The 240,000-nt window shown below is 42.1% G+C and overlaps 1 protein-coding gene across 9 annotated transcripts; it reads right to left on the bottom strand.

The window, feature by feature from the left end:
• Nucleotides 1-86,527: 86,527 nt before the first annotated feature.
• Nucleotides 86,528-233,867, bottom strand: LOC117966668 (nectin-1-like). Of its 9 annotated transcripts, none has more exons than XM_059009760.1 (11): nucleotides 232,809-233,867; nucleotides 180,840-181,211; nucleotides 178,686-178,988; nucleotides 178,417-178,534; nucleotides 175,485-175,636; nucleotides 123,970-124,117; nucleotides 114,802-114,895; nucleotides 111,729-111,833; nucleotides 103,143-103,252; nucleotides 93,134-93,181; nucleotides 91,013-91,200 (listed from the first exon to the last, which is right to left on the bottom strand). In XM_059009760.1, exons 1-11 carry the CDS (start codon nucleotides 232,864-232,866, stop codon nucleotides 91,152-91,154), a joined length of 1,557 nt encoding a protein of 518 aa, XP_058865743.1. In that variant the 5' UTR covers nucleotides 232,867-233,867; the 3' UTR covers nucleotides 91,013-91,151. The 9 variants fall into 9 exon arrangements, 7 of the variants coding, with proteins under 7 accessions (XP_034769100.2, XP_034769104.2, XP_058865743.1 ...); XR_009311110.1 differs by having other exon boundaries at nucleotides 91,120-91,200; nucleotides 103,069-103,252; XM_034913210.2 differs by lacking the exon at nucleotides 93,134-93,181.
• Between the last annotated feature and the right edge of the window lie 6,133 nt (nucleotides 233,868-240,000).

Below are 240,000 nucleotides of genomic sequence, written 5' to 3'. Positions count from 1 at the left end.
CAAGTAAGCTCACCTAGCTGTTGCTGGCGTCGTCCTAGTTGCTGCCCTGTCCTCCATCTCTCCAGCCTAAGGCTAATCCCACTGTGGGCTCATCGCCCCAGTAAATTCTCTGTACAACTATTTAGTCTACCTTTTAAAATGGACATGCTGTTCGGTGGATTGAAGTGAAAAAAACAACCCAAAAACAAACAAACAATGAAGACATGACAGTAATGATATATGCATTTATTTAAGAATTTATAAGTATGCAATTGATTCATAAACAATACAGCATAATAAAAAAAACACAATATTGGTGGTAGGAGTACTTTTATTAAGATATATAGGCATTGGCACTTTGAACTGGCTTTGAATGCACCAGGATTCTATTACAACAAACAGAATGAGACTTGTGTGGTAATGAATTGAGACAGGTGGCTGTATTCATAAAATGATGTCATTATTAAAAACATATATTATTGTCACAAGCTGTTCAACTTGGAGCGTAACACACGTCTAATGCAGTAAAAGTAAAACAAATTTGCATGAAAAATGCATTATATTGAATCAGATCAATTTATTAAATAAATGAAGTTACTGGGATGGAATTATCTGGTCAATAATCTAATTCCAATCCTGGGGTTTTACAATAATACCATTTTTCATTCAGATCATATATAAATCGAATAATAGCTGGTTCAGTGTGTATTACCATCGAGGACAGGGGAACCTTGAGAGCGAAGCTCAGCCTGTCCCCAGAACCTAGAGATGGTATTACCCCTGGTTATACACACTGAACCAGCTACTGTTTTTTGTAATATATGGATCCGAGTCTGAAAAATAAGTGTCTTGCATTTATGGGTCGAATATAGGGAGATGTTCACTTGTATGTCAGGAGAAATGCAGGAATATAAAAAAAAAACAAACATGTGGAGCAGATCTGTCGCAGAATGGGATCCGAGGGTACCACTGATGTACAGCAAATGAATGTCTTCCTTTAACTGGGGCTCTGCTTGCCTAGGTCTGTTCCCCATGCAAAGCTTTTTTAGGTACTTTTGTTTAGTTATAAGGGTATCTAGGGTCTGCTTGAACACTAGGGAGGGACTCTGCAAAAGTTGTTTTTATTAATTGCGTATCTATGCTGCACAGGACACACACACAAGCACACACACACACACACACACACACACACACACACACACACACACATACACACACACACACACTGACACACACACACGCACGCACTCACGCACGCACCCACGCACACACACACACACACATTTATATTGCATCACAAGGGTATCCATGTATTATATGAAATAATAGATGGGCTTCAGTGAGTTACAGGAAAATAATTCCATCTAGGGTTTCTGTGACGTCATAAATTACGAGACTGACAGCGCTGGAGAGCTGAGAATGGAGTGTTTAGACTCGTGCTCATTATTATTAAGGTGCTGGTGATGACAGCGCTGGAGAGCTGAGAATGGAGTGTTTAGACTAGTGCTCATTATTATTAGGTGCTGGTAATGACAGCACTGGAGAGCTGAGAATGGAGTGTTTAGACTAGTGCTCATTATTATTAAGGTGCTGGTGATGACAGCGCTGGAGAGATGAGAATGGAGTGTTTAGACTCGTGCTCATTATTATTAAGGTGCAGGGTGATGACTGTGCTAGAGAGCGGAGAATAGAGAGGCACAGAAGCTGTGTTCTTAAAACATATCCATCACCTAGCTAACAGGGTACTTTCATGAAAACGTTTGTCACATTGATAAGTCATCGATATCAGACTAATGGCAAGCCTGGTATGTTTGTGGTGATGGGTCTGTTCTAACACAAACAGGCTCCTGATACAGATCTAAAGCAACAGACCATTCCAGACCCATCATATATAGCAGTGCATGAAAACATCTGCAATTATTTATTTTCTGCAAGAACACCTTTACATTGTCACCCTTCACACTGTAACTGCACTGTAACAACATAGGAATTACACATACTCTTATCGACTTGCAATGTAACAGTTTGTGACACGGTGAATGGTGTGGTGCTGTAGAAAGTGCTGTGCGATGAGGGGCGTGCTCTGGGGTAAGTGCTGGCTCGCTGGCTACAGCCTCCCGTCCTCCTGCTCCTCTGTTGACACACAAACACAAAACACGTAATCACAAAAAACAAACACCGGCTCCGGCCGATCGCTCTTTAACTCAGCGCAAGGGGAGGTTTTGACGTAGCTGCTTCCCCTTTGTACCCAGCAAACTCCTCCCTGCAGTCAAAGCGTCGCCTGGTTTCTCCAATAGAGGGCTGCCCCGCAGCTGACTGCACTGGAATCGTCCGGAGTACTTGCAGCTACGCGCCCCTCCTAATATGGTCACCTTCCGGTTTCCATCTACCACCGAGGTGGTAGATCTAGGAGGCAGCGTACCTTCCCCCTTACACAGCGCCCTTTCTAATCGGGAGGGAGATTTACAGCATCGATCCTTTCTCTCTCTATCACACAGTTGCTTCAGCCTTTTTCATTCGCACTGCATTTACATATAAATACAATGTGTATTTACAATGCAATCAACACATACAATGTAAGCATTGTAAGTTAGAGTCTCTTCATGTAATACCTGTTTTTTAGAATGTGGTCTGCTTAACTCAACCTGGGACCCCTTGTAAGCTTCCCCTCATGCTGGGGAGGTGTGTGTGGCCATGCAGGGAGAGGATCTGATGTTCCATACTGTGACAGAGACAGAATCATTCTTTCATTATATAGCTGAGCAGTACACACCGTTGTGTACTGCCAGTCCTCCATGTATTGTTTACTGTTGTCATCAGACTATTGGATTACAAATTCAAACCACCACTTCACTTTGTTGTCTGTCGTTATCTTGAACACTGCATCACCTCTACACCTGCGTGCTGCAGCACACCTTCCCACACACACGTACAGCAGTTCAGAATAATATTTCAGCATCAACAACAACGAATCGCTGCAGTCTAAACGGATGCTGCACTCTCTACTTGAAAAAGAACTTCTGCGGCTTTGATTTATATCTTGTTCCACTGAGAAGTCTATAGTCTAGTTATCCTGCAGCATCAAACCATTATTCAAGGAGTGGCTTTCTCGCTGTGGGTACTTTTTATCGGTAATACTAACTAAACACTGAGCTTTTCCAGTGCGAGACAGAGACAGCCTCCAGAGAAGAGCAAGGCTTCGAGAGTCACGTTCTCTAAAGAAACTCATCTGAGGTCTACGGACTGAGAGAGCCAGAGCAGCCTGTGCTTCACAGATACAGACCTGCCATGCCCCACTTCTCATGAGCGAGACTCCTTCCTTTTACTTCAAATATTTAACAACCCCCTCCGCCCGCCCCTGTGGCACCAACTCGTATTCCTACAGCGATTCAAAGAACACAGCCACTGATTTTGAGTAAAGGTCAATCATAATAGTATGATGTGAAATAATTCAGTTACAATACACTGCAGTAAACCGGTACACTGGAGTGTAAATTCAGTCAAACTATATCCTGTTATTTAATCAAACTCCCACATATAACCAATTCACACCCCCCACCCTCACAGACATGCCATGATTAATGTGAGCAAACGCCCTGCTTATGACATGTATACCGTGCACGCTCTTATTAAAATGTCATTATAAAGTTATAACTAACGCCATATTCACAAGTTTTAACTAATTCTTTTTCAACACAGGACACTGAAACTTTTGCTGTTGTACATTCCAGGGCAGGAGGCAAGGCGTTGTGTTTTCCTGTTGAACACGTTTCTCTACCCCAATCCCCTCCAGTCTCAAAACGTAAGATTTGTTGGGCTCCACATTGTCCACCCAGTGACTCTCTTCCTTCGCTGACATCACCAAGGCTCCCCAGGGTTTGCTAGGTCTCCTCACAGTCAGGCTCTGCTGGTTACTCTCACCCTGCATGCTTAGCTACAGCGTCCTGTGGATGTGAAGAGAAAGGGTTGGTTACGCTCCGGTGGATCAGAACTTACCTCCCTTACTCTCTACACCTTAAGCTATACAATATAGGGCTCATTGAGATCCATCACTCATCTAGGTCTGTGGGATTGATAGCAAGTGAAATGCATTTGGGGCCCCGAAATGGGTAACATTTTGACTACATTTGTAATACATGTAAACTTTCAAGTGTTTATTATGCTAAATTCTTCAGTTTCTTGGCAGGGGCTTAATCCCAGGTGTTGGCACTCAGCTCTCTTCATTCACTTCAAAATGAAAAGCAGCTCCCAAATCGGCTCACTGCTGGAGGCTTTTAAATAAAACCAGAAGAACAGAGAAACTCTGGAGAAATTGAACGAGACAGGCTAGCAGGAATCACAATTGAAACAAGCAGACCACCTCTTTGGCTGTTCACACTGACAAATAAATATTTGAAAATGTTGGAATATCTTACGTTTTGTTTGTAGTCCTGTCAACAGTGGGTAGCTATTTTATTTGGAATGCACTTTTTGAGACAGTATGGAAGTCAACGTTCAACAAGGAGGTAGGAAGCCTTCTGAAACCCCATTCACTGGAATGCTAATTCCCTTTGCACAGGCAATGGATTTCCAATGCTGTGCCAGGATACATGGGCACCTTGGTTATAAGCACTTAATGGGGAAAGCCACTTCACAGTTTTCTGATCACCCCCGCAGCATACAAAGAATCGCATGAGAGTAAATCACTGCAGCACTGCATCCTGGAGATTATCAAAGCTGTAAGTGTTTTAGTATCCTTGTTTGTAAGGAATCGTCTAATCCTCCAGAGTTAGATAAATACATCCCTCTTGCTTTCCAAACAGCTTGGATATTAAGGTTACATGAAAGTGTTTAATAAGAGAAGACTGCTGAACCGTCAGCTGACAGTTTAACATTCACCATCCTCAATCTTCCTGTTCAGATCGGATTGTGATTGAGCAGTGCTGTCACTCAAGGCCGTTTCTGTTTCCCTGCTACAGTATCGAGCATATATCAAAAGAGACTTGGACCGAATCCAGGTATTCATTTGAGAAAAGCAAACAGTTATTCTACAAACAGCCTCTACCAAATGGAAAAGCACATACAACACTATGCAAATCAGCTGCATGTAAAAAAGATGTTAGAATCTCATCCGTTTACTAAACACATTAGAAGCAATAATGAATTGTAAGGAAGTCTCCAGCAACACTTGACACTGGTAGTCCAAGATCAGACCAAATTGGGAATCTGCCTACGGAGAGATAGCAGAAATAAACTGCATTTTATGAATAATCAGTTAACTAAAACAATATTCAAATCTTCTTGTCAATGTTTGTGATGGCAGTTATGACTGATTGAGTTTTGACAGTGTGTTATGCAGTAAGGGGATGCAGAAAGAATTTGTGATTGCACCATTTAGAATCTCCAATTATTTTACCCCCAATTTTCTCCCAAGTTGGAATGCCCAATTCCTCTTCTTCTTCTTCTTCTTCTTCTTCTTCTTCTTATTTCTCCTTCACCACGTCAATTCCCCACACAGCTCAGGGACCCGAGGCTTAGTGGGCCAATCGGTGTCTATTTACACCCAGGAGAGCGGATGTCTGTAGGCTACCGGCCTCTGGAGGACACAGACCAGCCCAGTGAATCTCCGCCCCCAAGTTCTCTCGGCGCCTGGCCTGTAGGGGTCATGGCAGAGCGGTGAAGAGATACTGTCTAAGCTGGATCCTACCTCCCCAACCCCGGGAGTGCCAAAGCCAATGTGGTGCCCCCACGGAATCCCCAGTGAAAACCAGCTGCACCAGTCCTTTAAACCCACCCCAGTGTGTCTAGCTCTGCACTCAAACCACCTGAAAAAGTGTGTTCTTGCAGAGGTCATAAATAACCAGTGGAGAGAGTATGGCAGCATGCTCAGAGGCCAACTGCAACATTGAAATACTATCTTTAAAGAGGCTGCACGGCAGCTTAATAAATGCATTGCTTTTCCAAGTCAATTAATATTGATCCTGTGTTTGCACAATGTGACTGTCCCAATTTGTAGTTCTTCAGGCATAGTAAATGACCTTAAAACAACTGAGGAGAAAATGTCCCAGTGCAGTCTGGGGGAAAATGACTGAACCAAAGAGAACACGGGGAAAGAGGAGGTGTTTACTAAAGACTGGGGTAAAACGTTATGCCATATACCCAAGAGTGTGTTTTTAGTACTACAGTGCTGCACATCTGCATTTACTGTACAGGACAGAATTAACATCCACAGGCAACCCCACCTGAGAGTTTGAATCCCATTTTGAGCCTCTTGTCTGTTTTTGAAATAGGATTTCAACCCTTGTAGTGTTCCAGCTAGTCTCAATGGCTGCCATTGGAAGGTGCACAGGAATGCTTGCAATGCTGGCAGTGAACGACGAAATAGATCAAGGGTAATGTTCCATTGTGTTGCATGCCTGAAGAACTCCTACAGTCTGTCATACTGGCGTAGTGTTCCAAACCTGGTTGCTAAGCTGTGCATCACAGCAACCCTTCATGGAAGAACATCACTGTGAATGGGCAGGGTTATAGTGCAGCTTTTGACAGCTGTAAAAATAGCAGGCAGAGGCGAAAGAAGGCAGTTTAAGCATTCTTGTGCATATTTATTTACAGAAAACAAAATAAAAACTATTCACATAATAAATGGTAATGCATCTTTAAAAACGACACACTATATACGCAGAGCAAGAATAGAAACAAGGGGTATCCTTGTCCTCAGGCACAGGTGTGGATGCTGGGCTGGCAGGTAATCTTCTCTGGGTGTTCTGGAGGTAGTTACCTGTTTTCAGTCCGGGAAATAAAAAAGACAATTGAAGTCCTTGGTTTGGCTGCTGTGCTGTGCTGTTCTGTTCTGTGCTGTGCTGTGCTCCTTGCCCTGGGTTCGTCTTCTCCCAAGTGGAGAGACTGCTCCTTTTATACACCTGTGGTTGTTAATTAATCAATGAAGTCCCAGCTACAGTCTGCAGGTGCATTTGGCAGGGATAGTATTACCCTGCAAAACTGGAATAACAATAACTAATACCTTTTATACAGGGGCTTGCACCCTGTCACAATCACTCTATGAGCACATTTCAAAATGACCTGTAGGTCTCTAGTTGGAAAATGCCAGGATATTTCAGTCTATATAAGCGCTAGGCTGCATTGTGTTGAACACCCTGGGGCTAATCGCACTTGTGCCTTCCTTTACACATGCAAGTGGTGTATAGACTGGAGAGCTGTACCCAGCTGTACCTGTAATATTTGAAATCAGTATGAGATTTCCAAGCCTCGCTGCCACTAATCCACAAGGTCAGCATGGAGCTGCTTCCCTCATCTGTGCTGTCTGACAGCGAGCTCCCTGCAGAGACAGGAGGAGGGTTAGGCTGCCTCGGGAGGCATGCTGGAGACAGTGAAATGGAAAGAGAGAGTGAAACAGCGGTTAGAAATGCACTAGCTTTACTTTTCTAGAATCAAAACAGCAGAGAGGAATAGATGAGCTCAGCATCAATTTATCTCCTGAGTAAATTCAACAAGATGTGAAGTGCAGTGGATTGAAGAGCCGTGTGTATACAGCAGCTCTGCAGGGCTTGGCATCTTTACTCTGTCAGTGGATCACCCTGCTTCGAACTCCCTCTCTCAAGTTTCCCAATCCAAACCTCCATTTGCAGAGCTGCTTGATGCAGTGGCGTTACGGATTGTGACCCCTCCCTGTGAGATGAGGGTAAACGCTCCAGAACCACACATGCAGAGAAGCCCGACTCCTTCGCTTCTGGGTCAACACACTCGCTTGCAGTGTGCATGGTCGCTGGTTCACACCTGACCCACACTGATTGACAAAAATGTTCCAGTATGTGGGGATCCAGAGATAATTATCGTGCAATACCGACACTGCAAATTCTTTTACTTTTTCCCTCTGTGGATGAAAAGCTATCACTTTAAGAAGAGAAAGATGCATCTTTTAAAAATCACGTTATTCTACTCCAGCCATGCACGGTTATATTTAGTTAACTTGATAATTAGTGACAGCGGAAGAAAACATTTTAAAAATATCTACTGAATCTGGAGGATTGAATAAAAACTGAAGGAGCAAGGCTAAGCATTTGAAGTAAAGTGCGATAATTGAAATAAACTGGTTGACTCAATGTGAGGCAGTTATTGAGAGGACTTATTTAACGATGTACCTAAATAAAAATCACAGGCCATTTTTTTCATAATGTTTTTATTTTTCTCAAAAATTGAAAGGAAAACAATATTTTTTTTTTACAGCATGAAGAAAGCAATTAACTCCAATACGTGTAATTGACTTAAACTGTTTCAATGAAGATATTGTGGCAGGGCAGCTGTGTATTTTTGTGGCTGGCAGCCATTTTGGCTCAAGAGTGGGCGAACAGCCAGGAACCAAGATGGCCACCGTTGGCACAGCCACATGATAACTGGAAAAATGTGGAATGTGGCCAGGTGGTAATTGATGTATTGATTGTCAATGAACCCCTTGTCATGTGCTATAAAAGGACAAAGAGATGTTTATTTAGAGAGAGATGGTTCAGTGAAGCTATTGCCAAGCCTGTACAGTGGGGGAAGAAAGGGAGAGAGATGGACAGAGAGCAGCAGGCTGCGCTCCCTGTCTCTGCACAGAGATAGCTGTAGCAGTAGTTTGGGTGCTGTGTTGTTTTCAAGCGATTTGTTTGAATTTGTTTGTTTAAACCTTTTGTTTTGTTCCAGTTTGTGAAAGAAGAAAACCGTCTGGGTTTGCTATACTTGCTGTTGACCAGCTTTGGCCTTGGGTCCACTACGTCACAATATACATGATGAGGTCACATTAAATTTAAAGTCTCTCCTCCGAACATTAAAAAAACAAACAAACCAATGATGGCACTTTTTTGTGGAAGAGCAGTCCTGTTCAGATTCCGGTTCCAGTCAAACATTCAGCTAACACTGCATTTAATAACCACTGAAATGAAATGTGAGCACTCTGTTCAACAAATCCTCAATCTCACCTTGAGCCTACAGATGCATCTGATTAGGCTCTGTGCCATTTTGTCCCTGTTAAATCAATTTTAATGATCTTGCGCTAAATGTATGCAGCACAATCTGTTCGACAACCAATATTGTGGCTCACAGCATAACCCAGCAAAGAGAGAGGGGACTGGCTCGCGCCTCGCTGTATCTGCAGATTGCATTACAATGCACTGCAGGAAAGGAAGTACGAGCAGCTAAAGAAACATTTCTGTTTGGATATTAGATTTCCTTCATGCTTCAAAGATATGCTGGCATGACTCCACAATCGGAGACAGAATGCAATAATCTGAGCAATGAAGCTTGAGCTCAGTAAATGCTGTCTTTTTCCAACAGAAAACAGGCATTACTGCAGTGCCTAAATGTTGCACATCTAAATACTAGGATTTAGATTATACATTAACAGGGGATCTTGAAAGCCGACCAACGGTTTATTGCAAGCTCTTTCTACCTTGAGAAATCAATTAGTAATACTTTGCTTGGCTGGATCCTGTCCAGTCCCATTGAGAATGCGGGCAGGCCATCTCTGGGACTCTCTGCTTGATTGGCTTTAATATCCAGCCTGCCAGTGCCCTTCGACACTTGCAGCGCCTCTGAAATCCTTTATCGACTGCCAGGAAGCCAAAACAAACAGGGAGCTTGTCAATCTATAAGGCTCTGTGCAGTCATTCAGAAAGAACGCTGCTTCAATCCTTCTCATCTCCAAATCGTTATTCAGAACAGCAAACAAGCTTAAGGGAGCCGTCCCCTCTTCCCTCACCCTCTTCTACTTCCAATCTTTTTGAGACGTTACTAATCATTATCAAAAAGAGCAGAGGTTTGCAGTCAGACGTTGCTGGAATTTCTGGGGGAAACAGCGAGGGAGGTTTTTTTTTTTTGCTGATCAGTGGTGTTTTCGATCCCATACCAAAATCTGGGATTCTGACCAAAAGGCAAGTGTGAGCTACCTGTAAGAGAGAAGAGATACTGTAGATAGATACAATACAACTCAACTTCCCTATCGAAGGAATTAGAGACTGGTATTAAATCACTGAGGAATGGTCACAGATCCCTCAAGAACGATTTAAAAGCACCTTGCAGCCTCTCAACCTGCCACTGCCAATCAGTGCCGTGCTGGCTGTCCATGGTGACCTCACCCTTATGACAACATTATGACAGGGGCTGGAAGAAAGAAAGGAAGGAAGGAAGGAGGGAAGGAAGGAAGGAAGGAGGGAAGGAAGGAAGGAAGGAAGGAAGGCAGGAAGGAAGGAGGGAAGGAAGGAAGGAAGGAAGGAGGGAAGGAGGGAAGGAGGGAAGGAGGGAAGGAAGGAAGGAAGGAGGGAAGGAAGGAAAGAAGGAAGGAAGGCAGGAGAGTGAAGGAGGGAAGGAAGGAAGGAAGGAAGGAAGGAAGGAAGGAAGGAGGGAAGGAAGGAAGGAAGGAAGGAAGGAAGGAGAGGGAAGGAGGGAAGGAAGGAAGGAAGGAGGGAAGGAAGGCAGGAGAGGGAAGGAGGGAAGGAAGGAAGGAAGGAGGGAAGGAAGGAAGGAAGGAAGGAAGGCAGGAGAGGGAAGGAGGGAAGGAAGGAAGGCAGGAAAGAAGGAAGGAAGGCAGGAGAGGGAAGGAGGGAAGGAAGGAAGGAAGGAGGGACGGAAGGAATGAGGGAAGGAAGGAAGGAAGGCAGGAGAGGGAAGGAGGGAAGGAAGGAAGGAAGGAGGGAAGGAAGGAAGGCAGGAGAGGGAAGGAGGGAAGGAAGGAAGGAAGGAGGGAAGGAAGGAAGGAAGGAAGGAGGGAAGGAAGGAAGAATCTTGTGAGAATCAAAGCAAAAGATGAAGTGGTAATGAAGCTGCTTCAAACTAATACGATGTGTTCCTACAGGAGATTCCACCAGCCCAGCACGAGACTCTGTGTATTTGTACAGCGAGCCTCTTAATGACAGCCTGCCCGTCGCTGCCTCGCTTGGATTGTTTTCCATTTCAAAGGCTAAGCTCTTGCTTCTTGCAGAGCTGTGGTCCTTAGCCTCCTGAACTTTACTCTTGCAAACAAGTGTGCAGACCTTTCCAATCTAACACCCGCTCTCATGAGGTGCAGCTGATGTTTAATTAGTGGTGAACCAGCCACTTGGAGACGGTACTCTAGCAAGCTCATGCAACAGAGAGCAATCAGCAGACTTTTACAGGAGAAAGAGAGCTCAGTATTGAAATATAAAACAAAAACTGCCTCCTCACTGCCTTCTACAGCGATGTAACAGTGCATGCTTTCATATGAGCCGTGTTCCTCTTTCTGTCAATGGCTTTGCAATTGCAATGTTCACAGCTTGTGTACATTACAGACTGGTATCAGGGAACACCAACACTGCACCCCCTTACTGTTTTATTTCCCATCAAAATACTTGATCTGTAACTGCCTCTGGGGGGCTGATCTCTGCGATATTCTCACATCTGCTAAAAGCTTCATATAAGCCGCTGGCTACTATCAAAATATGGGAGAAAGATCTAACCTCAGAGGATGGGCCAACTGATTGGAATGCGATCTGGGATAATATATTTAATGCATCAAAAATCATCAGCTAATTCATTTAAAAATGTGCCACAGGACATACTGGACACCATGTGGGGGTCTGGGGAGGGATGGGAGGGAGAGGGGGAAGGGATGAAAATTGTGTGCATTATTGTTTAAATATTATTGTCATTGTTCTGTAAAAAAAAAATACTTCAGCTGTAATATTGTTTTAAAAATGCAGTAAAATAAAGAAGCTTGAACTAAGTTGTCCCCTTAGCGTCATTTTGGCAAGATCATTTTTTGTGTCCAACACGTCCAAAGAAAAATAAAATTAAATAAAAAACATGGCAACTACTCCATTGAAAAAATATGATTCCTAATTTATGCACATCTTATAATAAAACATTAACACTATCTATTACCTGCACTGTAGTTTATCTGGGACGGCTAGCAACTGAGAATATGTTTTTTTTATTTTGTTGTTTCATTGTAACTACACAACTATTGGGGTTAATTACTGTGTTATTACAATGTAATTAGGACACTCAGTGTAAACCACGCCATAACTGAACCTAGACGCAACAAGTCCCTGAACTTCAGAACCCAACAGTCATTATCCATAAAAAAAAAAACCACACAGAAGTGCTCTACTTGTTCATGAGCCATTGTGAAGACTTTCATCTCATAAGACTTGTTCTTCATGCATGGACAAGCATTAATAGAATAAAATAAATAACAGGATAGGGGGCTCAGAGGTAGAGTACAGTTTAGAAGGGAGGGTTCAGAGGTAGGGTACAGTATAGAGGGGAGGGCTCAGAGGTAGGGTACAGTTTAGAAGGGAGGGTTCAGAGGTAGGGTAGAGTATAGAGGGGAGGGCTCAGAGGTAGGGTACAGTTTAGAAGGGAGGGTTCAGAGGTAGGGTACAGTATAGAGGGGAGGGCTCAGAGGTAGGGTACAGGGTGTAGTGTGGAAGGGTGACTTCACAGGTAGGGAACAGTATAGAGGGGAGGGCTCAGAGGTAGGGTACAGGGTGCAGTGTGGAGGGGTGACCTTGTAGGTAGGGTACAGAGTAGCAGAGGGCTCAGAGGTAGGGTACAATGTGGATGTGAAAAGCTCACTTGTAGGGCGCAGGGTATTCCCTATCTTTATCACTTGGCCTCCTCACGTGTGTATACAGTATATTTCTGAAATCAGAGTAACATTTGCTCTTTAGTATTCCCACCCTGTTCTGCTGATAAAGGATGTCCCAGCGCACCCTGGGCTGACTGAACTCAGAAAGCATCCCCCTGACTGTTAATGTGATGTGATTTAATAGAAATTAGATTTGGAGTCAGATGGAGGTAGTTTGCATCCCACTCAGACAGCAGTTAAAGTTCAGCATCTCGCAACATTCAGATGTGAGCGAAGGGCCAAGAAAATGACTAATGATCTCTGAAAACATCACAAGCAACCAATGAGCTTGGAGCTAGAATCATGCCCTCACTCTGAGCCGTTCTCCCACATGCATTTTACTGTTGGGTGCCGTGACTATGAGCTAAATTCATCCACTGGTCTGGTTCTAAACAAGCCTGTATTTAAAAAATCTCTATTCAATAAATTAATTGAAACAGTAGAACGATAATAATACTTAAGCAGCGGTATGTGCATAAGAGATAAACAATATCGATGACCTTTTCATCGTCTGGTACTACATATCAACAAACTCGCCCCTTTTAAACACTCTCTCTCTCTCTCTCTCTCTGTCTCTCTCTCTTTCTCTCTCTCTCTCTATCTCTCTCTCTCTCTGTCTCCGTCTCTCTCTCTCTGTCTCTCTCTCTCTCTCTCTCTCTCTGTCTCTCTCTTTCTCTCTCTCTCTATCTCTCTCTCTCTCTGTCTCCGTCTCTCTCTCTCTCTCTCTCTCTCTCTCTCTCTCTCTCTCTCTCTCTCTCTCTCTCTCACACCAGGAGCAGCAGGTGTAAATGACACGTGTACATTTCAGAGTGAATTATTTAGGCCTTGTCAGAGGTTCATTATGATATACCTGCAATCCACTAGTGAGCCCACAAACCTGGCCCAGCCTGAACCTCTTCAAGTCTGAAGTGCTGCCTGATGAAGAGTCTTTGCCCCGCTGCAAGCATCTCAGCTCTGAACAGTTCCCCCCCCCCCCCCCCCTTAAAAATCTCTCCCAGAATGAATCTTCATTATTCAGCCATGAATCATTATTACCTGATTAAGGGTGATTAAGAGAAGATCATTAGCAGCTGCAAGTCCTGTCACTATTGATTACCGTGATGGACGCAGCAGATAGAAATCTATAACTCTTCACCGCGGACAACCTGTGTCTAATGACTTGGGAAGCAGTGTCTGCGACGCCTGCACTTTGAATGAGTGGAAACAAGTAAGTTATTGTTCCTGGTTTCAGCGATGCTGCTGTCTGTCTCCCTGCATGTGTATTTCAACAACGTTAACGCAATGTTCTCTGTCTGCTAATGTGAGATCAAAAACTTTGGGATCTAAGAATATGAAACAAGTAACGTGTCTGAACAGACATTGGACGCAACGTTGGAATTCTAAAAAAGAGCAACGCAGTGCAAGGGGATGTAATGAAAATATTATCTTAGCAAATATAAATGTAAAAGAAATTGAAAAAAAGCCTTTTCCGTAATATAAGATGTTTAGCACATCGTGGCATCAACTTTACTTTCTGGCAGAAATACAGACACAGCTGTCACAGCATAAGGGCCTTTGTACTGTCGTGTCCACTAGTCAGAACTGAATTCAGACAAAGCTTTCAAGTGTGGTAGAGAGCACTCCCTGAGAAAAAAAAATACAGAAAATAAATAATGAAATCAAATTGCTGTTTTGTTTCCTTTTTAATTAAAATCTGTGGGCCTTGAAAAAAAAAAATCGGTGGCAACAATACAGCCTCTGCAAATAAAATCAGTTTTTCGTACGTAACTGGTCCTTACAGAGCCTCAGACACAGGGAGAGGGTTAAACATTACTCGAACACGCCACAAGCACACACCAATCAGCTAAAGAGCTCTGAAGCTTGAGAGGTTTGTTCAGTTTCATTCCACTGTTGGTCCAGGGGAAATAATATTTCTACATCAATATTTCTAGTATAACAATATTTCTGTTACTCCTAATACGACTCCCATGACTTATTTCAACCTTGTACAACTCCTTCTATGACAACTACTGCTAATGATATACAGGCAAGCAATGGTGATAATATTCTAAGAGCTATTTCTGGACATGCAGTTCAGGAGGAGGCAGCAACACAAGTCAGTAACATTAATTGGTTTATCGGTGTGTGGTGGCTGAATGGAAAAACAGGACTCATAACAACCCCCTAATCCATTTTTTTTGTCCAGAAATCTCCACAAGGACTAATTCCAGGGTTAATCTAATTGAAAGAGGCATTCTGGAAACTTACCAAGATGAGAAAGGGTTCTCTCACAGCGGTGCCTTTCGTCGTCCAGATTGTGCCTCATAGCCAGTTATTCTATTTGTCAATGAACCTTCCCAGTCAGCCCTTTCTGATTCTTTAAACAATGCATGGTGCAATTTTCCCTTTCATAGTCTAGACCTCCATTTCACATTCAAAGAGATTGTGTACTAGTGAAGACAAGTCAAAAACACCTTTCTCCTACCTTTATTAATCACTGAATTCCTCAAGACACACCTCTTCAGACAACACCTGTAAAACTCAACTCTTCCCTTCTGGACAATATAGCACTCTGCCTTTAATGCACTTTAACTTGCACTTATCTGCTCCCTATTCTACTGTGTTTAATCCTGCACTGAACCCAATCTGTAGTGTTTTGTATTTCACTTGCACTCGTATCTAACCCTGATGTAACTATCAACACTGTTATCTGCTCTTGAACTGCCCCGATATCAAATCGTACTGTGTTTTTTATTTGCTCTTATTAGGATTGAAGTCATTGTATTTTGTATCTTGCTCTTAATTGTACTGTAATTCTTGAAATGTATTTTTTGTATACAACTGTAAGTCGCCCTGGGTAAGGGCGTCTGCTCAGAAATAAATCATAAATAACAATAGATGTCATTGTCAAAACTTACATGACCATTGGTGTTGATAACCACTGAGCTACTCCAACCCACTGCCTTCCACACTGCAGCCCAGTACTCTAACCACTGAGCTACTCAAACCCACTGCCTTCCACACTGCAGCCCAGCACTCTAACCACTGAGCTACTCAAACCCACTGCCTTCCACACTGCAGCCCAGTACTCTAACCACTGAGCTACTCAAACCCACTGCCTTCCACACTGCAGCCCAGTGCAGCAAACTACAGCCTATCGACTCCACTCCACTCTTCTTAAGATTCAATTCCAGGAGCTATTGAAAGAAGATTTATTCAATAGCTGTGTATTGCTGCTGAGAGTGCATTAACCCTCTCTGATTAGAATCTAATGGAGAGCAAAGGGGAAGCAATTTGCTCAGCAGTCCTGGTTTCCTACATCCCTGGGGGACTCTTATTAGTGTAACACACCAGGTCTCCTATGGCTCATTTCCAAAAAAAAGATTAATTCAGAGTCTACCCGGTTCAGCTGCTAATATTATTACCTCTCTTTTTACATAAATATAGTCATTTACTGTATTCTGCACTGATAGCACGATTCGAATGGGAAATGGTTTAGTGTGGCCTTCAGTAGCTTCCTCAGAGAGAACGCTGATGAGGGTCATAATAAAGGACAGACCCCCGTGGCCGAGCAGACAGAGTAAGACCACTTCAACCTGTTCTCTTTCTGAACACAGGCCATTGAAATCTATTTCTCAGCAAAAATCCCAAATGATCCTCAATGTCAATGATTCTATACTAGGGGGGCAGTGGTACCTCAAGGACAGTCAGCTACATGGGACCACAGCGGGAACATTTTTATCTGAAAGGGAGAAGATGGTAATTACTGTGCAATTACATGGCCTGCAAAATGTCTTTCCAACAGTGTGATTATAGCAAGATGTAATAACAAGATGCTGGTACACTATTACAATACCAGGGCTCCAAACTGCCGTGTGTGCTCTTCTCAATTGTCACAATGCCCATCAAAATGTACGTGGCAGTGCCCTTTTCGCTGCAGCCACTAGGGACTCCTGTACATACCAAATTAGAAAGTATTTGGATTTGGAACAATACTATGATTAAGTGATCTGCGTGGTTAAGTTGCCAAGCTGCCAAGCGCTGAATTGCTGCCTGTGTGGTTTTGGTGATGAGAGCTACGTTCCTCCAAACAACTTAAAACTTATTCTCTGACCCTGTGGGCACAAAAGTCACCCTCGTGCCAGCAAGCCAGTAACCACACAGGACAGTTCATACAATAAAAAATGTACAGAGGCAGCTGTTGTAAAAAACACTGCATTTTCTGAACAACAAATAGTTATTATTAAGTTAAACTGTGTTGCATCTTTCTGTGGCCAATAATTATCTTTATATATGCATCCTAAGCACAGTTTAAAGCCCTGTTATTTAATGACATGGTCTATTCATGCCCTGTAATACAAGGTGCTCTCCTCCTCTTTTGATCCTAATGAAAATGAAATGCTTTGATAAGCAGACCTCATTGTGTCAGTGCAGTTCTGTAGTTCGTAATCTCGTTCTGCTTGATATTGTAATAGCTGTTTGCTGCTGGCCATCACAATATGATTAGCACCGTGCAGATCGACAGACAGAAGGGCAAGTGAGAGAGAAATCTTTTCAATTTCACTGTGTAGAAAAAATTAAGTGGAGTGTATTTTGTTTTTATTCCAGCCCAGACACCCACAGTCTCTGCTTATTGAATTCCCATTACTTTCCTTTAACTTATTAAATAAAAGTTTGCGGCTTTGCTGTTTTGCTAAACATAATTAGAGTTTCTGCAGTTAGCGCGATCGATGGCGACTCTTTGCAGAGTGAATGCTCTTAATGGCCTAATTGAAAATAGAGATGAAAATAAATGGCACAGCCTCAGAGAGGGAGCCACAGAACAGCTTCTCTCTCTCCCAGTCCCTCAGCTCTAACCACTACAGCCACACTGCTTCCCTCTCTCCCAGCTCTAACCACTAGAGCCTCACTGCCTCCCTCTCTCCCAGTCCCTCAGCTCTAACCACTAGAGCATCACTGCCTCCCTCTCTCCCAGTCCCTCAGCTCTATTATAATTATAATTAATTTCTTAGCAGACGCCCTTATCCAGGGCGACTTACAATTGTTATAAGATATCACATTATACATTATTTCACATTATATTTTTACATACAATTACACATTTATACAATTGGGTTTTTACTGGAGCAATCTAGGTAAAGTACCTTGCTCAAGGGTACAACAGCAGTGTCCCTCACCGGGGATTGAACCCACGACCCTCAGGTCAAGAGTCCAGAGCCCTAACCACTACTCCACTGCCTCACTGCCTCCCTCCCTCCCAGTCCCTCAGCTCTAACCACTAGAGCATCACTGCCTCCCTCCCTCCCAGTCCCTCAGCTCTAACCACTAGAGCATCACTGCCTCCCTCCCTCCCAGTCCCTCAGCTCTAACCACTAGAGCATCACTGCCTCCCTCCCTCCCAGTCCCTCAGCTCTAACCACTAGAGCCTCAATGCTTCCCTCTCTCCCAGTCTCTCGGCTCTAACCACTAGAGCCAGAATGGCATTTTAAACCAAGCTGATAAGAATGCAGGGCTGATCACTGAGTTCAAAAAGTGAAGAACTGAAAATATCCACGATATCCATGCAAATCTACTACAACATATCTGACATTGCTTTAATTGAATGATCTGTTACAAGCAATGAATAATGCATGTGTAATAAAACAGTGTTATAAATAAAAGAGACTTGCTAGCTGTAGACAAGTCATTTATAAGAAACTAGTTGAAGGATTTAGATCCTTTAATTCTGAAAGGGGTGGTTTCTGCTGTGAGCAGGGATGTCACCGCAACCAGTGAAATCATCTGCATTATTCACAACAAGCTGGTCCCAAAATAGTAGCCTGTCTACCTGTGAGACTTACCCTGGTCAGTCAAGTTATCCAAAGAGATCCAAATCAAAACTCACGTTCATCTTGGATTAATGCTATCATAATAATACTATGAAATCATTGGCAGAGTGCTTTTGACTGTGGAAGTATTTGGCCTCATCTTCTGAAAAGCCCTTCCACCTGATCTTGGTTTAAAAAGCTGCATTTCTCCTCCTGAGGAATCCTGTTTCCTCCACTGGAGAGGCGAAATGAAAACACTTTTAAAATGTTTTCAATAACAGCCATTAAAAAGTCCCTGGGGCCAGGAGCAGAGGCATTGCAAAGCGCTTTGATCTGATAGCCGAGCCGAGCTCAGGTGTGCCAGAGAGAGGAGAGATGATCGGATCTGCACTCTGGAGTTTATTGATAGGGGGGGAGAGGGGGGGGGGGTAGAAGATAATGCTGCTTCTGCACCTCCAATTCATTAGCAAGGGCACAGAGCTAAGAAACTCACTGCAGTTAAACACGGACAACACATACTCTGTGTACAGTATAACACACCCTGTGTACAGTATAACACACACCCTGTGTACAGTATAACACACACCCTGTGTACAGTATAACACACACTCTGTGTACAGTATAACACACACCCTGTGTACAGTATAACACACACTCTGTGTACAGTATAACACACACCCTGTGTATAGTATAACACACACTCTGTGTACAGTATAACACACACCCTATGAGAGCTGGGATAAGCATGAGAAAAGCATGGCAAACTGTAAGCACACTGTACACACAAGCATGGCACACTGTAAGATACTGTACACATTTACAATTCCGCTCAGTCAAGCTGTGTCCAGGGCAGATCTAATGACTAATTTCCAGATGTAAAGTCATTAAGAGCATTAAGAGGGGAAGAATGCTTGGCCTGGAAGCAGCTTCAAGATCTCTCTCTCGTCTGTATACCTGGTGTTTGACCAGAGACAGACAAGAGATCAGGCAGGATCCACAGCTATTCAGAGCCCATTGGAGTAATACAGCATTTCACAAAAGAGAAGCAGATGGGAGTGCTGACAGCTCAATTAATACAAGGCATGGCCAGCCCCCACTTATCTGAGAATTAAGCATTTAGCTTTTTAGCTTAGCCAGAACTTAATTATCTCTTTTTGGACTTATCCTAGATGCTGGTGGTAACAGCTGAGCACATCTCTAAAGAGTGAACCAGCATATTGGATCTGATAGCTGAAGTGGGTATATACTGTACAATCGAAGCACATGTTAAAAGTGTTTTTGTTGTGTTGCCATGATTAAGGCTGAATTTGTTTTACGTTGAGCATGGATTTCACGGTTTCTGTAAAATTTGTTGTGTAATAATTGCAGAGAAAAATGATCCATTTTGAATGTGGCAACACTATTTTATCTGCTTAAATAAATATTATGTTTATTCATGGAATATCTATTTTTAGACCATGATGTGCCGTGAACAAATACAGCCCAAACCATGATTGATATACCCCACTGATACATGTTAACTAAGTGTGCTGGAGCAGTGCGGACCTAGGCTGGCAGAAGAACTGCTCATTCTCTATGGCAGCACTCCAGGGGTTAACAAAAATCTCCTGCTTTGATTAATATTCTACCAATGCTTGAAATGATGTTACAGTAATACTCAAGCAAGATTCAAACCTAGGACCTCCTGACCTGTGCTGCTAAACATCCTCGAGAACACGAGTCCGCAGAGAAGAGTGACAGCGCTCCAAACGTGATGCGCTCGTTAATATTTAATGATGTGAAATAAAAAGGCAGCTGTCCTCCGTCTCATCACAGAGTTTAATTAAGAGGAAGAATCCCTAATGGTGGACCGAGGCATCTCAGCTACTCAACAGTCCCTCCGGCTGTGTCTTTCAGTGAAGCCTGCTTCACCTTTCATCCAGTACTGCTTCAATGTTTGAAACTCCTCTGAACCTCCAACACACGCTTTGCTGCCCGATTCCCAAAACACATGTACCCGCCTGTCATCCCTCGTTCACGGACACAACTCAAAACTCACGCTCCGCTCTGCTGCTCAGCACTCACAGTCCAAACCCCTTGAGGTACTGACCCATGTGAAAAGACATGATAATATACTGTAGCACTGACACAGGCCATTGTCTGCTGAACTGCAAACATAAGTACTGATGAGCTGTGGTTTCAAGTACACGGTGGTATAATTCATCTGTTTGAATGTACCCTGACCTGGTAATTAAACACTTATTGGATTTTCAATGACGATTCAAACACACACACACACACACACACACACACACACACACACACACACACACACACACACACACACATATAACCATTAGTCCAAAATAAAAAATGTATTTGTTTGAAGGCGCAGTGCAGATTTACATAGGGATAGGGGTTTGTTAAAATACATTGGCAAAAGATTCCACCTTCTCAGGGACAGTCTCATATCTGGAGAAGCGCCATGAGTCTTCCTGCATTGGCACCTGGATGGAAACACGAATGCTTCAGCTGTTCAATAATACTTTCCGCCACTTGCTTGACCTCCTTCTAATTGCAGTTTAATTGATCTGCTTTGTTCTCAACCCCAGGAAGAAGGAAAACAAAAGTGTGAGTCTATGGATTTGAAATCGTCATCATAAAAGCAGTCTGTCAGACACCCATTAGCTTTCATCTCGTCAGCAAGGACTTATAGAAACCCTCCTCCACAAGGGCATTCACACCTGGAGTCCGTTTCCCATCTTACAATTTATGAAGAACACAAAGAAGGCTCCTTTCCAGACTGTAACACAATAAAGCATTTTAAATACAGTAGCTGCGTCCTGGCAGATGGCCCAGACAAGCCCAAGCCCCAGAACAGGCTTGTATTATCTACACCAGCGGTCCCCCTGAGCCAAAACAAACAGCACAGCTCTACAAAGAATGACTTACAAGACAGCCTCAGCTGGCACTGTAAAAAAAGGAATAGAGAGTTTCTGAAAATATCTTAACACCCCCCCCCCCAGCCCCCCCAAAATCACGACAGTTTTTTTTTTGGTGCTATTTTTACTTGTAATCGCCTCGTATTGCATTGCAGAGTTTCAATCAGATTAGTTTGAGAAGTGCACCTCGTTTACAAGGGGGTCCTGGAAGACAGTAGCAGCAATCAGAACATGGCCACACTCAGTTAGGCATGACACTTGTGTGATAGACTAGCAGCCCAGCAAGAGAGGGAGCACACATCTGGATAAGATGGTGCAGGCTTTCGCTTGTGTGGGGTTTGGATTTCCTCTTCAGACCTTTTCCAGCACCTCTCGTTTCTGGAGGAAGCGCTTGTTTCAAGCCCCTGAAGAGCAGTAAACACCTTCTTTATTGGTTAAGCCATGTCTGCCCTTGCTGTAAAACACTACTGGGGCACCACAGCTTACAGTACCCACACGTTGTCCTGATTTGCATCTGTTTTTTGGTTCATCCGAAGCATACCAAGAAAAATGCTTTATTTCACAATGAGTCCAGTTAGGTCAAATGGAAAGTTATCCATCTCAGTGATCTGACGAGGAAAGACGTTCATTATAAATAGGTCTTGGAAATGTAATTGTAAATCAATGGCCAGCTTATGAGAAGACAGCCACGTCATCACAATATATGAAGCCAAGCTCAGTTTAACCTGTTTCAATGGAAAATGAATGGTTGGAACAGCTATGCAATTTGAGCCTGATATTTTAACCTGGATTAACAGAAATTGGATAGTCCAGCATGGGTAATGGCACAATCACTGACAGTACTCTTTTTGTTTTAAACACAGAGTTTGCCCAACTTAACTGCAAGTGCTTTTATTCATTCAGTACTCATTGCTCAGGGATCAACCACACTTTGAATAGCGTGATTTTAATGCTGTGTACCACAGTTCTAAATACCAAGAAACATAAGCTAGTACAGCAACATTGCTTTACTCCTCTCCATTGGGGGATAAACTGAGACCGCCAAGCCCCTTACACTTGAAACCCCAAAACGCAGGGCTTCAGAGGAGAAAGAGCCGAGAAGATACTGCATTAAAACAGATAAGAACTGGCACTATATCACACAAGTCAACTGTGGTGGGTAGGGTTAAAAACAATATCAGAATAAAGTAAAGGAAACTCCGCAACTCACATATCAAAAAATACTTATTGGTTAAAAATCCATTACAATCAGGATGCGTTTCGGCTTAGCATTGCCTTCATCAGGGTACAAAGTACACAAAGGGCTGTGTCCATTTCTGTATCCACGTGCCAGTGCATTGTCTGCTTTGTACCCCGATGAAGGCAGAGCTAAGCCGAAGGGTGCCGTGTATATTTTGTTGTTTGTTTTTTTAAGTATCTTTTGATATGCGAGTTGCAGGGTTTTCTTGACTTTATTAAGATACTGATATAGCCTGCTCTCCACATTGCTCCTGCTGTCAGAGTTTTTTTTATATCAATACATTCATGTTGTAATGAGATCTTCAAGGACACACACAGACACTCAATTCAATTCCCTACCTTGGAAACTTGGAAAATAGTACATTAGTACATTTACAAAAAAGCACTGACACTTCATGAATGTTTCATTATATCTGATGAAGAGAATACTACATTATATGTCATGAATGAAATTTTACATTGTATCCCATGAACGGAATGCTGCATTGTATCCCATGAACGGAATGCTGCATTGTATCTCATGAACGGAATGCTACATTGTATCTCATGAACGGAATGCTACATTGTATCTCATGAAAGGAATGCTACATTGTATCTCATGAACGGAATGCTGCATTGTATCTCATGAACGGAATGCTACATTGTATCTCATGAACGGAATGCTGCATTGTTTCTCATGAATTGAATGCTACATTGTATCTCATGAACTGAATGTTACATTGTATCTAATGGAAAGAATGCTACATTGTATCTAATGGACAGAATGCTACATTGTATCTCATGAATGGAAAGATTTCAGATGCAGAGAATGAGACAGGTTTAATTTACTCTCCCATCACTTTGTCTCAGGATCTTTTAGGCTGCAGGTGAAACCCCGACGCATCTTCTGAATGCACCTGGTCCAAAATATCAACCAAAACCCTCATCAGAACAATCCAATGTAAAAACACAGCATTTAGACAAGGCCAATTCTACATACTCCATAAACAAGGGAAAAGAGTTAAGAGCCTTATTCTAAACCCCATGCACACCGCCTGAAATAATGGGTTAAAACCACGATTCCAAACTCACAATCTCATTTTCAAAATGTGACGATCGCACATTTTATAATGAAGGTAGTGTTTACAGGATATTATAATTAAACAAAAAAAGAATGACAGAATATAAGTCATCTGAAAACAATCCTGTCTGCTCAGGGCCATTCTGAGAGAACAGCCTGCATACTTCTAATCTTACATCTCAGGCTGTTCTAAGTTTTTCAGTTCCTAAAGTTTGTACAGAAAAAAAGCATTGATTTTTCCAGCTCCATGGTCTTGGAATAAACTTTAGGAAGAACTGAAACACACTGTCTTGATCCTTTTAAAGTGGTTCAAACAAAAAATGCTTATCTATGTAGCTGAGACATGTCCTCCTGAATTGTTTCTTGTAATTTATATATGAGTTGAGCTCATATGACTGTATGCTCTTTTTGTATTACATGCCACCTTCTTGACCAGGTCTCCCTTGAAAACAGAGATTTTAATCTCAACAGGATTTTCCTGGTTAAATAAAGGTTAAATAATTAAATCTTGTCTCCCCATTCTGAGAAAAAAAGACTACATATTTACAATCGTATTTACAGAGGGACTAAGACATCTTATCCACGAGGAACAGTCACAAATCCTTTAATAAACACGATGTAGGTTTGTCACGCTGAATCAGTGACTCCATGGTTGGCCAACGATGGCCCTACACCACAGTGTTATGGCAGTCCAATCCCTAAAAAAGCCCTAAGAAAAATATAGGACAGTATACTTATCTATTGAATTGCAGACAAGACTGCTCTTTAAAGAACACTGTTCCATTAAATACCCATTAAGCCTCCAAACCCTTTTGAACATTCATAACCGTCAGTGAGTTAATCTCTTCACTCAGCACGTACGTTGCCTTTGACTAGGATTACATTTAAAAAAGGTATTTTGCAGCATTAAATATTAATACACATGTTAGTACTGGATGTGCTGCATTTTGAAGACAGAGAGTGAATATTATGTGTTGCTTGGATTGAGGATTGTTTGTTGCGACAGGATGGAGGTGTACTGTAATTATGAGTGCTTGTGCGTTAAACAGATAAATCCAGACTCTGAGGATTGTCATGGAGACCAGATAGCTTATACCTCCTGTATCTCTTTGCTCTAGGGAAGGGGAGAGAAATGGTTTTATTATGATATTTACAGTTTCTGAGATCCTTAGAACTGAGTCTCTCCACGTTCAGAGCGCTGAGACTAATCTTAGTATAGTGCAGTGCTTAAATCTTCTGTATTGAACTCTCTGACTCAAAGACGCCTGGCGTGACTGAGTTCTCTGTATTGAATTTGCTGGCTGTAGTATCCCAATAATGACCTCCCTGTATCAGCTCTGATAGATTTAGGATTGTAATACAGATTGCTCTCTGGCGAGCTTGCTTGATCCGATGATCGTTTTTTCTCGTCAAAGCTTTGCCTTTTAACACTATATTAATAATGCTGCTGTTCTCCCTCTGTCTGGGTAACTTATCGATCCACTTACTAACAAAGGCTTAAAAATTCAGTGGAAACAGCAGGTTTGTTAAGAGCCTTGGCTGTACAGATCAACAAAACAGACTGCTACTGTATGGTTCCATCTGGACTGTTTTTTTTAAATATATACATTTAGTGTGCCCAGTTATTTTCTCCTCAGCAATTCCCCACACAGCTCATAATGGAAGGTTCAGCAGGCATCCTCAGATCCCATGACTGAACCAACTTCCTCTTCTACACCAAGTTACTCCTGAGTGGATGTCAGAGAGCTACTGGCCTCTGGACAAAGGTCAGCCCTGCAGGTGTCCCCTGAGCTCATCAGGCGCCAGGCCGGTAGGGTCCGCTGTAGCACGATGCCAGTTTGGCCTCCCTGACCCATGGAGTGCCAGAGCCAATGCAAAGCTCTCTCTGGAATCCCCAGCAAAGACTGCCGACTTTGCACAGCCAGGATGTGAACCTGTGCTCCCCTGGCTGTATTTTTTTGTAGGATAATTTGATATCAGTCTCATTGGTTTCCATGAGAGAAGGAAGGAAATCCTTGCCAATTGCAGTTGCAGGTTAAAGCGTGGCACACCCAATGGTGTTCTCATACTGGATGAAAAATAATACATCATCCAGAACTATTAAACACTTAATAATGCTAGATTTAGAAATACAAAAAAAGAAAAGGCAATATTATTATTATTTATTTCTTATCAGACGCCCTTATCCAGGGCGACTTACAATTGTTACAAAATATCACATTATTTTTACATACATTTACCCATTTATAATTTTGGGTATTTACTGGAGCAATCTAGGTAAAGTACCTTCTTCAAGGGTACAGCAGCAGTGTCCCCCATTTGGGATTGAACCCTCGACCCTCCAGTCAAGAGTCCAGAGCCCTAACCACTACTCCACACTGCTGCTAATATATTCAATGGCAGTGTTTGCAGACTAATGCCTGGACAAAATATGTCAGACTGCACAAAAAAACAACATATATTCAAAAAGCAAACAAACAGTGAACAAAAACAAGCAAGCAAAGATGACATTCATAATTTGCTACATATAAGCGATCTTTGACATTTATTTTTACATATATGGTTGCAGACTGCTGCACACAGACTCAAGCTCAAAATATACCCTGGGGTGAGAAATGTATCAAATTGACTTGAAATGGTTACCAACAATTTAGAGCCTCCAAATATGTAAAAAATTGGAATATTTTTTTTTTTAAATCATTATCATTTGTTACTCCAAATGGATCTCCCTTTCTCTGTGTCACCCTGACTGTATACGCTACCTCCCTCTCTCTCCCTCCCTCTCTCTCTCTCTCTCTCTCTCCCCCCTCTCTCTCTCTTGCTCATCTATAAAAGAAAAGGGTTTGATGTTTGTCGTGATGTGCAGCTCTCTTTTGCATTTTTATTAGGAAAATCATCAGAAATGTACCAAAAAAATGTCAATTTAGTTCAGAATGATTGAATGAGTTCACTCAGGTCAAATTGAAAGCTGTCCATCTCAATGAAACAGAGAGGTCTCTCCCCTTCCAGAAAGGGCAGAAGATTTAATAAAAAGCCCATCAATTGAAGTAGATGATAAGCTATTTATTGTCAGACACACCAGAAGAAAGTTCAGAGTTTTGGTATTCAGATTCCAATACTGTGCAGTTGCATGACCCTGGAAAATAGACTTTTAAAACATACTCAACAAGGGTACTTAATGGAGCAGCAAGATCATAGTGGGTATGCAATAAATATCACCTGATACAGGAGCATAGGTTTTGATCAAGTGCTATGGTATTGCATTGGAATACCATTGTCAATGTATGATTCCACTGAGGTACACTGTCCTGTACCAGTGGCAGCCTCATCCCATTGTAGATGCCCCTGTGCTGTTGTACCGTTGCCCCTCAGCACACAACGATTAACATTGCTAATGCCACTGCATTGTCATTGGTAAGGGCTCCTGCACCCAACGTGACGCATGTGGCAATGGCGCATTTAACTTTTCAAAGCAAACAAAAAGCTACTTCATGGATCATAAAAACACAGACTGACTGGTAATTTATTAAGAAATCAAAACAAATAAATCATACTGTTTGCATTATAAATTCAAATTTCTAAGTCTTATTGAATGCTTGTTACTGAATGGCAAATAAAAAGGCCATGCATGTTGCTCTGACAAACAGACTGTTATTTTATTTTAATCTGTGAGGATTAAACGTAACATCTCACAAATATTATATATCTAATTCAGTACAAGTCTTTTTTTGTTAGCAATTAATTGTGTGCAGCGAGTAGCAATACAGCCCTACTGTTTTGAAAGAAGTGCTCACAGGAAATGCACCCTCTAATTAAGAAATAGATCAGAGGGAATTCCCGCCTGGTACAACAGTTCACTGTGCCACCAAGGTAAGACCCTGAACCACAACCACACAGACGAGGTCAACTACCAAGGCAATGCCCCCCAATCAGAGACTTACTGTGATTCAAAACTGATTGTCTTAAACATCTTACATTTTTTCAATTAAATTTATTGGTAACACTTTATATTAAGGTGCTGCTTATTAATGTTTTATAAATGTTTTCTAAATACATAATATATGTTTAATAACCATGTTATAAAGTGTTAATAAAGCATTATAGGTGATTTATAAACATGCAACAGCCATAGATGGAATTACAGTTTTATAAAGGGGACAGTTTTTAGCCACCTATTCTACTTTGGGAGGTTTAACCATGCAATAGCCATAAACAGAATTACGTTTTTATAAAGGGTGCAGTTTTTAGCCACCTATTGTACTTTGGGATGTTTAAACGTAATTCCGTCTATGGTTATTGCATGGTTATAAGCCATCTATAATGCTTTATTAACACTCTATAACATAGTTATTATGCACATATTATATATTTGTAAAACATTAATAAGCAGCACCTTAATATCAAGTGTTTCCAATTAATTTAACTCTTTGTGTTTTGTTATTCTTTACTTTTAGATGTATTTTTTAACGCAATATAATCTTCTCTGAATGCTCCGCGGTCATCTACCATGTGGCCGTGCCCTGGAAATGGAGCTTCCTGATTGGTTGATCACAGGGAATTCATAATCTACATTACTGACATGGTTTTACAAAAGTGTTCAACAAATTATTAACATTAGACTTTTCAGATTCACTTAAGCAAATTCTGTATATAAGCATATGCTGGGTTTTCTTTTCTATTAAGCCTTTGCCACATTGCATTTACAGTATACTGATGGCTTCATTATCCTATACTGACGTGCAGAACACATTTCACATGCCTGCAGTTTTTCTAATTGTATGAAACCTTTCTGTCAATTATATTCAATTGAGGAAGTGTAAGTGTGTGTGTGTGTGCATGTGTTTGTCTGTGTTTAAACACTGTTGCACTTTCATTTAAAGATTAGATTGCCTTTGAATTTATTCTATATACTCAATTTTAATCAAGGCACATTGCTTGAATCTGTTTCTAACCAAACCACATGTCATATAACTGCAAATTGAAACTCCTGTTTGCAGGTCCTGCTTTTGTATCCACGTGTTGCCACAGACTAAATAAGGTTGGTTTCACCATTTGCTAAACCTGCATATTAAGAAAGCGTGTGTCACTGTGTTGCACTGGTAACTGCGTCTCACTTTCAAGACCCGATGGGGAGGGATCCTGGTAAAACAATAAAGATTCAGGAGACAGGGCAAGCCTACTGAGCAGCAAAGTCAATTGAATCCACGAGTAAGAAGGACTGCCAAGACCCTTCTATACACAGTATAGAGGACAGTTAGGCAGATCAGTTCATCAATGAATTGACTGAAGCCCACTGTCCTGACTCTAGAATCACGCAGAACTGTAACTGCGAATTCCCAGAACAAACTCCCATAGGTTATCAGGAGCAACACCCCCAGAGAAGCCAAATACAAGATTTACAATAGAGCAGTCTTTAAACACCTTCCTAAACCCTGCCAGAACTGAATCGAGGAATGTAACGCGGGGGAAGAGTGCAAGGATAGTTTCACACATTCAGCAGGGCAGTCTGCATCGCTGCGTCTAATTTTACACATGTGTGTAAAAGACACATCGAAGCTGTCACAAGCCCTGGGAAAGAGCACTATGAATAAATAAGGCAAGCCCTATGTAATGCCTAGACATTTCATCAGGCACGTATTGATAACGACATAAAGCCCTTTACTGCACAAGCCCCTTTTCCTTTGCTTCAGAGTATGATAAAGGCTGTGCTTTTATAACATACAGTACGTTCTGCAGTCAACTTATTAAATATATTTTGTCAGCATTTGTTAGGGTATGGAGTATTAACCGTTTTTTTGCATCAATTGTAAAAAGCACTTTTAACTAGAAAATAATAAATAAAATGCTGCATTTGTAATTGTTGAATTTGTAAATAATGAACCTTGGCACAACTGCATAGTTTTTTTATTATCGGATTTTTATTATTTGTAATTCAATCATTATTCTTGTATTTTCAACCACTTGTAATTATAATGGTAATTGCTGCAGAATAATTGTAACTGTATTTCTAATTGAACAAAATGGTATTCCTTGTAATTGCAATTCCAGCACACGATTCTGCTGTCATCGTTATTGTAATTGGAATAGGAATTGGCCCCAGGTCTTCTGCACCACAGTGGTATTTTAGCTGCATCTACCAATCTATTGCAATACAAGCAATGCAGAAACAGAGACAGCTATCGACAGAACCAGCTACCTTGTCCTCTCATTAGTGAATGCTGGCACTGAGGAGCTAACATGTCTGTAATTTACAACAGATGGCCATTCTAATAAGATCACGCTTAAAACAACGGGGACAAGAAGATTATAATGTTTCCTTTCCTTTTAATAGCAACTAATCAAATGAACACAGGGACATCACCAGAGCAGCTTTCAGATGATTATATGATCTTGCTTCCTGCTGGAAAGAACCTGTTTGCTGAACGATGTCATGTCTAAGTACCGCGCTTTACCTGGGAAAGGAGCAACACGTCGACAGCTCTCCTCCCCAAAAAAGCAATCCAACACAGAAAGACAAGGGCGCTTGTTTGTTTGCCGTTAGAGTTGAGGTAACACTTTACACAGTCTCTAATTAGAGTATTTATTCAGTCCTTACTCAGTAACTCTGTTTGCACGCTATAACCCTAACCCTAACCCTAACCCTAACCCTAACCCTAACCCTAACCCTAACCCTAACCCTAACCCTATCCCTTTCCCTATCCGTATCCCTAACCCTAACCCTAACCCTAACCCTAACCCTTTTCTGGTACAATTGTGAACTTCCATATATCGTGCAAAAAGAATCACACATTAAGAGCATTGTAACTATGCACTGTAATTATGTGTAAGTACACATGTATTTACTATGTAACTACTATGTAAATACACAGTGACACAATGTAAAGTGTTACCAGAGTTACTTTATAGATCTCTCGCAGGTGAGATACTGCAGCCATAGCACACTGAGACTCCTCCAGGCCTCTGAAGAACGGTTATTACAGAGGCCCTGAGTGTCTTCATGATGGATCTCTCCAGTCAGGTCCGACCACATCCCATTACTCTTGAAATAGGATTCCCTTGTGAGAATTCCACTTCTTTCAGATTCGTTTCAGGTGTGTTTATCTCCAGGAATACAGTCACTTTCAGCTACAGTCTGCAGTCCATCCCACCTGAAACAATGCACAAGCAACACCTGCTGCAGCTATGTGATTGCCTTTCAAACCATGATGAGCATGCATTATTTAATTCATGTGAATAGGGTATACATGTAGTGCTGTGTCTTCCACTTATTTAATCCACCCCCCAATACTGCTAACTGGAACGATTCGAATCCAGATTGACAGATCTATCTGCATTGATCTTCTTCAGCTTTTTTGTTTTCGTTAGTTTTGTTTTTTTGGCTGAAGTGCAGTATTAATCATAAGAAGCTGTGCATCGGTTTTTACTTTGCAGTACACAAGCAAGCAGTTCACAGTGGGAGAGCTCAGTGGCATACTGGAATCTGAACACGATTCCCTTTTGGGTTTCATACAATTAGAATAGGCTAATCTTGTTTTGCAGCGTGTTTCCAAAAGAAAAATGACTTGACAGGTCGGTGGGAGCCTGCAGTCGATTGGATTTGTACCTACATGCCCAGGATCCAATAAACAGGATTTAACTAACGTACCGTGCTTCTTCATGAGCAAAAGAAACAAAAACAAACGCGTATTTGCATTTCATTTACATCACAGCACCAAACAAACTTTTTAAAAAAAGCTAAATTCCCACCTAGAACTAATTTGATAAATGCATGCTTTTGCTGGCAGCTTCCTGCTGTTTTAAAAATACAAATCCAACCCACCTTTAGTGCCAGCATTGAATCTGTTGCTAAATACAATTAAATGAGTTGTGAACTAGTGCAGCTAGCTGCTGCTGTAAGCTAATGAGCTTATAATACGTTTTAGGAACATTAGTTCAACTCATTGCAGACCTGAACCTCCGACAAAACAAGCTCAGGTCTGTTATAAAGACTCACACACACCAGCAAACTCAATTACAGGGCATGTGGCTCTGGGACATTAGGAAATAATCAGTGACGCATTATTTACTCTGCAGCACATTTCAGGAGCAAATCTGGACATGTTTCTAAAAGCAGCAGCAGGTTCATTTTACATAGTTATTCAGCGAGGACTCTTTCAGTATTTCTCTAAGGACAGGTCCAGCACCTGATGGCTTGTTTCAGGCTGTTGAGACGGCAGGAATCTATTGCTCATCTGGTTTGATATGACAGGCCTTTCTTTTCTCATAACTCATCTTAAGTACGAATGCAGCTATTGTATTTTAACCATCCTGGCAACGCAGCAAACCGCATATTTTTTTAAAATGTCAAATGGAATCCCCTGTGCAGACTGCCTTTTACCAGGTGAGCCAGACAGGGACCCGAAATGTCAAACTTTCTTTCTTTTCTTTGCTAATGAAGTTCAGTAAGTCGTACAAAAAAATAAATAAAATAAATGCCACTGGTTACACTACTAAAATTGGTCCCTCTGTGTACAAGGTTTTGAAAACCGATATTATTAACAGTACATGCCTGTCTCAGTAGTGCTTTTCTGTAAAATGCCTGGGAGAGCACTATTTACATTATTTAAATGACAACTACACTGGATCTCTTTATATTTTTATGGCTGCTAGTTTCATGCAGCTTCTTTTGTGTTGTTTGTTTCTATTAAAGCCTGTGGCTCCTATAACTTGCAAACGTCTTGTGGGATTGGTTTGGAAATTTGTATCAGTCTTCATAATGGTGGGGGAGTCAAACAGGACCAATTGTTCATTTTTACAGCCCTCAAAACTCCTACCCACTGATCAGTCCAAACATTCTCAATCGGACTGAGATTCATGGATTGCGGTGGCCATGGAGGAAGTCTCTTACGTGCTCCTCACACACAATCCTGGCACAGTGGATGGGCCGGTGCATTACCCTCTTGAAAGCAGCCCAATCCAGGAGAACATGGGGCAGGTAGGCACCTATAGGCTTCACTGAAAAAAGTCCCCCAGGTCTAATAACCAGCTCCTGTCCTCAGCACTGAGCACAAATCTACGGTATCTATTCAACAAAACAGACACGATGAGAAGATACAGGAGCACAAAGCTTATCAGCTGACAGTTGATAGTGATTTGTTTAATTAAAACAGGGGCAGATCAATGGGGAGTCCTCCCAGGGTTTTATTCAATGTGTATTATGCTAGTTACATGTGGGGAAGCAGCTTCATTAGTTACTGCACTAATTCACATTGACCCAACATTGGGAACTGACTTCAAAATCTATTGCACCATAACCCAGCACCTCAATAATGAGCATGAGTCTAAACACTCCATTCTCAGCTCTCCAGCGCTGTCATTACCAGCACCTTAATAATAATGAGCACTAGTCTAAACACTCCATTCTCAGCTCTCCAGCGCTGTCATTACCAGCACCTTAATAATAATGAGCACTAGTCTAAACACTCCATTCTCAGTTCTCCAGCGCTGTCATTACCAGCACCTTAATAATAAGAGCACTAGTCTAAACACTCCATTCTCAGCTCTCCAGCGCTGTCATTACCAGCACCTTAATAATAATGAGCACTAGTCCAAACACTCCATTCTCAGCTCTCCAGCGCTGTCATTACCAGCACCTTAATAATAATGAGCACTACGCTGTATGGAGAGACATTAAACCACAGAAACAAATTGAAAATCATAACATATATCTACAAAGGAAGTGATCAACAAGGAAGAAAATAAAGGAGTCATGTTAATGTGTCTATCCATGCCTCGAAGCTCATTAGGAAGCGCATGTTTAATTGCATTCATTAGGGGGGTTCTTTGCGTGAGAGCCAGAGATGCTGGAGATGGAAAGCTGCCTGCACTGAGCTGCTTGGGGGGGGGCTAAGCAGGGGGCCATTTCAGAAACATACATCGTCACAAGTGGACCTGATTCAGTACCCAGCCTGCCTAATTAACACTGCAATATTGAGAGTGAGAGAAAGCAACTTCCTTTAGGCAGGCACTTGGGTTCAGATTTCCTTATATTGGCATCGCAAGTGCGGCTACAATGTCCAGTTCAGTCTGTGTGTGTCCCTCACTGGTCAGGAGTGGAGCGGTCCAGTCTGTTGGTTTGGAACAGACTCTTCCAGTCTGTGCAGGAGGTTGACAGGTATAGTTGGTCCCTCCCAATGATCAGTCGTGCCTGTGGACAGAGCGATGATCTGTGATGCTCATTGTCATTCTGTGATAATGTTGTGCATTGAGTGTATGGCTTCTGTCACACACATACACAGCAGTCTGGGATTTATGAGCACAGCAGCTATAGAGTTGGGAATGTTGAGCAGTGAAGCCTCCAGTCTCCAGTCTTTAACAAGACCATTCATCACTCTTATCTGGATGTGTCTGCCCATTCAGGAGCAGGGTACAGGGGCCTGCGAGGGACACACACACCTCAGCGTGGGCTGACTTGAAACTCAATGTGTAGCGTCCTTTAGAGGAGCATGCAGTGTTCGAAGCCCTAATGCAACCCCATCAAGCCCAATCACCAAACAGCTGTGCTTTTAGAATAGATCACCTATCAATCACTGCAGGCTTGACATTAATCTGAGATTGAAGACTTTAAGTGTAACAAACACACCCTTTTCATGGAAAGGCCCGCTGAATTGTACATCGTTTCCCACTGATTACGTGCACTGGAGCTGTGGTTTGTCAAGCTCTCTTCAAGGTAACACACAAGTATTATAATGGTGTCCCACTGGTATTTTTTTAAAACCTATTTTTTCCGTCCGAGGCGACACATTTCATTGTGATGACCAACAAAGATGAAATTCCATCAAGAGTCTGGCCGTACCTGTCGCTGCAGGGCAATAAAACCAGGCAAATCCCAGAGGAGCAATCCTTTTGATTTAAGTGTAAAGGGAGAAAATGTAACAGAGCATTAAAATGAACTGTTTTTAAATATAGAAAAAGCATCTGGGACTTCGATCTGCCTGCGAGATTGGAATAATGGAGCTGGAGCTTAAACTGTTTCTCTTCTTTTTTATCTTTTTATTTGCATTTAAATTTAGTGCTTGCAAGGCGGGACTGACAGCCCTGGTGATTGGATTTCCTTCGCTATCCCGGGATGACGAGAACTGGCTTTGCAGACTTATGTCTTCCTGCATATCTGTCCAATCCATAAAGCAGGCACAGTACTGATATTGATAACTAAGGGACAGACAGGCTTGTGTCTGCAAGTCTATAGCAAGTGTATAGCAGTGGTACTGTCTCTTTGTCAGTTTCAACCTTGTACTTAATTACTGAATCGCAGGGATGAAAATACAACTCCCATTACATAGCAGTTTGACCCATTCCTGGTTTTGCTATGAGTTTAATAAGACACACCTGAGCTTGCTACCTATACACTGTGGCTAACTAAGCTTGTAGTAAAACCTGGAATGGGTGAAACTGCTATGCAACAGGAGTCTTATTTCCATCCCTGAATTGAGCACCTCAGAACTTAGTTCCAAGTAAAGTATTCAATTTGGTAACTAAAGAACCTCGTTATAACAAAGTCCCAGTATGGAGTGGACTGAAAGAGTAACAAATGAGCACAACTGGTCTACAGTATCCACAGTTCCAGGTAAAAATACATATTTACTGTGGTTGGTGCCTGTGAAACTCTAGCAGAACAGAAAGACAATGGACAGAAACTGTTGTTGAATTGAAATGATTTTAGAGGCGCGGCACTCATAGTAATATGAAGCGTCATCATTATTAAAAGAAAGATAAAGGGTGCATACAAAAAAAATAGCATTGGAAGCTAGGCTCTTTAATATAAGAGGCATATTTTTTATATATAAAACAGACAGATACGTTCCTATGAGGATCAGAGGTAAAAGTCTAGATAGTTAAATGCATTCGCCTGGTGGTCTATATTGCGGTAATACAACCTCCTTCAATAATAGACTGTCAGTAAGCATGTAATTCTGAGCTCCAATTCTAAGTTCTCGCTGTGTTAAACATGCAGGCCATCAGCAATCTGCTGCACTCTCCTGCAGCAATCACAGTTTAATGGCCAGAGAGGGGCTGTAATTTTAAAACATCGCAGGTAGAGAGTCATTTTAAAAGACAGGAAATAAAAGAAACACAATGAAGAGAACATTATGCGTACTCTCAGGCTGCTGTAAATGAAGGCAGCCTCAATTATCAATAAAGGAGCGTGTCATTATTGGACAGCTCACCTGTTTCTATTTCGAGAGGCTCTCAGACCCCAGGCTGTTTGCATGGTTGTCGGTGCCACTGCACGGCCCCAGAAAGCATGTCGTTTTTCTTGTTATCATGCCCCCCCTGTGTGCAGCAGGCGTCAGGGCAGATTAAACCAGTTGCAGAATGGTTTGACATTATCACAGCATAGCCTCCTTCTCGCTATGACATCTTCGGTTTGATCAATTTAATCACAAATAAATGCCATCGCCTACCCCTGGCGTTGATTCGAACCGACGGCAATAATACCCTGTAACTGGCACTGCGGTGAGCACAAAAGTCAAAACACGTCATTCTCAGCTCTCCAGCACCCTGGTCCTTACTAATTAGCACTATGGTCGTATCAATTAGTTCTTTTTCAGTTTTACAGCAATATCACTCTGTTAGAACCTTCTTGTATTTTCCAGATAACAAGCACGCACTAAAGCACTGCGACATTTTTAAATCAATTTTTTATTCTTGTTTAAGTGAAGAGTTTAAGAGTACATCGATTGGAATTGATGTGTTTTTTAAATACAGCGTCACGAACACAGACTGCAAATGTATTAGATCTTGTAGCGTAAAGAGAGTAATTATTTGGTATTTTAAGAGTCCATCCCTATGGGGTTGGTGTTCTGAACAGTCAGAGAACCATTCCATATTACAACTGATTCTAAAGCTTCTTTCATTCCTTTAAACTGCTCTGGTGTGAATTAATTATTCCCATTGAATGCATTTTCTCTATTTGGGATTGAAATACTTTGCATGAAGGAGCCGCACTTCATGAGTGATGAGCTTATAGCAGCAGCAGTCAATTCTTAAACTAGAATATGACACATTGCGAATATGGAACTGCATTCAAGGTAACATTTTTAGTAATTCATTTTTGTAATTCATACCTTTCAGTTCTTTAAATCTGGACTGTGGCCACTCTACAGCTGTGGGGGGGGGGGGGGGGGGTGACGGGATGGGGGAGGGGAAGCAGGTAGGGGTGAGATTGTATTAGAAACAGCTGCTGAGTCAGGAGGTGAGAGATTTAGTTCTGCTTCCAGCGCTCAGATTACATTTCCTCAGCTCCTCTGAATGGAGTTTAGATGAAGCGCTGACCCAGGGCAAGCTCGGGTCGTCATGCATCTCATTGGAGCAGCTCATGCTTTAAACCACAGCTCTTCCAGGATTGCCCAAGGCTTCCATTAGCAACCTGCCCATCTTCATCAAAACATCATGGCAGGCTCATCATCCTATCTGCACTCCCACAGGCACACACAAGCACCAAATCACAGCTCCAGTGCAGGGTTTATATATATACAGGGTCGGATCAACCTATACGCATATTTCGCTATAGCGTAGGGCCCCAAACTGAATTGGAGCCTACGCCTACGCCAGGCCCACAAACACAGGAAGTGAGGCGCACAGAGCTTGCTTTGTCCTAAGTCAGAGGCACCAATCTGCAGGATAAACTCATTTTAATAATACCCGGAGTCCCGCTTCTGTGGATGAGGTGCTTGGATGTCACACTGCAACTTTATTTTAGTTTATTAGTTATAGTGCACATGATAAAGTGTTTGAATCATGCTCAATTTACGCATTCATTTCTTTTAGTTTAGGGGCAAATTTAAAACCTGTTCTGTCTCAAATGTGCACAGTATGCCTGTAACAGGGTCGTCACTGAAGGATAATGAAGGCAGGCACAGCGCATTGGGTGTTGACACTCCACACAGGCGCGCAGATTTATTTAACACACAAGTGCTGACACTAGGGTACCAGCAATGGTAGCCCTAGAGTCACATTTAATAAAAAAAACTAAACTAAACAAAGCTAACAAATGGCGAGCGCTAGTCCCTCTAAAAGGAACGTCTTGTTACTCTATACACTGTTTGGGATCAACATCCCCTAAACCTATTCCTGGGTTCCCGGAGTCCCTGCCTTCTCACGACGACTCCTGCATTTTCATCATGGCTTCGGCTGGGCATTTCCTTCATGAGCGCTTTTTGAGTTCCGTGCTGCCTCCCCGGGCACGCCCCCCCCAGCCAATCCGAACCTGCCGATCAGCTCAGCGGTGGATGAGCCCACCTGCTCAATTACTTCCCTAGCAATGCATCTCCTGTTGCGTGTCCCAGCTGCTTCATTAAAGGCACACAAGCACCCAAGAACCAGCGACATGGTCTCCCTGTCAAAATGCCTCTTTACATTTCAGAACCTTTCTCTTTAAATAGGGGGTTGGAATATTAGAAAAAAAGACAGGTAATGATGGGGGAGGAGGGCGGGAGCCAGAAGGAAATTCAAATGTGGGTGTCTGCAGCCGACAAGAAGGGTCCATAGCATTTTTTTCTCTCCCTTTCTCCGTATTTTTTATAGCTAGCCGAAAGTTTAAAACAAAAAGGAAGTGAAGGACAGTCAGAAAAGTTATTGCCATTTTTGTTAAACTAGATTGTTTTGCTGGCTTTGGATTACAACTCTATTGAATGCAATGCTACTACTGGTCCAGAGAAGGGATATACAAACAGGTTTGGGGGAAAAAAATATATATATATATAGAATAATTTTCTGTATATTGATCTGCTGCTATTGTATATATAATTGCTGCTAAACTAACAAAACCACTGGCCCATTAACCTCAGTGGATGTTATATTATGCACTTGCTAATGCTTTTGTATTTTACTGCTTGGGACTGAAGCTTATTGCATCATTTTGTGTTGTATGTTCCCACAGATGTTTGAATGCAAATTAGAATTGTCATTAACAACCGTGAGATTATATTGTTACGACTCGCATGCGATTTTGGTCGTATGGCACAATAAAGACATTAATAGTTACCTTGAGTACCCTGGTTGTTGTGGAAGAGTGAGTAGGTAGCCCCCAAAATATGATTTGGCATAGGTCCCCAACGCAGGGCTGGATTAACCAATATGCCAATACCGCCATTCGCCATACTATGTATGGGACCCCCAAAATATGGCTTAGAGTAAGGCCCCCACATCCTTTAATCTCTATCTATACCCTTATAAAAGCGTATTATTTTACTAGACTTACTTTGGTCTACCATACTGTAGGTATCTGTTTTTTACCATGCTTTCAGATTCTTTCTCAAGAACAATACGCCAGGGATCACAATTTCAAAACTGATAAAACATTAATGGAAGTGTTCTGATTAAACGCCATGCAAGCAGCTACCTTCCCTGAAAGATTCACCATGCGCTGGAGACAGGCAGTGATAGAGAAGCTAGTGTCGGCTCCTTGTGAAAACTTTATCAGCACAGACCCTGCCGGGAAAAGAGCGAATCCTCATCAATATGAGACTTTGAAGGGTTTTATTGGGTTGGTCTGAAATGTGAAAATATACTCATTTGTAAATCACCAGTGGTTATTGTTTAAGCACGTTAATATAAAATGAAATAATACAACTCTGTGGAGGCTGCAGCCCGTGTTACCATGAAAGCAGAACCACACCAGAGCTCCACAACATGCATCTCAATTATACAGCATGGCCAAGATGCCGCTAGGAAATGACACCTGTTGCCAAGTCTTTCAGTGGACCAGCATGATTATTTCAGAAAAGCAATGGTTAATAAAGAACAGTTAAATAACACAATAAGATAACATATGTATTATGATAGTGAGAATTATCTGGGACGTGGAATACATTGCTGTCATGTGTAATAATGGAACTCCCTTGTTGAAATAATTCACAGACTCAGGAGTTCCATTAACACTCACCTCAGCCATGCCATTGCTCCTTCAGTAGAGATCTTACGTTTTCATTTAAGGTGTGATATGGTTGCGAGGCTTTCAGGTACATTAAGCCGACAAAAAAAAAAAAATCTCTAGTCGTTAACCCATTAGCCTATTTCGCCAACTCAGAAATGCTGCCCGCTGGGCATCTGAAAGATGGAACGGACCTCTAAATAGCACAGCACAGCCCTAACAGCACAAACCCATTCAAGAGGAGGAGTGGTAAATAATTCATTTGCACTGCAGCAGTCTAAAGGACCAGCTCACAGCTCCTTGCCCCACCTCCTACCAGCTGCAAAGGCACAAGCAAATATGGAAATGTGACATTAACACAGTCCTTGATGGTGCTCCAATTGTTTTAAACATTTACCCCCATGGGACAGAAAAAAACACTTGTAGTGCCAAATAACTGCTCCCTTCATGAGGCGAAGCTTCAGAACTGCCCTTTTGTTTAGGTCTGCTATTGAAATCAGCAGGTGTCAGGAGTTTGAACAAGCAGGCCCTTGGTAAATCTGCTCTGAACGGATCACAACATGAAAACTATAAGAAAGAAGCACATTTTACCTGGAGGCCGGACCCATTTAACACCTTCTTACCTGTTTACTTGATACTGAAGACCCTGCAGGGGTGAAGTTACCTGGAGCACACGTCCTTAAAGAACAGGCATGCAAATGAAGAGCTTTCTTTAACCTGCAGTGGGACGATACCAGCTATATAAAAAAAGACAAAATACACATTTAATACAAGAATGAAAAGTTACAGGGGCTAAAGGAAATACTGCTGCATTGTTCTGTTTGAAATATCTGTTTAAACATTATAGGGACTTGCCCGGGTCCTCATAAGGTAGGCTTTGCCAGAGTTTCCTTCCATATAGAGACTTTTTAGACCCATGAAGCACTATAAACGAACATGCACACACACACGCTCACACGCATGCACACACACACACACACACACACGCACGAGCGCACACACACACAAACACACGTACGCACGCACGCATGAGCGTGCGCACACACACACACACACACACACACCTATATTTGTGGGGACTTCACATTGACTCTCACTATATTTTTATTTACTATTTCTAACTCCAGTCAGACAAAACTCCACACAGGCTTGAAAGTCGACGACAAACGAAATATTTTGGCACTTTTTTTTTTTTTGAAGGCATATTTAGTTCTTAAAAAGGCGTTTTACAAAGTGGGGACGTCCCCACAACGCCGTTTTTGTCAGTAGTTACTATCATTGTGGGGACATTTTCTCAAATTCTGTCCCCACATTGATAGTGATACATGCCCACACACACACCGCTATGTAAAATCAGACAGATTGGTTTAGCACCAGGTTTTGGTCTAAACACAGCACAGCGCCCTTCTTTCTCTGCATGCAATTTCAAATCATCGCAGCTGGATTTAGGTTTCGTTGCATATTGGGAGAATAACAATGACAGCGCTGCGCAGCGGCGATGGAAAGCTGCTGGTGGGAACCGAAAAAAAAGGAAAGAAATATATTTCAATCTAAATTGTCATCTATCTTGTTCCAGTTATCCCCTTGGCTCTGTATGCTGAAGTGCTTTCCTATTGGCAAATGCAGCTGGTGTTTTACAATAAATCACAGCTGAGTCGAGGCCCCTGCTTGGTTGATGCAGTTCCAGCGCCGTGCTCTGCACAATTGGATTTCTCACCAAGTGCATAACTTATACAGGCAGCCCCCCCACATGCCACCCCTGGATCAGACACACAGAGCTACTGAAGCAAGCAGGTTTTAGAAAAAGACCATCCCTGGACGGCTGGACACCTATCTGTCTGTCCAGAGGTGTCCTGCAGTGAATCAATAGAGCATTATAACTGCAGATCTCAGTGGAGACACAGCTGGGGCTGAATGTTTAAATAGTCTATAAATAGCTACAAAAAAAGGGGAAGAGAAAACTGTGAATGAATTGCCTTAATCTTCTCACTTCAAGTGATTTTATTGAGCAAATGTGTTCCTGGTGAGATATGTTTCGATTAGAGCCTGAAAAATGTAGTTGTGATTTCAAGGTTACCATGAATCCTAAACAGGAACCTTCTCTCTAGTGTTCTGCGTATTTTAACAGAGACTTGCACTGTTAGAGGTTTAGGAGAACATTTTTAATTCCCAGTGGCGGTGTTTCAATTCACCACTGATCAGATGAATCGTCAAAAAAAGGAGTTAATTAAAAAACAATAGTGTGTGTGTGTCAGTGTGTGTGTGTATGTGTGTGTGTGTGTGTCACTGTGTCAGTGTGTCAGTGTGTGTGTGTGTGTGTGTCTGTGTCACTGTGTCAGTGTGTCAGTGTGTGTGTATGTGTGTGTGTCTGTGTCAGTGTGTCAGTGTGTGTGTATGTGTGTGTGTCTGTGTCACTGTGTCAGTGTGTCAGTGTGTGTGTGTGTGTGTGTCACTGTGTCAGTGTGTCAGTGTGTGTGTGTGTGTGTGTCACTGTGTCAGTGTGTCAGTGTGTGTGTGTGTGTGTCACTGTGTCAGTGTGTCAGTGTGTGTGTGTGTGTGTCACTGTGTCAGTGTGTCAGTGTGTGTGTGTGTGTGTGTCACTGTGTCAGTGTGTCAGTGTGTGTGTGTGTGTTGGAGGTGGTGGTGGTGGTCTTATTCCAGCTCATTTAAACTGGCAGTAAAGTGATAAAATAATGGCTCTTCGGTCCTGCAATTTAGTTCAGTGCTCATCAGTGTCCAGTAACCTTGATCCAGCCACTCAGGTTCACACCCGCCCTAGGGCATGAATCTCTGCGAGAACCACAGCAGGATGTGTGTGGGTATGCAGTGCTGTTCAAAGCTGGTACTGGTGCCACTTTACAGAAAGTGTCTCTAATAACTGTGTATTTACATAGTAGTTACTTAGTAAATACATGTGTACTTACACATAATTACCATGTTATTATGCATAGTTACCATGTACTTAATGTGTCATTTTTTTGCATGATATAATTCCATCCTAACCCTAACTCTATCCCTAACCTATTTCTGATACAATTGTGTAATATATATTGTGCAAAAAAATGTACACATTAAGTACATTGTAACTATGCATAATAACATGGTAATTATGTGTAAGTACACATGTATTTACTTAGTAACTACTATGTAAATACACAGTAATTAGAGACACGTAATGTAAATTGTTACTAGAAGCACAGCCACTCTATTATAGTTTCCACGGCCAGTAATACTACTACTAGAAAAGACCTGTACTGTACTAGAACTGGAGAACAGATTTTGGTTATGTCAGCTTACAGGATTTCATTACCAAAGGGTTAACAGTTCAGAAATAAATATAGGTTTGCAATGCAAACTAATATATGTATTGTGACAGATCCCCTTCCCCTCTCTATCTTTATCACACAGAGAGCACAGGGCTGTAGCTCTAAACACCAGGAGCGCTACCATGTGTAAAAGATGATAAGGTCCAGTGTAAAATGATGGGTTTTCCTATCAGTAATAAAGCTCTTTTTATATTAAACAGATGGGAGAAAAAGGGCAGCCGAGCCTGACTGTACGATTAATCTCCTAATCGCAGCGTCTCAGAAGTAAAGAAAGCTGTGCCTGTTTTTAAGAGTTATTCGCTAATGGGTGGGAAAAGGGAGGCAAGGCTTGGATATCAAATGCGGACAGAGCGAATTTTGAAGAAGTCATTATGTTATCTTATCTGTTTAGTAGAGTGGGTTAAAACAGGTGATTTAGACTGTGCTGGACCAGCGAAACCAGACTTGCACTGTACACCCTACCTGAGCATTGACTGTTGATACAGTGAGAGCCATCCCGGGATATACCACCAGGGGGCAGTCCTGTTTACAAGCCAGATGAGAGCTCATGCATTGCAAGCTTTTTACAATCAGCTGTTTCTTTATTTGCCAGGCAGAATGGCTTTCCTTTTCCAGTAGATTCTCTCTCTCTCTTCTTCTTCTTCTTCTTCTTCTTCTTCTTCTTCTTCTTGTTCTATATATAGACAGAGTTGCTGTTTGATATACATGTGTATAAAGAGGGTACTTTTCAAAATCCAACGGGGTAAAACACCAGCATAAACTAAAAATAAATCGAAATAAATACAAAAAAAAAATGTTCTGTGCTGCGTTTACTTTTCTTTCTACGCAGCTGAAGAAGGGCTTTTATCCAAAACATCCTGTAACAAATACTTTTTAAATTTTTTTATCATTTAACCCTTTGTGTACATCCAAAAAAAAAGAAAACTTTTCCTTTGTTTCCATTTCTACGCACTGCAGTTATACCTCCTTTCAAACCTCAATGCATTGCAAGCTGCCTGAACTCCTGTGTGGATCCATCTCCTGCTAAATAATGGATAACGCATACTCATTCAGCCTTAATGTACAGTGTTGTTTCCAGGGTGACCCCTCGCTCCCTTACATAAGCACTTCTCTCAGATTGGAGGAGATATCTTTACTGCGCTTGGTAGATGACACTCTTTGACAGGAGACTACAGCCCCCCCCCCCCCCCTCCATCACACTCATAAACGCACCGCCCAACACAACAGCAGGGCTGTCCACAATCAAACATCCCTGTGAGATTTACTGCCCCGTAAACACACACAGTAAACCTGGAGGGAAGGCAGCAGGGGGATTTAGAGATCAGCGTGCATGTTATTACACACAGGGGCATAGATAGACTGAGTCTCAGCTTCCTCCAAAAGAGTGGGTGATGTCACTCGGATACTCAGAGCTGCTGTAGTGGAAGAAAAAAAACTACACGCTTGTCAGAGAAGGCACTGCCTATGAAAATGTTGAAATAATTAAGCTTTTTTATGTGTTCTGTATTTATTTATGTGTTATATAACAATAAATACCTTGCTTTTATGTGGAGGCAGCCGTCCGGTCCAAACGCCCCACTCAGTCACTGCTGCAGTACGTTCAGAGGAGGCGGACACACTCTTGTCTCCTCTGTAGTTATGATTAGCACATCTGTGAGCCTATCATATTCTTCCATTTCTTCAGCAGGCTTGATACTTCAGAGTGAGCTGGGTGGGGGGGATGCAAGATGGCGGCATGATTGCACAGATAGATTCAACGATGGAAAACCCAGGTAAGTGGAAAAGGAAACAAACCGCGAAGAATGAAAAAGGTACTTCTTGTCAGGCTATAATGTACAGTTTAGAGAGCAAAGGTAACACAGTTCACGGAAGCTCAGCGAACACAACAGCCAAGCGAGAGGCAAGTCCTGCGGAAATTCATTCTTAACGCCCGCTAAGGCCTGCATTGGTACCTGTACTTATCGAATGTGCTACTGAAGAAATCTGTGACTCCCGAGACTTATTAAAAAGCACAGCTCCTAAAAGAGGGAGACATGAACCAACTGTATCAGAAATGCAAATGAATATTATTGAGAGTATCACCGCGAAAAGCGACGAAAGAGCGGACAGTTTAGAGGGAATGGTCAAACACGATGCAGTGAGTACTGAGGCTGTCAAAAAGTCTTGTTCAAAGAGGCGCAAGAAATGAAAAGGGAAGTGAAGAATGTTAAACAAAAAATGAACAGATCAGGAAATAAAAAAACTGAAAGTAGCTGAGGCAGAGAGATATAAACAGAGATGGAGTCTGAGGCTGTACGGAATGCCTAAACAGTTAAATGAGGAGAATGAAAAATGGCCACTGATATCTGGCAGTCAGTGGCACCTGAGATGGACATAAAAATGAAAGATGCAATCGATGTTGCCCACCGCTTGGGAACATTCAAGCAAAGTGCAAACCTTAGACTAAGAGCAGTAATTATTCAGTTCACTATGAGAACAGCGAGGGACCTGGCATGGAAGGTGGCTCAAGAAAACAGCTTTCTGAAGGACAACAAGCTGAGATCTGGAGAAGACCTCACATCATCAGATAAAGCAGTCTGGAATTAACTACATTCAATGGCGGAGAATGCACTCAAAGAAGGGGGGAAAAAGCCTATTTTGCTGGTGTAAAATCGTACATTGATGGCAGAGAAATCCATGTGAACTTAACTTAAAACTGCGGGGAGTGAAAAATGCCAGACATAATAGGGATGTGATACATTTAGCAGCCCGTACATGGATGAATCTGTTATAGGACAGAACACCTGATACACAGGTGCACTTCTGTATTTGATAGTTTTTTCTGTGTTAATGTCTTCATCTGTTCTTTGTGTTAATGCCAGGGGAATTTGCCATTTAGTCCAATGAAAGGTGTTATTTTTGTACTGTAATAAACACACTGCTGATTTTTACTTTATTCAAGTTCATGTTGTTGTGATTTCGAATTCTAGAGAAAGCAATGGGGATGGTATTTACCAAGCAGATGGAAGTAACTATTCTGCAGGGAGAGCCAATTTAAAATCTTTAAAGGGCAAACATTTGAGCAGTAATACTGAGCTCTCTTTATATCCCATAACCCTTGGTATGTAGAATATCTTTGATAAACCTGTTGAAAAAATAGCCAAAGGTGGCATGCCTCCCCTCGCCTGCTTTAGGAGGCTGTGTGGTCCAGTGGTTAAAGAAAAGTACTTGTAACTAGAAGGTCCCCGGTTCAAATCCCACCTCAACCACTGACTCATTGTGTGACCCTGAGCAAGTCACTTCACCTCCTTGTGCTCCGTCTTTCGGGTGAGACGTAATTGTAAGTGACTCTGCAGCTGATGCATAGTTCACACACCCTAGTCTCTGTAAGTCGCCTTGGATAAAGGCGTCTGCTAAATAAACAAATAATAATAATAATAATTTAGCCAATCACAAGACGTGTGCCCTCCCACAGTGCTGACCTTGGATGGTAACACTAACAAGAGTGACAGGAACGAAGCACGGTTTAGAAGGACGTAGCGAATGCCTACAGATTGATTCAGTTACATTTGAATACATTTACAGCAATAAAATTAGTTAAGATGACTGCTTCTGTTTGTTTCTTCAGATTGTAATGTGCCTTGCTCCAGAATTAAAGTGTGGCTGAATCGCTTCTTTATTATTAAATAAATCCGTATCTACAGAATGGTACGTCATTATTTTGTTGGTCATTTATTTAAGTTTAGCAAATTCAGTCGATAGGATGTGCTTGATTTTTGTCTGCGTTTCTCAACAGCTTTGTTTAGATAATATTTTATGCAAAGTATGTTAAAGTGATGTGGTCTTGAAATCTAAATGCTATATCAATGTTGTATACAGTGCATGTTTGAACATAAGCTGGCAGTGTGGAACAGTTGAGTTTATTAGAATAAACTGCGATGGGCTACTCTTTTCTCTGCTGGGTAGTAGAATGCGTTTAACAGTCAATTGGGGTAAAACGTCAAGATATGAAACGCGTTGTCAGTCAGAATGCTATAATAAAATTCTTCTGCTGCTGGGGGCTTACGGGGTTGGCTAAATTACCATGGAAACACAGTATCAGGAGCAGCAGGGTTCTCAACCAGGGGTGAGGGGTGCGTGGGAACGAGGTAGTCTTGTTACACCATCAATGTCTTGTATTCACATTCCAATAATTCCAGGTGCACTCAGACCACGTGACATACAGCCAAAGTTCCAGGCTGCAGCCACTATCACTAGCTTTGCATGCAGAATATTTGCATGTCTGAAATTAAGTGGGGGACCAACAGATGCTACGAACAGTGAAAGAGTGAGACCAGTATTAAATATGATAAATGTAATAATAATTCGTCTCAAGGAAGGGCTCCAATGTTGATAGCTTTAGAAACAGCAGTGCTCTATGCATTTCCACATTTGAAAATCTGTGGTGCTAAATCTGTTATCCAGCTCCATAATTACTGAAACTATCATCCTGCTTGAGTCACAAACTTACCCTCCTCTCTGGTAAAACTGTGGTAAAACTGTGGAAACTGCTTAGTTGTGATACGACCTGGGAAAGCATCAGTGTAATTAGCTAATATAACATACCGGAGATATACCCTGTCGAAAATGTGACAAGGTGAATAGTTCTGTATTGTGTCCTCTTGCCAACCATCAACAAAAGCAGCTTTTCTTAAACAGGACTGGACCGTGTGACAGCGCGGCCCCCATTCAAATCTGATTCCAGCTCCGTGGGTCCTGTCTCTATGACTGGAGACACATCTACTCAGTGCGGCGGCTGTATTTCTGAGGCAAGTGAAAACGCCTCCGCTACAGATGGATTGCAAGTCTTAGAGCGTGCTCTCCAAAGAAAGGGAAGAAAATTCATTTTGACAGCAAGAAGGCATGGAAATAAACAAATAAAGAAAGAACTTGAAAAACGGAGGCTGGAGAAGATAGACCATGAAATAAAATCATTCTATTGCCGAGTGCTCAGTGATGGAAATAAACTCCCATTGCACAGCGGTTTGATCGACACCCCGGTTCACTATGAGTGGAAGACAACACACCTGAGCTTGTTACCTGTACACTGTCAATGCTGAAGCTTGTATTAAAACCTGGAATGGGTGAAGCTGCTTTGCAATAGGAGTCTTATTTCCATCCCTGGTGTTTAGAAACACGCTAAAACATTTAAACCCTATACAAGATATGTGGTATCAGAGAGTGATGTTAAAAAGGGGTGTAGAATAAACACCAGTGACTCTAATAGGGTGGCAGTGTTAAGATTATTAAAATAGACCCCTGCATTTAAAAGCCTGGACGGATGGCTTTTCAAGACCATGCTGCTAAATTAACAGCAGCATGGGTAAGAGCCATCCATTCTCCTGTAATCACACCTTTGTCTGTTTGTAGGGCGATTTCTAGAGTGCATAATGGCTGCTTCACATGTGTCTGCAATCAGTGCCCACTGCAGTTACATGTGCTTTGCTTTGTAAAACGGTGCTTCAGGGCTGCTTTATAGAAATGTAAAGATTGTTATTATTGCTCTCGGGAGCTGGCTTCAGGACCACGGACAGCGCTCCATGCAGAGTTCCACAGGGAAAGGAGGGACAGAGGACAAAGAAATAGAGGCAGGCATGCATGAAACACATTCTGAGCCGACCTTCCCATGGGACTGTCCCTACAGAATCAGGCACCATCCGTCCGGGTTATTTCTAGCTAGTATCTCATTGTTTAGATGATTGCTTTTGTCTTTCAATTTTCAGATGGGGTATGAAGCATGAAAGCTATGATATCAGGGAATTTCAGCCCTTGGGTTCAGAAGGCCCAGATAGTTTATTCCAGGGATTCCAGGTTAAAGTAATGCCATATACAGCATTAATTTTACAAAAGTAGCTAAAAAAAGTTAAAATACCAAAGTTTCTGTTTTGTTGCCTACAGTAGCCTGCCTAGTTACTAAAAGGTTATTCAATAATTGCCACAAAAAATATTCAAACAGCGTTTTTCAATTACAATCACAATTTTCATGCATAATGAGTATGATAATTATTATAGGATTATTTATAGGGCTTTTAAATAATAATATAATTAAGTTACCACTTACGAAAAAAAAAGCTAAATTGCACATGAAATAGTAATTAGGAATTAGTTGAGATAAGTTGGTACTCACTTAAACTTTAATTGCCTGTCCAGTTCCATCACCCTGGATGCTTGATGGCTGTCAGAATCCATGCTGTTCTGCGTGACCCTGGGCTGTCATATCTATGTGCTCCACCTCAACTCTGATGCAAGGTCATAGCACTTCAGACTTCAAACTACCTGGCTGTATCCGACACACATATATTAATAGATGCCTTCACAAATGTGAGTCACTGTTTACTAGAAGCTGAATCCCACTGTGTTCTAAATCCTCAGTCGCTTCTTCATGTCTTATCAGTATTCCATCTCATGCTCGCTTTCCAAGACCAAAATGTTAAAACCTGCTCCTGGTTTCCTCTATTGAACTCTTGAGTTATTTTTTGAAGACAAGTTTGATATTCAAGAACAGTTTGCTAAACATCAAACGATATTTCATTATTTGCTAGTCAATAAAATATAACCTGTTGCCGTAACTCCAGTCCAAGACATTTGGAGAGTTTTAACATTCGATTACCAATATGCCAGGGATGGAAATAAGGCTCCCACTGCATAGCAGTTCAATCAGTTCCTGGTTTTACTATGAGTTTAAAAAGAGACCTGAGCTTTGTTACCTAGAGACTGTAGCTGAACAAGCTCATAGTAAAACCTGGAATGGGTGAAACTGCTATGCAATAGGAGTCTCATTTGTATCGCTGGATATGCAGGGTTGGAACGTGCGCAGATTTAAAAGAACATTGCAACATTGTCAAAACATTTGTCTAAAGGTTCTGTCTGTAGTAATGTAAAACCAAAGTATCGCATGTACTTTTAAATTATGTGGCTAACCAGATCATGGTGTGATTGACTTTTCCTTTTACTTACAGCTACTGGAGAGATGGACCCAGCATGTTTAGGATTTTAATTTATACAATAACCCCATATAAAAGAGTTTTTATTGTTCTGTGTGTGTGTGTGTGTGTGTGTGTGCGTGTGTGTGTCTGTGTGTTTTAAATTTGTTCTAGCATCCTTATAGTCTGCTGCTATAAGGGAACAAGGCAGATGCATAGAAATTCAATTTGGATGAGTGGTCTTCAAACTGAATTTAAAACCGTTATTAGGTAATAGACATCCAAGAGTTGTCTGTATTGTGTATATATATATATATACAGAAGAAGAACAAATCCAAATGGGCAATTTCACCCGCCGTGCGCAAACAGAGAATGCTATTAGTGGATGTTGCAGGGAATTGGCAGCAGTACAAAGAGAAATAAAATGAAATATTACTTGCAAAACTACATCCCATTTGCATTATTATGAAGAAACACTCGCCTGCCCACCCCTCTGATTGCTGTTTAGCATGCTCTGAGGAGAACTGTCTGCTTAAAACAGCCAGATAAAGGAGATATCATCTGTACTTCAACACAGGAATCCTATTCACAACACAGGACTCCTATTCACACACAGGACTCCTATTCACAACACAGGACTCCTATTCACACACAGGACTCCTATTCACACACAGGACTCCTATTCACAACACAGGACTCCTATTCACAACACATGACTCCTATTCACACAGGACTCCTATTCACAACACATGAATCCTATTCACAACACAGGACTCCTATTCACACACATGACTCCTATTCACAACAAAGGACTCCTATTCACACACAGGACTCCTATTCACACACAGGACTCCTATTCACAACACAGGAATCCTATTCACAACACAGGAATCCTATTCACAACACAGGAATCGTATTCCCAACACAGGAATCCTATTCACACACAGGAATCCTATTCACACACATGACTCCTATTCACAACACAGGAATCCTATTCACAACACAGGACTCCTATTCACAACACATGACTCCTATTCACAACACAGGAATCCTATTCACACACAGGACTCCTATTCACAACACAGGAATCCTATTCACACACAGGACTCCTATTCACAACACAGGACTCCTATTCACACAGGACTCCTATTCACAACACAGGACTCCTATTCACAACACAGGAATCCTATTCACACACAGGAATCCTATTCACACAGGACTCCTATTCACAATACAGGACTCCTATTCACACAGGACTCCTATTCACAACACAGGACTCCTATTCACAACACAGGAATCCTATTCACAACACAGGAATCCTATTCACAACACAGGACTCCTATTCACACACAGGACTCCTATTCACAATACAGGACTCCTATTCACACAGGACTCCTATTCACAACACAGGACTCCTATTCACAACACAGGAATCCTATTCACAACACAGGACTCCTATTCACACACAGGACTCCTATTCACAATACAGGACTCCTATTCACAACACAGGACTCCTATTCACACACAGGACTCCTATTCACAACACAGGAATCCTATTCACACACAGGACTCCTATTCACACACAGGAATCCTATTCACAACACAGGACTCCTATTCACACACAGGAATCCTATTCACAACACAGGAATCCTATTCACAACACAGGAATCCTATTCACAACACAAGACTCCTATTCACAACACAGGACTCCTATTCACAACACAGGAATCCTATTCACACACAGGACTCCTATTCACAACACAGGATCCTATATAACATCATGACCAAAAAGTAAGATATGTAAATATAATACTAATTTTAGATCTGCAATATACTATTTAAACATGCGTTCTCTTGTCTAGCGCCAACACAATTTTATAAAAAGATTAATTATTCTGAATACGGGTGTTTGGCACGAGCGATATTTGAGGGCTCTTAGTTTTCGGTTTTCATTTTTCATCACGTGATGTCCCTTTTCTTTTTGAGCCGACTCTGTTCAAACAATTTAATTGATCATGAATGCTGATTGTGAAACAAGTTCACTTTAGTTTGTTTCCCCGTAACTTGATTGAGACTGTGATTCTATTTCATTGGTAATGTAAAAAAAGGCAGCTCCTTATTTTTAATTCAAACCGAACGCAGACAGCGAGTGAAGTTAAACTGATTTAATTAAATCACAATTAAGAGGAAACTGTTATTTGCAAAACAAGTTATAACATTTTTTTTGCAACGAGTTATTAAGATTTTAAATCTGGGAATAGAAATTTAACTGAACTCGCTTTTGTGTTCGTTTTTTTTTAAAACAGAATCATTGTCCCATTCAAGTTACGGGAGAAAAAAGTAAAGTGAACTTGTTTCACAATTAAAGCTTTTCCAAGAGTCCAAAAATAAAAACCGAAAACGAAGAGCTCAATCCATGCCATACAAAACTCTCCTGAGTCGTCGCATCAGCTTCTTTACTGAACGCCAAAAGAGTACCTGCTGACGTCTGATCCAGGAGGATATTCAGATGAAAATGTGTTGTGATTTGTTTTATAATGACGTTTAAGGTTGCTCGTCTTCAGTCTGTAAGCGAGTTGTTGCAGATGAGACACAGAGGTTCACCACTGTTTTCTGTAGAAAACAACCTCATATGAGCACTTCATTCAAAATGATTAAATTCACTTTCAACCCCACATCCGGCTTTCACTCAAGGTGATCGAAATACGCATGCAGGGTCATAGAAACTCAAGAGAGAAGAGGAGAGAAGAAAGAATAATGAACACAAATTAATACAGAGAACACAAATAACACACTCGCCGTGTTTATTTGTACGTGTTCTCTTTTCTTTTCGTTTGTGTTTATTACTCTTTCTTCAGTTCATTGGAGCTGCAAAGTGTGCGTTACCCAGCATTTCCCCGGGAGCTGCACTGGAACTGCCCACCTCCGGTATACATGGTAATGCCTTATTGCATTAACAAATCATGTAATTCATACAGTGTATCTTTAAGACAATTCTGAATTCAAAGTACACCAGGGCTGCTCAAAATAAATTACTTCTGTTCTTTAAATCACATAAATGTTTCAGCTAAACCCTTAAAGCATAACATTAGAAGTCTGTATTGTAATGAATGCAAATCCTTATTATGTATGAGTGCCTGCTATGTATTCTATTAAAATAACCCACTGTTTTTTTTCATGCCTGAAACAAAAAAAGAACAGATGGCTGTGATCCTGAATGGAAATGAATGAATGTCGATTTCAGTTCAGGGATTGAAATAAGACTCCTATTGCATGGCATTTTAACACATTCCAGGTTTTACTACAAGCTTTATTAGCCATAGTGTATAGGTAACAAGCTCAAGTGTGTCTTACTAAACTCCTAGTAAAACCAGGAATGGAGCAAACTGCTTTGCAATGGGATTCTTATTTCCAGCCCTGCAGTTTTACAAAAATGCTCAACAGGGTCTGTTGCAATGATCAGAGCAGAACTGGCTATACATTCTCATAAGCCATCTGTATCACAGACCTCCTTTTCGCTGTATTGTTATTGGATTTTAATGATACTAATAAATCCGCCAATAAATCATTGTAGGAAGTGAAAATACAGAGTTGTCGTTAATGAGAATGATTGCTGCTGGGATCCTTCTAATGTGACCCTGCAGTGATTACTCAGTGTGACAGCCAGCACTGCTGAAACAGTGAGTCCTGTTCACACAACGTTAAGGGCTGTTTGAGGCAGTGTTTGTTTAGGGATGTTTGCAGAGTGTTTAAGACATGTTCTTATACACTAAACAGTGATCTGAATAATTCGAATAAACCCTCTCAGTCCCACGAACAGTAACACGTTGAATTCATCTAATCTAATTAATCTAATCCTTATTATTTCTTAAAAACAGTCCTTAGCGTTTTGTGAAAAGGAGACCAAAACAGTTACTGTTTTCACTGCAGAGTTCATGTAACTTTGGACACTTCTAAGCATCCAATGAAACCCTTGTCTTACTTATCTTCCACGCTGTAAACTATGAAGAACATATTTTTTTTTTTTCAGAATGCAACCTCTTTTCCCTTGCTTGGCAAACATTCATAATGCATGCTGCTCCCTGTCTCCAAACGAGCTGCAGAACAAATGGAATTCTTTATTTGGGTTACATATTTATAAGGGATCTCTCTCTGTGCACACTCCTGCCAGGGTCACATCCCATTCGGCTCAGGATCCAGGCAGGATGTTCTCTGAATATTAACAGGGGATTACTCGTCCTTTATCTGCGCTATTATCCAGTGTTCTCTACATCTTCATCTGTCACAAAGCTCCAAAACTGCTGTTGAGCTTCACATATGACAAACAAACCCAATGCTTGCTTGCATAATAATCCCTGCCTGAGACACTGGGGGCTGGGGCGAGGAGCCTGGGGGTGCCGCGGCTTCATTATTCTTTGATTTTGCACGAATAAATAAAATCAATCAATCAATTAATAAATGCATGCGCACATTCAGACTTCCACTGCCGTCTTCCAATGTGCCGTCTGATCTTTTAAGGGAGAGACAAGATGAAGCTCTTTGAATAGAATTATACACACAGCTTCCATGAAAGGCCCATAACACCTTTGTCAGTCAGACAAACCCACTGTTCCTTTAGAAAATGCAGTCAACATAAGAGATTATGTCCCCTGCTGTTGAAAGACAATTTAGTGACAGGGCCTAAAACATGCAGTAGGGGATTGGTTTGAACAAATTAACCAGTGTAATCCAGTCTCAGTTCTTCAGTACTGACATTACCCTGCATCTTATGAATAGGAACCAGTCTAACAAAACTCCATGCTCAGCTCTCCACACTGTCATTACCAGCACCTTAATAATAATGAGCACAAGTCTAAACACTCCATTCTCAGCTCTCCAGCGCTGTCATTACCAGCACCTTAATAATAATGAGCACAAGTCTAAACACTCCATTCTCAGCTCTCCAGCGCTGTCATTACCAGCACCTTAATAATAATGAACACTAGTCTAAACACTCCATTCTCAGCTCTCCAGCGCTGTCATTACCAGCACCTTAATAATAATGAGCACAAGTCTAAACACTCCATTCTCAGCTCTCCAGCGCTGTCATTACCAGCACCTTAATAATAATGAGCACTAGTCTAAACACTCCATTTTCAGCTCTCCAGTGCTGTCATTACCAGCACCTTAATAATAATGAGCACTAGTCTAAACACTCCATTCTCAGCTCTCCAGCGCTGTCATTACCAGCACCTTAATAATAATGAGCACTAGTCTAAACACTCCATTCTCAGCTCTCCAGCGCTGTCTTCTAATAAGGATAACAAGTTATATATATATTCAGGTTTTATCTAACAATGAAAGTGAAGTGTGCTGCTTCAATGGACAGGGAAATGGACAGATTTCCCTGGCAGATAACTTAAAGATTTGGCTATATAAGAAGATTGATAAAAATAATATATATATATATATATATATATATATATATATATATATATATATATATATATATATATATATATATATAAACCTTTGATCCATCTGCAGCAAAGGAGCTGGCTCGAGATTTCTGGAGGATAAGAGTGACTGCAATGGTTATCTGAGGTTCAGAGCTGGACTTCTTTAGCTGCGTACTTAACCCCTTCAGTGCCAGGACTTCCACAGCACAGCTTTAATTCAAGGCTATTCAAGACAGCCCCTACAATGGGACACATGTGAGGTAGTATGCAAACAGCGTCTATGGAAAACATGATGGTAAAACCAATGTGAGAGTGTAGTTTAAAGCAAGTCTCTTGTATAACTAGTGAATAAACTGCATTGCAGTAGAAAGGGTCACGGTTCATTTTTAGCCAGCTCCCTTCTATCTCTGTAAATAGAACCCTGTGTAAACATGTGTCTTGATGTCTCTTCTGACAAGGCACGTATTAAAAACTGTTGAAGAAGAACAAGGTCAAGCGTCAGTTTGACGCTGTGTGAAATGTCTTTAGATTTGTAGTTGTTTGCATTGGTGTGGCTGATACCAGCATGAGTTTTGTCTGCCTGCTTGAAGGCTTATGCATTTTACTGGCATGCATTTTGAATCCCTTTGAAATCCATTTGAACTTCAATTTCAATACAAGTTTCCATGGATAAGAGTCTGTGATGGCTTTCTTTTGGAAGCTAGTTTAGCGGACTATGCCCTTCACATAATCAACAGACACAGTTTTTGAACAAAAGAGAAAAGTGCACATTCAACACAAGATTTATAGAATGCCCTCCAAAAGGACAATTAAGGCAACAGTTGATTTGTTCTGTTCATAAGACTTCCAATTCCGCTAATCACACACAAAAACCCGCTTCTGGACATGCAAACTGCAGAAGCAGCACAGATATATAAAACCTCCTCTTCGGGATATTAGGCTAAATTAATAAAACATAGTTTGCAAATCCCCATTAATCCTCATGCAAAATTCATTCCATTATGGCCTAGCCACCCTCGATGGAGGGTCTTTTTTATTGCTTTGCTTAATAGCAGCTTTCAGTTGTGCTGGTCCAGTGATTAATGGAAACCTGCTGGGTCTGCATTCCACATTTCAGTAGACAAACACCTGAAAAACTTAAACTCTTCAAAGGAACCCAAGATACTTTAGAGAAACACCCTTTGACTGACCTTCCTGAAACAATTAGCAAGAATTATCGGGAGTCATTATTATAATTACTTTCTTAATAAGCCAGTCAGACAAGTGGACGTCCCCTTCGGGCCCCTGGAGCCACACGTGATCATGTCACTCATGGATTTCCACTCATAGATTTTCTTTGGGGGAAGAAAATAAAGTCAGGACCGCTACAGAAGTTCCTGGACCCCCTGGAGCACCCAGGAACCTGTTCGTTTCAAGTTCATCTGGTAACCTTTTTAAATGAACTACCCGCATAAAACAAAGCATGAACACACTGAAGGTTATTATGCAGCATAGGGCTATTTAAAAAAGCAAAGGGATTCTGGATGTGCCATACCGGATTCTGTCCTGTCCTCTGCCGGTGAGATGAGATGAGGTGAAAAGGTCTAAAACCACAAGTGTAGACGAGCCTGGCTCTGTTGCATTGTGGTTAAGGTGCGTGCTTGTGGTGCGCGGGGTCACGAGGTCACTGGTTCTCGGCCAGTCTCCGCCCCCTTTACAAATGCATCTTGCACAGGAGTTTGTAGAGCATGGAAATTCAAGTTATTCATTGGAAAGGGAGATTCAGTCCTTGGTTCAGATCTGACACTAGTGTGGCTATCACTGCCCACGATCTTCAAGTGTTAACTCGTACCCCCTGACTCCCCTGGCATGCCTCTGGCTTGCAGGCTCCTTTGACTGGATTCCTCTCCCTGTGTGTAATTTAGTCAAAGAGCAGTTTTCTGTTGGTGTTTTGCTTTTGCGTCAGTGGGGAGCAGGTCTGTGTCCCAGAGGTGCTGCGGGACACGAAGGGATTAAGCATTAGGAAGGCAGGTCATCTGCGATGCTCTGACAGTGGGAGAGGACACAAGCACTGAGAGAGAACAGAACTTCGACAGCAGTTTGTGTGATTTCCTTAGTTTAAGAAAACAGAAAACAGAACGGGCCAGTTCTGCCCTTCAGGTTAATAATTGAATAATAAGGCCTGCATACCCACCCAGTCGATTGAGTCTTTTAATGTGCAACAGCCATCCTCACATCGCCTCTATAGCCACAAGCACATTATTGCTATTTGATTATAATGCCCGCTTAGTTTCAGCTAAGATGTGTAACCTCTATTGGAGATATTAAGTGCCACTGTCATGTCTTTTTTGAAGTGTGGAGTGTTTTGATTCGTTAGCGCTGTCTTGTGAGGATATACGAAATCAAGGCCAAGTTGTCCTCAAATCACTTCTGAATGTACAGCGGGAACTCAGTCCCCCTAAACCATCGGGCAAAACGTCAAGAGCTGCTTCCTTACTATCTGGGGGTGGCAAAAATATAAGCAACCAGGTCTGTTTCTATGGTTACGATACACATGAAGGACCTCTGCATGTGTAGTTACGTGGTTATTACATTGCAAATGCACAACCACAAGGGCAAGTGCAGTGTAATTACAAAAGGCATTAGCAATTGCTTAAACTGTTAGTGTGTGTGATTAAAACATGTTGTGCACAATGACTACACTACAAGTGTAATTTACAGGGTAATTAAGCGTAATTAATGTCACGAAGTTGCTGCATGTGTCGATTCAAATGGTATAGCAGTCTGCTTTCATAGCAGGTACCTGCTGTTTTTTTCTTTTTTCAGCCTGGAACCCTGGTAAACCTCACAGTGTGTGTGTGATCCTTAAACCCTGGTAAACCTCACAGTGTGTGTGTGTGCGTGCGATCCTTAAACCCTGGTAAACCTCACAGTGTGTGTGTGTGTGTGTGATCCTTAAACCCTGGTAAACCTCAGAGTGTGTGTGTGCGATCCTTAAACCCTGGTAAACCTCACAGTGTGTGTGTGCGATCCTGGAACCCTGGTAAACCTCACAGTGTGTATGCAATCCTGGAACCCTGGTAAACCTCACAGTGTGTGTGCGTGTGTGTGATCCTTAAACCCTGGTAAACCTCACATGTGTGCATGCAATCCTTAAACCCTGGTAAACCTCACAGTGTGTGTGTGTGTGATCCTTAAACCCTGGTAAACCTCACAGTGTGTGTGTGTGTGCGATCCTTAAACCCTGGTAAACCTCACAGTGTGTGTGTGCGTGCGATCCTGGAACCCTGGTAAACCTCACAGTGTGTGTGTGTGTGTGATCCTTAAACCCTGGTAAACCTCACAGTGTGTGTGCGATCCTGGAACCCTGGTAAACCTCACAGTGTGTGTGTGTGTGTGTGATCCTTAAACCCTGGTAAACCTCACAGTGTGTGTGTGTGTGTGTGTGTGTGTGTGTGTGTGATCCTTAAACCCTGGTAAACCTCACAGTGTGTGTGCGATCCTGGAACCCTGGTAAACCTCACAGTGTGTGTGTGTGTGTGATCCTTAAACCCTGGTAAACCTCACAGTGTGTGTGCGATCCTGGAACCCTGGTAAACCTCACAGTGTGTGTGTGTGTGTGTGATCCTTAAACCCTGGTAAACCTCACAGTGTGTGTGTGTGATCCTTAAACCCTGGTAAACCTCACAGTGTGTGTGCGATCCTGGAACCCTGTTAAACCTCACAGTGTGTGTGTGTGTGTGATCCTTAAACCCTGGTAAACCTCACAGTGTGTGTGTGTGTGTGTGTGTGTGTGTGTGATCCTTAAACCCTGGTAAACCTCACAGTGTGTGTGTGCGCGATCCTTAAACCCTGGTAAACCTCACAGTGTGTGTGTGCGACCCTTAAACCCTGGTAAACCTCACAGTATGTGCGTGCGATCCTTCCTGCTTCTTATTGTTTCCATCGAGGCTGTGCTTTGTCTAGGTTTCCACACCACAATAAAGCACCCATCTTTATACCGGATGCACAAGTAAAGGAGTTAAACACCACAGCGAGCAATTCGATAACACGCTTCCTTTGCATAATGCTGCCTTTCACTTATCTCAGGAGTGCTTTACAGAATCACCGCTGACAAGTGAGACAAAGCCAGGCTGAGAGATGTAAAGGTAATGATAGCAGATCACAGCAATTTTGCAGACCTGAATTCCACAAGAGGAAATCTTGGCAATGCCTCTAAGTGAGTTTAAAACAGTAAGGTTTCGGGGTGAAATGGAAGCTGGCTGGTAAATGCTTTGGATAGTCTCAGTTACACACCGTCACATGTTTTAGTTGCACATCAACCCTCATATCAACGCCATCTGTTGATGGGGAAGCTCTGCACAACACTTCCTAGAGTTACTTTTGCAACTGGAACTTTGACCTCCTAGGGATTTATTCCCTGACACAGGAATACAAAAATATAATATATAATAATAATAATATCTTTACATAGCATCTTCATAGTTGACCACCATCACGGCCTTGATCTTGACTCCATCGGCCATCATGAATGTCACCCCCATAAACAGCCCCTAGTCCCCCCAGACCCAGATAGCTTTGTCATCTCTGTAACCACCTAAAGCCTTAGCCACCTGCTGGGCAATAAACACATTACAGTAGATGGATATTTAAGGATGACGTAACTGCCTGCTTTACTGTGATGTCTTCACGGAAAGAGAACATGAAAAAAAAGCACAAAAAACAGGTCTCAGAGATGGCCATGCTAGGTCTGAACAAACCAATCTAAACTGTCGATTCAAAAATGCTCTGACAAGGGGAGGAATAGAAAAAGAAATGGATTTTAAACGTCATGTGTTTCATATCCTCCAGTGTGCTGGAAAGCTCTTCATATCCTTACAGGAAGGATTGACTTACCCAGTCACCATATTAGAGGGCCTGCTTTTTACCACTGCTTCCTACAGGAGTCTGTTTATTCAAGGATTCAAGGTGCTTTCAATGAAGGGTTGCAGGGTCTACAGTAAAAGAAAAATCGGAACCCAACTAAATAATGTTACCTTTCAATTAAAACAAGGGGTAACGCTGTTACTGGAGTTTATATCTTCCAAGCCTTCAAATGCAATATATTTTGCATGATCTATAAATGGCGGTGCTTGTTACCACTGACCATCCAAGCCATGGCTAAATTCTTTTACCACGTATCTCAGTTCAGACGAGGGTCGGCTGGGGATTCACGGGAGAGATGAATAATGTTACTGGAAGGAAGCCCGCATGGAGAGGCACAGCTACGCTTTCTTCTCTGAGATCACCGGCTTTCCCTTCCTCGGAGAGATATTCGAGCGGAGAGCGGATTGAAGGCTGTCTCTTAAGAAGAGGGGAATAACGGGAGGACGAGGCGGGATCCTCCTCACCGGATTAAAAGCAGAAAGGGCTTTTGTGGCCGGGCACGGATTGATACACTGTGGTGCAATTCCTTGCTCTTTCTTTACAGCTTCAGCTTAAAAACAAATCTGACACGCCAAGGATTTTCAATGAAGGTTTAGCTCACAGTGCAATAAGTCTTTTCTCAATGAAAAATCTAGTCTTTTGCCAAACTAAAACAGATTGTTAAAGAATTAGGAGCAGTTTTGAAGCTTGGGTTGGCTTGGTTCATAGACCCCGCGCTAAATTTTGAACCCCCCACTATTCTTTTGGTCAAAAGGTACATGCATTGTACATTAAAATCATTTTTATAAATGGTACTACAAATTCAAATAAGAGCAAAAAATAGAGAAAACAGTAAATATTTACATGTAAGAGCGGGTTCGACAAAGAGCAGTTAACTTATATTAAAAATATTTGCTTATGCGAGTAAAGTCCAGTAAGAGCACATAGTTAGTACGATGAATGGATGAGAATGATTTCAAATAAGAGCAACTACAAAAAACGTGAATATGGATACCTATAAGAGTTAAATACAAGATCCAGGATCCAGAGTTATAATTAAGAGCAGTAGTAGAATACAGCAAGGTCTGGAGCAGGTCATCAATCAGATGCCAGGCCATGAAGTGTCAAAAGTAGGATCTTATCATCAATTCTAAATCGTACTGGAAGCCAGCGCCGCTGCATTTTGAACAATCTGTAACCGTGAAAAGGCATGGTCTGGTAACCCAGCAAAAAGAGAATCGCAGTAATCGAATAATGCATTCAAAGAGAAAAAATTCTTACAGGCGGCTGTCATTCTTACCAATCTAAAAGAAATCCCACTCAACACACTTATCATTATGCAGGCTCTGAATGGATTCTTACAGTTATTTTTGCTTTTGGTAAAAGACTTGTGAAAGCTGATTTTCTGAGTAAGGGAAGCATGTTAGCACTGTACATGATAAATAGCACCTCTAAGTGTAGATTTTCATTGATTACAAACTCTGCGTTGCCAGGGATCACTACAAATTATTAAAAGTGTGGGGCGAAACAAAATACTTTAATGTATTCAAAGTTTTCTTTTGCCCTTTGGTCAGAGTAAAGCAGTTCAAACACAGGGTGACACAGTTACAGTAGCAAGGGAAAGGTGCCTGGGCTCTGCTTCTGGGACCTGTGTTCTACCCTGCCGGATTCCAAACAACCGCACCGCACTGTGCTCTGCAATGCAACCTTGTCAGACGTGACTAATTAGAGCTGACAAGAATTCATCTGCACAGGTGTGTGTGTTCAATCAGCTAGCAATGCTTGTATTTTGCATACAAATTGTAAAAGTTGCTGCTGCTGCTGCTTCCTGGTACAGAATCCAGTGGTCTAGCTGCTGCTGCTGGTCACATGACATGCTGCACAGGAAGTGATACCAGATACTAGGATGAAACAGTTTGATTTCATACAGCTCTGTGCTGCCTGCCCTGAATTACCGTATAAAACAGGGGTAACAGTGATCATGCTGCTTGTGCAGTAAAGTATTGGTTAGTTTTACTGAGTGCTGCGGTGAGCCAGAGCTAAGCCCGAGGTGACAGCAAGGGCATCGGAAAGTCAAAGTGCTTTTTGTTTTTAAACTCAAGCTCCCATACCGAGAACATTTCAGAAAAATCCCCTTAACACGAGAGAGAGAGAGAGAGAGAGAGAGAGAGAGAGAGAGAGAGAGAGAGAGAGAGACTATACGATGAGGCACGGGAAACAGCTGTCCCCCAAAAACCTCAGGGATTGCAAAGCTGCAGATTTGTCTGGAGTTAAATGTGCTGCAGCTGTTTCTGCATTAATTGGCCCGGCAGTGATGTCCTTTTACTAAATTGGCTGTAAGGGATCACAGATTGCATCGCCAAGGTCAAGGGGAGCACAGTACTGGAATCAATCAGCACAGGGAAGGTAGGGTAGCCTGTGGACTGGGAGTTAGAGCTGAGGGACTGGGAGGGAGGGAGGCAGTGCGGTCTAGTGGTTAGAGCTGAGGGACTGGGAGGGAGGGAGGCAGTGTGGTCTAGTGGTTAGAGCTGAGGGACTGGGAGGGAGGGAGGCAGTGTGGTCTGGAGGTTAGAGCTAAGGGACTGGGAGGGATTTCAACACCAAAGGTGTCTTACTCTGTTATTACCATCCACATTCCCCAATGTGTTTGAATTTATTTGCGTTTTTTTTAAACAGTGAATCAGTCCATTCCATCTCAGATGCTTCATCCCCGTGTATCTCATTGGCGACAGATTCGAGATTAACAACATGACAGGGAGGTTATGAGAAAAAATGAGCTACAAGCACATCTCTGCGCGTCTGGGAGCGGAGGCCTATTTGTAACATATTTAGGGCCTTCGAGAACTGAGAGGACAGACACGCAGATGCACAAACCAAAAAAAAAATAAAAACAAATAAAATCCAATCTCCTAACCCGAAAGGTCAAGCACGATGGTGAAATTGCTTTTTTAAATTAGACACTGTTTATGCATCTCCAGATAAAATTTGCTTTTTTGATTCATTTCCTTTTCTGCAGGTGTTGCAGAGTGTTGATCGTGTCAGAATAACCTACTCAGCCCTTAGTGAATCCAGACCTGCAGGTTAATGTTAAACGATGCAGGTAATGACAATGGTAGGAGCCAGAGTGCATTTTTTTTTCCTGATTAGGAATGAAATAAGTTGATTTTTGAAGTTGCTTATTCAAAACCCCCCACACTGACACCTTATCTAAATTTCAAAGACGCTTTGAAACAATTCTGGAAATGTTTAAAACAGTTGCCTGATATCAATGACCAGATGAGCCATGCTTGCTCTGGGATTGGATTGCTTTCTGAAAGATCTTCTGTAACGTAACCACACAATCATCATATAACCTGGGTAAATACTAAAGAAATGTCAGGTGGGCAAACCTTTCTCCTGCACTAGTGTCTCGTTGCTTGACTGATCCAAACAGTGTTTTATTTTCATAAAGCAAAGGTCGACTGATGTCACAAACACTAATCAAGCACATCACCTAGGCTGGCGAAACAGTATAAAAGGTGTCAGTATTGAAAAACAAGATCCAAAAATTGAAAGAACATTAAAAAAAACACAATAAGACTACATCGCCAGCATTATTGCTGTTTTGTACTGAACACTTACAAAATACATATTATATAAGACATTGCATGAAAGTTGTGATGCGGAACACTTCACATAATCCAATAATCACTGGCTTTCCGGATGAGCTGTCAAGAAAGTTGCTTTCCGCTGCCTGGCTGTCAACAAGTCCGCAATCCATTCTCACCTGTGGGTGGTTTAAGCTGCTGTAGACAGCTGCATAAATAGCTTATTTGAACTTGCAGAAGGACGCTGGCAGTGCAAACCCTTCTAAAAGTTTACCACTGTATTTTTGCACCATATTTGTATGGATATATTATGTATTTACCATACAGCTTGTGCTTCATAAAGTCGAATGAAACCTGCTGAATAATGTTACGTTAACATATTGAATTACACACCGCTTTGTAGTTTTCCATAGTACTTAAATCTAGCAAGAAATACTGTACTACTGAAATGGCTTTCGGTAGACTTTTGCAATATCATTTTGCAGTTTCTTTGATTACATGATGTTAAATAAAAGATCTACATTATGTACATATTTTTGTTTTAGATGATGTCTCAATCCTAAAATTCATTTTGCCATAGCTGTAGTTTACCCTGATCTGCCACATTTATTAATATGCTTTACCCTTCCTCTCAAGCTTACCCGTGCTTTACCATGCTTTCACTGTGCTTTATTACACTTTGCTGTGCTTTTACTAAGGGGAAACTTTCATAAGAGAATTTGTACTTTTTAACTTGGAAATATGTAATTGCTGGAGCTTTGCATGTCTTTAGGCTAGATACATGGAGTTTGTTTTTGTTAAAAATAAATCAACATGATATCGTATTTTGTATTATGTTTGCAGTTCCTGGTGGCATTTAGTTTCTTTGTAGGTGTTTGTTTTAGAGCTTGTGGAAGTTGATTAACAATGCCCCCAAGCTACATGTAATGTAATTACTGCCCAAAACATTTCTATAGAGGTGCTATATGCACAATTCATTCCTAACCTGAAAACATCCCCCGCCTGCAGGTGAACATGTGGAATGGTACTGCGTCGTCCAATGGGGTTGAGATCACCTAACCCATGCAGTAAAACCCTTTAGATGAAAGGAATGGATGGATTAGTCCACTGCGCCACTGTGCCACTAGCCCCTGTTATATTTCACAGGCATAAGATATCAGAAACATCACAAGAAAACTTGAGATTGTGCTGCCAGCGTACGATCCAGCACTTAGAGAGAACTCAGGTTAATCAAATAAAGTGCCAGCGTTGAGACATGCGGGAAACACTCACTGCCACAGTTAAGTGGAAAAGTATTGGACGCCTCGCTCTCTGATCCTCTGTCATGCGTCTGAAAGATCTCCGTCACTCATTAGCGGTGTGAGAGGCTGACAGGAGCTGAAACGCTGCAGTGGAAAGAGTAATGCCTCGCTGGGCGATTGGACAGCTGATTGCCAATTACTGGCTCTGTGAAGCTGGGGTCAGGCTAGATCGGGACCCGAGCCTGTGATGCTATTCAGGGCTGTGCTAATGTAATGAAGTGGCTTTGGTCAATGGAAATAAAAAAGTGTTTCTTCTTCTTCTTCTTCTTCTTCTTCTTCTTCTTCTTCTTCTTCTTCTTCTTCTTCTTCTTCTTCGTCTTCTTCACCTCTGGGACACAGCAGAGATCCCTGTGGTTATTAGAGCACTGGGATGCTGCAGTGTGTGATACTTTGGACACAGGGACTCATTAGAAAGCAAACACAGATCAATCAAACTGTCTCTCTCACTCAGGGTTATTCCACCAAATATTGATTTCTGAACTCTTCCTAAATTAAAACATTAAATGCAAATAAATGCTTATTTTATTTGGAATTTGGGAGAAATGTTGTCATAGTTTATAGAATAAAACAAAAATGTTCATTTTACCCAAACACATACCTATAAATAGTAAAACCAGAGAAACTGATAATTTTGCAGTGGTCTCTTATTTTTTTCCAGAGCTGTATATATATATATATATATATATATTGCATATGCTGGGTTGGAAGTGTCACAGGATGATAGATTTGCATTAGATGTTTGTTAGATCATTAGCTATCATGATCTAACAAACAAGCTCAGTTATAGGCAGTTATAGGGGACATGCTAATGCCTTTCTGTTGGAGAGGTAGGCTCCAGAACCACTGAATCAAACATAAAAATGAGAAACGGGCACAAAAAAAACAAACAATTAAAATGAGATTTGATGCCAATTAGTTAGGAATAGTGGAGAAGAGGACCTAATTTGCATTTGTATTTTTTTAACGGGGCACATGGACAGAGAGACAGTGTCCGTGCATGTGTGTGGCTATACCACGGTTATACATGTTAGCAGCAGTGTGGAGTAGTGGTTAGGGCTCTGGACTCTTGACCAGAGGGGCGTGGGTTCAATCCCCGGTGGGGACACTGCTGCTGTACCCTTGAGAAAGGTACTTTACCTAGATTGCTCCAGTAAAAACCCAACTGTATAAATGGGTAATTGTATGTAAAAATAACGTGATTTATAAGGGTGTCAGCTAAGAAAGAAATAAATAATAGATCAAACAAAGGACTTCTTTCTTTAGCACTGCCACATTTCGCTGGCACTAACCTCACCCCAAAAGTAGGAAAAAGAAGAGAGACAAGTAAGGGGAAAGGGAAAATTCAAACTCAAAAACAATCTTCATCTGAGCAAAAAGTTAAATGCAAGCCAGCCATGGCTTTACATGCTCTCTGAAACAGACTTTAAACACAGACTTGCAAATCGATTTGGCAGGCAGCAGCAGGACTTTCCAGCTCTCTGAAACAGACTTTAAACGCAGGCTTGCAAGTCGATTTGGCAAGCTGCAGCAGGACTCCCCAGTTGTTGTAAGCTCTGTTGACTCTAAGAAAACCTCAAAAGCAAAACAAATAGCCTAAAGACTCCATAAAAAAAGGGCTCATGCACGGAGGTGCTGCTGCTTAATGCTGAAGTGGATGGGGAAAAACCCACCGGCCTGATTGCAAACCATGGCGTCTTTGTGTTCATTTGTTTGCAACTAAACACCATAAACACTGTAAATCACTTCTTCCACGAAAACGTGCCCATTTAGCAATTTAAACACCCATTAAATCATTTTAGTAGAAACCTGCCCAGGACTGCTAAATGTTATACCCCCTCCCAATCACTTAAGCTTTTTTAAAATGCAGCTAATACATCTCCGATGAGAGGCTGTGCTCAACACAGAGACGCAATATGAAGCCTAATGATTTGCTTAACCGTTGAACTAGAAAGAACAGAACAGAACTCACAACACAATCTCCATTTATCAACTCGGATGACTGGGACCTCCCAAGGCTAATGTCATCACCGCTCTTTGGTCCCAAAAATCACCGATAAATATTTAATGGCTCTGCCAAAAGCTTGTATAGATCTGCGTTGGATTTCAGCTACAGGAACAGAGGCACTCACACACTCTGCTAATAGAATTGAACGAGGGCGTTGGTTTGAATGGAATAGAAATCAAATACAACAGCAGCTCCTGTGCTATTTCCTTCATGCTATGGTGAGGTGGTCCATATGGGATTCCGACGGCATGAGTTTCACAGAGATGCATTTGGGGCATGTCTTCCAGTGACTGGAAGTTTTATCCAATTGCACCAAAATGCATTGGAAACATCCTGGGTCTTACAACAGCGCTGTGTGTTTAGACTGAACTCTACAGACAGTGTGTTCCTGGCTATTGTTAACCACACACTTGAGTCAACAGGGCAGCAGTGTGGAGTAGTGGTTAGGGCTCTGGACTCTTGTCCGGAGGGTTGTTGGTTCAATCCCAGATGGGGGACACTGCTGCTGTACCCTTGAGCAAGGTACTTTACCTAGATTGCTCCAGTAAAAACCCAACTGTATAAATGGTAATTGTATGTGAAAATAATGTGATATCTTGTAACAATTGTAAGTCGCCCTGGATAAGAGCGTCTGCTAAGAAATAAATAATAAAAGACATACACACTTTCACAGCGTTTCCAGCTTTGCAAGCCAGTTCTTAATTAGCTTAAGTACAAATCTATGCCAAATCGTATATAAAGTGTTACTTTCAGCCTTTAAGCTGGTATTCACCTGCCTTTGTCATTATGGTTTTTTATAGTGTTTGTTAAAGACAGTGTGTGTCATCCACTTACTGTATTAAGTGCAGCAGCACAATGTACACCTGCTGACAGAAAACAAGCACAGTAAACACTTCTTTCACACTATAGAGCAATTTCTTCTGATTGCTAAGCACTGACATAAAGGAGCTAGATCAGTTCAAATTGAATGCCAAGCATGCAACATGTTGAAAATGGTGCTTGACACATTGTTTAGGCACATAGTGGGAAATTGCGTAAATTGACTTTGTTTAATACAAACCAAACATAACCCCCTTGCCAAAATGTTTAGTGTTATTGAAAATGATTGGTAACTGGCAAGGTTCAAATATCCCTGTGCCCTGGTATTCATGCATTTCAGGCAGCAGTGTGGAGTAGTGCGTAGGGCTCTGGACTCTTCACTGGAGGGTCGTTGGTTCAATCCCAGGTGGGAGACATTGCTGCTGTACCCTTGAACAAGGTGCTTTACCTAGATTGCTCCAGTAAAAACCCAACTGTATAAATGGGTAATTGTATGTAAAAATAATGTGATATCTTGTAACAATTGTAAGTCGCCCTGGGTAAGGGCATCTGTTAAGAAATAAATAATAATTATAAATGTGTATTACTTTTGTTGTTGAAATGATTGTAAATATACACATACATACATACTATAATGCAGCTGGACTTTGCTGGATGTTTAAAATGTATATACAGCTGTGGCCAAAAGTTTTGCATCACCTAGAATTTTATGATGGAGACATAATTAATGTATATTTTTGAGACATAATTAATATAATCTATGAACATAATTTAGATATTTTATTTAACATCATGTAATTAAAGAAACTACAAAATGATATGGCAAAAGCCGACCGGAAGCCATAATAGCAGTTCAGTATTTCATGTTAGATTTTGAAATGCCATACCATTTTTGTCAGTTTTTCATTAAGTATATGGAAAACTACAAAGCGGTCTGCAATGCAATATGTTAATGTAACATTATTCAGCAGGTTTCATCCTTTATGAAGCAAAATGAGTTAATTGTATAGGGTGATGCAAAACTTTTGGCCAGAGCTGTATAATATAACCTGTAGCTATACTAGCACATGCACAGATAAATGGTGTATCCTGCATTCGCTCCCCCGCCCCCTCTCCCTCTCCACCTCTCTTGTGCTTGATAAAGAGACCCTGTCAGTCTTGTTTATTGGAGCTATTGTTATGATGAGCTGAGGTGTTTACTGGAAATGAAGGCCGCAGGCTGCAGCATGTGTCAGGATTGTCCCTGGAGAGCAGGTGAAACACAGCGAGCGTGGAGGAACGTGACGGCACTTCAGTGCACACACAAGGGGGACACAGACCACCTTCCTCATTTACAAAAAAAAAAAACACCACCACTGAGGTTAAAAAACATTTGAGAAACCGGGTGATGAACAATCAAACTTCTGAACAGTGCCTGATGTGTTTCTCTCTGTACAATGCCAGTCATATTGAGGGATTGAAAAGAATGGGTTCTATAGATCTGACAGCATTTTTAATCAATTGAATAACCTCCTGCTTGTATTGAATTATTTATTCTGCTTCATCGTTAAACACCAGTGTATTATTTATTGTCCTGCAGAATGGAACCATTACCTTTGAAAAAAAATTATGTTGTAACTAATTCGTTTCATGGTCTTATGTGGAAGTAAGTTGTTCAACAATGATATAGGGGCATGGGCAAGACAGGGCTTGGGACTGGATAACTGCTCTGTTGTGTTGAGTGCAGTTGCTTTTCCTTGACTGCAGTAGCAGCTAGTGTCAGGTCAGTTACATTATTTTATAATGCTGATTATCAAGCTCAGCCACTTGACTGTTCCTTTCTGGATTTGGTTTAATGCAATATACTTGAAAGGTAACTAGTAATAATGAGCTAAAAGAGTGCAGATTCATTCAGGGACAAAGCCCTTTAGTCAGGATAGAAAAAAATAAATAAATCAGAGAGCAATGGGAAGACGTTGTCTGGCACACATTAGAAACATGTCTGGTCCGGTTTTGAAGAATGTCTCAGAGGCAGAATAACCTTACAAGGCGAGATAACATCTAGGAGGCAGAGGAGGCCAGTTCTCAATGTCAGCTCATTCAACAATGAAAGGCTGATGTGGCCGGCAGGGAGGTCACATTGCGATTCAGACTTGGGGTTTCTTTTTGTTTTCTGTTAAGGAAACGTTGCATCTGGTGGTGTTTTTTTTTTGTATTACTTGGTCCTAGCGCAAGTTAAACTTGCATCACCCTGGAATAATCTTTACTTTAGCAAACCACAGCAATGCCACTAATACCAGCACGGAGCATGGTGCATTTGGTAGCAATCCTGATATGATAGTCCACTGGCATAGCTGACCATTGATGAATGTGCTGTTGGTATGCATCTCAGGGATGGAAATGTGACATAGCATGGCATATTGTATTGCATAGCAGTTTCACCCATTCCAGGTTTTAATAGCCACAGTGCTTTGATCTCAAGCGCTTTGATCTTCCCACAGCCAGGATCCTAGAATCACGGCTGCACTGCTCCAACAGCTTGGGGAGGGATTTGGTTTAATTTGTATATTTATTTATTGTTGATCGATTGATTGGTTGATGTATTTATTGTCACCACTGCCTCAAACGCAGGACAGGGACTGTGTTCACTTTGCAGGAAAAAAGAAAGAAAGATAGCAAGAACGAAGGAAAGAAAGACTTCTCTGTCATGTTACACAATGCAAACTGATTCATTATTCTGTTGTGCTGAAAGATTTCTATGAGATTCTAGTCATGGCTCAGTGTGCGGGTCTAAGCATCAGCATACTGGCAGGTCCCCTGTTCAATGTCTCTGATAAAAGCAGGGAGGGCAGCCTTCCCTTGGGGGTCCCTGGTGTTCCCTGCCTGCCTGCCTGCCTGCCTGCCTGCTACTCACGGACAGCTGAATACCAGGATGTATTTACAATGAGGGAGATAGCTTACCACAAGACCACGAAATAAAAACATGAATACATAGCAATACACTTCCAAATACAGTTGCATTAACAATATGTTTTAGACTGTACTTACAATTTATTCACTGCTCCGGTTTCTCACACAGGTCTGTGATTATAAAGTTGGAATGTCATACGTTAACAACATGTATTTAACAGGTTTTCCTTCTCAATCACATCATGTTGTATTGAATTATGTAACAAATGTATATTTGACGTATATCCATAAATGGTAATATCAGCTAGAACAGAATAGGCACAGAGCACTATATTAAAGCAAAAACCTACTGAGTCGGTACATTGATCCCATCAATGCCATCCAAGTTTTAGATTTTCCTTTTAAACTGCAGGCAGTTAATCTACAAGGAAGGGTAAGAAAGCTTCCTGCATGAATACCAGATTCAGCTTTCCCATCCGAACAGGCCTATGAATATCATCTGAACTGATCCCTGCTTAATGTTGCTGTTGCGCTTTTTAAATGTAAATTTGTCTTCGGCATTGACTTAGGAATTGCTCGGTAATAAGGTCTCCCCTCTGGCTAAGATAACTGGCTTTATAAGTGAAGGGATGTGATTAACTTTTACTGCTGAATAGATACTGGGTTTTATTTTCTCTCCCGGAGCAGATTCATTTAAATACTGCATAGCTGGCTGCTGGTACTAATTGAAGCAGATTCTTGCCTTCCACACTGCCCAAAACCAAGGGGGAACAGGGGAAAGAAAAGCTTGGGACAAGTCATTAAAAAAGGCACGTTTTTGACTCTGCTATGTGGTGTATTGGAAACACAATAGGCTAAATAATTTAGTTTACTGGAAACACCACCGATGTCACCAGACTTGAAATAAATAGTGAAAGTCAGCAGATTCAATTGACAGCTCCTACTGTTCAGTGGGATACTTGTTTTGTGAATATGACCTCTTGTATGTTTCTGAACCCGATTCCTGACTCATTTCTATAGTACGCCTAGGTCCCGTTCAGGGGGGTCCAATCACAGTCCTGGAGGGTTATTCCACTCCAGGTGTAACAGGAGCAGCTAGATAATTAACTGCTTCAGGGTTTCGATGGAGGTTTAATCAGTTCAATTCAACAATTTAGACCAGGGCTGGAACAAAGACCAGGACAGGAAGGGCCAGCTTTGGACACTCCTGGTCTAGATTCTAAAAGCTATTTACTGCAAAGTGCCATTGTAGAATTTTTAGGGTTTTTTTTCAGAAAGAAAAATAAAATACATACAATAAAACGAACAAACCAGAAATAAACAGACTTTTACTTTAAGGGTTTTTAAGTAGGATTAAGATGTTTATTTTCCAATCGTGAAAATCATAATTGATGTTTTTTTTAGTTTTTTTTTACTTGGAGAAACAAATGCAGTAATGATAATTTGGAGTACATAAATTGGAGAAAGTAGCCCAAAGTCTAGTCATAGCTTGACTAAGGCGGTACATTCAGGATCAGGCTAATAATCTTCCAGGAGTGGTTCAGACAACCTGGTAGACTATGGAATATAAGAGTGCAAGCAAATGGGACTAAGAGGAGAGCAGGGTGTCCTAGCAGTGATTGTTGAGGGACTAAGAGGAGAGCAGGGTGTCCTAGCAGTGATTGTTGAGGGACTAAGAGGAGAGCAGGGTGTCCTAGCAGTGAGAGCTGAGGGACTAAGAGCAGGGTGTCCTAGCAGTGAGAGCTGAGGGACTAAGAGGAGAGCAGGGTGTCCTAGCAGTGACAACTGAGGGACTAAGAGGACAGCAGGGTGTCCTAGCAGTGACAGCTGAGGGACTAAGAGGAGAGCAGGGTGTCCTAGCAGTGACAGCTGAGGGACTAAGAGGAGAGCAGGGTGTCCCAGGAGTGAGAGCTGGACTAAGGACTAAGAGGAGCTGTGGAACTGTAACTGTAAGGGAAGCAGTGTGGGCTAGTGGTTTGAACTGAGGAAATAGGGAGGGAAGCAATTGTGGGCTAGTGCTGAGGGACTGGGAGGGAGGCATTGTAGTCTACTGGTTAGAGCTGTGGAACTGGGAGGAGGGGGCATGTTATACTAGTGGCTAGAGTGGAAAATGGAAAGGAAAGGATACAAGACTATATACAGGACAGTTCATTTGTTTCCCCTAGTTCTCAGCAAAAGACAATTTTCTGCTAATACAATTACCCTGCCCTTCTTTGCCAGGACCGACACAAAAGGACAGAGGCTGCTGTTATCAATTTAATTTCCGTAGGAATGAGACTCAATAGACTTTACCTCCATGTCACCTTTCCCTTGCACTACAATGCAGTATCATTCTATGAAATTTGTGTTTAACAAGGCTCTGGCAGCTACACAATGGGGGCGATTGGAATTACTTAAAGACCAATTTCGAATGCTGCAGCTTTTTGTTTTAGCATAAAAAGACTTATCTTTAGGCAGAGGCGTCATACAAAACTGATTAGCTTAGTCGTTATGGGCTGCTACACCTACACATAATATTATAGTATTGAGTATTATTTTATGCATTTTGAAAACGCCTCTCCGACTGATAAAGACGTAAATCATTCAATGAGAATTCAACATAATAACAGAGGAGTTTAAGTGGAAAAGGGAGGCAGTCTATTCTGGTAGCTACGATGAAGGACTGTGAAGCTGTAAGGCTTCAATGGTTCAAGCTGAGGAGCTGGCAGACAGTATTGCTGGGGAGAAGGTAGTGTGGTAATCAAGTAGTACACATTATAGGGACTGGGAGGAAGTGTGGACTAGTAAGAGCTGAGGGACTGGGAGACAGTGTGACCAAGTAGTTAGAGATACACAGCCACAGTAATACATTAGTTATTTTTAAAAAAAATAATAAAAAGAGGTCAATATTCAGCGTGAAAACAAACCCTTCCACTTTCCTGACAAATGGTGTAGCAAAGACACAGTCTGTGTCTTTGCCCGGTCAGTCTCTGAAACGCTCTCTGCACCATGACTAGAGTCCCTCAGCGACTGCCGAATGTTCTGCTAAATTTTAATGGTCTGAAATCAGATTTAATGAGGGATAGAGCATGGGATTACTAATTACTTAAATGAGCGGTTATTAAAAGTTGTCAGAATGACAAGTGAGTGAGGAGGGAGCTAAAGCCGACCACTCTGGAAAATGCTCCTTTATTTTGTCAGAGAGCGCGCCACCCTCATTTTTCATTTCGTTCATGATGGATCGCTTGTCTCCGAAGATAACAGATATGCAGCGTTGATGATAAGAGACAAGAGTTTTATTTGTGAAACTTCTGTACCATTGGAAGCAGCCACCTGACCTGGTGGGTGGAGTGTTGACTGTTTAGTTTTCTCTTTAAGTGGTTATATTGTGTTGTGGTGCTGCAATAAGGGTTTCAATCTCTGAGTACACCTGTGCAAGGCTGCAGTCTATTGCAATTGGTGGCAGTGGGATGCCTAGCCTGGCAATGAACAAGAAAGCAGGAGGGCAAGTACTGGGGTCACACATGTAATCACCTGGTACATAATTTGGCACTCGTACCACGTTTTATCAAGTTAGATGATAGAGTCCTAGCTTTTGGAGATAGGATGCAATGCTGTCAATGATACAGGGCAGCTGTCAGAAAAGTGTCCACATCACAGCTTTTGCAGACAGTCCGAGAGAGGTCAATAACAAGATGGGTAAGAGATAGGAAAGACAGGCTGAGGCACATTGGTGGCAGCTCACATGGCTACTCTCCGTGCTCTACCTCTGCTGTGGACACCGTTTCCAGTGACATCACTCAAACACCTGAGGCGTGAGCGCTACAAGTTTTGATTTAAAAAGTAAACCAACAACACAGAACAACAGCAACGACACTGAACATTCTCTTCCTGCACAGAATGACTTTTGCAGGATGGCAAGACACTGCTTATCAAAGTCATACACATGAAGTCCAGCTCCTTCATATCAGTCAATCAATCAATCTTTATTTTATATAGCGCCTTTCATAGTGGACCACCATCACAAAGCGCTTCACAAGATGCATTAAAAACAAGAAAATCCATAATACTTTAAATACAAAGAAGTGCATAACAACAAAAAAAACTTATTGTAAAAAGAAACAATCAAACAAACAGAAAAACAAGCATCTCATCCAAAGCCTCTCTTCCTTAACGGAACTAACATGCAGCATTCCAGGGGAATATCTTGAGCATATACATGCTTCACTATGGTAATGGACTGCTTTAAGCAGAAAATAATTCCTCCGTTAAGTATTTTAATAAGCAACAAAGTTTAACCGTGCATCTGTTCTCAGAACCACCCTAAGCCCTGCCTTTGCTAGACAGTGCAATGAATTTATAATGATAACATAGCACATACTTAGCACAAGTATTTCCATGTGAGACATAAATGCTTTGACTCACAACCCCCGGAATTAAAACCCTGGTCTTTAAATCAATGTGTCCGCCCACAGACCCACACCTATGCAGAACGTCATACAGACCAGCAGTGCTGCTGTATACTGTACTGTGGATACCAGGATAGAGGGTAGCACGTATCATAATGCAGGTCCAGGAAATCCAAAGAGCCAAGCAGTGTACAAATCTGTCATCGACTTCCTTTAAAAATACCCTCAAAGAGCTTTAGTCCAGTTTTATGTAATCCTCCTTTGTCAAAGCTCTTCTTCAGATTCCAGCGCTTCAATGCAAGAATACTACGACCCACCGAGCACTGTTCACCAAATGGCATTAAAACAGATTCATAATACAATCCGTCCACTATTATCGCACTGCCAAAACAAGTTCAAACAGCCTTGTCAAGCTGTGGTCCTGTGCTAGGGTCACAGCAGCTTCACAGGTCAATACCGAGCTCCTGTGGGACAAGGCAGCTGCACATTCAATTAATCAATTAGCACCGGCCATAAAAAGTCAAGGGTGCGCTGATCTTATTACGTTCTGCAGTGCCGTTACTCTTTTTTAAAAATCGGATTTAGGGGCTCCCGAGTGGCACATCCGGTAAAGGCGCTCTGCGTGGAGTGCAGGATGTTCTCTATAGCCTGGATGTCGCTGGTTCGAGTCCAGGCTATTCCACAGCCTACCGTGGACGGGAGCTCCCAGGGGGCGGCGCGGGGGGAGGGAGGGTTAGGTCGGCCAGGGTGTCCTCGGCTCACCGCGCACCAGCGACCCCAGTAGTCTGGCTGACGCTGTAGCTCTTGGGTGGCTGCATGGTGAGTCTGCAGTGTGAAAAAAAAGCGGTCGGCTGACGGCACACGCTTCGGAGAACAGTATGTGTTCGTCTTCGCCCTCCCGAGTCAGTGCAGGGGTGGTAACGGTGAGCTGAGCTTAAAAAATAATTGGCCAGTCTAAATTGGGAGAAAATAATAAAAATTATTGGCAATGACTAAATTTATAAAAAAAAAAAAAAATCTGATTTAGACTTTCAAAAAAACATATTGGCTGATTTTGCAAACCCTCATTAGCTCTAATCTAGAACTAACAAATATTACCACAGATGAGGAGCTAATTAGTTTCCTTAAACCACTTTAAGGTCTAAAATATTGTACCATTATGCAGAGTTAAGCATGAAACGTCAACTAAGTGAGCAAACTAACAGCTTGCATGTGCAGCAGTAGGTGTAAAACAGATATTTAGCCAATATACTGCAGCCTATATATTGCAAAATATAACAAGAATGAGGCAACAGAATGGATTTGTGACAAATACTGCAAGCACTGAAAGTGATATGGAGCCTTGGTTCTACAGTGAATTACCAGTGCATATTGGTTTATCATGCCTTTGTGACATCACTGGTACCAGCGTGTTACACTGTGCTTCTGTAACAGGGCAGAGGCTGGGCGTGAACCAGCAACCCCATACACTGCAAGCGAGCGTCTTAACCACAATGAAAAAGAGCTTGGTGTGCATTCGTGGCTTCAGAGCTTTCAACCTCAACAGGGGGCAGGACAGAATCCGTAACAGCAGTGTGTCACACAACACTTCCATTCTACCATCACCTTTCAATACAGAGCCTGCACGGTGAAATGCTCTTTACCACAGCATACTGTAGCACAGAATGATCTGACCGATTACTTTCGACTGGGTTGCCCAAGGACCAGGCACTCAATTGATTTCTCCTTTCATATATAAAGTTCCCCACGTTTCAGTATGTTCAATATATGTTTGTCAAGGGCAAGCGTGATTGAAAACAAAAAGTGGAGGTACTTACAAGCTTTTGATGCCATGGTAACCACACTCACGGTATTGGGTGTTTTATTTTCCTTTATTCTTCTGTATGCAGCAGTGTGGCGTAGTGGTTAGGGCTCTGGACTCTTGACTGGGGGGTTGTGGGTTCAATCCCTGGTAGGGGACACTGCTGCTGTACCCTTGAGCAAGGTACTTTACCTTGATTGCTCCAGTAAAAACCCAACTGTATAAATGGGTAATTGTATGTAGAAATAATGTGATATCTTGTAACAATTGTAAGTCGCCCTGGATAAGGGCGTCTGCTAAGAAATAAATAATAATAATAATAATTATCTAATTGTATTTCTTCTAAAACTACACATTGTAGGTCATCCATGTCCCCTTCTTACACCTTCCTTCAAATCCATACAGAAGACCAGAGCAAATGTGGGTCAGCTGTACAGAACACCGGCAGACATGCATTTATTATTTGCATTTCACACTGGGACGTTGACTTTGCTTTTGTTTTGTTTTTTGCCATATCACAAAAAAAAAGAAAATGGTTCAAATGCTCATAACCAGTGGCAGCCCAGCTGGAAAATTCAAAAAGGAACCTAATAGGATATGGGTTCAGTATTCTGGCTAAAGTAGGCATGAAAGCTTGGGAATAAAACCCTCCCTTCCTAATCAGACCCATCGAAGCTCTTTATTACATCATTAGGCCTTGTGATTGCTCTTTTGACTTAGGAAACCGACTGCACCCGTTCCCGTGGAAACCGCAGAATGCCTTTTCAGATCCAAGCGTTCCATCCATTCCTGGAGCTGAGTTCTCTTTTCTGTGGTTCCAGCTGCTGACCAAGGCTCCTGGTTTACATAAGAAAGTTTACAATCGAAAGGAGGCCATTCGGCCCATCTTGCTCGTTTGGTTTAGAGCCTGGTACCTACACGCTTGCTGTGGCTCTGCTTGCTGCAACACCAAACGAGTTTCGAGTGAAATGCAATGTTTAGCACCAGGCTCCTTGTAATAGCACAGTGTGGTATAGCATGGTAAACACGTCAGCAAAGCATTGTGAAGCACAAGGAAGTGCGGTAAGCCTAGTAAAAACCACGGTCAACCTAAATGCAAAGTATAAGTATGGTGAAAGGCTAACTTACCATTAGAAGTGGTTCCTCAAGGGATTTAAATTCCTAGAACAGGAATTAAAGAATGCTTTATTGCTGTCTTGTGACAAATTAGCGGTAATTTCCAGCACTCTATTAAACAAGCTCAGTGGTGGTTAAACGAGCGCCTTCTTTTTGAAACGCACCTGCACTTTCTATTGGGAGTCCATCAGTATTTTAAACTCTAGTTTTGGATTTGTCTTTTACTAGCGAGTAGTTTAGAGCTCTTTCTAATTATTGCACATGATGGGCTCTCGATAAATAAAAACGGGCAACATTTTAAAATAATGGCTGCAAATTCCTAACGAATTCCTGCTGAATCTCACAGGAATAACACCTGCATATCGTACGCACTTCCTCTGAGAATTTAGCCCAGTTAATTCATCGTGATTTTAAAACATTTAAGTTCCCCTTTATCCTCCATCAGTTCCAAATGAATTCACTAATTCATACCCCCTTACTCACCCGCCAGGGGATTGTGGGTGCACGAATGCATGCCTTATACATGTGATCAACACCATTTATTACAAAGAAACATAGAATGAATCTAAATTAATTAACTGGGCTGCATTCAAAATGAATTACTTCAGAACTCGGAGGAAGTGCAGAAGATATTCAGTCAGAATTCATAATGAATTTGCGGCAATTATTTTCAAGTGTTACCTAGAAATGGTACGGCATGGTGTGGTACGGGATGGTATACTATACAGCAGTCTGGTGAACTGTTCTACCTCATGGGAATGCTGTTTTTCTCTTGCTCATAGAAAGTATTTTTCACACATTTCTGTCCTTCCACTGTTTGTACTGCACTTTGCTGTTAACTTATACAAGTTTTTTCCTTGGAAAATTGAATTTATTTTCAATTTTATTTTTTTTCATCTGTTTCTTCTTTATTCTCCTTCCTCGTCTTTAAATCCAGGGTTAGCGTGGATCATACCCAACTGTTTCTTATCAAAGCTGTGCAACGAGATAACTCATCCAAATTAACTTCTTAATAAATGTCAGTCGATGGAATTGCACTGCATGAGGAAGCTGGGTTGCGCAAGACCTTTGTCTTTTCAATATTACTTTCTTCCATATCCCCAAATACCTAGAGATTTTCAGCTGAAAATAACCAAATCAGCCATAAAAAGTTCTGCCTGTTTTCACCACATGGTAGCACACTCAGGTCAAATGTTAATATGGTCTATCTTCCACCTTTGTCTTATTTAAAGTGGGCAATAATTAAATAACAATACCCAACAAGGAGGAAATCACAGAACATAGGCAGTAATAAGTCTGGGTGATTATGAGTCCAATCTGCTCAGTTAGATGGTTCAAATCCAGCTAACGGGCAAAGTTAAACAGTTTCCATTGTGGGAGATGATAACAGTTTCTAAATTATGTAAATACTTAACTATTAATTCTAATTAAATGAATGCACTTAGCACACTGTTTATATAGATGTGTATTAAATTCTGAAACAGTATAGCCAGTTTCTACTGTATGGACAAATAGCAAGTAACATCAGCAAAATAATTCCATTTAATTGAATTTGTACTGTTGGGGACATTCCAGTACAAGTAAAGGCTTATTCTAACAAATTAAATGCACACAAATTGTATTACTGGCAATAGCATTTCATTTCCAGAATAATTTTGAAGGGGACAACATTTTTTGTATGTATGTATGTGTGTGTTTGTGTGTGTGTATGTATTGTGACAAACGCTCCTGTTTACACAGGTATTTTCCCGTCACCACTCGAGATCTTTCCTCTGGTTTCGGTGAAGACAGCACTCAGGACCAAAGTAGTTTCAGTTTAAACAGGGAGATCCTGTATGTTTATTATTTACAAAAGCAATTTAAACCACATTAAAGATGCATGAACTCTTCCAGTGCCAGGGGGCGCTGTTTCAGAATTACGTGGCTGCATTATCCCATGCATGTGGGGTTTGAACTCGTGTTTGGACTCCTGCAGATTCTTAGACTCGATTTGAGGCATGAGTCAAGATACAGAATGTAAGATAGATTTAAAATCATGTGAATGCAATGCAAGAACATACCCTGTATATCTGTACTTTTTTTTACAAGAAGACTACAAGAGGACTGTGATGTTTTGACATTTAGCCCAAAAGTATGTTTTAACGATGCAGTTGGATATCTGTGGAACTATTCTGGATAGCTGTCGATTTTTTAATTTTGTATTTGTATTCTTTAAATAGCTTTGTGAATAGGACCCTACGTCACGTATGTTCACCCCATGAAAGAAGAGAAACTCTGAACAGCTATTCAAGCAAACCAGTGTTTAATGCCAAGCATTTCAAGTTTGCATTCAACACTGAATAAAGCACGTGAGCATTTCAGCATCCCCAGCTCTTGAGAACCATTAATTACAAAAGCCACACCTGCCATTCATTCAGCACATTTCTACTATAGATCTGCTCTTGATTACTCCAGTGCTCTGAATCGGAGAGGTGATTTGAATGCTTACATGCTAGTGGGATTTCATATGCCATTATGCTTGTGTGTTACATAAAGATTGAAATAGTCGGGATGCAAGCCTTGGGCATGCCTTCATGAAGCCGAGTTAACGTCTCCCATAAGTACAGCATCGGTTATTTATTTGTGTGTTTACAGTACATGAACATGCATTCCGATATTATAATGAATTATGAATCCTCCAGATAGTGATTGCAGTTTATTCTTAAAAGTTCTGTGCAATACTTCTAATGGTGCAGTGAAACATTTTCTTACATGCTACCTCAGGGTTATGCAAAACAAGTTTTCATATCCTGTGTCTGCCACAGCCGCACAACAACAGCCCGTTAATGCTTAAATTGCCATTCTCATCAGGGATCGCGGTGACTGCTTGCATTTTCCTTGTTTTTTAATTTTATTAAAAGGTTGCATGTGAGTGCTGTGCTTATGTAAGCGGAGGGACAATGGCACTGGCTTTCTGTGAGCGAGCGAGTGCAGCTCAGTCCTGAGCTGAACACACTCAAGCCTATTCACACAGAGGCACTAAATGGGTATTGCTCTGCCTGGGAAGACCTGTACATTTGACATAAGCCTAGTGAGTCACCACCAAGCCCAGCTTATCTGTTCCAAACCATTTAAAAGCCATAACACACTTAATAAGCCTGGCACACAAGAACTGCCTACCCCCATAGCCATCATCAGCCCAGCACGTCAACATCAATTCTGGAGTGCGTTGCTGCACTGGGCAGAGAGATACCACAAGTCTAATTACTCTGAGAGGGAATGGGGGGAGACAGAGGCTAAGGGAATTAGCGGGACTGCAACTGAACTCTAATTCGGCTGCTGGGACTGTTTTTTAGCAATTACCAAACTCCATTTAAATTCCATGTGTGCAGGGATCAAGACGGCCAAGGAGAAAGAGTTTTACAGGGGCCTCTTGAGGTTTAGTTTTATACCAAAGTAAAGGACGTTGAAGTTGAAATGGAACTTGGTGGCAAGGCAGGTAGAAAGCAGGCAGAGAGTTCAAATTTATTATTATTTGTTTATTTAGCAGACGCCTTTATCCAAGGCGACTTACAGAGACTAGGGTGTGTGAACTATGCATAAGCTGCAGAGTCACTTACAACTACGTCTCACCCGAAGAACGGAGCACAAGGAGGTTAAGTGACTTGCTCAGGGTCACACAATGAGTCAGTGGCTAAGGTGGGATTTGAACCGGGGACCTCCTGGTTACAAGCCCTTTTCTTTAACCACTGGACAACACAGCCTCCAAATGCATGGCAAAGTTTCTGATATTAATATCTGAAGCATTAAGATCTCTGTTGACCGCACCTCTTCTTGTTGGATGGCGCATGCGAGTTTGAGTTGTGTTTAACTGCATTTTATTTCAAACCCTACAATGTGCAGTTACAGTACAGTTCAGTAAAGGGAATGTATGTATTTTAGTCTCTTAATTGTGTGCTTCCAAACAGTAACATCAGACACATGCGAAATCGAAGTTGAAATCTGTAGCGTGATTTCATTAGCCCTTACAGCATTGCGATTCAGGTCAGAAAAAGAATATCACTTATTGGATATAAATAAAACAAGAGACAAAAATAGCTTTGAAATTGAGCGTGGAACCGTCGTGACAGCGAGCAGTCGGGTATGAAGAGTTTTAAAGAGAGGCCAGAAGGAGAGATTGCCGTTCTCACAGCTGCCAATGTCTTCATTCACTCTGTCCAAGTAACAAAAGCAAAGATTTCATCAGAGAGAAAGAGAGGGGTTTTTTTTATTTGATTTTGTTTTGATCTTTGTTTCCACGCTTGGAGATTGAGGGAGAAAGGCTGCTGGTTATTTTTATATTCCTCAAAGTCTCTGTCTTTAATTAAAATCCTCTAATCATTAAACAGTAATTACTCAGGGACTGTCTACTGACAGATGGGCATGAAGTAAAAACCTGTGATTTACTAACTGAAAAAAATAGCAGGAGTGGTCTAAGAATTAGCAGTCAGGACCCTAAACATTAAAGGGAAAGAAAAGGAATCTGTGTTTGTGTGGGCTGGTACGCAGGCACCTCTAATTACTGTGTATTTACATAGTAGTTACTTACTGTGTACTTACAAATAATTACAATGTTATTACTATTATTTATCTCTTAGCAGACGTCCTTATCCAGGGCGACTTATAATTGTTACAAGATATCACATTATTTTTTACATACAATTACATTATTTTTACATACAATTACCCATTTATAAAGTTGGGTTTTTACTGGAGCAATCTAGGTAAAGTACCTTGCTCAAGGGTACAGCAGCAGAGTCCCCCACCTGGGATTGAACCCACGACCCTCCGGTCAAGAGTCCAGAGTCCTAACCACTTCTCCACACTGCTGCCCTATAGGTACAATGCACTTCACGTGTAAATCTTTTTGCAAGATATATGTAAGTACACAATTGTATCAGAAAGGGGTTAGGGTTGTATCATGCATAAAGACTTACACATTAGTGATTTTGTACACATGTATTTACTATGTAAATACACAGTCATTAGAGACACAATGTAATTTGGTACTGATTAATTTTTAAAATTATATTTAGTTTTGCTCTGAATGGGTTATATTACATTTCAATACAATGGGTGGTGAAGCAGGTATAACATTAATAAAACTATAAATCCTATCCACTGTACAAACTGAAGTGTACGGCTATAAAGATGTTATGGCGTGTTGTGTTTTTCTCGCCGAGGATTTTTTCAACTGGCCTCTTAGAACACAGCTTCCTGTAACCTTGGTTAGCGAGCTGGTCACGTGAACAATGGTGCCTGCAGTGGCTGGCAATCCACAGGTGTGGATGAGTTTCACAAATCACTTCCATTCAGTGTGTCTCCATGGTGACCTATTCAGAAACTCAAGGCAGAATGAATGATTTAGTCTCAACCCTTTAAAGTACATCCTTGGAGTGCTGGCTCTGATGTGTACATGATACGCATGTTCGTGCTACATATTGTCCATGGGAATTTCATTTTGAGAGGAACATGCAAAGCATAAGGATTTGTTTTTTATCTCTCTGTTACACAGTGAGAACTGTTCATTTGGTTAAGGATATAAAGGGTTGAAACTAGGGTTAAGTTAATCAAATGACATGGTGTGAATGTGTTTGTTTGTTTGTTTCACCATATATCACAGTAGATCCATATTCTTCAGTGAAACAAGAGAACGTGGGCGTATTTCAGTGAACTACATGTAGCATAGCCCTGGGGCCAAACCCCCCTTTGAAATTCTGCTCTAATGAGATTTCTATGAACAGCAGCTATCGTCAGCGAAGTGGGCAGACGTGCTGGAGCTCGCCTGTGTTTTTTCAATTGCATTGCATTGTATTATTGAGCTGTGTTAACTTCTCTTGCAAGCTTGCACAAGGAATCATTTGAACGAACAAATCAATGTTTCATCTGAATATTACTTTTCACACACGTATTGACGAGGGACTGCTAAATCTTTTTTTTTTTTTTAATCCAGGAATTTAGGGTAGCTGAGAACAAGAGGCAAACAAAAATATCCCATACTTTACAGTGTAATTAAGTACCTTTGTGATAAATTGGATTTTTTGATTAATTTCATAATGATAGCGTCAGTTACACAGTTGGATTAATCAGCAAGATCATTAACATTGTGACAACTTTTCTCCATTTGTAAAATCAGATTCCCATCTGTTTTCAACAGATCTGTGTAAAACCACACTCTGCCTGCTGATTGGGAGGACAGGACCATTCAAGCTGTATAATTCTGAAGAAAACCATCTATGCACAAATTAATCAAAGTGCTACATTGATCTGCTTTGACTTTAGATGTATTGCACCCTAGGAAGTGTTAAAAAAAGAAGTATATTCATAAAAGAGTTCTGGACTGGCTTCTTTAACAACAAGGAATTCAGATCATTTGTTGACAAGTATTTCATTTCTGTTATCCCACCTCTGTTCAATATCATGGAAAGGTAGCCATGTTATAAATTAATTAAGTTCCCAGTATCAAATCACATCTGCAGAAAACAAGGTTCTTGGTACAAATGCTACAACAGGACCAAACCTTTCAAGTCTTCTTTGAACTTCAGGTGGTTAATAGTAAGCTTATATTCCTGCAGTATATGTACAACTGCCCTTCATCTCTTTCCAAAGTGCTCACTAGAAGAATATGTTATTCCATAAGAACCCTGTTGGGTCAGTTGTTCATATTACCTGATTCAACATATTTTACTCATCAAAATAAATTATACACAACTGCGGGGAAAGCAGCCTGAAAGGTATAAAAACAGGATGTTCATTAAGCTGTTATTTAATAAACTGTGGAGCAGGGAGCAGAGAGGGTTGTCCACTCAGGTCAAAATAAAGACTACCTGTAAAATCTTCTTCAGCCATTCATCCTCCATTAATAGAGCTCACCGCAGCTGTATTAAAATGCTGAGAAAAAGGATCCTGTTTGTATTCAAAAAGAGAGAGGGAAGATTCTCAGAACCAGACATGCTAACAAAGAATCATGTGGGGGAAATAAAACTCTATATTTCTAATGCGATTCTTTTATTCATAGTAAACATGTCAAACATAAAAAACCCACCCAGCAAGTGTAATAGGCTTATTATGCTTCTGCGTTTTTATCCAGAACATTCCACCGAATTAAAAAGTGTGTGTTTTGAGTACCTTCTCTTTGTTTCAACAGTAATCCCCAGTGGTTCTGTAGTCATCAATCAGCCAGACATAAATATTTTCCTTTCATGTTTTTTTGATATCATTATTATTCTCCCTAAAACGGATGAAGTAAAGCATATTGCAACTGATTCATGACCAGTCCAGCACTCTACTTCATCAAAGTTGTGATTTGAGGTGAAAGAGGATGCTGAGTCAGAAGGTGGGACAAGACAAAAGGCAGACAGGTGCAATGGATTCTTTTTATTTTTAATTCACGAGGAAGGCAAAGGAAGTGTATGCGTCGCATTGGCTCTGGCGCTCCTGTGGGTTAGGGAGGCAAAACCAAAAGGGAATGTTTCTCCTCATCGCGCTACAGAGAACCCTGCTGGCCAGGTGCCGAGCGAGGACAGGCGGACACCTGCAAGGCTGGTCTTTGTCCTTCAGAGGTCGGTAGCTCGCTGACATCCGCTCTCGAGTTCCTGGGTGTAAAAGCTGAAGGGTGCCCACTGAACTTCCTGAGCTGTGTAGGGAAGTACTGTGGTGAGGAGAAAATGTGATTGGACATTTCAAATTGGGGAGAAAAATTAGGTGGTAAAATAATTGGACAAAAAAAGGAACCAGAATTTTGCCAGCAAAGACTTCATCATCATGAAAACTCAAAAGGCAAAAAAAAAACAAGATGCACACTAGTTTAAAACAGATGTGGGAGGAAATTAAGCAATTCAGATAGAGGTGAACAAGGGGGTTGTTGAGAGTTTGGTGCCAAATCCGGTTGAGCAGAATGGAAAATAGGACAGCTGGTTAATTACCTTGATTCTGTTTTGAGCAACGTAATCTTCAATATTTGTTCAACACACATTTACAGGTTCGAGACAGGCCATGTCTAACCAATGGTGGATCTTAATACCAAGGGCATTCAAAGAAATTCACTAAAGAAACTGACTTGCACTGTTGGAGGTGTATGATGTCATAAAAGAGTCCTTTTCAGGGTCCTTATTCAAACAATGGGGACCCCTATGCGCTGACCGTTGATCATGTCTGGTAAATACGATAACTGCCTTGATTTTGCTAGTCTTGATCAAACGTCTATCACACACTCCTAGCCTCCTTTAGACATTTCATGTTCCCTTTTGGGTATAACCTGATAAACTTTAGATTGTATACAAATTCTATTTTCAGGGACAGTGTGATTATTATGTGATTATGTTGAGGACCCTCTGTATGAGCGAACGAGGCAGTATTTTGATTTGTATTAATTGAATACACCCCATAATGTTTATTGTGTTCATTATTTCAGTATTTGTTTTGTGTAGGTGTGCCATACTTGTGTTGGAACTTCATCTTTTCATCAGTTAAATGACGACAGAGAGACAGCTCGATTTGATACTTCAATCTTTAATGGACATACATTTTGCTTTCCCTTTTAAGATAGCTCCAAAAGCAATGGCTCAGTTGAGTACTCAGTGAAAATAAAAACCACTGGAGAAGTTCACAGAAATATGAGACTACAGATTAAAATAATAATATTAATAATGAAAAATTACACTAACAAATTCATCGTCATGCCACATTGTGTTACAGGGCAGGAGCTAATTTGCTTTTTTTTTGTTTTTTGTGATGCGTTCAGGCTCGCTCGCGTTTTTTGAGTTGGCGGCACAGTTTTTAATTAGATTTGCTGCTGTTGACGAAAGACAGTGGGTTGGCATGGCAAACGGTCATAAAGCACCACTGTATATTATAGTTGAATATCCCACTAAGGGGGCAAAACAGTGATACAGGCCTGCTTTATTAAAAAACAAGCCTTCAAAAGCTAGGGGCCTAAGGCTAGCCTGAACACAACTCAGTCAGGTCAGTGTAAGAACTAATCTCTCGCCTCCAGATCTCCACATCTAAAATTACAACAACTAAAGCACACCCCGAGAGTTCCTGCAATGCCTTAACAAATAAATAAATACTTAATTAAACGAATAAATAAAATCCAACAACATGAAGCAGCAGCAAGGCCTTCAGTATCAACCTGCATTTTAAAAGTTCATCGAATGGTAAAAGCACAGTCGAAGTGCAGTGAATCAGAGACAAGCACTGTGAAAGTACAGCTAAGAAAACGTGGTACGTGCTTGGTACAGACATGAGAAAAGCACGGGGGAGTCTGCATAATTACTGCACAAATGTACCATGGTAAACTTTTATAGGGGTTGCACATTATGCTCCCTATGTGTTTTATGAACTCATTGACCCACATGTCTGTGTGTGCTGTCAGAGATCAATGATATGCACACCTCCGCAGTTTACCAGCACCCTCTGTACGATGTGGGAAGCTGCACCCAGTTTATAATTAAGTAGGACGGTAAAATGCATGCATAACTATATAACAACATGGTAATAACTACTAGTGTTTTCTGCTTTACAAAGGTAACTACGAGTGGGACAAGTTTATAATTACATGGAAATGATCTGTTCCATGGTGTTACCAATACAATATTGTCACATGTAATTAGCACAGTAGTTACCAAGTAAGAGAAGGTATAATTGGTAGTTACATAGTCATTACAATGTAATTACAAATGTATTCAGGCCCTGTAATTTAAAGTGTTACCAGCAAAGTGGTGGAAACGTGGCTCTACGGATGTTACCCACAGAGAGGCTTTTTGGCACTGTTAGTAGTCTGAGTTGAGGGGTTGAATTCTTCTCCAACAGAAACAAACCAAACAATAAAAGATACTTGAAACCCAGCATGAAAACGAAGAGCAAGTTCAAAATTACAAAACAGTCCTGCTAAATCTGAAGTGATAGAGAAGTGACGTTCCTGTCAGCTCTGCTGGCGCTGGTTTTGAATCTCGTGCTGTGAAATTTGATGCTGAAACTTTTTGAGCTCCTTTTTTTACCTGAAACTTTAAAGGACTGGGTTTGTATTTCAGAAGAAAATAAAGAACGGTGTTTTGAAATCAGACAGCTCATGTAGCAATGGAATTATTCAGAGCTGTTTTTGCAAAACAAGCTGGTGGACCATTGAACACACTCAGGTGATAGCTGACCTTGCAGAACAGCTGGTGGTTGCGAAGGGAGCCCTGGATCAAACTGGCTCATGCATTGAGCTGAATGCAGTAGAAAGAAATCCAGCGAGACAGAAAGTATTTTAGGAATATTAACACTGAAGTCTTTGCAGAAAATCTCGAGATGACACTAACATACACTTCACACTGAGCTTACTTTCCAACTATGAGAAAAAAACAGACACGAATTACAAAGAAAAGTTTAAAACACACACACGACCAAATAAACTAACAAAACCATGGCAACCATCGTAATTATACAGCAACGCTTTCAAATGTTTTCTCTCTGAAAAGAAATGTACATATAATACTGCCAGGTGCATTAACAGAATAATACCACATTTAAAAATACAAAAAGCAGAACAGAAATACGATAATCTCGACATCTCCAATGACGCCCGGGTGACATTGAGAAACTCACTGCCAGTGCAGTAACACAGTGGAGTCTGCAGGTACACTAGTAGATACACCTGTTGCTTGGACAGTGTGACTCAGAGACACCCACAGTACGGCAGCAACGGCAGATTACATGCAAAATAATGCAGAGGGGGGCGCCAGTACCTGCAGTGCAGGTAATCGATTCATCCAATGCAAAAGGCTCAGGGTCACCCCACGACTGCAGTATCGACACACGAATGGCACACATCTGCAGCACTTCTGTGCATTCACTGACCACTCTCTCCACTAATATCTTCTGTTTAAATAGATTTAACCTCATCTTATGAACTATTAATGACCGAAATCCGTTTCCCACTCTATAATTCGATAAACTGCTTTACTACACTTCTGCTATGACTAATATATGCACAGTGTTGGGCACGTTACTGAGAAAATAAAGTAAGTTATTACTCATTACTTGTTTCTTCAGAAAAAAAATCAAATAATATAATGTCCTTATTACTTCCTAAAAAAAGTATTGCGTTATATTAACAAGGTTCATATAAAAACCACACAACGGCCTTCACTGTTGTAATAAAACTGTTACTGTTCAAACTGGAGATTACTGATTATCCTTTTAACTTTAATGATACAATATTGTCGGAGCGTTGCATTGTTTATGTATCATATCTTATATGTACAGTCTCTGTGAGATATTGTTTCTTTGCATTACATCAGCAAAAATACAGTACTGATTATTATTATTATTATTATTATTATTATTATTATTATTATTATTATTATTATTATATTAATAATAATAATAATTCTGGGTTCAAATCTCAATAGTACCTGCCTATATATTTGATGTGTGGTCTGTTTTGATGTGCAGTAAGTGCTGCATTGGGTCTCTGCCACACTGCGAAAGCAACAGGTTGTATTTAAGCAGTCATTTATTTGAATTGTCTTCTTTCACATTTAGCACAAGAAACACAATAGGTTTTCAGTGAGAACACACATCTATTTCATTGATCAGACAGCAATAACACTGTGAGCGGTTTAAATCTGTGCTTCCTCTAGGAAAGCCTGTGTTTTCTACCCGCGCTATTCCACACAGGCAGTATCCCGATGTCCTGGCTCAGGGGTCAGCAGTTCAACCGCTGCAAAGACTAGTGGACAACCTTTTCATGCCCCCATAGACTGCAGGCAGGGACTGTATGAAATCGCTTGTCTATTTTTCCAAATGGGTCTCTTTTAATGGCATTTTAAAGGTATTTGCTTGGAGAGGCAGGGTGGTTGTCAATGGCAGATCTTTATTCCCGTCTGTGCAGCATGTGGATTTAAGTGGAGGATTTAAGTCCCCACCCTTAAGAAAAAGGATTCTACTCAAAACCGGGTATGTTAAAACAGCCACTTGAGATGCTGTGTTACAGGTGTAGATTGATCAGATTCAATGCAAAGTGAATGGGAAGTTCATGAGTAATGGAGCGTCTCTTCACTGCAGCACTGCTACATACAGCCTCTGTAATTCCAGCCCACTAATGCTAGGTAGTGGAACTAGGTTGTACAGGCAGCTAGTTCCAAGGGATGCAAACACCAGGGCTGATACTGAGGAACTGAGAATAAGGTAAGCCAGAAAAAAGGGACACTGCCTTCCCATGTATTTAATAGTAACACTAATATAATAATTATAATAATAATAATAATAATGTAAAAAAAAATAAGAATTAGGTTTGCATACAGGCTCACGCATAAACTCAAGCACTCACATAACATTCACGCAAAACAAATGAAATAATAACGAATCAAGTCACCCATACATTCGCGGAATGTGACGGAAAAAAAAACACTAAAATCCAAACAGCGTGAAGCACAAGAATGCAATTCGACACATTCAGAACAAAAAGAATAAAAAAAAAGTCAAGAAAAGGCAAAGGTTCTCTTGTTACCCATTTAGTTTTGCTGAGCGAGGGTGGAGTGCAGTGGAGGAGGGTGGAGTGCGGTGGAGGAGGGTGGAGTGCGGTGGAGGAGGGTGGAGTGCGGTGGAGGAGGGTGGAGTGCGGTGGAGGAGGGTGGAGTGCAGTGGAGGAGGGTGGAGTGCGGTGGAGGAGGGTGGAGGGTGGAGTGCAGTGGAGGAGGGTGGAGTGCAGTGGTGGAGGGTGGAGTGCGGTGGAGGAGGGTGGAGGTGGTGATGGTGGTGGCATCATCAGTGTGGCACAGCACAGCACAGGAAGCCCTAGTGGCAGGCTGGTGCAACATGCCGTGGACAAAGGTTCAGTCCACGAAAGACTTGTGGGACCAGCAGAAAGGACGACCTCTCTCTGTCTCTCTCTCCCACTCTCTCTCTCTTATGTATGCATTTCCTTGTTGCTTATTCCCATGTAGTGTAGGGCAGAGACGTTGGGCGTTAGACGTACTGTTCCTTGGGACAGATGTATGGGGCTCGTGAGCCTGGAGGGGGGTACCTGTAGACAGGGCTGTTGGGAGGGTGCCGGGTGTAGGGGTTCTGGGGCAGGAGGGAGATGGGGGGGTAGGCTGGAGGGGGCTGCGGCTCCAGACAGGCGTGGTGGTAGCTCACATAGTCAGCCGGGTTTGGTAGCTCTTCGTAACGCTTCCCAGAGTTCTGTAAAACACAAACAGGAAAAAACAGGGAAATAAAACAGTGATAAGTACATGTTGTTAGCTTCACCACTCACTTTCTTTCTTTCCTTAATAATGAGCACCAGTCTCAACACTCCACTCTCAGCTCTCCAGCACCGTCATCACCAGCACCTTAATAATAATAATTTCAATGGGTTTTATTAGTTACTGCACTAATTCACATTGACCCAACACTGGGAACTGACTTCAAAATCTAGTGCACCGTAACCCAGCACCTCAATAATGAGCACGAGTCTAAACACTCCATTCTCAGCTCTCCAGCACTGTCATTACCAGCACCTTAATAATAATGAGCACGAGTCTAAACACTCCATTCTCAGCTCTCCAGCGCTGTCATTACCAGCAACTTAATAATAATGAGCATGCGTCTAAACACTCCATTCTCAGCTCTCCAGCACTGTCATCACCCTGCATCTTAATAATAATGAGCATGCGTCTAAACACTCCATTCTCAGCTCTCCAGCACTGTCATCACCCTGCATCTTAATAATAATGAGCATGCGTCTAAACACTCCATTCTCAGCTCTCCAGCACTGTCATCACCCTGCATCTTAATAATAATGAGCACTAGTCTAAACACTCCATTCTCAGCTCTCCAGCACTGTCATCACCCTGCATCTTAATAATAATGAGCACGAGTCTAAACACTCCATTCTCAGCTCTCCAGCACTGTCATCACCCTGCATCTTAATAATAATGAGCACGAGTCTAAACACTCCATTCTCAGCTCTCCAGCACTGTCATCACCCTGCATCTTAATAATAATGAGCATGCGTCTAAACACTCCATTCTCAGCTCTCCAGCGCTGTCATTACCAGCACCTTAATAATAATGAGCACTAGTCTAAACACTCCATTCTCGGCTCTCCAGCTGTGTCATAACCCTGCATAAAAAACAGCTAATTTGTCAGCTGAACCATGAGACCTGCATTACGTTTCGGGCCAACCATTTCTCAAGCAAATCCTTCTCAATTATGTCAGGTGTCAGTCAGCAGAACAATGTCCCACTGCGACCATCTGTATTGTGACCTGGCTAATGGATGCCTGTCAGAGCCTCAATTATCAGCCCTTCAAACTGTATTCTTCAGATCCACAGCTAATAACTCTCAACCCCAAGGAGAGATACCATATGGGAATCAATTACCTGAAATATAAGACTTCATGTGAGGTTACTTGAAGAATACACAGGACTTATCATTTAAGAAATGAGTTGGCTTTCCCACTAATGAAGCTCACTTGTGTAAGGGGAGTGCAATTAACCTGCCTCTCATACTGTTTAAGGTTGCATTGTCTTTCATTTACAGCCCAATTAATATCCATTACATTACTGACAGCTATGTATTTATATCGTTCCATTACTTCTATATTTCATTAATATTCCATTCATTGATTTATGTAATAGTTTATTTATTCAAGAAATGGCTTATTAATTTAGATATCATTTTTCAATATTCTCCAAAGAGCATAGAAACACACACACACACGCACACACACACACACACACACACACACACACACACACACACACACAACGATTAACACACACCCAAAGTCGGCTACTTAAAACAGTCCCAATACTCAAACAGAAACTCAAAACGAATGAAACAAATCATTTCAAATCATTTGGTCTCATCTTGGCTGCTATAAAACGCAAACTGGTAACACCGTGATTAATAGTGTAATTAATCATTTCATCATATTACTTGAACTAGTCTTGAAATAGGAACGAAACGCACTGCATATCCAAAATGAAACCCTATACCTCTCCATGTTCCAGGCAGTTCTGTGCAATACAGCGTGATCTCCTTAATGGCAGGTAAATGTAAATGGCAAACAGATAAATGAATGAAGAATGAAATGAGGAGAAGTAAACGGTGAATGAAAAGAAGAACTTACGGGTTGCTCCCGATCATCTTGACATCTACGATAACCACGATCCCCACTCTGAGCGCAGCACAGGAATCGAGAGGAGCAACACAGCAGTGTTTCATGTTTGTTACACACACACACACACACACACAGCGAAGGCCACCTTTACTCATGGAACACAGACTGACTGCTTGACACCCAGACAGACTATGCAGGGGCGAGGCAGGTAACACGGGGGGGTAGAGTCGTGCCGCACAGCTGGAAGGAACGTTACGGGCAGACGCGTGGAAGAGGCTTTCGGAACACGTGGAGGGTATTCCACAAAGTACAGCTCTACGTATCACCCACTGACAGCAGGATTGCATTAAAAAAACAAAATACAGACAGGGGTCAATCAGTGTTTTATACTGACGGCTTTCAACGTTACTGGCTCACTGCAGATTTATCAACACTGCACCTGCCCTGCTATTGTAGCAATAATGCTCTGTTCTACGGGTGCTATTCAATTAAACACCCAGACATATGAGGATATGCCCCATTAATAACTTTAAAAAGCGCCTGTTTTAACATAGAGGGGCCGGGGGATCGAAAAAGGATTGCTCACCAACCACATTGCAATTACATACAGTACGGCTCCTTTGACTGCTGCAGTGCTCAATCACAATGGCTCTAATCAGTCTGATAGTGTTTGCTTTACGATGATAACAAGCTTGCTAAATCCGAGCAAGCTGATTTATTTGGGTCTGCCCTACAGAGATGGATCATCTGGTTGTGCGTGAAGATTTCATCTCCAAGTCTCCCAATTTACTTGTCCTATATATTAGACTAATGCCTCCCTGTTGGATTGGAGATACCAGTCTAAATGGCTCAGATTCAATTAAAGGTATCTAACGTTGACTTCCGTGTTCTTTCTTCTCCCTTGAGGGGATTGATACCTCAGAAGAACCACTTACAAGTAAACTGATTGATTCCAGAGATACACCGTGCTTACTGCATGGCTGTGGAGTAATAACACAGTGCTGTGCTACAGCATACACTCGTACAGCCAGACAAGAAACAGGATATCTGGAACTGTCAAAGGGATTTGACAGCACACCATAATCTACTGGCCATCATCTTGAAAATGAAAAATAGTTTAATCCCTCTGGATAAAAATAATAAATAATAAAAGAAAACTTCACCAGACCAGACACCTGAACACATCGTCTAAAATTGAGTTTCATAACAAGCAAGGGTGTGCATTTTACTGCAGTGCTGAAGCAATCTGGGCTTGACCACAGTGGCACTTCGGGGAATAATTTATGTTCGAGCCGCTGCAGGTTTTTTCCGTGAACTTTAATTGTAAAAGGCTAGCGGTGTGCAGTTAAGCTCGGACTAAAACCTGGAATGGATCAAACTGCTCTGCAAGGGGAGTTACAATAAAATATCCAATGTGGTCTGAGAAGCATGTCTAGATAATTAAATAAAGAGAGATGGGATATTTTACTTGGGCTGTTCTGGGGAAACAAACTATTAAAAACAAATATGTCCATTTCTGTCATGTATAATTATACCATGTTAAGTTTCCTATACTTTATGCTTGTATGTTTTGTTTTAGGAAAGGAAACTACTCATTCCTCAGTTCGCATTCTAAAATACAATTAAAAAAAACCCCATAGATTTTAGGGACCTATATTTTTGCTTTGGTAGTAAACGTTTCTACATTAAGATCCACACTGGGGCAGCAGTGTGGAGTAGCGGTTAGGGCTCTGGAATCCTGACCAGAGGGTTGTGGGTTCAATCCCCGGTGGGGACACTGCTGCTGTACCCTTGAGCAAGGTACTTTACCTAGATTGCTCCAGTAAAAACCCAACTGTATAAATGGGTAATTGTATGTAAAAATAATGTGATATCTTGTAATTCGCCCTGGATAAGGGCGTCTGCTAAGAAATAAATAATAATAATAAGATCAATCAGAAAACACAGTGCTGCTTTTATTAGCCTGTTGTGGCGCTATTCAATCAAACTCCCAATTCTTTTTGGAGGTTAGTGCTGTGATTGAATGCCAACATAAAACATGGACATAAAGCAGGTCGTAATTCAGCTCTGAAGTTTTCATTGAATTCACCCCACAAGCTCTGTACGTAACACTCAATCAAACCAATGTGAGTTTCTTGTAGTGTATTTGAATGCATTTATGCTGGTTCGTTCTCTATGGAAGGTGTGTGATGAGTGAGTGCATGCATGTTGCTGGTTCATTCTGTATGGAAGGTGTGTGATGAGTGAGTGCATGCATGTTGCTGGTTCATTCTGTATGGAAGGTGTGTGATGAGTGAGTGCATGCATGTTGCTGGTTCGTTCTCTATGGATGGTGTGTGTTGACTGAGTGCATGCATGTTGCTAGTTCATTCTGTATGGAAGGTGTGTGATGAGTGAGTGCATGCATGTTGCTGGTTCATTCTGTATGGAAGGTGTGTGATGAGTGAGTGCATGCATGTTGCTGGTTCATTCTGTATGGAAGGTGAGTGTTGACTGAGTGCATGCATGTTGCTGGTTCATTCTGTATGGAAGATGTGTGATGAGTGAGTGCATGCATGTTGCTGGTTCATTCTGTATGGAAGGTGTGTGATGAGTGAGTGCATGCATGTTGCTGGTTCATTCTGTATGGAAGGTGTGTGACGAGTGAGTGCATGCATGTTGCTGGTTCATTCTGTATGGAAGGTGTGTGACGAGTGAGTGCATGCATGTTGCTGGTTCATTCTGTATGGAAGGTGTGTGATGAGTGAGTGCATGTATGTTGCTGGTTCATTCTGTATGGAAGGTGTGTGATGAGTGAGTGCATGCATGTTGCTGGTTCATTCTGTATGGAAGGTGTGTGATGAGTGAGTGCATGCATGTTGATGGTTCATTCTGTATGGAAGGTGTGTGATGAGTGAGTGCATGCATGTTGCTGGTTCATTCTGTATGGAAGGTGTGTGATGAGTGAGTGCATGCATGTTGCTGGTTCGTTCTCTATGGAAGGTCTGTGATGAGTGAGTGCATGCATGTTGCTGGTTCATTCTGTATGGAAGGTGTGTGATGAGTGAGTGCATGCATGTTGATGGTTCATTCTGTATGGAAGGTGTGTGATGAGTGAGTGCATGCATGTTGCTGGTTCATTCTGTATGGAAGGTGTGTGATGAGTGAGTGCATGCATGTTGCTGGTTCATTCTGTATGGAAGGTGTGTGATGAGTAAGTGCATGCATGTTGCTGCCCCACTGGGACACTTCATGGGCTCTTTCCAAATCTGTACTTTTTATTTTTAAAGCTCACATCTTTCCAACCAATGGGAAGGGTGCCTAAGGCTATCTCAATACAAAGACAGTCTGCTTTTCAATCTTAGCTGTCGGTTTAGCTCAATCTCCTCAGGGGATGTGAAAGAAGTCTTTTGAAAAGTATTTTTCTGGAGCAAATAAACAAAGAAAAAGGGCTGAAAATAAACCTTACCAAATTATCTTCAATGGTGATGGTTTAATGAGCAATGCTGACTGGTAATGCAGTACAGTGCCATGGTGCGAAATCAGTACCAGTTTGCTAACTTATCAGGACACTGTTCTGTGAAATATTGATTGCAAATCCATTGCTAGTAATGCTGTGGTCTGCTAATGGTTCTGACGAGCACTTCACATTCCCCTCTAACCTCGGGCTGAGCTGCAGGAATTGACGGTCTACCTTCAGTGGGTTACAATGGAGCGCTTCTATCTCTCCCACAGTGCAATTGCTGTAATAGTCAGGTAGGACATTGAGGTATTGTAATGGGGGAACAGCAATTAGCATTGAATCCCTGCCTCTGAAATTGCTGGGGAATAATACTATGAAAAGTACATTGGGAGACTGAAATTGCCTCTTTTTATATCTAAACAGAGGTAATTGAGAACAGATCCTTTTTTTGCACAGAAAAACAAAACCCTACCAATTAGGTAAGGAACATCACCTTGGTCAAGCCGCAAGGCATTCTGTGTCATAATAAAAAGACCATCACAAGAGTCACGAAATATGAAACTGGTAAACGCTTCTGCTGTGATCAGCCGAGAACAGCCCTGACCTCTTCATATAGCAAGGTTAATCGTCTGTACCAGGGGAGTGTTAAGACGGAGCTACTGAAGTGAAATGAACTCTGAGATACAGCCAGAAGGAAAAGGAAGTTTTAAAAATAACCATTTTCCACGCCTTGAATTGGGTCCTTTGGGCGTATTCTGCAGGTATCTCATGACTCCAAAACTTCAGAAAAACTGTTTCGGTCTAGAGTGTTGCGTATTTGGGGGACAGCCCGTTTTTGTTTTGGAAAATGATTAAAAACGCACTCAAGTTAAGGCTGTCAGCTGGTTTATTGTGTACAGTCCTGGTTAATTATCTACGTGTTTTATCAGCAGGTGCTGCGTTCATTTCTCAGACTCCTCTGAAAAGATTAGTCAGAACTGACAAGAGATAACGCAAACCCAGTGCCACGAGCGGAAGGGTGAAGGGAAGCGGGTGGAATGGGATGAGCAGACACAGGAGAGAAGGGTGAGTTAATAACAGATTAGAAACTCACAGATGGGCTGACAAGAGCCAGGGAGGCAAAAACAAGAGGGAGACAGCAGACAGAGAGACGGACAAGAGTTTACAGGAATGTAGCGATCTGATGTGGCAGCTCCTAGCATTGCGAGGCCAGGAGATGGAGAGGGTTTTCAGATGAGTATGACTAACTTTATCCAAACTGGTGCAGAAAGTTCGCTTTTCTGTCGGAACTGGAGACCCTCAACTCATTAGTTTGTTTGTTTCCTCAGAAATTTAACACCTTTTAATAATGAATGCTGACATGAACAATGATGATGATTTCAAAAAAATCTATTTTAAAACATGCCATATTTGCACATTTAATATATTAAATGTTTTGTCATTTCAAATCTTTTCACAAAACAAAACATTAAACTTTAAAGCTGCAGTGTGCAGTGCAAAACCACATCATGAAAAAACACATTTGTAGGTGAAAACCGCTAAAATAAAAGTCATGACATTTAACAAATATATAAACACGTGAAACTTTCTGTCCACTAAAATACTATAATGTGTGACCTCTTTAGAGAGCATTGTCACTAAAACTGAAATTATGTGACTAATACATTAGAATAGTATAGCAATCACCAGAAGCAATTGTAACACATGTGACAAGCTATGCATCAAATCTGTTCCCTCCTGGGTGTGATTTGCACCTTTAGAGTGAAACTTAAACTAACCACATAAAAGGTGCAAATTTGACAAAAGCTTTAATCAGTTCTAATGTTCTAATACTTTAGTAGTTTACTTTGCGCTTGATTAATAAACAGGTGCAATGCATTACTGTGAAAGAAAGTCTGACAACAAATGTTAACCTGGCAAAGGACTCCGCATGCAACAAACACACTCCCACACGTATACACATTGCAGTGCGACATCAATGGAAGCAAGCAAAGCTCAGCAGGACATGGCTGTGGTCCCGTGCAAACCACAAACAGCACGGCACAGTGCAGCACACAGTCCTGAACCCTGAATCAGCTGCCATGAGTAAATGTAGACCTTCTAATAAAAACAATAATTCAATAATAACACAACATGAGACAGAATGCATGTATGATATAAAAGCTGTTGTATCACAGGCTGCATACACTCTTTGAGTTGTTATATACAGTGCCTTGCGAAAGTATTCGGCCCCCTTGAACTTTGCGACCTTTTGCCACATTTCAGGCTTCAAACATAAAGATATGAAACTGTAATTTTTTGTGAAGAATCAACAACAAGTGGGACACAATCATGAAGTGGAACGAAATTTATTGGATATTTCAAACTTTTTTAACAAATAAAAAACTGAAAAATTGGGCGTGCAAAATTATTCAGCCCCCTTAAGTTAATACTTTGTAGCGCCACCTTTTGCTGCGATTACAGCTGTAAGTCTCTTGGGGTATGTCTCTATCAGTTTTGCACATCGAGAGACTGAAATTTTTGCCCATTCCTCCTTGCAAAACAGCTCGAGCTCAGTGAGGTTGGATGGAGAGCATTTGTGAACAGCAGTTTTCAGTTCTTTCCACAGATTCTCGATTGGATTCAGGTCTGGACTTTGACTTGGCCATTCTAACACCTGGATATGTTTATTTGTGAACCATTCCATTGTAGATTTTGCTTTATGTTTTGGATCATTGTCTTGTTGGAAGACAAATCTCCGTCCCAGTCTCAGGTCTTTTGCAGACTCCATCAGGTTTTCTTCCAGAATGGTCCTGTATTTGGCTCCATCCATCTTCCCATCAATTTTAACCATCTTCCCTGTCCCTGCTGAAGAAAAGCAGGCCCAAACCATGATGCTGCCACCACCATGTTTGACAGTGGGGATGGTGTGTTCAGGGTGATGAGCTGTGTTGCTTTTACGCCAAACATAACGTTTTGCATTGTTGCCAAAAAGTTCGATTTTGGTTTCATCTGACCAGAGCACCTTCTTCCACATGTTTGGTGTGTCTCCCAGGTGGCTTGTGGCAAACTGTAAACGACACTTTTTATGGATATCTTTAAGAAATGGCTTTCTTCTTGCCACTCTTCCATAAAGGCCAGATTTGTGCAGTATACGACTGATTGTTGTCCTATGGACAGAGTCTCCCACCTTAGCTGTAGATCTCTGCAGTTCATCCAGAGTGATCATGGGCCTCTTGGCTGCATCTCTGATCAGTCTTCTCCTTGTATGAGCTGAAAGTTTAGAGGGACGGCCAGGTCTTGGTAGATTTGCAGTGGTCTGATACTCCTTCCATTTCAATATTATCGCTTGCACAGTGCTCCTTGGGATGTTTAAAGCTTGGGAAATCTTTTTGTATCCAAATCCGGCTTTAAACTTCTCCACAACAGTATCTCGGACCTGCCTGGTGTGTTCCTTGTTCTTCATGATGCTCTCTGTGCTTTAAACGGACCTCTGAGACTATCACAGTGCAGGTGCATTTATACGGAGACTTGATTACACACAGATGGATTCTATTTATCATCATTAGTCATTTAGGTCAACATTGGATCATTCAGAGATCCTCACTGAACTTCTGGAGAGAGTTTGCTGCACTGAAAGTAAAGGGGCTGAATAATTTTGCACGCCCAATTTTTCAGTTTTTTATTTGTTTGAAATATCCAATAAATTTCGTTCCACTTCATGATTGTGTCCCACTTGTTGTTGATTCTTCACAAAAAATTACAGTTTCATATCTTTATGTTTGAAGCCTGAAATGTGGCAAAAGGTCGCAAAGTTCAAGGGGGCCGAATACTTTCGCAAGGCACTGTATATATATATATATATATATATATATATATATATATATATATATATATATATATATATATATTTGCAAGTCAGGAAACTCATGCAATAGATTATTTATTAAAACACAGACTAGACAACACTACAACATTGTAAATATTTTATGCTACATTCTTTGGCCTCGCCATTCCAGGTACCCCTGCCCATAAATTACCATGCAGATAAGTGGAGAGGCTGCCCGGAGGGAAGCCATGGGCAGGGGGTGCAGGATAATTACCCTCCCCGCTAGACGAAGCCAAAAAGCAGGTGGAGGCTGGGGAGGAGGAGGCGAACTCTGGCGCACAGCAGGGACGTAATGGATTGAGGTGAGAGATAAACCCTTTCTTTGCCAATCATTGGTCGTATTGTTTATCGAAGGACAAATAAGATACTAGCTATTCCACTGATGATTTGTTCTGTTGTTTATTAGACACACCTTAAACACGCTTGATGTTTACGTGATTTGATCTAAAGTTTAAATGAGTTCCTTGCCAGAAACAGCACTTTGCTTAATTTCTCCAATTCCTTATCAACAAAAACATTTGTGTAGCACCTAGTCGTGCTTAATTTCACCAAAGCATTTGTTTCTTTTTTATTCTATATCTCAACATGCTCTTATCCAACATTATGGGCTGACAATTTTGGAAACCCAACATCAAGATTATGCAGTATGTATATAAACACACTGACCATGTAGCACAGTAACATGATATTGCAAGGGCTCTTATACCAATAATTTGTCTCTTTGAATGGATGAGGTAATTGGATCAAATCAGCCAGATGTTGAAGATCAAAGTGATTTAGAATAAATACAAATATATGAACAAATATACCAGAAGTAATACATTTGCACCAACAGACGGTGACCTCTGTGCTGATCAAAACAGAAGCAGAGAGAGCGAGCTGTGTCAGAGAAAGCAATGCACACAGTCGCAGGTAGCAGACATGCACGCATACTCTGCAAACAGAAATCATTACACCTCTCCTCTCATCAGTCTGCAGCTCTATTACTTTGATGTGTTTTCTGTTCTGTTGCAAACGATCAAATGATACAAGCTTCGGCTGATCTCAATGGAGAGGATCCAGCCGCTTTCATTAAAAGGAAAAGAAAAGAAAACGAGACTAACTTGAAAAGATAGATGGGAGATGAAAAGGAGGGCTGTTGTAGACAGTTGTCTTTGCATGTTGATTTAGAATAATCACGCCAGAAATAAAATGCTGAGGGAGGTGAATTCAGAGGGATCGAAGTTGCTTTCTTCTGAAAACAGTATGCAACAACTCTGGCTCAGCTAAGGCAGACCATATAGCAGGTGCTGGAGTCTGCCTGATTTCATCATCAAATACAGAGCTGCATTGTACACAGTGTTATTTTCCTATGGCATTATTGAATCTTCCAGAGTGGAGATTTTCAAGTCAGGGCTTTCCTAATATTAAAACCACAGGGCACAGTTTTCAGTTAACTTTATAGCTAAGAAAACGTAATTTGTGAAAAGTCAGTAAACAAAGAAAATAGGGAGAAATATCTTATTGGATTCAACATAATCAGCAAGGTGTTAACTGAATAATGTCCACGTTCTTTAACAGTTTATTGCACTAATTGATATCTCCCCAAAGTGTTCTTCAAGATGCAAAGGTAATGGAACGGGGCCCTGCTGCACACTGTGCTCCAGGCAGTAGAGGAGCTTTGTGCTTTGAGTGAATCAACCCTTCCTGTATATACAGAATGAAAAATGTTGAAAAGAATTACAGTGTAATTCAAGTATTGCCCCACACATATTCGGACATGCATAACTTTCCTTTTTTGTCTTCGGAAACACCACTATACCTTGAAATGATATAATGGTAATCCATAAGGAATTTGTTGATTTTGTGACTGTTTCACTTCAGACAACTCTTGCACAGTTGATACAGGAATCCATGCATCAAGCACTCATGCAGTTATGAGCTCTACTGTCTAAAAGTGAAAATACAACACAGACACAACTACGATTTCAACACAGAATCAAATCAGATTCTGCTTTGCTATCGATGACGTAACTGACTCCCTTTCCAAACACATGCACAGCAGCGGAGGGGAGGGGAGGGGAGGGAGGCATGGCTACAGTCCAGTCTGTGTGGCTGTGGCCACGTCCTGTAAATGGATGTTGCAAGGTGAAGCTTGTAAAACTGTTGCCTGCTTTCTCCTGCGTTGTTGTGATTAGTATGAGAATGCTCTGATTGATTGCTCTGTCTCGTTTTGCTTTAAAAATAAACAATAAAGAGAATTCAACAATCAACTAATTATTATTAATAATATTATTCATAATCCTATTCGGAATTTTGTGCCAGATAAGTTTGCGTCATTAAAATAAATAAATAAATAAATAAAAATAACACCGGGGCAACCATTTTGTAAATCTGTCCTTTAGGATTTTGCTTGTTATTTATTAGTTTATTTTTTGGTATCTTAAATGTCTTCTGCATATCTAGTGCCCCATCCTACACACAGCACACATGCACAACCACATGGACTGTAGCCAAGCCTCAGGGTCATTCAGATAGAGAACAGAAACAAACAGATATTTAAAAAGGGAGGGAGGAGGGGTGCTGTGACAGTAAGGGGGTGAGGGAGTGAAAACTGAGGGAGAGAGAAGAGGGGGTGTGCACCAGTCTGTGTACCTTGAGGCCAGTCTGAGGGGGGAAGGGCCTACATTGGCATGCGTTAGCATATATTAGGCTGGATGGTTGCGTACTCGACAAGGTCCCCGCCAGTGTGTACGGAACTCCGAGGGCCGGGCGAAGAGGCCAGAGCCGAGGTGTCCAGCTCCGCATACTGGACATCATAGTCTTTGTGGCCAGAGTTCTGGAGATAAGAGAGGCAAGAAGCATGTAAGGAGAGAGAGAGAGAGAGAGAGAGAGAGAGAGAGAGAGAGAGAGAGAGAGAGAGAGAGATAGGAGAGCTATATATCTATATCTATATATATAGGTAGTGGACAAATAAATGGAAAAACCTGGGTAAATGAGGGACACCAAGTATATTGAAAGCAAGGGCTTCCACACAGGTGTGGCTCATGCGTTAATTAAGCAAATAACATCCCAGCATGCTTAGGGTCATGTATAAAAATGCTGGACAGGCCTGGTTGCCTACAATCATGGCAAGCATGGCTGCAAGAGGAGACCTCAGTGACTTTGAAAGAGGGGTGATTGTTGGTGCACGTTTCAGTGACCAAGACAGCTCAAATTGCTGATGTTTCACGAGCAACGTTGTCTAAGGTGATGTCGGCATGGAACTCCGAGGGAAAGACATCATCAGCAAAGCGCAACAGTGGGTGGAAGCTCATCCTTCAGTGATATCCGTGCATTAATTCGAACAGCAAGGCAAAACAGGCGAGCAACTGCAGATCAATTGACTGCAAATTTCAACCTGGGGCGCGAGCAGCCAGTTTAATCAAAAATGGTCTGCCGAGAACTCCACAGAGCGGGATACCATAGTGGCCCAACGCCCTATTAAGTGACTTTACATTGGTGTTTCCATTTTTTTGTCCACGACCTATATACAGACGTGCTCAAATTTGTTAATACCCCTCCACAAAAAACGAAGAATGCACAATTTTCTCTGAAATAACTTGAAACTGACAAAAGTAATTGGCATCCGCCATTGTTTATTCCATATTTAATAGAAATCAGACTTTGCTTTTGATTTTTTATTCAACATAATATTGTAAATAAGAAAACAAATGAAAATGGCATGGACAAAAATGATGGGACCGCTAACCTAATATTTTGTTGCACAACCTTTAGAGGCAATCACTGCAATCAAACGTTTTCTGTAGCTCTCAATGAGACTTCTGCACCTGTTAACAGGTAGTTTGGCCCACTCTTCCTGAGCAAACTGCTCCAGCTGTCTCAGGTTTGATGGGTGCCTTCTCCAGACTGCAAGTTTCAGCTCTTTCCATAGATGTTCGATAGGATTCAGATCAGGACTCATAGAAGGCCACTTCAGAATAGTCCAATGTTTTGTTCTTATCCATTCTTGGGTGCTTTTAGCTGTGTGTTTTGGGTCATTATCCTGTTGGAGGACCCATTGACCTGCGACTGAGACAGAGCTTTCTGACACTGGGCAGTACGTTTCTCTCCAGAATGCCTTGATAGTCTTGAGATTTCATTGTGCCCTGCACAGATTCAAGGCACCCTGTGCCAGGCGCAGCAAAGCAGCCCCAAAACATAACCGAGCCTCCTCCATGTTTCACTGTAGGTATGGTGTTCTTTTCTTTGAAAGCTTCATTTTTTCGTCTGTGAACATAGAGCTGATGTGACTTGCCAAAAAGCTCCAGTTTTGACTCATCTGTCCAAAGGACATTCTCCCAGAAGGATTGTAGCTTGTCAATATGCATTTTAGCAAATTCCAGTCTGGCTTTTTTATGTTTTTCTTTCAAAAGCGGAGTCCTCCTGGGTCTTCTTCCATGGAGCCCACTTTCGCTCAAAAAGCGACAGATGGTGCGATCAGAAACTGACGTACCTTCACCTTGGAGTTCAGCTTGTATCTCTTTGGCAGTTATCCTTGGTTCTTTTTCTACCATTCGCACTATCCTTCTATCAAGCTGCTTGGAGATGGTCTTGTAGCCTTTACCTTTACCATGCTCGTCTATTATTTTCTTTCTGATCTCCTCAGACAACTCTCTCCTTTGCTTTCTCTGGTCCATGTTCAGTGTGGTGCACACAATGGTACCAAACAGCACAGTGACTACTTTTCTCCATTTAAATAGGCTGAATGACTGATTACAAGATTGGAGACATGTGTGATACTAATTAAGGAAACTAATTAGTTTGAAATATCTCTATAATCCAATTATTTATTATCTTTTCTAAGGGGTACCAACAAATGTGTCCAGGCCATTTTAGAATATCTTTGTAGAATAAGCAATAATTCATCTCTTTTCACAGCTTCTTTGCTTTATTCTATGACATACCAAAGGCATGTAAGTATACATGATAAAATAGTTTTTAATTTCATCACTTTTCAGGAGGAATGAAGCATTATTTCAATGAGCTGTAAGGGTACCAACAAATTTGAGCACGTCTGTATGTATATATGTAGAGCAGAGAGTGAGAGAAAGAGATAGAGTAGAGGGTAGATTTGATAGACAGAAAGACAGCAAGGAACAGAGAAGGTAGAATTAAGAGACACAGAGAAAAGACAAAGAGGACAGACTGGGATATACAAAAAGTGATACTTGTTCCCGGATCATGGCTTTAGTAAAAGGAGAGGAAGATGAAGGAATCATTTTTTGGGGTGAAGACATCGGTCCACAGTTTGGGAATCTAGCTCAAAGGTTTGCTTGTAATCCACGGAACAAGAAAGAGGAACAGCAGGAGACCATCTCGATGAGTGGGACGAGGAAAAGCAACTGAACAAGCAGCAAGAAATACAAACAAAAACTGCAGAGCAAAGCAGAACAAAAAACACATTCAGCTGAGGAAAATAATGTCTACATTAGCAAAGCCACATGGTACACAAACTGCTGCTGTAAATAGTGTGTGTGGGGGAATGTAAGGTTGGCAGGGATGGGGTTAAATCTGTCCCTGCCAGCAATCACAGGTGTGGCCAGTCCCCTAATTAGGTAATTGACGCTGATTGGGGAGTGGCCACATGTATACAGGGAAGGAGGAATGCTTAGTCTGGGAGAGGGGAGTTTTACTGCGTGTAACCTGCGTGTTAAATATGTGTTTCTCTGTGTTAGTCAGTGAATGTGAATGTGAATGCCCAGCCTGACCTCAGTGCTATTATTCATTATTGTTTTGTTTAAACCTATTATTTTGGCCCCTATGCATTGTTTATTTGCTCCAGTATTTTGTTGTGTGTGTTAATAAAAGTGCGCATACCCGCCTGAGCTGCAGCTTCCCCTGACTCGGAGTTTCATTCCTGACGCTGTCCTGCCACATACACAAACATGAATACACAGCTCTAGAAGATTACCAGTAAGATTCACTCTACAGTCCTAGTTTATTTGAAATACAGAATGATCCAGCCAGCATACAGCTGCCACATGGAGTGCAAAGTTGACTGCTGTACATGCGTGCCTGTCACGACTAGAACATGTAAGCATATCTAATCATGACAACAACTACCGATATGCGAATCCCCAGACACAATGCATAATACACAACGGCACTCAAGCTATGAAAACATATGAAAAATTGGGCACCTAGTGTGCAACTTTTACTCTTACTGTATATACAGTACAGACAACGTTGCAAAATTCTTACTATGCACATGCTGCATCATTATTGCTGCCAAACTACAAACTGCAGATTTTCATGCAAAAATTCCCTTGCAGCCTTCACCATTACTGTATCTGCTGCATCCACCTTTTACTGTATACTAAAATCAAGGGTAAGAACCCAGACTGTAAGTCAAATCGTCTTATATTTCTCAAGTTGCTTTTTACTTCAGTATTTACAAATATGTTATTTCTCTGCAGGTTCGATAAAACCTAATCTATCTAGAAATGAAATGAATGTCATTTTGAAAGCCTCAATGAGACACCTTTGGAAGGTAGAGAAGCTGGGGTTTGACTGCGAGAGACCTGAGGCAGTGTGGATGTGGCTGGCACTCCCATTGAGTGCTCATAGCATTCAGTATGCTGCTGGTATTGAGTCTGTCCCCGAGCACTTGCTTTGTGAAGACAGACAACAGGGGGGCTGACAATATAGTCATCCACAATTCAAATGAGCTAACGTTTTAACAAAACAATTACAATGAAGTGGGTATCCTGTATATTTAGTCTTTGCCACTGGTAATGAATGAGGAGCTCTTAAAGTATACAAGAATATCAAATTATTATTATTATTATTATTTTTTTTAAATCATAATAATAACTCATTATGTTCCATAAATTAGATATTTTTTTTTGATAATGCCATTTACTTTTTAAAGGTGGTAAAAGTAAGATATTTAACTTTTAGGACCTTATTTTGAAGCACTGCAAAGTCACATTTTCATCCGATATTAATGATATTGCAATGATATTAAAGTAAAACAAAGCAACTTAATAGCAACAAGGAGAAGCAGGAACACAGCTACGTCACAGGCGTGGTTTAAATAGAGTAGAAACGGTTCCGTACACACAACACGCACCTTCCTCACGTCGGAGGAAGAGAGCGAAGGAGGGTCTGTCTAAAAAGGGCGGGGAGATCGCTTTGTAATGTTTCAAAGCTTGTTTTCTTTTTGCATTGCAAGTCCGAAAGCTGCACCGCATCTTTGAAAGATTTAATTGGTAACTAAACACAAAGGTCTCCAAGGCTAGCGAGAAGATAGAAGAGGGGTTGGTTCCAAAAGGAACTTTGAAATTATTATTATTATTAGTTTATTTAGCAGACACCTTTATCCAAGGCGACTTACAGAGGCTCGGGTGTGTGAACTATGCATCAGCTGCAGAGTCACTTACAATTACGTCTCACCCGAAAGACGGAGCACAAGGAGGTTAAGTAACTTGCTCAGGGTCACACAATGAGTCAGTGGCTGAGCCGGGATTTGAACCGGGGACCTTCTGGTTACAAGCCCTTTTCTTTAACAACTGGACCACACAGCCTCCTCTATAGTTAAGACCTATAGAGAATGGGTTGAGAAGCTGCAGCAATGTGCTGTATACACAGTTGAATCTGCTATAAGTTTAGGTGTATGCACATCACTTTGAAGGCCAGCATGGAGGGGTGCTGCAATCTAATTCTTTCGATGTTCGTTCAATATTAGATTTGAAAAAGCGTCACGACAGCGAGATAGATGAGGAAGAGGGTGGGTGAAGTCGGACAGCCATCTCACAAGCAGCAATTACCAGTGGAAGGCTGGAGCAGACAGGGATAGAGATGGATGGAGAGGGACACACAGAGTGACATCATGTGATTACTGCGATACAATCAACTCTAATTCCCTGACCACACTGTCCCAGCAACCCCACCTCAGACTGATGCTCTATTGAATTCTGTCTGTGTTTCTGAAGATTTACTGAAAGTACAGGGAACCCACATACACATTATACTACAGTTCAGACTAAAAACATTATCTAGGGAGGGATCCTGTTCATGGACAGCACTATAGCCATTTTTATATGACCCATTTTCAATGATTAATGGGTAACAGCATTTGGATTCATTGCTATTTAAATATCAACATGCCCAAGGTGACAAAAACAATCGAGAAACCACATAGCTGCAAGAAAGAGCAGTTTAATTGTAGTTTGGAGCACCTTGTTTTAGTGATTATTTCATTTGTCTCTAAAGAAATGTGCCTGCAGTCTCTAATACATTTCATTTTCTCATTCAAGACCGATCAGAGGAGTACATCTTTAAACAGAGGCCACGGTGTTAAGCTGTATCTGTGTGGAAGGTGTGTGTGTGTGTGTGCGTCTGTGTGTGTATGTGTGTGTGTGTGTGTGTGTGTGTGTGGTGTGTGTGTGTGTGGTGTGTGTAGTGTGTGTGTGTGTGTGGTGTGTGTGTGTGTGTGTGTGTGTGTGTAGTGTGTGTGTGTGTGTGGTGTGTGTGTGGGGGGTTGTCACTGAGCTAGTTAGGGAGTGCTTCTAGTTCAGTGTAGTCTGGAGGCTGTTATTCTGGCACACTGTTAATGGGACAAGCACTATGGGAGTCAGTGCAACATCAATAAAAAATAAATACAGAAAAACAGCAAGCAACACTTGAGAGAGGAGAGTATACTTGAGGAAAAGAGCGAGAGAGAGAGAGAGAGAGCGAGAGAGAGAGAGAGAGAGAGAGAGAGAGAGAGAGAGAGAGAGACTTCATTTCCTGCATCAATGGAGAGCTACAATAAGTTTTAAAAAAATCCATACGTAAAACAATATTAAAAATGAATGGGTGGTTTGCAGTTTCTAATTCCTCTCAAATAATAACGTGTGTCCGTACAGCACAGCATGTGTAGACGTTGTGATTCTGCAGCACTGTGCTGGAGTTTGCGAATCCTTGCAGACTGTAAAGCTCCCGGCAATAATGTCTGCAGCTCAATAGCAATTCTATAAAGATGATGGTGCTAAATTAATATAAGCTATAATATTACAGAGACTGGGCCCCTGGCTGTGATGGGATTGTGCACTGGTGGTATAATAAACTGGGATCAGTGTGCTTTTACGGACTGTAGGCTCTGGCAATGGTGTGGAGCGACACTGGGGTTAGCTATTCTCAACACAATCTGTCCCATTACTTTACTTTATAGACCTAGACACGTGTGGATGCCAATAGCAGCATTATATATCTAGCTCCTGAACAGTACACTGTGAAAGACGGAACCAACCAGTCCCACTATAGTTAATGCATTGTCCATCAGAGTAAAAAAAAAATGTATCAACATGAGGGTTAATCTGGCTAAATAAACAACTTGGAAAATCCAGTGACATGGAACACTGGTAAGGGTGTCAGCACAGCCAAACAGTGAAGGGTAACATTTTAAATTAAAGAGTAAGTAACGGGATTCCGAAAAATATAACGTTATCTGTCCCCATGTGTTGTTACAGCTGTTTAAATAAAGTGCCTGTCACTTATAACTTTAAAGTCCGTTTCAAAGCTCTTTTCAAAATGGCCGCTCTAGTGCACTGGGATTTGAGATCTGTCCTCTAAATCACTGCAGGAACAACAAGTGCTCTGACTTTTCTGCTCCGTGCCACATCATGGATTGTTATCGCTGTGTAACCTGTTTGACAGTGTGGGCAATAATCCTGACACTATCAGTGCACTAGAGCGGCCATTTTGAAAAGAGCTTTGAAACAGACTTTAAAGTTATAAGTGTGAAATGTGGTGAAGATGTTAACAGTGAAAAGAAAAATTACAGGTATGTTATTTAAACAGTTGTAGCATCACGTGGGGACGTATAAAGCTATATTTTGCTGAACCTCACTACTTACTCTTTAAGTGTCTCTAATAACTGTGTATTTACATCGTAGTTACTTTGAAAACAAATACCTACACATAATTACAATGTTATTATGTATAGTCAGAATGTAGTTAATGCATGAAATAACCCTCATCTTAACTCTAACCCTATCCCTAACCCTAACCCTATTCCTAAACCAAACCCTAACCCCCTAACCCTAACTCTAAACCCAACCCTAACGTTAGCCATTTTCTGATACAATTGTGCATTTACATATATCATGCAAAAAGATTTATCAGTTAAGTACATTGTAACTATGCATAACAACATTGTAATTATGAGTAAGCACACATGCATTTACTACTATGCAAATACACAGTAATTAGAGACACTTAATGGAAAGTGTTGCCCAGTGAAGATGTTTTATTTTCTCTCTGTTCTCTTATTCTAATACATTTCTGATTATACTGAGAAATTAATTCTTGAGTAGCTTAACAATGCACCAAGGCATTGCATTACTCAGTATAAGCTGTCATCTGATATTATGTACTATTATTGAAATAGGGTAATCATAACCACAAGTAAACAAATTAATAAATAAACAAACATATTTGAATTGAAGCAGGCAGTGTCTTTTTACCCTTTACTTCAATAACAAACTACACAATATACAAGACCCCATAATGAATACAAAGTGAATGATCACAGCCCAGCTTCGTGACAGGCAGAGTGTCAGCTCAGCTGAGTCAGCAGAATGAGAAACCACCCGTATCACTGCTGGCAAAACCCCACATGCCACCACATGCTGTACCTCCTGCAATGACTCTCTATAGACTTTTAACACTTTAGGTGTATCTGACTCATTGTGCTAAATTGTAATTACATTGTAAGACACACAACCTCAGGGGTAAATACAGTGTAATTACAGAAGACGCTAGCTACAAGCAGTTTTTTCATTTTGTAATTAAGCTTGTCGTAACTACACAACCGCACATGTAACTACTGTGTTACTACAGTGTTGTTACAGTGCAGCTGGAGGCTCCTAATAGTAAGCGTGTCTGAAAATGCAAACATTTTGATGTGACTGTTCAAAGAAATGTGAGTGTTTAAAAAAGAAAAGAATCCTGATTTACACATGCAGTGGTGTTGGGCAGGTGCAGTGTAGTGTAATTACAGCTGGCAAGTTTTTAGAAAGCCGCTTTTTGTAACAGGACACAGTGACAGTGTGCAGTAATTACAATGTAATTGTACAGTGCAATAACTAAGCAATTAATGATATGATAAAGCTTTGCCAAAAAAAAAAGCAGAAAAGCAAAGGCACTACTAAATGAAGACGTGAAATAGAGGTGGGGGTGACTGGATGACAATAGCGAAGCAGACTGTCCCTCCCGGGACAGAGCGTGGCAGTGTGGTACCGCAGGTGGTTTGCAGGGGTGGTGGGAGGGGAAGTGGGAGGGGTACTCACCGAAGTGTCTGAGTATGGGCTTGACTCAGAGGGTGCCATGTCGTAATAAGGAGGCTGGAGAGGAAATTTCTGCAGTTGCTCTTCCGGTTTGTCCAGATGTACCACCTATGGAGACACCAGAGCCCATGCGTTGATGAGGGCTTAGAGCTCAGAGCAGTGACTCGGGGAGAGGCAATCAGAGCTGCACACTGGAATGCTCGCCCCCTTACCCCACGGCTGTGATCAACAGTCAGGTCATGTGAATAGGGGATCTTTTTGTGATTTATTGTTTCATTATACTTGCTTCCACTCCTTGCCATGTTCTACAGTATGCATGTGTATCATTCCGCCAGCTACATCAATACCAGTATTATCTTTATTATCCTTATTTTTGTATTTAAATGCTTTCACTTCATTACTTTATAAATGTTTAATAATGTCAAATGCGTGTGGTATCTGAACCCAGGAAAGGGTTCATTTTAGCCTTGTTTTCCATGTGAGAATGTGGAGTAAAATGTGGGCCTTGCTGGTGGGCCAATCAATGAACTCATTATTCAGTTTGGTATAACTGAGGCAGGTGTGTATAAAAGACTGCACCTGGCCTGTAAGTTCAGTCCTGTAGAGGCTGGGGCTGAGGAAGGAGCTCCAGTGGGTTGCTCCCAAAAGCAACCAAAGGTGGGACTGTGTATTGATATTATTTGTTTAAAAATCTTTTTTTTTCCCCTTTATTTGTGTTGAATAAAAGTGTTTCGTAGCATCACTATTTCAATGGCTGGCTGATTTCCTGCTTGTTTGCCTGGTCTCTTGTCTGAACCTTGACAGGTAGCGACAGCAAGTTCCATGTAGGACCCATGTAGAAATGAAATGCTCGGGAATTGTAACAGTCCTGCCCAGGGCTTTACCCACTTCTGTGGCAGAGAGATGAGCTAATCAAAACCGTGAAGCCGTTAAACTAAAGAGGCTGAGGGCTGGATGCATGGTCTAAGAACCACAGAGCTGACAAAGACTGACTTAAGAGAAACAGTACTTAAGTAAAACATTACTATACAATATCTGAATATCTATTGTATATCTGATCAACAAACTGAACCCTCTCTAGCTGGTGCCCCAGTAGGTTTAAATGTAGGGAGGGGGAATTTATTATTGATAAGTTTAATATGTCAGAAATTTATTTTGATCAGTGCTAGCCTTGTATGACTACCGGGACTGGAAATAGAGAACTATTCTCTTTCAGGGACTTGCTGATGCCTTTGTAAGCTTCAGCTAAGGGTCGCGAGCAGTTTTGAATGTGCATTTAACTGTTCTGTATTCTGCAGGCCTTTTTATCTTAGTGAATTATGAAGTCTTCTGTCTGCGCTGTCTGCAGCTGCCAAAGTATTTAGAGAACTGGCCATTAGGTTAGAAGTCCAAGGTTTTTATAGATTTCTAAAGAAGTTCTGGATATGCATAGACTTCATTGACATGTCCCTTCTTTTGGCTGCCCAGTACAGCTTACCATGCATTGCCCTGGTAAAATCATTGCCCAGTTAATTTACAGCAAAGCTCGGTGGAAGCATGGTAAAGCTCAGTCATGCATGACAAAACCATGGCAAAGCAAAACATGGTGACGCAGTGGGAAAACATAGACAAGCGTGGTAAAGGCTGGTAAATGGTAAAACAGTGGCAAAGGATAGTAAATGCAACTTTAAAATTCTATCCAGTTACTACACATGCAGTGACTACATTATTACCACACAGCCATGCATATAATTACAATGTGATTAGCAGCCGCTGTTATGGCACAGACTATATAGTAATACTCAAAGGAACTTCTTTGACAACAGTTTTGACTAGAAGTCTCTCATATTTGAAAGATAAAAAGAAAGAAAGAAAGAAAGAAAGAAAGACTTACACTCTTGCTAGCTGCATTGCACCCTACAGTACTTTCAGAGCATACACTCCACAGCTCTCCTGCACCAGAGCACTCCATTCTCAGCACTGCAGTTCTATCCACATTGCAACTTTGTTTTTAGCCCTAACTATCTCCCCACCGTTTTTAGGAAACACCAGCAACACCATTCAGATACCATCAGAATGCCAGAACCATTAGCCGACCACATCATCACCAGCAATGGAAACACAGTGGTCCTGAAATAGAGGCAGCAGGTACTGATGTGGTTCCATGGTAAGGCAATGGATTGCAGTTGGTATTGCTCCATACCGCTGGCATGTCAAAATGTGAAAATGCTTCCCCTGCGCTGCCATTCATGCCATAGTATTTGTATTGTGCTGCCATTGTTCCTGGGCACAGAACCATTGCCAATACTGCATTGAAAATGAATATTATTTGGTAACAGCCTGCTCATTGAGGAGAAGCAACACCCTCATTCAATTTCATCCCTCTGAAACATTCTCTTTACTGAGCACTAAAACACAACTCCCATGAAACTCAGCTCCCAGCTCCTCTCTCATTACTTGAGAATGAATAATACAATATCCATTGTTTTCACAGTATGACAGATGCAGCATTTGCAGAAACCTGTACATAGCCTACAGTTTCTCCCAAAGGATGAAGAGAATATAAGTATCTGCATGAGGCACATTCTTCATTACTCTGTGAAAATAAAACTAGATCTGCAGCAGATTGATGTTTGTTTTTTAGTCGAGTGCTTTACAATGTACATTTAGCCCTCAGTCTCGATATTAAGATCAATGGGATGCTGGGATGCCAACGCATTACATGTTCCAATTAGCAGAGTTTTCTAACCAGATAAATCCTGCTTTGTACATTTTGTGAAGCCAGCAAATCTAACAGGGAGTCTGAGCATGTACCACCAATGCACGGACAGCCAGGGCGATTTGCATGAACAGTTACAGAGCTTTTAATCTTATCTCGTCTGCCACGGTCAGAATCCGTAATGATAGTGCACCTCACAACGCTGCGCGTTACACCAAGAGTATGAAGTGCTTGCTGATGCAAAAAGAAAAAAATATATATATCAGCCAGCGCTGCTAGTCTACTTCCAGTTACAAGTGGCACATGTAAAGCAGAAAAAATACAAACATTTAAATATATCAGTGCACGCTCATGCAATGAGATGGGTTGCACACTTACCTGGATATCGCCTGCTGTCAGGTGGCTTTTCATCTCGATGGTCTTCTTCTTGGGGGGCGGGGGGGCTGGTTTATGGGCGGGAGGAAGGTCCGTCCTGGTAGGAGACAGGTAACAAAAACCAAAAACAAATACAGTCCTTTCATTCTGACCTGAATTAACACAAAACATGACAATGAAACAGTCCTGGGTACCATCACATAGAGTCTGATATCTGGATTTTAGGAGACAGCAATGACATGCAAAAAACTACATCCACGTGGCAATGGAACTACCTTGTGTCTGTTCCAGTCTGTTCCAGTCCAGCACCGTGTCTCAACCAGGTCCTCAAATATTGAATGTGACTTGCTACTGTGGGATCATCTAAAGCAGTGGTACACAACTCTGACCCTCGAAATCCAATCCGATCCAGGTTTTTACTCCAAGCAGGTTCTAAGGTAATTAATTGAAGACGCTAAGAGGCAATTAACTAATTTAGGACTTGGTTGGAATAAAAACCAGGACTGGAATAGATCTTGAGGGCCAGAGTTGAGTACTACTGATCTAAAGCATGAAAAACCTGGTTGGAACAAGGTCTTGGATGGAACGGACTGGTCAAGCCACAAGTGAGAATTACTGTTCCAGTGATTAATATGCAGCTCTTACCCTTACTATTGGGATATCTTTACTGTTATACCAGTATGGTATAGTGGTCCCAATTTTCATTGCATTTTTTTTGTCAGGATTATTAGAGAGGCTCTTCTAAAATCGGCGCGAGTGATCTCTGCTGATTGATATTCAGGCAGGCAGGTCTGAATTATTTGTCTGACATTTACTACTCCCAACCTGCAGTGTGACTCAAAATAACCCTTTGATCAGCATGCACTGAGAACCCTCTGCAATGAGCAGAGGCAACTAGCACACACGGCACACCTCAGCCCCGGCCTGTCAGTCTGCCTGCGGAATATCGGTCTGTTAACAGATAAACAGGTAAATGGAAAGGACGACTGGACGACTGTCAGACAGACAGGCAGACTGGTCTAGTTGCAGTAGTGGGACCATTCAGTCTTCCCTGTTTTAGTTAGATAATCAACTTATGAACATAAGCACCCTTTCTCTCACACACACACAAGCTCCTTTCTCTATCTCTTTCTCTATCTCTTTCTCTCACTCTCTGCTCTACATATATATATATATATATATATATATTTATATATATATGTAGCAACACAGTATTGAAAGGCCTCTACTTCCTCCTCCCCTCTCCCTCTCTCTGTCTCTCTCTCTCACTCTTTCCCTCGCTCACTCTCTTCCTCCTACCCTCTCACTCTCACTCTCTCTCTCTCTCCCTCTCTCTTCCTCCTACCTTCTCCCTCTCTCTGTCTCTCTCTCACTCTCTCCCTCGCTCACTCTCTTCCTCCTACCCTCTCCCTCTCTGTCTCTCTCTCTCTCTCTCACAGTTACTTGTTAGAATTATCTAAGCTCTTCTCGGCATCTTCAAACACGACTGGGCTTTTCTCCCAATTAAATGAATAGCTGCTCTTTTCAAAGAGTGGTTCTCTTAAGTCATGCTTCATCCTAATTATTTGAAGCTGACATCACACCGTTACAAATCCGGACTGTCGTGCACCCTTATCTTCAAACTGGCCACATTTTACTCGAGAGAGAAGCGCTCCGGAAAATGTCTTTCATTCGGAACCAACCATCCATCCGAGTCAAAACAACTGAATCCGATGTGTATTGTCACCTTGAACAGCAACAGCAACAACAAAGGACCGATTCAGTGAGCTTTTTTTTAGCTGGAGGCCAGGGGAAAGCTGATATAAATAATTAGCGCGTACCAAAAACCTGATGTGAAAAGAAAAACAAATAGTGGGATCTGTGCTGTGCAGAGGGACATAGAACAGAAAACGAGTGTAGTGTTATAGTGAAGGGTGCATATTAAAAGGTGTACCATGTAGAAATACTACGGTACTGTCCAAAAACACAATAGTTTCAGATGAAGTAATTGTAGTAATTGACTGCTGTGCTGCTGTGGTTTTATACAGCTGGGTGTCCAGTAGGAAACCAGTAACCGTGTACCAGTTCAGTGTGTGATACTGGGAATACTCACATTGCACAGCACCATGCACGACTCACCAAATCTGTGTTGAATTTCCAAGTTCATTTGCTGATCCTTGTTTCCGGCAGAGTGGCAATACATTTACACAGGAAATTAAAGTACCTTTTGCATGAACAAACATAATAAGCAGCGAGGGAATTCTTGGGAATTGTACAATATGTACTGGAAGCTGTTTTTAACTTCGATGCGTCACACCGTTGAACACTACAAAGCATCAGCTCACCTCCCCGCATTACTGCTGATAATATCTCTGACTAACTCATTGATTAGGAACAGACAAACAGCAGGTGGGTTCACTCTTGGTTAATTAGCAGGCCTGTTCAATTAGTCTCACGGGGGGGGGGGGGGGGCTGTGCTGAAGTGGAGCTCGAGTCCATTAGCGATCCGTAGCTTTGTTACCACTCACAAAAAAATGATCAAGCTTGTGATGTTTTTTTTTCCGGTTGTTTCATACCTGAAGAGAGGTCCCAGGAGAGCGTTTTGTCTTTCCAATAAAGCAGCTGAGCTGCGCATAGATATCGCTCATCTTAACAGAACAGGTGAGTACAACAGAGAGCAGAGAGAGGAGCATCAACACGACGAACACATCAAACCAACATCCACACCCCTCCTTACCCGGCTGGGAAGCCATAGAAAACATGCTAATGGGCAATAATTACCCCCTGTCATAAGCCCCCCTACTTCTTTATTTTATTGGCACGCACTGGATTTTGAAAACAGGCATGGGGTAAATAAACTGTGAGGCACCTCAGAGAGAGAGAGAGAGAGAGAGAGAGAGAGAGAGAGAGAGAGAGAGAGAGAGAGAGAGAGGAGAACGGTGGCTGTTTCAGTGGCACGGCTGTTATATTATAGAGAACTGTCTGTCTGTAGCTCTCACCCTAACTCTAACAGTATCCCTAACCTGAGCCCTTGCCCTAACCCTAAATCTAACAGTATCCCTAACCCAAACCCCTGCCGTAACCCTAACTCTAACCTGGTTTTTAAACAAACAATAATTTTATTTTTTTTTAACAGCTGTTTTTATCTTATTGTAAAGCGTTCTGGGATGCATGTGGGTGAATGAGGCTTTAGTACAGTATGGTGTTACTCTGTCTACAGGCGACGAGTGGTTCAATCTCAATATATCAGACCCCTTGTGTGTTTCACTCCTATATCCAGGATCCCTTTCCCAGGATAATCAGAAACTGGATTTCAAGTTTATAAGAGATGCACCTTGAAACGTCCTTCACAACAGCACTAAAAATAGTGATGAATGGGGTTGTTCAGAATTCCTATCATCTCATAATCACATAAACCCATGCACATTTATGAATAATCCGCTTTCCTACTGTGAGTAAGAACAGGACTCCTAGAACTCCCACAGTCATATAAAAACGTGACTTATATGTGAAAATGGCACAGATTACATTTTTACATTTTAACTGTGGCTGAACTATCCATTAAGCAGCTTTAAAGTACCTCCAAAAAACAAAACAAACACAAGCTCACCACTGGGATGAAGATCATGAATCTTTATGCTGGGTACCTTAGCAGTTTTAGGTGTAATATAATTGCAAGCATCGCTATTACAGTTTTTTTATTATTACTATTATATTAAATCTGCAATATAGGTAGCAGAGCAACAATTAAAATGTTATCCAAGATCCAATCTGTTCTGTGCTTTACAAAATACTAGCTCCAGAAATGTCAAGTCTGACTTATTTAGAGTGAGTCATTACAGGAGCTTTTTTGGCATCAATTTTAGCACTCCTGAAAGAAAGGAAATGATGAACTTATTATATAAAGATAAAGATAAAAAGGAAAGAAATAAACGGGTCCCTGGAGCTCAGTAAAGGGAGGCACTTTATTTAGGGTGTCATGAACAACTGTTTCATATATTTAATTGCACATGTATTGCATACATGCCAACAGTCCCTATATGGTCTGGACAGTCCCGATTTCCTAGCAAATGTCCCGCGTCCCGATGCATAGGAAGAAAGTCTCGATATTTACCCATAGAAAAGAAATTCATTTATTCTGCACAGTAGAGTTAGTGAAAACCACCCGCTGTGCTCTTCATGCGGCTGACACATCTGCTGATCACTAACAAAGGTAAGAACGCTTCATTATGTCTGTGTTTACTATCATGATGGTCGTGTTGTGTTGAGTTGGGGGGTATATGTCTATTATATGATAATGAGTGTTTTTTGCATGTGACTCCTCCCATGTGTATGATGCATAAGACCCCCCCTACTCCCACCCCGGAGACGAGTGTCCCGCTGAACAGTCTCCAAATGTTGGCAAGTACGGTATTAGATACACATGTCAATAGGTACACAATAGGAGGGCTTGTGTGTATCCAGCCTGCCATTGCAATGCTGGGCTCATATTCCATGTCGCAGCAGTTTCCTACTGCAAAAGATATTTAAGACACAAAAAGAGCAGATATGTACGACATAGGTCATTACGTTTTGGAATAATACTGTTCATGCTGTTAATTTGTCATTTTCACATGGTTACATTTCCCTATTGGATGTCAATTGACTGTTTAATAGAACTAAATATCAAAGAAAAAACAAAGCCAAAACAAACCAGAACTAAACCCGATCAAGGGTGCAAGAGACAGTTGCGATTGTGTCAGTTTCATTGATCTCAGAGCAATGAAGTGAACTCTCGCTGCGCTCCCTGGGGCACAGGCTGTTTGCAGCCATACATTTACACACATACACACCAGCGCAATGACAAGAACGGGACAGATAAGAGCCTCCGATCAATGCCTTTCTCCTACAATGAGCTACGGCTCAGAAAGCAAGTCCCTAACGAGATGCGGAAGGATGACTGACCGCGAGATAAGGGTGGAGACGAGAGGGGAGAAGGGGAGATTTTGAAATGTCAGTTTTTCTCTCTCTCATTGTATCCTTTATAAAAGCTGCCCTCAGTATAAGCATAGGAAAGTGTAATAAAGCACAGTGAAAGCATGGTGAAGCTTAGGTAAAAATTGCAAAGCACAGAGAGGTATGGCAGCTAATGGCAGCTCATTTAAATGTGTTTATTATTAATTAATTAATTTTAAAAACATGCTAATATTCCCTGCAGACCCTAGAACAAAACGACCCCCCATTTTGTGAACAGAAAATAGATACATATACACTCCACTGTGTGTCTCTCCCTATCTCCTGTGTGTTGACTGCAGGGCTTCTAAAGCTGTCCTTGGTGGTGTTGGTTAATGGCATTATAATATGCTCAAGGTCATAGCAGTCCCTGGGGCATTCAGCACTCACATGAACCCCTTTGCCACACTATTCAGCTTTCCAATATGGAGGAGTGTTTTCAGGAGTGTATATTTACTGTACAGGTTGTAAAGTTATGGGGCTGCCATGGTTTGTGCAGTCAGCTCAGAGTTTGCTTTCCCTTCAAGAGAAACATTGAAGTTGTATTTTTATATGATAAAAAACTACATACATCAACCCTTCTGGAATATAGTTTTATTTAGGGGTCGTGGGGCCTTTTAAAGAGGGAGTGAGGGAGTGAGGGGGTGGGGGTTGCTAATTAACTCCTGTTATTTTGAAAGTAGAAAAAAAAACTATGTAATAGTGCTTTGTGCTTTTTGTAACCAAGGGATTGAATTCCCCTGAATTGCGTCCAGGATTCTGAAAGCCCGGGCTGTGCAGCGTGCGAGAGATTCGTCCAGGTCATGTCATGTACACTGCTGTCTCTGAGCTCTCCAGCCCTGTGCTCAGTGCCTCAGCGATCACTAATGCATCATGCCCTGGTATTAACTGATGTGAAGCTAAGTGCAGTAAACTGGGACAAACAATCGCAGGGAGCCGCTCGAAAAGAGGGCGGGCTTAATTACAGGAAGCGAAACAGCTAGACTGATTCATCGAGGGAACTGTCCTCGGAAAATAAACACACATATCATTTGCCTACAATTCTTTCAGGTCACAGTGCAGTGGTGTTTTGTTTTTTTGTTTTTTTTCTGGGTGCTGTATAAATGGTGATGGGTATAGAATTAATTAAAGTAATCAGATTAATTAATTGAGTATAGAACACTGCAGCTGTGTATACTACAGCGATATATCCCACTGCACATGGGTGTAACAATTACATTACAACAAGGATACAGGGGAAAAAAAAAATTCGGACTGATGAGCCCCTTCTGAACCGTGAACTCTGGAGCCGCTAGCAACAGCGGAACTGTGGGAGGAGCCTGCTCACAGTGAGGCTTGCAGTACTACAGCGCCACCTAGCTGTCACAATCCAGAGTAGCTATCAATGTGTTGAAAAACATGGTTTAGGGAGGTGGGAGGTGGGAGCGGAGGTGCTTGTTCTTATCCTGTGGCCGGAAAACTATCAGAAAAACAGGACTATTTAGAAGGCAATTATTCTGGCAGTGCATCCAAAAAGAAAGAGGGAGAGAGAGAGAGAGAGAGAGAGAGAGAGAGAGAGAGAGAGAGAGAGAGGCAATACTTCATTTCTCACATGAGCATAGCCGTGAGGCAGAATGATGCAGTTTGTTTGTTTTTTGGGTCAGGGCTGCGCTGCCTATAGAGTGGCATCAGGCATCCAGTTAGCACACGGCCCTCAAGCTGGGAGACAGAGTGAATCTGGGGCAATACTGGCTGAGCTTTTGCTCCCATGCAAAGGGTGACTCCTAATTTCAAATTCAAAGTCATACAGTACAAGCATTGCCAAAGTGAATGCAGCAAATATACTGTATACACAGATTAAAAAAGGGGGGTGCCAGATTAATATTTCAAATATATTGATTACCATTTTTTTATCATGCTATACGTCGTACATTTCCTTGCCAGACTTGGCTATGCTTTTCTTTTTAATATCCTTTTACCATGATATACTGCACTAAACTTTACAAACGGGAACAGCGGATTCTCTTGTCTCTGCTGCTGAGAGAGGCAGGTGTGTACGTACAATAAAGAACATGATCTAGATAAACTGGAGAACTGTCTAGAAGCATCTGGAGAAATACAATATGAATGTCATGCCTCAGGCTCTTATGGAATGCCTTTGTATTGCATCAGAAAGCTGAACTAGAGTATACTGAGAGATCTGCAGAGGATATCATTGCTGGAAATGCAAAGAGATTGGTTGAGGAGATGGTCCAGTGGTTAAAGAAAAGGGCTTGATACCAGGAGGTTGTCGGTTATAATCACAGCTGAGTGTGACCCTGAGCAAGGCACTTCACCTGCTTGTGCTCCGTCCTTCGGATGAGATGTAAAACCAAGTGACTCTGCAGCAGCAGTCGTGATGCATAGTTCACCCCCTAGTCTCTGTAAGTCGCGGTGGATAAAAGCGTCTGCTAAATGACTCATTACTAATTATAATTGTTGACCTTTTCAAGGTAATTTTACTGTCTTGTCCCCCCCCCACCGCCCCCGATCCACCAGCCCCCGATCCACCAGTGACACAGGGTCCTGCCATCGCCCCCAGCTTCGGAGAACATTGATGATAGTAACTACAATCAGCCTCATCAATGTATAAAAACGCATTTTCAAAATCTTCTTCCTTGAGTTTTGGATCAACTACCAGCCAATGCCCACTCACTGAGTCGCTCACATTCAAATACATTCCACAGCACAGAACGTGATGTTGATGGGACCCCTGTCTATAATGGCTGGAGCCAACATGACAAAGCACATGGGGAATGCATTCCATACACCTTGCCAAGAAGGGTATAGCTCTATAAACATTAGAGCTGCTGTTTTTGTTAAGGTCGGCTGCCCTGTTCACCTGTGTTGTGTGCATTACTCACAGGTCACTCTGTCTCTGTGTTGTGTGCAGTACTCACAGGTCACTCTCTCTGTGTTGTGTGCAGTACTCACAGGTCACTCTCTCTGTGTTGTGTGCAGTACTCACAGGTCACTGTCTCTGTGTTGTGTGCAGTACTCACAGGTCACTGTCTCTGTGTTGTGTGCAGTACTCACAGGTCACTCTGTCTCTGTGTTGTGTGCAGTACTCACAGGTCACTCTGTCTCTGTGTTGTGTGCAGTACTCACAGGTCACTGTCTCTGTGTTGTGTGCAGTACTCACAGGTCACTCTCTCTGTGTTGTGTGCAGTACTCACAGGTCACTGTCTCTGTGTTGTGTGCAGTACTCACAGGTCACTGTCTCTGTGTTGTGTGCAGTACTCACAGGTCACTCTGTCTCTGTGTTGTGTGCAGTACTCACAGGTCACTCTGTCTCTGTGTTGTGTGCAGTACTCACAGGTCACTGTCTCTGTGTTGTGTGCAGTACTCACAGGTCACTCTCTCTGTGTTGTGTGCAGTACTCACAGGTCACTGTCTCTGTGTTGTGTGCAGTACTCACAGGTCACTGTCTCTGTGTTGTGTGCAGTACTCACAGGTCACTGTCTCTGTGTTGTGTGCAGTACTCACAGGTCACTCTGTCTCTGTGTTGTGTGCAGTACTCACAGGTCACTCTGTCTCTGTGTTGTGTGCAGTACTCACAGGTCACTCTGTCTCTGTGTTGTATGCAGTACTCACAGGTCACTCTCTCTGTGTTGTGTGCAGGACTCACAGGTCACTCTGTCTCTGTGTTGTGTGCAGTACTCACAGGTCACTCTGTCTCTGTGTTGTATGCAGTACTCACAGGTCACTCTCTCTGTGTTGTGTGCAGGACTCACAGGTCACTCTCTCTGTGTTGTGTGCAATACTCACAGGTCACTGTCTCTGTGTTGTGTGCAGTACTTACAGGTCACTCTCTCTGTGTTGTATGCAGTACTCACAGGTCACTGTCTCTGTGTTGTGTGCAGTACTTACAGGTCACACTCTCTGTGTGTTGTGTGCAGTACTCACAGGTCACTCTCTCTGTGTTGTGTGCAGTACTTACAGGTCACTCTCTCTGTGTTGTATGCAGTACTCACAGGTCACTGTCTCTGTGTTGTGTGCAGTACTCACAGGTCACTCTCTCTCTGTGTTGTGTGCAGTACTCACAGGTCACTCTCTCTGTGTTGTGTGCAGTACTCACAGGTCACTGTCTCTGTGTTGTGTGCAGTACTCACAGGTCACTCTCTCTCTGTGTTGTGTGCAGTACTCACAGGTCACTGTCTCTGTGTTGTGTGCAGTACTCACAGGTCATTGTCTGTCTCTGTTCGGCTCTTCTGTTGATGACGGTAGACCACAAAAACGGTCACGGCCACGCCAATGATGAGCCCAGCCGCCACGATGCCACCTATAATCCCAATCACTCTTCCAGGGGCACCCTGGGGCAGGGGCTTGTCTGCGGAGAAGATACAGGGGGAGGGAGTGTTACTATACCTCCACAGCAGGGAGACAGATTTCACATTACACCGGGTGGTGAAGAAGGCATTAGGCAGAATATTTGTGTATTGTTTTTTTTTTTTTTTATCACAGATCTGTGAGTCGGGAGAAGCTTAACTCACCACGCTGATGAGGGACATACACATGTCATTCTTGACTGCAAAGGTATGAGTCATTGTTAGAATGGTACCACAGTGTTTTTGACAATGGTGTCACAGTGGAGCCATGGAGCTTTGTCACCATTCCTCGTAATGATATGGTGTGCCCGTGGTTCTGAAGAGTTTTCTTCAGAATATCACGCTGGTTTAACAATGGACACCCGATGACATTTCTCAAACAGGACCGGCTTGTATCGTAATATGCAAGAAGCAAAACAGAGACAAAGAGAAGAGCGAGTGAGTGAAAGCAAGAAGGGAGAGGTAGAGCGAGAGAGAGGAAGAGTGGTAAGAAAGGATCAGCACCCTGCTCTCATCCATCACTTTGACACTCGGTTAGCATTGCAGTTGGATCTGCCTGTATGTCTCTCTGCTTATCTGGTACATGCTTCTCCCTGCCTGCCTCCCTCTCTGTCTCTAGCCTAACTAGAAACCCAACACACGCAACACAAGAACTACTGTACATCCTAATTTTCAATGCCAGTGCACCGTGCAACTCATTTTCACGGGTTAAATAAACAAACGGACAGGCCGTGTTAAATGCACGTTGTGTATGTTCTGTTTCCCAGGCTTAGCCCTGCCCTGGCATCGCTACCCAACAAGCAGCTGTTCCAACATGAAGTCACTGCGGTGCAGCACAGCTTGGCATTTTATGGATCCCTAGCTTTGGGAAGCGCCCGAGATGCAGCTGTTGCTGAGCGATTGTTTCTCAGAGGCTGGGATAGGGAGACGTTCACAAAGACCTCCTTGTCCTGTGCAGAGGGTCCTCTCCTGCAGGAAAGCAGAGCACCAACAGGGGGCGCTGCAGGGTTTAGAATGCCACCCAGAATTTGGCATTTATTAGAGAAGAGAGTGAAATCCATACACACGTTTGTTTATAGAGCCATATTGTGTCGATTTAGTATTCTACAGAGGGGCAATGAAATTGGGGACTAAAGTAGACACTTCTGCATTGAAAGCTTTCGTTTGAAAACATGACATATATCTATATCTATATCTATATCTATATCTATATCTATATATATATATAGACACTCAAACAAAGAGTGTAATGGCAGCTAAAAGTGGAAGAACAGTGTAACTACTTGAGCAGAGCAGTTCATGTACCTGTATTACTATGATATTCCATCGTAATTAACAATAGATGTGTGTCCTTTATTCCAATTGTAGCATGGTAATTAGTGAATCTACGAGTGTGCCACCCCTTATTACCAGCTGGACAGCCTCAGCTGCTGTTTGTCACAGTGGCTGTATTACAAGGCTGCTCGCTGTCAGTGCGGGATATGTAGAAAGTGCCCAAATGTGGAAACTTCCTACCCCATCAAATTTAGACTGTACCCAGTTGTGCTGTATTGTTTTTTTGATGATGAATAGAAAGCCACAGAGATAAAAAAAACCCGGCAATAATGGACAAATAAGCATTATATACTGCTTGAACTATTATCCAGTCTGGCACAGGAGGCATCTGACAGTAGGGGTTGCTGTGAAGTAATGACATAGCCACGTCTACCGCAAGTATCCACATTGCAATAGCATTCGCTGGAGGAACATGCAGCAAAAAAGAGTGCGTGTTTTTACATGTGTTTCTCCTTACTGTTTTAGAAATAAAATGGAAGACTGTATCAGCGCGCTGTGAACTGAATTATTTCAAGTGCACAATGTCTCAATTGTTTCCCAGCAGCCCATTACAGCTCTGATAGAGCATGGCCATGCGCTGGGCATGCTAACAGGGGTGATAGATTATTCTCAAACAATGTTATTGTGACCCGGGGGGAGTTAGAATAATCAATGCTGAGCATGAAGCCCTGGATATCCTCAGGTATATACTTTCAGAGAATCATTCAGAGGGCATGCATTTTAACAATGAAGGACTCAATTCAGTACATTGAGAAGTTACGCATATGAAAGGCGGGTTTAAAGTATTATAGAGAGGGTGGGCAGAATAATAAGGAGGGTCAGGGGTCATAGGAATAAGAGACAGCCACACTTCTGTCTGTCTGTGTTGTGGTTGCATTAAAAAACTATTAAACACAATCGTGCTGAATTTAGAAGCAGTGGTAGAATACTAAATGAAACGTAAATTCAACGACAAGCATTTTTTTTCAGCTGTCAAAACGTTCGTCCTTGAATTTAAATTTCTTTTAGTATTTCTAAAAGCATTATAAAAAGATCTTTACCCGTATTTTCTTTAAGTCATTTATCGTATCTTTTGTCTTTACATCATATGCCATTATTCACTGTTCTCCCCTCATTACTCACCTGCTGTTTAATGCCACAGCCCCCCCCTCCCCCCTGACAGAATTACAGTCCTGTGCAGTGGATTCCAGCTATCTCCAGCCCTTTGATTCAGTAATAAAGTGAGGAGCGTCTTGCACTGATGGGCCGACACAATTCTGCATTTAGAAAGCGATAACAATCTCTCTCACACACGTCTGAAAACCCGGAGCTGATGATACATGTAATGCGAGGCTGTTAAGGTAATGCTAAGATAATTTATGATCACATTAATGAAACAGGCTCTTTTAGACGGTACAGTGGCAGCCAGTTTAACAGCTGAATGTAATGTATATATATATAAATATATAAATAGTTCAGTACTAGACATCAGAAGTCAGTTGAAATTAAAAATCAAATTAACCCAGAACTTTAATCTCATTAATTCTGAATTCTTAATTTTTATTTGTCAGGGTTGTTTGCCGCAGTAAATTCCCATGGTTAAATGATACATTTACCACAGTTTACCATGCTAGCCATGTTTTAAAATTCTTCTCTATACCTCTCTGGGCTTACCTTGCTTTCACTGTGCTTCATTACACTTTACTTTTACTATGGGAAACTTTTAGAATGGGTTGTAATTCGCTTTTTTATTTTTTAAAGACAGTGCTCTGGAAATGGTCAAATAAGACAAATAAAAGAAAAAAAAATCTTGAAACGTATCAGCAAATAGAACAGACTAGAAACTACTGCATCTCTCCGAAAGAGAAAGGGCTGTCCCTCAAGGGCTCATCTGTGACTGACCATTGTCACCTGTGCTCTGCCATGTCTTCAGCTTGCTTTACTACACCTGACTTTGATTTTATGATGGCTTTTATAGGCAGTGAGGGTGTCTGGAAGCTCCCCTTGCTGCTGCATGTCATGTACAGCACATGCTCGGTGGAATATTAGATCAAGGACAATTTTCTATCGCCGGTGCTATCGGTCCGGCTCTTTTTTATGAGCATTGCAAATCACAGTGTCATTTCTCTTTGGCACAATATGATCAGGTACAGGGTCCGTCTTCTGTTACCCTCCATTAACACCACTGTAATAACAATGGAAAATAATTCACAGACCTTGCTGCTTCTTCCTCAGTTTTATGCACTCATCTGGGAGAGATACAAAGCGAGACAGCGGAGGAGGATGGCACCCACAATGTGAACACAAATTGCTTCACTAAAAATCCTGCAGAGGCCTTCGGATTTAAAGAGAAATCTCTGAAAGGATTACATTCAACCTACCTTTCAGCCTAATGAAATGTAAAAGGCAGCTAATTGGATCTCAGCAGTTACAAAGATAATTACGGGGTGATGAAAGCCACAGATAATTGAAATGAAAAGGGCACTATCACAGGGGCGTGAGGATCGTAATGCCAGGACATGCGAATGAGCATTAGCAGGGTCAATGGGGAACTAGAGAGGACTGCAGCCCCGTGACAGGGCTACACAAACCAAGACCTCACTAGAACTCAATAGCTTGCACATTCTGTACAGTCTAGTATAGAGAAAGTACTGTGGATCTGAGAGCCAGCACATTCAATACAGTACAGTACAGAGAACTCAGTGCTGTGGATCTAAGAGCCAGCACATTCAATACAGTACAGTATAGAGAACTCAGTGCTGTGGATCTGAGAGCCAGCACATCAGTACAGTACAGTATAGAGAACTCAGCGCTGTGGATCTGAGAGCCAGCACATTCAATACAGTACAGTATATAGAACTCAGCGCTGTGGATCTGAGAGCCAGCACATCAATACAGTACAGTATAGAGAACTCAGCGCTGTGGACCTGAGAGCCAGCACATTCGATACAGTACAGTATAGAGAACTCAGCGCTGTGGATCTGAGAGCCAGCATATTCAATACAGTACAGTATAGAGAACTCAGCGCTGTGGATCTGAGAGCCAGCACATTCAATACAGTACAGTATAGAGAACTCGGTGCTGTGGATCTGAGAGCCAGCACATTCAATACAGTACAGTATAGAGAACTCAGCGCTGTGGACCTGAGAGCCAGCACATTCAATACAGTACAGTATAGAGAACTCAGTGCTGTGGATCTGAGAGCCAGCACATCAATACAGTACAGTACAGAGAACTCAGTGCTGTGGATCTGAGAGCCAGCACATCAATACAGTACAGGATAGAGAACTCAGTGCTGTGGATCTGAGAGCCAGCACATCAATACAGTACAGTATAGAGAACTCAGTGCTGTGGATCTGAGAGCCAGCACATCAATACAGTACAGTATAGAGAACTCAGCGCTGTGGATCTGAGAGCCAGCACATCAATACAGTACAGTATAGAGAACCCGGCGCTGTGGATCTGAGAGCCAGCACATCAATACAGTACAGTATAGAGAACTCAGTGCTGTGGATCTGAGAGCCAGCACATTCAATACAGTACAGTATAGAGAACTCGGCGCTGTGGATCTGAGAGCCAGCACATTCAATACAGTACAGTATAGAGAACTCAGCGCTGTGGATCTGAGAGCCAGCACATCAATACAGTACAGTATAGAGAACTCGGCGCTGTGGATCTGAGAGCCAGCACATCAATACAGTACAGTATAGAGAACTCAGTGCTGTGGATCTGAGAGCCAGCACATCAATACAGTATAGTATAGAGAACTCAGCGCTGTGGATCTGAGAGCCAGCACATTCAATACAGTACAGTATAGAGAACTCAGCGCTGTGGATCTGAGAGCCAGCATATTCAATACAGTACAGTATAGAGAACTCAGCGCTGTGGATCTGAGAGCCAGCACATTCAATACAGTACAGTATAGAGAACTCGGCGCTGTGGATCTGAGAGACAGCACATTCAATACAGTACAGTACAGAGAACTCAGTGCTGTGGACCTGAGAGCCAGCACATTCAATACAGTACAGTATAGAGAACTCAGCGCTGTGGATCTGAGAGCCAGCACATTCAATACAGTACAGTATAGAGAACTCAGCGCTGTGGATCTGAGAGCCAGCACATTCAATACAGTACAGTACAGGGAACTCAGTGCTGTGGATCTGAGAGCCAGCACATTCAATACAGTACAGTATAGAGAACTCAGCGCTGTGGATCTGAGAGCCAGCACATTCAATACAGTACAGTACAGGGAACTCAGTGCTGTGGATCTGAGAGCCAGCACATTCAATACAGTACAGTATAGAGAACTCAGCGCTGTGGATCTGAGAGCCAGCACATTCAATACAGTACAGTATAGAGAACTCAGTGCTGTGGATCTGAGAGCCAGCACATTCAATACAGTACAGTATAGAGATCTGAGTGCTGTGGATCTGAGAGCCAGCACATTCAATACAGTACAGTATATAGAACTCAGTGCTGTGGATCTGAGAGCCAGCACATTCAATACAGTACAGTATATAGAACTCAGCGCTGTGGATCTGAGAGCCAGCACATTCAATACAGTACAGTACAGTATAGAGATCTCAGTGCTGTGGATCTGAGAGCCAGCACATTCAATACAGTACAGTATATAGAGAACTCAGCGCTGTGGATCTGAGAGCCAGCACATTCAATACAGTACAGTATAGAGATCTCAGTGCTGTGGATCTGAGAGCCAGCACATTCAATACAGTACAGTATATAGAACTCAGTGCTGTGGATCTGAGAGCCAGCACATTCAATACAGTACAGTATAGAGAACTCAGTGCTGTGGATCTGAGAGCCAGCACATCAATACAGTACAGTATAGAGAACTCAGCGCTGTGGATCTGAGAGCCAGCACATTCAATACAGTACAGTATAGAGAACTCAGCGCTGTGGATCTGAGAGCCAGCACATTCAATACAGTACAGGATAGAGAACTCAGCGCTGGGGATCTGAGAGCCAGCACATTCAATACAGTACAGTATAGAGAACTCAGTGCTGTGGATCTGAGAGCCAGCACATTCAATACAGTACAGTATAGAGATCTCAGTGCTGTGGATCTGAGAGCCAGCACATTCAATACAGTACAGTATATAGAACTCAGTGCTGTGGATCTGAGAGCCAGCACATTCAATACAGTACAGTATATAGAACTCAGCGCTGTGGATCTGAGAGCCAGCACATTCAATACAGTACAGTATAGAGATCTCAGTGCTGTGGATCTGAGAGCCAGCACATTCAATACAGTACAGTATAGAGATCTCAGTGCTGTGGATCTGAGAGCCAGCACATTCAATACAGTACAGTATATAGAACTCAGCGCTGTGGATCTGAGAGCCAGCACATTCAATACAGTACAGTATATAGAACTCAGTGCTGTGGATCTGAGAGCCAGCACATTCAATACAGTACAGTATATAGAACTCAGTGCTGTGGATCTGAGAGCCAGCACATTCAATACAGTACAGTATAGAGAACTCAGTGCTGTGGATCTGAGAGCCAGCACATCAATACAGTACAGTATAGAGAACTCAGCGCTGTGGATCTGAGAGCCAGCACATTCAATACAGTACAGTATAGAGAACTCAGCGCTGTGGATCTGAGAGCCAGCACATTCAATACAGTACAGGATAGAGAACTCAGCGCTGGGGATCTGAGAGCCAGCACATTCAATACAGTACAGGATAGAGAACTCAGTGCTGTGGATCTGAGAGCCAGCACATTCAATACAGTACAGTATAGAGAACTCAGTGCTGTGGATCTGAGAGCCAGCACATTCAACAGAGTGAAGTGAAAGCAGCACTGGGGATGGAGTCAGTAATTACAATGCCCTGTATCAAACACTGTACAGTATGTTCAGTAATTACAATGCCCTGTATCAAACACTGTACAGCATATATGAGGCAGTGGGGCCATGAGGTTCAAGGTGCCTGTATAGGTGTGGATGATGCGTTTGAAGGTCCGCAGTGAACGCAGAGCGCCCGAAGGTTAAATAAAGATTATTTTATTGACGGAATCAGCGGAGAAAGCCAACACGTTTCCCATGACAAGGGAGAGTGGATGAAAAACGAGGGTGTGGAATGGAGCTTTATGAGTCCCAGACAGCTCTCAAGGTAGCGCCTCTGCTGTAAATATAACATGTTCAATGCGAGATGGAGCATTAATGCACATTAAATTATCCGGTTGAAATAATGGCCTATCTCTCCGACTGCATTATGGCCTACAAGCAATACTGCGTTATAACACTCCCTCTGCTCCGCATTTTAATGATCAATCGCCTTGTAATGGATCTGCAGCAAGAAAGGTCTGGAGGAACCTGCCTCGCGCTGGCTGCATCCATCACCCTGACAGCACGATCCAGTCAGCGCACACACAGCTCTCACCACACCCACAGGTGTGTCCCAGGGGTGTCGGGGGAAAACACGCGCCATCTGCCAGCCTGCACGTGAACAAACACTGCAACACAGAGGCTGTATGCAAGACTGGTGTAGCAGAGAAATGAAGTCGAAACAATTACCAAAGAGTATAAAAGTTTATCACGGTACAAGTTTCCCCATGGTTATTCCATAGTCTCTTCACTTGTTTGGGAATGCCTGGTTTCAAAGCCAACTGTCTTGAATACAATATACTCTTATGCAAGTTTACCACAGTATTTTTGCATGGTATTTTTTGCAGTTTTCCCATGCTTTTCCCCTGGTTATACTATGCATTTAACATAGCTTATCCTGGTCTGCCATGTTTATTAATATTCTTTACCATACCTCTCTGTTCTTTAAACTATGCTTTGCCATGCTTTCTCTGTGCTTGATTACACCTGGCTGTGCTTTTACTAGCGTATACCTTTAGTAGCTTCAAATGTAATTTTAATTTCTTACCATTTCTAACCTAACCCTTGCTATTCTATAGTGCTTGCAATCATTCCGTGAGGTTCTGCATGGGTTTTAAAGACAAGCTCGAAGATAAAGGCAGATTTAGAGAAGACATGATTATAATCAACAGAACTCAGAATAATGGCAAAAACCAGAGACTAATAAATACATATGAAATGCTATTACAAATGTTTATGTTAGTATTACTGCAGCATTTTCTAGTGCTTTTACAGTTATGTTATAAATCTTTGTGTTTTTCACCCGCATGCTACATTAAGATGTTCCATATGAGGTGACCCAGATTCCAATGCATTGTTAGTAGCAAGAATACTCTTCTGATGCGGTCATTACTGCATTCATCACATAACCCTGTCACACAAGACCTACAGCAGGAACTTGCATTTCTCTTCTCGCTTGCTGTCTTTCTCACGTTTCCTATACTGCTGAAGATTAACTGATCTAAAATGATTAAAAACTAAAACGTAGGTATCCCAACCTCCAGACAGGACAAACACAGACACAGACGCAGACACGCACACACACACACACACAAAATAGCATTACTGTAGCAATGAACTCCACTTTCATGTCATTAAAGCTCAAATTGAATTTGTCTGAACGTGGCAGACCAACATGGTTAAAATTGTTATTGATTTTCAATGAAAGTACAGCACAACACAGTGAACCTCATTCCCAATGCAGGTTTGATTTGCTGTAATATGTGCAGGAGACAAGCTGAGCATTTCTACTCCCTGGGAAGAGCCTTTGTACTGCAGTGAACAAGACCTGGACTGATGCTTTTATGAGTTCTGGGGGACATTTCCTTGTCAAGCATGCTGTCCTTCTGCTCTACACTCCCCATTTTAAAAGTACAAAGCAATATCAAGTGCTAATGGCAAACATAAAGACTGCCTGCCAAGGTTTTCAAATCCATTTTCATTCCACTTGTCAGCACTAGCAGTGTTATCACCGGTTCCACTTTTCTTCTATTCATTAGCGACTCATGCATTCCACTTCTGGAAGCCTGGGTTAGAATCCAGCTGAGGTCACGAGTGAAATGAGTTTGGTGGCCCCCTGTAGACTTTGGTTCCTCGTCACAAAACCACTTCTGCTCCAGGACTGAATATTAGGAGTTGTACAGGTCATGATTGAACTTGCTTACCTCTCGGTCGCTTCCATCACCTCCCCATATGAGAACAGAATATGATTTAATTGTGTTATATCGTGCTGTGATGCAGGTGGACCCACGCGCACAGCGCTACATTACTGACGACGTGATTCTTCCGCCAGTGCATAGGATAAGAAGGTAATAATCTCAGCTAATAAGGAATGTCTAGCTTGCTACTCATAGTGACAGCTGATGGGTTGTCAGTGACCCAGCGTGGGTTGGTTCAGGTGATAAAGTGCTCGGTTGGAGAATACTTTGGCCTTTAAAAGAAGATGGTTTGCGGTTCGATTAAAACATGTTTTTTTTTTCTCTCGCTCTATCTCTCTCTTGAAGGATAGCATCTGCACCTCTCCTGCCAAGTTAATGAAATACAAGATTTGTGTCTCAATGACCTCTCTTTGATTGACTCAGAGTCCTACCATCATGCTCTGATTCCCTGCAGCCCTGTCCTCTCCCGCCACCTAATTGCCAAACTCCACTCCTAGAACAGCAGCCCAAAGCTGTTTCAAATGATCACCAATGACATTGCAGACAGCAGCACTGCAATTGTTCTGTACTAAAGGGCAATGGTAGCTCAAGTGCAGATACCGTGGTATGGGTCTACCACTGGTACAGTAGGATGGCACCAGAGTGGTTACAGTGTTTCACAATGGTATCACTATGGTATGAACAAGTAGGAGCCCTGAGCATTTCAAGCTGCTTTCCTCTCATTTTGAAACATTAACCATTTTCATGCCATTAGGTGCAGATTATAAACGATGCATGGGGAGCAAAGGTTTTGCAAACATGGTTTTGCATATCCACGTGCTCTATTCAGTTCACCTGTGACCTTTCCATTGCACGATTCCTGTTAATACACCTGGCTTTGCTGTACTGGATCAGTGGAAGTCTTATAAATACCATGGCATTTCTCTTAGAGTGAGCTGATGAGCTATTCTGACACTGCAACAGAAGTCTGCAAAAAGGACCCAAACCCTCTTGGAATCAGCAGGTTCGTGTTGGGTTTCCAATGTCTGCTCTAAAATAAAAACCCTTGATATTCCTCTTGCTATAACCTATGTGGTGCAACAATTCGACAACCCACCAACATAATAATATAATATATAATATAATATATACTTTTTTTTCCACAAAACATTTTATTCAGTAATGGAAGCCAAGGACACCCTACAGATTGTACAATACTGTACTTAACCTTTCCAAACTTGAGCTGTTTAGCGCATGTGGAGGCGTTACAGTGTGCCAGAAATGCAGATTAGTCGGCACAGCAAAGGCATGTACTAATTTGCAACATTTTGGCAAAATAAAAAAAAAAAAGCCAGTGGAAATTCTAGAAAGTGAAGCACATGAAAGAGAGTTCATATAAACAACTTCAACTGAGGATGATAAATTGACTGCATATACCGGAGCGTTTAAAAAGAGATCCCATTTTCAGCTGTGTTACTGTGATCTGGAATTCAATTAGAAAGGGCTGGTATTATTGGACTTGTTGCACAAACGAATATCCCGGGCTGCAGCTCAGCCGAGCTGTCACGTGGAGGCACAGCACATGCAATGTTGGTTAGCTTCAGTGCTTTAATTGAGAGGGCACAGGTTCAACAATCTCCAGATGGAGTTAACTTAGTTTAGTTCAAAATAAGCCATCTGTGGAAGTCAGTAACTTGTGAATGCTGATTTTTTTAAATTGCCAACAGACATACTCTATAAGATTCACACAATACAGTACATGTTGACACAAACACGAACACAAACACACACACACACACACACACACACACACACACACATACGCGCACACACACACGCACACACACGCACACACACACACAAGGTTGAAATGTTTAAAATAATTTACTGCATTGTGCTTACTTTTCTTTCTACACTGCCCTTTTATAACACTGTAGCCGGGAGTCACACTGCCTTACATCAAGAATATAAGTGCTAATCTAATGGCGTTAAGGGGCAAATCAGTCATGACCATACTGTCTTATAACCTGTTTTACAGTATAAAGGGCTGCCTTAAAATGAGGGAGCACTGCCAGGGTGTTAAAAAATGTATTTCTGTAGGAAAACCTTGAGATGCCTAAACAATCTAGACAGCATTCAGAACTGGGCAGACACATGACAAATTACATTTAATAGAGAAAAGTGTAAGGTACTGCATGCAGGCAATAACAATGTGCATTATAAATATCATATGGGAGATACTGAAATTGAAGAAGGAATCTATGAAAAAGACCTAGGAGTTTATGTTGACTCAGAAATGTCTTCATCTAGACAATGTGGGGAAGCTATAAAAAAGGCCAACAAGGTGCTCGGATATATTGTGAAAAGTGTTGAATTTAAACCAAGGGAAGTAATGTTAAAACTTTACAATGCATTAGTAAGACCTCATCTAGAATATTGTGTTCAGTTCTGGTCACCTCGCTACAAAAAGGATATTGCTGCTCAAGAAAGAGTGCAAAGAAGAGTGACCAGAATTATCCCGGGTTTAAAAGGCATGTCGTATGCAGACAGGCTAAAAGAATTGACTCTATTCAGTCTTGAACAAAGAAGACTAAGCAGTGATCTGATTCAAGCATTCAAAATCCTAAAAGGTATAGACAATGTCGACCCAGGGGACTTCTTTCACCTGAAAAAAGAAACAAGGACCAGGGGTCACAAATGGAGATTAGATAAAGGGGCATTCAGAACAGAAAATAGGAGGCACTTTTTTACACAGAGAATTGTGAGGGTCTGGAACCAACTCCCCAGTAATGTTGTTGAAGCTGACACCCTGGGATCCTTCAAGAAGCTGCTTGATGAGATTCAGGGATCAATAAGCTACTAACAACCAAACGAGCAAGATGGGCTGAATGACCTCCTCTCGTTTGTAAACTTTCTTATGTTTCCTATGCCAAACTTACCAGGTGCCCCATTGCAGTTCTTACACACCACCTTCTCCTAACCCTTGAAGAATTACAAGGAAGCATGTTTTCATATGCCAGTTCTGCAGCTCAAAGACTGCAGCCCAGATCCAACGCTTACACCAGGTTAGAACTACTAAAAGAAACAAAAATGCAATGTTTTCAAACGTTTCGTACTTCTAAATTCACCACTCTTGAGTGTGTGACAGTCACGCTTGATACACCGTGTTAAATCAGATTTCAATTCAATAACTACAAGTAAAAAATAATCCAAGTCTGAGAACTGGAATGAGAATGTCGAGCATTCGGCTTCAATTACACGGTGATTTTAAACCAACATTTTTGAAGTCTGCCATACCTTAAGCACGCTCTGCAATACTTTTCTGTAATTTACCATGCTTTCACTGTGCTTTGGTACAGTCTCAAAGGGTTATTTTACTGGTAAAGCATGTCCATACATTTATCTTACAGTAGCAGCAGGCTTTCATACATTGGCTTCCAGTTGCTGGATTCACAGAGTCCGATTAGCACTAATCTTGCACTGCCTATTCTTAGGTAATGTAGCCCTGTGCTAATTGAGGTCTAAACCACACAACAGTTTTTGGAAATCTGTGAATTCCATGTTCTGAGGTAACACTATGCAAGGTCTGGGCACTATGCTGCACTGTATGTTTGCTTGACTTTAAGAAGACCGTACAGGAGTTTTTGACTTTAGGTAGGGTTACCATATGACTCCATGTACACTAGGACAGTTTGAGACAATTCAGGCTTTTCACAATGCATTCTGGTACATTTTACCAGTCTCAGGTACCTTTCACAACAGGACTACACTTACCAGAATGCATTGGGGTGTGAGTTGAAAAGCCTAAACTGTCCCAAACAGTCCTAGTGTACATGGAGTCCTATGGTAACCCTAACTCTTGGCAAGCACTGCTCTCGGAGTGCATTGAAACACAATGCTGCAGATACAGCCCCCATTACAGATTCCCTGCGTGTCTCCGCTTGCACACCTGCAGACACTGCAGCGTGCTCTGGGATAGAGGAGCACTATCGGCAGGCAGCGGCCCACAGACCTGTTTGTAATCAAGCCCAGTGTGCTTTACTTTTAATGAAATGTAAATACCGCGGGCCTCTATAAAAAAATAAGAATGTGGTTTAATGAAGTTCATAAATCTCTCAGTGCCGCTGTCTTATGCGATGCCAGCTCTGAGGTCTGTATCGTTATTTCCCTATGGAGCCAGGAATCTCATTAGGAGCTTGATCCCAGCCCTTGGAATTACAGGAAAGCCGTGTCTGTGGCCAATGCTTTTCGGACTGTGCTGTTCCAGTCCTGCCTGGGATATGCTGGACAGTGGCGAGTTGTCAGTAGACTGCCCAGGCTTGGTTGTTTCATCATAGTTTTAAACAGCATATGCGGTATCACATCTAATAGCCAAGCTAATTCACAACAGGTCCCAATGAGATACAGATGTGGTGCCATATATCAAGCGAGGTCTGGGAATGGTTAACTGTGGTATTTGGGGGACATTTGAGGTGACCATGTTAATAGTTCATGCTTGAACCATGACAATGGTTTAAAGATGATACAAATATGTGGACTATGCCATTTTGCCCATCCTCTTCAGTCTTGAATGAGTGCCTCTCGGTTAAATCTATTTTAACACCAGCCTCGCTCTAAGGCACATTGCTAACACCTGGTACAGCACAGAATGTGACTCAAACGACACTGAATAATCATGTGCTTCAGATTTGGTATTTTGGAAGCTGCAGGAGTTCCCTGAAACACCTGTAATTGCAATGCAAGTCATTCTCATTGCTCCAGTCCCTATCCCGCTGCGCTGGTAGACCTGACAGAGACTCTGCTTCTGTGCAGAGGTATTAGTATTCACACTCTCACCGATGGAGCAGCGGGGAATAATTTGGTTTTGTTTGGGTTATTTTTGTATTTAATTTGAATGTGTGAAGCATGAGGCTAATTTCCAAAACGTATTAAGAGGTTGCATGTAATCACTGCGAGGGAACATACTGTCTTTTATTAAAACTCAGCCTGTGCTACGATACAGCATGGTGAAAAAAAATACAAAGCTTGTTTGTAAGACAGGTCTTCAAGGGTAAGTTGCGGGGTTCCGAAAAATGTTGTGTTACACGTGCCCACTTTTTACTACAACTGTTTAAATGATGTACCTGTTATTTTTCTTTTCATTGTTAACATCCTGACAACTTTGCACACTTATAACTTTAAAGTCTGTTTCAAAGCTCTTTTCAAAATGGCCGTTCTAGTGCACTGATAGTATCAGGATTATTGCCTGCATTGTCAAACAGGTAACACAGAGATAACGATCCATGATGTGGCACGGAACAGAAAAGCCAGCGCACTTGTTGTTATGTTGTTTTTTTTTTAAATCGCTCTTCCTGCAGTGATTTAGAGGACAGATCTCAAACTCCAGTGCACTAGAGCGGCCATTTTGAAAAGAGCTTTGAAACAGACTTCAAAGTTATAAGTGTAAAAAGTTGTCAGGATGCTAACAATGAAAAGAAAAACTACAGGTATGTTATTTAAACAGTAGCAGCAACACGTGGGGCGTATAATCCTATATTTTTTCGAAACCCTGCTACTTACTCTTTAAGACATTACATTACACAACCATACCTTGGCTAGCTGCATTCAGTGGGGAGTAATACATGACACCATGGGCTCTGTAATGGGTATCAGCTGGTAGGGTCTTGTGCCACCTGTTCATTATCCATCTAAAAACATCGCCAGGGCCAGCGGTTCAGACCCTGGTTTGGTCATTATCACACAAGTCTGACTTGACCTGACCAGCTTGACCAGACAGGACATCTGAACATCACATCAAGACCACTGCCAGCTGTCCATGCTCTTTAATTGGGGTCAAGAGCCTGGGACTGACGCAGCTGAGCCGCCTGTCACTGCTCCATCTGGATGTTTCATCAGGTCTTGTAACAGCTATTAGCATTGGCTAGCTTGACCTGTACAGCCCGTGCCTATCCCAGGCCTGTTTGTCTTCTAGGTCGTTGTCTTTGTGACACTACTGTCTGTACCGTGATTCTCTCATCCCACTTCATTGTCTCACATCACGCTTGACCTAACTCTCTGATTTCCCGGTACTCAATTAATTCAAGAAGCCTTTTAAAAAAATCAAAAATTGGTAACAATCACACATCTGAGAGGACTGCCTATGCGTTTCAAACTCCATCACACAGGTCACTCAATAGGATTTCAGGGTCGGGTACATCACTGATCTAAGACTTGATAACAAAGGGAATCTGTCTGACCTACAACCAGCACTGTGACCCGGACCAATGTGGAGTTACAGGTGGATTCTCATTGCTTTAGGTGTGTGCCGAGCATCCACAATGGCAAGAAGACCCCTAAAGATCACAGTGGTATCATCCGGTATAGCACAGCAGAGCCTGATCAACTGGTTCTTCAGCAAGAGCACAACCTTTTCAGAACACTACATTGTAATACAGAAACACATTCAAACCACATAGATAGATAGATAGATAGATAGATAGATAGATAGATAGATAGATAGATAGATAGATAGATAGATATCCTGTAATTCTTTAAAACAGCACGACTCCTTATACTACACAAAGAATTGTTGCTCCACTCTTCAATGGATTTACCATAGCAACTGCCATAGCAAATAGCATAGCCATTGCAGTCGTGCTTCTTCGTTTGTAAGCAGGGAATTTTGAGAAAGGACGGAGTTTCTGATCATAAGACTAAAGGTTAGATCATAACAGCAAAGCGTCGTGCCTGCACAAGGCTGCAGGAATGTGATATTCCTGTGCGATGTCACGAGAACAGCACATTCTGTACCAGATTAAAGCAGAACAAAAAACAGACAGTAATCCACTCAAGGGGTCCTGCCTACACCAATTAGCTGAAAGACTGAAGCTCAAGTGGTTTACTTACAGTACGCCACAAAAATAAAAATATCAAATAATTGTACCTGATGAACTTACTGCACTGCAACTCAACAGAACTGCCTCCGAGGACAATGAGGACAGTGCTGCTTCCATCGTTTCTTTTTTTCGAGCGCTTGCTTTTTCCATTGTACCCAGTTGCTGCTTCTGATTCAATGTGCGAACAGTGAGCATTTCTAGCAGCTTATGTGGCCAGAATACTTGCTTAGTTGTTGCTAATTAACAATTATCAGATTGTGCCTTCCAGTGTGTGTGTGTCTGTGTGTGTGTGTATGTGTGTGTATATATATATATATATATATATATATATATATATATATATATACACACACAGTTAATTCTCGTTAATACGAATTTCAAAGGAGCAGCAATGTGTCTCATCAGTGATTTGTATTAGCAGGAATGCATACTGTCAGTTTTTATAGAAGTTACAGTGAAATCAATTTTCAATTACAGAGCAATGAAAAGTATTTTACACTTGAAACCTGGATGTCCCATTGTGATTACTGGCATTGTTAAACCGCTAGAGCAAGACGTCCTCAACATCAAGGTCTTGAGCAAATCAGAAACACTGGCGACTTGCATCCACAGTGTGCTCTTCATCATCCTGGGTTACTGGATTCCTTTTTGTTAGAATGGTTGACAAAGTGTCTGTGGGAATATTGAAATCTGGAGCAACATCTTTCTTTTTCTTCCGTGAGCACTATGACAACCCGAAATGCATCATAGGATCTGCAGTCCCCAAACAGCACTAAAATACAGTACAGAGGACCTAATGTGGATGCAAGTTAATACATCTCCCAATATCCTTTACACTCAGCTGTTTCATTTTATTAACGTCTTTCTTCCCTGTGAGGGCTCCAAAATAATTCGTACCAACAGGAAATTCGTCATAAGTAAATTTGTATTATAAGAAGTAATGTACAATACACGACATCTACATTTAGCCGGTACCTTGTTGAAAAATTCGTACTATCAGGACTATAGGACATCTCCTCCCCCCTCCATAGGCTTGTGGTTTAAAGCAGATAATGACATTGGCTTATCCCTAACCCTCACCCTAACCCCCAGGTTGATGGGGTCATATTTTTAATGACACACTGCACCCATCGGGGAGACTAATAAAAGGAGAACGACCCTTATGGTGCCACATCATGGTACTGTAGCAGTACCAGACAGATGCCCTATGCAATATATTTAGTTTCAGATCTATTGCATTGCATTGTTAATGATGCTGTGGTATGCTAATGGTTCTGTTGGGGCAGCAAGGGTTTCTTCAGGGTAATACTGTGGGATTATAATGGGATCTTCAAAACCAAGGGAGTGACCACCCAAGTGTGGTTCTGGACAGAGTCCATCGCAGAGCAGCTAGACAGACCCAAAAACACAGAACTGGCATCAATCAGCAACTACAAATTTGACAAGCAATGGCCAGCCAAGTGGCCTCCTCTTGTGCATAACTGAAGTTCTTGCATCCTCAGTCCCGCTTGTGAGATTTGCTGAGAGTAGTATACAGGCTGAATTGCCTGCTGTCTTATGTGTATAATTTAGTTACCTTTTTTCTTTGTTTTTCTTCTTTTAAATGTAGTTATTGATTTGTTCTCGTGGAGTTGTCAGTTTGACGGGAAGCTGTATGTAGTTGACGGCTGTGTAATTAAAGCAGGCAGACACTCACCGCTACCAACAGCATGACTTACAATCAAGGACTGAGGGACATGAAAGGGTATAATAGCTGTTGTCATCCGACAAGGCTTTTATTAAAACAAAAAAAAACACATTTTAAAAGCAGAGTGAGATATGAATTTATTCATTTTTTTTATTAAGTTATGAAACAGGGATAGAGACGTAGCAATTAATTTACAGAGACCTTGTAGCAGGGCTGGGGCGATGCACATAAGGAGGGGGCTTCTGTGATTGTTTATTTTAAATAAGAGTGTATAAATAAGAACAGCATTAGTTTTGAGAGGAATCAAAGCACTTTCCCTGGGGCTCCAGCCTTGTGATTCCGTGTGTAGACTGGAGCCCATTCCCTGTAGGTCAGGACCTGCTCCATTCCACACAGCAGTCTTTCATCTCGGTCTTTATGTCCACCTCTGCAAAGCTGGGCTTCAGAGCCGAATGCAGAATACATAGTATTGCAGGGTGTAGCAGGGCTGGGGCTATGCACATAAGAAGGGGGCTTCTGTGATTGTTTAATGTAAATAAGAGTGTAATGATTGTATAAATAAGAACGGCATTAGTTTTAATGGGGAACCTGACGCTGTTTGTAGCAGCCTGCCTGCTGTGTTTAGTTGCGGGAACGAGCTGCGTGTGTGTGTTTACCAGCTGCAAGCTCCTAATCAGCAGGTGGGTGTGGTGCAGCAGAGTGCCAGGAATAAAAGGGTCCCGATTATACAGATCACGGCTGCTGGAAGCCATAGGGAACAGAGCGCTGCTGCTGCTGAAGCATCGGTAGCAGACAGGTGTGGAAGCAGGGCCTCCATTTAGTTAGCGGAGTAGCGCACGCCATTGTGCATTGTCTGTTTTGTTTTTTTGTACGCTGGGCCGTATGTTCCACGTGACGCTACTATTGCTGGTAGCGTCACGTGGGGTTCGTCTGTGTGTGCGCAAATAACCCTGCGTGCCTGTGGGGGCATGTCAATCCCAAACTTCTGTCTCCATCTCCTGCCAATCTAGCAGTGAAACCGCATGCTCGTCATCCCGAGAATTCATGCAGTTATTCATTTGCAAGTACTCCTTATATCACGGGTAGCAAGACCCCTGTTAAAGACCTCCAACAGAGTTAAATCCAACTTACTGAACCTTGTACAATCTCTTCTCTTTGCATATATTTTTTTAACATCTGATACTATTTTAAGGCTGTTGCAATTACTTTTGCAGCATCTGTCCCAATATTTATCTTGTATTTTAAAATCAACTTGTCACAGGATCTGAGATCGTGCTTATTTTCAACTCTCCTATTAAGATCTGATGATGATAGTGTACCTGGGCAGTTTTCCAATCAAGCGGTTTTGAATCAAAATGTAAGGCACTAATTATGAATCATTGTAGCTTCAAGGGACTTGGCATTAAAAAAGACATTACTTACATAAAGATGAATCAGAAATGGAGTCAGCGTTTTTGATGTGGCAATGTGATTATACAGAGGGTAGGAACAGTAAAAGCCACCAGTCAATAAAAGGATACTTAAGACAATTCCTTGATGAGCATTTACTGGAATGCTTGCTATAAACTCATGAAGTAGTCAAACGTTTGGGCTAGTGCCTCAAACAGTGCAATTTTAATGTTGCATGCAGTCTTTCCTTTCAAATTTCTGTGAACCCTTCCTCACTTTCATGTCCGACATGCCTTGCCCACACTGCGTACCGGCTGAATTTGAATCTGAAGACATTCAAAAGGAGTTCAAGTCTAAATGCTTGTCCTTAAACTGATTACGTTTCTGTTCGTAGGTCTGAACACATACTGACTGTTAAACTGCAAGATCGTGTGGTCTGAACCTTGGCGAGAGGCACCACAATAGCAATGCAATGCTACATAATATGAGCAAACTGTAATACAAAGAGAGCTATGATCAGACCACAGCGTTTCCAAATCCGTGTGCTGCCTTTGCTCGCTAGGATGCATTCTCACTAATATTATAATACTGTTTTTTTTTTTTTTTTTTTTTTTTTTTTTTACCAATTTCACATCTCTAAATGTTACATTTCTTTATGAGTCTGGCTACATCTGGGGTTGTTAAAATCTCTAAATCTGCCACTTTTTCCCCCAAGTAGATTAGGAGGTTTGAAACAGCAGGTGCTGGACAGCACAGGGTGGTATTTTTGGAGCTGCGTTCCTCACACAGTGTTTTTAGTTTTTCTTCCTACAGTCTCACAAACACGCACTTCCACAGACCCAACTCGTGAATAACTGTGCAGGGCGAGATCAAGGCATCCACCAATTTGCCAAAATTGCAGCTTTTATAGAAGCAAACCTCTCCCGTGGTGCTGGCGGAATGCAGATTCCTGAGCTGTGGGTACATTGCAGTTGATTACAGTTGAAAATGCCAAGGACCGGATCAGTGGGAGATCCTGGCTGCCTATAGGGGAGTGGAGGGTTCACTGCAGGAGCACCTGACTGTGTTTGTTAAACTTTACTGTGGTAAACTTTAGCAAAGAAAAGCACACAGTAGCAAAGAACAGCAAAGCTAACTGAAGGTGCGGTAAAGCACAGTAAGGATTTTAGTATTATAAAGCAAGCATAATACGATAAAGCAACAAGCATGTTAAGGCATGACATCAAAGGCAAAACATATGAATACCAGAAAAGACTAATAAGTGGCCATGTTAAATGCTCAGGATAAAACAGATCTGTCTACGATCCTTTGAAACACTGGAAGCTTGTAAAAGGACATTAGAAGCTGGCATAAGCTAGCATTTAAAAGGCTCATGAATCACTTGAAGCAAACCACACTTCATAGTGTAGTGTCAGTGTTTGTCCTTTCCAACCAAAAATTCAGGAGAGATGGGGATGTGAGAGCCTGCCAATGCAAGACAAACTCATACAGTATACTATACTCAGACCTGGGGTTCTGAGAGCCATCAGATTCAATGCAGTACGTGCAGTTTTAGCGCTGGGTGAGCTGAAGCCGTGTTTTCAATACAGTACATGAGAGTCAGTATATCAGAGCCTGGCAGGAGCGGGTTAAGGTCTGACTCTAGCAGAATCACCAGCCCCAGCGAGGTTCCTTCCATTTACTGCAGTGTAAACCTGGCTCATGAAAATAGGAACTGTGTTACTGTCAGCAGGAGAGCAGCTGAAACTTGTTGTAACGGTACTCTAAACTCTGCACTCATTAATGACACAGCAGTTAGGAATGTGTGTGTGTGCGTGATTGCGTGCATTTGTCTTAGATATTGTACAGTGCATATCCTTAGCATAGTTTGCTGTTTTGCAAAAAAAAAAGTATATGCTTTACCATCTCTTTGTGGGCTTTACTATGCTGTACAGTGCCGTGCTTTCACTATGAATTATTACACTTTGCAATGCTTTTACTATGGTAAATGTTTATAAGGGTAGTCTATTTCAATGGTTTTGTTTTATTAAATTATATAACATGCTTGACGCAAAACGTCCCAAAGTGTACATCCTTATAAAAATGTCCCATAGTATAAGCATAGCAAAGTGTAATAAAGCACAGTGAAAGCATGGTAAAGCGAAGGCAAGCATTGTAAAGGGCAAACCAGGCTTAACTATGGCAAATGCATAGTACTGTATAACCATGGGAAAAGCATGTTAAAACTTCAAAAATACTGTGCCAAAATACCATGGTGTTCTTTTGTAAGGGCACATATAATAGCGCAAGCTGTAAAAGCAATTAAGGATGGTGCCCCTACACCACCCTAGTGCTGGGCCCACCTCAACATGAAGTGTGTTTACGAGCAGGTTCCCTGCAAGGGCCCGGGAAATCACTGTAATCTGGAGAAGGAGAGACCCCTCAGATCTCCTGGCTTGTGTAAGAGGGGTGACAATCGCAATTCCATGCACATTCCAGCCCCCCCCCCCCCCCCCCCGACAGCCAAGCATATACCCTCTTCCAAATCCAGTTCAATTTCACATGCATGTGTTAAGCTGAGGGAAAATGAAGCCCCTTGTTCAGGAACAGTGCCTTGAAACCTGCTTCCAGGAGACCGGGAGACCTAGTTTGAAGCAACTTTGCTGTATCAAACCCCAAGCCTCCTCTGGTGTGCCATGCAGTGGCCTGAAACCAAGTGCCAAACCACAAATTGACTTTGTGTTCCTTCTGATTAAAATACACTGGCGTTAAAATGTTCGTTTTTAGACATTTAATGGTAATTTATACCTATCGGAATGTCAAATATGCATCCCTGTCTGTATAAGAAAATATGTAACATATTTTTTATAACCTAATGAAGTAAATATATTTTTAATTGAAGTAAAAGGACACAGAATACAAATGTAACCGATTTTTACTTGATGTGACATTTTTCACTTTTCTGTGAACCTAAAGTACTTACAGGTTTTTCAAAAGAATATTGACTATTGACTGTTTGACCCAAATACATTTCCGATGGACGTTATCAATGAAAAGCCGGACAGGATGTTGGAAACGAAACGATATACAGATAAAGCGCTGACCTTTGAGTTATCCCCGAGCTTAGCAACACAAGCATTCAATAAATAAAAGCCCTGCTCAATCTCCTGGAGCATGATTGGAGCAGCACACTGCTCCCGACTGCCCTTATCCACTGTACCGTTATCAGCAGCTGATATGAGACAGAGAGACAGAGAGAAAGTTTCTTTTTTTAATTAAACTTTCAAAGCAATGGCTCGAGCAAAGTTGCATTTAATGGAAGCAGAGTGAAGAATGGTCTCGTTTTCTCTCTTTATTTCCTCGGTTCCCCGCTTATCTCTACCCCAGCTGGGACACTGCACAGGTTATCTCACAAATTACCACCAGAACTCATTTATTTTCCACTCCAATTGAATTAGCTGCTTTAATAGTGCCACCCCGCCCCCTCCTCCTGCCTCCACTCCATCTTGTAAAACAATGACCTGGAGGTATTGGCTGTTACCATCCATACCTGGAGGGACATTGTGAAGGTGTGCTTATCTAACAGCAGGTCTTTCTTGATAGGACTCTCTGCTCCACCCTCCAACTCTCAGCTTTCTAAACCCGCTCCTTTAACACATACAGAGCTTCGGTTTAAACGATGGTTTCACTACACCTAAAGGGTCAGTAGCTTCATCGTTCCCCCACCTTTCCGTCACCTTCTTGTGATGTTTACACACAAGCATTCTGAGTGGTTCAGTCTGCTGGGTTTTTTTTTTAGTAGCAAATTGTTATCATTTTCCCGTCTGTGCCTGCAGAATCCTAGTTGCCGGCTCCTCTTGCATATTTCCTGATTAAAAAAAATAAAATAAAACAGCATTTCAGGGCCTTCTTTCTCTCTCTCTCTCTCTGTGTCCTTTTCCCTCTTCATCTCCCTCTCAATCTCTCCTTCCTCTCTTCTTCCCTTTCTCTCTCTTTATCTGGTCCCTTTTCTAATGGATTTGTCTGTGTTTCTTTTATATTTCTTCCATCTGGTTCTTTTTAATCTGGCATGTGTGACGGCCTGCACAGAGTTTCCCAACTGTGCGATCTCTCCCTCTCTCTCTACAGATTTGATGGTGTAACTCATTCAAGTACATACAGTTGGGGTGACGAATGTCAGACAGAAGGGGGGAGGGAATCCAATCTGATCCGCATTCCTGGGCTGTCTTGTACTCGAGACAGTCAATCCAGCAAGCCAAGACTTATTCATGGTCCTTAGACCTACTAGGAGCTGATGGCTCTACTGTGATGAAAGACATACTGCTGCGACAGATACTGGGCTTTGAAAATCTGACATGCAATACAATGTACTATAATGAAGATCTGCTTCTGTGTTGCAGCTTTGAGGAGTTGATAATGAAACTAAACAACACATGAATGGAAGTGCATTCTGATAAGTAAAGCAGGTTTAGTATATAATTGATGACATTGTAAAAAATATGTGTATCATTCATTTAATGGAACTGTAGCTTTAAACCTTTATATAAATGACATGATACCTTAAAACATGTATGTTCAAGCAAAACAAATGTATAGTTATTATTATTATTATTATTATTATTATTATTATTATTATTATTATTAATTTCTTAGCAGACACCCTTATCCACGGCAACTTACAATTGTTACAAGATATCACATTATTTTTACATGCAATTACCCATTTATACAGTTGGTTTTTTACTGGAGCAATCTAGGTAAAGTACCTTGCTCAAGGGTACAGCAGCAGTGTCCCCCCCACCTGGGATTGAAACCACGACCCTCCGGTCAAGAGTCCAGAGCCCTAACCACTACTCATTATGGCCCATAATAGGAATTATACTTCAGTGGGAAATACCTGACAGACAGTTGACCTTGTCTTTTGCTAAACACCATTGGCTGAATTATCCAAGTAGAAAACATCTGCAGACCAATCGTGCTCTTCTGTTGTTCTAATCCTCTCATATACCTGTGTCTGATTGGCTAGGAACCTGCTTGGAATCAACAGTAAACTCCATGGAAACCCATCGACACAATGGAACAAAATCAATATCCCATGCCCTCATTGACATTCCACAGATTATTAGATAGAAGCCTTCTATATTTACCAGGGATTAGAGCCTTCTTCAGTATAATAATGTGTCCATTCAGTCCATAATGCTTGTTAACTCCCTATACGCTGCATCTTATTGCTTATGTATAATTCTTTACACTGCTTGTCCTTTTCAAAGTTTACTACCGTGTACCACGGGAAAAACTTGGCAAAAGACAGTGCAGCATAGTTCAAGCATAATAAGGCACAGAGAGATATGGTAAGGCATTGTGGATTATGGTAAATGAACAAACTAATGCACTTAAAACCTAGGAAGGAAATATACAACATGTGGGGGTTGGTCCGGTAATTAAAAAACCCGGAATCAGGTATATAGAAGTACTGGCAAGTTTTGACGTCTTTCTAACAAGTTTGTTTTTAATATTTCTATGAAAAAGTAGGGCTTTGTTTAAGAACAAGCATTTGTAATATATTAATATTATCAAAGCTTTGCACGGTACAATTGTATTTTGCACTTTAGTACCATGCTTCTCCAACGCTCGTAATGTGCTTTCCCGTACTCCTGTGTGTTTTACCATGCCTGCCTTTGCTTTACCTTGCTTTCAGTATGCTCTGCAACATCTCCCTGCGCTATTACCACGGGTCCCTTCAGAGCAGGAAAGAAAACGACACAAGAACGCAAGCTGATGCCACAATCTTTAAACAGTTGCGTGCGGCAAACTAACAAGACAATGTTCTGAACCGAGCCGGTAAAAGCAGAGTTTAATTTTCCAAAGCTGTCAAGACATCCTGTAATGAAAACGACCTGTTCTTGTACTGCCACCACCCCCTCCAAAAATAAATTGAAAAAAAAAGGAAACATGGATTTCGATTTTTAAAGGTCTATGTTCTGGAGTACTAGTGCTCTTTTAATATACTTCTGTGCTGACGACGAACAAGCTGCCTGTATCAGCTTTTCCAGAGTACTGACATTCATAACGTGTTGCCAGCTTGCCTACATTATTTAGAATGGAACCTGCTTCTAATGAGCACTCATGGGACAGCCTTAAAATGGTGCTCCTAGCCAGGTGAAATCCAGGTTAGTTAACATGGGTAAACAAATAAGCAAAACAGCCACCCCAATGCTATAATTTTCAATCTGCACTGCAGAAAAATGATAGGATATCTGCAAGCGCTCCTCTAAAGCATGTATTCGGAGATTTTCTCTACAGTGCTGGTTCGGGCTTCTTCAGGAAGCTCATTAGTGGAGCCCTAATTAAACCGAGAATCAAGGTTTTCTTATTGCAGGGAGAGATTGATATTGATACTGCAGTAAAAGAATCACACATCATTATATTTCCTCAAGGCAATTCAAACTGCCTGATTCTTATCTTAAAGCCCCATCTATCCTGCAGCTTACTTTGTCCATAGTACACCTCAGTTTTCTCTGGCTGTATTTAAGAGACCTCTCTGCACCGGCACAGCTTAGTGCATGTTTTGTACTGCAAATCAGTTTCAAAGTGAGTGTTGATTGTCAATTTCCTTCTTCTTAAATACTATATGCCAGTTACTGTACTGTAGAGCCAGACATTATCTAATGGAGATGGTTTACCATAGCCGACGTTTCACTTAAGCTAATTCAGAATTACTCTATAAATAAACTGATATATCAATCAATCAATCAATCAATCAATCAATCAATCAATCAATCAAATTATAACTTACGGAATTAAGATACAAACATAAACCACAAACACAAAACGCATTTCTGAAGGACTCCTCACGAACAATGATGTGCAATTCAAAAATGCAACATGAAAAAAACAAGAAGTCAAAAGAAATAATACAAAAAGAAACTAGTAGGAAAGTAGGAAAGCATCCCTCTACAGAAATGAAACCATTGGCACGGCAGGAATGAGACTCATTCTAGGTAAGATGCCCAGTGTACAGTGTATGGAACAGTATTGATTGTGATATCATAGCTCCCATGTACTCTGTTTGGTTTGCCAAGATATGTCACTAATAATGGCAAATCCATGCATTACTTGTAATTTGTTCTTTCATTCGACAGAACGCAAAGACGGGACGTTGACATTTCTTTAAATTAATACTGTCTTCAATGTTTCTGTTAACAGTAACTGAAAACCGAAATGGCATTGCATATAATAGAAATGTTTTACAAGATCACCATAAAGCGAATTACAGAAAGGGCTAATGAGAAAAAGCCACTTTACGAGAAATGTGGCGGTTTTTTTTTCTCTCTCTCACTCCACAGGTGTCTAAAAATCCAATCCTTCTCATTAGAAAAGGCAAATCAAGAGACGCACAAGTTTTAGAATTACACCCACATTAAACCAGCAGGGGACTTCAATTGCCCACGTTTTTAATATTGCAGTTTTTTTTTTTTTAATGACTCTATTACTTTAATATTCAATTTCTCTTCTAGGAAAAAAAAAAAAAAAGTTTGATAAAGCAAGAAGTTGGACTGGAATGTACTGGAACACCATCACTCTGATAAAAGTCAATACATTTGGACACTCATTTTGGAGTTTTAACATCCCCTTTACCAATATTTGTACTATGCATTATCATAGTTTTTGAAATGCTTTACTATACCTCTCTGGGATTTGCTGAACTTACCAGCACCGTGCTTTCACTGTGATTTACTGTAATTTGCTATACAGAAACCTTACATGCGAGCTTAAAAGATAACCGTGTTCTTACATTTGCAACACAGTAAGGGGCACAGCTAGACCTTTAAGACAGAAATAATCACTTATAGGAAACTGCTGACATGCTGTGTGACTTAGGAAATGCTTCTGTAATGCCACGTTAGAAAAATATGTTCTCAGCGATACAAGATAAGATAACAAGAAACAATAGTTTACCAGAGCAGGTCTGTGGGAGTTTTTAAAGCTCTTTCCAGTAAGTCCATTGGTTCATGCTGTTTTTAGTCATGGCTAGTGTAACCTCAGTCTTACGGAGCAGTGACTGGTACTTTGTGCATATTCCCTGGTATTAAGCTTCTTGTGATGTTTGCTGTCATCACACTGTAGGTTTTGCAGTTTAAAGATGTCAGCAACTCCCAATCATTGCAATCCAACTTTGAGTTCAAAGCAATATCCAGGACACAGCCTCACCAGCTCAACAAAGCACACACTGCATAGTATTGCAAACACTCATCCATCCAGTTCCAGAAAAACATCATTTTCACTCCAATAGGAATTACAGGACCTGCACAGGAAACTCTCACACCTTTGAGGTCAACCGGGATCTGGTTCGGAAATAACTTTACTAACGATTAATGGAAATTGCAGGACAAATAAACTTTCACTACAAAATTCTGAACTGAATGTAATTCTTCTTAGAATAATAATAATAATAATGATAATAATAATAAATGCTACCATAATATGATGCAATCTGTTATTACTGGTCCCAACAGAAATGTGATTATTATTATTATTATTATTATTATTATTATTATTATTATTATTATTATGTAATAGAATAATAATGCATGTATTAAACCATGGTTCTTGCCTGTACAATAGGTCTTGTTCACTGAATTTCTCCTAATTGATGTCTTGTTTTCAATACAACCTTCAAAGCACCGCGTGATGTTCAGCATTTCACTCAACAGACACAACACAAGCTTTTCGCTAGGTTACCATTATCCACTGATCATTATCTCTGACTGAGCTTGGGAAAGAAACGACATGTTCAACACAATTAAAATAATTACATTTTTGTTCAGTCGCTGTTTTTGAATATTCAGTTAATCTGCATGTTCTACAGAGCCATTTAGCCTGTAGGGGATGTAATGTGGAAAGGGCTTTTTGGTCGAGATCACATTTGGGTAATGCATGGCTGTGTCTGAGACACAGGGACGAGGGGGGAGTGGGTTCAGAGAGCCTCTCACAGCTCAGGGCTGCTGAGACACAGTGACAAGGGGGGACTGGGTTCAGAGAGCCTCTCACAGGCTCCTGCCTGGGAGAGAGACCAGTAACTAATAACATATGCAATGCATCCCAAGCTCATGAAACAGCTGGTGCAGCAAGGCCTGGTATAGTCTGCAATCTGCTCCCTTTACCTTGTACCTCCAAAAGCTCCTTAAATGTTTATTTTTTGCTTGTTTGTCCCCTACATGTGTCGTTGGTCTTAAAGGTGAAAATAACCTTTTCTTTATTTGGGAACTATTTATTCGGCTCTCATTTCACATTTCTGCACACAGTTCACTTTAGTCAACCTGGGATGATTCAGTACCAAAAGAGGCTACAGACCTAAAGGCAGGACATGTATTTAGCTATTCTATACATATAAGATAACATCAAATTAGATTCAATTACCCTACAGGTACTCGTGTACCTGGTTAATTTTCACCCGGTATAATGTATAATGTGGCACCCAACGACCAGGCATGCCCACCCCTCCCAGAGGACTGTTCTCTGACTGCTATGCTGTGCTCTGCTCACACAGAGCTCCGTGTCAGCAGTTTTCAGTGTAGGGATTAAGTCTTTATCGCTTTTCTCAGGTTGTCTCAGTTTCATTGGAGAATTTGAATGTGCTTTTTTGGTATCAGAGATACTTGTTTATTTGCCCTTGTTGTTGGGGCAAGTGTCCCTTGAGGGAAGGTGGGGAGGCGAGGAGGGGGAATGGAACTTGAACTGGGAATGTCTGCAAGATAAAAAATAAGTCTGTTAGATCAGCCTAGTAAAGATCAATACAATGTCAAGCAGTGAAATGTATATATGACCTGTGATATGCAGAACAAACATGTGTAATTAGATTTAATGGGTAGGCAAAATGCTTATCTGAAGGGGGGTTTCTGTATACACTGAGCCTGTTTTACAAAGCTTGAGGTCTGGATCTATTAATAAAATAGTTAATTTAATTTATTAATAAAATAAGTTAGTTTACTTAAATCGATGGTACACATAGTCCATGCTAAGTATGTAACACCTTCTCTGGTCATGCTTAAGAGACCTCTCTGCACTGACACACTACTTAGAGAATGTGCTGGACTGCAAATCAGTATTAAATGGAGTGTTGTTTGCCATTTTAACAACACTCTAGAATACCAAATGGCGTTCCAGTATATTCATGTCAAGCAAACCTTTCTAATGCCAGACTGATGGAAGAGGGCTGGATGTTTCTTAATAATCTAGATACCGTTCACGTTTTCAGACGGTGAGAATTAAAAAAAAAAACAGGACAATCTCAACCCATTGTTTTTTTTTCACCTTTATTTAGAAAACAAATTGCATTTATTACACATTAGTTGCCACAGTCTGCACCACAATTGAATAATTATATATTTTTTTTACAGATACAGAACGTGGGGAATGTTCCCATTATTGTACCAAGCAGAGGAGAGGAAAGAAAACACAAAGAAAATGAACCAGGCAAGAGAAATCAAAAACATTTTTACCAAACAAAAAAGGTAACAAAAGGTAACAAAAATACACACAGATTACAAAATGCATTTCATTGTAATATATTTTCTTCACAATAATTACAACATGTTTTTTTTTATTATTTTTTTTTATATAAGGTAAACTGAAAACTTGCACAGCAAAGGATTGTCTGGAATAAGACGGTTTGGCTGATGGAGAAAACCTACTGCCTAAAAAACAAAGCAAAGACACTTCTCTCAAACAGATTGAACTACCCTGTGTGACAGCTGGTACTGACACCAGCTCCGAGGGACAGGGGACTCTAAGCCCTCCTTCTAGAGCTCTGCTGCCCTGCTTTCATCCATGATCTAAAGTTATCATACAGTGCATTGCTCGGATCCATCTCTTTCTGTGCACAGTGACTCATTCTAATGCTACTGCTTTGCCTCTGATTTACAGCTAATACTCGCTTTCTGATTGGTCTCTAACTTTTGGCCCCAAAAACTAACAATTGAATGATGGCACAGCTATCCTTATGAACACGGCTCTTAAACGACTGAACCAAAACCAACCAAAAAACAATACACAGAATTGCAATTCTTCATCACATTTTCTATTTGTTTTTCCAGCTAATCATGATTTATTAAAATACCTTTTTGCTTTGTGTGTTTTGTTACAAGAGAATTTAGATTAAGGGTTTGGTATATATATATATATATATATATATATATATATATATATATATATATATATATATATATATATATATATATATATATATATTCATTCACACACACATATACATATATTATATTATATATATATATATATATATATATATATATATATATATATATATATATATATATATATATATATATATATATATATATAAAAAGGTTTAAATACTGCAAGTTTCAAACATGAATTGTCTGTCTGTCTGTCTCTTTCTTTCTTTCTTTCTTTCGGGGGAAAATGAACAAACCCCTATCTGCTGCCGTGTCCAGTAATCAGTGTGCTGATTAGCTTGTGCTGCTGTTTTTTTTCCTGCAATTAATAATCTATTCAAAATGCATTTATGATCAGCAGGGGATACAGCTATTAAAATAAATAATTCAAAAATGTTGCAGGGAGAGAAAAAAAAAAACAGAACACAAGGTCAATCAATATAATATATGGAAGGAATTGAAAATGTAACTGCAGGCAAACTAAAAAAAAAAAAAAAAAATCTGTTATAGTCCAATGTATTAAGTGTTGTAAAGCTAGATCAGAGACACCTGGCTTTCTCTGTGCTGAATCACATAGCAAAGATTGCTTTTCCCTATTCGTAAAAGACTGATTGCAGATCTCCAGGCTTTCTTTTCATTTGTTTCACGAGACTGAAGACCAAATGCTTGTGTAAAATGAGTATAAAAACAAACAAACAAAAAATAAATCAAACAGAATACTTTTTTTTTTTAATGTAAAAATATTTCCGTTGCAACGCATTGATTTACTACTGTGTATGCTTTCTCTTAGGGCCCTGTTATTACATACCGCTTTGTTCTGTATGCAAACATCAACGACCAAAGTCAGATTTGGGTTTGGACTGAGAGGAGAGAGAGATTTTGGTTTGCCAAATAATGACTGCTTTTCAAAGCTAAAACAAATGAAAAAAAGCTGCATTATGCATTAACACCCAGAAGAACAAACACAAGCCTTTTCACAAGCCTGGAGGACAGCTGTCTTTCTAAACTACACATTTCAACTTGTCTTGTGTTACAAAAGACTTCCTGCATTCTAAACCCTAAACTGCACGGAGTCCACAAGGCCCTGCTGTTAATCTATGACTACACTTCAAACATTTTATTATGTATACACAGCAGTTAGTCACTCTCCCTTTTGCAATAAAATTCTCTATATATTATATCTACCTTTTATTGGCCATTTGCATTTCATTGTCACTATCTTTTTCAAATTACATTTCATTTTCACGCTATAAATTGATCCCTCAAAAAAAAAAAAAAAAAGGCTGTCATCAGGTTCTCGTTCTGCTACACCGAATCGTTTGTACTGGTATTGCAAATGAAACACCACCTCAAACAGTGTTCTTTTCCAATTAACACTTCTCGGGAGGGAAAAGCAATATTCATTTCTTATAATCTGTCCTGTCATAAAAACGCTCCCTTTTATAGGGCTGTTGCAGGGGTCGAAACATGAACGCGTAGCGCAGGCACAGCACAGAAAATAATTGATCACGAGTAAGTGTATTCTGGTAAAATGTATTACAGTTCATTCAATCACTCCCAGTCTGCTGCTGCTGTTTCTTTATATCCTTCATCAAAGCATCTTTAAATAAGCTTAAAGCTTTGTGAATACGGCTTGCAGTCTAATCTTACGACGCCTCATCCACATGCGTGTTACTTCAGAGAAGACAATTCAGAACACAGGCATAACGGAGTCAACAGCTGCCTGCTGTGGCCGTTTCAAACCTGTGCTCTCTGATGTCTTTGTTGTAACGACTGAACAGGCCCGCGATACACACGAGGACACCACATCTCAGTCAAACAAGATACAGAGGAGCAGTTTACCTGACTGACGGCAACAGCTGCCCTGGGGTCCTGGTGGGTTTTTATTTGAATTAGATTTACACAGTGATTCTGTGTGTGTTCATGCATGAGTAGTCTACACTATGTATGTGTGTCTCTTGTGTAGTTTAACTGTATAAGCAAGTACAATTACTTTAGAACTCTTAAGCATACAGTGAGTCCTCAAATGAGAGAGAGAGCGAGAGAGAGAGAGAGAGAGAGAGAGAGAGAGAGAGAGAGAGAGAGAGAGAGAGAGAGAGAGGAAAACATATTAAAAACACAAACCATCAAGTCTGTGTAAAACTCCGGCCTGTTTCCCAGTGTGACTCTTCTCCACAATAACCCTCTCTGCATGGGTAGTACTACTCTCACTTTTGTCTATGAAGTGGTTGATTTATCTTTGCGCTCTTCGAAACAGGAAGCTTTAAAAGAAAGATATTGTATATTCACGAGCCACACCAACACCTTGCTCGTCATCAACACTGGGCATGCCCAGGCAAGTGCAACGGAAATGTCTATCTGCGCAGAAGTGAACTGGCACGAGGAGAGACAGGACTGATTCCCCACACCCGAGCTTGCAGTCCTGTGACCAGCCAAGAAAGGTTTGGATTCCCTACCGTTACCCTGAGCCTCTTGCCCACCCCTAGCTGGGAGTGTTTTTATGGATCAAAGTACCAATGGCTAAAGCACTGAAGACTACCCTTTGCATTAACATTCATAGGGCTGTCACACGACCGCCTCCCTCCTCTCAGTTCCCTCTGCTGTTTTTTTTATTTTTTTCACAGAAATGCGTTTTCATAAACTCTACTTTCACCTATCTCTACTCCTCTACCGCAGAGCCAACCGGCTAAACACTTCCAAGCTACAGCGCTGTGTAAACCTAGCGCAATAATACAGGGAGAAATCAAGGTACGTCAGGGCAATCTGCCTTGCCACACTGGTTCTGGTACCTGTAGTAGTAATAGTAGTATAGTATTATTGTAGTTATAGAACACACACAGGACAGACTCCCCATAGTTACCATTAAAATAAACCCAATAATATTCATCACATATACAATTTTTACAGTGGAATATAAAGCTCCTGTTGAATGACTCACCTTACTGGTGAATAGCAAGCAAACCGCTTAAAAAAAGGGGACGGGGGGACTTCCATTGGGATTCAGGAAAAGACAAGTGGGGATCTTGAGAAGAATTCAACCTGCTTGTAGAGAATACAAGGACACCCCCCTCCCCCCTTTAGTAATCTACAGCTTGCATCAAAAGCTTTAAACATTTGGAAACACTCAATGCATATGAACATTACTGAACATTGTTCACTACCAGAACTTTAAATGGGCCAGAACCATTCATGATAACCAGTACTGACATTTTTTTTTTTTTTTTTTTTTTGGGGGGGTGGGGGGGGGGTTCTGGTCCTTTCCAGAACAAGAAATGGTTCCGACGATCTTTAGTCCATTGACGGTTGCTTACAATCACTGCTGAAATACCGACACTTTATTACAATCCCATTACCCTGCACGCTCCACTCTTGTAAATACTGACACGTGCAAGTTCCCATTCTCAAAAGGAGACGGACCACCACAGCGTCCCTCAGATGTATCTGTGCCACTGGTCTGGTGGAGCATTGTATTTTCTGCCTCAAACAGAGGCTGCATTTCCGTATTTTTTGTCTAACAAGAAAGGTACAGTATATGCTCAGTAGATTATTTATCCATGTTGGTGGATTGGAAAAGGGTCTCTCTGTTCAGTTGAAGTATCAAAGTCCTTGTTCAATTCCTCTTGGAAATTTGATGCAATCTCAGTAGGTTCTGGTCAAACAACAAAGATCGCAGTTCAAAATGAGCAGCACCTGGCTGCACTGGTGCCCCCTGGTGACCTTTGCACTCGACTCGACCTTCTGCTTTCAACACCACAGGAACCGGGGCTCCGTAACGGCTGACTGGCACCACTGGAGCTTTATTCACGAATGTACAAAACGTTACAATGTAACGGCACCGAACAAAAACAGAGTCCCAAACACAGTCCACAAAAAGCACAACATGAATTCTATTCTGTAGAGGGTTATATTCAAATGTATTTAGCCAGGAATGCTGTAGGTCTCATACATGTGCGTTCTTGTCTGTCCTTGGGCTTCAGTAATAAAAAAAAGTAAAAAAAAAAAACAGAGATTGTTTGGTGGTCGGTCTGCTTTGAACAGCAATATACAGTCATAGCCTAAACTAAACAGACAGCCCACATTTCACAAGACCTCTTATTGTCCCAAAGCAGGAGGAACATGCAGCTTAAGCTTGTAGCATCTTTAGTCCATTGGCATTGCCCTGTAATGCCAAGTGTAGAAGCATCTCTTTGCTCGTAAATGATTATGAATGCTACAGAAGCCCCAAATTCACCCCTGCCCCCCACCCACCTCCCCTTACCCACTCCTAACTACCCTTCCTGTAAACCAATGAAAATAAATGCAATATAAGGTTGACTGCTTCAAGTTACAGCGTGATATTCAACATGAAAAATGGTACACATTGCAATATTGAAAATACTGTACTAATGTCTTAGATAAAAGCGAAACTGAATGTCAACCCCCTTTTCTTTGCCAGTAGATCTTTTTTTTGTTTGTTTTTTCATCATGATGATTATTATTTTAAATTGTTACTCTCTCTATCACCCTTTCCCAGTAAGGTAGCCAGATCCTCAGTTCAAACATGGATGGCATTCAATACAATGTGTAGCTACAGTATAGTTTTTTTTTTAATCATTTTTTGTCATTGGCGACATGCTACATTCGTGGAGGACGCAGCTGCAGATGAGAAGTTCTCAATAGCTTGTGGTTAAATAAAGAAAGCGGTTGTTTCTCAACTGAATGAATTTACATTCATACATAAAAAAATCAACACTAAAATTAAGCCCGGTTGCGTCTATCTTTTCTGAGAAACTACACTGTTATATCATTATGAAATGTACAGTCCTATTCGAGCTTCAGAACAAGCATCTGCAAGTCAAGTACTGTACAGACTGCCTGCGGATGAGAGATGCAGTTTGGAGATATTTAGGAATTAAGCCCCCCTAAGTTTGGGCTAAATGCCCCAACCCCTTGGGTTAGGAGGCAGATGCAGTAGCATGGAATCAGTTTCCAGATCTACGTTCATCACCGTAATCCTTAACAAAAGATACACAAGCTGTTTGTGATCGTTCTGAAAATCTGGCCTCCTTTAACCTCCCACCCCACCCCTCCATCTACCTAATAAAACCAAAAAAAAAAAAAAATTACAAAAATTATAATTAGACTAACAATCATAATAATAATAATAACAAAAACCATACATCCAGTGTAGGACTTTCCATAATACATCCTCAAAAAGTTGAACACTTGTTTTTAACATACATTTAAGGAAAAAAAAAAAAGAACAAAAACGGAAAAGAAAGAACAAAACCAAAAAGAATAAATCATCAAGCGACAATCCTTTCGGCTGTTAAAAGTCTATGACAGCTAGTAACAATCCTTTGATCATTCATATTGGTCTTAGAAGTAGTGTAATTCAAAGGAGTATCTTAGTATCACGATGCGTTGTCAAGAAGTTGTTGCAGGCTCTGAACGGGATGCCTCATTTATATTTTCTGGGTTGCCTGAGGGCCGGATGGAGAAGGTGTTTGCTGTTGATAATGAGGAGGGAGGGCACGGAGGGGGTTGAGGTGGTGGGGGGGGGGGGGGGGGGGTTGGTTGCATGCCGCTACACGTACCACTCTTTCTTAGAAATGACTGAGCCGTCGTTCTGAGAGACCATGTCGTCAGTGATCTCGGGCTCGGGGTCGTACTGGAAAGAGAGAGTCCGCCCGTCGAAATCCTCGTGGCTCTCGCCTTCGTCCACCGTGAAGTAGGGCCTCTTCAGATCCTCCGAGTCGGGGTCGAAATCCTGCTCGCCCCCTAGGCCACTGATGCCTGCCGGCTTCTTCTCGTCGTCAGAATCGTCGGGGTAGTGCAGGCTCTGGGGCATCGGGGGGTGAGGGGGCAGCCCAGCCGCTTTGCTGTAGCCGTTCCCGAACACGTGCTTCTTGGTGTTGTAGTCGCCCTTGAAGGTGCGCTGGCGCCGCCGCAGGAACACGAAGAGCAGCACGGCCGCCAGCACCAGCAGGATCACTCCCCCCACGACGCCCCCGATGACTGCCGCCATGCTGCCAGAACTGTGCTCATCGGGTGGGATCCTGGGGCCACCGGGAATGTTAGGGAATTCTGGGTAGGAAAAGACAGATGGAAGGGGACAGTGTGTCAGTTCCCCAGTGAGGTGTATTTAAAAAAAATATATATTATATCTGTGTATAGAGATGATAGATGTATAGAGATATATATATATATATATAATTTGATGAGAGAAGGGAGACAAGGAAGGGAAAGCAGAAGGGATCGCAGTAAAAGGAACCCCCTGGAACATGCATTTAAAATTTCTCCCATGCCTGGAAGATTGTGTGTGTGCTTGTGCTGTAACACTGCTTATTTTCAAATGCCTCTCTCTCTCTCTCTCTCTCTCTCTCTCTTGTTCTCGCTCTCGCTCTCTCTCTCTCTCTCTCTCTCTCTCAAAAAAAACTAAAAAAAATAAACCCCATACTATAAACTTGTGTTTATCTTTTAGCTAAGTTTCTCCTGGAAATCGCTGGTCAGTGCTTAAGGCAGGTGCGTCGGTAGTATACACATCTACATATATGCTTTACCACTAAAAGAACCTGTGGCTTAGGAATTGGTGTATTAACAGTAATAATACACTAAGCACTTAATTGTAATGTATGTAACCAAGTACTGCTTAGACTCAGTAAAGTGCAGTTTTAAAGCCTCAAACAAAGAGCACCCGACACCTCAGTCATTTCAAGTCGATTTTCATCGTCCAATCTTGAGATTTCTCGTTACCCCCCAGAAACCACAATTCGATTTAATGAGACCCTCACTGATGCTGCCACGCTCAGGCTGTTTCGTGAAATCACATTCTTAAAAAGAGCCACGCTTCCTTTTGTTCCCCTTCCTGTACTTCATAATGCATTTATTTAGGCTTTTCATAATGGCGACTATTGCCGATACTGGAAACTGTTTACAACCTGTGATGTGTGTTACTGATCTGGGAAATGACTTACTGGCAGAATGTGTATGCTGAATCGTCTTTGACAAACTGGTCCCTAATAACATAATTATACCTGAGCTCTTTGTAAGAATTGTAAATGATACCATTAAAGGAGGGCAGATTATCCTGTTCTCTGGCTTGCCTATGAAGCCAGAGGCTAACAAACAAATTCAATTCTGTCTGTAAGCGAATACGCTTCTGAAAGGAAAAAAGAAGAGACTTCGGTGCCTGAGCACTGTTAATGCAATGCAAGACTGTAAGTGAAGAAAATGCATCTAAAATGGGAAATTGTGCTGAGAATTTGAGGTACACTGTAGAGGTTTTCCATGGACAGATCCGGATGCAAAACTGACAATTGCACTGCAGCTAGAGAATAGAAGGGCAAGAGAGCAGCGCAAAATACACAGCTCCAAAAAGAACTTGCATCAATTAATTCTCCAGGGATTTCCTGCAAGAACAGCTACTGTAGGCTACAGGAGTGTGATACACGGGCACACGCATGCTGTAGTAATTTATTTATTTATATATTTATTTTTATTGGAGAGCTTCTTTAATGGCTGGACTACCAGTGGTTGCAGGCATTTAAGGTATAACGTTTCAGATGTTAAACCTGAATCCAATACCCTTCTTGAAGCGTACAATGTCCCAGATGGTCTTCATGGGAAAGCCATACGTATTTAAAGTGCATGTGTTATGTTAGGTGCAGCAGTACCAGGCTGGTACAAAGACTTGGATTGGAATGATTCCTGTGGCCTGATGCTACTGAGAAGCATGCAGTCAGACGGGCACACCGACCATGCAAAACGCTCAGATGGCAGATGAGAGAGGCAACATGCACACAGTTAGTTCCATGCAAGCAGAGAGAGCTTCTTCAAAAGGCACCATGAGACTGGCTGGATTTGCACGATGGAAGAAAGAGACGCGGCAAACATGCTACGAAATTCAGCACCATCTTTATATTTACACAGCTTGCTTTAAAACAGAGGAGACACAGCTTGCTTTAAAACAGAGGATCACAAGATCTTTGCAATACCCAAAACAGGACTGACAGCAAGATTAAAAAGACACACAGTAGAACTGCGGTGGCTCATTGAGAACAGAATTTGTTTAGCCTAGGTTACCCGGAAAGTCGAAACATTTGTCTGCTTCACTCAAGAGGCTTAAGAGAGCGGGAAGTATCGGAGGATCTCAACTGCACAATTGGATTATTTTACGCTTGTCCTCATTGAGCCACCATACAGTACTGAATAAAAAAAAAAGAAAAAAAGAAAGAAGCCATTCTAAAAAGATAAACAAGATTTGATGTAAAACTGAACCAGCTTCCACAGTAAGAGAGAGTAACAGCAGAGCTGAAAAAGCATCACCTTACTGTTTCTGCTTACCTGTAATAAACACTGTGGAATTGAGGGGACAACCGGGGGGCATGATGCCACAGCAATTCACCTAATAGTGAACCTCTCTTGGGGTAGACATTTTGAAATGTCCCTTCTCTGCAATCAATACCAGCAACACCCCTTCTAAACATTTACCACTGTATTTTCGCACGGCATTTTTGCAGTTTTCTCATGCTTTTCCCATGGTTATACTATGCATTTACCATAGGATTACTCTGGTCTGCCATGTTTATTAATATGCTTTACCATACCTTGCTATTCTTTACAATGCTGTATTACACTTTGCAGTGGGGGACTTTTATAAGGGACAACATGAATGTGCACGATCGACTCAAACTGTATGGAGGATTTTTCAGCAACACTCCCACCTCAAGCATTGTAATACCAGAGATAAGGGTGGCTGGTGAATGTAAGAACACTGTCCTTCCACTAAGAACGCACAGAAACCCTGCCCTGCCTTGGAGCACTTGGAAAGAGGAGACTTCACTCACATTCCAGATCCCAGCCCTGCACAGAAGAGATATTTTTTCTCAGCGAAAAGTTTCCACTTTAAAATAAGCTCCCTTTTATTACAAATCCTTTGTAGAAAATGCAAGTGAATTTGCATACATTTCTTGCACAATAAAAGGAGGTTTAAATTAGAGGAAAGTGAGCTTCCACCCCCACCCTTTGTTGCAGTAACCTAAACCACAGAGGGATTTATAGTGTATTAAATGATTTTAAATACCAACCAAGTCGAAGTAACTCAAGACACTTCTCCTGGTGCTGTTTTGACTTATAGAACTCGCATTCCCTGTTTAAAATGTTCAAAACACCCAACTTGACAACTCCACCTCGATATGTGACCAGCTATTCACAATACATGACTGATGCTGCTTTTATATTTAAACAATTTAGCACATTAATGAAACTTGGCAAGAAGAGTCTAGGACTTCCACCGCTGGAGAATGCGGTCCTTGTGCAGTCTCTGTCATTGCGTTACCGGTAACTGTTTAATGAGACACCATGTGTGTTAGGGAAGGGCTCCATTAAAAAAAAAAAAACAGAGAGTTTAAATAACCACATTAGCATTGCAAAGTGGCCAACTGACTTTATAATAAACCTTCACACTACAGCAGTACTGTTTGCAGAGTTTAAAAGTATGCAGCTCTCAGTCAATGCAAATCTTTTTTTTTTTTTTCTTTTATATATATTCCACACAACTCAGCTGCCTTTTACACTCTAGAAATATTTCAAAAGCCTTTTCACGGCCCTGTGTGCATCTCTGCAGGTACAGTTCACTTCCTCTCCCTCTCTCCTTGAAAGTCGCAATGGCAACAGAGCTCAGACTGAAACCTGGGACAGGCCAATCTCGGCTCATCTCCAGGGAGATCGCCATGGCATCAGAACCTCAGTTCTCACCATTCTAATGGACGCAGACTGCAACGCTCTCATTAGCCCCTTCCCAGCCTCGGAGAGACGACCTGCTCAGCTGTACTTTTCCATGCCAAAGAGGAACACGAATGAAAGTCTTCTCATCCGTCATATGTTATCAAAGATGACTCAGATTCTGGATTCATTTTTCTGATCTTCTTTGACTGAGCTCCTCTGTGATTGACTTGAAGTCGAGTCGTCTCCCATGGCGAGACTAATGTAATATTTCTGACAGTGGAAAGATCTTTAACGAACCCTTCAATGATTAACACCCCTACAGTTCTTGTTTAACTTTAACACCTTTCTCTTTGGTGAGCCACGCTGGGTACACTTCTGGATGCAGGGGCCATTATCACAGCTCCACAGTGAGAATTTCCAAGTGGCTGTGGGCAGCATGAATTAATACAAATACTGACTGAGAAATAAAAAGAACAAGCAAAAACTTGTCATAAAAAGAACATTAATCTTGCAACTCAATGTTTAAGTATTCTCTATTCTATTTTATTTCAGCAAATCCTCAATGCACATGTTGGCCAAGATGGTAATGAAACCATCTGCAACACTGAACCTGAGCTAACTGATTTCCCGAATGACACAAATGCCTGCCTTGGGCATCTCTCATAAATCTCTGCTTTTTGTTTTTCAAAACTTTGAACACCAGGCTTTACAAAGAAGATAGATCTTGCTTCTAAAGAAACACATTTCTTTAAGAACATAAGAAAGTTTACAAACGAGAGGAGGCCATTCATCCCATCTTGCTCGTTTGGTTGTTAGTAGCTTATTGATTCCAGAATCTCATCAAGCAGCTTCTCGAAGGATCCCACCCTATTTGCACCCTATTTTCTGTTCTGAATGCCCCTTTATCTAATCTCCATTTGTGACCCCTGGTCCTTGTTTCTTTTTTTAGGTCGAAAAAGTCCCTTGGGTCGACATTGTCATACATTTTAGGATTTTGAATGTTTGAATCAGATCGCCACGTAGTCTTCTTTGTTCAAGACTGAATAGATTCAATTATTTAAGCCTGTCTGCATATGACATGCCTTTAAAGGCTGGAATAATTCTGGTTGCTCTTCTTTGCACTCTTTCTAGAGCAGCAATATCTTTTTTGTAGCGAGGTGACCAGAACTGAACACAATATTCTATATTGTAAAGTTTTAACACTACTTCCCTTGATTTAAATTCAACACTTCACCGAGGGAGCCTCGTAAAGATTTAGTGCAGTTTCAGATCCAGCTTTAATCCAGGCACGCATTCAAAAAGAAAGCTGCTTCCACTGAGAGCAAGTAAATAGACAGTCTGCCCCAGATTCACTTTAATCACTGAATACATAACAAAATAATATTTCGATTAAAACAGGCTATTAAAGATGACTGGAAGACTTCAGTGATGAGTTTTTAATGCAGCGGGAAGTTAATGCAATGCACACCTGGCTTCACTTCCAGTTCTTTTAATGCCCACACTGTATATCAAGACAGTAATTGTTTATAAGTAAAAGGTGTTTCTGGCAGCGTTAAGGCTAAGTAAATGTTTAATGAACATGTAGGCTTTTTAATTATTTTTTTTTAAGCTCAAACCACCAGCCTACATGCCACACAATTCATCAGCTCCAAGCACTGGACCAAACTGCTCACCTCGCCATTCTTCAGCTTTAAACGACAAGGCCACGAGTCTCTCAGCTCTAACCACTACAGCCACACTGCCTCCCTCCCTCCCAGTCTCTCCGCTCTAACCACTACAGCCACACTGCCTCCCTCCCTCCCAGTCTCTCAGCTCTCACCACTACAGCCACACTGCCTCCCTCCCTCCCAGTCTCTCCGCTCTAACCACTACAGCCACACTGCCTCCCTCGCTCCCAGTCCCTCAGCTCTAACCACTACAGCCACATTGCCTCCCTCCCTCCCAGTCTCTCAGCTCTCACCACTACAGCCACACTGCCTCCCTCTCTCCCAGTCTCTCAGCTCTAACCACTACAGCCAGACTGCCTCCCTCCCTCCCAGTCTCTCAGCTCTAACCACTACAGCCACACTGCCTCCCTCCCTCCCAGTCTCTCAGCTCTCACCACTACAGCCACACTGCCTCCCTCCCTCCCAGTCCCTCAGCTCTAACCACTACAGCCACACTGCCTCCCTCCCTCCCAGTCTCTCAGCTCTCACCACTACAGCCACACTGCCTCCTTCCCTCCCAGTCCCTCAGCTCTAACCACTACAGCCACACTGCCTCCCTCCCTCCCAGTCACTCAGCTCTAACCACTACAGCCACACTGCCTCCCTCCCTCCCAGTCTCTCAGCTCTCACCACTACAGCCACACTGCCTCCCTCCCTCCCAGTCTCTCAGCTCTCACCACTACAGCCACACTGCCTCCCTCCCTCCCAGTCTCTCAGCTCTAACCACTACAGCCACACTGCCTCCCTCCTTCCTAGTCTCTCATATTACCACTACAGCCACACTGCCTCCCTCCCTCCCAGTCTCTCAGCTCTAACCACTACAGCCACACTGCCTCCCTCCCTCCCAGTCTCTCAGCTCTCACCACTACAGCCACACTGCCTCCCTCCCTCCCAGTCTCTCAGCTCTCACCACTACAGCCACACTGCCTCCCTCCCTCCCAGTCTCTCAGCTCTAACCACTACAGCCACACTGCCTCCCTCCCTCCCAGTCTCTCAGCTCTAACCACTACAGCCAGACTGCCTCCCTCCCTCCTAGTCTCTCATATTACCACTACAGCCACACTGCCTCCCTCCCTCCCAGTCTCTCAGCTCTAACCACTACAGCCACACTGCCTCCCTCCCTCCCAGTCTCTCAGCTCTCACCACTACAGCCACACTGCCTCCCTCCCTCCCAGTCTCTCAGCTCTCACCACTACAGCCACACTGCCTCCCTCCCTCCCAGTCTCTCAGCTCTAACCACTACAGCCACACTGCCTCCCTCCCTCCCAGTCTCTCAGCTCTCACCACTACAGCCACACTGCCTCCCTCCCTCCCAGTCTCTCAGCTCTCACCACTACAGCCACACTGCTTCCCTCCCTCCCAGTCTCTCAGCTCTAACCACTACAGCCACACTGCCTCCCTCCCTCCCAGTCTCTCAGATTACCACTACAGCCACACTGCCTCCCTCCCTCCCAGTCTCTCAGATTACCACTACAGCCACACTGCCTCCCTCCCTCCCAGTCTCTCAGATTACCACTACAGCCACACTGCCTCCCTCCCTCCCAGTCTCTCAGATTACCACTATAGCCACACTGCCTCCCTCCCTCCCAGTCTCTCAGATTACCACTACAGCCACACTGCTTCCCTCCCAATAACTCAGTTCTAAACGTTCTACAGCCTGCTGACTGACATGAACAAAATTAGATTGCGAGGTGTGAAGAGCACGAGGGGAGGTAGCAGAAGGGTGCTAGTGCAGCCAAGCTTTCCTCTCTCTCTCTCCAGACTGTTAATCACTTTGAGTGGAGCAGAGAGAGAGAGAGAGAGAGAGAGAGAGAGAGAGAGAGAGAGAGAGAGAGAGAGAGAGAGAGAGAGAGAGAGAGAGAGGGTGGGAGAGAGAGAGAGAGCGAGAGAGCGAGAGAGAGAGAGAGGGTGGGAGGGGGAAGACAAAGGAAGAAAGACTGAAAGGAAGTGAGAAAGGGAGATGCAGGTTGGGGCAGGTATTTCTATTAGGTAAATTATCTCAATGGACAAATGGGATAGGGGTAAGCTAACTGCAGTTATGAGTGCCGATATGGTAGATGAATAACCGAAACTGGCCCCTTAGTTTATTAGCCAGCACGCCGCTGTCTGTCTCAAGGCAGCTGAAGTGATAGAATGGCATTAATCTGCGGCACCCCCTGCACGCACTGTTCTGAACTTGTTTTTATTTTATTTTTTTTAAGGAGTGTATGTGTTTGTACATGTGGTTTCACAGGGATCGGTACAATGCAGTGCAGAATCATTCCTGGTGCTTGGGGGTTAAAATATGTGTTTATCCCTGAATCATCGATCAATTTGAAATCAGAATTAGCAGGGAAAAGATGGTCTAATACTATAAGTATACAAACTTATTTATCTATCAGGTGGAAAATTGAGTGGCTTGGTTTAAAGGCAAAAAGAGACAGCACAGGGTTCAAGTTTATTATAGAAATGGCTACTGCTGTGGCCCTCTAGATACAGTATCTAACAAGAGTTGTAAAACAAGTCTGATAACACTCTGGATAACAAAGGCGCTCCACTCCCTGAGAACACGCAGACAGAGCGAAGTAACCTTGAGCAGTTTGTATACAATGCAGCAGGTATAGGGACATTAATATAAGATAAGCAGAGCAGTACAAGGCTCCAACTCCAATCGAAGGGGTCTAAACAAGGCTGTAAAACACAGAAATCAAAACAGCCGCCTCTCCTGTCGGCTGCTATTTCATTTGGGAATTATTAACTTTTAATAGTGTTTACAGCTTTAACCTTCAGCTGTAGTTTTCTGGGGTGCGGGTGGTGGTGGTGTGGGGGGGGGGGGTTAGGTACACAGAGAAACAAACAAACAAAAAATGTTTTTTGAAAAAGCAACAACCGGCTCCAGGAGGCTCGGTCTGACATGTTTGTTTCTTTATTTCTTATTTCTGCAGAAGCAGGAGATCTTAACTGGATCTTAATCATTACTGTCAGTGCAGATGCCTCGGGCTGCTGTGTTTACAGTAAAGGTGACCCTTGTTTTTTCACAGGGCAAGTCCGTTCCAGCTGCACTGCTGCAGAACTGCTTGACAAACACCCCGGCTCTACCTGCCAGCTGGCTAAACACCAGGGAGCCGTCGAGAAACAAGGAGAGATATCTGCTTTTATTACAGCCAGAGACCTGTGCTGCTACAGGTGATACAGAGAGAGAGAGGCAAGGGAGTAAGGAGAAAGAACAAACGGAGAACTCCCTCATTCACAGAATTGCGTAATCCTAGAAAGAGAATGTTCCTTTCTAATTCTAATCAAATGTAACTCGATATATTTCTTCGCTTTCCCACTTCTGGTAATTGGTTTAGGAGATGTAAGTAATATTTCACTGCTTTATTTTACTCTTAGTCATGTCTGGTAATGCCTTCGCTCAATCTATGGTAATAACGAAACAAAGGTTTCTCATTCAAGTGAAGGAAAAGTCATTTCCAGTCCTATTATATTATTCCTAATCGTTTTACAGTTTGTCATTTTGAAGCATTTTCTTTCGCTTGGTAGAAGTGAGCAATAAATCGATGATCATAATTACCAGAAGCAGCATCATATATAACTCAGAGAGTAGGAGATGTTTTGAAAGCACGCCAGACTGCAATGTGATTTCCTGGGGCTGCTGCTGGCTGGGAGGATGGAGGTCTGCTTGTCCTGTCTCATCCCTTCATAGTCCCTCCGACTGTCCTTGTGGTATAATGCATCCTCCACTCCCTAGCCCCCGCACAAGGCCACTGCCTACCCTACATTTGCAAAGAAAGGACTGGCTCTCTCATGCTGTGACTGAGCTGGGATTGGGGGGGGGGGGGGGGTCATGAAGGCGACATAATTACTGTACCAACAAATGTGTCCAGGACAATGGCGAGGCAGATTTCAAAGCAAGTATGGGCAATTTTACGAGGAGCCTTTTGGTTTTAAACAAAAGCACAGGGTTTGTTTCAAGCCAAAGGGGGCTGAATGACTGAGCAAGCTGCACTACGCTAACCCAGGAAGTCTAAATCTGTGGTTCTGCTACAGTTACAATTTCAATGGCAGCTCAAATTGAGCCTTTTTCCATGGCTGGTACCATTTTAAAGACTTTAGAACCATAACCACATGCCTATTACTGCGCTGTAGATAGCAGGTGTACACATTTATTAAACCCACTGAAAACTCATTGTTCAGAGTTAAAGACATTTCAGACTTATGAGCAGGCTCCATTCCCAAGGGGTTCGGAACTCTGCAGGTCCACTGCAAGCGACCCCCTGCATGTATTCTGAAGCTCTCATTGGCTCACAATGACAACATGATTATGAAATCAGTTTCATTTAGAGCGGCGTTGCAAAGAATCTAGTCGAGCTGCCGTCTAAGCAGACCCTAGTTACAAAATGAAAAATCTGCGCATTGTGAGGAGTATCTATCAAGTGTTACTTTCCATCTTCCACCATGAATACCATGGAGGTCATTTATACAGTAGTTTTGGTATTGAACGCTGTTGAAATAAGAGTCCAGTATTGCAAGCGCTTTTGAAAGCAGCACACAGTTAAAGCACAGATATCATTATAAAACTCTCACAAGGACTCTTTTTATCCATTGAGCCCCTAGATCTGGGTCTACTGCGCTGTTTCAACACAGGATTTCTTTCCTGCAAGCGGATGCCACCATAATTGCTCCTTTGATGACCGGTTAATTCAGGTTTCGCTGTATTACAAAATAATATTCTGCTCCACTATAACCCTGCCACTGGAGTATGCATCTTTGCAGATGGGTAATAAGGACCCAAGTTTACTGCACACCTGTAGTGCTACAAACACTGCTACACTGCATTTTACAAAGGGCGCCCTGCCTCTCAATGTACAAGTCTGTCTTGTAAAGCCTTGTTACAGGTACCCTGGCCCCAGCTCTGTCTCTTAAGCAACACATCTATTCAATGATTAGAGTTACACTCTCCGTCCCACTCCAACACAGAGCCTGCACTCATGAATAAACACATTCATCACGACAGTGTTCAGCACCCAGATCGATATCTTCCTGTGCTCTCGCTCTCTCTCCCTCTCTTCATCGCCTCTTTTCCCTCTCCTGCTCTTTTTCCTTCCCTCGCTTCTCTTCATCTCACTCTTCCCGGTTCCCCCCTCTTTCTCCCCTCCTTACTTCAGTCCCTCTCTTCCCATCCCCTCATCTCCTCTCTCTTGCATTGTTTGCAGTAATACCTTCACTGAGATGCCTCTCTCAGCTTCTGTTTTAACTTTTTGTCTTTAATAATGGGAGACTTTAAAATGGCTTTTGGGAAAAAGCAACAAGAAATACACACTTGTCTTACTAACTCCCACATTCTCTCATTTTTAAATGAACTAAAATCCACAAAGCAGCCCTGGAGAGGAGACTGTTAGATGCTTAATGTTGCTGGCCAGGGCTTCCACAAAGGCCCCCATCCCAGCAGCCTTTACCAATTGAAGACTTTCCCGGGACTGCAGCCAGTTAAGCTTCCTGCCCATCAGCTTCTCCACTCTCCTGACAGCAGGCTGGAGGAGTGGACTCCATTTAAACCAAGCCTCCCACAGAGAGTCCTTGGCTGCATGTGCCCTTTCTCTATGCCTTAACTTCTTATTAAAGGACCACCCTGCTTTCTCTGTATCAACACAGCTTAACTCCCAATTCTTCAGCTCTGCCAACAAGGTAAAACAGCCTTCCTTCCAATCCTTGAGCTCGAAGGCTTTTGAACCACTGCCACCACCTCCTGCCACCCTCTGGAGCGGAGGTGCAGAGAGAGGGATGCCGAGTGGATCAGAGGGGTTAGTTACAGTGGGATAATGAGGGGTCAGTGCTGAGTGAGCACATGTGCTTAGGGGCAGGAGAAAAGAGATGGTGGTGTTAGGCAGCTGCCATTTTTGAGGTTCACAAAATATGAACCCTTTAAATAGATCAGGATTTCAAGTTATTTTATTTTTGTAATCGTTATCTGTACAGGCAGTTGTAGAATAGCAATGCATTTTAAGCACTGCGGGTTCAGGTGCTGGATCAGTGCAGTTGTTTTAAATCAATGCATTTCCCAAGTCAGTCAGTCAGTCAAGAAACATTATAAAAACAAATCTATTCATCTTTGCTTGAACTCTTACTGCATGAATATCTCCAATCCTGCGAATTGATTCAGCAGTCCTCTACAGTGCGGGTTAAGACCGCTAATACTGAATCTCATCCGCAATCTGTCAATATCAAGATCATTTACAAAAGACTCGAACTGTATTGGATCCTGAGCAAGAAATAAATACAATGCATTTTAGATACAGCTTATCATCGGTAGCACCTTGATTGAATTATAAGAGAACAAACCAGCGAACCCCTTAATACATCACACACAGCAGCAACAACCTTACTGATAATTAGATTACAGGGTTGTGTGTTAGCAGCTTCTCAATGACCGCATGAAGCATGTGAAGCTAGAGATCTAATATAAACCCCGGGTCTCAAATAATCGCCGGTCTCCAATACGCACCGGGTCTGCTGGAGCATATTGTAAATGAATGGCAGAGGTGTTTAATTGAAATTTTACAGTATTAGATTGATTGCCACACTTTCTTTAACCAAAATAAGCCTGAATTAATTTACAAATATAGATATTTAATTAAGCATTTCGTCCAGCAGTAAGCAAAGGTTCTTTGAAGTACACAGCGTTAATTTAATGCTAATTAAACTCTTAATGGCGAGCTAATTAATATTATCGGAGACTAGTTTGAACTGCAAACGTGAATGTATTGATGGAGGGAGTCTGCTGTTCATTCCCACCTTATTTAATCTGTTTGTGACCACACACACACACACACACACACACACACACACACACACACACACTGAGATACACACACTGAGATATTTTATTTCTTAGCAGATATACACACACACTTACACATACACATACACACACACACACACACTTACAAATACACACAGAGATATACAGACTGAGATACAAACACTTGCACATACACACTGAGATACACACACACTGAGATACACACACACACACACACACACACACAGAGATACACACACTTACACATATTCAGATACACACACACACTGACTCTGACATATACAGCACACAGGGAGCAAAACGACATCCACTCCTATTCCATTGTAGACATGGCTGATCTGGGCTACCAAGCCCACTGATACCTGATATTTGAATGTTTGTGCAATGCAGCTGGCACAATATCTGCCCTCCGGTCTTTACATCTGTTTTTTTTAAAGTCCCTTGTTTAATGAACGTATTTCTGTAAAGGCTTTTTTTTTTACCTTATTATGACTGACTTTTTCAATTGAGCGTTTTATGCATCTGCTGCAGGATTGGATTGAACTACATTGACAGTGAATCACTCAGGGTGAGTGACAGGACCTGGATCCAAGCCCAGCATTCTGCAATAGTGGCCAGCACACTCCATCTACTATATGGTAAAGCACAGTGTTTTGGCCCAAGTGCAGAAGTTCATGGGGGTGGAAAAGTAATCCCATCAGAGTATAACTAAGCATCACTGTGTAGTGCCGGCCAAACCACTGATGGCCTTCCACCAATCTCATCAACAAAGATTACACTGCAGCCGTAAAAGATTATTAAATGCTAACAAAATTGAGCCCTGCTATCTTAGCCCAGCAGAAACATATTCTACTGTTCTACAATTCTACAAACGGTACGCCTACCCAAAGCTGGGCTTTATGAGAAAAAACTATTTGTAACGCAACGTCATGCAGTAGACCAGGCAGACTACCTACTTCATTTGAACTTTAATAGGATTTGAGGAACGGATTACAGTTCACCATTTCTCATTCTCATTAGCAATCATCTCAAGCCAGCCTTTTATATATAAAAACCCTTCGTATGGCAACACAGCCAAAGAGAAAAGGTTTATTTCTGTTCTGCTTGTTTTGTGATTGAGACAAGGACTCGTTACTTTGTTGTAGTCCTGGAGGTTTGAACCCTGAGGCCTGAGACAAGATTGTTGCAAACTTGAGCCACAGTCGAATCAGAAGCAATTCAGAAACTTGCAATTGCAGTATTTGGTGAAGTGGAAACTAAGCACACAGAAGAATCCGTTAGCCCATGCGAGAGGTAATACTGTTTTTATATTGCGGGCCTCGGATTGGCTATGAAACGGCGTGAATTGTTTAATCAACGGTAGTTTTCAACTATAACACTAGTTTGACCAAGTCAATATTTGTTTATCTATAAAAGCTATGTTTACACGCTTATTTTGGACAGAATTTTTCGTAATCTAACCAACTAGAAAAGCCCCTAGGCTGGCCGGACAGCTCTATCTTCCCCTCAGACTGTCTGACACAGTCTAAGGGTGGAACTGCATGGATCCCAGAGATTGGAAACAACAGATATGTAGCAAGAGCAGAAAATAAGTGGTCAAGCCGACACCAGATTGAAACCTGATTTATGAACAGAACAGAAAGGATAGAAAAACCACTGCAGAGGCATTAGCTTAAAAAAAAAAAAAATCACCAAACCCAAAAACCAAGGGAACTGCAACTGCACACCTGTGAAGCCAGACCACAACTGTTGAGCAACTGTGTGTGAGTGTGTGTGTGTGTGTGTGAGCGTGCATGTCCACTATGTGTGTTTGTGTGTGTTTATGTGGGTACTACCTGTGTGTGTGCTTCACTGCCCTTAATAGAAATCCCTGAAGAGATTGACTGAATACAGAGATTTAAACAAAAGGATAACACCAGGATCAGTTTTGGTCTGGCTTTCTGCAGTAAAAATAAAACAAAATGAGCAAAAGGTATTCAACCAGAGTGGGGAGAGCTGATCTCTCATTGGGAAACTGCAGCAACTCTTCTGAATTTCAGACACTGGAGATATCACAGGGCAGAGTCTCACAGTGACAAGAGCCCCTGCGATCCACAGACTTCAGTCAAGCTCCAGGGGACAGAACACTGCTATGTGGAGGGCGAGAGCAAGAGAGAGCGAGAGCGAGAGGGAGAGAGCAAGAGACAGCGAGAGAGACGGAGAGAGAGAGCAAGAGCGAGACAGCGAGAGAGACAGAGAGAGCAAGAGAGAGCGAGAGCAAGAGAGCGAGAGCGAGAGACAGTGAGCGAGTGAGAGGGGGAGAGAGCGAGAGGGGGAGAGAGCGAGAGGGGGAGAGAGCGAGAGGGGGAGAGAGCGAGAGGGGGAGAGCGCGAGAGAGCGGATACTGTGGAGAGTGTTGCGTTTGATTTGTTGGCTGTGACAAACTAAAGTTAAGGAGAGTCTGGTAGATGACTTTACTATATGACCTTCACAGAACATAAGGATTCATAGCCAGTCCCGGCTCTTATCTATAGCAGTGAACTCAAAGCTGTGAGCTGAGAAACAAAGTGGCTTTAACACCACGATCATCTATGGGGGAAACTACGGGGTCGATTAATGATAAAAACGCACTCCCTTCAGCTCTTGGGTCTCGGGTTGAATCCGGTTGCTCGATGAGAGAGGATTTTGAAAGAAGAGCCTCATGACCTACCTGTGACGTTGACCTCCACAAGCCCGGAGCGTGTCCCGATCACGTTGGCAGCCTCGCACACGTATGTTCCGGCCAAGTCACTCGTCACGGGCCCCTTGAAGAACAGGGTGCTGTTGAGGACCTCCACGTTGACGGGCATCGTACCATTGAGCCTGCAACGCAGAGACACAGCGAGAGGGTTACACTTCACTGCATTGAAAGATAAAGACGACGGAAAGAGTTATTATTTAAGGACTAGGTATGGGGGGGGGGGGGCGGCTTGCAGATGTGCTTGTGTTTTAATAACAGACAATAAAGGTTTAAATGAATACCCAACCTTTTAAAATCCCTAAAGCTTTTATTACAAGGTAAAATTGGGTGAACTGGGCATAGAAATTACAATGCAATTAAGAATAAGTTTAATCTTGAATGACTAATTGTCATCCTGCTTTTTAATAACGGGCACCAGTCTAAACACTCAAAACAGCTTTGGAAAGCAGTGAAAATCGTGATATTTTATGCACCATGTGTTTCCTGATCTCCTGAATGATGCTACCCTGTGTGTGTGTGTGTGTGTGTGTGTGTGTGTGTGTTTGACTGCAGGCTGACAGCCCCACATTTAATCCGTCTCTTCTTAATGAGCAGCCCAGAGGCAGCGTCAGGATGTATTCCTCATTTCCATGATTCCGATCAGCCTGCTGCCTGGCCTCCTCACCTCTCTTCGCAGCACCAGCATGTTGCTTTGCGTGTACGATCAGTTGTGTACCTGGACATGTTTGTTAACTGTGGTCTACGTGTCTAGGAGTGTGCGTTTGTGTTTGTGTTTGCGTAGGCAAGGAAAACCAGAAAAAAAAACTGCCTTCGCCATGTCCCAGTGATTTTTAAATATATAATTCAAACACAAAAGAGGGCATTTTCAATGCAGTATTTACTTAAGCTTACATCTACACCATAGTCCTAATACATAATATAAGCAAACGTGTGTGTGTGCGTGTGGGGGGGGGGGGGGGGTGTGGGTGGTTGGTTGTGTAAGTAAGGATGCAGGATTTGTTTTCCTTCCTGTATAAATGACTACCGTTCAAGATCACTGTGTCATCACGCTTGCAGGAAAACATGAGCGTTATGATATTATTTATCTAAAAAGTGACATTAGCACAGATACTCTACGGCAAGGAAAGCACTGAAAGTGTCATTTTAAAAGCTGCTCTGAAGACAAGTTTACACAAAGCAACCCGATTCCAGGTGCAAGGGCGAGCGTGTGGGCTGGGAGTGCTGTGTTTCACCATGGTAAAAACATCAAGTCTTTACTTGCACCTTGAAAACCTTGCTGCCTATGGTCCTTTGAAGAGACGTGTTTAAACACGGGAAGGTGGATGGACCTGGTAATCATCTGCAATTATGGTTCACAATATTCATTGAGGTGCACAATGGGCCGGGCCTGCAAGGCTCTCATAATGAGCCCCTAATTGTTTTTAACCCCTGCACGGTATTCATTCCAGACGGCATTACACGTAGGGATCTCATTGTTCAAATCTAGTATGCATTACCCTAACATTTATTTGGAATAAAATGAACTAAAACAATTATATATATAAGTTGTTTTTAAGTTGTTTTTAAAAAATCAATTTTGTCTGCTTGTTACTTTTTTTGCAGCCAACACAACAGACCGTTTTAAACGACTCGTTTCCAGCAAACGTTGGTATCATCTTGCTTGTTTGGTTGGTTGTTAGTAGCTTATTGATCACAGAATCTCATCAAGCAGCTTCTTGAAGGATCCCAGGGTGTCAGCTTCAACAACATTACTGGGGAGTTGGTTCCAGACTCCCACAATTCTCTGTGTAAAAAAGTGCCTCCTATTTTCTGTTCTGAATGCCCTTTTATCTAATCTCCATTTGTGACCCCTGGTCCTTGTTTCTTTTTTTAGGTCAAAAAAGTCCCTTGGGTCGACATTGTCTATACCTTTTATAATTCTGAATGCTTGAATCAGATCGCCACGTAGTCTTCTTTGTTCAAGACTGAATAGATTCAATTCTTTTAGCCTGTCTGCATACAACATGCCTTTTAAAACAGGAATAATTCTGGTTGCTCTTCTTTGCACTCTTTCTAGAGCAGCAATATCCTTTTTGTAACGAGGTGACCAGAACTGAACACAATATTCTAGATGAGGTCTTACTAATGCATTGTAAAGTTGTAACATTACTTCCCTTGATTTAAATTCAACACTTTTCACTATATATCCGAGTGTACTATAATACAGTGTGTGTAACCTCATGCATAATTACACATGTTGAATTCTGCGTGCTGAATTCCTCGCGTTGTGACAACTTGCAAATGACTCATTTAGCTCACTTATTTGTGCATATAATTAGCTTAGTGAATAGAGCTGCGCTGGTTCAGTTTTTTGCACGGTGTGGCTTTCCCCTGCCACGCGGTAATTCTGCTCATTTACCACTGTTTAGTGAATGAGACCCTTTGTCTCCAATCACTCCCTGAAACAAGCAGCTTTCCTTCAGTGGAATGCTCATGATAAACTCTGGCTGTAGTTCTGCTGTCTGGGAACAAGCTCACACAGTCACATACACAGTGTGCCTGCCGGGAGGCACGGACTGCTGAAACAAACGTAGCTCCATTCTTGCATCACTTGTCTACCTTAGTCACTTTTATCTTTCACAACCTGAAGAGATATAATCTTTACAGTGTGGAATGGGTCCTTTGTAATTCTTAGTTTACATACTCTTGCTCTTGTTGGAGTGCGTCATGGTTTTGGTGATGCTTTCGTTTAGCTGGTACTTCAATAAAGCACCTTTGTGTTGGGGAGAGAGGATGGGGCGTGCAGAGAGAGTTTACTTTCTTTCTGCACTTTGTGAATTTCAGACGGTGCAGTTGACTACCTTTGACCGTTGCCCCTGTTGTCTATGAATGATGTCAGGGATGACCTGTAGCATGTACTCACAGCTTCCACTGGTACACGGTGACTGGGGGGTTGGCGTCAGACTTGCAGGTGAGCTTGACGTCTTGTCGGTTCAGGTACCAGTTTCCATCAAATCCTTCAATCGTCACTTCAGGCTCATCTGTAGAGATGGGAGGGGAATAGGGTTATTAAATGCTACCAGAAATGTTCTAATAGTAATACTAACAAACAATACCAATACGATTATGGATACCAATACAAACAATAACCATAATCATAATAATAATAATCATAATAATAATAATAATTACAGAGCACGTTGAGGGTGAGGCTGTTGGTAATCCTCTCGCTTTGGTAGTTCACGATGCAGGTAAGTTGCTGCCGGTGGATCTCTCGGCTCGGCACCACCAGGTAGTTGCTGTGCACGGTCACCGTGCCATTTGGGTTCCGCGTCTCCTGGAAGGTGGGCTCCCCCTTCAGCTTTGTCTCCCAGGTGATCACGCTCGGGGGCTTGCCATTGGACGAGACGCACGTGGCCACTACCTTCTTACTGGTCTCACCGGCCTGGGCCGTGATAGTTGGGGAGGTCAGCGTCATCCGAGTGATGGGTTTGGCTGGAGGGAAAGGGCGTTCGTTGGTCAGTTAATGGAACAAAACTAAAAGCACACCAAAAGGTTCCTTCCTTTATCAGACAATGTTTAGACATCCATTCACTGCCACCAGAGGGAAGAATGCAGACATTACCAGTCTTTACTGCACTCTGCTTCTCTGTTATATAAAGTGTTATAAAAACGAGAGGTTAAACTGTGCTTTGAAAAGCTGAGAATAAATCTCTACCCCCCTCTAGAACAGCAAACTGTATCTAATGCATCAAAACATTCATTAAACAGCCCCAAAGGGTTTGTGAATAGGGTCCAAGTAATCTGTTCAGTTTATTACGGATGCTGAAATTTCACGCAAGCTGTTTCTTACCTGTTTAACAACATGTCATGTCAATGATAAATAGAGATCTGTTTGATACTGTAACTTGTAACAAAAAAAAAACTGAATATATCGTGTCCTTTAGGGGATTTTAATTACCTTGGTTACCCATGGAGGGGGGTGGCAATAATGACGTCAACAAGCAGTCCATGCAGCTACCCTGAAAATCTTTTTATCTTTCTGAGTTAAACTCAAAGTAACGCTAAAAAAAGATAATCACAAATAGAAACGTTCAAAGGGTTGCTCCCGTGGGTTGCTTCATTCTGCGCTGTACAGAATTGGGTTGGAGAGAATGTTCGTCTCTATATGAGGTAGGAACGATCAATCCCTGGAAGGGGCTGTCAGTCAACGCAGCCACTTTACCCATCCCTACAGGGGCCCTGTCAATCATTGTCGGGGTGCCGATCGGGAGTACTCTTCAAAAGAATAGCGTGTTAATGTAGAAATGACAAATGGCAAAAAGCCCTGGTACAATATCAACAGTGTTTGTAATTAAAAGGCACAAGTTTAACTGCGCAGAAAACTAACAAACCATTAATTACATTGCTTTGCCTATTGGTGCCCATCCTGCCTCTTACAAGCGAACATCACTCCAGCAGCAAGTGTGGTGTGGTGACAGCAGCTCTTGTTCTGCTGTGGCGGACCTGCAACCCTCTAGCAGAACACCAGCCAGCCTTTCTTTCCCTATATTTGTTTCTAGTTTAGATTGTATCACTATACTGGGTAGGAGACACTGTTTAACAGAGAGTGGTGAGTATGGAATGGGTTACCAAGCCATCACTGGGATCCTTTCTGGTACAACTGATCAAGTTTTGGGATCAGCTACTAGGAACCGGATGAGCATTGACTGGCTGAATGTCCTTATGTTTTTATGATAACTGCCACGATGGATGGAAACATCTGATAATAGAGGCAAGGTTGAAAAGATTCCTTCTGCAATTTCCTTGATGATCTTTGGGTGTCAAACCGTACCGTCAGGGTTGGTGTTGTAAAGTCATGCTGATACCGAAAGAAAGTTTAAGTAGCAATAAATGTAGGGCGGGGATATAAGCGAATCAATGCCTATGTAATTACAGCAGTAAAATGTATGGTTGTGCAAAGAGGCAGACTCTCTTCACAGGGAGCCTTTTCAAATCGAGCCTGGACTCTGGAACTCAACTCCAAAATGTATTAGGGATTATATATCTGTTGAAACCCTCAAAATTACCTAGATCTTTAAATGTGTTGCTATTTTATTCCAAGCAGATCCTAAATTAGTAGTATGCTAAGAAATTAATAATAATAATAATAATAATAATAATAATAATAATAATAATAATAATAGTTAATGGCCTCTTAGAACCTGCTTGGATTAAAACCTGGACTGGAATTGATCACAAGGGCCAGAATTGGGTACCACTGCTGTAAGATATACCTAGTAAAAACGACCAGAGCTAAGACACCGTAATGTCATGTAAAGAGTGGACCTCTCTCTCCACACTTACCCAGCACGGTGAGGTTGAGTTGGTTCTCCCGGTTGCCGGCTGGGAAGGTTGCGTACTCGCAGATGTAAGCAGCCTCGTCGGACAGCCTCAGGCCGGACAGGCGGATGGTGGCATCCTCCAGGGAGGGGGTGCGGTACCCCACGGCGGGGTTGCGGAAGGTCACGCGGTCCTTGTACGGCGGCAGCACGGACACGCCCATGGTGGGGTTGGCGATGGCTACGTTCTGCTTGGTGCCATTGAGCAGCTTCTGCCAGGTGACCTGCGTGATCTTCACGTTGGGGTTGGTGTTTGAGAAGGTGCAGCTCAGGACCACTTCTGTGCCCACGAAGCCGGACACGCGGTCGTCCACTTGGACCACCTGGGATTGTGCGGCTGCAAGAGAGGAAAGGGGAAGGGAAGGGAGGTCAATGCAAGCTCATACAGGCGCTTTACAAGAACAGGAAGACTTGCAGCTTACGGGCACGGGGGACAGATTTTACATGGTGGGCAAATTGCCCATGTAATACATTTCACTGGAGCGGGCAACATGCCTCTGATAGAAGAAGATACAAGCCATGAACTTCAGGGATGGAAATACACCTCCTGTAAAAGCAGATTGACCCATTCCAGGTTTTACACATTAAATAGAAATAATTGAGTGTATTTACCACAGGATTAAAAGGCAATAAGTACCTCCACCGTTTGTATTTCAAACACACTTTCCCTTGACAAAGGTATGTTAAACATACTGAAACGTTGGGAAGTTGGCTCTTTTGACAAAAAACGTATACACATATTTTTTTTAAATTTGGCTATATATATATATATATATATATATATATATTTTTTTTTTTTTAATATCCTTTACTATGCTTTTCTGTGTTTTTACCATTGAACACTGCAGCAAACCAGCTTGCAAACCAGTATGTCATAAAAGAAAGAAGACTTAACGCAACTGGGATATTGTTTGTCCTCCCAATTTGTATTGCTGCGCAATCATTAGCAGAACAGTAAGCTTGCACTTAGCGTTAATGACTTGTGTGTGCATTGTGCGAGTGTGTGCGTGTGTGTGCATTGTGCGAGTGCGTGTGTGTGTGTGTGCGTGTGTGCATTGTGTGTGTGTGTGTGCATTGTGCGTGTGTGTGTGTGCGTATAATAAGGGAAGGGCACGTCCCGGATGAGTAAGATAAAGGGGTGCTCCTCTCTTGCATAAGCAGGATGAGGCGTGTCTACATTTGGAAACCATCCCAAACTACAGAGGAGGGGTGGCCAGAGTTGTCCCTCCCACTCCTGGTCTTTGTTCCAAGCCTGTTCCAAGTTGGTTAATTGAACTGATTAAGCCTGCATCCAGTCCCCAAAGCAGTTCATTCTATAACTGTATCCGTTAAACCTGGAGGGGAATGGCCCTCTCTCATCTGCCACTGTGCTCCTTCCACCTCCATTCAGACTTAGCGAGACACTGACCTGAAAGCTAATGGGAGGATAAATATAATCTGGAGATGATTAATTAACAGACAAACCCTCCCATGCTTCAGGGCATAACTGTATAGGCCAGGAGAAGAGTTTTTATGTGTGTGTGTGTGTGTGTGTGTGTGTGTGTGTGTGTGTGTGTCAGAAGAGAGGGATGTTTAGTGTCCTCGGAAGCATAGAAAAAAATATCTACGTTAGAAAAGTGAAGTAATAATGTAGAAATACAGTTGGTCCATTGAGCGGTAGTTAGGAGCAGGTCTGACTGCTGTCAGTGTTTATAAGTAGGTAGTAAGAGAAGTACATATTTGATCAGAGAGGGAGGGTAGAGAACAGGAAGGAATGAGAGACAGACAGAGATAGAGATAGAGAGATAGAAAGATAGAGATAGAGACAGAGATAGAGATAGAGATAGAGATAGAGATAGAGATAGAGAGCACATTGTGGTCTAGAGTAAGCAAATAGAGAAAAACAGAGCGAGGAGAGGGAGAGGGAAGAGAACAACTGAGAATGAGAGTTAGTTAGTTTGAAGAAAGACAACAAGAGAGAGAGAGAGACACAGAGGTTAGCGCTACATTGTGACTCATCTTTTCGCGACCTGTTCCTCCCACACACACAGCCCGGTGCCTGTCTGTTTAGCCACCTGCCCTCCAGCAGCTCACCCCACTGCACGGCCCTGCCGATTCACAGCTACCCTGCGCTGCTCCTGCCATCCCTCTGCACCTCTTCACGATGGAAAACAACCAGGCTCCCAGGGCAGAGCCCTGCCAGGGTTTACTGAGAGATCACTTGGAACCCAGGGGGTACGTTCAGCTCATCAGAAAATGACACTATACCACCATTTATATAAATTAAACACAAGGCGAAATGTTATGGAAACCAAAAAAAAAAACACACAGTGCATGTTCGCTTCTCTTGGTAATAGAAACTCATTTAATTATTAAAATGACAGCTGTACTTTAGATACATTTCAATTGAAAAGACTCTGCGAGTTCTTTGGTTTGTGCAAAGCGTTTGTGTAAATTGCTCTGAGTCTTGCTAACCTCACAGTAAATCCAGAGCATCATACAATAAGAGTATGAATTCTATCGGTGCAAATCACTCGTCTCCTTTACAATGACTTACAACTGAGCCAAAAACACTGCATAGGAGCTGCCACGAACACCTCCACAGCGATAGAAATGAGACTCCTACTGCATAGCAGTTTCATCCATTCCAAGTTTTAATACACAGTCTCATTAAACTCCTAGTAAACGGAGCAAACTGTTATGCAATCAGAGTCTTATTTCCATCCCCGCCACCTCAATTACACTCCCCCACGTCTGCACCACAGACAGAACTATGGCTGCATCCACACCGAATCGTGGGAATGGCTCACCTACCAGAACAGAGCCGCTCGAAAAAGGAGGAGTAATGCTCCAAGCTTAGTATTGTGCAATAAACCTCTTTACCACAGAGTCTCTGAGCTAACAAATAAATCGTCCACATGCTAATGGAGACCAGCGGGACTGGTCTAATTGCACAGCCCTTCCTAATCTGTCCCAGCACCTCTTTGGAAGGATCGCGAGCCACATGGGGCGACTCGTCTCGGCCCTGGAAAGGCTTTTGGATGAGAGCAGCGCAAGGAGTGGAAATTAGCGAAAAATCACACTTCTAAAGGAGGAGAGGCAGAGCGAGTTAGAGCAGGGACAGACACACATTTGAACAAAAAGCCATCACATTGTCAATAGGGTACAGGACTACTGATTCAACATGAAGGCGAGTGGGTGCTTAAAATGGCCTTGTTGGTAATTAGGCGCCTCTGTCTCTCTACAGTGACCGCAGCAGAGATCCACCCAGGTAAGTCAGCTCTGGCCTGTCTTTCACTGACCCATAGAGCTGGAAACTGGAGTAGAGACAGGTGCTGGGCAATCAATTATTAAAAGTATTAGTTAATTTATTATTAATGGATTTGGTGGGTAAATTCCGCAGAAGCCAAACTCTCTCTTTGGGGGAAAAAAAAGAACGAATAAAAAAATCCTTCAACAGCGGCTCAACTTTTAAATGTGAAAATATGTGATTGGAATTAAATGGAAAGCATCCATTCCAATGCAGCGTCTCAGATGCAATGAAAACAAAATCGATACTCGGCAAGCAGTGTAGCTGCCAGCATCTGGAACCTTCATACGGAACGGAACTCTGCTCTTGAATTTAAAATGCTCACTTCCAGATTGCTATCTATTTATTTATTTTCTGACCTGCTTATGAAGCACGATGCGAGTCTATCTGATGACTCATTTTATCCTTCCACTCCGTCCAGAATAACATTTTTATGGTTATGCTTTATTTGTATAGTTTTACTTCGCATATCCTTAAACAGGGGTGTCCAGTCACAGTCCTGGGGGCTCATTCCACTCCAGGGTTATCAGGCGATGTCATTAACTACTTCAGGATCTGGGGTTCAATTGGTTCAATTAAACAATTTAGAACAGGGTTGGAACAAAGACCAGGAGTGGAAGAGACAGCTTTGGCCACCCCTGCCTTACACAGTATTCCTAAAAGCGATCACATTATTATTTTTTTTTTTTGACACATATATATTAACTTAAAGCATTAAATTCAATGCATTTTACTGTTTGTGGTTCAAAGGTCTGTAATACTGTATTGTATTGACCAGAGATCGGAAAAGACAGGTGGTCTCAGCTGGTTTGGGCAATCGACACCGACGTGGATCGTTTCTTTTTCCCCTGTTTGAATGCTAACCTGTCTGGGGGCGGATTGATTGCAATCACTTCGGTGTGTTTGTTGTTCACCATTATGTAAACCTATCCCAGAACACACTGTGGATGAAAATCAGTTGGTTATTCGATGTGAGCTGAGCTCGTTTGAAATTCCAGAAAGAATGGTAAATGATTTTGGGCTGGGGACGAAGGGCAAACTATCCAAACAAACTGGCTCATTTCGCCAGGCTGTCCTGTCCGAATGAGCTTGGATCACTTTCTCAAACAATCTGATCCTTTACTCCTCTGTGTAGTAACACAGCCACCAACTCCCTCTCAATCTGTACCCTCTATACTGTAACACGGCCCCCCAACTCTCCCTCAATCTGTACCCCTCTATACTGTAACAGAGCCCCCGACTCCCTCAATCTGTAACCCTCTATACTGTAACAGAGCCCCCCTGACTCTCCCTCAATCTGTACCCCTCTATACTGTAACAGAGCCCCTGACTCTCCCTCAATCTGTACCCCTCTATACTGTAACAGAGCCCCCGACTCTCCCTCAATCTGTACCCCTCTATACTGTAACAGAGCCCCCGACTCTCCCTCAATCTGTACCCCTCTATACTGTAACAGAGCCCCCGACTCTCCCTCAATCTGTACCCCTCTATACTATAACACAGCCCCCCCGACTCTCCCTCAATCTGTACCCCTCTATACTGTAACAGAGCCCCTGACTCTCCCTCAATCTGTACCCCTCTATACTGTAACAGAGCCCCCGACTCTCCCTCAATCTGTACCCCTCTATACTGTAACAGAGCCCCCGACTCTCCCTCAATCTGTACCCCTCTATACTGTAACAGAGCCCCCGACTCTCCCTCAATCTGTACCCCTCTATACTGTAACACAGCCCCCAACTCTCCTCAATCTGCACTCATCTTAGTCTAACACGGCCCCAAACCCCCTCAAGATACACTTCACTGTAACAGATCCCCCAAGTCTATGAAGGGTGTTTACAATGCAGTGTGTGTGAGTGTGAGTGTGAGTGTGAGTGTGAGTGTGAGTGTGAGTGTGAGTGTGAGTGTGAGTGTGAGTGTGAGTGTGAGTGTGAGTGTGAGTGTGAGTGTGAGTGTGAGTGTGAGTGTGAGTGTGAGAGAGAGAGAGAGAGAGAGAGAGAGAGAGAGAGAGAGAGAGATACAATCTTTCTATTGTATGCTTTGCTCTCTCCCATAACTGTCCAAAGTCTCTGACACCAAGCCCAGAATTAGTTTGCAGAGGGTTCAGTTTTAAGTAAATTGACAGGGTGGCTGTGTTCCCATGACGGCGAGGGCTTGACAATAGAGTAAAGCAAGAAGTGTACAGCACCAGCCCTGATCCTCCTCTGACTCTGCTCAGGACTGGAGGCACCTGTTCCTGCTCAACCAGCTTCATTCAAAAGATCCTGTGTCTCGCAGCATATATTTACAGGAAACCACCAAGTAGCAAGAAGTGCTGAACAATAGACTTTATTCTGGACACACACCTCTCGTTTCTGACTCATGACATCATTAAAAAAAAAAAAAAAAAAAAAAAAAAACTCCTTTATATTGTTTATCCGAGACACACAATGAGCTCTTGTGGTACTGTATTACTGAATAGTAACTCAGTCATGGCATAATAATAATAATAATGATAATAATAATAAATAATAATAATAATAATAATAATAATAATAATAATAAAGCTCAGAGGCATAAATTAGACTGTGTTTGATTAGACAAGCAAGTCGCTGCAGAAACATATTTTTGTGTTTGTTTTCAAGTAAAAGCAGTGCTATGACCCACATCAAAGTCGTATTTTGCATTCAGGGCAAAACCCCAAAAGATGCTCAGAACGTGTTTGCATGTTCAATAACAAGATTAAAAGACACAGGCACAAAAACATTCCCTCAGCTCACGCTGCCTGCAGGCTAATCACAAGCAAGGAAGTGGCCAGTTCAGCTCCAGCAGCAGGACTGAAATGCAGGCAGTGATCTCACCTCCCCCATCAACTGAGGGGATGATATCATCCAGGTTCACACCAGTGCACAAACAGGCTTCACACAGGAGAACTAAAAACAAACTTAGCAATGAAGTGCAATCTAGGAGGGGTTTATTAAAAGCTTTGTATTCTGAATTCCAAAGGACACTAAAATAAAACTACTTATGGGTGGTTTTACTTACCTGCGAAAACATGCTATACTGTGCTCATTGGGGTGTGTGAAACCAGGGGGTATTTCTCATTCAAAGATTATTATTATTATTATTATTTATTTCTTAGCAGACGCCCTTATCCAGGGCGACTTACAATTGTTACAAGATATCACATTATACAGATATCACATTATTTTACATACAATTACCCATTTATACAGTTGGGTTTTTACTGGAGCAATCTAGGTAAAGTACCTTGCTCAAGGGTACAACAGCAGTGTCCCCCACTGGGGATTGAACCCACAACCCTCCGGTCAAGAGTCCAGAGCCCTAACCACTACTCCACACTGCTGCCCCTTCTACTTGTGGAAGAATCATTTGTTATGCATTACAATAACATTGTCATATGCATTAAAATAACATGTGTATCAAGCTTCTAAGGTTAGTGGAACCTGAGATATATCATTTTATGTAGTTTGTAGTTTATGAAGTATTTAGTTTCATATTACAGATGAAATTGTTGTTGTGCATGTTGTCCTCATTTTCCTTAGCAGGTGCAGAGGCGACAAAACCCATAAGGAACAGAAAGTTTTTAATTGCTAGCCAGAAAGAGGAAGCTCTCTTTACTTTGTAACCGCAAGCTGCATCCACTTCTTAAGAAATGTTACCGATTTTAGTCAGAATATTAAGACAGACAGTCTGCTTGCATGTAGGACGAAGTTGTTTTTGTTGTATATGATTGGTCTCCTCTTGATCTTCCAAGCTGTTGCTACCTGACATATATTGAGTTAAGCTTCTGTGATTGGCTCTCAATAACTGTAGGTTGCGAGGTATATATTACGTTTACTGGCTCTGCGCAGTCAGAACTCTGCTCGATGTTTGTCTAGCACCACGTGTGCCGAGAGCGTTCTCTGGTTTGCAAACCATTACATTTGTTTGATCAATTTTGTCTGTTCTACTGAGTCTCTATTACAGGGAGTGATATTAAAACTTCCACCACATACTCCAAAGTGACAGCACTCTAACTGAGGCTCTCTCACGGCAGCTTTTTCTGACTTGTTACAAGCATCCCCAGTGTGTAAAAAGTTTAAACGTTTCAAATGTGTTTAATGCCGAAGCTGAAATGTTAGGGAATGGAATGGAACCTGATATGCATATCGCAGAGCAACACAGAGTCCCTCCCATCCCCAGTATGGAGGGACTACAGCCCCTTTTGTCGATTTCAGAAGCTCTGACTTCAGTCTGGGCAGCCACAGCCCCCAGATTATTCAGGCAATTAAACAGACTGTTCTGTGGGGCTGATCATTATCGCTACCTCCTCGCTTCTGAGAAAAAGATAAATCTAAATAAATAAACAGAGAGAAAGAGAATGAGAGAGAGAGAGAGAGAGAGAGAGAGAGAGAGAGGGAGGGAGGGAGGGAGAGAGAGAGAGAGAGAGAGAGAGAGAGAGAGAGACAGACAGACAGACAGACAGACAGACAGAGATTTCCCTCTCTGATGCCTACTCACAGCCTGCTCATGAATTCTTGGAAGAGCTGCAGATCAATAAGAGACAGATAAGGTAGGGGACAGGCAGCCCTGTGAGTTGCACAGAGTTGCAATACAATTCGATACAGTTCTGTATATTGCAACAGCGTCCCTTTATCTCAAGGCAATTTTTAGAGTATGAGATAAATCAATGGCCACTGTAAAGTTTACCGATAGGCTGCATATATGATACCACTTATAAGGAAGTCATTGACAGATAACAGCAAGCTAACTGGAAAACACGTATCTGTGATTTACCGGCATCTTGCTACGCCACGCTCTACCACTGCAATGCTTGTTATCACTAAGGAGCAGAGGAAGAGTCATTAGCACACCTCTTATTTCACTCAATGCTACTGTGCTGCTGTCTGAAACCTGTAGGAGCGAGCGGGAGGGAGGATGATTGCTGGCTTCGTCGCTTGCTATCCTTGAAAGGGGGCAGCGGCAGACAGAACTGCAGAGGACAGCGGGCTCCCAAGGGGAGCTGGATCACTGCAATCACTATATTGGAGTCTGGGAGCACAGCTGAAAATAGACCTATTTTGATTTTGGCATTAACAGAAGTGAAGGGCTGCCCTTCCAGCTCTGCGCCGCGTCTTCAAGGGCCGGGAAGCTGCAGGACTCCAGCCAGGCATCAATCTAATTGTGCTAGACTTCAGGTCAACTGCTCTCAGTGGAAAACTAGAGAAGATCTGCTGAATGAGCTGCTTGCATTATAATGAGCGGTTCTCTACCCAGAGAGGGGTAGGAGGAGAGGAGGGGTCATGATTCTTGGGTAACACAATGAGGGGCTCAGTTATAATCATTTAAGCAGCTGATTTGAATATGACAACCATGAAACTTCATATTAATCTACCAGCCCCCCCCCCCCCCCATGAGTGATTTACAGAGTCCCTAATCCCTAAACACAATATTAATCTGGTAGAATGACATCTGCAGATGAGCCGGTTTCTCAATTTTAGGGGGGGGGGGGGGGGGGGGGCAATTCACCGTTTGCATCGCTGAAATAGTCTGCAGTGTCAATTTTACAAAACTGATGACTTTCTGGAATTAACAATCCATGTACTGTATAACACATAGCTTTTTTTTTTTTAAGACATAATTGTGGTTCATGTTTATGGTGTTATGGTGTGAATTGCAGTGGTTGCTTATGAAGTTGTCTGGTGATCATTACTTGATTCAAGCATTGGAGCACCATTTGTACTGGCCAGTGTGGACAAACTGGTACATCTTGGGGGGGGGGGGGGGTCCACACATTACTTTACTTTTCAGGAAATGTTTCTCTTTTCGTCCCCTTTGTTTTAAAAGCCTCCACTGCTACTGTACAGTGTGGATGAACAGAAATTAGAGTAAAGCAAGTTAGAAGCCTAACCACCACCACCGCAAGCTCTATTCCCTTTGGGGGCGTCCAAACCATTCAGGGATTTTGTATTGTTAATTTAAAATGGAGGAGGAGGAGGATTAATATTTAATAAGAGCCATTAACATGGATCTCCGATGTTCCGCTCTTCAACTTTCAGATTGGGAGATAAGCAGCCAGTCTCTCAGGGATCCGCGCTGATGAAAAGGGCAGCCTTGACAGAAGGACAGAAGCGAGGAGGATCTGCTTGCAACTCAAGGATTAATACAGAAGCAAAATCGATCGATTGGTTGGTTTACAGGCTGTCGGCTTTCTAGTTTTAAATCTCTGAGGTTTAATGCTGACTTCGTCAGTCTTTATTACGCGTCACCAGCACGACTTTCATACAAGGAGGGCTAAAACCATAACGGTTTTGTAGGCGCATGTGAGAGATATTGTAGGTACTTTTTATGACGTCGTGCGTGGATCTTCAAATGCATTATAATGAGTTGATCAGCTGGAAATAACCGAGACACACACGCAGGGGCCGATACAGCAGAAAGGTCAAGAGAAATCTGACATACAAAAGCCTAGTAAAACATCTCACTCAACACATGGTGAGCTGTGCGGACAGGGCTGAGCTGCTCCAGTGACCTGCAGGCCCCACTAATGAACCCTGTTTTTCTTTAATTAACGAGCTGGTTGGGTTTTGGTAACGAGTCAAGCCCCTGGGACTGGCCACCATGGCGTTTAATCCTAAACTGAGGGGGCCCAGCTGGAGAAGAGACACTTGATCTCTTGGCAAAGCCCCCCCACAGAAATTCATAGCTATCGTTATGCTGATTTTGCATTGACTGGGTTTGACAGGGTACAATGCACGTTTTTTGGTTGGTAGCCTAAGCTATGTATTTCTGTACTTGTGAGAATGATATCGTACCCTCAGTGTAAGACTTCCACATCGACAACTTCATTTTCAGTAAGTTGCTTCCAATGGATAACACATTGGAAATGCATTGTATGTTATGAATACTCACGTTAGAGGTTTAGAAAGTCTAGTCATTAAGCTAACATGCTTTCAACACTTTGATTCATTCCTTTTCCTGTTCAAGGGGAGCCTGGGAACTAGGACCAGAAGAGGAACACAGCGTGTGCAGTAGTGCATTGCTCCAATCCAGGACAGCCTAACACCATTTTGTAGTGATTGTTAGAGAGTCACACTGGGATGACACTGAAAGTTGCAGAAATCAATCTAAAGGTTTAAATCAGTTACTTCTCTTCCCTGTGTTGGTCTGGAGCAAAAGTCAAAACAGTGGGGGAAAAAAATGGTATGTTTGCATTTTTTATTTGCAAACAATCTAAAAGCCTAAGCAAGATCGATTCAATCCAGCTGCTTGGATTCCCCAGTCTGTCTGTTTGGTCATTGTTTGGGATTCAAAACAGTGCTGGAGTTTCAGTACGGATCCCTACCTGGGTCACACCTCCTGTCAACTGTATGGGGCAAACAGGACTTCCCTGCCACTGCCCCTATAGAGCAGAGAGACAGCCCCCTGTGTGTCCCCAGCACTGCCCCTGTATAGCAGAGAGACAGCCCCCTGTGTGTCACCAGCACTGCCTCTGTATAGCAGAGAGACAGCCCCCTGTGTGTCCCCAGCACTGCCTCTGTGTAGCAGAGAGACAGCCCCCTGTGTGTCCCCAGCACTGCCCCTGTATAGCAGAGAGACAGCCCCCTGTGTGTTCCCAGCACTGCCTCTGTATAGCAGAGAGACAGCCCCCCGTGTCCCCCCAACACTGCCCCTGTATAGCAGAGAGACAGCCCCCTGTGTGTCCCCAGCACTGCCTCTGTATAGCAGAGAGACAGCCCCCTGTGTGTCCCCAGCACTGCCCTGTATAGCAGAGAGACAGCCCCCTGTGTGTCCCTAGCACTGCCTCTGTGTAGCAGAGAGACAGCCCCCTGTGTGTCCCCAGCACTGCCCCTGTATAGCAGAGAGACAGCCCCCTGTGTGTCCCCAGCACTGCCCCTGTATAGCAGAGAGACAGCCCCCTGTGTGTCCCCAGCACTGCCTCTGTATAGCAGAGAGACAGCCCCCTGTGTGCCCCCAGCACTGCCCCTGTATAGCAGAGAGACATCCCCCTGTGTGCCCCCAGCACTGTTCCCTGTTACTACCCTTGTAACTAATCCACACAATTTCCGAGCACTTACACAAAACAGCACTTCTTGTGTATTAATTCAATGGCACTGAATAAACATGCAGAATCAATAGATGAATATGCTTCTTTTTACTTTTCAAGATGCACCTTTTGTTTATTTTTAGCATTACCTCCCAGCGCCGAGGGAAAGGGAAAGAACACAGAAGTCAGCGACAATAACTACAATGCAATTCAAATTTCTGTGGTTTGATCTGTACAAATAATTTTTCTTTCTCTTTTACAGGAACTACATGGAGTGGGGGAAAAAAAAATAAAATGTTAAGCCATTACCTGACTGAACTGAAAAGCGAATGAAAACGTGTAGATGGTGTCGGATCACGCTGACTACAGGGCCGACTATAGCAGGGGGACGGATGGACTGCAAATCAATCCTGTCTTCAAGCATGGGAGCATTCTTCCCCAGCCGCTGCAATCTGGTAATGGTTCATTTGAGCCTGGGTAATTGTGCACTGTCACACAGCGCAGCTCAGTCTGAAATGGAACAGGGTCCCAAGCAGACCCTGCTTCTCCACCGCTGCATAAAACACAGTGAACATCAGCGGGGTGTCGGGGTCTGGGGGTTTGGTAGTTATTACCTTTGAAATAACCAACATAAAGCGGTCGAAATTCAATAGGGTGACATCATTCACTAATGTGCTGAATTCCTTTGTTCTGCTGTGGACTGAAAAACAAATAAACATTAATCAAAGTCTAGGTTTAAAAGGGACACCCGATGAAACATTTGCATAGCACCGTTGATTGTGAGTTTATAAGCATGGATCACGATTTACCAGCCGAGTTTAATTTACTGAAGATCCACATTTAATAAATTAATGAAGAACGCAATTTACAAAAGGAGTAACAGCAAGTTAAGCTAAACGTCACTTCGAGCAATTACATTACTGGTGCATCGGATTAATTGGGTGAGGAGCACCGTGACCCCAACTCGCAGAAGGAGAACTGCAAAGTTATGCAACACACACACACACACACACACACACACACACACACACACAGCTATAATATTCCATTCTACTTCTTTCAGTAACAACTTTCATTGCGATACAAAAAATATATTACAAGCAGCTTATCAAACACCTGCAATGTTTCCTGTTCATTCTCATTGCAATTTAACAGGATTCCTGCAAGACTATAATTGGATTCTAACAAGCACTTACATGGTTGTATTGTATAGGCTTGTGTGAACGGTTTTCAGTGCAAGCAGGCTGTATTATTACGGTTTCCTGAAACCCAAGGTGATCTGAAATTAGGTCTTTGTATCACATTGAAAGAGATTTCGCAATAATAACAACAACACTATCAGTCTGTCTGATTGTCAAGTGACACCCGGGCCGGTCTGTAATTTGCCTTCCATTTCGATCCACCCTGTGCTTAAATTACCCATCAGAGAACACAGCCAGGACAGGTAAGTGCAAACAGGAACGAAGAACATTCATTAAAATGTGTCATTTCACTCGGCTGAAGAGGCTTATTTTGCCACTGATGGGATAGGTAATGACAAGACGCATGATTTGAACAGGCTTCTAACGACCACTCACGGGACCTGCAGATAGCGATCTTTAGAGATGGCTTAACACGAGAAATAGATACGTAGGGATTCATCAACCGAACAAAACAACAAATAGGTGCACTTCGGTAGTCTTGCGGCAGTGTAAACGCTCGCTTAGGTTGGCAAACTGTCCGTTGCCAAGGAAAACTCCCCATTCATTATTATTTTTTTTAACCAGATCGTTCCCCTAATCCCGAAGGCTGTAACAAAAAGCCTCGACTGTTTTCCTTGCACACAAACCGTTCAGTTTGTTCTGGCCTGGCAGCAGCAGCAGTGACAGCGTGCTACAGCACGGCCCTTTCTCTGCTTGCTCCGATTCATATTAAAAATGTACTGGCCTGGCAAAAAGCTTGCAGTGCACCAAATACACAGGAGCAACCGTAACGAATCAGAGTACTGGCACAGTGAGCTTTGCAAATCCAATGGCTGCAGGCTGCAATGTACACTACTGTGCAGATATGTTGGATATATTACATACGTCTCTCTCCTTCTCATTTTAGTGTCTTCAATGCTTTGCAGCACAAAATCTCCCACCGTTTCTACCAGCTTCAGTTATTTTTTAAAATTTTGCATTCATCTGTATTTTGCACAGTTGAAGAGCATTATTCTAGCAAACACACACACACACACACACACACACACACACACACACACACACACACACACACACTTTCTAGCCCCGCATACGTCATGATACATTTTGCCTTCGGGTGCCAATACATTCAATTTGAATCTAGTATTTGGAGTCAGGGAGGAGGACTAGCGCGAGGTCAGCCTTTACATCTTCAAAGGATACAACCTGGCTACCAGAGCCTTCTTTTTGAAATCTATGGGGAAGTGTGAAGAAGTGCGTGTTTGTGTGTTCATGTCAAAGCCACTGCAATGGTGAGACAGGACAATGCAACTCTCTAACAGTGAAACGCAGCATGTTTAGTGTTTATGCAGCCAAGCCTGGAAAGACACATTTCTTCAAGCCACATTCAGTCAACCATCCGGTTCCTCTTCCATGACTTAGAAGTCAGTCAAAGAGCCGGTGACCTGCTCAGCTAACCTTCAAGTAATAAACTCACGCATCATTTTTATCATTTGTTAACCGAGAAGACTAGACACCCTGAAAATTAGGGGACATGCACAAACCCTCTCCTATTCAAGAAGGGGGACGGTCTCTTTTTTCTTGTTACTTTAAAAAGTGTTCTGTGAACCGATATTGTGTAAAAGTTGCAGTAACATTATTAAACGGTGGTCTTTCTGCTCACATTTGCGTTTTCCCCAGAGCAGTCACCTCACTAAAGCTTCAAGTCCCACAAAGACGATTTTGCTGCGGCTATTTTCTGTTACGCGTCTATTTTAAAAAAGAAGAAAAAAAAATGCCGGCATTCCTGGGGAGGAAGTTCAAATCACAAACAAACGGTTTCATCAATTGCAGAAGTAAAGGCGATTACCAGCTGAAACTTTGAACTGTGCGGCTCTATGGAGGCGTGCCTAGGGATTATAGGAATTAAAGGTTTAATCATACATAGTGCTGCCTCGATATCAGAACACTTTGTTCTGGGATTTCATCCTCCTGTTCTTTAGTCAACATTACTGTGCATGGCTATTTATTTTTCCCAACAGCATCTCTCACCTTGGGACTTTTCAATGGAGTGTGGGTCGCCAAGGAGGGGCGAATTCAATTCAAATCTATGGTCTGAGATCTAAGCAGGATAAGGGATTACTGCAGTCTGCTTTTGCTGCAATTCGTTTACCTGTAAAGCCTGGGTATTCACTGGATGAAAGGCTAGTGCATTTGTTTGCCTCCTAGCCTCCGATGACATTCAAACTTGTTTTAAAACCAAGACACCCAATCAGACAGAATCAAGTATTTAACAGTTTCGTTTTTCCTAGTATGACTCTTTTGATGACGCACAGCTCAATAATACCTCTCCCCTTCTTCACCCCTTTCACGTACCACTGAGCAATCTTCACACAGCCGATTAGGGAGTGTCCCAGCAGCCTGTGTCAAGACAAGAATTAGCTTGAATCCCTACGAGAATTCTTAGAATATTGCTGGTATCAGTCTGTAGAATCCTGCACTGGAGCACTGCAACAGACAGACTAGTGTTAGAATTCTACAGGAGACAGCAATAAGAGGAACTGGACTAGGACGTCTCCAGAATCGCACCTGCCTAAATAATGAACTCACAGAGATGTTCTAATGAGTATTACTTCTCCAGTTAGCTGTTGAAGCAGAGAGACACCCGCATCAGCATTATTCTAACACTAAGAGACTGGAGCAGGGAGAAATGTCTTCACGTCCTGCGTAGCGCATCTCCTGGAGTAATGAGCGAGCCTGTGTGTTAAAATCCATTTGTGTGAAATAGCCGCCTACACCGATGCGTTAATGAAGTGTCGCCACTGCACCTGACACAGTTAATTACCGAATCACTTTATTATCACAGGATGAGGATGCAGAGATATTACTGTCCAGTAAGTTCACCTTTCTCTTGTTCTGCTACAGGTTTCATTTCTTTCATTTCTTTCATTTTTTTTTTATAAAGACATCACTGCATAGTAAAGAACACTGGTAAACAGCAATGCAGGAGATCTGATGGTGCTTCTGGGAACTTCAACGCTGTGACTAGGAGCTAGCTATCGGGCACGTGACCTCCTGGGATGAACAGATCCATTCAGCTGGCTCCGATATGAATGAATCGGGACGGACAGTGAAATCCGAACGCACCCTGGATGAAAAGGCATGAAAACTGAAAATATCCGGTCTCTAAAAGAATACCCCTGTCTACTACTCTTTGAAGTTAACTGCTGGCACTTGTGTGAGACAGCCTTCTCCCTAACCCTGTGTAATAAATCACCCCCTGCCTCACTCCCAATAACACTAGGGTCAGAGGTGAAGTGCCGGCCCAAATCAGACAGCTCTGGGTTACACACTAATGGTCTGCTGGTTAGCCGCAGGCAACACAGTTTAGTTGTGAAGCAATGCTATTCTTGCTGCTGATCAGACAAGTAGGGATGCCTTTAGATTCCTTGCCTTTGTAACACACACCAGCACATACACAATCTAACCTAATCTGTAACAATTGCAAATGACACACAACACTGCATAATTTAGTATGCAGAAATAAATGGTTAACATATAAAAGATTACAGCTAATTATTTTTCATGATTAGTGCGTTTAAGAGGTACAGTCCTTCAATTAAAGCTCCTTTCTGTAAATTAACTGCAATTACGTGACAATGTGAAAGCAGTGTTTACTGTACGTGGGTGTTTGAAACTAGTATAACAACATGTACAGAGGCCGATACCTGTTTTTATAAGTCATTGAAAAAGTGTGCTTAGCTGTTCCCGACAAAGTTTGGAGCACTTACTGTGGCAATATAAAATACTTTTTCTGCAAGTTCTTATACTATCAACAGGTAGTTTAGAATGTGCGCTGAATCCGTTTATATGGTTGTGTTGCTAGGATACTATTAGGAAACCCTTCCCCCCCCCAAAGGTATAACTTATACATTCTTTAGCATATGCTACAGATTATATGTACATGGTAAATAATTATAGAACTTTACAAACTAGTCAAAAGGTCATATTCTTCTGCAAGTTACTACATGGTTTTCAGGCCCTGCAACCCTACCTTAAAAAATGCCCCCGGTTTAATGTGTGCTTAAATGATACCCGCACTGCTACAGTGATCTTTTTGTGGGTAGGTCTTTGCAGTAATTTATGGGACAGAAGCATCTGGATAAACACAGCAGCAGAATGTGCCTCCGCAACCCGTGATCGATACTCTGTAACTGTCGGTTTCGTGCAGGTTAGATGTCAGCCTCATATCAGGAGATTTCAAAAGAACTGGTTTTCCCAGCAAACAAACAATGTCATTCAGAGCAAACACTAACCACCTGTGCTGTGCAATGCCAGGATTAAGCCGGGACCTTCATCATCTAAATGGTACTGATCATAACTGCACATTTTGGGGCAGTGACTCCCTGATGAGTCGCCGGGTTGCGTGCTTCATTTGCCAGCCGTGTGTCGCTGCTGCAGCTCATGGATAACCAGGAGCTGGTTCAGTGTTATAACCCAGTTGTCGGCATTATCAGAAACTTGGCATAGTTTCTTAAAGGTTACTTTAAGATGTATGATCGAGTATTACTGAGCTTGCGTGTGACCTCCCAAGTACAAAACCGAGAGCTATACTTTAAATCTGCAGTTGCATTCCATTCAGCAACGACACATATTGTAACCGAGACTGTGTCACAAAGAGCTAGGCTTGCCCAAATGTGACTGCATACCCCCCACTCCCACTCCCACATCCTCCCCCTCACAGCCCACATTCCAAACAGGACCAAACATGATGGCTGTGTCCCTTCCTAGGGTTAAGGCCTGTTCACACTGTCACACGTGATCCTTTCTCTGAGACACTACCTTTCACGCCAGTGGCGACAGACGCCCGCGATGTCATGTGATCGGCGACTCTCTTCCGATTGGTCGTGGAATGGCGTACTACACATTCGCTCGGTGTGAAGAGGCCTTTACACTGAAGGCGCTGGGCTGCTCACAGTACAACTGCATTCTGCATTGATCATTCAAGTACATGTTATTTTGGCAGCTCAGTGTGACTTGTTGAGACTGGGAATAGCATTCTGGAGAAGGATGGGTGGATTGGGAGTGGGTGGAGCTCAAGTCAATGTTTATGTAGCAATGTGTGCCTCGGGGGGGACACTGGTATCTGAATTTCCTCAGAGAGCAGGTTTAAACCACAAGGGCACATTGTGTAACCTTTTGTAAGCCAAATCAGGTAAGAAAGACTGGACTAAAGTGTAAAGGATATAATAAATATTACATTCACAGATATAAACTTAAATGAGACCGAACTAAACTGCAAACAGATTGATTGTGAAACCATATTTTTTCACCAGTTATTGCAATTTAGAAATACTAAAAGAAACTTAAATTCAATGTCAAACATTTCAACTGGGAACACAAAACCCCCATCGTTGACTATTGCCCAGTCTTGTACATTAGTTTAGACATGCATGCTTTAGTTAAAAGGAATTCAATTTATTTCACAGTAAATGTTGTTACGAATCCTGGGAGGCCAGATGTGGTTTACAAGGCAAATTAATGCTGCTGAAGTAACAGCATCCAGAAGCATTTAAATGAGTTCAACTGCCTAACTGACTTTATTTAAATGCAGTTCAACAAGCAGGAAGTTCCTGACACACAAAGCAGCACAAGCTTACGTCATTTGTAGATACCAGCTCTGTGCATAGCTTTCTAAGCAGTTGCTAGCTTGTTTGCTAATCCCCCAGTCCCAGCCTGTGTATTGTCTTGCCACCAGGGATTCTGTAAGAGACACTGAACTTCAGCACTGCCAGCTATCTGTCACTCCTCTACCCAGTCCCAATGAAGGTTTCCTAATGTAAGGGGAAATCAACACCATCTTCAGCATGTATCCAGTGCATCTACCTGCATGTCAGCTTCTTGTACAGTATACATAAACTCACTATAGATACCGCAAACGTTTCAGTTCATTTAATTTAAAAACAGGGGAGGGGAGCTGTAACACTGCTGTCATTCTCTCAGCGTGATCTCATGCTGTACATTGTCCAGGCCTTTATTCCACTCCACTTCCTCAAACAACGATGGAAAGCCCCAGGGGGTAAAACAATAGTTAAAAAATAAAATCAGAGTAGTATAAAACTGCAGTATGGAGAGAGAGAGAGAGAGAGAGAGAGAGAGCGAGAGAGAGTATTTTATGTTAGGCAGGTAAATCTTGGGCATTTTCTCTGCAGAAATGAACCCAGTATACACCATCAATTTCAATGCAATACAAATGAGATCGGAGGGCAAGTCCCAGAGTGCCTGCACACATTATTTTGAACAAAAGGAAAGGGCAGAGAGAGTTACTTAGGAGGAGGGCGGATTAAAACAAACTCCAGTAGTACAGTGCGTGTCTAAGTCCTCTTAGAGGCAGCTACAGATTTTCATTTTAGTAATGTGCTATTCATTCATTGGAACACAAAATCGCTTCCAATAAGCTGCTGGGCTGCAGCTGTTATCACTGTACTCAAGGTGAAAAGAAAAAACTGAAATAAAAGTATTCAAAGATGACAAGTATTCTTTTTGAGCTAATAACAGAAACCTGCTGGGTAATACCAACCACTTGCAAATACAATTCATATGGTCTGTGGATTTAAATTACATTCACCGTCTTATTTTTGCAAACTCCAGCAAGCCCAACAGGAGTCCAGCACAGAGAATGCAGTACTGGGAATCTGACAGCTATTCCGGCACATTCAGTGCAAAAGAGATTCTAAAATAATCTCCGGGGAAAAAAAAGGTGCCGGAAATACATTGAAATAAAAGCTAAAAGGAGAAGTGTTGTAGCCTGCAGATTTTTCTTGGCAGAAGATACATTCGCAGAGGTATTGGTTCCATGCAAATCCGCAGAGGTATCTCCTATTGAAAGCTGTCTAAACCACCACTTCGGAAGACTTACAGTACAGACAGCCATGGGGATACAATCAATTTAGATTAAATTCAGCTTGCAAAACCTGTTGGGGGCGTGTTGCATATCATGAAAGATGAAGCAGAACAGGATATATGTAAAAGCTATGCCTCCATGAAGAACTGTTTAACAATTAGAAAGAGGATCAACGTTTTTTAGAAAATGCACATTTCTGTCCATTGCAATACATGCCTTCCGGTTGAACAATGACAGCGCTCCAGATCACAACCTATTTAAATAGTTAACAGCTTGCCTGTAGGCTTGGAACAATTTCCGGCGACTCATACCTGTATTTTGCAAATCTGTTCTCTATAAGTCTAATTGCATGCACTCCCCGTCAAACCGAAACGTGAAGTACAACCAGCTTGCTGGAGGCTGTTCCAGCGACGGGGGGCAGAGCAGCGGATCTGGAGAGAGGGGATTGAACCAGGACTGTCCGCAAGAATTCGGGGGAGCTGTAATCATGCTCCTGCTCCGAACGAGACGGTCAATCTCACTCGAGCCCCAGAGGAGTGGACAGAGGAAATTAAACTGAACTTGAAAATACATTCAGCAACTTCCCATTGTGAAGTGTCATTCATTATTCATTACCAGGGCAACTTAAAAACCGTTGTGTGTGGCTGTGTATCTGCTTGATTCCCAGAAGAGGGGTCTGATACGGTTTGATCTTCCAACATTAAAGAGGCATGATTGGTGCTTTTTGTGAATTAGAAATATACCCTACTGAATAAATCAATGGAACTCCGTATAGGGATCAAAGAAGCAGCTAACTGTACAGAGAGACCAATACTGTGACTGGAAGGTAACTGTAGAGAGCTCATGCTTCACGTTGGTTGACACTTTGTACATTGCGTTAAGGAACCCATATCTTATACTGCGGGGCAGTTATTCAGGGCAAAAGACTGGAAATATCAACATGCAGGTTAATTATAACAGGATACCGCAGGAGTGGAGGATTTCTTTCTGGGTGTGGTGTGACTGAATCCTGGTAGTCCTGTTTCAACTGGTTGTTGGGCTGTTTCCATACAATGGAAGTGTAGCTATGATATCACACACACACACACACACACACACACACACACACACACAGAACCACTGCACACACACTGAACCACTCTGCACACGGACACACACACACACTCACTAGACCACCTGCTGGCTTTTCTGTTTTAGTCGTGTTTGTTTTGTTTTTTGGTTTGTGTTGGATCTTTATTGCGATAGCTCGCGGACTGGCTTCACCGGAGCAGAAAGTCTGAATCGATTCACCAAGCACATCCGGCAAGGACAGTGGTAGTGTCAGTCTCCGGTGGAGCTATACAAAACCGTAAAAATAAAAAAATTAAAAAAAGAGATGTTTAATAAAAGGTTCAGTGTTTCTGTTTCCTTGGAAACTGGCCAACGAAAAATATAAAAATAACAAAGACACAAAGCGCTAACAGAAACCGGTCTACCCATCAAGAGTGAGACCCTGGCCTTTCAAAAGCCCTGAACTAAAAAAAAAAAAAAAATTCGCACAGCATAAGGAAAGACGCAAGCACTAAGCTGCTGGCTGATGAGTGGACATGTTCAGTTATTTATTCATGTGGTAGCTGAACTGGACGTAGCAGAAGGCACTCAGGTTCTGTGTCCTCAGAGCGAGTGGGGCAGAGAGGGATTAGAGGCTCGGCTTCAAGATTGGCGTTTTCCATTTTCCCCCAACTGCCTCTGCTAACTCTGCTTCTTCTGACAAGGAAAACATTGAATTATCGGCTTACTCCTCTGAGAGAGAGAGAGAGAGAGAGAGAGAGAGAGAGAGAGAGAGAGAGAGAGAGAGAGGTTGGGGGTGCAGTCTAGGAAAGTAAGATGCAGTTTCCTTCACCTCCTGTTCCACAGCTGGTACTCCCAGTGCACCATCTTGATCAAAACAGTGATCCCACTCAGGGTTGGGGTCAATACCAGTTCCATTGCCATTCCCAATTCCAATTCCCATCCCGTTTTAATCCATTTCAACATTGATCACAATTAAAATTGGCAGTATTCTGTTAAAATGAGCTTCACACAGTGGCAACAAATTACTTCAAATTGAAGTCCCTGTTGGTCAATTACAAGGAAAGCAGTTGAACAATCACAATGATTATGTCTCAAACATCAATTCCAGTCCCTTCGAGTTGGAATAGGGAATTGATGCATGTTTGGGTTATTGTAGGCAGTACATGCTGCACACTACCATGGCACTGCAATGAATTACCAGTGTGTAAAGGGTCATGCCTTTCTGATGCCATCAGTATGTCAACATACGACTACCACCGTCATGCCAATTACTCATAGCTTTGTAGCTTGCGCTACAACTGTCTCCTACTCCACTCCTTCACTAAGATCACCTGGGAAGGGGCGTTAGCAAAGGGAGAATTCAATGTGGGCATGCATGACGACACAGCGAGGTGATACGTGTACGGTACGCTTTGGTTGTAATGGAATCAGCAGGACCCACAAAGCGCTTGAGGGATCAGCACCTTTAATAAAAGTGAACAGGCATTAAATCGAGCCACTCTGTGCAATGCAGTGAGAAGCTTCAAAAGTTAAGGCAGGTGCTTGGCAGAATGAAGAGAAGAAAACAAACAGGGAAAAATGGGCTGATGGCAAGAAGCAGCTGAATGAACATCATGCAAAAGAAAACAAAAAAAACACTCCTGCTCCCGTTACGATGATGTCAGGTAACGTTTCCTTTGAACTTCTGGAGTATTTTGTAGGAGCTGCGTTGAATTTGTAAGAGCAGTTGAATTACCTTGCTCCAGTCGCGTGTGTGCTTTTCACATGATCTGGTGTGTGTGATTGTTCTACAACAACACGATTTCAATTATCCTCATCACAGTTTTTAAATCTGGTAAGTCTTTAAAGCCACTATCCCAGTATTTAAAATGAATCCTAGCCCGGACGTGATTTAAGACAAGTGTGTTTTGTCAGGTCATCTGGCTCAGTGAAAACTCTTTTTTGGTCTAGACCATCTGGTGGATATCCAGCACTGCTCTACCTACAGAAGAGTAAATACGATTCATATAATGAAACTCGGGACATTGTGTTAAAGCACTTAACATTTAAAAGGAAATTAAATCGCTCAAAAACTACAGCACTTGGTCCAAATGCTTCATTCGGTCATCAGATGCCCAGCATTACCCTCCTAACCTATATCCCACCTGTCTCTTGCAGAAGCCCTGTTGTTCCTGGTCCCAGTGAAGGAGTTAACACCATTCTCCATCTGTGTGAATTAAGATTTAATCTCTATAAAATCAGCCCCTTTCTTTTTGTGGTTGTTTTCCACTGGAGCGCCAACTGCTCCCTGCCTGCTTCCGACTCCCAGCTCCCAGCCATCTGTGGAGCTTCCAGCGTGTTTACTTACCAGATCGGCACTAATCCCCACTTCCATACAATCCCCCCTCTCCCACAGCCCTGGAGGGTCCCCGCAAACCCCTTCTCTCATCTCTTATTCATTCCCTCACTTGCCTATGTGGGATATGCAAAAGCCTCCTACACAAATTCATTTTGGAATCATTAAAATTGAGCAAGCCCTCCCTTTTTGTAATGTATTTTTTTTTCTTTAATGACCCCGATGCAGCACTGTTGAGTGTTTAATAGATTTGGATGAAAGATCATGCATTGAAATAGTTTAATAAATCATGCAGAAGTTCATACAATGCTGAAATTCAGCCACTGCGCTGCGATGAAAGGGGAAGGACTGACATCACCAGAGACTAAACCCCTTGCCAATACACTACAGTAAGTCAGCAGTGTAATGCTAAACCACTGGGAGGGTCACAAAGGGTTAATGGTTTCAATCCTCCGTGTTTAGTGCTGACTGTCACTGCCGGGAACAGGGGGGGGGTGGGGGGGGGTAATTATTTCCACCCGTCTCACACATTCTGCGAGGAGATGCTCTGTCTCTTTTTTCTCCTCATGCTCATGGGCCAGAGGCTCAGTTGATGCTGGCAAACGCTTGCGTGATGCTCTGTCTGTCTAAGTGGCGTTCTGCGGCACACTGGGGCATTCTTCCTTTCCCTCTCCCTGGCTTTCAATTATTGTTTCTTCCCACACTGCCCCCAGGTCCCCGGGTTTATTTAATAGGGGGAGCTGCTGGATGCTTAATGATAAAGAATGCTGCAGAGCAGGGGTTATTCACCGGCGCTGACATCTGCAGATTCTACACAGAATAAAATGCATTCAAATATAATATTTTAACAGACTTCTCTTAAATCTGTCACCTTCAGTACCCCACTGTAACAGAGCATGAGGTACAGAGGGGCAGTACGAAGCATGCAGATTGAGGGAGAGTCGGGGGCTCTGTTACAGTATAGAGGGGTACAGATTGAGGGAGAGTCGGGGGCTCTGTTACAGTATAGAGGGGTACAGATTGAGGGAGAGTCGGGGGCTCTGTTACAGTATAGAGGGGTACAGACTGAGGGAGAGTTGGGGGCTCTGTTACAGTAGAGGGGTACAGATTGAGGGAGAGTCGGGGGCTCTGTTACTGTATAGAGGGGTACAGATTGAGGGAGAGTCGGGGGCTCTGTTACAGTATAGAGGGGTACAGATTGAGGGAGAGTCGGGGGCTCTGTTACAGAGCAGGGGTGTCAAACTCCAGTCCTCGAGGGCCGCAGGGTCTTCTGGTTTTCATTCCAACTTAAGCTCTCAATTAACATAATTGATCTAATTATTTGTTCAATTGGACATATTTAATATTTTTCAAGGTCTTTTACAGTTGATGATCTTAAAAATGCACTTGATTCAAGGTACACTAGCTATGAAACATTTTGATGCCTGGAGAGAAGTGTTAAATTTGTCCAATTAATCATATAATTAGACCAATTAAGTAATTGAGAGCTTGGTGAAACGGAAGCCAGATGACACTAATGCAGTTGTGGGGAGGGGTCGTGATTTAATGAAGAGGTGGGGGCTCTGCTACAGCAAAGTGTTTCATTTTCTACTGCAGAGTTAAGTACACAAACGTGTCTGACTGTGTGGGTTGGAGGGGGTAGGCCAATTATAAGGAGTATTATGCAAATTTGGGGGGCACATCTAAGACCAGAATAGTCCAGTGAGTGCCAGCGATCCAGTAGAAAAATCGACAGGGTGAAAAAAATATAGGTTTTAAAATAACATTGCAATTGTTTGTGCGTTATCCTGAGCTACAACAGGAGCAAAGCTTCTTCAAATTAGAAGCACGCTTATCAGGCTAACGCTGCTCTACATCCGAGATTGCATTCTCTCTCTTCCCCTCCCTCTCTCTCTCCCTCCTTCATCTCTCTTGGATTCTCTTAATTAACTAACAAAGCCGGAAGCGCTAATTAACCCCTGTTGAATAGCGAGCCTTGATCTTGCAGCACTGGGGCCTGGTCGCGGTGTAGGTGATTGAATTCTGTCACAATGACTGTGCTGAGGTGCCCCAAGGCTGGTGCACAACCATGCTCTGTACTACACAATTACAGAACGAACACTGGTGGATCAAAGAGACAAGAGTATCCCCAAACTTTCTGAAAATGCCATTATAAATTCTGATCTCCTTAAAGGACAGGCTATTAGAAAGTGTGTGCGTGTACATGCAGTTACGTTTATTAATGTGCGATTGTGTGCTTCGACACTGGTACAGTGTTTTGTCTGGCAGAAAGAATGCCTCAGACTGTCAATCTTATTTTAGAGGTCACAATCTCAGTTCATAAAATATTCATTAGCCTAATTAATTCAATGAATTGAATAATCAACTGATTAAATGAGACTGCATTAAAAGCATATCTATTTGTTAAGCGTGCGAGGTCGTGTGAGTGCGTGACGAAGTGGGTCTTATCGCGCACTCCTTACCCTGAATGTCTTCCTTTAGAAAAGGACAGAAGAAAATACTCCTACAGAGCAAAGCAAAGTGAAGAGACAGTCTTGTCAAAACACCAAGCGCCTGGCTGTTGAGATTCACGAAACCCTTTGATGCAAACAGTATGCTTGGAGAGGTAGCTGTAGCTTTGCTTTCAATTATGTTTTAATTATATTCACTCTGAAAAGCTGACACTTCTGAAGGCTGTAGCGTGCCGATAAACAACTGGGAAGAGTTGCGAGGGTCCCCCAGCGAGGAGAGCAGTGCCTGTGCAAATGCATGGCAGCCACTTGTTTTGGTTAGCTGTACAAGGCCAAAAACAAAATTAGGAGGGCACGCAATAAAGATCAGTTTTATAATAGAATGTGATTCATCAGTGACTGTTTGGGCACCACATTACTCTGCGGGGTGGCAAACTCTACATTATCAGAAACTATATTAGCTCTCCAATTTAGTTGCATTCTCTAAAGGTAGTTTCTGTGCACATGTGTCTCTCTCTCCTCATCATGTCACGCTCTTGAAACCCAAAGGTCCTCGGGCAATGAGCTCGAAGTGGATTCTAGATCTGCAAGATATTTATAAGAGGAGACTCAGGTCTTTGAGTCAAATAAATAAGCTTTATTATAATTCCACCGCATGGTTTTTGAAAAGCAATTTACCGAATTAACCAAAAACGACAATCTTCGACAAGAGTAAAAATTCGAAAAGCTCAACAACAAAGAGTTCATCAAAAGGAGAGAGAGTGAGTTCAACACTTACAGATATCAATAGGCAAGCGTACACACCTTGCAGGTTCAAACACTGGAGTCTATACCCTCTCCTCTCCTAAGCGTCAAGCTCGTTCAGTCTGGTTGGTCTCAGCAGGCTGATGCAGCACCTGTTTCGCTGTCATTTAATCCCTGCGTGTATCGCTGTTTAAATTCCTCTTTCTAAATGATAAATCACATTTCTAAAAACCGAACTGCGGTTAATACGGGCTTTTGTTGGTGCCCTCTCCATGTTGTTCTAAAGACAATCCTTCACTTCCGCCTCCTATAGGCAATTCAAATTTGAAATATGTCCTATTTTTAGACTCTATAAGCGTAATCTGGCCTTTCCTCTTCAAACAGTTGTTGTTCTCAAAACACAGGAAGGTCAGGAAAATCAAATATTATATCATCAAAGAGAGACGTTCATACTTCCTTCTTGTTCTAGGTCACAGTTTGTGACAATTGTTACAGCCTCATGGTCATGTGGTCACTCCGTCACTTCTCCTGCTTGCAGGGGGTTATGGATCTACAAACTCTGCAGCAGCCCAAGCAAGCCAAACAAAAACATACCAAATGGTTCGCAAGGAGATACATACAGACTATTTTGAAACTGCAGGTGGCGCTGTGTGTAAAGCGTCAAGAGCCAACGTTATCAGTGTAAATCCTGTAGCTTTAGAATAAGAAATTGTTTGCAAAAGTAAACCATGAATTTAATTATCAGTTTATTTTGTGGTTTGTTTGTGAAGCGATAATATTCCGGATTTCCACACCCTTATAATTACAGTAAGACCCAAATCAAGCTGTTAATTACAATGCTACCATTAGGCTGATCTCGATCAGGTGCAGCTTTGGGCACTTCTGAATGTTAAGAGGTGTACTGTACTTATCATAAAATTACTGGGTTTAAAACAAATGCAACAGCTTTACAAAAACCACTATGCAACTTAAAGGAACATAATCTTGACTTAGTTCAGGGAAACAGTTTTCACACTGGTTATGGACAAACTGCGCTCACATAAACTTGTGAGAACATGCACAGGGAAGAACAGTTCAAGAGGTAACACACTTTTTAAAAATGAACCATCCTATAGTCTGATGGGACCCAGGGACTTGCTTGCCACATCCACACTGGTTGAGATTTAATAAACTAAATATGACCATAATCAACACAGTTCAGCACAACAGCCAATCTCTGCTTGAGAGAGGCACCCAGGACTGGCGGGGGAGGCAGAGGATGTTCGATGCAGGATTGAGGTGCGCTGGCTGGCTGGCTGGCTGGCTGGGCAGGCTCTGAGAGGAAACTCTCAAGCAAGGTCACCTTCCTGGACTACTGCCCCTCACCTTTCCAGCACACAGAATTCATAAGCACCAAAATACCACAGTAACTGGAAATAACCATTGCACACGTACCGTATGAGGTTTGTGCGATAGTTAAAGAATGAAGGACTGCCACAGCCCTAACAAGAACGATATTGAATTTTGCTAAGTCCAATCTATATGTCATCTGCAGCCTGTTTGGGGGATCAATGACAACACAGGCTTGAAAACAAGAGACCAGGCTTCATCAACCTCTGCTCCTAATAAGGGCATCAATGCAGCTCCAGAATGCGTGTGATGTGGAGAACATGTTCAATTGCTTGCAGACCTCAAGCATTCTATACTCTGACCTAGCAGCACCAGCATTGTATGTGTAGTGCAATGGAATACAGATGAGCATATATGAAATAACTCGAAGAGAAGTGCTGAGGTTTTGGCAGGTTTTTTGTTTTTTTATTGACAGAAATTGAAAAAAGCAGTTCTTTGACTTTTCTTTTTTTTAATAAACACGCAGCTTCAACTCTCCACAGCTCACACAGCATTGTGGCAGAGTGACCGTGGGCTGATTGATTGGAGTTTGATTTACCAGCAGTCTCAATAGGATGCATACGTCTGCACAAAACACTCACATTACATCGAAAAAATATTGCGAACATGATGTTGAAAAACTTGAGGCTAGAGTCATACATCAGTCAAAGTAAACCAACCACCCACCCACCTTCCTCCTTTATAAAAAAGTTGACAGTAGTAAAAGCATAGCAAAGTGTAATAAAGCCATAGACAAGCCTTATAAATGATAACGAGGTAGTGTAAAGCATATTAAAGACAAGGCAAGCCAGGATAACCTAGATGCATAGTATAACCATGGGGAAAACATCTTGGTAAAACTACAAACAAATGCCGTGTTAAACTTAGAAGGGCTGCTTTTGGGCAGTATTGGGATGGTGGGGGGGGGGATGTTCAACTGTTGGCTGCTGTAAAACCTCTATACTACCATAATGTAATTTATTTGGGAATTAAGACCGCATTCATGCACCACAGGGTGTTTTTGAAGGAGTGGGGGGCTTTACTTTGACTGCTGCAAAACATATTTTGAAAAAGGGAAGAGGCTAATATTACACATCTACAAGAACCTTATTCCATGGCTTTCAGGAATGAGAGGGACATGTTGGTAGGTAATAAATAAAAACGGGGAACAAAAATGGAGCAGAAATTGAAATAAATCTGGATCACTGAACTGAACACTGATCACTGAGCCTTTTCAGACCCAAGCAACGTAATTAAAGAGTTATCACTTGAAAGAATAAGGGCACACATCGGGGGAGACTGGGCTTTTAAAACAGACCAGCTGGAAGCGAAAGAAATAGATAGGATTCCCACAGTGGACGTCCTGTCAGCGTTTTGATAAAGAGGCCAGCGTAGGCGAACAAAGGCACGCCTTCGCATCGATTTTCACCCTTTCCATAGTAATTGGCAGGAATGTTGCTGTAGCACTAAAGCTTCTAAAGAGCACCGTGTCTGCCCCTCTGAGTAACCCCCAAACCCCCTCGAAAGTTTAAGGTAGGGCGGTCCGCAGAACAATAGCCTATAGGATGATGGATGAGGAGGATTGCGCCACAGCAACTGAAGAGGTGGTGGGGGTGGAGGGTGAAGGATCGGGTGCTCCAAAGAAAGCCTTGTTAGCAAACTTCCTTCCAGCTTTGGGCCTGGGGAATAAAATGTATTTCAAAATCAAAAGTGAAGGTGCCAGTTTGAAAATGCATTTTTAGTTGAGGGAAGAAGGTTCCACTTATCTGACAAAAAGAAAGAGATGTAGGTTGCATACATATATAATACTGAATATGATGCGACTGCTAAACGAACCTACTGCTGCTAATTTAGTGATCTGGCAAAGTAAGCTTGAAGAACTCAAAATGAGTTTCCTTTAACACTGCAGACCTGTACAGGTGCTAGTGAAAAAAATAACTCCATTCCAAACACAGACCAGTTAACTGTTCCCGGTGTTGGGCATGCATATATTTATAGTGTGGTAGTCTTTTGCTATGTGCTGAACGACTTCAATGAGCCTCTCTTCCAGGGCTGTGGTCACAACCTTGCCGACTTCCATGCATCCCAGGCTGGTTAGCGTGCGCACCCGAGGGGGTACATTTCTGGTTCAGTGGCATGGAACCCGAAATGGCAGCCCTGCCCCGCGAGTCCCAGCCGAAATGTCACTGCACTGCGCTGTACCGCTGAGAGAGCCGTGGCAGCAATGGGGCTTCAATCACCACTTGACTAACCCAGCACTGTCAGAGCACAGCAGAGCTGCGTTTGCTTTCACTGCCAGCTGACTGCAAGATTACAAGCCAGACTTTTTAATATATTTCAGCCAGCTCCCAGGGGCTAGTTTGAAATAATATACCTTTCTTCCAAAAGCAGCAAGAAAAAACGGGACTTAACTCTTTCACCACTGTGGATCAAGGACAGCTAACTCCACTCCAAACTGCAGACCAGTAGTGTAGGAGAGAGAACTGTCACCTGATACACACTAATCTAATACACTAACATGCATGTTTAAGTCCAATTAGCCCTTGATTTAGTACAAGACATTATTTAATTAGATATCCTAAGGTAGTCTTTGTGTCAAAAGAGATCTGATCTGTTCTTTCTTTTGTTCAAAATCTTTTTTTCACTCAATACAGATCTTCTCAAGTTTACAGCTGCATATGTTGGAAAAATCACAAGGCAAACTGTAGCAAAGCATCGCATACAAACAGCAAAGAACAGTGAATGCATTCATTATTAAGCACAGGCAACAATTAAATAATTGTTCAAACAAATACCTGCAAATTATTTGCAGTGGTACTTTTACAAGGGTAGTTTGGGGCTGGGAGTCTTGACTGTGTGGAAGAGAATTAATTGCTGTGCTCCTCACTCACAGACCAACAGCTAGGTGCCAATAGCTGAATTACAAGACTCTAGTTAACCAAACACAGCAGTGCTGGTGGAGCCTGTTTGTTTTTCTGGTCACAGATTACAGCCCAGTTTTCCACATGTCACGTGTTATTTCAGGGGTTGTGAACAGAGCTCTAATCAGATCTCTGTTCTCACGAGTTAAAGCGAGAACCCCAGGCAGTGACGAAATCACACCAGATCATCACAACTGAATAAACAGTCCGGGCAGACTGCTAAGCTCATTAACCCTTCGTTTATTTGCTTAAACACGTGTTTGTGTGTTGAGGGTGAGTGAGTGTGAGCTTGCACGTGTGTGTGTGTGTGTGTGTGTGTGTGTGTTTCACTACTAATGCAAGTAATTCACCAGCGAGCCCTAATCAGCACGTACTGAGGTAAGTTGTAGTAAAAGTGCAGTAAAGGTAAGTATTAAGTTAAGGTAAAAAACAAAAAGCGTGCTAAATGCAACAGACAGAAGTGTGCTGATGAATGCTGATGCATGGTACAGATCTTAAGAAAACACAGTAAAAAGTACAAAATGACTCTGCATATTACTGCAGTAACCTTTCAAACAGAGTCCAATGGAATGCACTGGTCTCCACAGAACAATACATTTTTTCCCTGCAACACTTTCTTCTGCTGTGCGGTATCACACAAGCCATTGCATACCCTGCCTCTACTATTAAACATACTGGGCAGGGGGATGCCTTCTGTACAAAGCGGAACCGAATTAAGTCATGAGTTTCGGTCAGTCATTGGGCGGTTTAGATTTTCAACTGGTTTGGGCGGTACGGATTCAGCTGCTGTGCGCCTGGGATATTTTCATACATTAATCTCATTGCTTTGAAGATTATTCAACCATAATAGAAATAAAGCTGTGGCTAGAAGAAATGTGAGTGAGGTTCGACAGCCGTGCCATTGGAGAATACAAGCCGATTTGGGATCCAGCTTCAGCAGATAGATCATATTCCTCAAAGCGCTTTGCTGCTCTCTCGATGAATGCAGATCTAATTATTTTTTATTTAAAAGTTTATTTTTTCACTGTAAATTCAACCAAAATAACCCAGCTGTCGCATTTATAAGTAGTTTCCATTTGCAGGTGTGGGGGCAGGTTGGCCTATATCGGAAAACTGCTTCTGATCGTGCTGTATTTGACGTACCTTGCTTTTGTCGAATAAACATTTTGATGCAATTAGGAGGCGGAATTCTCTGGGGTTATTCTCTTCTCCATGCCTGCGCATTGCTGTGGTCCACAAGGAAGCAATGCCAGAGCAGAACAGCACTCAATTAGAATGGAAGTAATGTGTCTTCCATCACTGGAATGTGCACGGCGACAGAGTTCCATATCAAGCTGGCTTAACAAATGCAAGCTTACGTGAGCTTTAGAGCTAATGCAAGCCAGCACAGTCGAACACATTAAAAAAATCAAACTGCTTTAAAAAGATTCATAATTAAGTGTAACAGCAGCGGGAATGTGAGACAGCAGGGAGGGGGTTAAAACCTCCCTGCGAGAGAATGCACCTTTTGTTTTGTTTAATTGTTTAATTTAACTGTTTTATTGTTTAATTATCCCCTGCACCTGGGCAGTAATTGGAAATTAGAACCAGGTGCAGGGTATAAAAGAAGAGCAGTCAGAAGGCTCGGGGCTGCTGAGTAGAAGGAGGCAGAAGTGCGGTGTCAAACCTGTGTTTTTGTAAGGACGGGAAAACAGCTTAGCTGTCCTGTGTTAGACAGTGTGTTCCTGAAAGTTGAGTTAGTGCTCCAAGAGGAGTTAGGTGTTTATTTTGATTTTGTATTTGTTTGATTTTGTGTTTATTAAAAATTAGCGCAACCGCGCTTTAAAACTCCATTTCTGTCGTGTTGGGTCTATTTTTTAAAGGGGCAACGAACCCGAGTGGGTCAAATCTTTTACATAAGTTAATTGAGCTCATACGTGCACATTTGTTTATTCTTGCTAGTTCTGTAACACCAGCAGTTTGCTTTTACAAGATAAAATGTTTTGTGAATCTGGCCCAGTGTTTGCTATACATTCTTGTCACCAGGCACAGTGGTTTGCAAGCTTCTGCAGCTTCTGCAATAACTGCATCATGTTGTTATTGGCTTGCCTTTCTTATTGCGATCTGTGATGGAATGAAATCCTTCACCCCCCGGCAGCTGAAGCCAGGGGAGACAGGCGGTTTGTTTTCTACTCATTTAGAGAGTTGCTTGCTCTTCTGACCTCTTACCAACCAGGCTTCAACAATAGCCAGAGACTGCAGAACATACAGAGTCCTGAATCAGCGGAAACCAAACCACTACTATAAAACAATTACTGTGAACCTTCAGCAGGCACAGAATCCATCAGCGCAGTCCGAAAGCAAAAATTTTTGACATTCCATTGGGATCAGCACTGCGACACTCCTGGAGAACCCATCCGACGCGCTTGATGAGGACCAGCTTGCGCTACACGCTTCAAATCCATTGTGTCTGACTGAAACGCTGGGTTCTGCAATGCTGGCATCACAATGGTATCCCAATGGTGTTTTCAGACCTTTCTGCAAGAGGCACAGCAAATATGCTTTTCTGACATTTTGCTGTGCTTTTAGCTTTTTACTATGATGTGTCGCAGTGAAGATTCCCTTCAGCAATTCATCATCCTCAAGAACCACGGTACGTCCACCAATAACTGCTGGCTAATTCCTTCTAATGAGCCAGGCTGGGATTGCAGCAAACACTGCAGTGCTGTTTGTGCTTCAAACAAACATTATTCTTTCTTTGTTTTTTCCTCTCTTTGTGTTTGCCCAGAGCCAAATGGAGCGTTTGTTTGCAAGCAAAGCAATGGAGTTCTCTCCCCGTGGATACTAATCCCAAAGAAAGACTGTCCTCCTTTATTTGTTACCCAGCAAACAAAGTTCCCTCCTGGACTTCACGAGCAGCAACACGGCTTGTGTCTGTCCGGGGTTCCTCTTCATAAGGAGCTTCTGTTTCAAGGTTCAGCAAGCCTGAGATATTCAGACACAATGATTTCTGTGACCATATTCATGAATCCCTACAGTAAATGAATTGCCGTCCTTTATGCAAGGTTGCTGCAGTATGAGAATCAGGAGGCATGCACAGGCAATGCTAGGTGAAGAATGGTTACAAAAAATATATTATTCCCAAAATGTTATGGGTGCCAACATATAAATGTGCCGTATGTGCCCAGCGGATGGTATCAGTAGTCCGTGTTTCAAAGGTATTCCTCACTGGCTGGTTCACACACATTGGGTGGGCAGGCTGCACCGATACAGGGGAGTTATCAATAGGTAAAAGCACAGTCCTGTGATGCAATCTGCTCTTAAGCCACACTTAAGGCTTGCAGCTCCCATTACAGGGGAAGATTAAAGAGGGCTGGGTTGAGGGTGCATCGGGTGTGGAGGAGTTGTTTACACTGCGTTTGAGTTAAGGTGCATTTGTTTATTCTGACTTGCATGCAGAGGAACGGAGGGAGAGAGAGAGAGAGAGAGAGAGAGAGAGAGAGAGAGAGAGAGAGAGAGCACCTTACCTTTACAATTGCTTTTATTCATTTAAAAAAATCGCCCGCAGACACTTATTTTGTTTTGCTGTAAAAACGTCATAAACTTCAGTGCAGTTGATAAATGCCCCCAAAATACCACTGCTTGGAGAGCAATTTATGACACACAATCAATTTGAAGAACTTGGAGCTGGAATCCAAAAAACAATTCAATTCAATATAGAGAATGCTGAACTGCAGATCTTGGAGCTAAACAGGGAGCTGGCAAATTTAAATGCAGTACAGGAGAACAGTGCTGTGGATCTGAGAGCCAGCACATCAATACAGTACAGTATAGAGAACTCAGTGCTGTGGATCTGAGAGCCAGCACATTCAATACAGTATAGTATAGAGAACTCAGCGCTGTGGATCTGAGAGCCAGCACATTCAATACAGTACAGTATAGAGAACTCAGCACTGTGGATCTGAGAGCCAGCACATTCAATACAGTACAGTATAGAGAACTCAGCGCTGTGGATCTGAGAGCCAGCACATTCAATACAGTACAGTATAGAGAACTCAGCGCTGTGGATCTGAGAGCCAGCACATTCAATACAGTACAGTATAGAGAACTCAGCGCTGTGGATCTGAGAGCCAGCACATTCAATACAGTACAGTATAGAGAACTCAGTGCTGTGGATCTGAGAGCCAGCACATTCAATACAGTACAGTATAGAGAACTCAGCACTGTGGATCTGAGAGCCAGCACATTCAATACAGTACAGTATAGAGAACTCAGCGCTGTGGATCTGAGAGCCAGCACATTCAATACAGTACAGTATAGAGAACTCAGCGCTGTGGATCTGAGAACCAGCACATTCAGTACAGTACAGTATAGAGAACTCAGCGCTGTGAATCTGAGAGCCAGCACATTCAGTACAGTACAGTATAGAGAACTCAGTGCTGTGGATCTGAGAGCCAGCACATTCAATACAGTACAGTATAGAGAACTCAGCGCTGTGGATCTGAGAGCCAGCACATTCACTACAGCACAGTATAGAGAACTCAGTGCTGTGGATCTGAGAGCCAGCACATTCAATACAGTACAGTATAGAGAACTCAGCACTGTAGATCTGAGAGCCAGCACATTTAAGTATAGTATAAAGTACAAGGAGAACTAAAGAAACTTAATTTGTCTAGACGGCTGAAGAAACGGCAATTAATAATTACCCACAAAACCAAAAAAATCCCTGCCACTTAACCATTAAGTAATCCTTAAACTCTTCCTCTCCTGAATGAGGTGCATGTTTGAGTTCTCACCTGAAACCGCCCCTGCATGTATGCATAATTCCACTTTGCTAATGGAATAGAAAGTATCAGCACGGTTCAGGGCGTGTGCTGATCTGCAAACAATCAGAGGCTTCACCCATTGCTAGCACGGATTTTAACCGTCTTTAGAAATGCCATCAAAAAAATAAAATAAAAAAAGGATTTGGAGTAGATATTTCACAGTGGTTCTGATAAAGTACCAAAGAACTGTAATGGGTTACCGGAGATGCATTGGCTCATGTTACTGTGAACATCACTGCAATCCCATCCTACCATTTTGGACATTCTGCAACCCTGGCAAAGGGCTGCTTCTAAAACAGCAGCACCGTATATGTTTTTGGTCTTTTTTTATATAAAAATCCATGCAGTCAACCACGTACAAACCCAATGGACACAAGCACGCACAGGACTGCTAAATAAAGCTCCCTGTGCAGCTGGTTATTCAGAATCTCTCCCCGCAGTTCCTGTTTTTACTTCAACCTCTTCTCAGTAAGTGGTCTCATATTCTGACCGCCAGTTTCAGGAATCATCCCTCTTACTGCTGCACTCCTTACCGATCGACAGCGTTAAAGCGATTTCTTTGTACGATTTTACCAAACAATTTTACAACACGCCCTGGTCCCACTTAATAATAATAATAATAATAATAATAATTTATTTCTTAGCAGACGCCCTTATCCAGGGCGACTTACAAGATATCACATTATTTTTACATACAATTACCCATTTATACAGTTGGGTTTTAACTGGAGCAATCTAGGTAAAGTACCTTGCTCAAGGGTACAGCAGCAGTGTCCCCACCGGGGATTGAACCCATGACCCTCCGGTCAAGAGTCCAGAGCCCTAACCACTACTCCACACTGCTGCCCTTTGGCTACTAGATTTTATTTTATTTATTTTTTCAGTAAATGTCCAGCCTCACTTATTGTATGAAGTGTCTAAAACTTGCAATTTAAAAATTGCAGGAATGAATATTTTAAATTTAGATTTTGAAGCTGAATTTAGATTAATTTAAAATTAGATGTTCTTATTCCCCTCGACACAGTTGGCGTCCATACCCTCCCCACTCCCCTCCCCCCATCGAACACAGACACACACACTGTAACACACACACACTCACACACACACACACACACACACATCTGGAATCCTCTGTTCCAGTGCACATCTGGCACGTGCTCTAATCTGGCTGTGATGCCTCTTGCAGGGATTACACAGATGCTAATCTGCTCTTTCCTACCCATTAAAACTAGTTACATTTCCTCCCTGGCGTAATCCGCAGAGCCACAAGAACATCACATTATCATCTCCGCAATATCCTCTTCACATCAGCATCTAACTTCAAAAAACAAAAATCAAAAAAACATTTGTATTTCTAAGCCACACTGCAGTTTACTTCTGTGTGACTAAGGACCATGGGGTCAAATATTTTCTGTTGGAAAAGCCCAAGAAGCAAGCTGCAAAAGTATACGTTATTTGTCTTTCCATAAAGAAAGGACATCAAATATTTCCATATTCTACAGATCTTGGACACATTCTCTGTGTGTCAAGCTTGTCTTTTGCATGCACAAAACACCCACCCTTAATCCTCAATTCCAAGCGCATGTAGTTTTATTAACCACAAAAGGAGAAGCCATCTACTCAGAATGTGTCCAGTTTAGCTGCAATAAACCTAGAGTACAATGAACACAGTATTTCTGTTGTACTTGCCGGGCAAGACAGACGTTAAATTTCATGAATCATTAACTGTCAGATAGCAAATACAGAGGAATCAAAGAAGAGAAACTGGGAAGGGCTATTACTACTGGAAACCGAGTAAAGGTAGTCATGTGCGCTCAGGTCAATTACTTGATCTACTTTTGGTATTACTGAAGAACGCACAATGAGCGTTTATATTTTAACTTCACTATCATCCAGGGTGTATCACAGGTGGTGTGAACTGTTTGCCACGCCCTGCCCCTAGGATGATGAATACAGCTTTTGTTTAATCCCAAACAGACCTGCATGACAAAGCTCTGGTTCCCTCGCAGCCTGCTAGTCAGGGCCTGTCTGTACAAGCCTGGCTGCGTGGAGATTGTGTACGGGATAACAGACAGTCACAGCTGCAGGAGTGGCACCAAACCAAACCGAAACGGGGGCTGGATAAACAGGTCGGATAACACTGCCGCCCAGCATGCATGACTGCTTTAAAGGGGGGGGGGGAGCTCTGCCAGTAATGGCAGCTGCTATTGCCAAAACAATGTTGTGCACTAAGTATTGTCTTACACTGTATCCATTTGTTTGTAATATTGATGAGAGTTACCACGAGTGAGTATAAAGCATTCCTGCAGACTGGATAGACCTGCAAACACAACTGCCTCAATAAACTCCAGTTGGTTTCAACTCATATCTGCGGATATAAAGAGGTTTACATTATCGTGGTGCAGATGGAAACATGACATGTCTTCAAAGCCCCTTTTCACTTTGGCTTTCTTCCTGTTCAGTCAACGTTGATGGCTTAGGAATCAACACAATGCATCGAACACTAAAGGGAGAGTAAGTGACACTGATAGAAGACACCACAGCAAAAGACAGCGCTGTTGAGCTTCAGACTAATGGAATACAATGTTATACACTGAATACAGAGTACCTTGTATACTAGTCTTGGGTGAGCCAGCCATCGACACACACAGACGACAGATGATAGATACCCGATACTGGTGTGGATCCTCGCTAAAGGTCTTCAGAGCCAAATCCGTTAGAGATGGGTTTTATGTGTTGATCCCTGTGCCAGGGCTTCTGCACGTGTAAACAGTGTGGTTTGTGATGTACAAAATAAAGGTTTACAGAAAATAAATCATTTAAAACAACCTTAATATTCAGGCAGTCCCCTTCAGTGAACCCTCTCTCTCAAGGATTTGGTTCCCCTTATATACAATGTGGCTGGGCCGTGATTGACCATCAGTTAGTCATTCAAGACCCAGCCACATTCCACACGTGGATCTGGCAATCCCCACTATTTACACGTGCAGGGCCACAATCCCCAAATCAAACAGGTTCTATTTTGACCCCACTCCCGAGTGCCTAGTTTCTAAAACTGTCCCAAAAAAGAATTGCCACACTTTTAAATAATTATATGTTTTGCATACACACTCCTAAAATAAACCTGGTAGGAAGTGGTTTGACATTGCTGGAAGAGAGGACCCAGAATATTTTAACATTTACACATCAGATAGCATGAGTTGACACAAGCCTTATGGACAGGCTTTTAGCGAAATGGAACCCAGCCTGGGAAAGCGGCTGCTCTGAACTATAGAGTGCTAATTGGAAAAAAACGAAAAAGGAGAAGGGCGTGTGTTTGTGTCTGTTAGCAAGACCCGGTGTGCTCTCCTCCTCCCCGCTCTCAAACCCACACGCACTCTCATTACTTCACAGCATCCCCTTTGCAGGATTTTACTAACAAACTAATTTTACTCTACTGGTGCTGCTCCTGTCTGCGAGACAAGCCAAAATCTCAATCTTAAAAGGCAGGTGCGACAAACTAATTAGTTCAGTATTAAGGTGCGGAGAAATGACAGTTCTGGACAGCTGGGAATGGCGTAGACTAGTGTATGTTTTATTGCTCATTATTAAAGTGCAGGGTGACTAATGCTCTGTGTTAGGGTGATTGTACCATATAGCCGAGAGCCTCACGGTGACAGTTAGAGCACCTGATTCACATGACCCCACCCCCGACCTCTTAGCTCTGTAGATTCACGCCCCTTGACCCCCCTCCCCCCCGGCCAGTAAATCCCTAAAGCCTCCCGCCATCACCATGGCAACAGGTCTGAAAGGAGCAGATGGTCTGACCAAGCTCAGCAGCAATTAGAGAGAGAGAGAGAGAGAGAGAGAGAGAGAGAGAGAGAGAGAGAGAGAGAGAGAGGAGAGAATGGTTCAGGGGAAGAAGAGTGTGGGGCCTGTAAAGATGAGGCTGCCACAAACACTCTTCAATAAACTCCCCGCACAAAAACAGCAAGGACCACTAAAACATGTAATTGCATCTAATTTGCTTTTTAAAATGTCTTATGTTTTTGCATTTTGAAAGGACTAGGAGTGGAAGGGTGATCATTAAAATATCAAAACCATCACTGTAGCAGCACAACCGTGTATCAGAAGGCAAAGGATTCTCTGAAGCATTCAAATACAATTTCTCATTAGCTTTAGTAACATAATTACTGGCCCCTCTTTTATTCAAGAAGTATAAAATGCAAAAGAAAGAACCAGAAGATCTTCAACAGAAGAAAAGCAAGCCCTTTGGTTAGTACTCCTTTAAAAAACATGACCTTCAGATTCGTCTTCATTGAAAATGTTTTAGCACTTGGGAAGGGAGCTGCACTTTGGAATCGAATCTCAAGTCTCCGGAAGAGAGAGAACAAAGTAACACCCTTCAAAGTCAGACAAGACTTATTGCAGGACACAACAAATCATCACCTTCTACCGTCTAGAAAATGCATTCAAAAGTCAGTCAAGTTAGATACGAGGGCTCGTTAAATAAGGCTGTGTCAAAGAGAAAATAGAGTCGATGAGACCCCAATACCACAGGAGGGTGAGCCCTGCAGAGCCCCTTCTCCAAAGCATTCAAGACCATGTCACAGTAATCAGCACTGCCAGGTGAACTTCAAAGCACCAGCCCCATGCACATCTAGCTATTCTTCTATTGAAGAAAGGAACCGAGTTTGCAAACTAAAAAAAAAAATCAACCAATTAAAGCAGGGATCTCAACCCGGAGTGAACTTTGGACACTGTGTAAAACTACAGCCTACAGCTCTCTGCTCTCCTGCACTGCTTGTAATCTGTCTTGAAGAGGTCCCGAAGTGTGGACGTGTTTGCTTTGGAGAGAGACTGCGAGAGTTTGCGAGTGCCTGCAAATACGCCTGACTGTTTGACAGCGCCTGTGCGCCTGCGTTTCTCTGTCCGTTTTCGCTGTATCATTACAAAAAGGGCAGTTACGGCTGAGGGTCCAGCGAAGAGCATTCAGACTCATTTCCAGGCCTCAAATGTATGAATTATGGAGAAAAGTTGAGGGAAGTGAAACTGTTTCGTCTAGGACTTGATCAGAGTTGTATTTGTGTTTGGAACTTTGGCATACATTTTCAGGAGAGTTGTGTGTGTGTGTCTGTCTTATTGTATGTGTGCATGCTTGCATTTTGTTGTGATGCTTCCAGGCATCTCTGTGTGTTTCTGTCAGTGCATCTTTTTTTTTTTTTTTTTAAATAGCAATAGGGGTTTTGGCTAACGAGCATGTTTTGAGACTTCATACTGTTATGTTCACAGCTGAGTCGAAATCAACTCATTTATATTTTTGCAGCTTACCCAGAAAGAGACTCTCATCAAAGCAGTTCTCATCATATGCACGTCTTTGTAGATCTGCGGTTTGCTATACGAAGTTCTGCCTGTGTACGTGACGTGTGTGCCTCTCTGTGAGTTTTGCAGCATTTGTTTCTGTGTGTCTGTGCATGTGTAGGTCACCTTCCAGTTCCATACCATTAGACCCTGGGTCTGTGTCCCACAGTGAGACAGACCTGCCTACACAGCAGACCCATTGATTTATCCCTCACTTTAAAGTGCTTTCTGAGTCCTCTGCCGCCAATGACATTTGTGGATGATCAGTTAACCATCCATGAAAAAGGCTGCCAGCTGGGCTAGCATGTGGAGGGTAGGCACCATACCATGGATGGGCAGGCTGGGGGGTGGAACTGTGATTTGAAGTGCCCTGGTAATGTTGCATGATGTTTTTGGGGGACAATACCATTACATAAAAAACTGTACCTTTCTTACACAGATAGACCAAACAGCATGTCCAATATTGCTGTGTTCTGTATCCAAATACCCAGAAGTCAAATCGTCAAAATGTCTTGGGCTTGCCAGTGGATAATGATATTAATGACTTATCCCAACTTTACATCGTCATGGAATTGATGATGCAGGTAAACATCTGATTCACTTGCTATCGGCTTTCTCTAAAGACCGTGTAATACCCTTTGGGAGCCCGATTAGGGCGATTCCACTGTACAAGACCTGTGAATAGGAATGCGTGGGGCTTTGCTGAAGCACAACAATGGACCAGCAGGAAGGCAGGCCCTGTACCCATCACAGGCCTGTCCCTGCTGTGTGTGACAGTAAGCTGACAAACTTATCAGAGCAGCAGGGAGCCACTGATGGAATATTGAACCGTTTTCCGTTTAACTCGGCTGTCTGGCATGCTCACCGTCAGCCCAGGCCCAGTGCTTCTGTTGAGCACAAGGTAGGTCCTAGCACCTGGGAAAAGTGAGGACGCCGAGAGTCACACGAAGCCCTTTTCAGGAAGAGAATTGCATATAATGTTTTAGGGCTGGGTATCCCACACGTGTGCCGTTGCTGCTGCTGCCTGAAGCACTCTTGAAGATGAAGTGCTCAAGATTTTTAAAAGAGAAACAGCTTGGCTCATTAAAAATGAAAATGCTGTGTGTAACAAACCTGCCGGTGTCTCTCGCTCTGTGTGCTGAAGTCCTGGCCCTGCCTACAGCAGCTCCTCTCCAGAGCCTGCTTTGTGTCCCCCGGACTAGACAGCATTTTAATCCCATACATTTCAGAGGCTCAGCGCATTAGTGTCGTAACTCCTTAACTTGCAACCACTTTCAACACAGTGGCCTGCTCAGAGTTTGAATATCTTGATTCAATATGAGAAGTCCACAAGACATACAGGTTCTCATCAATATCAGAACAGGGGTGGAGTAGGAATGGAACTACGTAAAAAAAGGGTTTGTTCAAAGGACCTGGAATATTAAAAACGAATAGCAATTATAATTATGGAAAACTCAGTTTATCGGCTGAGTAGGCTAACCAGAATAGTATAAAACTGCAGTATGCTGAGACAGAGAGAGAGAGAGAGAGAGAGAGAGAGAGAGAGAGAGAGAGAGAGAGAATGCAAAGTCTCTGCCATGAACTCAGCAGGGGGACTTGCAGAGAGACAGTGCAGGCCTCATGCAGATCGAGGGAGAAAGAACAGAGAAAGCTGGTGGCATCTACTCGCCCTCCCCTCCCTGCTGTGTGAGTGCGAAGGGGGCATGACACAACTTGTACCCAGTACTCCTAGTGAAGGGGCAGATTCGAGGAAGAGAGAGAGCACAGGGAGGGGGCCCAGCATGGTGCTGCCACAGCCCCATGCCTTTGCCTTTTATTCGTTTCAATGTCGTCTATTAAAACCTCACTGAACTGGCAGGCTGGCGTGGGCTGGCGATTAAGACGGGAACCACAGGCGATGCTGGGTTTGCTATTTATTAATTTTTTATAATTATTTTTACTTCAGGTTTCTTGAGAATTGAATTACAGGTTAGATACAAAAAGGAAAACTGAACAGCAAAAAACCAAGCTTGCATGATGTACAAAGCCTCCAGTGTGTTCAAAACTACCATAACAAATGCTTTCCAACATTAAATCTGTGTCTGTACAAAACGGTGCATCATTTAATAATATTGTATTGTTCTCACAATGTTCAGGAAAGGTCTAATAAAGTCTGCGTTGTAGAAGGTAATACATTTTTTTTTTTTTTGAACCGGATGATATAGCACTATCAGCACAAACTAACCTAAAAAAAAAAAAAAAAATCACTACTGAGCTGGAGGGAAAATACATGCTATCAAAAAAAAATCCTCGAAACACAAACAGCCCATCTTACTCCAGCCTTTGTTGGCCACGCTGTTCTATATTTCAACAGAAACTCAGGAATTTGTTCTGCTACAGAATATAAAACCAAATCCTCTGCTGGTTTTAAAACGAAACAGACGTTGATATGACAAGCCTGTTGCTGGGCAGAGCCCAGAGCAGAGCCCAGAGCAGATTAGGGAAATCTTATAGTTTCCACGGAGGGGAACATAGGAAGAGGTCTTGTTGCAAAGACGGCTTCTTCTTCCGAGAGGGAATCCTCTCTCACCGTCAGCCAGTGAGGAATCAACATTCACTCACCAGGGGAGAGAAGATCAAGAGTTAATTTGCATTCACGTCAGAGACCTCAGCTCAAACAACCACGTAACACACTTTCTCTGTTATCTCACAAAGAAAGTCGCTTAAAACCAACAATTTGTCACTGTCTGCTACTCTTGGGTATGCCTAATTTTTTTTCTGGGCTGTAAATCATCACTATAAAATAAGCGATTCTCAAGGCTGTTTGGCCTTGCTGCTGCACACTGCCAGACGCACGCTCGACAAATCATTGAGGACTTATAGGGATTCCATCCGCATGCCTCCATATCCTGCCTCCTGAGCACTAGAAAACACGTCCTTATGTTTCCAATTCATTCTGCAGAATCTGGACCAGAGGGAGGGGGAGGGGAAGGGGGAATCCAAGGATGAACTTTCTCTCCGAAAAACAAACACCAGTCTTTCACAGCTGACCACTTTAATCATCTCGCTCAATTCAGTAGCTCCTTCTACCCAAACTGCCTTGTTTTCTGTACAAACAGGGGCTCTATCTTTACCACACAGAGAATGCATTAAAGAGTGGGATGCATGTTTGTGTGTTACTCTAGTCACTTTCACCATTGGAAACGAACAATGCTGACCATGTGTTATCATGATTTAGTACTTTTTTTTTTGTTTCTTTAGCTAAATAACTTATTCCAACTCAAATAACAACATGTACTTGGAGTAAATTCATTTGCAATGGGGCTGGTTTTAAAAGCAGATATATATGCTACATTAATGGCAATACTACATTTTTTGTACTGTTATTATTTTGGTTACAAAGTCTTCCTGCAGATAAATGAGGCAGGGGCTCTCAGTAGAAGAGTAAGTTTGCCTCTCCCTGTCTTGAGTCACAGGGGAACTCTGTGGTCTGGATTCCCTGGGATCCCTTTACATCAACACAAGTAGAGCAGCTAAAACATAACCCAACTGTCTCTACCAAAAAAGGGTTACCCCCACTCAGGGGGTGAGATAGTTATCGATATCCTGCAGCCTTACACTGCTTACCTCCTACTCCCTCAGCTCTAACCACTAGGCCACATTGTTTCCCTCCCAGTCCCCTAGATCTAACCAACAGTTCCCAAAATTCAGGCAGCCTAACAATACAGTCTTTTTGTCAGATATATTTGCCAGAGTTCCCCTGCCCTCACCTCTCCTCCCCCAGCTTCAGATGAGTCAGTAACCCTGGACGCCTTCAACAGTTCCAGCTGGCTAATCAGACTTAACACAGTGGGCTTTGTGTCTGGCAGGGATGGGAAGCAGAGCCAAGCAGGGGAGGCATCAAGGACCCCAGCAGGGAGTGCAGTGCCCTGCCTTCACCCCAGGGCAGCAGGCTGAACCAGATGCAGCAATGTGCCTCCCACTGGGGCACTATCAGCAGAGGTACGTGGAGAAGACTGGGTCATCCCAAGCCTGAGGGTTCCACATTTAAAACCTAGTTTGCCGTTTCCCAAACACTGAAGCTAAGCTACCATCAGCATCAGTACCACAACTTACAGTTGCACTAAATACATCCTGAAGTGAAGTGAAGTGCTCGCCTTGTTTTGAAAGATCGCGTCTCAGTTCTACAGAAAGATAAGAGTTGTATTTGAAAAGCCCTCCCTCCTGCCCCCTCTTTCTCAGTCCCGGCTCCCGCACCCTGGCTGTGCTAATTCGAGGCTTGTGGTGCCACATTCTAGAACGGTAAAAAATAAAGCTTTTTGGCTCATTCCGTCTCGGAGATAAGAGGCCTTTAAAACAAGAGCCGACAGATGCGATGTACATAAAGGGTCGGGTTCAACCAGGCATAAAAGCCAACGCTCAGGCTCAGACGGATTCAATACATGTCATACATCCATGTGTCTGCTTGTGGAGTGACTGCAGAGGTGCCATATATATATATACCAAGAGCAGAGGAACAAAGATCAATTCTGCTCACAAAATGGGTTAATCAATGGAACTAATGAGCCTGTAAAAAACAGTGTTTCAATACCCACTCTATCAAAAAACTATATAGGTCAGAAACTGTACTAACAAACCTACCCAGTCTGGTGGAAAGTGCAGTATTTACTTGTTCCTTTTACGCACCCTTGTTCCCTTCAAATATTCCATTTAAGTCAGTCTTGTTTGTGACATGCCACAGACTGAAGTGTGAGCTTTTCTGAGCACTCCTTGCACAATCATTTAAGGCCCTACATACTTGTTTCCAAAAAACCCCAAACCCCAAGCCTGGTGCTTGAAATTCCAGGAGTTAATCAAGCCAGTTTCAAAAACAAAATGCACGCAAACCGCAAATCATAGAGACTACTGACAGGCTGATTACAACCCTTGGTGTGCCAACTCCTAGTGAGCAAAACTGTTACTTGTTGAGGTAGTGTACTACACATTCAGCTCCTGTACTGCAGAAGCAATAGTGCTACAGATTACACTGGCTAATACCTTCAGCTCTGTTCATTTAGGGAATTGCAGCCAGAGCTCCTCCCAAAGTTTCCACTTGATGAAGGAAGCCCCATATTAACTGTTCCAAGGACGTTGCTGATTCAACGTGACAGTCCTCAATGATTACCCACTGTAATTCCTTCAGGGAGCTCCGGGTGCAAAGCACTGAACAATATAGTCACAATCGGGTCTAAAGAAAATAAATCTTCATGAAGCTCAATCTGTATCTGAGGGGTCTGTGCCAGAACAGAATACCACAGCTATTTAAGCAGATCCAGTGTTTTCCTGATTTTCATGCCAGAACAAAATCTGCATTGTTTTAACTAATCAGCATAACTATTTGTTTTACACTACAGTACTTATTAAAGTAATGCAAGCCATCTTTCCTAGTTGCGTTTCACTCAAAATCAATCATGGTTGAGCAACTGCATTCAAACCCCCCCTCCACTCACAGAATCCCATCTGCGATTTCTTTTGTTTTTTCCAGGATTTTTTGGTACTATTCCTTTGGAAAGAAGCATGCCTGCTCAAACGTCGTGCCTACTGGCGTGTTAAGCAACAGCTGTCATTAACCACAACACAAACAAAAAAAGAAAAGTGAAACACATTCGTAGATTTATTACATTGTTTTTAACTTCCAATTAATTTTAGAAATGTTAAATCAGGAATACTGAATAATTAGCAAGCATATAGCAGCAACACTTTCATAGCTGGTAAACACCGTCACGTGACACAGAGACGTCAATGCTGATTTGCATACCTCCGAGAAGAAGTTTTTAAACATACCATGCAGAGCTCCTGCAATGATCCACTGCAGTCATGAAGGAAGTGGAGCTGGTTGGGTACAGAATACCCCATGGAATTAGCTTTCCATTCCATGAAACTGTGTCATAAACACTGAGTTTACAATCCACTTGTGTTCTTTCTGCTTTCTGTGTTCCGTAGCATTTGTAAATTCCACAGACATTGATGATGTCACCGTCTCTGGAATGTATAGGTTTAAAAAGAGGCATAACTGCAGTGTACAAAAATGAAAAAGATGAAAAGGTTTTTTTTGGGGGGGGAGGATGTAAAATGATTTAAAAATAGATTTCTTTCAGGACGTTTTGGACAAAAGCCCTAGAATTTTAGGATCGAGACAATTAAAAATAAAACTACATGAACCTAATTTTAGATCTTTTACTTAACGTCACATTTTTAAATGTCATTCAGTATATGGAAAACTACCAAGTGTATGCAATTCAGTTTGTTGGCGTAACATTATTCAGCAGGTTTCATTCGACTTTTTTGAAGCACATTTAATTCATTCTATAGGGGGATGCAGAACTTTAGGCCATAGCTGTAGACCACACAGCAAGAAGAAGCCTTTGGGGGAGATGAGTGTATAGATAAGGCGCTTAGGGATAGCCCCTTTTACACCCACAGTTTGGAAAATTTACAATGGCAGGATGCATTGTGGAAAAGCACAATGCATTTAAATGCAAATCGCTGTACAGGGGCTAATGTTCCCTATTCGCTGGGGGGGACATTTCCACCAGCACAGAGCAGCTTTATTCTATTAAAAAAAAGACCTTTACAAAAATAAAGCTCATTATTCCTTATTCTATATTTTTTCCTCAAACTAAAAGGATAATTCAGTGCTGGTTATTGTATCATTATTATATTGCATAATTCAGTGGCTTATCGGGTTTGCACTGTTATGCGGCAGACCTATTATTTAGACACAGTGTTTAAAAGACACTGTTATTTTCACAGGCGAGATGAGAAATACGGTCAGCTGTAAAAATTAAAAAAGTCACGTTTCAGATAACAGGCGGTGAGAATGGATTGATTTTGCTGCAGCCGTTTAATTGGGAGCAATGGCACACCCTTACATTTTTAGCGGGCTCATTTGAAGCTTTATGACCCTCCTAAAAGTGTGGGACAAACAGGCTCTCCACTGGTCTGGACACTGGGAAGCCATGGCTCCTCCTTACGCAGCCCTTTAGGGATGTTTTATCATTAGCAGAGATCCACAGCTGAATGGCCTTCCGAAGCTGTCTCTTACATACTGTGGCCCCTGAAAGAAATCCATACAACACCTCTGCATGAATTGAGTCCAATTACCTAGGCTGACAGGCCTACGCCAGGGCGTCACAAAGACGTCAGTAATGTTACAAACAGGTGGACTTCAGAGTTCCTAAACACTCTTCCAAGTAGTTTCCCATTAAAGCAGTTTTCTTATGTTACCAGTTTTATTTTCCTATTAAAAATGAGTGGTGCACACTAGAGAAACAAACAACATAACTTGGTGACACTCTGCATTACTGATCAGTCACTTGAGGGTCATTTTTAATGATCTCAACAGCAGTGGGTTTTAATGCTACCTCCCTAAAATTGCTAACCCCGATATATCTTTCCGCTGTCATTTTTCTTTCATTCTGTTTATTGATGATAACAAGGTGGTCAATACAGTTAGTCTCAACAGCAGGACTCATAAAAGGCCGGTGGTATTTCCATGTGTCACTGTTGAGATCACTTCGTTCCCCACTTAATTCCTCCCACCAGCACATCCTTGTCCGTTGCCCACAAGCTCGCTGACTGCCTGTGCTGGGAGGTGTGTAACCCAGCGGAGAGAGAGAGAGAGAGAGAGAGAACGGGGAGTAGATCCCATCTTTGATTAATCACAGTGATGAACCGGGAGCCCAGAGCCGAGCAGAGCTGAATTTCCATGTTATTAATAAAATAGCGAGCTCTAATCTCCCGCTCGGAAGTATTACACAGCCCGCAAAATAGAAAATCTTAAAAAAATATATATAAAATAAATCATGGCTGTGCACTTATCAGAGCTTCTAAAAATTACTTTTTTGAAGAAGAAGAACATACTATATATGAAACAGATCTAGGCTACTGTTGGTGATGGCACACAAACACCATCCCAGCTCTGGAGACAGGTGAAGCAAATTAAAAGCTTTTAGACTCACTGGCAAACCTGTGCGACGGCTGAAATAAAAATTGGTTTAACGTTACAGTTGGTGCAGTTAGATTGTTAGGTTGGCCACGAGTTTATGAGGCACCCTTTGTTTCACATGAGGGACCATTGTTAAGAGAAAAAAGGGATTGGATAGCGGGCACATGCTCCTCCATGCCTCGAGGGCTGGATTAAACAGCAAGTCTCTGCTTGAGGATTGGAATGGATTGACACTGGAGAAAACCAAGACTCCATTTAGGGCCAAAGCACCAACAAATACAACCATACACTCAAGCGATTTGAGGGGGAAAGAATAATCAGCGACAATGTTTCAGCTATTTCAGCTACAGATAGATATAGATAGATAGATACAGCTAATTCCCATCTACAAGTACATTCATATCTATATATAAATATAGGAGTTACATAAGGTAACTCTGGGTGTTTTTTGGTAGAGATTTGACCGACTTAGAAACTTGCGACTCAGCTGCTTTTGCAAAGGTTTCCCTTGGTTCCAGTGATTCTGGATACATGGACTCATTGACAGGGGCTGCCATGAAGACATCAATGCTACTGCTCCCCTACTCATGCACATGCTCATGCACGCTCGGGTATCTACCCTGAACCATGCACAGTTCCTTTCTGTATTGTATTGAGAGTTTGCATTGGCATGCAGTCCTGAATCTCACTGCAAACCTACTTGTTCCTGCCAAAATCAATCTCCAAACCCAGACAGGGTCTCTCTTCTCTCTCTCCACTCAGAGAGGAGCAGAGAATTCCAGCTGGACTAGACTGGGTGGGGGGGGGGACTGGATTTGCCATCGCAGTCATTTTAAAGATGAAGCAATGAAGCATTACTTAATAGATCAGCCTGGACAGTCATCCATTGCATCCATGCAAAGCAATGCAAATACGACACAGCACTGCAGCTGTAACAGAACAGCACCTTATCTCAATAACTGTGTGCATTGGTTATTTCCAGGAAGCACTGAAATGAGAAGAGGGTTTTTATCCTTATATACTACAAATGAAAGAAAAACAGGAAATGTAATGAAATCAGGCTATCTCAATGCTCGGAGGTAAACAGACACAGCCTGTCTGGAAATCGCTTCTTATCGTATCTTTATTGGGAAATCTAATTTAATGAAAGCAATTCATTGGGAAATTCCGATTCCTAAGCCTGTAAAAACATCAATTTAAAAAGACAACAACTTGAGCTTGTTTACCTTCTAACATAGTTCAACTAACAATGCTTGATGTAAACAATAATTACTACTATTATATAATACCCAGTGCAATATCTAATGTATAGGTCTAGTAATATGCTGTCATCATTTTTACTGTCGTCTCTTTTTATAAAAAGGTACCATTGCTGCACTGCCCCTTCCTCCAGATTCGTGGGGTTTCTGCAGGCGCTTGAAAATCTATGCAAGAATGTTTATTTGGCAACTGTGTGACCCCGATACCTGCCCGCCCACGTGTCACAGCTCCTGTTCGGTGCCCAGTCCAGTTTGAATTACTTGATTGGTGTGCAGATACATCAATCTAGGACTAAAGACCATTGTATTTTGTATCTTGCTCTTAATTGTACTGTAATTCTTGAAATGTATTTTTTGTATACAACTGTAAGTCGCCCTGGGTAAGGACGTCTGCTAAGAAATAATAATAATAATAATAATAATAATAATAATAATAATCAAAACAACCTTTTAATGACCGAGGTATGCTTCCTGTCTCAAATTATCCTATTTAAGAACGATTTTTAAGTATTAGTAAATTCTTTATTTTTAATATATACTGTAATGCCTCGAATGTAGTATTTGTTGAATGGATTGTTATCACTTAATTAAATATAACTTGCGGATTTACGATAACAACTGCCAGGTAACAGGGACCAGAAACCACCCTGTGCAGAGCCCACTAGAGGGAGCCCTGCTTGCAATGCTGCCATCTAGTGAGAACTAAGGGAAGTACACCGGACACCAAATAAGGAGCTGTGTCCCACAACCATGTTAAACCCCCCTGCTGAAATTCATGCAATTCCTCACTGTGACCTGATTTACTACCACAGGTCCGAATACTTAGCAACAGCTCAGGACCCACTTCACGACTCCGTTCAATATCGCATTATTGATGCAGTCTTTATTGCATCATCATCATTATTATTGAACAGGGTATTTTTCACATTTGGATTTTGAATTGATCCTGTTTATAATACACGTATAATATAATAGGTGCAGTACAGTACATTCTAAAACAACACGCGACCCGGGCATGAAGTATAGCGCCATCCCTGGCTGCCCTGCGCTTTATCACTCACACCTGAGCTCTCACTGAAAGGCGTGGCAGACGAGCGCACTCGAATTTATCATTTATATTTTAGCAGTCTGTTTAAACGCTCTACAAAAAAATGTATGTTTCTGTGCTACTGCCCCTACTGCTCTGCTACCGGCATACTAGGACGGCAATGTTTCTCTTAACGGTTTACGATATACATGTACGTGTTAAAAAATAACAAAGAAAATATGGGTGGAATGCTTCCTTACATAAACTAAAAAAAATATATATATATAGTGTCAATAATAATAATAATAATATTCAACAGCATTTAACGCCGTTTCCATGAAGTTATTATTAATACACACGCCGTACGCCCGGTCTCTGTAGCGAGCGGGTGCAATGCATGTTGACTAAATACAGCATCTCCCAAATTCTGCAGTTTCCTTTGAGAACCACGGTTAAGATTGTGACAAGTGTGCTGTTGCACTCAAATCAATCCCCTACCAACCACACCCCGAACTGAACAGTCAAGTTGAAAATGTAAGAGTAATAGGCAAACAGAAACGGGCGCTATTACAGAGTATGGCAATATCTTACTGTGCGATCTTATAAAACCAACTAGAGCACAGTGCAAAACAGCAGTCCTTCATCTCACTGCATTAACAATACTAACATCACACCTACACAAATACAGAGCAGGTGGAGATGGGGTTCATTTGCTGTTTGTGTTTGCTTTCTCAAAACGTTTAATCGCCAGATATTTTTTCCCCTCCTATGCCCTATTAGTTTCGCCATCTGTCTGCGTCCTGACAATATCACATATATAGTCCACTTTATCACACAATGCGATACCAACCACCTTGTACCCAAATAATAATAATAATAATAATAATAATAATAATAATAATAATAATAATAATAATAATAATAATAATTTCGGTAAAATATACCCTGGTTCAGATTATAGGTTCATACGCATTTATACACAAATTGCTTGAACATTTACTACCATAAAAATTACATCTCGACTCTTAAAAAGTGTTCATTTAAATATCTGTATATCGCTTGGCTAGAACCGTCCCATACAGACAAAATGCATGACTATGAGGAAGCTTTTTCATATTTGTATATCTCAAACAGCGTGCGTTTTTTTGCACCAAATAAAAATCTACCCATACAATAATAATAATAATAATAATAATAATAATAATAATAATAATAATAAATGACATTATAAAGCACTTTATTGGGATTACTATTATTTTAAGAAGTTACCCGTTTAGAGGTGCTTACCTGATAAAGTTACAGCCAGCAGACATATCAAAAAACTGGACAGCATCAACACGGCCATGTCTCCGTCCCAAAATCTCCCAAACAAAACCAAAAAAAAAAAATGAAGTAGGGATTTAACTGGCGCGCAACTTCAGCGAGGGACGTGGTCAGAAACGCCACTAGTTCACAATAATCAGGTTTTCCGCTGCGAAATATCGTTCAAAAAAATAACAGCGAGCGCAATGGCAGAGGCAGCGGCACTAACAGCTGGATGCAAGTGTACTGCGATCTCTCCTCCCATCCAAATCGGGCGGTATTCCGGGATTTGCACTTGTGTTCAGTGAAATGTGTTCTAATAATGAAGCAATGCCCCCTTTATTTCTGGAGAGGCCATGCAAATCGAATGCTTTAATCATGCGTGTAAAGTGCGCGGGTAGCCAAGCCAAGGAAGGGGAGAAATCCCTCTTTCAAGACAAGAAAGTTCAGCATTCCATAATGCCCAGAATTTGAAAATCCACACACTAATAACTGCTCCAAAGCTCCAACAACGATGCGATTGTAACCCTCGCTCTACGTCCCTGGTCTTTCCCTGTACTGTGTCCCCCTTTTTGGGAGAAAGGAGGAGAGAGGGGCGGGGAGATTATTTTGGTGAGGTTGATGCGGTGCAAGTTCCCGAATGACAGTTCTTTCTTTTTTTTTTTCTTTTCCCCGAAACAAACCAAAAAATGCCAGTCGTTTTCCAAAGCTTTAGTTTGTTTTCCCTCGTCGGATCTTTTTCGAAAATGTTAAAATACAAGTTTCAAAAAGCCATCTTCTCGGCATAGCGAAATGCGCTTAGGATAAATGGATATCTGTTTGTTGGAGTTGTGTGCGGGGCTGGCTATGCTCTTTCTCACTGGTTGCAGATGCGTTCCCTCCCAGTATTCCTGTTTCTTTTCCCCCTGTGCAATTACAGCCTGTAGGAAATGCCTTGCTCTCAAGACCTCCTCAGCACGAATGCTACAGTGTAACTGACTCGACAGAGCAAGGATCGGAGCACGATGACGTCACACGGGGGCGGGGCTTCCGCATCGTCCTGCACAAGAAGGAGACTGGGTTATGCTTCTGTCATGCAACTTTTGCCGGGTGTCGTCATAATTTAAAGTGACATTAAGAATGACGAGCCCCAATTCGTGCTGTAAAGATCTTATCAGTATTATATCCGGGACATCGAAAAGTAATTTAAAAAATAATGCATTACAAAATTAAAGTAACAAACAATACATACTTGATAATGACCTATTACAATATAGTCTGTAGAGCAAGTAACCTTAATTGCCACAACTCTGTTCGGGTAACGTTTGAGGAATGGTAGCAAACAGGGAAATGTGTATTTTATAAAATACAGCTTTGTGCACAGAAGCGTGTGGTGCACGTGACATGCATGTCCAGTGTGTTGCATACCCATTGTATATATCATGATTCATTTCTTAGCAGACGCCCTTATCCACGGCGACTTACAATTGTTACAAGATATCACATTATTTTTTACATACAATTACCCATTTATACAGCTGGGTTTTTACTGGAGCAATCTAGGTAAAGTACCTTGCTCAAGGGTACAGAGGTAGTGCACCTGGAATTGAACCCATGACCCTCTGGTCAAGAGTCCAGAGCCCTAACCACTACTCCACACTACTGCCCTATATATACAGTTTTATAAAATGATATCAAGAACATGCAGAGCTGGGAATAGCAGAGAATCCATTATAAAAGTGTCCTCTAATAAAAGCATGGCAAAGCATGTTAAAGCAGCATTGTGAAAGCATGGGAAAGCATTGCAAAGCACAGAGAGGCTCGGTAAAGCATATTAAAAACACGGGAAAACATGGGAAAGCTGTAAACTTTTAGAAGTTAATTTAATTTAATATATGAAGAACTGTGTGTGACTGTTGTTAAGTGCCTACTGGTATTAATAGAAGTACTTGGAATTACAGGTGTAGTTCAGTCTAAGCACTGAAGAACATTCAGGTGCAAGTGAAACAGAAGGACTAGCCTGTGTGACACATGAAAGAACCGTTCATATTCCTCTTGTGTGTTCATTACAGCACACCGTGTATTAAGACAACTAACAAAGTGTCTTTGATAGTCTGGAAAGAAGGCCAGGGACCCTTATTTAAATTTTAAGGGTGGATCTTTGAGTTTAAACCTTTCATCATGAAGGGTTCCTAGCTATAAGCTTTTAATCACATATGATGTGGGCAGTCCTACCATTAACCTTGGTACAGACTCACAGAACACACTCACAATGGCAATGCAGAACTCTGTTATTTATCTGAATACAAACAGAAAGAAAACACAAAAGAAAAACTGCTTGTGCCACATTGAGATGCTTGGATATATTGTGAGAAGTGTTGAATTTAAATCAAGGGAAGTAATGTTAAAACTCTACAATGCATTAGTAAGACCTCACCTAGAATATTGTGTTCAGTTCTGGTCACCTCGTTACAAAAAGGATATTGCTGCTCTAGAAAGAGTGCAAAGAAGAGCAACCAGAATTATCCCGGGTTTAAAAGGCATGTCGTATGCAGACAGGCTAAAAGAATTGAATCTATTCAGTCTTGAACAAAGAAGACTACGCGGCGATCTGATTCAAACTTTCAAAATCCTAAAAGGTATAGACAATGTCAACCCGGGGGACTTCTTTGACTTGAAAAAAGAAAAAAGGACCAGGGGTCATAAATGGAGATTAGATAAAGGGGCATTCAGAACAGAAAATAGGAGGCACTTTTTTACACAGAGAATTGTGAGGGTCTGGAACCAACTCCCCAGTAATGTTGTTGAAGCTGACACCCTGGGATCCTTCAAGAAGCTGCTTGATGAGATTCTGGGATCAATAAGCTACTAACAACCAAACGAGCAAGATGGGCTGAATGGCCTCCTCTCGTTTGTAAACTTTCTTATGTTCTTATGTTCTTATGTTCTTCTTATACGCATGCCCACCTCCCCAAAACCAGTGTTGTAACTTTGTTTTGCTTGAGTAGTTACTAAGCAGAGCAAATAATGATTTGAACAGAAACAAAATACATAGACTCGTTGTATACAGAACACACACAATATGATATTCAACAGGTAAGGAATCCAATATTAGGCACATGTAGATAGATAGAAAGTATCTCTTTGATATGTTCTAACGTGCAAATTGTAAACTGCATACCGGCTATCGATATACATTGGAATCCGCTTTTATATTCAGCTTGGGATTGCATTGCATGTGGCTTTGGACTACAAAGCAACGCAGGTCGTGTTTATGAGAGTAGTTTTATGTGAAGTTGGAGTAAATGAGGGTGATGCTATGGTCTGAGTCAGGTTTAAAATCCAGCACGTTCCTTCAGATACCTGGGATTTATAGAAGCTAGTCTCTGTGGGTTAAAAAAGAATAAATGATGCTCTGCATACAATAGGGCCTGCACCGAAGTCACTCTCTTACTAAACGATTATGGGTCCCTGTGGACACATGTATAATGGTCTGTTTGCAAAAAGGCTGTTTTGTCCAGAACGCAAAGACTTACTTCAAGAAAGCAAGCGCCACAGCAGTCATGTTTACCGGGAGGGCAAAATCAGTCACTTTACTTACCCCTTCCGAAAATCATGGGGAGGTGCGGGCCATCGGGACCTATGCAGTCCCTGATAGCTATTGGGGATGTGAGATAAAAGTGTTGACAAAGCGTGGCCATGCTTAACTTCTGATCTGATGTGTACTTTTTTTTTTTTTTTTGACAAGGCTGTGTGCACGTAAGGTAACAAAGGAAAGGTCTGTCTACGTACATTTTCTCCCGACTCGTGCATTATATAACTTATGGTTTTTAAAGCTCTGGGAAAGTGTAGCGAAGTCTTGAAAATCCAATTGTGTGATTGGGGCTACTGTTAGACCTTTAAATACAAACTGCATCGATAAAATCACGGCACTAAAACTAAAGTTGCAAAAACGCAACATTTCTCAAAATGTCAACTTAAAAAAAAGGAATTTACAGAAAAAATGACCTTTCGGGTTTTTGTTTTCATTTTATTTGAATGTAGAAGAGAGTATTTGTGTGAGGCTGACCTTTTCATTATGAGCTGTGACCGCATCGAAATACTCTCTTCAAGTTCAGCGGGAGAAAATAAAAGCTGGAATTAAAAAAAAAGAAAGGGATTTAATGTCGGCAAGTAAATTGGGTTACAAAATTGAACCATGCGGTAGCAAATACATTTGGGTTAGAAACAAAGGAACGCATCACTGTACTTTATATACAGTACTGAGACCACAGAATGCAATTAACAACCTGTGTATTGTAGTTTGGTAAAGGGAGACTTGCACAAAGAAAAATACATGACCGGCTGCATACTATAACACTATAGACCAGGGTTTCCCTACTAGCGGACCGCGGTCCAGATACGGACCCCAAAGCAATTCTTTCCGGACCCCACGCACATCAGCCATTTGTCTGGCCTTTTAGTTATTCTGAATTTTAGCCGCCATACACAGATAACGCCGATAGTGGAAGACGGCGCACTTTCTAAGCACTGACTGCAGCTAAAGTTTAGAATTGTCTTTTGCACGTTGCAAAAACTGTCCAGACACAAAGAGAAAAACTGATTTAGAAAACCAAGTTTTCTTTTTCTTTTCTTCTCCATGATTGGTCTAACAGCAAACCGATGCGCCTAATATGCAGGAGATGGTGACACTCGTCAAAAAGTTCAAATTTAAAAAGGCACTATGAAACTAAACACATCAAAGAGTGTGACAAAAAATATCACCCAGGTTCAGAAGAACGGATACAGAAGCGTGCGTCACTGCAGGCCAGTTACTTGCGTAGCACGGCATCAATTAAGCGGTCTATGACAGATCTAGAAAAAGTAACGGATGCTTCATTGCGAGTAGCATGGATTGTGACTCAAAAAATGACTGCTTTCTCTTACTCTGAAATGATAAACGAGTGTTGAAAATACAAATGTCAAGGAAACGTTTCATAGGATTCAGGGGCTGCATCTTTCATAAGTGCAGGTGGTGCAGCTGCTCCAGGGCCCACGCCCACTCGCACTTCAAAGGGGACAAATAAAATATGTGAATATTTTAAAAAATTTCTGTTCAAAATACGATGTGGAATTAATTATTATTTTCGGTTGTCCTAAAACCCGTCTGGAGGCATCCGGAGACGCCCAGAAACGCCCCCCGGGACGCCCGGGGAAGCGCCCGGAGACGCGCCCGGAGACGCCCGGGGAAACACCTGAAGATGCCCATGGAAGCCCAGAGGAGCCCGGAGGCGTCCGAATCACACTCATGGTGAAGATCTGTACTAAATGTTTTTTTACCTGCTTGGAATCCCATGGCATTGCTGTGAAGAAAATCATTTCACTGTGTATTGATGGTGCACCGGCAATGGTTGGTAAAGAGAGGGGCTTTGTTAAGAAAATGAAAGAAGTTAATCCAACACTTCTTGCCTACCACTGCATTATCCACCAGTCTGTCCTCTGTGCTAAACTAAGCGACCAGTGTGGCACGGTTATGTCCACAGTTATTACGTTAGTAAACCTCATTTGTAGTAAATAAGCACTGTAACATCGGCAATTCAAGTATTTTTTGCAAGATGTTGACGCTGAATTCGATGCATCCTGCTTCGCAATCATGTACGGTGGCATAGCAAGGGCACAGTGCTGAAAAGATGTTTTGCTTTGAGGGATGACATTGTGCTATTCCCGTCTACACATTTGTCTTCAAATGCTGACAACTTTTTGAATTTTATGCATGATGAGCAGCAGATGAAAATAGCTGCTTTTCTTGTGGACATGTTTGGACAATTGAATATACTGAACCTAGCGCTGCAAGGACAACAAACGTTAACTGCTGATCTTTGGGAAAATGTGAAAGCATGCAAAGAGAAGTTGGCCATGTTTCAGGAAGACATTCAGTCGCCAGACCTCTTTCATTTTCCAGCTTTGAAAACGGTTATCAGGCAGTCTTTCAGGGAAGACAGTGACCTTTCAATGGTATTTGTTTCCGAATTTTTGAGTAAGCTTACCACCGAATTCAAAAATCCAATTTCTTGTTGAACCAAGTGGATCGTGGAATAAGACTGCCAGTGGTATGTTTCCCTGGCTGATAGAGGATGAGTTCAGATGAAGCTGTGTGACCTGCGTGGCAGTGACATGTTTAAAGAGAAGCTTTGTGAACGTACTGACATGCTTTGGGTTGAATGCATTGATCCTGAGAAATTCCCAATCTTGAGATGACTGGTTTTGGCAACGTGTGCTATGTTTGGATCGATGTACTCCTGTGAGGCCTTCTTTTCCAAAATGAACATGATCAAAAATAAAGACCGCAGCCGGATAACTAATGAGCACCTGCAGCCGTCTCTTCACATTGCTACAACAGCCTGCACCCCTGACTTCAAAAAGTTGGCAATGGAAAAGAAGTGTAATTTTCCACACTAGACAATTTTGTACATAGTTAAGGAAAAACAAAGCCAAAGCTGTTTTGTTCTATATTGGACTGATCTCCTTGCAAGTAGGGTTAGAGTATCTTGAGATTCCTAAGATTTGACAACAAACAGACAAGACAGGAGAGAAGAGCAACTGACAAGCTAGCAGCAATCCGTGATGTCAGGGAAATGTTCGCTGACAGGCTCAAGAAGCCTCACATCCCGGGTTCTGACATGACAGGTTGATGAGCAGCTTGTCCCATTCCGAGGGAGGTCTCCTTTCATGCAGTTCAAGCCCAGTAAGCATGCAAAGTATGGCATCAAAATATGGTGGAACTGCAATGCAGCTACATCCTATCCTTTGAAAGGTGAAGTGTATCTAGACACACAACCAGGAGAAGAGAGACAGATAGCAGTTGGAAAAAAAAACCTGTCACGAACACTGTTCGACAATGGCTAAACACTGGAGGAAACGTAGTATGCGACAACTTCTTTACAAGAATACCTCTGGCAGAAGAGTTACTACTAAGAAATACCACCATTGTTGTTCTATCAAACGCAGCATCATGATGCCAAAGTAGCAGGTGAGAACCACAAGCCAGAGATCATCTTGCACTATAATCAGAATAAGGGAGGTGTAGACAACCTTGATCATCTGGCAAAATCCTTCACTTGTTGCCGAAAGACAAACAGATGTATATTTCATGTGTGAATTTTTTTTTTTTTTTAAACCCAAAATAATTACACACACACAGAAAAACAATTTCCCACTT

Source organism: Acipenser ruthenus, chromosome 39 (assembly GCF_902713425.1).
Source record: "Acipenser ruthenus chromosome 39, fAciRut3.2 maternal haplotype, whole genome shotgun sequence".
In the NCBI taxonomy this organism is placed as follows: domain Eukaryota; kingdom Metazoa; phylum Chordata; class Actinopteri; order Acipenseriformes; family Acipenseridae; genus Acipenser; species Acipenser ruthenus.
Note: the sequence above shows the minus strand (reverse complement) of the source record. Positions and strands in the feature narration are given on the sequence as shown.

Coding starts and splice junctions, on each gene's coding strand:
- LOC117966668 (XM_034913209.2), bottom strand. CDS start 232,866: ATGGCCGTGTTGATGCTGTCCAGTTTTTTGATATGTCTGCTGGCTGTA. Junction 124,118..175,484: donor TGTGGAGGTCAACGTCACAG/GTAGGTCATGAG, acceptor TCTTCTCCGCAG/ACAAGCCCCTGCCCCAGGGT. Junction 111,834..114,801: donor TGACAGCAGGCGATATCCAG/GTAAGTGTGCAA, acceptor GTGTCTCCATAG/GTGGTACATCTGGACAAACC.